Source organism: Pungitius pungitius, chromosome 1 (genome assembly GCF_949316345.1).
Source record: "Pungitius pungitius chromosome 1, fPunPun2.1, whole genome shotgun sequence".
In the NCBI taxonomy this organism is placed as follows: domain Eukaryota; kingdom Metazoa; phylum Chordata; class Actinopteri; order Perciformes; family Gasterosteidae; genus Pungitius; species Pungitius pungitius.
The window spans coordinates 18898614-19186971 of record NC_084900.1 but is presented as its reverse complement, the minus strand read 5'-3'; the positions used below and the strand labels follow the sequence as shown (position 1 = coordinate 19186971).

The following is a 288358-nucleotide window of genomic DNA, read 5'->3' as shown; positions in this document are numbered from 1 at the left end:
GAACCTGAAACTGCCTCACTCAGTTTGCAGCCTCGCTAAATGCAACTTAACACTCCAACAGTATGAAGGATGCCTCAATGTGATTAACAAATCCAGTGCGGTGATCCTGAAACGTGAGCCAAAAGACTGCTGGGTAAATGGATGTAATCCACATCTACTTAAAGCCTGGGATGCTAATATTGATGTCAGTTATATTCTCAATGCATATTTGTGCATCATGTATCTCACCAGCTACATCACCAAAAAGGAATCTGGACTTTCTGAGTACCTCAAAACAGTCATTGAAAACTCCACCTGAGACCACGTCAATAAATGTGATGAAATGAGGGAAATCATGCAGGCATACTCTAAAAAGTAAAAATATGTTGCCCCTCCTCAATGAGATGGGATTTGTGCAAAAGCGTAAAAACGATAAGCTTGCTATCATCAGATTTTACCGCTGCTCACAGGAAAAATATCCAGAGAAGTTTTATGGCACATTACTGAAACTCTACATTCCACGTACGAGTCCTTCTACAACCTGGCATGGCTTATGTAGCTATCAGCAGAGTGACCTCTCTCAGTGGACTGCACATGCTGGATCTGGATGAGAGTAAAATCTATGCCAACCCAGAAATCACTGGAGCCCTCGAGACAAGTCGACATGATGCCTCTTCTTCGTATCACACAGACATCAAGCAGACGAGACACTGACCATTGTTCACCATAACACTGAAGATTTGCCATCTCACATCAATGACATCAGGAGCCATCATGAACTGTGTCTTGCAGATGTTTTGTGTTTCACAGAAACTCACCTTCAAGGTTCCTTTGTTGCAGAGAGTCTCCATTTAGAGGGCTACAACATGTTCAAACGCAACAGACACCTGTCTTACACAAATGTTCCACAAATAGCCAACAGAGGTGGCGTTGCAGTTTTTGTGAAAAGCCACATTCAGGTGCGTGAGAAACAGTACGTACATAATGTAACCGATCTTGAGTTTGTGGCTCTAAAGGTAGAAGCCCCAGTGAGAGCCTTGATTGCAGCTGTGTACAGACCTCCAGACTACAGTGTGAGATCATTCATGTCCAACCTAGGGAGCCTGCTGGACTCATTGGAGATCATGGACTGTCAGCCCATCAATGTCTGTGGGGATTTCAACGAGAATCTCTTCTCCAACACTGGTAAACCAATCCTTGAGCTCTTCCAGTCCAGAGGATATGCACAAGTCATCACTAATGCATGTCATGACTCTTACGACGCGGAAGCAGGTATGCGAGTGAAAACAAGGTTAATTAGGTCAGTGACAATAACCACAGTCCCGAACTCCCACGATGATCGTCCTGGTGGTGGGTGACACGTAGATTGGTGAGGGTGGTGACGACGAACCTCAAGGCAGTGAAGACAAACTCGGTGAACATCACCATAGGAACAACATATGAGGCATATTTCATATGTGATTTCTAATGTTTTGTTCTAATTCTGTTATCATTCATGTATTAATTTTGTATAAATGCAATATTCTTAATAACAGTAGTTGTCATTTATATCCATTTCTTCCTTCAGGTCTTCTCTGTGATTTGTCCACTTCACACTGAAGACACTTAGGGCAGAGATGGCAAAACACATGAAAGAAGATGAACGTGAAGCGTATTCAAGTGCACTGGACGTATGTGTTGACCTGCTCTGCAGCAGAATTCAAGGTATTTCATTACTGTGAATTATAAACCTTTTTAGAAAGCTTAGTTTATCTTTAGTTTATAACAATAACTTCCTGTTTTCTTTTGTCAGGATCATTTGCAGAAGAGTCATCAGTCAGTCATCACTGTCCCAGTGACAGCCCCACCTTCATGCAGCATCAAGCTCCTCCCTAAACCAGCTGTAAAGGTAACATTTGAGGTCTTTTAAAAAAAGATATCTCTGACCACAAAAAATCCCGTGGTGGTCTTACTACTTGCATGTGCTATTTACCTTTGTAACTACATAAATACATTTTCTTCTGTTTCTGTCTTTAGGTCTTTCCTCCTCAATGTAGTTATACTAACACTATCCTCACACCAAGACCTGAAGTGATGACTGGAGCAGTGATTCTACAGCCACCCAAGCGGCAACACTCACTTTCTGCATCCCTCATGCCCAGTCGTGTGCTGCTGCATCTTGTTTTTACCTTCCAGACTCAGCGTCCTGCCCCGCCGAATTTGACGAGCCTCCGCTGAACAGCCTCAGCTGAACAGCGGCCACCCCAGCCCGCCGACTTTGTCGAGAATGGAGGACGGCGAACGCCTCTTCCCATCCACCGACAACTTGTGCTTCATTTAATCCGAAGAGACTTTCTGTTTACTTATTGAGAAGACTTTCAGTTTGTCGTTTTTGTGCCTTATTTTTATTTGACTGTATTTATTTATTTTTTATTCATGCATTCATTTTAAGTCAGTTTTCTAACATATATGAGAAAATTAAGGATGGAAATGTTTGTTTGATTGCCTCGTGCATACGAACAAATTAACCTTGAAGAAATTACATATTTGTATCACAATGGTTCATTTGTATGGGGTTTCAGCTGGTATATTCACACGTGTACACCGATCCTTAGGGTAACCTAAATGATACTGAGAAGATGAATATTTAAGCCCAGTGTTAGATTGTAAGACTGTGAAATACATTTAAGCGTGTCATGTTCAGATTGGCCAAAGCATGACTTGTCAAAAGATTTAATAAACAAATCCTACAAAGCTTGTGTCCTAAACTTGAGTCAACAAGTGACTCTAACTCAATGTTCTATCAAAGTAAGGAACACTTAAACACTGGGTTTCAGTGAACATTGAAACACTAGCTGCGGAGACTGCGAGCGCCTGTCGTGGCGCTCCCGTCTCGTCGCGCTCCCCGCGGCTCCGGTCCGGCTCGTGCTGGGGCAGAGCGCCGGATGTCGCAGTCTTACACACTTCTCTACGCTTCATTCCGAGCAGTCACTCAGCGTAATTAACTCTATAGAAACTGTTTCTGCCCCACGGACACCGTTATTTAAGTTAAAGGTAAACAACCGAGGAGTTATATTTAATAACTTAACCAAAGTTAAAAGTAATAATACAACTGTGCAACAAACTAGGAGAATTAAAGGGGGTCTTTTGAGTATTAGATCTCTGTGCTCTAAAGCTGTTTTAGTAAATGAACTAATATCTGACAAACATGTTGATATTTTCTGTCTTACTGAAACATGGCTATCGGATGGGGAGTACTTTAGCTTAAACGAAGCAACTCCTCCAAGTCATGTTAATACTCATATCCCCCGAGGCACAGGCCGAGGGGGTGAAATGGCAGCTATTTATGACTCCTGCCTTTTAATAAACCTTAAACCTAAACTGGATTATAACTCATTTAAAAGTCTGACTTTCAGTCTTTCACAACCAACCTGGAAAATAATCCAGCCGGTTCTCTTTGTAATAGTGTACAGGGCCCCAGGTCCTTATTCTGAATTTTTACGTGAATTTCACAGTTCTTAACGAGTTTGGTCCTTAAAACGAACAAGGTAATTATTGTGGGTGACTTTAACATTCATGTGGATGTCGATAACGACAGCCTTGGTACTTAGTTTCTTTCTTTGCTGGAATCAATTGGTTTCTGTCAGACTGTAAATAAACCAACTCATTGTTTTAACCACACGCTCGACTTGGTTCTTGTATATGGTATTGTGATACTTAACAACACTTAACAATCTTTCCACAGAACCCTCTCCTGTCGGACCATTGTCTGATAACCTTCGAATTTTCGAGAGAACGTCCATCGACTTTCTACAAAACAATGCTTTGTTCGAGGATTTCCAGTCAGGATTTCGAGTGCATCATAGCACAGAAACGGCACTGGTGAAAATTACAAATGATTTTCTACTTGCATCGGACCAAGGACTTGTCTCTTTTCTTGTATTGCTGGACCTCAGTGCTGCATTTGGCACCATCGATCACCGTATCTTGCTGCAGGGACTGGAACACTTGATTGGCATCAAAGGAACTGCACTCAGCTGGTTTAAATCTTATTTATCGGATCGATCCCAGTTTGTGTTTGTGAACGGTGAATCATCAAGGACCACCAATGTTGGTCACGGAGTTCCACAAGGTTCTGTGCTTTTTGGGAGCGTGGCGAGCCCTCCCCTATCTATCTCAATGGGCCCTGCGTACAATCGACTGAGGCTACGCCACCCAGTTCAGGTGGCGGCCACCTCGACTTTGCGGGGTACTACCCACCTTGGTAGACCCCCAGCAGGCTCGGATATCGGAGCGAGAAGAGACCGTGCTGCTGAAGGAAGCCTCAGAACGAGTTCTTTCTCCAGACAGAGAGTCAGGCTATTACAGCCACAACAAACCTTACCACCACATGGTTCTTCCATTCGGGAATCTCACCCCATATGTTTACCAAATGCGTGCATGCTACTCTGGCGCCAGTGCGTCTCCAGGGCATCCGCATTGTGAACTACACAAACGACGGGTTGATTTTAGCGCCATACGAGCGGCTGACGGCCTAACACCAAGATGTTGCGCGTGCCCACATCACCCGTCTGGGGCTGAGACTCAACGCCAGGAAAAGCGTACTGTCCCCAGTGCATTGGACCACCTTCCTGGACGTTATTTGGGATTCGACCACGACGCGGGCACATCCGTCTCCCGCTCGAGTAGTTTCGACCCTACCTTCAGTCAAGCTAGGCCAGCCACCCACTGCGAAACTGTTTCTGAGACTGCTAGGTCTCCTGGCAGTGGCATCCTACGTGATCCTTTGCTGCCTGTTACACATGAGACCGTTGCAGTGGTGGCTCAGGGCCAAGGGGTTTTCCCTGAGGGTAAACCAGCGCCGCCTGATCGAGGTCACTCGGCGTTGCCTGCGGGCTCTGGCCCAGGGGGCAGACACCCTGTCGAGACAGGGGCCGAGGCCCAAGGACTGGAGACTCCTTTGGTGACACCCCGGCACGGCCGAGGTGGACCTGTTTACCTCCAGAAAGACTTCTCTTTGTCCTCTGTGGTTCTCCCTGGTTGCTCTTCTCCCAGCGGTTCTAGAGAGGGTCCGTCAGGACGGTGGCCTACTGCTAGTAGCCCTGCTCTGGCCGGCCCTAGTATGGTTCGCGGACCTTTTGTCGCACCTCGCAGGTCCTCCGTTGGAGACTCCCATCAGGGTGGACCTGCTGTCTCAGGCGTCGGGGTCCATCGTTCACCCTCGCCTCGAGCTATGGAAACAATGGGGCGTGGCCCTCGAGGGGACCCGCCTCTTAGGAGCCGGTCTCTCGACCGAGGTCGTGGAGACCATCCTCCACTCCAGAGGAAGGCGTATCCCGGTAGATGGAGGCTTTTTGCCACTTGGTGTGGGCAACGACAGCTGGACCCAGTTAACTGCCCAGTCGGTTCAGTACTGGAGTTCCTGCAGGAGCTTTTCGTCACAGGTTTATCCCCGTCCACTATCAAGGTATATGTGGCGGCCCTGTCGGCAACCCATGCCCCACTAGATGGACGTTCTCTGGGGAGACACTCACTGGTATCCCGCTTCCTTCGTGGCACACTGTGGCTGAGGTTAGCAGCCAGCACTAGAGTTCCGTCCTGGGACTTGGCCATCGTACTAGAGGGTCTCTCTGGTGCTCCCTTCGAGCCCATGGCGGAGGTCGCAGTGAAGTATGTGGCTCTTAAGACCCTCTTCCTGCTTACTATTTCTTCCCTCAAAAGAGTTGGAGATATGCAAGCCCTCTCTGTGGCCCCATCGTGCTTGGAATTTGCACCCGGTATGGTGAAGGCGTTCTTACTACCTTCCCCCGGCTATATTCCTAAGGTCCCGTCCGCTACGGTCGGGCCTATTATGCTGCAGGCTTTCTGTCCTCCCCCGTTCCTGACGTTGGACCAGGCGAAGCTTAACCTCCTCTGACCAGTCAGAGCCCTAGACCTCTACGTCCGCAGGACCGCCCTGTGTAGGCTCTCCGAACAGTTGTTTGTGTGCTTCGGGCCTCCCAATACTGGGGGCCCGCTGACTAAGCAGAGGATGAGCAAGTGGGTGGTTGAGGCCATCACACTTGCTTATGAATCGGCCGGCCAGCCAGCACCTTTGGCTGTCCGGGCCCATTCTACTAGGGGTATGGCGGCTTCTAAAGCCCTTTTGTCGGGAAAAGTATCGCTACACAACGTTTGCATGGCGGCAGGCTGGTCCTCTCCCCACACGTTCGTGAGATTTTACCGCCTAGACCTTAACTCTACGCCTGGAGCACAGGTGCACTCGTCTGAGTGTGTGTTTTAACTTCACACCACGGTCACTTGCTCGTATGGTGGAGTGGGTATTGGCGTTCCCACAGCGTTTTTACACAGCTTGAGTTCCCTGAGAGGGAACGAGACGCTGCGTAAACTTGCCATACTCCCGGCTTGCCCGTAGGCACTTGATTCGGCCTTTCAGAGATGAATGGTCCTGCCTTTCAGGTCCCTTTATAGCGTCCTGGTCCTGGCGTCGCCCGCCTATGACGTACCAGCTCGCCATTGGTTAGATTTCACACGTGCTTCATGACGCGGTCACGCAGAGGCGTTCCCACAGCGTTTTTACGCAGCGTCTCGTTCCCTTCAGGGAACTACGGTTACATACGTAACCGGAGACGCTCTCCAACGTTGGGATAGTCTAAATGACCTAGGTCTGTAAATTATGTAAAAAGTCTTTGGTTGTAGGAAATTAACCATATTAACTATTAAAACCATTGAAAGTATATTCATTCATGAATATCAAACAAAGCTACCAATGTTCACAAAACTCTGTTTTTATTTTGCACGAAATACATGAAATACAGTGAACATATACTTATCTATAATATTTTATTATATTTAGATAGAAGATAATGGATCAAAAAAAGATGTAAAGACAGGATGTAAATGCATCTTTTGAAATACAACACAAACCTCACACTACTGAAAAATAACAACACAAAATAATAATGAATAAATAATGTTCTGCCTGGTGTGTGGTATACATCTATTTAAAAACGCTTGCTTCTTAGGCACTATGGGTACATCTTGTTGGATCTTTGTGGAAAACCCAACGGCTTCTGCCGAAAGCGCTTATTTTTTCTTTATATCCAGTTATATGTTTTAATTCTTTTGAGAGCACTTAAATTATGATGAGTCAATTTAACTGGAACCTTTTTTCAGATTAATGCAGTTTGATAGACAAGGCCTCCTTACTTTGACAATTAAGTATACAAAGAGAAAACCCTTTTTACTTTGTCAGTGTTCATTTGCACGTGTTGACATTTTGAGTTGAGTAAATTTACATTTTTTATAATTGCTATTGTTTTTCCTCAATAAAATCTAGTGATTTATATTTTTGCACGAGCAATATATTAGACTTTTCTGTATGTTAGTTTTGACCGGCTAATACTAATTACTCTTTATTATTTTGAAATTGATGGTTCGCAAAATTGTATTCTAATGGCGTGTTTCCACCAAGCAGTACGGTTCGGTACGGGTCGGTACGGGTCGGGTCTGTTAACCGTGTTTTGGCGAGCGTTTCCACCGCAAACAGTACCCTTACTTGATAGGCGTGGTGTATTCCAGAAAGTAGTGGTAACGTCACTTGATCGGCGCGGTATTGGACGGAAAGTAGATTGACGTCATTCAATCGCGCGGAAACTGAAAGCTAACCGTAAACAACAATGGAGACATACAGCCGATCCTGTTCTTGCTTCTCGATATGTGGCTGTTAAAGTAAATGCTGCGCGGCGACATTGTTGTGAAGGTGTTGTAGTTTAAAAACGGCGCTTCGTGTGTTGTCTTTCCCCTTACGGCATGCGCAAATGACGACACTCTTTCAACCAATGAACGTTCTGCAGTGAGTCTAGCTCCACCCTTTAGTACCAAACAACTGTGCCAGGTACCCCAACGGAAGGGTACCCAAAAAGTGGTACGGTACGGTGCGGATCTTTGGTACTTTTCTCAGTGGAGACACAAATAAAAGGGTACCGACCCGACCCGTACCGTACCGTACCGCTCGGTGGAAACGCACCATTAATGTTAACAAATAAATGTTTGTAAGGAAGTCACTGTCTGCTTTATACTCGAAACAACATTGAGAATACTACTGATTTTTACGACTACACCAGCTGCTACAGTTGTTGTTCAAATGCTGCTACTACAACTGCTAGTTACTACTGCAGCTCTTGATACTAATACTGCTAATATTATTCTTGCAGCTGTGAATACTACTACCAATACTTTTGCTATTGCTATTGCTGTTATTTCTGCAGATTCTGATGCTAGATTTCAGATGGTCATAATCTTGGTTGTATTCTACTACGCCACTGATCCTACTGTATATGCTACTGCTATTACTATCTCAGCTATAATTTCAGCTACTAAAACTAATATTATATGATAGGGGTGATGGTGGTGCATGGAGTAGTGTGGTGCGCTGGGAGCCGCAAGGTTGGCGAATCCCAGCTGCTCTATGTGCCGTGTAGAAGTGTCCCTGAGCAAGACACCTAACCTTTAATTGCTCCCCAGGCAAAAATGTAATGGATGGGTTATGATGCAATGTAAGTCATTGGACATCAGCTTGTTTGACTTCCTGTCCTCTGGTCTCTTTACAGGTGGTGATGTCATCCTGGTGAGTCCTGTCCGTCCTGTGAGTGAGGGACATTCGGTCACTCTTGGCTGCAAGTTGAGGACAGAAAACCTTCTTTATAATGTGGATTTTTATAAAAATGACAAACTCCTCCCAAATGCTTGCAGGGGGGAGCTGCTTATCTCTGCAGTTAATGAGTCAGATGAAGGCTTTTATAAATGTAGAGGAAGGATATCACCTCAAGGTTTGGAGACTTTGACCTCCAGAGAGCTGGTTGTCAGTGAAATGCGAGTACGAGTTTAGTAACATGTTTTACAGTCTGATTTAGAAAAGGTATCACTGAATTAGAATAAACTATTTCTTTGAAAAATTTTCATGTTCAGTAAAAACACATATTAAAAAGTAACATGAGCAGCAGTGAAAGGTGAATAGTATATGATCATGGGTCCATGTTTGTGTATTTGAGTGTATGTGTTGTACTACTTAACAAGTAGTACAACACATTAGTACATACAGGTGAAACTCGAAAAATTAGAATATCGTGCAAAAGTTCATTTATTTCAGTAATTCAACTTAAAAGGTGAAACTAATATACTATATAGACTCGTTACATGCAAAGTGAGATATATCAAGTCTTTATTAGATGATTATGGCTTACAGCTTGTGAAAACCCCAAATTCAAAATATCAGAAAATTAGAATATTGTGAAAAGGTTCAGTATTGTAGGCTCAAAGTGCCACACTCTAATCAGCTAATTAATCCAAAACACCTGGAAAGGGTTCCTGAGCCTTTAAATGGTCCCTCAGTCTGGTTCAGTTGAATTCACAATCATGGGGAATACTGCTGACCTGACAGTTGTGCAGAAAACCATCGTTGACACCCTCCACAAGGAGGGAAAGCCTCCAAAGGTAATTGCAAAAGAAGTTCGATGTTCTGTATGTATCAAACCACAATAATAGAAAGTTGAAGGGAAAAGTGTGGAAGAAAAAGGTGCACAAGCAGCAGGGATGACCGTAGCCTGGAGAGGATTGTCAGGAAAAGGCCATTCAAATGTGTGGGGGAGCTTCACAAGGAGTGGACTGAGGCTGGAATTACTGCATCAAGAGCCACCACACACAGACGGGTCCTGGACATGGGCTTCAAGTGTATTTCTCTTGTCAAGCCGCTCCTGAACAACAACGTCAGCAGCGTCTTACCTGGGCTAAAGAAAAAAAGAACTGGTCTGTAGCTCAGTGGTCCAAAGTCCTCTTTTGTGATGAGAGCAAATTTAGCATCTCTTTGGAAACCAAGGTCCCAGAGTCTGGAGGAAGAACGGAGAGGCACACAATCCAAGTCCAGATTCAACGCAGCCGTCTACCAGGACATTTTGGAGCACTTTATGCTTCCTTCAGCAGACAAGCTTTATGGAGATGCTGACTTCATTTTCCAGCAGAACTTGGAACCTGGCCATACTGCCAAAAGTACCAAAACCTGGTTCAACGACCATGGTATTACTGTGCTTAATTGGCCAGCAAACTTGTCTGACCTGAACCCCATAGAGAATCTGTGGGGCATTGCCAAGAGAAAGATGAGACATGAGACCAAACAATTCAAAAGAGCTAAAGGCCGCTATTGAAGCATCTTGATCTTCCATAACACCTCAGCAGTGCCACAGGCTGATAGCATCCATGCCACGCCGCATTGAAGCAGTAATTAATGCAAAAGGGGCCCAAACCAAGTACTGAGTATACTTTTCAGAGGGCTGACATTTCTGTATTTAGAATCCTTTTATTTATTGATTTAATGGGTTTTCATAAGCTGTATGCTATAATCATCCAAAATATCAGATAAAGGCGTGAAATATCTTACTTTGCTTATGAGTCTATATAACATATTAGTTTCACCTTGTAAGTTGAATTACTGAAATAAATGAACTTTTGCACAATATTTTAATTTTTCGAGTTTCACCTGTTTCTACCAGTTTTTATTTTGTTTTAACTGTTTTTCTGGCTCTGTGACACTGAGATCTGTTGATGAAGAGTGTGTAATAAATAAAATGTATTATTATCATTACTTGTGTATCTCTTCATGGTTGTGTGTACTTGTGTGTAGATCCTGAAGAAGCAGCACCAAGTTCTGTGCTGTTGGTTGTTGGTCTGGTTTCTGGAGTTTTACTGATTATTCTCCTGCTGCTGTTTCTGTGTCGCTACAGAAAGTCAAAAGGTGAGATCTTTTCCTTCTGATATGAGACTGATTTCACTAAAATAAGTCAAATTCACAGATATTATTACACACACTAATTAATGATCAATGTGAAACCTTTTTCTTCAGCTTCAAGCCTCAGCAGGTTGGTACAAGCCTCTCTTCTCTCTGAACATGGCAGCAGGATTTTACATGTTCCTCATTCAATCCTCTGTATTTACTTTGTGTTTTGGACCCTCAAGGTCTCAGAGGACCAATCAGAGCCCAGCTACAGACCACATGATCAACCAAGGTGAAACTCAAGACGGACATTACCCTTCCCTTCTTCCTGGTCAGCTTTAATCCTGATTTATTTAATAATGTATTCTTAACTTTAATGCTAACATTTCCATATCTGGTTTTCTGTTTAAGATTATATAATTCATACAAAGTGGTTCAAATGATTGTTTCATAAAGATTAAGACGAGGTCATATCAATCAAATGCTCTGAACAACCTGAATATGGTGCAGTATATCCTGTGTGTTCATCCCACAGCTGTTCAAATTTAATGTAAAATCTCTTGAATTTAACAAGAATTTGTAATTTTAGGTGCATCCAGCCTCACATATTCTGTGGTTGAATTCAAAAACCTTAAAATCAAGGGTAGGTGAATTACTTTTTATAGTGAAAATTACCTCTGAAAAGAGAGATGATTTAGTTCTCATCAAAGTTCTCCATGTGGTCTTTGTGACAGAAGCACAATGAACCAGACGAGAGCCCTGTTTCCTCAGATGTGAGGATTGCATCAGCTGCAGGTACAGTCAACGGCACACAGCTTCCTGGAGCATTTAACAGGTGCTACCTGCTCTAGTTTAATACGTTCATACAGTCATCTAACGTGGCCAATGTCAACAATACACGAATCCTGCATACACTTTAGACTCTAAAGTGTACTTGTATGCAGGATTCTGTATGCAAGGTCTAAAGTTTAGACCCTTTTAGGGCCTGAGCCGACTGAAAGTCGGGCGAAGCCCTTTTGTTATTGCAAGAATTATTATTTCGCCACTTTGATCGCACTTTTGGGGACTTCATGTTCAAAAACTCTTGCATTTTAGCACGCGGTTCAAAAGTGCGAAAAATGTATATATTCTTCGGGTCCCGCAATTAGCGCCCCCAAAAAGTGCTCCCTATGGGTACATTTTTTCCCACTTTTACCAATTGACTTGATCCTTTGCACACAGGTGCTCTTGGATGTGCTCTACAAAAAAGTCAATCATGGTATGCAAATGCACCTACCGTTTTTTCCCGCCATTTTGAATTTTGTGAAAAACACGTTTTTGCGAACTCATTTTTCATTAAAGTTATGGACTAATGAAGTTTGTAAGGGGTGTGGCCTGAAAAGGAAAGACCTATAACTTCAAAAGTTATCAACGTCAATCCTCACCAAATCTTTAGGACATGTTCTCATTGAGTCTAGAACATCTACAAATATTTTCTGATTATTGAACATTAGGGGGCCCTATAGTGATTGTATTTTTTGCACTTTCCTTCATTTTTTGCATTTACAAACAAACTCCTCCTAGAGTTTAAATCCAATCCATTTCAAAATCAGGCAAGTTGATCCTGACAACCGTGGGGTCAAAAGTTATTAAAATTAAGAGTTTTCATAAAACTACCTGGGCATGATCTTGCGTCCAGTTATTATGACCAAATGTTATAACTCCAAGGATGATATTTCTGGCTAGAAATGTTTATTCATGATGCTTGTGTAGGCCTATAAGTATTGCCATGCAGTGATAGCCGTTAGTCATCAGCCCTCAGGGTGCTAGCCGTTGTCTTTGCGGCGCCAAACATGGACGAGCCGGCAAAAAAACGACACTCTGCTGCATTACTAAAAGTCCCTTCAAAATAAAATCACATGAATTTTTTTTTTTTTTTCCATGGAACGGCCCGCGACCCACTAAAAACGGGTCCACCAGTTGAGAACCACTTCTCTAAAACAAACAGGAAGTCAGTTATAATTTTTTTAGTGTGAATATTACCTGTATTTTTAGAAGAGAGTGACCAATCCTATTTCAGTGACGTTTTGATTATGTAATTGGATCAGAGCAGATATCTCTTCTGCTAAGCTGTTGGCCTCCGGCACCGAAGACACACAGGTTTGGTTCCCGGCACAGCCAAACTATTTTTTTTTTCTTTTTTATCCGCGTGTCTGGCTGATATAACAAAGGGATTCAGTTTACTCTCCTTGGTGAGGTGATTGTAATTCGTGTCGTTTGTATTATATCTTAATGAACTTCCTTTGTGCTTTGTGCTCAGAAATATTTGTTTTGTTTATGGGGTAGGAACTATGTTTACGTGGTTAGTTTCGGGGGGACATGTTTTAGTGTCACAGAGCCAACAAGTATGTGAAGTCTTAAGTTACGGTAAAACTCAGCAACGGGATCATCATTTTAAGGTAGCTCTCATAGTAGTAATAGTTCCTGAACTAAAGTGTTCTCATTCCCTCTTGGATGTGTGCAGCCAGTGAGGTACGTTTTGTTTAGGGTCTTGTTATATCTGTTCGAAACATTCTCATGATGTTCGCTAAAAGCCGGTCAACATGTGTTTTTAGTTCAACGGTGGATGCCAACGTGGACAAGTGGAATAAATCCATCAGTACGACTCGTGGTCTCGTGGAGGGAGTGATCATTTTTTAAAAATCTGTTAATTAACTTTTCTCCTCATGTTACCCTGGTAACCGCTGTCATTGCCGACTGTTGCGTCCATTCTTACTGTGAAAATCTACGTACTTCCGGTTTAGCGGCTTGGCTAAGCAGGAATTGGGAGAGAACAGTAACGTTAATACCCGACATCGCTTAAAATTAACACTGAGCGCCGTTCGGCCTTAGGAATGTGTAGCCGAAAAGAGAGTTAGTGTGAATGTCCCTGTATTTTTGCAATTCATAGCCCCCTGGAAGTTTTCGACGAAGCAGTGCCGGCACCCTGTTTGACCTACAAGTACGGTGATTTTTGAACATATGTATTACAGGGAGACTTAAATAAGTCTCTGGGGACACTGCCCTAAAACGAACAGGAATTCTTTTGGACGTTTTGATCATTGATGGTTGGCTCCATGCTTAGGAATTTGTAGACTTTGATTCCTGGTTGAGGCACTTAAGTTTGTTTGTTTTTTCCTCTTATTGACCCGCGATATCGGCTGACCGCTGCCCCCCCCGACATGCAAGGATAGGCGAAGGCACGTTCATCGCTGCTCAAAGCTTTAACTTGCATTGGTGCTTTAATGAAAGATTAATATTTCATTAGTATTTACAAACATATTTAACAAGTCATTTTTTTCAGACAAAATGTCAAATTTTCAATAAAGATCAAATAGAAAACGTCTCAATGGTCACTGAAGCAGACTAACAAGGGACAAGCCTTCAGCCCTTTGAGGAGGGGGGGGGGGGGCTTTCATTACCGGATCGGAGGAGACTCCCGCAGCACCTTGTTATTGTTTGAAATGTTGGATGGTTCTCTTGAGCTCTAAAGCCGCCTCCTTCTCTTGCAGAAGCTCCCTGAGTCTTGTGATCTGCTCGTGCAGTTGGACTTCATCGGAGTCCGTGGCCGTCAAGGTTAACCTGTCCCCGGCTGCCTCCTCCGGCGGCCTGCAACTGTGCTTGTCTTTGACTGTGAGACAGGTGACGCCTCCAGATATGTTCAAGTCTTTGCCCAAGGCCTTCGCTCTTGCCCCTTTCTTACCAGTCTTCTCCATCGTCCCCACCCACTTCTCTGGCTCCTCGGACTTTGCACTGAACCTCGCTGTGGGATCTTGAGTGCCGGCGATGCAACATGGACATGTTGGCCGCTTCCTTTTCCTTCCATGTCTCCTTGTGTTGGCGTTCAGATCCGCACAGGTCTGAGGGCGGCCAGCTGTGTTCCGTGAGTAGGAGAAGTCATTCTCATCGGCACTGAGGAAATCCTCATCTATGGGCTCCACGTAGCCAATCATTGGCTCCAATTCTACGTCAGCGCACCTTCCCTCGGGCGAAGGGTTAGTGTTTACTTCAAGATGTGAACAATCGGGGGGACCAGCATCCGAATGAGGAATCGCAGTGGATGAACCTTTGGACAAGTCCGGTGTGCTTAGTACGTTCCCACTCTCGACTTTGCGACCATTGCAGCTTTCAGTTCCTTGTTGGCTGTTAAAGTGCTGCAATAACGAATCGCTTTCTTCAAACCTGCTTGTTGTGTCTTTATGATCCTGCACTAACCGAATGCACTCACTCTTTGGAAGTTCCGCAGGAAGAGACCCGGCTGAGGCTTCGTCTATCCTCTGGAGACAAATTCTCACATCGGCTGTTATTCCAGAAATACGTCTCAGCAGCTCATCAGTCCTTTCACAGGATTCTGGTTCCAGTCCATATTTTCCACAGCTCATAGAGGTCTGCAGGAAGAAATAAACGCTTTTCAAAACCACACATACACAAGACTATACATTTGAAGTCCCGCCACAACAGGGCTCAGAGATAAATACTAACGTTGACAATAACGTTAAAATTCTTATTTGTTAAACATAATGAATCCATGAAAGCATGAAACAAAGAGCACAGAAGTGGCTGATGGGATGGCCTTAGGTTTTGCAGGTAATTTTTTACAGTAAAAGTAAAAAAAGCTAAAGGGACAAAATATTTTAAAATCATCTTCAGGAAACCATTATTGGCAATATATCCAATATTTGTCAAGGGCTACGATTATGTTAAATGCAGTATAGTAAATCGGTAAATTATTTTAGCCTGTCGGTTTGTCCTTTCTGTAAAGTTAACCTCCACACTTCAAACACAAGTTGTGGAAAATATAATTTCATATGAACACATTTACGAAAGATCTACTCAAGCCCAATAAAAACTATGATACTAAAGACTACAACGTGATAACCAAAGCTGTTTGATCTTTTAGTACTAAACTAAGGCAGGGGCACGAGTTTGTCCTTCAGAGGCGCGTGCCCCTTCAGATGAAGGAGTCAGGACAGAGAGCATCCTCAACATGCTCATCACCTGCATAGCCATGATTAAGTTATTTTTTTTAAACTTTAGTTGCACTCTCTTTACTTCATGTTTTATTACTATTTAATGTATTTATTATGTTTAAATTGATACATACTTTATGTATTAACTTGTGACTCAAATACATTTGAAGTTAAAAGTCCAACATTGTTGGGGGGGCTAAAAGGACAGAATTCACAGGGCCCTTCAAGAGAAAGGGGCATAACTGACATGAGTAAAAAGGGAGCAGGATGTGAGTGAGTTAGATGTTATTGGATGGAAATACACAGCCACACGTTATAGCCAAAAGGAATACTTGCCCCTTTGTTTCCACGCTCCTACATTACGAAGATAATCAGTTAGTTGCAGCCCTACTACAGTAATTACAACATACACAGTATGTTTTTCTATTATCTGGCTAACCATAGCAATCGGTTCCTAGGACGCTGACTTTGAACTTGCATTATCACTTTGGGCAAAGCCATGAGTTATGTAGTAACAGGGTTTTAAAACCTCGTTAATAGTACAACAGAATGGGGATCACCTCAACACTGTGGGGGTCCCGATCCATCCTGAAGCGGGTTGCGTTGTTGCTGGGGTAAACCTGCTCCATCTGTTGGGCTGAGGTGGTCTGCCGGCTGTCGTTGACCGACATGGTGTGGCCAAGTTCCTCTCCTCTGAGAGCACTGTGTGTACTGTGCAGGCTCTCTTGTTTGGTTACATTGCTTGAGGCCATCTGGTCCGTTTCCTCTATTTGAACCATTTGTAATTTTTGTCTCAAATCTTGAGAGTCAGATTTGGGTGGAGTGTATGATACAAATATAACATTGTCTTCATCCACAGTGACTGCTGGCATACGAGCCGCTGGTTGAAACGGGTCGTTCGGAGCGTCGTCGTCACAAAGGTCAATCACTTGGCGCCACGCGTCTGGCTTGAGGATTCCATAGCCTTGCTTTTCCAGAGGTGGAAGCGACTGTTGGGTTGAAGCTACAATGGCTTTGTCTGATTCGTAACAGTTTCCTGCTGCAATGGTTGTATCAATTTTTCCATTTTCATGTGGTAGCCTGCGATTTTTGGCCCCCCAAAAAAGCTTCCCATCACACAATACCAAAGAGTTTTCCCGTCTTTGTCCACTTTTGCCCTGACACGGCCCGCAAACCCGGTTCCCAACGACCTCACAGAGCTTCCCAGCATTAGTCACAGAAGAATCAAAAGGAACAAGATTTGGAGCTGTTGAGTTGTCTTCTTCAACCGACCACTGTATAGGGCTGTTGGGCCATTTTGGAACCTTTGGAATTAATTTTAAATTTGGTTCTGGATCTTTTGATGGAGGTCCATATGATGTTATATTTTCAGTCTTGCAGAACCACTTGAGCATATCGTGTGTAGAATCCCTTGGAGCAACGCCTCGATTCATACTTGTGATAAGTGGCATGTAGACTGCACATGCTGAGCTTAGACAGGAGACGGCTGATTGAGTAAAAGTCTTTTTCTTTATACCTGCAGGCCGTTCAGACGTTGGGAGTGTCTGCAATTGTGCCATAGGGGTGTTCGGATGCCAATGTCCACTTGGGGGTGCTGGAGATGTCAGAGGGAAATGAAGATCATTCAGAGGTTTTCCGGTATTTCCACCGTTAGCGACGGGTGTTGCCCTCAGAGGTACTACGGACATTAAATGTACACTCTGCTGCTGTCCTGGTTGCTTCCTGTTGCACCTGTCTATGACGTTGGCCTGTTCTTCTCCACTGACCTGAACTGACTCGGTAATAGATTTAGTAACCTCAAAGTGCTTCTTCGTATTTTCTCTCTCTGCGAGAACTCGCAAAATCTTTGCAGTAATAGAAGAGTCAATAGGATTAGATGTTGGAGCTGTTGAGCTGTTGTCTTCTTCAACTGACCACTTTATAAGGCTGTTGGGCCTTTTCGGAACATTTGGAATTGAATTGAAATGTGATTTTGAGCCTTTTGATGAAGGTACGCATGACGTTATATTTGTTATTTTGCAAAGCGACTTGAGTGCATAGAGGGCAGAATCCCTTTGTGGAGTAACGGCTCCATCCATACTTGTGATTGGTGACGAGGGTAAGTCTGAACTTGGACAGCAGTTGGCTGACGAAGTGTATGTCTGATTCCAGATACCTGCAGGTAGGTTGGATGCTGGGACTGTAGGGACTTGTGCCGTAGAGAGAACCTCAGTGCCTCGGCTTCTGGGGTGTGCTGGAGATTTCACTGTGACTGAGAACTGACTTGCAGGTCTTACCGAGTTTCCACTTTGTGCAGGTGATGCCTTTGATGGAAGAACTGCCAATGTTTTGACACTTTGTTGTAGTTGCTGTCGTGGCTGCTTGTCAAGTAAATTATCAGTATCCAAACCTACTTGATAAGATGCTGAACCCATGAGTGAAACCTGCTCACTGACAATTCGCTCAGTTGTAGAAGGAACTGCTGTCTTTTTTACAATGACAACTGGTGCAGAGGCGATATTCCATGATAATGCTTTCGGGTGCGTATCTTCAGTTTTGAGCTGGCTTATTTGAGATTTTAAAACATGTCCGTTGACCATTTGTACAGGAATCAGTTTCATGATGTTTCTGCCATCGGCACCGACGGCAGGTATTGCCTGGTAGAAGACACCGGTCCCACTGAGAGACAAAACATAGGAACGTGTTAAGAACAGTGAAAATTAAAAATAGTTAACAATTCTGAGAATTCATTTTGCAGATGGTTTTATCCAAAGCAACAGATTTGATCAGTTTTGAAAAGACAGCTTTTATAGATTAAAAGGTCCAGATCTTTACAATGTTTTAAGTCACTCCCGAATTTCAAAGCCCCTCCCGAAAATCTCCCGGACTGACCTTTCTCCCGAATTTCTCCCGATTTCCACCCGGACAACAATATTGCTACGCGCGACAGAACGAATCGATAATGAAATTCGTTGCCAACGCTTTCAATAATCGATTTTAATCTATTTCATCGATTCGTTGTTGCAGCCCTATTGAAATGCAATGCATACAAATTATTATTAACTAGTAAATTACTTTGACGACACCAAAACATTGTATTTACAATTGTGGCTTTTTTTAAACGTTTATACTGCGTAATTCTAACGTCTTTCATGCTCTACAAGAGGTAGTTGTAAGATCTATTCATTAATTGTTTTTATTAAGAAATTTTGGGTGAATACTCTGCTGCGTAATTCAATCAATACTTCAATGTATGTACTGTTTTAAATTCCTCATGTTAATGTTTAGACAGGTTGAACACATGCCACCCTCTTTGTTTACTTGGGTTGTTGTTTACTAATGACTTTAGGTCTTCCGCTAGAAACTCAATATTTAATGTCACAAGGCTGTGATTTGTTGGCAATTCCCCCTTGTCTGCAGTCCTAGTCTGCAGAAATGCAAACATAAGGATCGTTCACATATAGAGCTCAAATGTCTTGGAGAGAGCCCTTAAGCTGTGGCCATGGTGTCATATGTATTGGCTCACTTTCCTGGGGCACGGGAAAAAAACAAATATTGCCATCGATAATGGCAATATTGTTAACTCGGAACCACAAATGCAGTCATTTTTGGGTTCATGACCCCAAACAGCTTGAATTTCACCAACTCCTCCAAGAAGTGCATTTGGATGGATGCGGCTTCCAGCGCTGCTTCAGGCTGACCAGCAGCCGGTTGGACGACCTGTTGTGTCGCTCGGTGCCAGCGTCTCTCGGTTAGACACCAACTAACTTACAGGCGTTCAGTCTCAGCTGCCGGTGTGTCTCCGGTGAGCGGCTGTTTCATAAAGTGTCTTCACGCTGTGACAGCAGGACGGCGGCAATGACGAGCAGAGCATCTCAACGCTGATTGGCTTTCGCAAAAGCGTCGTGCAAAACAGTTCTCGCCCAAAGATAAAATATTGAAAGTGTTTTGCGGCCCTCTAGGTTGCGCTTGTGGCCACAATCGGGGGCCATGGCCCTATGGTTAAGAATCATCGGTATAGAGCACCCGTCAATACAACGTTTTAATTAGGGCTGTCAATAGATTCTAAAAAAAAAAAAACGTTAGCGTGTATTTTAACACCGTTGTTTAATCCTGCCTTGAACATTGAGACCATAAACTCATATTTACACTGACAGGAGATACTGCGGTCATGTGGACCGCATTTAAAAAAAAAAAAAAAAGCACTTCTACCTGGGGCGTAACGGTAAAAGGCTTTCAGCCTTAAAGGCACTAATCGCCCATCAAATCCCAATCTTTCAACGGTCTTTAAACCAGATCTAAGATGGGTAACACTCTGCTTTCAATTGATCCTATTTCATGTTGACCTCCTCTATTACCATGTACATATATTACTGTGTACTTTTTGAGATACTTGAAGACAAAGTTAGTACTTTTGCCTTCGTCTTTTCTCAATATTTGAACTGTCTTTAAATCCGACAGAAGCCGGGTAACACTTCTGACAATTGATCCTATTTCATGTTGACCTCTATCACCATGTACATAAAATATTACTGTGTACTTTGGAGAAAATTGAAGGTAAAGTCATTGCCATTATATTCGTCTTTTTTCAGCTTATGAGAAAAGTAAAGGTGAAATCATTAACAATGACATGTTATTAGTCATTTCCCTTCCCTCTATGCCCATGTATATTTCCATAAACCTTTACTGTACAGTTTGAAATAAGAGAAAGTCAGCGCAGTTGCCCCTTTGTTCCCTTCAGTGCAGACCACAGGATATACGATACAGGGGCCCCTATCAGGCCATTATTCCTCCTCGGTTGGATGTAGCTGCCGGTGGACTTTTGTTTTTGTACTGACCGCGTTATGAGTGTTCCGGTTACGAAAGGTGTTGCTCCAGCGGCGGTCCATGGGTGGGATTCTTCTCTACTGCTCCAGCAGTTCTGGGGCTGCCCCTCATTTGACTTTGACCTCAGATCAGACAAGCTAAGCCTCTGAATTGAAGCATAGTACTAAGTGCTGGAAACAAAACTAACAAGGTTACCCGCAGTAGCGGCAATTGAAGAGAAAAGAGCCCAGTGCCCAAATGCGGTTCCACGTGGGACCGCTCAGCCTGCACATCAGATCGAGGCAGAGCCCAACAACAGTCCTTGAAGTCGGGTTGTTTGGACAACAAACCCTAAGTGGGTGGTAAACTCCATCATAGGCTAAATACTAGCACGAGACTGATAGTGACCAAGTAACGTAACCCTCTATGGCAGACTGTAACCTTCAGGCAACACAATACTTTTTTGGACCTTACACTGACTTTAATTAAAAACAATGTATATAATGTCAGCAGACATGTCTGTGTCCAATCAAATAAGGGCCCAAAGTGGGTGAGACCTTTTCTCTTTGGGTGAAGCATTCTTTTATGGCTGCCAAGCTGCATGGGACAATGCCACAAATCTGTGAGACAAAAGTAACTTTAACTTGTTTATGAAATATCTCTTTATTAAAAACAATGTTTTTGTGTGCATGAGTATGTAAATAAGTATATTTAAAAGTTTTAAACACTTAATTTATTATTTCTTTACTAAAACTGGGTTTTTTGGTAAGTTGCCACAAGGCAACACTGCAGGTCATTGACCATAGTCAATATTTTTGTTGTACCAACTACTGATATTGAATGGGAATGGAAACAGGAACATTTAATGGGTGAAAGGTTTAAAAATCAAGCTGTTAGGGCTGATCCATCTGACAGGGAGGACAGTGACAACGAGGAAAGTGAGCTTGAAAGGAGTCAGAACGATTGGATCCCTGCAACAGGTTTGCCAGACAGTAAGGATATCAGGGGTCAGTCAGTAGAACAATGTGTGTCATTCATTCATTTATTTTGAATATGACATTCATATTTGTACTTTCTTAGGATAACGCATGTCTGATGAAAGCGACAGTGAGTCTGTGGATCAAGATGAGGATGAAGACATAGAGGTTGAACACGCCACAATACATTCTGTGCTCGCCCTGGCATAACATTTCTAATGATATCATGTCCCCCCCCTTCAGTATTTTAAAACATTCTTCAGGTTATTGTAGGCCAGTCGAATGTATATGTCATACAATGTGACACAAACAAGCCCTTTAAGTTTACATGTTTTGTATGTGGATTTTGTACATAGTGTTGGTAATTTCTTTGTTTAATATTTTTGTATTCATGTTTGGATCCATTTGTGGTTAATGTCCACAAAATGAACTACTTTCTAAATGCCTACATTGCTTTTTTGACTTATTTCACTTTATATATACACAAGTTGCCCTGAGGCAACAAACCAAAATCAAGTTAGGGGGTGGGGGCATACATTTTATGGTTGATAAAAGCTCCCCAAATATGGGATGAAATACGTTTTACCCCCAAAATAAAGTCATGCCAATGAAGGAAAATTAAAAAGAACTATGAAGAGAGTTCAACGGGGCGTAAAACCGTTGAGGTCAAAAGGCACTGCGGCCCTGCACCGCCACCGCCTCTCGGCCGACCAGCCTCGTTGCATCGCCAGGGCGTTGATTGCCCAACTGCAGTCGAAGGAGTTTAGCGCGCGAGTCAGAGGGTGCAACCAAACCCTGTAGCTCAATAAAAGTGAAGGCTGACGAGTGCCGACTGAGGTGCGATCCCAGCCCTTCGGGATCGGGCGCTATAGGACCCCCGGAAGATGGTGACCTATGCCTAGGTTTTGGGGCCGAAACAAGCTATTCTCAAACTTTAAATGGGCCAGACACCCAGCCGGTCGTAGAATGCGAGCCACCTGGTGGGCCACTTTTGATGAGCAGAACTTGCACTGCGAGATGGAAGACACGTCTAATACCAACGCTCATCAAACCCCAGAAAAGTTGTGAGTCGAATCCAAAGTTGGAATCCGCTAAAGAGTGAGCAACACTCCCTATTTCCTCATTGAGAGCAACACAATTGACAAGAACACGACTCTTTGCTGCCCTGCTATGTAAATGGTGGAATGAGCTTTCAGATGACACCAGGACCGCAGAGTCTTTACATGTTCCGCCCCTAAAGACACAATTCTTCAGACTATACCTTGACTAAAAGACACAAAACAAATTGTAGGACTTTAATTTTACTAATAATACGGCTGGATGAAATCCTGCATTCTAAATGGTTAAGATTGAGAAAAGGCAAATATAATGGCAATATTACTGACTTTACCTTCAATTGTCTCAAAAAGTAATATTTTATATAAATGTACATGGTGATAGAGGTCAACATGAAATAGGATCAAGTGTCAAAGGTGTGATACCCGGCTTATATCTGATTTAAAGAGAGTTCAAACATTGAAAAAAAGACACTTCAAATGATGATCAGTGCCTTTTTGCCTGTACAGCCCCTTTGACCGTAATACCTAACATAGAGGCGCATTTTATTTTGATATGCGGTCCACATGACCGCAGTAGGGAAAAGAAGCGTCACTTTCTCATAGACGTTTATACAATCAGACGTCATGGTGGTTGTTTCTGTCACGTGCTGCTGGTCAGCAGAGAAAAAGCAGGTTTTAACAGTTGTGAATTCGGGACATTATAGGCTGTGGCAATAACGGTGGAACTATTGTATTATGATCCTACAACACCTTTGCAGGTCTACAGTTACCGACCTAGATACTAGACTGATGAATTATTCAGGCATAGCCTTAACTAGAGTTAGTTTCTCATTTCACCGGCCCGTTCCAAACGTGGACCTGTGGATTCCTGCGTGACACTCAACATTTATCACGTGTCGCATGTGTTGGTGACGGCGCACACATCGGTGGAACCCCGACTCAAAGACCAGTAATGGGACATGATCATCATCTCTCGCTTCAGTGAGCGTTACGTGCACTTCCGCGTACACGAAATGGAACGTACAGCGTACCTGTGGAGCGGCTCCTTCCTCTTCGTTACGGGATACATGGCTGTCCTGCACGAAGGAAGCGTTGAATATCCTCCCGTTGATGTCGGTCACATGTGTTCTCCAAAACCCGGAGAGTTGGCGACGACTAACGTGAGAAACACGGTGTTCGATCCCGCCTTGTGTGTCCCGAGACAGGCTGTTACCTGGGAATAGTCGGTCGGACTATACTCCATTTTAGTCGCATTTATCATTAGACATCTTCTTTTTTGCTTTCCGTTACTTCCGCTTCCGTCACATATAGCTTCCGGTTAGTCGTATTCAAGCAGACACTGGCCCTTTCTCAATACCCGAGACGCGTTCCCGCGAGAATAGACTCGCAGGTTCGGGAGAACAGAGAACGGTCATTTCCGCAATTGGAACAGCAGCTGACTTGATGACGTCACCGCGTCAGCTGGTCTTGCTAATACGTTTTAATTTAGTTTTTTACTTAAATATTTTACTATTAACAAGCTTTTGTCTCAAAAATTAGAAATGGTATAATATATATATAGAATAGAATAAATATAAATAGTCATAAAATAATTAGCTTTATCATTTTAGGAGGAGGAGGTTGGATACAGTAACAAAAAATTACCTATTATACTAAAATATTTGAATGCACACACACATACCGTTTGTCTTGTCACTCAAACATCAAGAGGCTAATCAGTATAGTGGTCCTCGTACAGCAAGCTGCTGACCACAAAAGTTGCTTTAACAACTAACTTCAGTCATAAAATTACATTACGATACTTAAATAAAGTAGTATTTATTTTCCTGTCGTTGTTGCCCGTTGCTGAGGTGAAATGCATTCTGGGATATTTGGCTCTGACAAGAACAGACGAGCCTGCTCCGATGCATGCCCGGTAAAATGGGCGGGGCGAGTCACATCCGGGTATTATTACCGTTCTCGGCCAGATGCGGACTTTAGAATTGGAACAGTACTCGGGCTGCGACTGATGACGTTTCACGAGTCCACGAGAACAAGAGTCCACACAAGAACGCATATTGAGAAAGGGCCAGTTTTTAGTTATATATATTTTGCTATTTGCCTACCTGGTGGTGTCTTATTCTTTGCATATTTGTCACATTTAAATGTCCCATTAAACAGATTGTAATATTAGTCAAAGATAACCAGTAAAACAATATTTTTTAAGTTATATAATTTCTAAAGGGTAAAAATTCGAACTTGCCTGGCCCCATGTAAGAAAATAAATTTCCCCCAGAAAGCTTTATGATCACATTTATTTAGTCACATTATGATGTAGGATAGCCATTGGTATGCTACATTAGCTGTATGAATAGGATGTAGATTCATGCATCTTAAAAAGGTCTTAAAAGCTGGCTCTGATTTTTGGTGTCCCCATTAAATACTGTTGTTGTGTTTAAAGTGTCAGCATACGTATATGATGAGGGACAAATGGTAGCACAATGGCTAACAGCGAGAAAACTCCTAAACTTGTTTGTAAAGTTCTTCTTTGGTCCCTCGTCATCTCCGTAGGTGAGGTAGGACTGTTACGACCGGCCTAGGGGAGCCGGAAGTAGCATACAAGTAATTAAGTAATCCCGTAATTAAGACCAAGACCAAGGCCGCCGCTTTCTCGTTTTGGGGTATTTATTTTAGTTCAAGGTCATAGATTTCAGGGTGAGCATGGCGTAAAACAACAAACAAAACAATACTTGCAGGTCCCCCCCTACCTTCCTTAGGACACATAAAGAAACAAACAAAAATACAGGTGTCTTACCTAACTCCCTACCCAAAAACAGGAGAAAACATGAACCAACAAACAAAGGCTTCTCACCCCTACCGACCTCCTTGCTAAACCCCCCCACCACCCCAAAAGTCTATGAGGTGCAGCAGGGCTCCCGGTTGAAAGCTGGAGAGACAGGCAACAAGAGAGGGCTGCTGGCTCCCACAGGATCCTTCTTATTCACCGACATCCAATCACCTGCAAAAGGAAAAGAGACAGAGCAAGGCAAAACATACAACAGCCCCCTCAGGCAGGGAGGGGAACTGCCCCCCCCCCCCCCCACTATGACGCTCTGAGTCATAACAAGGACAAATCCTGAATTGATGTCCCCTGAATGTTGTGCACTTTAGTCACTGAGTTCTAAAATAGAAAACATTAAAACGACAAACTCAATGGTAAAAGATCTTGTCAGGCACTTAAAAACAATAAGCCCCACCACGAAACATATCTTAAATTACTCAAAACAAATTTGCATTTTCCTTTATAAAACTGATTATTGAACCAAATTCCATCATCATCACATCATTGACGTCAGAACGCTCAGTCCTGGTTTGCCAGAAGATCATCCAGCAGAAGCTCGCACATGTACAGGCTGCGAGGCACATGAAAGAACCCTGAAGAGGAGAAACACTATTATCTTACTGAGCAGACAGAGCAGGAAGGTGACCCGGGGCCGGGAGCCCTTAAGTGTCCCGATGGCTCCCCGTTCACAGTACTCCAGAAATCATGAGGGCATGAGAGGGGAATTAAAACTATAGGCGGTGGTCTGGCCGTGTGAAATCTGATAAATGTCAATGTGTTCTTACCTTTAAATGGGCCTCCCTTCAAATCCAGGGCCATTTTCCCTTCTCGTGTCAAATAGCCAAACCACTCCCCGCTCTTAGCATCAGGAAACTGCACAGAATCAGAAACACGTACAGGACTTAACACTTAAAATATACAAATTCAGCTATTTATATATATATATATATATATATATATATATATATATATATATAATGCGGGTAGATGAAAGCATTCTGATTGGTTGAGAGTCACAGGGGGTACATTATTGAGCGATAATGTACATTGACTGTTCACATTGACCCCATTGTTCCATATCACTGCGCACTCAACCGTTAGTTGACAGTTTAGCTTTTAACTGGCTGGCGTTTGCGGAAACCCCCCAAATGATGGTTTTGAGGCAATGCAAGCTTTCACAACCTGACAATTAAGGTGGACGTCATGAGCGATGTGAGTGAATGAGATGGTGAGGGACTCAATGCTGTTTACATGCACGTAGAGGACTATTTGTCACTCTAGACTGATGAAATGTGATACACAACGTTTGGTTGCTACAACTATTTTGTGCTAGTAGGTCAGACCCTGACCACTGCCCTAATTTTTGTTAATAACTGAACTGTATAATTGAATTGCTCTGAATTAAACCGTTTTGTTAATCATTTTGTAGACTTTATTCTATGGTAATACACTATCATGCCAGTAGGTGGTGTTAGGTGCTGCTGTGGAACTAGCTACAGGATGAATAATGAAAGCAGCTCTGCTCTGAGCGGACAACAATTAACCACCTAGAGCAGCGGTCACTAACTGGCGGGCCGCGGTCCGGATCCGGACCCAGAAGACGTCCCATCCGGACCCAGACATAAAGCTAAAAAAAAGACGACTGTAATTTAAATGTGATGCGAGAGAAAGGGACGGGTGATAAATAAGAGGAACAAATTGACAGCGAAAGTAGAGCATTTAATCCTCAAGGAACGGACTGGTTTCTGTTCATACTTCCCACTGCAGCACTAAACCAGTGTCTCATGTGCTCAAATCTTGTTGAAACGTCATCATGAGGCTTAATGAGCTCCTCCACGTGAGGAGAATGGCCCTGATGCATTCAGGTACAAGTCTTGGGAGGAAAAACTAGATCTTAATTCTCCCACTTATATATATATATATATATACAGTTTAACAGAATATATATATATATATATATATATATATATATATATATATATATTCTGTTAAACTGTTCTATTGTTAAAATGTGTTTAGATGTATTATTTATAATGTGCTGAGACTGTCAAGTCCAAATGTGAAGCAGAAAAGGTTATTTTATTTTTTATGAATTATGTGAATGCTAGTTACTGATGGGCATGTGTCTCCGTGTGTGGTAGCTCCTGTCATCAGTATTTGAATGGGTGAATGATGACATGAAGTTTTGAAGAACTTTGAGTGGTCAGAAAACTAGAAAATATTTCTACATTACCATTGTATTTACCATTGTAGTTTGCAAAACAGTATTGATTCTAAAGGGCTAATTTAATTGATTGTTCTCTGCTCTTGTGCTCTCATCGGATCTCAACAGGGCGATAGCTTGCAGCAAACGGGGTCGACGGAGCTAAGAGAGTCTTCCGGGAGGAACCAGAGGCTCGATGCTACGAGACAGCCTTACATGAGAGCAGCGCACAGAGGCCTGGAGATGACCTAAGATGCTGAGAGGAGTATTGGAGTATTGGCTTCTTTGTCAACTTTGTGAGCTGCAAATTGCTTTCAAGCGCAAATAAATACAACATCCCGATAATTTGTGGTCTAATGTGGCAGCTCAGCCACGCATAATATCAGTTAATAAGTAAAGTAATATAAAGAAACTATTACACTTCCTGAGTAAACGCTCTTGGTAGTCACCGAAAACATGAACAAAGCAGGACATACGTCTTTAGATGACACGAACGAGGAAGTGTGTTTTCTTCTAGAACCACAGACAGGATCCAGACTTTATGCTCGGCTTGGCTATCCAAGTAGCACACATGCATGAGACTCTACGGGAAAAATACTTACCTGACAAAATGTTGGAACCACATTGTAACATAAGTAATGAAACACAAGAGCACAAACAACTCACATGGTTGAAGGTGTATTGGTAAACTTCAGAGAATCTCTCCAGCAGCTCTGGCTTCTTGGTTTGACTGTAGGCCATCAGGAAGGCGATGAGAGCCTCACAGTGGGGCCACCACAGCTTCATACTCCACTCCAACTGGCCAGAAATACAGGCGACAGGACACAGCCTCAGTCCTTGCCATTTTATAAAGCACAGGATATCTTGTGCCGCTGTTTAAAGTGAAACAGGATTGGTTCACCTGTGTGGGGCAGTGACCATCCACATCCAGGAAGTAGAAGAGGCCGCCATGCCCTTTGTCCCAGCCGAACTGAAAAGGTAGCTCCACAAACTTGTTAATGGCGGTCTTCTGGAGATCGCTGTCCCGCTGCTGTGCGCTGACCTGAAGCAGGAACCAGCCCGCTTCCAGGGCATGACCTGCGTCACGTGTCGACATGCGGGGGGGAAAATGTCAAAGACTAAGGACAGGGTCATTGCTGAGCCAAAGCCCGCCTATACACTGGATGTGCTTGCAGCCATGTAGGCGCTGCAGTGTTTACCTGGATTCTGCAGCCGGCCCTGGCAGCCTGGCAGCTCGGCGCCCTGCAGAGACACGTTCTCTAGAATAGCAGTGCCGTCTCTCTGGACCCAGATACAGGAGAAGGAAAACAAGCAGTGTTCGTTTTATAAGCATATTAAGGGCAGGGTGGGGAATCTTGACCAATAAGTGAGAGTATCCAACCATGAACCTGGCCCATTGTTTCAAACTTTGCTAATAATAATTACAGAAAATATTGGGTGGCAACCACATGTACAGTTTTGGTGGCCAAAAGCTGATGCCTACTTGTAAAAAAGTTAGCGTTGAGCCCTGAATAATCCCAGAAGCTATCACATTAATCACAAAGCCTCGAACCTGGATATGTTGTAGAATCTGCTGTACACACCAGCCGGTCAGCTCAGTGTACTTCTGAGCAACCTCCTGACTTCGGCCTTCGGTCAGCTGTTGCACCAGACACAGCAGCATCATGGGCACCGCCATACTATTGGTGGGAAGGTCTCCGGGAAGCTGTGGGCGGCCCAGGCCGGACGAGTCCACCCGAACCCAGTGGATCAACTGCTCCATCATCTGCTCCGCCTCGAGCTGGTGACGGAAAAGAGCCGGCGTATCAGAGGGATGGTGTCATGATGTGGGAAGGTAAGGCTGGTGTAGAAGGATCATGCATGCTAAACCTGTTGTGAGTTGAGTCACTGATGCTGATGCTGCAATGCATGTTTATTATTATTACAGCAAAAATAAATATGTTGAAGGCTCAATTGTGTCCAAACAGTACATGGACCACAAAGTAAAAAGCATTTGCATACACAACAGTATGTTTGAATTCCCATGATATCGAGCAACGAGTACCGGATTTTAAATGTTCTGGCTCTGATGTTAGCAGTGACACCCCTATGTGTGGTTAAAATAGATTTGGGACCATTGTTTTAGGGAACCATGATCCAGATTTCCAGAATAGGGAAACCACTTCCGTTCATGCACATTTAGCAGCAAAGTGAGCGTAGTGCGAACACAATACAACTATATGGATAGTAGGAGCTCAGAATGGGACCTCTGTGATTTGTACCTGCTCACACAGCCCAGACACTAGTTGTGGTAGTTGCTTTGTACCTGCATGCCCTTATCACCGGTGACCCGGCTCAGTTCATCCATGGCCAGGAGGTAGAAGCACTCACTGAATACAGTCCTCTGAATTTTCACTGCTTTACCATCTCTTGTTAAGCAGAAGGCACACTTCCACTGGCCACTGCTGCTGCTGGAGACACGAGCAAATCTTCTCAGGAAAGCTCCTCCTAAGAAGCAAAGACAACAATATCCATGAGCAATACGTAGCAAGCTCATAAATAGTATGTGGGCTTTTTACTGATACCTATCTGTATATGCCTTTTTGTCTCCCATACGGTCAGCCTTTATATACGTCTATCCCCCATTGTATGAAGGGTTCTGTATTAGTCCCTCTCTTTTGAATAAATTCATCACAGAAATGTGATGAGATGAAGAACTGAGTTTGCTGTTCTTTCACAAGCTGCCCAAGTGATTTATTAGAAAAACACATAAATGATCACAAAGTGTGGCTAGAGGGTTTCTCTTAGTTTGCATCAAGATGGCGTTTTCTGCAGCTCAAAGGTTTCCTACCAACCGCAACGTGTTTTGCTCTTACCCATCCCATAATGATGATTGGTGCACAGCAAACACTGTCATCAGCCACTTAAGTCTACAAAAGAACACCATCTGCTGCAAAGCTTTACCCGTGGAAGTGGAAAACTACGACGTCACGAGAAACAACGTCCAGACTTTTGGTTCATCAAACATTATCTGGGTTTATTATATCTAAAGGGTTCATCTTCTGGGGAGTAGGAAAATTAGTGCAACGCAGGTGTTGTACCAGCTCCGTCTGGTGAAGAGGAAGCACAGTTTTACAGTCTTCCACGTTGCAACCCTCACCCATAATACTTAACTTTGGTAGCGACCGCAATAAGGAGATCAGATACAAGAGGGCTGAATGAGATTCCCTTGGAGGCGGGCGCAGCCTCAGAGAGACAATGGGGAGCTCAGAATAGAGCCGCTGCTCCGTTGTGTCCAAAGTAGCAAGTTAAGGGGGCTTCCCAGGTACGGCCTGGAAGAGTACTTTCTGGAACGCACTTCTAAGCCCGGATCCGGACATGGCAGAGATGCTCACGAGTCCCAAAGCTCGAGTCCGAGTCGAGTCTGAAGTCACGCGTGTGTGCAACTCGAGTCGCACTCGAGTCCGAGTCTCAAACTCGAGTCCCCATCTCTTATCAACGTCCCTTTTACCGTAAAAAAAAAAAACATACCAACAACGTTTTACTCCTCCTTTACTCTTTACTTAATGTTTTTTTGTGGTTTTTCCCATAAAATGAAAATACGAAGCGTAGCCGCTAAACCGGAAGTACGTAGATTTTCACAGTAAGAATCGACGCAACCTTCTAATGACAGCGGTTACCAGGGTAACAAGAGGAGAAAAGTTCATTAACGGATATAAATAAATAAGCCTGGTCTGACGGGATGTGTTAGCAGCAGTAGGTGACAACACTCGCTGTCACCTACCGCGCGCGCAGCCAGCAATAGATGTCGATGTACGTGTTACGTAGGCAGGTAACGGAGGGAGCGGTATAGCGAGCTCATCAGATTTTTCCTAAAATGAAATATTGTTCACGAGTCCCAAAGCTCGAGTCCGAGTCGAGTCGGAAGTCACGCGTGTGTGCGACTCGAGTCGCACTCGAGTCCGAGTCTCAAACTCGAGTCCCCATCTCTGGGACATGGTAGGAAATATAACCAAGTCATTCTCTGACAAATACAGTACATGCAACAACCAGCATTGCTGTTCAAATTTCTCACATTACAGATCGAGAACTTCTACATAATTAATACCAGTTAAGAGAGAATTCAACATGTTGACACTGATAATGCTAAGAGGTTTAGATGGCTGAGTCTTTATATTTAACACACACACACACACCGGCTTTCGCTGCTTCCAGGATTTCCGGCTTGCGGAAGCGCTCCATGGTTCGATACAGGCGGCAATACATCCACACCTGTGAAAGAGACAAGCCAGAGTATACGTCAGCAACATGTAATGAGCACACTTCACACAGTGGAGCACTTGTTCCTCACGGCCAGCATCACCTGTCTTCCCTGCAGCCAGACATACTTCAGCTCATCGTACACCGTCCCATCCCTCCCGAGACAAGTGAAGAAGCCTCTGAAACACGAGCACTGGGTGAGTTCATCACAGGGAAACACACAGTTGGACATGGATTATGAGTTGTAACTTTTGGGTACGGTACCCGTGCGTTGTGTCGTGAGAGTACTTGAGCCAGAAGGCTACTGTGTCGTCCAGCTCTTTACCAATCCGCTGCCGCCACTCCTCCAGCTGGACCACAGACATGGTTCCCTTCAAACATGTCAATCAGAATGCATGACTTCACCTTTAGACTCAATTACAACAACACTCATCTTATTGGTGGGGCAACGTATAATATAACTCAAGAGTTCAGATCGGATCACTACACAAAGATAAAAAAGCTCTGACACTAAATGTCGAACATTGATAATCCATATTGGTAAATGGGCACAATCATACGCACACACAGACTTTGAGGCTTCCTCTGTGATGGATTAGTTCCATCTAATCACGGTCAAATTGAGTGTTTGAGGCTCTCTGGCAGATATTTTTAGCCTTTTATCAACACTATCCATGAGTCAACATTCCATGCTGACTTGGCCAATTACCCACAAGTCATTGCAACGTGACGTTAGAGATGGGATAACCAGTGAAAGCAGAGACGTAAAAAGGTAAACCAAGGCGCCACACATGTGTTCAGAGCGTCCTGATAAAATGTACATGGAAAGATTAAGAATAGAACAAAAAAACCTCATCAAATATTAAAATTAGTCGTTAAAGCTATTTTGACGATCAAATCAGGGAGTGAAAAGTATCAAAATTAATACTTTCAATTGTAAATCATAATTTACAGTTATACCTTAAAAAAGAGTTGCCTTCTCAGGATTAGCGGGACAGTGTGACAAATCTTTGCTTGGTGTGCTGGCTCTACGCAGTATTTCAGACATCCCATAGTGCAGCATTCATTCAACAAGGTTCACAATGGAGTGTGTATATTTTCGTTTCTTCTTGACAAAATCAACTTTAAAAAACAAGTTTTCTGGTTAAGAGTCTGAAATAAAGGTCTGTGGATAAGGTTCAGATAATTTAACGTATTTGTTTTAAAACATGGTACTAGGGACTAGGCCTTATGGACTTAAGGTCAGAATGCACACAGAATTGTACCAAATAATACACACTCAATGCAATTTTCATTGTCGTTTTTCAATAAAGGGGGGAAATTGCCCTTTAACTATGTGTCCATCTTTAATGTACCCAATCCACATAGCTTTAGTTTTTTTCAAAGCTGTGTATAACCAATGCAATGATTTTACCATGTTGTTTTCATTAATCATCGTAGTAGTATCGTAATATTTTGGCAGGTATAGTATCGAAGTCATCATTTTGGTATCGTGACAACCCTAGCTCTGAGGTCTGAGGGAGGGACCAAAGGAACGAAAGACACAACAAGGTACCACAACTCTGAGGCCATGAAGTTTCTGTCTCAACGTTTCACTGGGTAACATACTTGGAACATTAGCATACCAACACTTACCACACAGTAAAACAATGACAACCTGAAAACGAGCCATATATGTCCCCTCTGACGTTAAATTGAAGATAAACCCCAAATGTATAGAGGAAATGTTTCTTTTTCTAGCGCGGCAAATCTCTGGTCATCACAAGTCACGAGGACAACAACACGTATGATGACACGATCATCCCACCAGGAACCTGTTGGTCCTTAATTCTAGCCAAAAAGGGAGAACAGCAGCCATTAGTCTCACAAGACCAAGCCCCGGTGAACCGGTCCTACCTCCAGGTCCAGTTACGGGCACGCAGTGAAGAGTAGACACGTCCTGCAGCAGCGCTCCGCCTGCTCTTCTCGCGACCGACGAGCCGTCTGTCATGTGACCGTGCAGAGGCCCTGCTAACGCGGCCGCGCAGGAGGAGGAAGCACAGGGCGCGCGCTCAACCCGGAGCGCGCAATCACAAGGGCTCGAATGTGCAACCGAGGCAGAAACATACGGAGGACAAAAAATTATACTATAAATAAGTACAGGGTTCGAAATGAGTGGGGTCTGGGTGGGTCCCGGACCCCCTATAAGCCATTAGGGACCCCTAATAAATATAAGAATTTATTTTTTGATTTTGGGGGGTCCCCGACAAATATTTTTAACATTAAAAATGATTGTGTGACGTTTGTGCGTCGTCTTTAGTGACGTTTTATATTCATAACAATAATTTATTTATTTCCTAGCGCGATTGGGCAGCAATCAGGGCAGCTAATAGCATCACAGATTGTTGTTGTGGTCTATGACGCAGACACGAAGGTTATTGTTGAACGAAGCCTCACAAAGAGTGAAATCCCTAATGAAAATGCTGTAAGTGCTTCGATTATGTTATCTCCATAATAATTTCTTATTGTAGTAAAAATATTTGGAGTTGGTGTTCCTATATCAAAAGTTGCATTAACTAACTTAGATACCCAGTGTAACGTAATGATTAGAAGAGTGCGTTTGTCAACGTTTCTTGCTGTATGTGTATGAAGCCAAACAACCTGCCAGCTAACAGCAGCACATTCACAAACATATTGCTGAAAATCTACAAAACGCATCACAAATCCATTGCAGCGTTTACGATTGTATAAGTTAGCACTACATCACAACCACGTATGGAAACATGTATTCAAGAAAATATACTAAAAAATATATTGGAACGATCGGGATTCGAACCCCGTGGGTCAAAACATCCTAAAGCCAACGAGCCCACTGCTCTACGCAGTGAGCTATGGATATTCACAGGTTCTCTTGGGCGGTACAGGTGTGTTAACGGCCGTTATCTACCGGACTGAATAGCAACTCTGATTACGGTGTCTTATTTAGATGCCAGGAACAGTCTTTATAGACATCATTATCATTCAATCCAGCGGCTAGTTGTTTTACAAATTATACCATTAACATAAGGGATGAGAAACGCCAGTTGTATTTGATCAAACCCTTTGAAGGTACATGGTGCTGCCATAATGAGAACCCCTGGTGGATTTAGATAACTTAGTTAACTTCCTTGCTCAAGGAAAATGTGATGTTACTAGAATCTAGTAACATCACATGTTACTAGAATCTAGTAACATCACACCTCAACAGCAACCAGTAACATCTAGTAACTAGATGTTACTGGTTGCTGTTGAGGTGGGGAACTCCATCACCCAGCATTCCCTGGTCTGTGTTGGGGGACATGCGCAGAGCAGAGCGCGGCAGACCCCGGGTAGCATTACAGCGGACTGTGCTAGTGAACATTAAAAGTTCTTGAAACGTATATCACGCCTCGTCTGCTTATTATAAGAGTAAGCAAGATACAACATGTTGTCAGAAGTGGCCGTGAGCAGCTAATGAAGATAGATTTGCCACGGGAGAACGACGAGGAAAAGAAGAAAAAAAAAAAACTCTGGTCGCGTGAGGTAACGTGCTAACAAGTCAACATGCTAAGAGAGTTTGCTACGTTGTGTGATGGCTACAAGTGGCAGTGGAAGTGAAGCGGGAGACGAAGGACAGATCGAACATGTAGAAGAGGATCTTGTGCCTGAAGCAGAGGACAACCGGCAACGCGAGAGGGCTGGGGAAGTCCCTGTACCCCGACGTTCAGTAATGGAGAGGCTAAGTCCACCTACTTCCATGCAACTGACTGGTAATCTTGCTGATAATTGGAAGCGTTTTAAGCAACGATTCAATATATATTTAGCAGCAAGTGGAGCAGGGGCTGATGATGAAAAACTGAAAGCCCACATTCTTTTGCATGTTATGGGAGAAGATGCCTTGGACATATATAATAGCTTTCAGTTGGATGAAGCTAATATGACCTTAGCAGAATTAATGATGAAGTTTGAAGAGTACTTTGTGCCTAGCCAGAACGTGACGTTTGAGAGGTACAAGTTTTTCACCCATGACCAGAAGCAAGGAATGCATTTTGATCAGTACTTAGCAGAGCTTCACACATTAAGCAAAACATGTGAATTTGGCACCCTGAGAGATTCGCTAGTGAGAGACAGGATTGTTTGTGGCACAGTGGATAATGCACTCAGAGAGAGACTGCTCAGAGAGGGTGGACTTACACTGGAAAAGTGTGTCCCTATGTGCAGAGCAGCAGAAACCACTCGAGCACAAGCAAAAGAGCTTCAGGGAGGTGAAACTACAGTGCATGCTGTACATAAAGAACAGAGAAATAAGAAAACATTTACTAAACAAAAAGACCAGAAAGAGAAATCTGCAGAATTCAGATGTGGTAAATGTGGAGGCAGCCACAAGCCAAAGTCATGTCCTGCGTATGGAAAATCCTGTAACAACTGTGGAAGGAACAATCACTATGCAAAATTTTGCAAGTCAGCTTTTAAGCAGAAGGTTCACGCAGTTGGTGAGGAAGAAGAGGATGATGAGGAGTTCCTTGTGGATGTGGTGCAGGCTCGTACAGATGAAAAAGAGGAATGGATTGTGCCAATAGAAGTGAACAAGACGGTAATACCATTCAAGCTAGATACAGGTGCCCATGTAAACCTGTTATCTTATGAGGATTACAAGACATTGGCAGTGAAAAGCAAAATTCATCCAATAAAAACAAAAGTGACAGGATACACTGGAGAAAGGGTTCCTGTTAAAGGCGGATGCATTGCAACCTTCAAATACAGAGACCAGCAGATAAGAGCATTGCTACTGATCGTGGATACAAGTGCACAACCAATCCTGGGACTCAAGGCATGTTCAAAGCTCAACCTGGTCAAAAGAGTGTTTGTAGTGACATCATCAGAAACTGCCAATGATCATGACTCACTGATGGAGGAGTATAAAGACTGCTTCGAAGGACTTGGATGTCTACCTGGAGAACACAAAATATGCATAGACAAAAGTGTGTCTCCTGTTGTGCATCCTTGTAGGAAAGTTCCTTTTGCACTGCGTGGAAAGCTGAAAGAGGAACTAGCGCGCATGGAAAAACTAAAGGTCATCAAGAAAATAGATGAGCCAACTGAATGGGTCAGCTCGCTGGTTGTAGTACAAAAGAAAACCGGTGCTCTGAGAACGTGCTTGGACCCAAGAGACTTAAACAAAGCGATAAAAAGAGAGCACTTTAAGTTACCAACCAGAGAAGAAATCATGGCACAGTTTGCTGGAGCTAAATGGTTCAGCAAACTGGACGCTTCATCAGGTTTCTGGCAGCTGAGGCTGGACGAGGAGAGTTCGAAGCTGTGCACATTCAACACACCTGAGGGCAGGTACAGGTTTCTTCGTCTGCCGTATGGTATTCTGTCAGCGCCTGAAGTCTACCATAAGACTATTCATATGATCTTCGAGCACATACCAGGAGTAGAGACAATGATGGATGACGTCATAGTCTGGGGGTCGACTCGAGAAGAACACGACGAAAGACTGAGACAAGTGCTAGACAAGACAAGGGAAGTGAATCTGAAGCTTAACAAAGACAAATGTGAGTTTGGAGTGAAAACACTTACCTTTGTGGGAGATGTTGTCAGTGAAGAGGGGGTGAAGCCCGACCCGAGAAAAACGTCAGCAATCAACAACATGGAAAGACCAAACAACAAAGACGAGGTCAGACGTTTTCTGGGAATGGTCACCTATCTGGCTAAATTTGTCCCTCAGCTGTCAGCGCAGTCAGCACCTCTCAGGAGTCTTCTTGAACAGAAGAATGAGTGGATCTGGTCCCATGAGCAGGAACAATGTTTTGTGAAACTGAAAGAGACTTTGACACAAGAGCCTGTGTTAAAGTTTTATGACCCAGGGAGGAAAACAAGGATTTCAGCAGATGCGTCACAGTACGGCTTAGGAGCGGTGCTGCTGCAGGAATACGATGAGCAGTGGCTACCCATTGCTTATGCATCCAGAGCCTTGACAAGCGCTGAGTCCAGGTATGCTCAAATCGAGAAGGAGCTGTTAGCGAGCATGTATGCATGTGAACGTTTTCACCAATATGTCTATGGTCAAGCTTTTGAAGTGGAAACGGACCATAAACCTCTGGTGTCCATCATGTCCAAACCTCTGAATGACTGTCCTGTACGGATACAGCGCATGCTAATCAGGCTGCAAAAATATGACATACACATGACATACACACAAGGGAAATACATGTACACCGCCAACACCTTGTCTAGAGCAGTGGATAAGGGGGAGCGTGCGGACAGCGAAGACACTGCAGAAATCCAGGCGTATGTGGATATGATTGTGCTGAATCTGCCGGTAACAGCTGACAGAACAGAACAAATACGCAGAGAGACAAATGCAGATGAAACGATGACAGAACTCAAACACACAATACAAACAGGATGGCCTGAAAACAAAAGGGATTGCCCCACGAAAATACAAGACTACTGGAACTGTAGATCTGAGCTCAGTGTGGTGGATGACTTAGTGTTCAAGGGGAGCAAGTTTGTTATTCCATCATCGTTACGTAAACAAATGCTCCAAAAGATACACGAAGGCCATCTCGGAGAAGTCAAGTGTAAACGGCTGTCAGAGATCGCAGCTGGAGCAGGATGCAGGGAGGACTCAAACGCAGGGTTTCCGATGACAAAGTGCTCTTTATTCCAAAATCAAGAAGGGCACCAACGAGTGACAAAGACAATGACGCGACAAAGGACAACTGGCACACAGGGCTTAAATACACAAGGGAGGTGCAGGTGATTGGACACAGGTGGAATCAATCAGGCTATCACAGGACAAGGCAGGAAGTGTAGTCACCCAGGAACACAAGAAACATAAAAACTACAAAATAAGACATAGAGCAGACCCAAACCGTGACAACGGCGGGCAAGAGAAGTAATGTACTGGCCGAGAATCAATCAAGATATCAGCCGGACAACAGCGTCGTGTGAGCTATGTCGCATCTATAGGCCAAAACAACAAGCTGAGCCGCTGATGACTCATCCAGTGCCCCACAGACCGTACTACAAGGTTGGTACTGATCTATTTGACTGTGATGGAAAGAGTTACATAGTGGTCACCGACTACTTTTCAAATTATCCAGAAGTTGGAGCGCTGCAGTCAACATCAAGCAAAGCAGTCATCAGCTACCTCAAGACTGTTTTTGCCAGGCATGGAGTGCCATGTGAACTGTTTTCAGACAATGGGCCCCAGTTTTCCAGCTGTGAGTTTGCTGCCTTTGCCAGGGAATGGGGGTTTCAACACTCAACATCGAGTCCAACTTATCCAAAATCCAACGGCTTGGCAGAAAGCTCAGTGAAAACAGTAAAAAACTTGATGAGGAAAGCACAGGACAGAGATGACTTTCAGAAGAGCTTACTGATCTATAGGAGTGCACCTCTACAGAACGGACTGTCACCAGCTCAAATGCTGATGGGTAGACGCATTCGCTCTAACCTACCAATAACTGAGGATTTGCTTACGCCAAAGAACGCACACAAAGTCAGAAAAATAAAAGAGGAACAAAAAGCAAAGCAAAAACAGCTGTATGATGGAACGGCCAAACACCTGCCAAAGCTGAGTCCTGGAGACCTGGTGCGTCTCAGGGACGTCTCTGCAGGCACATGGGGACAAAAGGGACAGGTGGAGGAGGAAGTTGCTCCACGCTCCTACAGGATCGAGACGGAGAATGGAGTGTCTCTGAGGAGGAACCGCACAGATCTGCAACTTCGAACGACTGAACAGGACAGTATAGTTCAAGAGACGGTTCAGGAGGACACAACTGAATCTACTGAGCTATCGGACAGTGGTCTGACAGCGACGTCTGCGTCAACGACTGAGGCGACACCTTTCAGATTTCTGAAATCGCCGGCTGCTGGAAGACAGGCTAGACCTAGGAGACATATTCAGCCACCTATGAGGTTGATCGAGAGTTGCTAGGCTATCTCTAGTTTGTTTTGATTGAAAGGAAGGAAAAAGCAATGTGTACCTTTAAGTTTGTCTTGTTCGAGGAAAAAAAAAAAAGGAAGTTGCAATTGTAGTAGTTGTTTACAGGTATAGTTCATATGTTACATTACGGCACCTAAAGATGGCTATGTTTTTACAGGGGTAAATATTCTCATTGTAAGGGGAAAGATGTGATGTTACTAGATGTTACTGGTTGCTGTTGAGGTGGGGAACTCCATCACCCAGCATTCCCTGGTCTGTGTTGCTCCAGAATTAGAGGGTTACCTGTTTGATTATAGCCAATCCACTCCTGCAGACACCACTACAATACTGGGACTAGCCCAAACCATGAAAAACATCCCAAGACCATTATCCCACCTTCAAAATATGTCAATATAATTTTGCCTGCAGTATATAGTGTAGCAAGGTAGTCTTCAGTATTTTTTATAGTTACATTTTAGGGGACCCCCCAAGAGTCCTAAGTCATTTCGAACCCTGAATAAGTATAAATAAATACATAAATGTATGAATGTATAAATAAATACAGAAATAAATGAATGAATTCGTAAATAAATGTGAAGATAAATTAATAAATGTATGAATAAATTAATAAAAGTTGATAATAAAACAGGTCATAAACAAATTCATACCATTTATTTATTTTTACATTTCTGTTCCCTCTCAGGGAACTCGAGCTGCGTAAAGACGCTGTGGGAACGCCTCTGCGTGACCGCGTCATGAAGCACGTGTGAAATCTAACCAATGGCGAGCTGGTACGTCATAGGCGGGGGACGACGGGACAACCCGCGTGCGGCTTTGTAATCGTCAGTGGCGGAGGCTAAGCGACATGGCTATGCTAGCATGCCGGCCGCGAATGCGGCCCTGGCTCGGCGGCAGTGCAGGTGGCTTCCTGCGGTGGTTGTGGGTGGTTGAGGCCATCACACTTGCTTATGAATCGGCCGGCCAGCCCCCACCGTGGCTGTCCGGGCCCATTCTACTAGGGGTATGGCGGCTTCTAAAGCCCTGTTGTCGGGAAGAGTATCGCTACACGACGTTTGCATGGCGGCAGGCTGGTCCTCTCCCCACACGTTCGTGAGGTTTACCACCTTGGCCTTAACGCTACACCTGGAGCACAGGTGCTCGTCTGAGTGTGCGTCTTAAAAACGTCACACCACGGTCACTTGCTCATATGGTGAGTGGGTATTGGGTTCCCACAGCGTCTTTACGCAGCTTGAGTTCCCTGAGAGGGAACGTCTCTCGGTTACGTATGTAACCTTCGTTCCCTGAAGGGAACGAGACGCTGCGTAAACTTTCTGCCAAACTCCCGGCCAGCCCGTGGCACTCGATTCGGCTTTTCTGTTGTTCCATTGGTTAGATTTCACACGTGCTTCATGACGCTGTCACGCAGAGGCGTTCCCTCAGCGGCTTTACGAAGCGTCTCGTTCCCTTCAGGGAACGAAGGTTACATACGTAACCTAGAGACGTTCTCCAACATTTCTTCATTTATTTATTTATGGGTCTGTGTCATATATATATTTCTACATTTCTGTTCGCCTACATTTCCACATTTATTCATGCGTGCGTCAGAGGAGTGTGATCGCTCCTGATCTACTCTTTCTGTCTTGAAGTTCTCTCCTCGGCAGAAGCTGTTAGCATTTGGCTACATGGTGTTTTCAAACCATTTCAAACCGATTGCGATCGTGAGCAAACGATTTAGAGAAGAACGTTAAGAAAGACACGCTTCACTGTCTGCTGGATAAAGTGACGGACTTGTCTCAGCTCATTCTCCTTTAGGCAACATGGCGCAGCTGCTCACAGGATGCTGCGGTACGGAATAAGGTAATAATGTCAAGTGTTTTTTCTGGTTTTATTTACTATCTTTTAAAAGTGGCTGTATATCGTTTTGCAAATGTACGTAATGTTTACTGATGGTAACTTTTTTGAACTTTTTACACGGTTGCCATGGAATAAACTCTTTAGTATATCAGATAATTTGCAACCCCAATACTTGATTAAATGAAGTTGAATGTGGTCCGATTTTGCACCTTTTAAATTAAGCACAATTGTATCAGTTTGATCCTTATGATGTTGCTGCATTCAGAAACTCAACAAGTGAAATATGTTTAACTTGCATTGCATTAAATTGCATGTAAAATGAATATGACCAAATGTATTTAGGCAGCAGGTTCAAGTTAAAGCTCTAGTTATATTTCATTTATTTCTACAGCTGCGTTCAGACTAACACAGGAACCCAGTCTAAAATAATCTCAATTTTTAACTGCAGTTTACAGACAGATCGATGTTGACTTGTAATCAGCGTGTGCTGTTTGTACTGTGAGGTCACATTGCTTTTGTTGTCTCTTGTGACTTTTGTCTTGTTGATTTTGATGACCAGAGTCCACAACCTATAAACTCCATTAGAGGACAACGATTCGGATGAAACCGGGACTCAAATTCTGCAGCAACATCCCAACTCTGGATACCACATGGTGGTTGGGCCTTGAGTGCACCACACACACGTATACAAGGTAAGTGACAGTAGTCATTAATTGTTTGGTTATTTACTTGTGCATAGATTCTGATCAGATGAGATACCAACAGTACTCACTCCATACATTCAATTGCTATTGTGAAGTCTGAAGGAGAGCTTTGCTAAAGTAGATTGCAAGTGGCAGCGAGTCGTCTTATCCTTTTTAAGCGATCAACACAGATTGTAAGCAGACTAAATTATTTATTTCCCCATCAATATAGAAAGGGTCTGGAGAGGCGTTCATAACGGCGTACTTGGATCTCTTCTACGCCATCTTTACCTTGAGGGAGAAGGCCTTCTCAACCTGACAATGAAACTCATTAAACATCATTATCCAGGATGGCTTGACTTGCTGCGACTACTTACGTAGGGAAACGTGTACCACTGAGCACCGAGGGAAACCAGTCCACCCCGCAACTGTAGAGCCTCCATGAACACAAGGCACAGCAAGACCCAGTACAGGTGTAAATCATTTTATTTTTACTATGACCTTACTTTCCTACATGTCAACATGAACCATATCTCACATTACACTAAGTTTTTTATAATGTCAGGAAGGTTCATTTCAAAGTGCACGTATCAGAAGCATAATGTAACTAACAGAGAGGCCTGTACATTTTTAGTCTGCATATCATGGACACTTGCTAAAATGTGATCAAACGAGTGTTTTAGAGACATCATTATACATCATACCTCTCTGTTCCCTATATATTAATTCATCGGCTCTCTGGGATTGTAATCCATCTCTCTCTGTTGTCATAGCTGCTCATATTCATCCAGAATCCAATGAAGTTATAAAACCAGTGATATTTACAACAAGGTTCTAAAATATAAATAACTAACTGAAAATAACTCAGCAGAAATTAACTCTGTATAAATGTTGACCATAAAAACTTAAACTGAACTCTTTTAACTGCAGGTCCACATGGAGGTTGGAGTTGACTGAACTGGACCGTGTGGTCATCGCCAGCCTGGTGTTCCGGTCCCTGAAGTTCAGCTGCAACGGTGAAGGCCCCCTGTCCAATGTGTTGGATGTCTGTACAAACTGAATACTTAATATCAGACATGCTCCAGTAAATGCCTGTGTCACCAGCTGCATGACACAGGGGAAGTTAAATAAATACTTATTATTAGCGTTATCTTTACTTAATACTTGATACTTAATACTTGTTGGCTGAATAAATCCTAGCAAACCTTACAGGAAGGTGATCTGTCCCGCATGTATAAATAAATCACTCTTTACAGCGATCGTTATTTAGTCTCCACAAGGGAAGACTGCAGACACACCCCCACCCACTGGGTGCCAAGTGTGACGTCATGTGGCCGCGGAGGTGAAACTGGTTGGTTTGCGGTTCTCTGTGCTACAAAAAAATAAAGCAGTGAACGCTACGTGGTTGGCACCTTGAACAACAGCATTTACGAAACGTGAGCTAAACAACTGCTGTTACGCTACACGTTAAACAGGAACTCACAGTTCCCAAGCTGCTCAGCAGGGCCGGCGCTAGCCATTTGGGTGCCCTAAGCACAAATGCTTGGTGGTGCCCCCCCCAACCAACCAACCAACCAACCACCACCACCAAAGGAATAACAACCAAATGTCTTCTTCTCTTTATTCCCCAAATAAATTTTAAAATTTCTAAACATAAATAATTTGCATAAACAAACATGAAAAGAAATAAATTATATAAAAGATAAAATTATAAATACCAAATACCACCACAATTCCTAAAAACACAGATTTGGAACTGAACATTGTAAACGCAGAAAGTATTCAAGTATATAACCGTGTAAGTAATAATGTGCACATTTCTTCAGTAAATAATATACATAAGTACAAACTGCACAGTAGAATTTACTTTACCAACTCTAAAAAAAGAGACCATTCTGCTATCCGATAGAACTATATTACAAACATTTTCACTACCATCAGTTGTCAAAGGCCCTACAGAGGCACACGCCTGCATTTCCTAGCTGCAAAATCAGCTATCAGGTCATCATATGACAGTTTCTGAGCCACGTCCCCATTGATGCTGATGACAGCCAGACCACTTAAACGTTCCCTAATCACATCACATTCAGTCAAAGGGTTTTTCCAAAGTTAACCTTACCAAGAGCCGTTTCCCACTCATCATTTCATTACGTTGTGAAAGTGTCACTTGTAGCCAGGCTACTTTTTCACTACACAATAAGATTGTTTCAACATAATTGTGTCACGGTTACTGATACCGGAGTACGGGAGAACCCAAATGCACAACTCGTACACGATGGACAAGACAGGAGGGTTTTAATCAAGGTTCAGGCAGGGTCAAAACCGGGAGATCCGTCAGGAGGCAAACAAGTCCAGAGGGGCAGGCAGGTAATCCGTAGACGAGGACAGGCAGGGTCAGAATCAGGAGGGCACACAGACAGGCAGACAAATCCAAAACGGGGCAGGCAGGTAAACCGGGGTCGAGGAACAGACGAGGTCGGAATCGAGAAAAACAGGATGGCTTCGGGAAACGCTGGAAAACTTGGTAGAACACACAAGACAATCTGGCAGTGAGCAACAGAATGTGACTGGCTTAAATAGTGAGTGACTGACGAGGGAAGGCACCACAGGTGAGGGTGAGGAGAACCAGGTGCAGGAAATCAGGTGACGAGGTGGGAGGATCTGAAATGACAGGAGAGTTAGTGAACATGCAGTGGAGATGAATAGACTATGATGTGAACACCCAGTGAAGATGAAAAATAAACTATGATGTGGACGTATGTGTGACAGAACTCCCCCCTCTAGGGACGGCTCTCGACGTCCCCCTGGGCTGGTCCGGGTGTGCTCTGTGGAAGTCCCTGATCAGGGAAGGGTCTAGTATGTGGCGTGACGGGACCCACAAGCGCTCCTCTGGGCCGTACCCCTCCCAGTCCACCAGATACTGCAGCCCCCTACCCCGTCGACGAGACTTGAGTAGGCGCCGGACCGTGTAAGTTGGGCCGCCGTCAATGAGCTGGGGGGGCGGAGGGGGTCTGGAGGAGGGTTGAAGTGGACTCTCCAGGACAGGTTTTAGCCTGGAGACATGAAAGGTGGGGTGGACCTTCATGGCCCGCGGCAGTCTGACTGCTGCAGGGTTGACGACCCTGGAGACTGGAAAGGGACCCACAAATCGAGCCGCCAACTTCTTGGACTCCACTCTGAGTGGAAGGTCCCGGGCGGACAACCAGACACGTTGTCCCGGGACGTAGCAGGGTGCCGGGGTGCGACGTCTATTAGCCGACCGTTGATACCGGTCTGAGGTACGCAGGAGCGTGGAGCGGGCTTGCTTCCAGGTGCGCCGACACCGCTGAATGAACGCCTGGACAGAAGGGACGCTTGCCTCCAGTTCCTGCTCCGGAAACAGCGGAGGTTGGTATCCTCTTGAACATTGGAAAGGTGAGAGCCCGGTAGCCGAACTGGGGAGTGTGTTGTGGGCATACTCGACCCATAGGAGTTGCTGGGACCAAGAGCGGGGGTTGCGGGAAGAGATGCAGCGTAGAGAAGTCTCCATCTCCTGGTTCATCCGCTCTGCCTGACCGTTGGACTGTGGGTGAAATCCAGACGATAAACTGACTGTGGCCCCCAGTAGCCTGCAAAACTCAGACCAAAAATGAGAAGTGAATTGTGGCCCCCGATCGGAGACCACATCGACGGGCAGACCATGCAGGCGGAACACCTTCTGTAATAGCAATTCTGCTGTCTCTTTAGCAGAAGGCAGCTTAGGTAGAGGGATGAGTTGAGCAGACTTGGAGAAGCGATCAATTACCGTTAGAATAACTGTGTTACCGTCAGATGGGGGTAGGCCGGTTACAAAATCCAAGGCAATGTGGGACCAGGGACGATGAGGGATGGGCAGGGGGTGAAGAAGGCCGGATGGAGCCTTGTGAGAGGGCTTATGCTGAGCGCAGATAATGCAGGCACTGACGAAATCTCTAGCGTCCTTCTCCATAGTGGGCCACCAAAACCGTTGTTTCAGCACTACACCGCTCCTACACCGGTGTCCAACGCATCCACCTCCACCACAAACTGGCGAGCAGGGTCTGGGAAAACAAGGATAGGGGCAGAGGTAAAACGTGTTTTCAATTCCCCGAATGCCCTGGCCGCTACCGAGGTCCACTGAAAGGGCACTTGTGGGGAGGTTAGAGCGGTGAGAGGAGCAGCCACAGCACTGTAGTTCCGAATGAACCGGCGATAGAAATTGGCGAAGCCCAAAAAACGCTGCAGTTCTTTGCGGGTGGAGGGTTGGGGCCAGTCTGCCACCGCCCTGGTCTTCGCAGGGTCCATCTGAATATTGCCAGCTTTGATGACGAAGCCCAGAAAAGATACTTCCGAGGTGTGGAAACTGCACTTCTCTGCCTTAACGAAGAGGTGATTCTCAAGGAGTCTCTTGAGGACTTGCCGTACATGTATCACGTGCTCCTGTGTAGACTTGGAAAAAATCAAAATATCGTCCAGATAGACAAAAACACAGACATTGAGCAGATCGCGGAGAACGTCGTTTACCAGCCCCTGGAAAACAGCTGGGGCATTAGTGAGGCCAAATGGCATGACCAAATATTCATAATGTCCACTGGGAGTGTTGAAGGCCGTCTTCCACTCATCCCCCTCTCTGATCCTGACCAAATGATACGCGTTGCGTAGATCCAGTTTGGAAAATACAGTTGCCCCTTGTAGCAACTCAAAAGCAGATGAGATGAGTGGAAGTGGATACCTGTTTTTGATGGTGATGTTATTGAGCCCCGGTAATCAATACAAGGTCGCAGGGATCCGTCCTTCTTGCTCACAAAAAAGAACCCTGCGCCGGCCGGGGATGACGACGGTCTAATGAGACCGGCAGCCAAGGAGTCGCTGATGTACTTCTCCATAGTCCTAGTCTCAGGGGCCGACAGAGAGAATAGTCGCCCTCTTGGGGGCGAGGTGCCCGGAAGGAGGTCTATAGCACAATCGTACGGGCGGTGAGGCGGTAGTGAGGTGGCCCGAGCCTTGTTGAACACCTCCTTTACATCGTGGTAATCCTCGGGTACGCCCGTGAGATCTGGGGACTCAGGAGACACGGAGCGGCTAATGGCAGACGCCGGCTTTAAACAAACCGCGTGACAGTGAGGACTCCACCCAAATATAGTCCCAGTAGCCCAGTCAATGTGCGGATTATGCCTCCTAAGCCATGGAAACCCCAAAATGACTGGTTGTTGAGGTGCATGAAGTACATGAAAGGTGAGTGCTTCACTGTGGTTACCTGACATCTCCAAGCGCAGCGGGGTGGTTTGATGAGTCACCCTGCAGAGTAGCCGACCGTCCAACGCCGTGGCCCGGATGGGTCTTTCCAAAGCGATTTGCTCAATCCCCATCTTGAAGGCCAGGTCTTGGTCGAGGAGATTGGCGTCTGCACCCGAGTCAATCAGAACCGGAACAGTGTAGCTCTTATCCTGGAAAAACAACTGGGCATGGATTCGGGGTCGAGAGGGCATTTCTAATCTAACTTCCCGGCTCACCAGCGCCCTCTGGTTGACTGGTGAGCCCTGTCTTTTACTGGACAAGCGTTCACATAATGACCGCTTTGACCGCAGTACATGCATTGGTTGGCCTGCAGGCGGCGGTGCCTTTCAGCCGGAGCGAGTCGAGCCCGTCCCAGATGCATTGCCTCTGGCCCCGCGATAGACTCAGAAGGTCCACCCTCGGTTGGTGCCCGTCGCGGTTCCGGCCACTGGCGCGGCGGTGATCCTGAAGCTGCGCAAGCGACCCTCTCTCTTCTCCGCTCCCGCAGACGGCCGTCGATCCGAATGGCGAGGGCGACCAGCTCGTCTAAACCAGCAGGGAGATCCCGAGCTGCCAATTCGTCCTTTACGCGGCTGGATAATCCGTGGTAGAAGGCATCGCGAAGCGAGGCTTGGTTCCAGTCACTCTCCGCTGCCATGGTGTGAAAGTCAATGGAATAGTCGGAAACGGATCGTATTCCCTGCTGCAGCCCAAACAGTCCCCGGGCCGCCTCTCGTCTGGGAGTGGCATGGTCAAAAACCCTCTGCATCGCCGCGGAAAACCGCTGGAAAACTTGGTAGAACACACAAGACAATCTGGCAGTGAGCAACAGAATGTGACTGGCTTAAATAGTGAGTGACTGACGAGGGAAGGCACCACAGGTGAGGGTGAGGAGAACCAGGTGCAGGAAATCAGGTGACGAGGTGGGAGGATCTGAAATGACAGGAGAGTTAGTGAACATGCAGTGGAGATGAATAGACTATGATGTGAACACCCAGTGAAGATGAAAAATAAACTATGATGTGGACGTATGTGTGACAAATTGATAACCAACGCAAAAAAAGCGTGCTGAAGTGCAAAGCAAACTAGGCTAATAGGCTAACGCTACCTGACTATGACCCTTTCTCAATACCTGAGACGGCGAGAACGGACTTGCGTTCCCGCGAGAATAGACTCGGGAGACAACATTATTGGATATGGCTACAATCCGAAGCCGAAGGTGTTTTGGGTGCTCGCTCCTTTAGCTTGACGCGCTCCTGATCTTCAATCTAGAATCGATTGCTCTACCTTAGTGTCCCGGATGTTGGTGTCTCAAGGTTGAAATTTTTGGGGTGTAATATTGTAACCGTCATTTCTTTTGCGGCTGAATATTTCAACAGTTTTTTTTTAGGTTGAATTTTTTTGCGGTGTTTTAATGTTGAAAAACATTCAGGTACATAATTTCAATGCATAAATATTCAGTGCTAGAAATCACCTTTTTATTTCAACCCCCGATGGCACAGATTTACTTCCATAGTTAAAGTTACATTTAAACATGAAGTTATGAATCTAAATTCTGTCCTCAAACAGACGTAACCGGTGAACAATCAGTCTCTGACACCACATTAAAACTTGAGACTTGTTATAGTACAGTTAAATCTCAGGTATAACCGCTACGGAGACGTGAAAACCGGCGGAGCATTTCACAGAAGACTCGCCGAAAATAGGCTGCTCTGTGCGGGCTGTTCTCGGCCAGATGCAGACTTTAGAATTGGAATAGTCCTCGGGCTGCGACTGATGACGTTTCACGAGTCCACGAGAACAAAAGTCCACACAAGAACGCATATTGAGAAAGGGCCTCTATCTCTGATGGCTAAAAGAAATAGCAGGCCCAATTTAAGCATAATCAGAAATACCATTGCTAGCTAGCTAGCAACCTAATGAATGATTGCTAGTCTTATTGCTAACGGTAACAGAAACGCTAACGGTAACATCAATGATAACAAAAACGTAAATGATAACAAAAATGGTAACGGTAACAGAAACTTCTGGCAGCCCGCGGACGAGTACCGAAAACAGCCCACCGGCGATCCGTGCGGACATTATGAGCGCGAGTATATGTGGCCAGCTGGCCGCCCGCTGACCGCTAGCAACGGTCCTCACAAGAAAAAGTTTGGGGACCCCTGATTTAAAACATTGTCTTAGCTGAGAGCGACGTGCGAGCATCATCCCGCTGTCTCTTCTTTTTTTCGCCCCCGACTCTTGATGCCTTTTCGAAGCCATTTCAAAGCTGCCTGCCACATTTGTGATTTGAGGCATAATCGAACAAACCACTGGGAGGTGAGGCCGCACAGGAGGTTCCCCTTTTTCTCGACTAATTTGGTCTAGGCCTATTACTTTTGTATTGCTTTTGCATATTAGCATGCTTTAGACATATTTTATTTTCTTATTCATACTAGTAGCCTACTGTGATGAATTTTCACGTCCCAGATTTTTTGATGCCCCACCAGGCACTTGGTGCCCTACGCGCAGTGCGTGATGTGCGTGTGCGGAGCGCCGGCACTGCTGCTCAGACACATCTTGCCCGGTAGAAGCTATGAGCTCTACAGCTCACTGCTGCTCAGACACATCGCTGAGTTCTTATACACACACATGAAGATCATTTCTGGTGGTATGCGGCCACGAGAGATACTGAAACCTAAAACTGAACCACCTGTTAGATAACACAAATGAAAAGTTACAATTCAAGCAGGAAACAAATCAAGGTAAAGATGGGAGTAACAGAGTTCCTTTGTTCGAGCATTCGGGTGAAGGCCAGTTTGACTGTCTTCCTTCTCACAGCTGCAAAAGACAACTTTTGGGTCTCCCTTCTTCTTCTCACATTGCTTCAACACAGACAATAATCACTGTTTTAGCATAAGATTATGTTAGAACATATTTTACCACTACAGTAGACATACAGAAATGTAGAAATAAATAAATGTAGACATACAGACATGTAGAAATCGATTTATTTAATTATGTTCTGTTTAGGTGTAAACTTATACATTAATGTATTTATTCTTTTATTTACATATTTATTTATTTATACGTGTATTTACGCATTTATTCAGTCTGTCACGGTTTATTGTCTGCTTCCTGTCTTATTTTGTAGTTTTCATGTCTCTTGTGTTCCTGGGTAACTTCACTTCCCGCCTTGTCCTGTCTTCCCCTGTGATTGTCTGCTGTGTCAATGATCGTTTCCACCTGTGTTCAATCACCTGCACCTCCCTTGTGTATTTAAGCCCTGTCAGTCCCTTGTCTCATGTCGCGTCATTGTTTCCTGTTACGGTTGGTGCATGTCGGTTATGTTTGGGATTATTAAAGAGCACGTTGTTTGTTGGAAATCTGCGTTTGAGTCCTCCAGGCCACCTACGACTCCCACGTCCTCGACTTCCGCGCTGGGCCGCGGCAGCATCGCCCACGACACCGTCCACGACGCCAGTCCCAGCCCGAGTGGGCCCCAAGACGCCCGTCTCCGCCCGTCCCAGCGCCCCACGACGCCCGTCCCGGCCCCAAGACGCCCATCTCCGTCCGTCCCGGCCCCAAGACTCCCGTCCCATCTCCAGCCCCCCGACACCCGTCTCCAGCCCCGTCCCCACGACCCCTGATCGTGCCTCCTCCCTCCCGTCCCTTGGTCCTCTCCCCCCCACCCCTGGGGGCCGTCTGGAATCCGGCCCTTCAGGGGGGGGTGGGGTCAGGGGTTCCGGCCCTTGAGGGGGGCGTGGGGTCAGGGGTTGGGCCGGCACCCCACGCCATGCAGCCGGAGCCGCAGAGCCCGGCGCCCCCCGCCACGACGCCTGGCCGCCGCCCCGGCAGACCCCCCGAGACCCTGAGGCCCGGCTGCCGCCCCGGCACCCCCGGAGCACCCCACGCCCGGCCGCCGCCCCGGCAGACCCCCGGCGCACCCCACGCCTGGCCGCGGACCCCCGGAGCACCCCACGCCTGGCCGCCGCCCCGGCAGACCCCCGGACCATAGTTGTCGGGTCCCCACCCTCCCGCCCCTTGTCTGATTTCCATGGTTCTGCCCCCCTTTAGGACCGTCTGGAATTCGGTCCTTGAGGGGGGGTTCTGTCACGGTTTGGGTCAGCTTCCTGTCTTATTTTGTAGTTTTCATGTCTCTTGTTCCTGGGTAACTTCACTTCCTGCCTTGTCCTGTCTTCCCCTGTGATTGTCTGCTGTGTCAATGATTGTTTCCACCTGTGTTCAATCACCTGCACCTCCCTTGTGTATTTAAGCCCTGTCAGTCCCTTGTCTCATGTCGCGTCATTGTTTCCTGTTACCTGTTCAGGTTGGTGCATGTCTGTTATGTTTGGGATTATTAAAGAGCACGTTGTTTGTTGGAAATCTGCGTTTGAGTCCTCCCTCCCTGCCTGTCTTTGACCCGCACCCTCACGTGACTTATTTATTTTACATTACATTACATGATACAAACTCAGAAGAACAAGTAACAAGAAAGTACATTTTTCATCAAATAAGCAGTTTCAAAACATGTTATAGAAAAGTGCCATTATAAGTACAATTTAAGTGCTACCATTTGTTAGTGTTTTAGTCAAGGTAGAGTCTAAAAAAATGTATACTGGGCTGCTCTTATGACTGACAGGTGTCAATAAAGAAGGCTTCAAGGACTGCCTTTTTTCATCTACCTAATATATCGAAAATCACGAACTTCCTGTCTCAAAGTGATGCAGAAAAACTAGTTCATGCATTTGTTACTTCTAGACTGGATTATTGTAATTCTTTGTTATCAGGCTGCTCTTGTAAATCGCTTAAACCTCTCCAGCTGATTCAGAATGCTGCAGCACTTGTATTAACAAGATGTAAGAAATGGGATCATATAACTCCTGTATTAACTTCTCTGCACTGGCTTCCTGTTAAATCAAGAATAGAATTTAAGGTATTTCTCCTCACCTACAAGGCACTTGCTGGTGAGGCACCGTCTTATCTTAAAGAGCTTGTTACACTGTATTGCCCTACAAGGCATCTGCGCTCCATAGATGCTGGGCTACTTGTGGTTCCTAGAGTTTTAAAAAGTAGGATGGCGGCCAGAGCCTTCAGTTATCAAGCTTCTCTTTTGTGGAACCAGCTTCCACTTTCAGTCCGGGGGGCAGACTCGGTCAGTTCATTTAAGACAAAGCTAAAAACGTTCCGCTTTGATATTGCTTTTAGTTAGGGCTGGCTCAGGTTAGCCTGGACCAGCCCTTAGTTAAGCTGCTCTAGGCTTAGACTGCCGGGGGACTTCTTAGGACACACCGAGCCCCTCTCTCACGCTCACTCTCACTCTCTCCTTCCACAATCATCCATGTTTTATTATTGTACATCACTAATTAAGCTTCTTTCCGGGAGTTCTTTGTGCTTTCTCGCCTAGCAGGTCTCCGTGGATCATAGTTTCGTGCGGACCCTGGTTCTGACTCCTGGCATGGCTCTGCTGACACCTGCTGCTGCCATCATCATTACTTTAAATATGATTCATATTACTGTCATCATAAACCAACATCTTTCTGCTCTCCCTCCCCACAGAAGCCTCTGTGGATGGTGGTTCGACCTGATGGTCGTTGTCCCTGCAGTGGTCCTGCTGTACACTTGTTCTGCTACTTGCAATTACTTGTATCATCTCTGTTAGAGGAATTGAATGTATTGTACATCTTTTACATTGTTGATTCTGTACACATGACATCCATTGCAGTCTGTCCATCCCGGGAGAGGGATCCCTCCTCTGATGTTCTCCCTAAGGTTTCTTCCCTTTTTTCCCCATTGAAGGGTTTTTTCTAGGGCTGTCAAAAATAGCGCGTTAACGACGTTAATTAGTTGTTATTAATGTCAATGCAGCTTTGCACTATTCCATACAGCTCTAGTAGCTACCCTTTTATTTATATATATATATATATATATATATATATATTAGGGCTATCAAAAATAGCGCGTTAACAACATTAATTAGTTGTTTGTTGTTAATTACGTCAATATGATTTTACAAACTCAATTTTTTTAACACATTTCACACATGCGCAGTGTGACAAATTATTCAGGTCAGGAAAGTACCTCTTCCTCTAGGGAATGCACTTCATCCTATACAACACATTACTGCCACCTGTAGGCATATGTCAGGCCGTCAGGTTCAGCAAGTCGTTTGCGCCAGTCCACGCTGAATGTTCGCAGGCCATTAACAAAATCAACCTCAGATCATTTGACCAACACAATAGCAAAATGTTCCAACACGTTGGAATTCGACGCTGGAAATGGTCAAGCGCGTGAGCAGAAATAAAGAGGCCGTCATACTTGCCAACCTTGAGACCTCAGAATTAGGGAGACATTCAAAAGGACCGGGGAGGTGCCCGTGCTAGTGGTCAACGGGGGGTGCTAGCGGTTTTCTTTGCAGCGCCAGTCTCATCTTTTTCCGTTCTAATTGCCGCGCTTGACTTCAAGGTGTAACCTTTATTATTTTATTATTGTTCGGTCTGAAACGGCGCGCCCAGTGACGGAGGGGGAGCAATATTGTTGTCCGGGTGGAAATCGGCAGAAATTCGGGAGAAAGGTCGGTCCGAGAGATTTTCGGGAGGGGCTTTGAAATTCGGGAGTCTCCCGGAAATATCGGGAAGGTTGACATGTCTGGTCATCACAGCCCTGGACCATCAGGAGCACAAACTCGTTTTGCCGACCGCAGCAAAGTGGGATAAACTGCAGAGGCTCGAGACCCTTCTAGAGCCATGCAGGGAAATCAGTCTGTAAATTTTCAAATGATGCTTTGATTATTTTCTGGAATGAATTAAACCAAGTCAAATATCAATGTATTTATTTTATGTATTTAACATGTATTTATGTAAAAAATAATAATGATAATTATGTATCTGTGTCCTGTTATTTATCTTTGGTATGCATTTCAGAAAGAAAAAATGGTTAGGATTCAGGTGTAATTGCAAATAGTGATTAATCCGGATTTATCCACTGAAAAGTATGATTAATTTGATTAAAATTTTTAATCATTTGACAGCCCTAGTTTTTTCCTATTTTGGGGAGTTTTTCCTGTGCCGATGTGAGGGTTTCGGGACAGATGATGTTGCATGTGTACAGACTGTAAAGCCCTCTGAGGCAAATTTGTGATTTGCGATTTTGAGCTATACAAAATGAAATGAATTGAATTGAATACAATTGTTAGCCTAATAGATTGCATGCGAAAATACATTTAATGTTGACTAAATGTTAAGTGAGCTGCTAAGCTTATGCCTGTGGGATTTGTTTAAGATATCAATAGTTGATTAACACAGGGTTATGCTACTGCCTGTCTAGATGTAAACGTTAATTACTGACAGCGGCCAGCAGCTGAGCCGGCCGGGTCAGACAGTAAATAAACGTGTTTTTGTAACTGTAGCTTGCAAGTTAAGGTCACAAGGCTGTTAGTAGATGTTGAAGAGCAGTCTGTGCTGATCACAGCTTAGTGAGCAGTATGAACTGAAGGCAGCTTAAACTATCAGCCACATTTTATGACTATATAAATGATGTGCACATTAAAGCAATTCCAAGTTCCTGATTGTTGTGTATTTACACATTATTTGATGTAGTGACACAAACAAACTTTCATTCATGCTTTTTGATGGCTGTTGTGTTGGAGCTCTATCATGGTTTTAATCTTGCATACCCCCGTCAGCTGAAAATCATTTTCGTCCAAGATGGACACACGGGTAGCTGTAGCTGTGCAGAGAGTGGAAAATACTCTAATCTAACATTTCTTGTTGCATGTAATACACGGGTTACAATGTATGACATGACATAACGACAAAGCTAAATGTTGCAGGTTCTCAAATAAAAAAGATTTGCAATCCCAATTGTTAAAGAACAATTTTTAGGCTAAAGAAAGGGGTTGAACCTTTTTTTGAACCTTTTTTTCTTCCGGTTCTTCAAAGAGTTAAAAGGTTTGAGGCACTTTTTGATCTGAAAGGTTCTTTTTCGAACCAAAAATTTAATTAAATTAAATTCATTTTATTTTGTATAGTCCAAAATCGCAAATGACAAATTTGCCTCAGAGGGCTTTACAATCTGTACACATGCAACATTCTCTGTCCCGAAACCCTCACATCAGCAAAGGAAAAACTCCCCAAAAAATGAAAACCCCTTCAATGAAAAAAAAGGGAAGAAACCTTAGGGAGAAAAATGGTTCTCCTATGGCATCCTGTAACGCACCACAGGAGACCAGAGTGGACCCAAGCGCAGAGCGCAGTTTTATTAACGAGGTACAGACGTCAGGCGTGGTAGTGTTCCGGTGAACAGGCAGGGGTCGAAAAGCCAGGCAAGCAGGGAACAGGCTAAGGCACCATCAGGGAGCAGGCGAGGTCGAAGCTGGGGGTCAGGCGAGGGGTCGAGAGCCGGGAGCGCAGAGGTAGGCAGAGGTACCGTCGGGGGTCAGGCAGGCGTGAACGAGGTCTGGGACAAAGGAGAGGTCAAATAGCAGGTAGGCAGAAACAGGATATCAATAGACCGCTCGGACTGTGATGGCAACATGCACAAGACTTCGCACCGGCCTTTGAGGCTTCGGCAGCTTAAATGCCCAGCCTCTCCTGATTAGAGACGAGCCACATGTGCGTAGGTGGGAGTGGCCGTGCCGGCTCAGTGGGCTGATCCTGAGTGGCACAAACCACTATAACGTGCAGCAGAGGGGTGACTGAGATCCCGAGCTTCGGACCTTAATATTCCGGAGACGGGGAACGTCTGTTTGTGACACATCCCTTCAAAGAACCATGTTTCGTTCCAGGTGGCACCTTTTTACTGTGTAGACCACAAGGCTGCTATTATGACTGACAGGTGGATTCTCCCATATACAGTCACATAGACCATAAGGCTGCTCTTATGACTGACAGGTGGACACCACGTTGTCATCCTCTCTGAGAGTTGCCTTTGTTTGGCTCTTCAAACATTAACCCTTTCACAGTTGTTTTTAGTTCATACAAGTTAATGGTAACATTTTGGTTTGTGACCTACCAGACGTCCCAGCTGTTGAAGGAGTATCCCAGTTTCAAGCTGCTTCTCATTAGTCACTACCAGTGTCTCAGTGTTGGCAACAACTCAAACAATAATAGTTTTCATTCCAATGCTTCTATTAAAGATTAAATTAATTTAACATCATATATTGCTGTATTATTATCACATAATAACACTAAAGCTCTGACGGCTACATCGAATCATATTCATTCGATGTTCTCTATTATATTGTAGTATTTTAGTATTATTTAAGTGGAGGCTTTATTTATTATTATTGTTATAATATAATCATTATTAAATCATGCAAAATAAATACATCTCATCGAAATGGCAGCCAGTAAATGTGGTGCGCAGCCTGCTGTTGGATGACTGAGTTGTCGAGGTTTGGATCTGCAGACAGAACACAATCCAAAAAAAGAAGTCTAAAAGTGATCTTTAACATATAAATAACAATTTCTTGACTCCTGAAATATGAGGCCTGTTCTAATAATCATTCATTAATGGTTTAATACCTACTTAAAACTAAACAGATTAACAGGTTAAACTCCTGACATATGCTTGGAAAGAGTAAAAATGAGTATAAGTGACTATGGATCAGTCCTTCTTAGAAATAGTCTATATTCAAAGGAAACAACACAGTAAGGTTTGAATCATTGCGCTGTAGTTCAGGATGAAGCTCAACAGAGGGCACTCTGTGAATACAACGAAGACTGGAAATCCTCCAGGTACATTTACATTACATCTGAAAGGGCACTGCTTCCACTTTCGATGTTTGCACTTAGATCAACATTGGCATCATGTCATCGACTCCACTCTGTCCTCTACGGAGACAAAGAGCAGACTCACCAACCCCTCCTCCTGTTTCCAACAGCTCTTTTAGGGGATGATTGGCCAGCTGTTGGAGCTCCCCCTGGCAGCCCCATGGGGGGGGGGAGCTGATGTTTTGAGGTGACAGCAGTGGAAGTGGACGGGCTGCTTGTCAACAGGACAAATGCCTCCTGAGTGTAGGTAAACACTGCTGTTCTGGGCTGCTTAGGACTCCAGAAAATCCTCACTCAGTCGGCTTTAGCCTCGTACGCTTCTCTAAGCCGTGCTCACTCCTCGCCTTCAGCTAAGTCTAATCTTGACGGTCTCTCTGATGTTTGAAGAGGAGCACCTGCCATTCACTCCATATGAAGAATAGATCTTAGATGTTTAATGACTAGCTCTGGGAGAGTTAAAACCTACTTACTTCCCTCTGTGTTAGGGATTTCAGCACATGAGTTGACCAGAATAAGCAAGAACACTGAATAAGATTTAGTTTAAGCTTACCAGCTTTAATTAACTAAAAACACTGTTGCTGTGGTAGACCTGTCAATCACACGATAGGTATGCTGTATTCAGTACGCGGCCATTCCCCTTCATTCCCCTAAAAAGCCGGACGTCTTCCCCCGTGACCGGGATGCTTGGACCCACAAGGGGCCGCCCTGATTCTACAACGCTTTGCATTAAAAAAAATTCAGCCATTGATGCTTGGTGCTGCTTAGGGGTACTTGGCTGAAAGGCAAATGTCCTAGGGATGCATGTCCCAATGTCCAACAGCAACTCCTCGTCTGTGTGGACGTTAACATGGTGACCGAGGGAGACACCTAAAGCCACTTTACAACCATGTACAAAAATAAATTTATTCAAAATTGTAATTATATATCAAATTTAACAAGTAGCAACCACACAAGCCGTGTACATCATCTGCATAAGAAAAAAAACAGGCCTTTTAACGGCGATGTGTTAAACATTCACGTTACCCTCTTACTATACCTGCATTCTGAAATATTAGCTCTCCTTTTGTGTTGCTGAACAAATTTACTACAGCAACAAGGGTTCCAAACTGTTATGTTTTGTCGTATATCCAATATAAAAACCAGCAACGTTGCAAGGACTTGTAGCCCCACCGAGCGTCCAGCTGCTGAGTCAGATGCTATCGAAGGCATTTCACTCCTTAACGCCAGGCAGGAAATGACAGTAATCGTCATCTATATCTATATACTTTGGATCAGTGATTCTCAACTGGTTGGGTCGCGACCCACTTTGCATGGGAAAATAAAAATGAGAAGAAAAAAAATATTATCCTGTGATTTTATTTTGAAGGGACTTTTAATGCAGCGGAGTGTCGTTTTTTCTGCCGGCTTCTCCGTCCATGTTTTCAGCAGCGTGTGCCAGGTTGGGTCAAACCATTCTGATATGGGGGAGACATTGGGTTGTTAGGATAATTAAACATCCTGAATATGAAATTCAGCTTATGAACTTGATTTTGAATACATTTGAGATGTTGAGAATGTTCCTTGATTTGGGTCGCGGCTTGTTATTAAGGGGTGATGGTTGGGTGATGATGGGTCCCGGAGCCAGACCAGTTGAGAACCACTGCTTTAGATGATAAATACTTTAGGACAACTAAACAATCAAACAACCTCAAACCAAATATTTCCCACATTTTACTAGAATAAGTATAATCTTTCAAGTAACTAAAAGAGATATTTACAATATTTGACTGATACAATCCAACGCTTTATTCCACATGGCACAGGGATCATTAGAGAGCATGAAGGTGTTTCTGAGGCATCCTCAGTGGTCCTAGCTGAAGTTCCTCAGGTACACCAGCCTGTGAGGCTGGAACTTCTCCCGACACAGGGGGCACTCTGCCTGAGGGAGAGACACGGACGGACGGACACAGACACACACACACACACACCTGAATTAATGAACGTATAATAATGTGTTAAAAGATCGAATAAATGTCCACTAACGACTGTGAGAAACAAAGCCCTCCCTGGACATTCTTCATCACACCATGATCCCTTCAGTGAGCAGCAGCCTGACCTTGGTGTTGCACCACTCCGTGATGCACTCCCAGCAGAAGAGGTGTCCACAGGGAGTGCAGGTGGAGTGTCTCCTCTCCTCCAGGCAGAGGATGCAGCTGGCAGCCGTGGGGCCTGAGGTGTGTGTGCGCTGAGGACTGCAGACAGTTCATTAGTGTTACTGCTACAAACCGGTTTCATCCAGAAATTCTCTCAGAAGCTTTGTGTTTACACAGTGTCCAGGTCATCCCTTTTACAGCTGATTGGGCCACGACGTGAGAACAGATGCTGTTAGGCATCTCAGAGACACTAAAGCTGCTGAGCTGATGCTGAAAACCTTTTATTTTTTAATTTTTAATCAATGAACAATCAGCCTGATACGCAGAATCAATACTATCATCTGTGTCAGCAAAATATTGATGGCAGATCTGTGCATCATAAATATATATGTATGTGTGTGTGTGTGTTTATATGTAGCTGAATGTTTGAATATTTACTCATTACTAAACTATTAGTACTATCTTTACTGCTATTATTCCCATCATGTGAACATTCTAATTTGTTACAAATTAAGACATGAAAGTTTGAAACAGGATATTGTAGCAGAAGTGAACGGCCTCCTTGTGCCTGCTCATGATGAGCAGGTGGAGGCGCCGGTGTACCTGAGGCTCCTGTAGAGCTTCCACTCGTGCCTGGCTCGCTGCTTCTGTCTGAAGCTGTTGAACTGCAGACACACTGTGATAAGCAGCTGGAGGAGGGACAGCGCCCCCAGCAGCCTGTAGCTGCTCCTGATGGTTCCATCGTCCCTGCTGAGCGCCACCACACGCAGCTGCACACAGGACAGGGTTTACTCACACTGTATTAGACTGCTAGTTGCACCAAATAACAAGCAAACCTGCATTTTATCATTGCACAAAAATCAGAGCGTTCTTGCAATAAACCTTGAGGGCAGTGTTTCCCTTTCCACGTGACAATAATCAACATCAGGTGAGACACAAGTGTGGAAAGTCAAACTAAACTAACAAGGCATATGTAGTTTTTACATGAGGCGTACATAGCGGATACCGGCCGCCCTCTTGGACAAGTGATAGAAGGAGCCGCTGAGGTAGAACACCGCGGCGTGGAATCGGTGTAGGAGGGACAGACTCGGGCGAAGGACGAACGTGGCCGCCATGCACGCTCTCCTCTGGGGCACCGACAGCAGCCCCACCACCCTCTGTATCCACCTCCTCAGCCACGACTCCAGGCTCCACCACAGCTCGGGCGCCGCACGCCGCTGCCGCCCACCACCGCGCCTGTCCTGCCCGCATTCCAGCTCGTTCTCCAGGCACACCAGGACTTTGTCCACGAGGTAAGGGAAGTAGGCGTGGCAGAGAACAAAGAGGCCCCGCCTGGCCCGGGATGGGACCCGGCGCTCAGTGGGGTCCACCTGGACGATGTTGACGTACTCCTCGCCCAGGGTCTGGTAACCTACGAGTGGTAGTCTTAATCAGACGGATTCTTACTCAGAATGAATGTTGGTTGGTCGGCAACTACCTGAGAAGGTGGTTAGACCATAGTATGCGAGGTCTGACAGCAGCTCCATCTCTCTCCTCCAGTCCAGCCATCTTTTGGATCCTACACAAACACACTTCAGCTCAACACACAGCTGTTCCACTTCATATTTTAACTTCATATTTTAACTTACTACTGCTCATCACTGTAACATAATATGGTCGATGGTGGCGCACGGAGTAGTGTGGTGCACTGGGAGCCACAAGGTTGGCGGTTCGAATTCCAGCCCCTCCATGTGCTGCCGAAGTGTCCCTCAGCTGGACACCTAACCTCCAATTGCTCCCCAGGCAAAATGTAACGGATGGTTTATAATGCAATGTAAGTCGCTTTGGATAAAAGCGTCAGCTAAAATGAATTTAACGTAGTGGTCTTTATTTCGATGACATCCGACTTAACTTCCGCTTGAAAAAAGGTGATTAATTTATAAGAAGCCCTCGTAAGGCGGCGCAGAAACTAAGGCATGCGCAGAGGTCATTAATACGTTATGAGCAGCTTTTACTCTTCAGTACTGATTTGTACAATAACTCAACACGTTGCCTCAATCACTTTATCCAACATAGTGGGCCATTGTTTCTACGGTTTAAAGAGTAACTCATGTAACGTCAGTTAACATGGTGCTAACAGTTCGCCGGTGCGGACAAACCTACCAGCGAGAGTCTGAAAGGCTTCGTTGGAATTGTTTCTCAGGAAGGTTCGGTAGTATTCGTCCTTCTGACTGGACCGAATCAACTGGGACTGGTTAGCAGCAGCTAGCGGCATCGTCCGCTTACGCTAACGGTGTTTGTTAGAGACCGTCACACTGGCAGAGGTCTGCGGGGAGAACAGCACCCTGGCTAAGGCCTAATGTCCTGGTGCATGGTCGGAATATGCACTATTCTTCCCTAGTTAGTTAACGTTACGTCCAACATGTTCTGTTTTATTCCAGGAAACAAATAGGAAGTTAAAGCCATGCAATGTGGCTGATTTGTCACAGGGGACCCTACTGGCGGGAGGGCGCATTACAAGCTCCCTCTCAACTTGTCCATGTCGAAATGGAATGGAACTTACGTGTCATAAACAACTTTGCTTTATTTATTGATACATATTGTAATAGCCAAGTTGTTTACCTGTTACCTACCCCCTTCTTAGTCATCTAACATCTCTTTAATGTATTTTTAATTTTAGATTACATTTCTATTTGAGTCAGAACAGACATAATTTTGTGTAGAAATACTATATGAGAACATGCCATTTAGTGCATGTAATAGGAGAACGAACCCTAACACAAGGGTTTTAACCGAAATGTTTTTTAACCTATTCATTAACTTACTCATTCTTTACAATACATTGTTTAAATGAAATTTCACAACATGAAAGTTGCTCAATTGATGAATTATATTTGTGCAGATCATTTAACAACACAACGCTAACTCGAAGCAACACTAACACAGGCTACGGTGATATCATGAAACCCTTTTGATGACAATGCGCTCTTGTCCCTGTGTAAGTAGGTTAGGTACACTCATTCATTCACAGCCCTGCTGTGATCTGCTCGGAAAGTTACACAACAGGTTTTGTTTGTCTGTGCGGTGCACGCTCCCAGAGGCAGCCAGGTATACTGTAACCGCTTTGGAGAACATCCCATTACAAGCCCACTCCTATTCTTTTACAGTGAGTCCGTCTCACCAGAAAGCTGGAGAACTGAACAGAACAGCTCACCGGCAAGGAGGAGGAGGAGTTGGGCTTTTCCCTTTTCCTCTTAAGTTGGAAGCTACTGGTAAATTGTTGCAGATGGGAGGACTCCACCGCTTTGGACTAAACCACTAAAGAGCACACACGACGAGCCTGGCATTTCCACAGGTAGGGCAATTATGTGACTGGGTGCTTGCACCGTGTAACTAAACCCCAAACTGTATTTGTTGTGTGAGCTGGCTTCAAGGGTAGGAAGAGAACAACGTAACTGTTAATTGGACCTGTTGTGGTGCTTCAGAACATCCCCTTGATGAGGCCGATTGTGTTGCACCTTATGAGATAAGGTGAAGCCTTGCACTGTGTGTTCCACGTTGGATGAATCCGGTGCAGTGTGCTCACCGTATCGGAGCAGAGCAAATTACTCACAGGGCCAACACAAGTGATGATAACAGTTCAGCTTCAGCCTGCTTGTCCGGAGTTACACATGCTTTGGCTTCCAATGCTGAGCTGCTGGTTTGTTACAGTCCTATTGGGGGAGCTTTTAGTTTACTGTGCTTTCAACTTACATTGTATTTTTGCTGTTTCTCTAAGATCTGCAATTATTTTACTTTGTAAAACGTTTCAAAATTTCCCCTGGCAATACTATTATTATTGGATTCATATCGTCTCCAATGCAAAATCACTCATCAGTGTCAGACAATATGTATTTTTTACAATTTAAAATAGTTTTTGCACCAAAAGAAGGACAATGAAAGTTGAACCTTCTGCACAGTTCCCTTTTTAGGTTGTTTTCCAGCTCAGAAAGGCCTAACTGGCTTTTGATTATTATTATTATTATAAAGTTATTGATCAACGATGGTGCATTTGAAATCCATATATAAAGGATAGCGTTCTTCGTGGACCTGCTGCAGTCTAGTGGTTAGAGTGAGGGTTAGGGTTATTAGTTTGACGCAGGGCAATGATTTCCTCTATCCTGATTCAGCTTTTGCTCAGAGGGGTCGAGACGTTGTCAGCATGCTCTACGCCAGGTATTAGATTCATCTATTTCTGCTTATGTTATGTTATAAACAATTATACTGTAGTGAAGCTAAACTTAGTGCACAAGGACCCAATTAGAACAGAGGATACAGGAGCTGGTTGAGAATGTGCGTGGGTGCCAAGAAGTTTGTAAAGACACATCCTTAAAGTACCCCAGAGACATAGACACACACACACACACGTTGCAGATTAACTTAGGTGACACCTGCTGAGGAGACACAAAGCAAGTTATTTCCATTATTACCTCAAGCAACATCTGTTTCGGCTGCATTGTCAAACACACCTTCTGTGATTCACAGTGGCACACACATGCACACACAAGCATGCATATTTCCTCTTGCAAACACAAATTGTGGGTTGGCTTGGATGCATTTAAGGTTTTGCAGGTTTACAAGGACCCCCCCGGTGCTTTGTTGAAGGCCTTGAGTGAATCTGAGCTGCTCCTACAGGCTCTGGAGACCAGTGGACCCTTTTTACGTTTTTACTGATAAAAATATCAATGGCCCAGCTACATAAAAGGTAGGAGGGCCATACAGTGATCTAAATCCACCTTTGTTTATCTAGCTGGATACAGCAAGTCTGAAACTAGCAATGTTGGATGCTTAACAAAAAGCTGGCTGTTTTTTTAGGTTGGATGAGGGCGGCAGTCTTCCGGTCTTTTGGATCTTCCGAGTCGAGCTAATGCAGGTGTATTAAAACCTGCATTCTCTGTACTGACTACAACATGGTGCATTTAGAGCAAACAGACCATAAAGCAGGGTTTGGGGTTTGTTGCCTACCCAATATTTAACGTTACCAGGTTCAACTTGTATTTCATTCGTACTGGCACCTGAAGCAGGCCCCAAAATCCACCTAACTGGAGGAAAGCTTACTTAGGGTACAGATCACAAAATGAGTCCCTTCGGCGAGACAGTTACACATGGACTGTTTGGATTGACTTTGGAGGTAATTACATGTCATTCCATGGTGGTTCACCATGCACAGTATTACAGTATACTGCTCGGGTTCCTCAGTGTATTCCAGACACAGTGGCAGCCAAAATGTCAGAAAAAACAGCATTTGCCAGCTTTTTGGTTTGTTTGGCATTGATTACTACACTGATTGATTACTACACTGAAAACTACTGTATCGCCGTCAATCTCTGTGTGTTTATTTTGGAAAGGAAAAGTATACACAACTATCAACATCTGGCATTCACCCCCTCTTCTTCATGAGTTGTAGTTGTAGTGGGGTGCAAATACAGGCACAGGAAGTGAATTATCCAGTTTTAACAATGCATAATAATGTACTTTTCACTCATGATTTTGGCGTGTTGCAACTCCTCTGAGGTTGGCCCATTGCCAGAAAGGTACGACAATGGGTTCATTTATATAGTTTAATTAAAGTCCAAGTATGTTTATTCTCAACAAAATCAAGTGAGGTCACAAATTGAATCAAATACAATAATATTTGATATTAGAATTAGAAAATCCTGATGTGTCTCAACCAACAGACTCTTACCAGTTAGCTATACAGTTTCCCGGAAATTTCCAGGCAATATCCGGAACATTTATTGAATTCCTCCTTCTTTTTGTATCTGTCCCCTTCCGTAAATCTCGCTCCCTACCTGATTTCCTGTTCTGTGACCGTTATCACCCCCTCCACTATTGCGCAATGCATGCAATGCCCTCTTGCCTTATACTGTATGTTGACCATCTGGTCTGAAAAGGAAGCTTTTACACAGTGTCACAAATACATTTCAGAGGATTTACTGGTGACAGAGATCAGGGGCTTCTGCCTGCTCTGACTGTGTATGTGTTATGCCTCTCTGTTGCTAACCTGTTCAAAGTACATACTTCATCACAGGTGACGTCTCATTTACATCTCAGCGGATTAATACACAGTCCAGTGCATAATTTAGTTCCAATGAATATCAAATAGTGATTTACATTTAAAGTCCATTTTTTATATTTATATGGCCTGTTCCCCTCATCAGGTCTAAGGGTTGAGGGGATTAACTGTGAAAAAACCCAGGAAGAGCGTTGTCAATTGATGCGTTTGATTAAAACCAGCAATGTGCTACACCAAATAATACAACGACACAATCCCCTTTCTTCTGTTCGATGACAGCCTCTTGTACCCCGTGGCACCAAGTTTGGATTGCACACATCTGCTCACTCGTGCGCTGCAGCTAGCAACGTAGGGAAGAGGGCGGCACCCATGTAGACACTGGGGGGAGAAGAGAAAGTGAAACCACACTACATATGCCTCAAAGGGCCCAGGTAAAAATTTAGTATACTTTAGTGTATTAGAAATATGAGTGAAGTACATGAATTATAAAACAAGTATGCTTCCACTTGTTGCGCTTTATTTAAAGAGTATTTAATATGTATTTTTTAAAGTATACTTCAAAAAAGATGTAATTAAGTTCATCTTAATAGTCCAAACAGGAAGTATACTAATTTACAAGTAATCAAATTATTTTTTAAATGTACTTTTTGAAAGTGTACTTTGTTGTTAATGTATTTTAAATTGTATAGAAGTTTATTATTTTTTAAGTGTATTAAATTGGACATACTTAGAGTGGCAATTCAGTGTACTTATGGGAGGTATATTTATACAAATCTTTTGGAAATTAATTGTTAGTATACTTTTTTAAAGTGTACTATGTAATCACTTCATTAGAAGTGTGACTTCTGTACACTTTATACAGTGCAATGTAAAATAAGAGTATTTTTAGTGGCATATCAGAGTACTTTCATAAAATATGCTAAAACACAAAAATGTATAGTATACTTTTAGTAAGTACGCTTATTTGTAATACAGAGTAAGTATAATTTTTTTAAGTGTACACTGATTTCACTTCATTGGTGTGCTTATCTTAGTACACTGTAAAGAAAGTGCACTAAAATATAAGTGTACTTTTATTAGCATATCAAAGTTCTGTCATAAAATATGGTAGGTAGAATAGGTAGGACTTGTACTTTGATTTTACAGGTGGCATACTCAACAGATCAAGATTCAAAAATCAATACTAAGCAGTAAATGGCTACGAATGGACCAAGTAATTGAACCTACCCACCAGTCGGTTCTCACATCCAATCAGTGTGCGCAGCATCATCGACATCCAATCACTATGTAGCAGTTTGGGCGGCAATTAGCTACAGTAGCCAATTAGTAACGGTTAATGTTTGAAATTCATCAGTGATACTACTCAGGCGGTAACAGGGTAAAGTTAGCACAATGTATGGGTTGTTTTGTTTCGTAGACGGGTCCGTTATTGCAGATAGTACATCTATTATACAGGATGCATAAATACTGGTGTTACCGTCACCTGCAAAGAAGACATCCAGTCCCAGGAAGGCTGGATAGAGGTGATTTTGCCAGCTAAACGCAGACGAGATCCGAAGCCGGTTGCAGCCAAACTGCTGTTTATGGCAGGTAAGTTCTAAAACATTTGAAATGTTCTGAATACTCTTTGTAACCGACTACTGTCATGTAATGTAACGTTACTGATGATGAAGTGCTTAAAACATAAGGCACTTTTCCTTTACATGGTACCTACTCGCCTCGCCTCTTACGGAATAAAGTACCTGGTACCTGCTAACGGGTACTTTTTTTACCGTACAGTACCAAAGTCCAAACCCAACCTACAAACCTATGCCCTTGGTGCTCTGGGTAAAGATTGTGATGTAGCAGAACTGCATGCGAAAATGAGTTACTATACCAGAGTGTATGAACTCTGTATGAAAATGTTAATTTCTACACACACTGACACCATGAAAATTGTATTTTGGCGTCCGTATGACTAGGAGTGTAAAGCTGCCATTGTTGTTTAAGGTAATTAGGTTGTTGTTTTCTGCATAGGTGATTAACACCAGTGAGGAGGAGGAGAAGGACGCCATCCCTCAGGCGGAGTCTCAGCGGCCAGGGACAGTGCCTGCAGTTTTTGTTGAGTTGGATGAGGACAGTTTGAAGGCTCTGAAAGGTGGGTGGGTGTACACTCACCGGCCACTTTATTAGGTACACCTGTCCAACTGCTCTTTAACACTTAATTTCTAAGCAGCCAATCACATGGCGGAAACTCAGTGCATTTAGGCATGTAGACATTGTCAAGACAATCTCCTGCAGTTCAAACCGAGCATCAGTATGGGGAAGAAAGGTGATTTGAGTGACTTTGAACGTGGCATGATTGTTGGTGCCAGAAGGGCTGGTCTGAGTATTTCAGAAACTGCTAATCTACTGGGATTTTCACGCACAACCATCTCTAGGGTTTACAGAGAATGGTCCGAAAAAGAAAAAACATCCAGTGAGCGGCAGTTCTGTGGGCGGAAATGCCTTGTTGATGCCAGAGGTTAGAGGAGAATGGCCAGACTGGTTCGAGCTGATAGAAGGGCAACAGTGACTCAAATAACCACCCGTTACAACCAAGGTGGGCATAAGAGCATCTCTGAACGCACAGTACGTCGAACTTTGAGGCAGATGGGCTACAGCAGCAGAAGACCACACCGGGTGCCACTCCTTTCAGCTAAGAACAGGAAACTGAGGCTACAATTTGCACAAGCTCATCGAAATTGGACAATAGAAGATTGGAAAAACGTTGCCTGGTCTGATGAGTCTCGATTTCTGCTGCGACATTCGGATGGTAGGGTCAGAATTTGGCGTCTACAACATGAAAGCATGGATCCATCCTGCCTTGTATCAACGGTTCAGGCTGGTGGTGGTGGTGTCATGGTGTGGGGAATATTTTCTTGGCACTCTTTGGGCCCCTTGGTACCAATTGAGCATCGTTGCAACGCCACAGCCTACCTGAGTATTGTTGCTGACCATGTCCATCCCTTTATGACCACAATGTACCCAACTTCTGATGGCTACTTTCAGCAGGATAATGCGCCATGTCATAAAGCTGGAATCATCTCAGACTGGTTTCTTGAACATGACAATGAGTTCGCTGTACTCAAATGGCCTCCACAATCACCAGATCTCAATCCCATAGAGCATCTTTGGGATGTGGTGGAACGGGAGATTCGCATCATGGATGTGCAGCCGACAAATCTGCGGCAACTGTGTGATGCCATCATGTCAATATGGACCAAACTCCCTGAGGAATGCTTCCAGCACCTTGTTGAATCTATGCCACGAAGAATTGAGGCAGTTCTGAAGGCAAAAGGGGGTCCAACCCGTTACTAGCATGGGGTACCTAATAAAGTGGCCGGTGAGTGTATATGTATGCTAGTGATGTCAGGGTTGTCTCTGCCACCACCTGAACCCTCCCATACACCTGCAGTCATTGTCATTGAGGTCATGAAGTCAACTTTATGAATTCAAGACATGCATCCCACTGATAATTTGAAGAACATGCATGTTATGTCTTAGAATACAGACCTGACTTCCCACATTACAAATTTGAGATTTTTGCCGTTATTGACTACTGTTAATACTCTTTGTTTAAATTTCACTGATTAAGCAATATGGCAAATTAATGCAAATATATTTCCACACAAAATTGGTGTATATCTGGTTTTTAGCTGTACTGCTTGCTTGAGCAGTTGTGGTTAAGCCAACTTCAATTCAAATTCAATGACTATTTATTCATCTGAAATCTTTGGTCAGTTAGTTTATTGCACAATTCATAGATCGTCATGGTAGTTCAATTTTTCTTTGTCTGGGAAAGTCATGCAATTTTACATTTGACTTAACTTGGGAACCCTGTACTTCTCTATACTTCACAAGCTAAACTGAACATTCGCCCCACTCCATCTTCACACTTAATAATGGAATTACTGCCCTGTGGGTTTGAGTGAGTGGAACATTCATGTCAGACATGCATGCTAGCGGTGAAAAGTATGAGTTAGGATCCTCATCCAATCAGAAATAAATTAAAGTTAAAACAGATGTAGCTGTTGAAAAATGACATTTATATAGGTGCAATTTTGTGTCATAATGTGATACTGACCCTTTTTATACTATATCCTTATTTTAGAGCTGCCAGGACTGGTGTCTTCACTCAAAACAGTCCTAAACAAAATGCAAGATTCACCTTTGTCTTCCATGATTTCCAGCCAAAGCGAATCCCCGCGCACTGGCAGTCACACTGGCAGCGAAGAAGACATGGTATGACTGAAGGACCTTAAACAAATCCTTGTTATGTCTTTGTTATGATTGGGTGCAAAAAGCATACACAAGGGGTACAGTTTGTGTTAAAACACTTGAAGCCAAGACACGTGCTAACCTGCCCTATAGAGAAGTGTTTGTAATTTACCTTTTGTCTTAATCTGCTTGTGTGTTTTCACAGGTGTCATTGGGCAACTCATTAGTGCAAGTCCCAAAACGCCTCTATCAGAGGCTGAGTGGGAGGAGGATGTCCCTCTTCACACAGGAACTGGCCACATTGGTGTTTGGCAGGGAAACTTTAGCCAAGGCAACCCTCACAGGAAAAGGAAAAAAAGGCGAGCTGAAGGAACAGCTTGAGCCAGAAAAAAACAATGCAATTATAGGTACAGTAATGTCATAGTTATGAATCCAAATCCATTGTCATGATTGATTGACAAATCCATAATCATCAATGATTGTATTTCAATGTTATACATTGTCTATCCTGTTTTAATTCATGCCCAGACTTTCCGGTTTTCACAGATGCAGTGAGGGAGCGATTCCCCAACACCGAGGTGGCAGAGATCCGGGGCCTTCTACGGAGGAAGTGCAACAATGAGAGCTACAAGGCCTCTGGTAATTCGAGTCAGAGCTAGACTTGCATGTAGTAAGTTGTTCGCCATTGTTCGATCTGTTCCCGGCATTTCAGAGAAAGTCGACTGTTCAAGGTTCCTCCTTTTGCCAATATCTGCTTTTGTGTGTTACTTTTTTGTCAATAATAAAGATCCTTTTCTGAAATGCAATTTGTAATCTGTTGATTAAATGCACTTGAACTGAATTGTAATACAATACACTTGTAGTGAAATTGCAAAATTAATTCTTAAATATAACAAAATGGGGATAAAAGTACTGATGAAATATACTTCAAAACAATTTGTTTTGCCCTTACACTTTAATAACATTGCACTGAAAGTACGTGTCTATGATGTTTAGGTTGTAATTTAACTTCACTTCAAAAATGTTATTGTCATAGTGGGACACTTTAAAAGCACTAAATATAGCTAGGAAGTGCATTTGTAGATCACTTGAAATATTACAGAGACATACTTAATATAGTTTATAGTAACTTTTAAGTATGATAGCAGTATGCACAAAATGTGCTTAAACACAACTATAATTTACGCTGCAATGCCTTTTGTGTATTTCCATTAGAATGGCGATACAATGCAATTGTACTGAAAGTGTGCTTAATTGCTCATGAATCATGATTTTCATTAGTATCTTTTAGTGCACTTGAAGTTTAAAAAAAGTTGTTCCAATTTAGTATACTATTTACACTAGAAGTGTAATCAAATAGATGTTAAGTTGAATTTAATGCATAACTGAATACACTTAACTATACTTGGATTTGACGAAAATAGTACAAAATGTAGAAAATATACTTAGTACACTTTATTAAAGTATATTTTTAATATTATTATTTTTCACCTGGGGGGCTTAGCATTCAGTACCAGCATCAGAGGGGGTGAAACAAAGCCCAAGGATCAAACAAACACAGTGAACAAATGTTGGTGTGCTAACTAAAATCAAGTATTACCCAAGTGTTGCCAGTGTTTTGTGACTTGGAATTCATGTGATTTGTTGGTCAGTCAAGTTAATGTAAACCTTGCCTGTGAACACAGAAGTTTGTTTTCAGGACACTTTATGTCTAATGAGTGAAAACTGATGCAAGAGGGTCACACACAGTACCATAGTTTGACTCTTGGCTAACCGATTGGTGGTATTGGTAGATGTGACTCAGCCTAGCCTGTTCCTCCTGCCTCCCATCCTTATACCAAGCTAACCAAGTTCTGACTCAAGTTCTGCTGCAATGATGCTCCTATTTATCTCAGAAGTCAAAGATTAGAGCTAGGAATGACAACGACGTTCACAACCGAGTTGACTGGCTTCTACTACAACAAGTGGAAGAAGTTAGCAGGGCCAGATGTTGCCTGGTTAGCTTATTATCAATAGCAGTCGGTAGAGACACACAATGCAGCTACAACACCATAGGAATACGCCAACACAGAGAAGTCAAACAGTACTGTGTTCGGCTGATTTAATGAGACACCTCAGAAAGATAGGAAGGAAACTTTTCCATCACCAAATCTTCTGTTGACACTGCATTGTTGTTAACGTGTGAGACTTTAGAAGCTGTGTACAGAATGGCCATCAAACGAAAATATTCTCGATCACCAGCACTGATGACCTCTTCAATTCCGTCAGCTCATTGGGGAATGAACCAGTGACAGCAAACGAGTAGTGCGTGGTGACACCACCCAGCAGTCGGTACGTAACAAAAGGAATCACGTTTTAAGCACTGGGCTGGGCTGAACGGTTTAATTACTGCTGCATTATTTATTAAGAAATAAAAGTGACAGCATGTTGAAACACAACAAAATCCCATTGACATTTTTTCTTTGAATATGAGGGAATACCGAAACAAACTCTTACTGTCTAGTCTAATTGAAAACACACTTTCTGACCTTTTCATCTTTCAGTTAGTTGCGAGTAACTCTGACCTTTTTCCAATGCGGGGCTCACATTGCCAACGCTTCTGGACCGCCTGGGTGACCACACGGACAGGAAATCACATCTGACTTGGAAATGAGCCGTGAGACATCTAGAGAGGGATGTTAAACTTGTTTGTCCTTTAAGCCTAGTTTATGGTTCTGCGTTTTCAGAGAAACGCAGGGACACGCAAATTTGCAAGTTTTAAGACACATGCTTCACTTGACGACATTGGATGAAACAGATCTACTAAAATCCAAAATGAACAAAATCCATGTCCAAAGAAGAGATATTTATTGACGTACTCTTTGTCTTGCCTGCACTGTTTTATGGATATCAACAGATGTTATTTGCTTTAACTTGCATTGACAAACGGTGCATGTTCTCTAACTTCAATGATGTTGATGATGACATGTTTTCTTCCATCAGTTCTGGCAGGTCATGCAGTGATGTTGGTGTGTATGAACAAAAAATGAAACCTCCAATATTATTCATTCTCAACCAAATTATAGTAGAAGAATGAAAGCATCCGTTCGCTGGCCTCTGGACAGTAAACAGAAGGGTTGGCACATTTTTCTTCGGATGTGTTTTCATCCGAACGAGGAATACAACAAATGTGTGTGTGTAAAATGTGACATGCTGCTGGCCACTGTATCAGCCATCCTTGCCAGGTGTGATCGTGTGGTGTGTGGTTTAATGGGAAAAGCTGGGTTTCTGTCCCTTTGTGCAGGCTTGTTTTTCAGCCTCTTTGGGCTTGGTCACGGGGATGTAGCAGAATTGTAACCTAGCACCTAACCTGGCACAAAGACCAGATCCAATCCAATCTCCCAGCAAAGTGTGTTGCTGCTTTTTCCCTACTATACATTTACAAAGTAATGTTGAAGTAAAAGTTTCCTCTGGGTGTAAGATATAAAGTTATTGGGTTGCAACAATAAGTATGGATACATACTTCGCGCTGAGCTCTAAAAGGAGGCGCACATTGTCTACAGACAGAGTTCAGTGCTGGGCACCAGCATCGGCAGGTTACTTCGTTGTGCTTATCGGTGTTAGGGTTTGGGGAGGGACCCAAAAGCAGAACGGAAACTCAGACTAAAGGTGGAATCCAAAAACGGGTATTTATTCAAACAATAAAGATGAGGAGTGGGGAGGCCAGCTGGTCGGGAACGGGGGGTGGTGGTGATCCTGAGGACAGAACAAAAACGAGCAAAAGAGCCAGGTCAGAAAAATCCGGCAGGGATGAAATGTCTGGTCCTCCTCTTTATCCTGTAGTTGATTGGGATCTTGATTGGGATCAGGTGTGTTGGCCCGAACCTCTGCGACTCCTCCCACCAGCAGGGCTCACAAGGAGGGGTTTGTGACAATCCGCACAATTTCGCTCAACAAAATATTGTCTAACCGGAAACTGGTGCGTGAGGGAAAAACTTTGTTTTCGTAGAATGTGCCTCACTGCTAATTTGTTTGCTTGTTCACACTTTGCTCATTTGGAGCTTTACCCACCAGGAATAACATCATCAACCCATCTCATTGTGCAGATAGGGCCAAGTTGAACTTGTGCTTATTTACTAGTTCTGAACTTTATTTCTCCTTTCAACCTTTCATTCAGTGCGGTCCAGATCAACACCCTTAATCCTTACCTCACAATAAAATGCGTGAATATGTAATATTCTCAAGAGTATTTTGTGTTGTTTGTTCGTCACCCCTGCGTTGTGTAAGGGCCTCAACATCTGACTTGCACCAAGGGCTCCTTTGACCACATGTTCAGCAGATTCCAAGAAATGTATGCATGGGTATGGCAGTGTGATGCGCTGGGAGCCATAAGGTTGGTGGTTCGAATCTCGGCTGCTCCATGTGCCATGTGGAAGTGTCCCTGAGCAAGACACCTAATCCCTAATTGCTCCCCAGGCAAAACGTAACGCATGGGTTACAATGTAATGTAAGTCTCTTTGGATAAAAGTGTCAGCTAAATGAATGTAATGTAAAATGCAAGGGCCGATGTGTCTATTCGCTTTTAACTGACTGAGTGCAGATGCTTAATCCTGTAGAATCATAGAGAGCTACAGGGATGTTTTTGTAGCCAAGCAGGAAGTTAGCATCACTCAACACAAATCCAATGGGGTTCATCCATGAGATTTAGGAAAACATCCAACAGTACACATGTCTGTACCTTCTAAAGTGTGAATGTCATCAGCATGATTACAGAGCTATCGTTGGGCTATAACGATCACGTGACCTGGCGTCGCCCCTGATAAACTAAGGGAGGACTGGAGTGCCAGTGACAACGATTATCCGTCTCATTTAGACACTTGGAAGGGGTAGTTACTGAGGTATCTAACATTTAAAACGTTAACAGCTTGTCTGAAACGCACAAAAAAACGCCTCATTCATACTGCACTCTCTTATCTATTTACTATTAACTCACATTTGCTTGAACACACAAACACACACATGCAGTACACGTACACACGCATACATTCTTGTTTCCAATGCCCTTGGGGCCATTACAATGACAGACATTCATTTAGGGCAAGTACGCACAAAGTGACTGTGCGATCTGGTTTATGACCCCACAAGATGGGTAAGTCGCACAATCACAGCATGCAGAGTATTTCTCTCTCTCTCTCCCTGAGCTCAGTGAAGCAGCCATTGTGCCTGTGTAGATAGGAGTCATGAGAGGTGTCATGTTACTGTGACGGCACGGCACAATATTTAGTCAGCGGGGCTTGGCGGGGTGAAAGGGAGGGAAGTGCCCGGCCGTGCTGCAGCTTGTCTCTATCTCACTGAACTTAACAACAAAAAGGGTGTAAGCGTACCGCTTAGTATCGCTGCACTCAGGAACTCTTCTGCTCCCTTTTACAGCCATTACTCTTCATAAGGCTGGGGTTGCTGCTAGCCATCCGGAACACCCCAAATACCTAGTGATTTAGATGTGTTTGACTATAGAAAGTAGAACTGGTGCTGAGGCCAGGTGGACAATGTACAAAAAATAGTAGTTGAATAGGAAAGCCAAAAGTAACTCAACTCAATTTATAGCCCAATAGACCATTCACCCTGCCTAAGAGACCCCCCCCCCCCCAGATACACACAGTAGCCACCTTTTAATACCTCATTTAAATCATTACTTTAATCAGCAGAGGGTAATGTCAATAATGGCGCGTTTCCACCGAGCTGTACGGTACGGGTCGGGTCTGTACGGGTCGGGTCTGTTAACCATGATTTGGCGAGCGTTTCCACCGCTAATAGTACCCTTACTTGATAGGCGTGGTGTATTCCAGAATAGTAGTAGAATAGTGTCAGGGCAATGACAGAGGACGACCCAATAGCAGACGCGGACACAGGTAAGCAGGATACAACGCTTTTATTTATGAGTAGCGTGGCCTGTGCGGGGCACGATGCGGGACGGTCAGGCAGGCGGGGTTCGGGCAGGGGACAGACGTAGTCAGCCGGGCGAGGATCAGGCAGGAGACGGACGTAGTCAGCCAGGCGGGGATCAAGCAGGGGACGGGCGTACTCAGCCGGGCGGGGGTCAGGCAGGAGGCAATCAGGCAGGCGGGGGGTTAGGCTGGAGACAGAGGTGGTCAGACAGGCGGGGGTCAGGCACGAGACAGGTGTGGTCAGACAGGCGGGGCTCAGGTACGAAGGGCAGGCCGGGAGAAGACAGAGAGACGGGAATGCTGGAAAGCTTGGAGACATCACAAGACGATCTGGCAGGGAGCTGACAAACGAACAGAGGTTAAATACACCGGGGAGGCAATCAGGGGACGAGAAACACCTGGGAGGGGTAGAGACAAACACTTAACGAGACACCGGCTGTGACAGTACTCCCCCCTCAATGGACGCCCCCAGGAGACGCCGCACCGTGAAGGCGGGACCACCGTCTATGGTCCGGGGGGCGGGGACGGGTCTGGGGGTAGAAGACAGAGGACAGTGAGAGACAGGTTTGACACGAGACACATGAAAGGTGGGGTGGACACGAAGGGAAGAGGGCAGCCTGAGTCGGACCGCTGCCGGATTGATCACCCGCGTGATCGGGTAGGGACCGATGTAGCGGTGAGCCAGCTTGCGATTATCGGCCTTGATGGGCAGGTCCTTGGTGGACAACCAGATCCGTTGCCCGACACGGTAGCGAGGGGCGGGGGTGCGGCGACGGTTGGCCTGGGTCTGGTATCGACGGTTGGTCCGGAGTAGGGCAGTTCGGGCTCGCCGCCAGAACCTCTTACAGCGACGGACAAAGGCTTGGGCCGAGGGCACTCCCACGTCGATCTCTTGGTCCGGGTCTTGGTTGGCCCTCTCAGCTTAGCCGTTGGTCTGGGGGTGGTAACCAGAGGAGAGGCTGGCAGTAGCCCCGATGAGGGTGAAGAATGCCTTCCAGAACTGAGAGATGAACTGGAGACCGCGGTCAGACACCACGTCGACCGGAAACCCGTGCTGCCTGATGACATGGAGTAGGATAGCCTGGACGGTCTCTTTGGCTGAGGGGAGCTTGGGCAACGGGATAAAGCGGGCGGCCTTGGAGAACCGGTCTACAACGGTGAGGATTACTGTGTGGCCGTCAGAGGGCGGCAACCCCGTAATAAAGTCCACCGCGATATGAGACCATGGTCTGTGAGGCACCGGCAATGGGCGAAGGAGGCCCGCAGGAGCGTGGTGGGGGTTCTTGCTCCGTGCACACACCTCGCACGCAGCCACGAACGAGGGAACGTCGGGGGTCATAGTAGGCCACCAGAAACGTCGTCGTAGGAACGCCATAGTCCGTCTGGAACCGGGGTGGCACGTCAAACGTGACGCGTGACCCCACTCCAACACCTGGGTCCTGGCTGCGTCCGGGACGAAAAGCCGACCCGGGGGACCTCCTCCCGGATCGGGATGCGACCGCTGGGCATTGCGAACCACCGCCTCCACCCCCCAGCACACTGCGGCGGCGAAACAGGAGGCGGGAATACTGTGGCCGGAGTCGACACGGTCTCATCCGGGCCGAACATCCTGGAGAGGGCATCGGGGTTCCCATTGCGTGACCCAGGTCTGAAAGCCACCGTGAACCTGAATCTGGCAAACAGGAGCGCCCACCGGGCCTGGCGGGCGTTGAGGCGTTTGGCGGAGCGGAGGTAGGCTAGGTTCTTATGGTCCGTCCATATGATGAACGGCTGGTCGGCCCCCTCCAGCCAGTGCCGCCACTCCTCCAGGGCCGCCTTGATGGCGAGGAGCTCCCTGTTCCCAACGTCGTAGTTCCTTTCAGCGGGACTTAAACGGCGAGAAAAAAAGGCGCAGGGGTGGGTCTTCCGGTCCCTCGCGTCCTGTTGGGAGAGGATTTCCCCAAGCCCGGTGTCTGAGGCGTCCGTCTCGACGATGAATTGGCGCGTGGGGTCTGGCTGGATCAGGATGGGTGCCGTCGTGAACCGCTCCTGGAGGCGCCGAAGCGCGCCGTCGGCCTGGGGTGTCCACTGGAAGCGGTGTTTGGTAGACGTGAGTGCGGTGAGTGGAGCTGCCACCGTGCTGTAACCCCGGATAAATCGCCGGTAAAAGTTAGCGAACCCCAGGCAGCGTTGCAGCTGCGGGCGGGTAGTCGGGGCAGGCCGGTCCACCACCGCCCTTACCTTCCCTGGATCCATCTGGATGCTCCCTGCCGCTATGACCTAGCCCAGAAAGGAGATGGTGGAGCGGTGGAACTCGCATTTTTCTGCCTTCACGAACAGTCTGTTCTCCAGGAGCCGCTGGAGCACCTGGCGCACGTGGTTGACATGGTCCTGGACAGATTTAGAAAACACCAGGATATCGTCTAGATAGACAAAAACTGTAATATTCAACAGGTCGCGTAGGAAGTCATTAACCAGCGCCTGGAAAAATGCCGGTGCGTTAGTTAGCCCGAAGGGCATTACCAGGTACTCGTAGTGGCCGGATGCTGTGTTAAACGCCGTCTTCCACTCGTCGCCCTCTCTTATGCGTACCAGGTTGTAGGCGCTGCGCAGGTCCAGTTTGGTAAAGATAGTAGCTCCTTGTAACAGCTCAAACGCAGACGACATGAGGGGAAGCGGGTAGCGGTTTTTGACGGTGACGTCGTTTAGCCCTCTGTAATCGATGCAGGGGCGCAACCCTCCGTCCTTTTTGGTTACAAAGAAGAATCCCGCCCCGGCGGGAGAGGAGGATGGACGGATGTGCCCTGCTTGGAGAGCCTGCTCAATATACTCCTCCATGGCCCTAGTCTCTGGACGGGAGAGGGAGTACAGGCGACCCCGAGGGGAAACTGCATCCAGGAGAAGGTCAATGGCACAGTCGTATGAACGGTGCGGAGGCAAGGATGAGGCACGTACCTTGCTGAAGACCTCCAGTAGGTCAGCGTAGTTGTCCGGAACCCCGGCGACGTTGCTTCGGTTCCCGGGTCCGGAGTCAGGAACCGGTACCGGTCGAGGTGCGGAGCGCAAGCATTGCGTATGGCAGGACGCACACCAGCCTGTGATACGCCCGGTCTGCCAGTCCACCACCGGGTTGTGTCGCCGCAGCCACGTGAGCCCCAGCACCACCGGCACCTGAGGAGAGGGGAGAAGCAAAAAACGTATCTCCTCTCGGTGGTTACCGGAGATCAGCATGGTTATAGGGGAGGAGGCCTGCGTCACCCTTCCCAGGGAGTGACCATCAAGAGCTCGAGCGTGCACCGGCGCGTCGAGCGGAGTGGAGCGGAGTCCCATCTGGGTCGCCTGACCCGTGTCCAAAAAACACTCATCCGCCCCCGAGTCAATGATTGCCTGTACAGTCAGGGGCTTTTCACCATGAAAAAAGGTGACATGAAAACGGAAATGACGAGGGGTGAGCCCCGGAGCACCGGCACAGCCCAGCCGCAGGCTCCGTGCTACGGCTGGGCTCGCCCTTTTACCGGGCAGGTGGCGATGAAGTGGCCTGATTCCCCACAGTAGAGACAACAGCGGTCCCTGATACGCCTCTGCCGCTCGGTCGGAGAAAGCTGAGAGCGACCTAGTTGCATGGGTTCCGGGGCTGCGAACTCGGCTGCGCCCGGAGAGTCTCGGCTGTGTCCGGCGAGAAATCCTCGGACCCTCGGAAGTGCCGTTCCTTCCGGTCCGTAGCGTTCTCTCGTCCGCTCCCGTAAACGGCCGTCCACTCTGTTGGCTAGGGCGATAAGCGAGTCCAGGTCTGCGGGCATGTCCCGTGCCGCCAACTCGTCCTTGATTGCGTCGGCGAGTCCATGTAGGAATACGTCGAAGAGCGCTGCTTGGTCCCACTGGCTGTCGACGGCCAGCGTGTGGAATTCCACGACGTAATCCGCCACACTGCGAGCGCCCTGGCGGAGACGGAATAGCTTCCTGGCCGCCTCCCTCCCGGACAAGGGTGCCCCGAACACTCTCCTCACCTCCTCCCGGCTGTAGCTGAAACAGCAGGGAACACTGTGACAAAAACGGTCGACAGGCACTGGCGTCTCCGGAAAAACCCTCCGGAGGGGCTAGGTGGGGCTCCCGGGTTGGCGTGCTGGACGAAAGAAGAGGCGCTGGAACCGGGGCGTCGGTGTTGGGGCTGGCCGGCCCTGCCGCCATGATGGTTCGAAACGCCTGCTCGTGGTGGGCAAATCGAGCGTGGCTGCGGGAGATGGCATCCCGCCAGTCCTCGGCGTCCGCTGGGTCGGACATGGCCAGATCGTACTGTCAGGGCAATGACAGAGGACGACCCAATAGCAGACGCGGACACAGGTAAGCAGGATACAATGCTTTTATTTATGAGTAGCGTGGCCTGTGCGGGGCACGATGCGGGACTGTCAGGCAGGCGGGGTTCGGGCAGGGGACAGACGTAGTCAGCCGGGCGAGGATCAGGCAGGAGACGGACGTAGTCAGCCGGGCGAGGATCAGGCAGGAGACGGACGTAGTCAGCCAGGCGGGGATCAAGCAGGGGACGGGCGTACCCAGCCGGGCCGGGGTCAGGCAGGAGGCAATCAGGCAGGCGGGGGGTCAGGCTGGAGACAGAGGTGGTCGGACAGGCGGGGGTCAGGCACGAGACAGGTGTGGTCAGACAGGCGGGGGTCAGGTACGAAGGGCAGGCCGGGAGAAGACAGAGAGACGGGAACGCTGGAAAGCTTGGAGACATCACAAGACGATCTGGCAGGGAGCTGACAAACGAACAGAGGTTAAATACACCGGGGAGGCAATCAGGGGACGAGAAACACCTGGGGGGGGTAGAGACAAACACTTAACGAGACACCGGCTGTTACAAATAGTAGTAGTAGTGGTAACGTCACGTGATAGGCGTGGTATTGGACGGCAAGTAGATTGACGCCATTCGATCGTGCGACAACTGAAAGCTAACCGCAAATAACAATGGAGGACATACAGCCGATCCTGTTCTTGCTTCTCGTTATGTGGCTGTTAAAGTAATGCTGCGCGGCGACATTGTTGCGACGGTGTTGTAGTTTAAAAATAGCGCCTTGTGTGTTGTATTGACGACACTCTTTCAACCAATCAACGTTCTGCAGTGAGTCTAGCTCCACCCTTTAGTACCAAACAACTGTGCCAGGTAACCCAACGGAAGGGTACCCAAAAAGTGGTACGGTACGGTTCGGATTTTTGGTACTTTTCTCAGTGGAGACACAAATAAAAGGGTACCGACCCATACCGTACCGTACCGCACCGCTCGGTGGAAACGCACCATTAGACTTTTATTTTGTTGCCACACTGTGCCAGGTGCTTGCCCGTAGCAGGAAACTAGATAGGATAGAGTACACTATAGACCTTCTCTGTATGGAAAAGTAGATAACTGGAGATAACTGGAGATAACTCGGGTTGTGATTTTACGCGTAAAGAACTTGAATTGAAAGGTAATTGAAGTGTGAGGTTCTGTTTCTCTGCAGCTGCATCACGCTGCTCCCAGTGCCTCTCTCTCTCTTCGGGTCTGTTTGTTTCTCTCCATCTTTCTAATAGTTTACCCACTGGCATGCAGCGGCCAGGCCAAGGAGGGCTAAGTTTAGCTTATTAGCAGCATTTTCCCTCCATTTCTGAAACATCTTGCCAGTATCGGAGCCTACTAGAGCGTAGATTCACATTTTTACATCTCAAATGTGTGCAAAATCTATTCTGGTACCACACAGCACAGCCACATTACTTTTTGATGTGTAACTTTTGCCCATTATCCGAATGGACTGCTGCATTCTTTCCTTATTATTTTTTAGCTAACAAAGGGCATATGGGGTATATATTAAAAAATCCCCAAGTTTCTCCCCGATAGAGGGTGATTATTGTTGTATCATATGTCCTTTTTATTAAGGAGAAAATGCTTCATTTTGTAATGAAGCTGGATATTCAGCAGTGTTTTGATGTCCTTTTGCTATGATCAGCTGGCCTGAGAGTGTGGCAAAAATAGATTTCATGTACACTGTAACTGATGAACGAACTATGAATGCTTGAAAGGAACATCAACAGCTTCTGTACACAGACACTGTTGACATTTCAATAATAAGAAATCAAATAACTGGGGAAGTGTCCTGAGGCAAGCTCATCTCCTCATGTATCATCTCATGGACTGCTCTAAGTACTAAATTGTGAAATAATGCATTTCTTATTATACAACTGAGGCGTTCAAGGTGATCTCAGAGCCTCTTAATCAACATCACACAGTTCCTTCATGCAGACGGGTCCTTTTTCATTACACTCACCTGATATTGACATTGTATCATCAAAAGTCATTCTATTGTTTTGTAAAACATGTTTTGTAAAAATTCTATACAGTATGTTGGGGTTTGATTTAATGTTATGTCAGGTTTTGATTTTTGTTGAATGCAATAAGAATTTTTTTAATTTGTTGTTTTAATTGTCTTTAGCTGGTTTCACTTTATTGTCACAATACGACTTAATTGTTGCTCACTGTCCATCTAATCAATCCTAAGCCTATCCTGGTTTCTATGCACTGAACATGACATCACAGGTGTGCACAGGTAAAACATTATTGTCATGATCTCAAATTACTCTGAATACAAAACACATACCTTTTCATCCAAGTTTAAAACTTTAAAAAGTTATTCATGCATTGTTTAAAAACAATTACATCGAATTTGAAAAGACCTAAAAAAAAGCAGAAGAAGGCATTTTAACGGATGCCGATGATGAGTCACACTTCGAGTACAAAGGAACTATTAAATGTTTACCTTCCTGGTCCGTCCCAACACGCTGTTTGAAGCACTTCACATACCAGCTCTAGTCACACACACCTTCCCCCGTGTCCAGGTGCAGTGTGTGTGTGGGTTTGGCGCTAGCAGGCACGTGCCCAGACCTGCAGCTCAGCCTATCTGGCCGCCAACGTCTCGCAGATGGTTCTGAACACGTCGTTCAGCCGGCCCACCTCGTCTAGCTGACTCCCCCCTCCTCACACAGCACACATTGTTCAGTGTTTAGCAGGGCGGCGGATCACTTACACAGCGCTAAAGCTTTCAACTTTGAAAATTGATTTAAAGAAACCTTTGGATTAACAGAGACGATTCAGGTGTTTCTTCATGTGGGTGAGATTCTTACAGGAGTAACGGCAAAAGGCGGCAAGGTAAGGAAACAAAGGAAGTTTAGTTAGGAAAGGTGAGTGTGAGGTGTGGAGTGACATGCCGGGAGCAGTCATGCTGCATCCTACGCGGAAACAAAGGCTTCACAGAAAATCTAATCTAGTTATTACGATACGGTGAGTTTTCCTTCTCACCACTTGAATGCGTGTGACATCCACAGCAGCAGCATTGCGATGAATCCGGGGTCCAGGGGGGTTTGATAGAGCCAAAAGAGGGCTTGTTATTTTTCTTGGCCTGTCCTTGAGTTGATGATGGGGCTGATTGATAAATTAGTGGCACAAATATGTTCTATAAAAAATATATATATACATATCCTAGTCTGACAATGACCTGGAATGACCTGAAATTACCTAAAATCACCTGGGGCGACTATGGGTAAGTGGGTAGCAGGTTGTTCTCCAATCAGAGGGTTGGCGGTCTGATCCAAGGCCCGGCTAACCGGCAGAATATATTTGTGTGCATCCTCATCAACCATGTGCAATGAAGACAATGTCTCTGTGTGTCCTCTGCTGTAGGTCACTGCAGCAGCTTTGGACCGCCAATCATCCTGATCAACTTATAAAATGTGTCATCTCTTCCGGAACAGTTCGGGGAACTCTCGTCAAAGACGTCCTTCTATGACCTCCATCACTTTGGAATATTGGATTGGATTGTAGTTTTCGCTTTGGGGACGGTTGACTGATTGTTGTGGGTGTTTGACAGCTCTGGATAGCAGGCACTCAGTACCAGTCTACTTCCTTCCTCCCACTTTTTAACTTGAACTTGAGAAACCTGAGCGAGGTCATCAGCCATGGAGGCTGTGGCCGCTAGAGTGGCCATGGTGACCAACTCCCCCAACTTGTCCCTGAGGTCCAGGACCACCGTGGCGACGGATGGCGAATCTTTTGTGAGCACCGCCAGCCTCCCCTGTGGTCACTTCCTGTCCACCAACGCCATCAACGTCGGTAAGTGTCTTCTTAACGACTGGTTGTAGGAGTGAATGATTTGTGTGTCTCTGGCCTCGTGGCGTATTAGCGCGGTTTAACTTTATGCAAGTTGTTGGTTTTGCTGAAAACAATTCACAGTTTTGCCTGCTTGTATTTCAAGTAGTCATTAGGGCTTCAAAACCTTGATGATGTAACGTCTTAAATGGAGTCTGACATGAATATTATAGATGATAGCGATTCCTTTGGCTGGATAAAGAGATTGGGTGTATTAAAGGCTGAGTGGTTATTGATCATAGCCTCGTCTTTTCTTTGTTGGATTATAGGACACATAGTCTCATAGTCATATTCCTTTCCCTTTGCCTTTGTCCTCATCCCTTAATCTGCAAGCAAAGTATCCTATTATTTTGACCCTGAAGAGAAATTAAGCAAGAGGAAAGAGAAATAAGATGATGTATCTAAGGGGAGGAGCCCCAGATGAATGATGAAGGTCCGAGGTGTCTATGATGAGTACAGACGCTGGTGGGGCCACACTGGATGTTTTAAAAAAGGAGGTTGTACCTTTTGAAGCCCCTCAGGAAGGAAGAAACAGCAGATGTGAGAATAGCAACAACTAACAATTGGTTTGTTAGACTGATGTATCATCATGTGCTTCACTATGTGACCTCCAATGCCACGCAATGCTGTCAGGACTTAGTTCCATATTATTCATGCACATAACATGCTCTAAGCATTCTCACAAATAAGCTTTGTAGCGGTGTCTTCACCCAACATTTTTACCCAATTTCTGTGAGAGAAGCAAAGATTGCTGTTATGAAATGAAACAATTTAGCAGAATCAGAGGAAAACTTAAACATATTGTTAAGTCGCACGTCCAACATATTTCTGTCACTTTAATAGTGTGAAAGGTGGACACGTGGAGATTGCTGATGGAAACCTTAGGGCTTCATACGAGCCGTTCCTGGGACAAATGATGACAGATGTTCGAATGTAGAATTCTAATCACACATGGTCTTATCTTTTACTTCAAGTGTGTAACAGTGAAGTGTCAATGTGTTTTCTTTCAGAGTATTAATTAACCCTTTTACCACTGTATGGTGGTGTGGTGTTCAGCACTGTCACCTCACAGCAACAAGGTCCTGGGTTCAACTTTCTGTGTGGACTCATGCATGACTCATGCATGTTCTCCCTGTGTCTGTGTCTCATTTCAATCATTGTAAATCTGTAATTTCAGAGCACATCTACCAATGTTAAAGACGGGACAGCTTTCTGAGATGAATTACTCAATTAAGGACATTTTATTGAAATCAAAAATTCAAATGTGTTAAAGAAAAGACGGACACAAATTATTAATACAATTATTACCTTGCTTTCCAGAGAAGAAAACTACACAAAGAATGAGTGAGAAGAGATTGTGATTCGTATCGTTGGGTCTTAATGGATCCTCTCCGTGTCCAGCATACTTTCTCTTTCTTTCTGAACAGTGATCGATGAAGTGTGTACATGTTCACAGCTCTTTGGTGAAGATTCCTACTAAGCTGCAGCTTCCGGTTAAAGCTTTGCCTTGACCCGGACTGCAGACTGGCTTCCCTGAGGCTATGCCCTTCTGACCAGGGAAGTTTTGGTGGCTGTGATGGTGTTGGAACAGATGAAGGATGTCTCCCTACTGGCTGAGGGGAGAAATAGGAATGGGAATGACAGAAACACAGAAATATATGAAGACGTTTTTCAAGAATTAAAAATGTATTCCCTTCTATTCATCCACCATGTTGCCATCAAACATTGGTGTTGTGGGACGTAATGAGGCTATGAGTAAATGGCAGGGAATGATTTTTTCACTGCCAGTCTACTAGTTACTCCGCTGGAGCTGGAGGTGGACACATAAAGATGAGAGAGAATATGAGATCAATGTTGGAATTGCTGTGCAGGAGTCACAACACAAAGTGAGAAATTACACTACAGAAAAGAGAGGTGTATATAACACGCTGATGGGTGATAGCATTAGTGCTATGGAGGACAAAAAATTACTTAAGTATAAATGAATAAATAAATGTATGAATAAATGCGTAAATACACGTATGAATAAATAAAATTGTAGATAAAAGAATAAATACATTAATGTATTAATATAAGATTACACCTAAACAGAACATAATTAAATAAATCGATTTCTACATTTCTGTATTTCTACATTTATTTACTTCTACATTTCTGTATTTCGACATTTATTTATTTCTACATTTCTGTATTTCTTCATTTATTTATGCCTGCATTTCTGTGTCCGTATGTAAATGAACTCAGGCGGGCTGAACCTCATTCATGAGCAAGATTGGTCAAATAGAGGAGCGAGACAAAAACAATCGATCCCAGCACTCCTGTAGCGCGTCTAGAAGCTGCTAGCAGCTCATGGCTTCTACCGGGCGAGATGTGTCTGAGCAGCTTGGGAATTGAGTTCCTGTTTAACGTGAAGGCAGCGTAACAACAACAGTTGTTTAGCTCACGTTTCCTAAATGCTGTTGTTCAAGGTGCCAACATACTAACGTTGTATTAAACTGTTAGATAGCCATGTAGCGTTCACAGCTTTATTTTTTGGTAGCACCGAGAACCGCAAACCTACCAGTTTCACCTCCACACTTGGCACCCAGCGGGTGGGGGGTGTCTGCAGTCTTCCCGTGTGGAGACTAAATAACTATCGCCGTGAAGAGTGATTTATTTATACCTGCGGGGCGTCAGACCACCTTCCTGTAAGGTTACGTAGTCGCAGCAGGTCTAGCCATCCTGGATAATGATTAATGAGTTTCATTGTCAGATTGAGAAGGCCTTCTCCCTCAAGGTAAAGATGGAGTAGAAGAGATCCAAGTACGTCGTTATGAACGCCTCTCCAGACCCGCCATGTTGTCCCAAAGGAGAATAAAATATACGATGGACGTCCATTCGTCGCTCCTCTGGTTCCACATCCATGTCTTCGTTGAGCTGAGACAAGTCCTCCCTCACTTTATCCAGCAGAAACTGAAGCGTGTCTTTCTTGCTCATGATCGCAATCGATTTGAAATGGTTTGAAAACACCATATAGCCAAATGCTAACAACAGCTTCTGCCAAGGAGCGAACTTCAAGACAGAAAGAGTAGACCAGGAGCGATCACACTGGCAATTATTTGCGTCTGCACGCAAAAATAAATGTGGAAATGTAGGCGAACAGAAATGTAGAAATATATGTATGATACAGACCCATAAATGAAGAAATGTAGGAGAACAGAAATGTAGAAATAAATAAATGGTATGTATTTGTTTATGACCTGTTTTATTATCAACTTTTATTCATTTATTCATACATTTATTCATTTATCTTCACATTTATTTATTTATTCATGCATTTATTTTTTTACGCATTTATTTGTATGTATTTATTTATTCATACTTAAGTCATTTTTTGTCCTCCATACAGTGCAGAGGTGTCAAGTAACGAAGTACAAATACCTCGTTACTGTACTTAAGAAATTTTGGGTATCTACACTTGAATATTTATTTTTCCGACGACTTTTTACTTCCACTCCTTACATTTTCACGCAAATATCTGTACTTTCTACTTCTTACATTTATAAAATCGCCTCGTTACTCCTATTTCATTTTGGATTGTTTTCCGGCTTGTCACCGTTCAAAAACACACAAACTATCCAGATAAATCGCGCCGTCGGGATTGCGTGAACTTGATTGTGGTTGGATGAAAAGTGTAAACATTTACCATCCAGAAACCTTATTGGTTTATCAGATGACGCAAATCAGAGTGACGCTGGGTGAAGTGGTAAAGGATCTTTTTCAGGACGGCAGATCGGTGGTCGCGGTACAAGGTGATCTCAGTTGGTATTTAGCGGCATGAACCCGCCTCCTCCTCCTCCTCATGTAACGTTAAATGAGTCTTCATGACCATGGGTCGGCCGTACATGTTTTTTCTAACTTTATTGATTATCTGGGACAACACAGCGACCTGCAAATAGCGTAGCGTCTTCAATAAAGTGACGTATATCTTAATGCGAGGCTTTAGAAATGAACACAAAGGGATTCTGTATTTGTTCAATATTTTGAAAAATGACCACTCCCCATCATGATAAAAGTGATGCGCCCCCCCCATAGTAAACCATGGAGAGACACTGCAGTCTAATCAATGGGAACAACGTGTGTGTCCTCTGACTCGTGTCAGTTAGCTGTCACTGGAACATGTTTTTTCCTTTGTTTAAGTCATACAGCATGCGGGTCGATACGTGTGTCCCTCTGTTGTTGTAGCGTCGCCACTCTGAATGTCGCCATGTTTCCATCATCCGGCAGGTCACGTGACCTGAAGGCACCTTCCCATCATATTGTAACGGACTGACGGACTGTTTGTTCTTAATGGACATTTTTTTCCCTTTCAGTACTTTTACTTTAAGTAGTTTTAAAACCAGTACTTTTATACTTCCACTTCTACAAAAGTATTTTCAAAACCTTGAATGTGAATACTTTTGACACCTCTGCATCAGTGGATGAGGAGAGATGTGTGTGCCTTGTTGTGAGTGCGGTTACAAAGCAGTACAGCAGTTAAGAGTAAGTTGTTCAACGTCCACGTTTCTCTATTCCATCTGCCAGTGTTGCTCTACATCCTGCATCTCTCCTCCGGCTGGTGCTCCTTCGATGCGCCCGACTGACAAAGTGACTTGAACCCAGTGCCGCGAGCACGTGGAGGCGTTGGATTGGCTTCACCAATGCTCAAAAGGAGGTTTGCAGACAGGACGGTGTTAGTGCACAGGAATCGGAGCGGTTAAGTCATTGCTTTCGTGCGTTGTTAAACCCCAATTACCCCAACTCTCTGTTGTGGTAAGTGGTGTCAGACCCAAATGCAGACAGGCCAGGAGGTACGGTGGGAAACTTATTTATTGTCCGTATCACAACAGAGGGAGGCGGATGGAGAATGGCAGGCAAATCCAGGTGAGGGGGGAATCCAGGCAGGGAAACGGCAGAGAGGCAGAAGAGTCAGGGAATGGATGGCTGTAAGGACAAGAATACAGGGTCAGGGGTACAGACATATAAAGAATCAATCTCTGACAACTATCGTGAACAGCCAAGCGCAGTCTCTACCAGGTGAGTGGAAACAACGATCTGGCGATGAGTGGGTGAAGAGCCAAGGTAGATATTACGTCAGGTGATTGTTGATTGAGTGCAGGTGTCAGGATGAGTATGGTTTGGAGCCACGCCCCTCCGCTTGACACCAGCAGGAGGCCTGGCCTCACCATGACACTCGCTAAAACAAGCTGCACTGGAAGCAACAGAGAAAGACAAGAAAGTATGAAAAGTAAGTACTATATGTGTATAGTAAATAACAGTGGGCCAAGAGGAGAAAGAAGAAAACCCATTTTGTGCCCAAATCACCAAAGAGGGGCTCAATAGTAACCACTGCTATATACACTCACCGGCCACTTTATTAGGTACACCTGTCCAATACTCGTTAACACTTAATTTCTAAGCAGCCAATCACATGGCGGCAACTGAGTGCATTTAGGCATGTAGACATTGTCAAGACAATCTCCTGCAGTTCAAACAGAGCATCAGTATGGGGAAGAAAGGTGATTTGAGTGACTTTGAACGTGGCATGATTGTTGGTGCCAGAAGGGCTGGTCTGAATATTTCAGAAACTGCTAATCTACTGGGATTTTCACGCACAACCATCTCTAGGGTTTACAGAGAATGGTCCGAAAAAGAAAAAACATCCAGTGAGCGGCAGTTCTGTGGGCGGAAATGCCTTGTTGATGCCAGAGGTCAGAGGAGAATGGCCAGACTGGTTCGAGCTGATAGAAGGGCAACAGTGACTCAAATAACCACCCGTTACAACCAAGGTGGGCATAAGAGCATCTCTGAACGCACAGTACGTCCAACTTTGAGGCAGATGGGCTACAGCAGCAGAAGACCACACCGGGTGCCACTCCTTTCAGCTAAGAACAGGAAACTGAGGCTACAATTTGCACAAGCTCATCGAAATTGGACAATAGAAGATTGGAAAAACGTTGCCTGGTCTGATGAGTCTCGATTTCTGCTGCGACATTCGGATGGTAGGGTCAGAATTTGGCGTCTACAACATGAAAGCATGGATCCATCCTGCCTTGTATCAACGGTTCAGGCTGGTGGTGGTGGTGTCATGGTGTGGGGAATATTTTCTTGGCACTCTTTGGGCCCCTTGGTACCAATTGAGCATCGTTGCAACGCCACAGGCTACCTGAGTATTGTTGCTGACCATGTCCATCCCTTTATGACCACAATGTACCCAACTTCTGATGGCTACTTTCAGCAGGATAAAGCGCCATGTCATAAAGCTGGAATCATCTCAGACTGGTTTCTTGAACATGACAATAAGTTCGCTGTACTCAAATGGCCTCCACAATCACCAGATCTCAATCCAATAGAGCATCTTTGGGATGTGGTGGAACGGGAGATTCGCATCATGGATGTGCAGCCGACAAATCTGCGGCAACTGTGTGATGCCATCATGTCAATATGGACCAAACTCCCTGAGGAATGCTTCCAGCACCTTGTTGAATCTATGCCACGAAGAATTGAGGCAGTTCTGAAGGCAAAAGGGGGTCCAACCCGTTACTAGCATGGGGTACCTAATAAAGTGGCCGGTGAGTGTAGTATATACTCACATAGGCATGGATCCAACGTTCAAAATAAATCTTGGTTTATGGTATGAAGTTCATTGCAAAACAAACAATGAGTCTGATGGTATCATGAGGATCCCACGCCAGAGTTTAATTTCTAATTTCTAGGGACGTGGTCGCCCACGTGTCCTAATCCTTACATGTCCTTTACATGGTTAACCTGCATTTCCTTTTTCCTTAAGCGTTGCTCTGTGCTCCATACGAGTAGTTTACCTATGGTTAGGGATGCGGCTGTTTGGAATGTTCAAAGTCTTTTACAAATTTATGGTTTTTAAGGAATTTAAGGAAATTGTAAAAATATGGGTTTAGGTTTTTTATGTGTATGTAAATATAATATCATCTCACCACATTAGCAGCATTAATTGCAAAATAACAATATCAATTGACATTGATGCATGTTGCAGAAAATAAAACACTGATGCTCTCATCACATGGTCACTGGGGTGGAAAACTCAATCTGCTGCTGCTCGAGCCAATGGTGGGAGGATTGTGGGTTCAGTTCCAGTCCAGCAGACTGCAGACCCCTGCAAAGAGAGTTCAAGCACTGAATATCACAGCCCACTCTGAAGCCGAGGGATATTCCAATCGGGTCACAACCGATCTGCAGAGGAGACTTTGGAACAGATTTTGCAGGGCAACTGCATCTTGTACTGGACGTGTTTTGGTAGATGTTCAGCGTATATATTTTCTCTCAGAACAGATTCTATTTCACCTGCAAGACTGTTGCAGATAACTGGTGCCAGAAGATCAATGCTTTCATTTATGTTGTGAATGTTGCGATACCAGCATAGAGCACCAGATGTGGTAGCCAGGCCTTAGCAGCATCCTGGGTTGGAGGAGACGGGTGTGTCGGGTCAGCAGTGTGTAGTAGTTCACTAATCTAACATAGGGATTATTCGTACACAGTCTCCAAGGTTTTAAGTAACCGCTTCACAAACTTGCTGATTCCCCCGCCCATCCTCTGCTTCATTCAGATGAACACAAACATCTGCAGTGTAAAAGGGAAAAACAATGTACCATAAAAACCATATACCCTAAAAACACCAGGATAGGAATTTTTAGGAAGCACAAAGTCAATTTACTGTATTGGAGGCCATACTAGACAAATGGTTGTTATCTATTTGCTATTAATTTAATACATTCAATCCATACTCCAATGAAATGAAGCAATGTTTGTATGTATGAGCTTCCGGGCCTCCATCAATCCCCAAAGCTCCCAACTCGTTATGGATCCTTTTGTCCTTTCTATGCTTCAATAATAAACACAAAACTAGAATCTTAAAATTAGATGAAGTATGTCGCGAGTTGAAACCACTGTTCCATTTGTTCTCTTTTCTTCTTTGCCACGAAGTGTTCATTTAGTCTATCATGAACATCGTGAGGGTGACATTCTTTCTGAGTAGATTGTGATGTCTTTATAAGAGCAGCAATCAAGAGGCCATGTAACTCTGGATGAGCTGCATATGAAATACAGTTTGGTGTTTAACACCAGTCATGTGGGAGACACTGCAAACATGTGAAAGAAGGTGCTATGGTCAGATGTGACCAAAATGGACCCTGAACCCAAAACGGCCCTTCATCTTGAGAACCCAAATGAGCACATGATCCCAACATGGAATTATTGAGGTGCTGGCACCATTTCACTTTTTATATTGGACCTATTCATTGAAAGAGATAAATATAACTAGAAAATGTGGCTTCCTGTTACCAGTATCTGGCTCTGCGGCCGTAAATAGTTTTTACGGAAATTCCATTTCAGGTAGAGAGTACACATCCCCAGGGTGTGACTTGGCGATAACTAAGACATTCTGATGTACCAGTCCAAAATTAAAGCCTCTCAAAATACCATACAATAGCCATTTTCCTTCAATATCTCAATCACCACTACATGTTGTCATTTTCAGATTAGATACAATCAATACTTTCATGACCATTCCACTTCAGGTTGATAGTAGACATCCCCAAGGTGACACTTATGGATAACCAAAACATTCTTATGTTCCATCCCAAAATAAAAGCCTCTCAAAATACCATACATGTCCCAACTTCCTTCAAACTCTTTTAAAAGGTGTTTTTTTAAATTGCGCCCTACGCACATAGTTTATATTTCTTTTGGCAAAATGCAACTTTTAGAGACCAAGGTCTCAAGAGCACACTGCGTGGATTTGAAAAGAATCGGGTTTAATCCCTGGGAGGAGTTCGGTCTTTTACAACTGCAAGAAATTATGAAAATATGCCAAAAAGGCACATCTTTAATGATTAAATGAAGCACCCCCTAATCTTCAAAAATTCTGAAAAGATTAGCGTGTGTTCCGGGGTTCAATGTTTACACATCCTGCAATTTTGGTGAGGGCACGCCAAGCCATTTGAAAGTTATAAAGCCAGATTAAGCCACACCCCTTGCAAAGTTCATTAACCATAATATCTTCTTAAAACCATAAGACAGGTCAGAAATAATCATATGGATGTTTAAAGGGTGACAGTTTCATGCTATATGAGAAATATGGAGCAGATTAGAAAAAGTATGGTCGAGTTATAACAACTTCAACGTTCATGGCGAATGGTGTTTTTTTTAAAATGCTCCCTACACATAGTTTGGAAATTCTTCCGGCCAAATGCAATTTTTAGGGCCTAAGGTCTCAGAATCACACTGCGCGATTTTGAAAGGAATCAGGTTTTATCCCTGGGAAACCGCGGGCCTTTTTGGGTCCTTTATCAGATTCAAAAAGTTGTTAAATTTGGCATGGATATCCGGGCTGTTAGAAAATTTGATAATTTTTGGGGCTCACGTTTGGGTTTAAAGAAATGTCTCTATAGCGCCTTCTAGAAATTTAAAAAAGACCACACAAGGCCAGTTTCCGCCCCCGATGTCTGATCAACTTGAAAGTTGGCACACAGGTGCTCTTCGACATGCTCTACAGAAAAGTCAATCATGGTATGCAAATGTGCCTAACTAGATTTTCCACCATTTTGAATTTTGTGAAAAACACATTTTTTGTAATTTCTCCTAAACACTGAGTTTGATTGTCATGAAACCTTTGGTGGATCATTATTGGTTCAATGTGCCCCTAATATATCAGAATGGTGCTGATAACTCATTGTTTTGATAAGATATGGGCTAGTTAACTTCACAAGGGGTGTGGCTTAAACTGGCAGATTTTTAACTTCCAAATGACTTGGCCTGCCCTCATCAAAATTATAGCATGTGTAAACACACCCTAATTTCTTTCATAATTTTTAAAGAATAGGAGGTGCTGTAATTAGTTGGTTGAAAATCTGCCTTTTTGGCCTATTTTCATGATTTCTTACAGTTGTAAAAGGCCGAACTCTCCCAGGATTATACCCGATTCTTTTCAAAATCGCGTAGTGTGATCCTGAAACCTTAGGCTCTAAAAATTGCATTTTTCCGAAAGAAACTATGTGTGTAGGGAGCATTTTCAAAAAACCACCATTCGCCACGAATGTTGAAGTTGTTTTAACTCAACCATACTTTATCTAATCTGCTCCATATTTCTCATATAGCATGAACTTCTCACCCTTTAAACATCCATATCATCATTTCTAACCTGTCTTATGGTTTTAAGATATTACGGTTAATGAACTTTGCAAGGGGTGTGGCTTAATCTGGCAAGATTTATAACTTCCAAATGGCTTGGCCTGCTCTCACCAAAATTGCAGCGTGTGTAAACATGGAACCCCTAAACATACCCTATTTTTTTCATAATTTTTGAAGATTAGGGGGCGCTGCATTTAATCATTGAAGATGTGCCTTTTTGGCATATTTTCATAATTTATTACAGTTGTAAAAGACCGAACTGGATAAAACCAGATTCTTTTCAAATCCACGCTGTGCGCTCCTGAGACCTTGGCCTCTAAAAGTTGCATTTTGCTGGAAGAAATATTAAACGATATGCGTAGGGCGCAGATTAAAAAAAAACACCTTTTAAAAGATTTCGAAGGAAGTTGGGTCATGTATGGTATTTTGAGAGGCTTTTATTTTGGGATGGAACATCAGAATGTCCTAGCTATCCATAAGTGTCACCTTGGGGATGTCTACTATCAACCTGAAGTGGAATGGTCATGAATGTATTGATTGTATCCTTTTAAACCTAATCTGCAAATGACAAAACAGTCTGGTGATAGATTTTGAAGGAAATTGGCTCATGTATGGTATTTCGAGAGGCTTTTATTTTGGACTGGTACATCAAAATGTCCTCGTCATGACCAAGTTACACCATGGTGATGTGTTCTCTCAGCCTGAAGTGGAATGGTCATGAAAGTAGTGATTGTATCCTTTTAAATCTAATCTGAAAATGACGAAATGTAGTCTGGTGATTGATATATTGAAGGAAAATGGCTATTGTATGGTATTTTGAGAGGCTTTAATTTTGGACTGGTACATCAGAATGTTTTGGTTATCACCAAGTCACACCCTGGAATTGTGTACTCTACCTGAAATGGAATTATTGTGGCAAAGAAGAAAAGAGAACAAATGGAACAGTGGTTTCAACTCGAGACGTACTTCATCTAAACTGCTCCATATTTCTCAATTCTCATGACATCATTACCCTCTATACATCCATATTATAATCCAAGCCTGGTGGAAACATGAACCAACACCACTGAATTGCGAACGCCACCGCATTTCTAACCATCTGGCCAGTGCCCCAACGTCCAAAGCGTAGCGAGGACCCGTCCAATCTTAATTTTAAGATTCTAGTTCATATTGCATCTTAAAAACATTCACACAGTGCTTGGACAGACAATGGCTCGTCTTCCTCTCCTCGACCCCTCCTCTGGGGATGGGGAACACTGCTCTAGGTCACTTAGCTTCTGAATGAAGCACTGTATTTCCTATGATGCACTCAAAGAGAGGTGCTTGCGTCCACGGACGTGGTGGCAGTCAATAACATTACATCACATGTTATTTAGCTGATGCTTTTATCCAAAGCTACTTACAATAAGTGCATTTCAACCCTAGAGATACAAACTCACAAGAAAATGCAATTTTCATCAAATAATCAGTTTCAAAACCTGTTATAGAAAAGTGCCATTATAAGTACAAATTAAGTGCTATGATTTGTTAGTGCTACAGTTTGTTAGTGTTTTAGTCGAGGTAGAGTCTAAAGAGGAGTGTCTTGAGTTTGAAGATGTAAAGGCTCTCTGCGGTCAGGATGTCATCAAAGAGCTCATTCCACCATCTAGGAGACAGGACAGCAAAGAGTCGCGATCTCGCCGAGTGCTTTTCTCTCAGAGAGGGAGGAACAAGCAGCTTGGCAGATGCAGAGCAGAGTGTGCGGTTTGGGATGTAGAGTTTCACGCTGTTTGGGATGTAGGGTCCTGGATGTAGACTAGACCCGATCCATTCGGTATGTGAGCACCAATGCTTTGGACTCGATGCAGGCAGCCACCGGTAACCAGTGAAAAGAACAGAAAAGTGGTGTGGTGTGGGAGAATTTCAGAAGGTTGAGGACCAGTCGAGCTGCTGCATTCTGAATGAGCTGCAGAAGTCGAATGGCGGTAGCAGGGAGACCTGCCAGTTAGTGGCCATTTACACTTATGAAGAGAAATCTCAGGCCAAACCCTGAACGATAGCATTGTATACCTGTCCTCTGTTTCCCGTCGTTATCAATCTAATAGTACCTTTAAAATATACATATTCCAGACTCACGAAATCAACCACTGCCACAAGTGAAAGCCTCCCTTCTTCACCGAGGTCAAGTGATGGTGGGCTCATTAACACTAGAACTCTTCACTTTGGATTAAACAGAGGCCACAGACAAAGTAATGGAAGAAACTAGGGGTCTGATGGAAATACTTAATGTATGTTCTGCCGCATATTTGAAGTGGAGCCAGTCAGCTTTCAACCCTTTGTGTGTGTGAACAGGCACTTCTATACCCCCACCCCCAAAGTACTGAACCTCACTATCTCTCCAAGGCAATTACCACCAATAGCACCTCTGGCCCCCTCATTGCTGACACACACTAGGCTAATGAATTATACAACACACCATAATGATAAAAAAAACTGCTTGATGTGCATAATATGGAGCGGGTAGGGGTGATTAGGGCGATTGGAAGGGCTGATGAAGATTATATGATAGAATATTGAAGAGCATGTTAGATGAGGCAGAGGGTGATGCTGATCAAACATGCCAAAGGACCCAGGGACTGTGTGTATGACGTGTGAATGTATTAAATGCTCTGTATGTTGAGCAGTAACTCAAAGCTGGGCGTGTGGTTGGAGAAAAGCCTTTGATCAATTACATTTAATCGTATAGGTAGGACACAATAGTGGTCCCATTGTGTCCAAAGTAACATTGAATATAGCAACAGCTGCTATAAATGTAGCACAATATTCAGTCCCTCACTTTCTCTTCTCTTCTTTAGTGGTATGAAAAATGGTGGCATACATCAGATCTTGTGGTTATATAAATGTAATTTATGGTGCTGCTAGATTGCTGCTTGACCGCATCATTAATACAAAAATACATTTTTACCGTGGTCAAAAATATTTTTTTCTCCTGCATCTTTTTTTTGCAAATGATTATATTTCATTTTCTTTGACTACATTTTGGGACTGAGATATTTACAGAGGCAAGGACAAAGCTCTCTGTGGGTGTGTGTTTGAGAGCGAGAGGGAGAGCAGGTGTAAGCTGGCAGACTATTGCATGCCATATTTCTCGCCATAAGTTATTAATGTCTTGGTAATGAATGCAGCTTTGCACTATTCCATACAGCTCTAGGAGCTACCCTTTTATTTTATATATATATATATATATTATATATATTAGGGCTGTCAAAAATAGCGCGTTAACGACATTAATTAGTTGTTTGTTGTTAATTACGTCAATTTTTTTTAAACATTTCAAGCATGTGCAGTGTGACAAATTATTCAGGTCAGGAAAGTACCTCTTCCTCTAGGGAATGCACTTCATCCTATACAACACATTACTGCCACCTGTAGGCATATGTCAGGCCGTCAGGTTCAGCAAGTCGTTTGCGCCAGTCCACGCTGAATGTTCGCAGGCCAATAACAAAATCAACCTCAGATCATTTGACCAACACAATAGCAAAATGTTCCAACACGTTGGAATTCGATGCTGGAAATTGTCAAGCGCGTGAGCAGAAATAAAGAGGCCGTCATCTCCATACTTGCCAATTCAAAAGGACCGGGGGGGTGCGGGTGCTAGCGGTCAACGGGGGGGGGGGTGGGGGGGGGGGTTGGGGGTGCTAGCGGTTTTCTTTGCAGCGCCAGTCTCATCCATCTTTTTTCGTTCTAATTGCCTCGCTTGACTTTAAAGTGAAACCTTTGTCATGGTTCGGTCTGAAACGGCGCCCAGTGACGGATGGTCACTGGTCAATATTGTTGTTCGGGTGGAAATCAGGAGAAATTCGGGAGAAAGGTCGGTCCGGGAGATTTTCGGGAGGGGCTTTGAAATTCGGTAGTCTCCCGGAAATATTGGGAGGGTTGACATGTCTGGTCATCGCAGCCCTGGACCATCAGGAGCACAAACTCGTATTGCCCACCGCAGCAGAGTGGGATAAACTGCAGAGGCTCGAGACCCTTCTAGCAGGTAAATCAGTCTGTAACTTATCAAATAACATTGCTTTGATTATTTTCTGGAATGAATTAAACCAAGTCAAATATCAATAAACTGTATTTATTTAAAAAATAATAATGATCATAATAACAATGCTAATTATGTATCTGTGTCCTGTTATCTATCTTTGGTATGCATTTCAGAAAGAAAAAATGGTTAGGATTCAGGTGTAATTGCAAATAGTGATTAATCCTGATTAATCCACTGAAAATTCTGATTAATTTGATTACAATTTTTAATCATTTGACAGCCCTAATATATATATATATATATATATATATATATATATATATATATAGTGAAGGCCACTGCGATCATTTTCATATTTGCAAATACCTTGACTGTCATAAAACTCATTACAACCTTTAACTAAGAAGGGCAAATATCATAATCAAAATACTGTATATCAACATAAAACTCCCCTGGTTGATAATAAGCAACTTATTGTTGTAATATGCATAAGATGTATATGCTTCTTTGCATGGATTACTAGATCAGAAATCTAAAATTGATTTTTTTCATTTCATTGTAGATTCAAAGGATATTTTGAATTATACAGAGGAGTAACACTGACAAGTTGAAAAGACACTTTTACTACTAAAGATACGAATACATATCAACATTAAACGCCACCCGTTGATTACTGACATTAAAACAACACATTTGTTAGCAACTTTCTGAGGGTACATTTTAAACTTACAGAAAAGAGGTAAAATAAACCCCTCAATGTGTATTTCTAATGTTTTCTGTCCAGTAGACTGAAAGAGGGATTTTGTTTTTTGATTAGAACACACACACACACACACACACAACCACACTCTCACAAAGAATGGATGCCTCATTGCAAAAGGGCAAAGTAATAAATCCTATGAAAGAAGGTTTTGTGGGTGCATCACTTGTCCCCTAGCAACCAGCAGCCTGCCCAACATAAATACATGAGACAAAACATACATTTTAATGACAGAGCAATCAATGGGGGCAGCTTTAGCTTTGGGGATCAAACCACTGCACAGGACTTGATATAACAATATTTTATGTTACTTTATGGAACAAATATATACATATATATATATATATAGGACTACTAGCACTGTCATATTTATATTGTACATATCAGTAAATGTGTATTCTTGAATTTTGTGTTCTATTTTGTTGTCTTCATATTCTTTATTTTTATCTTATATATTTCTGTTGCTATTTGTATTTCCGAGTGTAATGTGTAACCAGAGACAAATTCCATGTATGTGCAAACATAAATAGCCAATATTGTTTCAAATGAATAAGCCAAATCATCAGCTTTTCCTGAACTTGACCAATTATTTCTGTAGTAAAAAGCAAGCAAGCATGTGTTGGACATTCATTTGGAAAGTGAAACGCCCTCCCAGATGTGTAATAAAAACCCGACATCATGCCTCTGCGGGGCTACTTTCACACTTCTCTGGTTATTAGCAGCGGGAGCTTCTTTCATCTCAAACCATCCTTGATGAGTAGAGATGTGCTGAAATCAGACGAGTTATATTCCGTCATCCATTGCATTACCCAAATCATTAATGATAACTAGTGAAAGTTTAAATGATCTGCAGCGTTTGTTATTTCAAACCAGAGAAATTAAATGTTGTTGATGATGTTTGCACACTGATCCTTGCTCATGAAATCACTTCATTTGGGCAACTCAGCCCCTCCTATCAAAGCTCCAAATAAATGTGCACTATCACAAACACATATTTCCCGTGGCAGGAGTGTATGTATGTGTGTATAATATACATATATATATATATATATATATATATATATATATATATATATATATATATATATATATATATATATATATATATATATATATATATATATATATATATATATATTAGTGGGGGTAGTGATGCGTTGGTTGGGTTCAGCCGCCATTTGGTTGGTATCTGCTCCCAGAGGTGGAGGATAGGAGGCTACGTCTGCAGTGTTCTCTGTAGGGCTGCGGGGAATAAGCAGCATCGCAAACTGGAAAAGAGACAAGAGACACTCGTCCTCTCCTTCATGAGCTCTTGGATACTGAACGGCAGAGCAAGGCGTGGATACTTTCCTTACCCTCTCAGTGGGTTCATGAATATTTACGTACACTACATTACATTTGCTTGACAGTATTTGGAAGAATGTGTGCTTTAGGAATAGAGATGCCAAAGTAGAAGAGAGTCTCACTGAACTACAGCTCCCATTAGATCACAGCAACATTATCACTTTCATTTTGAGATCTCCGAAGGGATTAGGCCACTGCTGAGAGGACTGGCAGCTTCATCTGGCTGTTACGCCCTGTTTTTAATCATGCACCATCGGGGAATTTACTGTGTAATTCTGAGTGGGGAGAAACTTCAGCTCTGTTTAGTATCATCACTTCATGCCAAGCAGAAGGAGCCACTGTCGATTCCCAATATTGTTTTTCTTTATTGCAATATTCCCAATAAAAAGCCTATGGGGTTATGTTATTGGCCGCCAGCTATTTCAACTAATTATTATACAAGGCCACTCGGAGGTGCATTTCAAGACACTTTATTGTTGCAATCAGTAACAAACATCTAAATGCTGAAATCATGTGACGTCGACCCGTAATCTAAGACAGACCTGATTAAAAAAAATATCAGCTGTTTCCAAGGAAACCTGTTTTACACAGATAGCCCGCCAACATGTAGCAAACAGCCAACACATGTTTTGTTGGGTTCAATATTGCAATCATACTATACAGTTTCCACACATAAGCCTTTAGAGCATAGTAGTGACATATAGTACAGCAACGTAGTAGAGCATTTAGTAGTTAAAGAGAATACATAGACACTTCTCCACATGTATGTGAATGAAGCTACATGTGTGTTGGCTGTCGCAGGTAGCCAGCGGACTCGGTCGTATTGCAGCTGAGTGTCAGCTAGTTCGGCTGTGTTCCGTCTCGATGCGGCCAGATGTGAGCCAGCTTTGGCCCATTTCATTCATGCCATATCTGGCCCAAATGTAGCTGTTACAGACTATTCTAGCTCAGACAGGGCAACCAGGTTTATCCCCAACCAGCACTGAAACAGGTTCTGGCCCGTCTATGGCTGCAGAATCTGGGCCATATCTGGCATTTTACAAACGGGCCTATTCTGGTTGAGACATGGCCACCGGGTTTATCGGTAATGAGCACTGAAACGTAATCTGGCCCAGTGATGACTGCCAAACCTGGGCCATATCTGGCATTACAGAATCAGGCCTATACTGGTTGGAACATTGTAGCTGGATATATATATATATATATATATATATATATACTGTATATTAGTGGGGGTAGTGATGCGTTGGTCGGGTTCAGCCGCTACGTGGACATTTTTTGTGAATGATATGTTTGTGTTGTCAGAGATTATGTAAGTCACTGATGATTATTATGCACAACATTGGTTTATCTCATTTACAAAATTTGCAGCAGAATGCCAAGAAAAAAGAAAAGCAGGGAAAATATCCTGATGTGTTTAGATATTTTATTAGTATTTTAAATTTCCCAAGGATGTTATCAAATCATGATAGAACTACCTGCTGGTAATGACAGGGCAGTTTGTGATACTCAGACACAATGTGTCCATCAAGTCTTTCCTTTCTGTAGGACTGCCAGGGAGAATTTATAAATGGTTGGGCCTGGTTTCCTCTCACAGCTACCTGTTTATGCCATCTACATATCTGACAGAACATTCAAAGAAAAGTGAAATAATTCCTTTTTCATTCTCTATGTATTGTATCTATTAATTATTGGAATGTACATACTGTATTTACTTTCTTACTAAGATAAGTCTTGTTAAGCCAGGGGAAGTATTCCCCTTCTGATTCTGCGTTCACACTTAAAGAGAAGCACATTTTTCGCTGAGTAGAGTCCATGCAAAGTCAATGCACAGACGCTTCTGATCGCGAATGAGTCGGATGGCTTCCCTGACCACCGGTGTCCACCACCGGGTTCGAGGGTTACTGCCCGTTGATGCACCAAGACCTTGAGGCTACAACTCACTGCCGCACCTTCGGCAATGGAATTTTGGAACATACACCACTCTGATTCAACGTCCCCTACCTCCTCCTCCAATGTGAGCGAAGCTCCGCCGGAAGTGTGAGTTGAAAATCTTTTGGACCGGGGCCTCCTCCAGACGTTCCCAATTAACCCGCACTACACACTTGGGTTTTCCGGGTCCTGAGTCTTCCCCCATCCTCTGACCCAGCTCACTACTAGATGGCGATCAGTTGACAGCCCTGCCCCCTCTCTTTACCTATTTACCCTAGAACATGCAGCCTCAGATCAGACAATATGATTACAAAATCGATCATTGATCTTTGACCTAGGGTGCTCTGGTACCACGTACATCCTTATGTTCGAACATGGTGTTCGTTATGGACAATTCGTGACTGGCACAGAAGGCCAATAACAAACGACTGCTCGGGTTCAGATCAGGGAGGCCATTCCTCCCAATCACGCCTCTCCAGTTATCTCCATCGTTGCCCACATGCACATTGAAGCCTCCCAGTAGGACTATGGAGTCCCCTACTGGAGCCCCATACAGGACTCCATTCAGGGTCTCCAAAAAGGCTGAATTCTCCTGCTGCTGTTTGGTGCATATGCACAGTCAACAGTCAGAGTTCCCCCCCCACCACCCAATGCCGTAGGGAAGCAACCCTTTTTTCCATCGAGGTAAACTCCAATGTAGCTGCACTCAGCTGGGGACTTGTAAGTATCCCCACACCCGTGTTGCGCCTCACACCATGGGCAACTCCAGAGTAGAATAGAGTCCATCCCATTGTCCTCATGTGCAAGCAAATCCTCCCTCTCTAAATATGCGCTCTCTCCTTATTGCACCATTTGCAATGTCTTCTAGTAGTGCTAAAGAAGCCATTGTTTTAATAGTATGCATTGCACCAACATGTTTTGAAACTTCTTATTTGAGGACTTTCTTGTTATTTGCTCTTCTGAGTTTATTTCTACGGTTGAAATGTACTTATTGTATGTCGCTTTGGATAAAAGCGTCAATTAAATGACGTAATGTAAAGTGTCGCCAAAGAATCAACAGCTCTAGAAAAGAGGGTAACTTTTGGGATGTCAATGCAATAAATTTGCTCTCTTTTTTTTGCATAATAAATACAGAAAATCTACCTTCATAGAGGTGCCGTGTAACTCATTCAGACTGTGCCCTGAAAGGCTCCGCGGAAAATCCGACCACAAGACACTCACAGTCAAGCCCTCCATTTGGGCCTGGCTCCAAAAACCCTCAGTGTTCTGGAAGAAGATCAAGATGTATTCTAAATAAACAAAAACAGATCGGTTCAGAAAATCACATAGGACATCATTAATAAGGGTTTGGAAGACTGCAGCCGTGTTGGTAAGCCCAAAAGGCATGACCAAATACTTAAAGTGGCCTAGGGGGGTCCGGAACGCAGTCTGTCTTCCACTCATCCCCCTCCCTGACGCAGACAAGATGGTATGCATTCCGGAGGTTTAACTTAGAAAAAATGGTTGCTCCTTTTAGGGGTTCAAAGGCTGTGTTAATAAGGGGAAGACGATACTTGTTCTTAATTGTAATGTTATTTAACCCCTGGTAGTCAATACAGTGTTTGTTTGTGTGTGTTGTGTTATTAGACTGCAGAACTGAAACTCATGGCACGTTTGAATTTCTTCCAGACTGAGAGTTTCACTTTTTTCTTTCTCCCAGTGTCTTTCAGCTCCTCCACGTTTGGTGAGTGGTGGAGGTTCTCCTCAGTCTGGCGGTCGTGGTTGACGTGCTCCTGAACATTGGTCTCAATGACCTGCTCCTGGTTGGTTGAAGCCAGTTGTTTCTCCATCTCCAGGGCCGCCACCTTCTTTTTAAGACCCTCTTTCTCGCCGATGTTGTCCTCATGCTCTTCTTTGAGCAGCCTGAGTTGTGTTCCACAGGCCTAATTGATTTCCTCCTCAGCGTGGAGCTTGGTGGCATGATCCAGGTTGATTGAGACCTGTTCATCTTTCAGATCCCTCAACAATTTGATAACACTCTTCTCTTTACAGGGAGTTGATGTCAAGAAGGTGGTGGTGGCACTGGAGATTAAGAGCCTCGTTCTCGCTGATAATGTCCTCGTGCTCTTTCAGCTTCAAATCTTCGTGGATCTGATTGGTCTTAGACTTGAGTTTCAGCTGCACAAGTTCATCAAGGAGAGTTTGTTTTTCCTCCCTCTCGCACTGAAGCTTTGCTGATAATTCACGCTCAAGGATTATGTACGATGTTTTCATATTCCCCTAATCCATTTGCAGCAACTTCTTCTTTTTGGTTTTGATGGTGCTGTGAGCCCCGCTGGCGATCCCGAAGGTGATCATGGCCTCCGGGTCACTGGCCCTCTTATGTCTCTCCAGCTCCTCACGGGGTGGCTTTCTCCCTGTTGATGAACATTTCTTTCAGGCCCTTTTGACGGGAGAGCTCCTTTTTGCACTCCTGTAGTTGTTGGAACAGAGACCTGCTTGCGTTGGTCTTTGGGCTGGCTGGAACAGAGCAATGCTGCTGTCTTGCATGGCCCTGGTTGTACCGAGGGCCAAGGGGCCTCGTGTGCGTTCTACCGTACTCCATTATTTACCTGGTATTCAATGATCTTGTATAAAGACTGATAAACTGTTGTGCCTTGTAATGATGCAGTCCGTAAGTAAGGAAGAGTTGTAACTAGAAAATGCATTTCCTGCTGAAAATGCGTTGGAATGCAAAAAGCTGAAGTTAATTTCAAAAAGTTGCTTAAAGTACAGAAATGAAACAAGCTGAAATTATTCTAAATATTGCTGAAAGAATAGAAAAAGCTGAAATACATTTTAAAATGGCTGAAAATACAGAAATGAGTAAAGCTGAAATGAACTTGAAACAATTGCAAAAAAACTGAAATGGGAGAAGCTTCTATGAATTTGAAATCACAGAAATAATAAAAGCTGGAATTAATTTCAAAAAGTTGCTTAAAATGCAACAAGCTGAAATTATTCTAAACATTGCTGAAAGAATAGAAAAAGCTGAAATACATAAATACATAAACTTGAAAGAATATCAAAAAAACTGAAATGGGAGAAGCTTCTATGAATTTGAAATCACAGAAATAATAAAAGCTGAAATTATTCTAAACATTGCTGAAATAAAAAAGGCTGAAATACATTTAAAAATTGCTGAAAATACAGAAATGAGAAAAGCTGAAACGAACTTGAAAGAATTGGAAAAAACAGAAATGGGGGAAGCTTCTATGAATTTGACAAAATACAGAACTAATAAAAGCTTAAATTACTTCTAAACATTGCTGAATCTTTTTCATTCAAACTTAATGAACTTGTACACCGCTTTGCTAGTCTTCTGACAACTCAAAGCGCTTTAATACTAGATGACATCTCTCACCCATTAATACACTGATGACACAACCTACCATACACAGTGGCACCTGCTCATGTGCACAGAATAAACAAGACAGGAGAAGATCCTGGCAACAAGTCAAAATAAAATATAAAAACATTTTGCATGGTTGGTGAGTGCCTCAAAAGTTTGCAAATAGTGTAGAAATTACTGAAAGCTTCGTGGCGGTCCCATCAAAAACGCCCCTGGATACTTCCGGATAAGTTAACCGTCATGTCTTGATGATGTCATAAAGATGCACGGTTTTGTGAAATAAACATGGACGCATACAGCGCCAATGACTAATACAAGTACTACGTGTTTCACTTGGACAATTAAATGTTAGTGGACACACACAAATACTACAGCCCCCATCTCGATTACAATTGTTCACTCCTCAGTGCGCAGTTTCGCCCACCAGCGAACCCCCTCCTCCCCCCTAACCCCGGCTGGTCCACCGTAACTTTTGACGTGCTTATTAACTGACGGACCTTCTTGCGGTCCGATGAAGGTTATTAATAGTATATTAAGTTGACGCTCTGTTGCGTAAAATAAAGACCAAACGATCTCCTGTCATTCGCGTAAGAAAACAAACTCACGTATCTGCAGCTCAATCCCCGAAGGAACAACGTCACGCCACTCCCCGTAACTTTTGACGTGCTTATTAACCTATGGACCTTCTTGCGGTCCGCGAAAAGGTTATTAATAGTATCACTCGCGTAAGAAAATAAACTCACGTGCCTGCAGCTTAATGACAACACCGAATGAACAACGTCACACCCACGGTTTAAGTCTCCAGCGGGGAGTAGCCTTGTTAGCAGTATAGCTAGCTAGCACTCTAGTACTTATGGCTCTCACATGTCTCAAATATCTTACGGTCCAGCCTCCACATTACTTACGGTCTGCTCATCTCGGGTCTCCGTCCCAACTCACGACACGCACGTCCATACGTACCGTTATCTAACCACGGTTAAACCTGCACGTCCCTGAGCTACGTCTTTATGGCCATAGATCAACAGCTGGTCGCTAATTAGCTCACGGCGATGAGAGTGAAGAGATTTAGACAAAATCCACACCTCAAACAAATGCTTCCTGGAGCAAAACTATATGGGGTAGCCAAAAAATAATGACATTTTGAGAGACCCAAGACCCTATCAAACGCATGAGTGTAGTTTTTATGTCTCTATGTGTTTTAAAACTGCTCAAACAGCCGTTTACAAAAAGTGTACCGTCTGTGTTTTTTTTTTTTTAAATGTCGGCAGATTTGTATGGAAGCTTATGGGGCTCGGGGCAGACTTTGTCTCACAATCGGGCTCCTCACGCAAAAAGTAAATGACTCTGAGATTCCAAACTTATACGAGTCCAACCAGCACAAGCACGGCTAATGTTTTCTTTTTAAATGAAGGCTGAAAAGTGAATATTGTGGCCGTAAAGATAAAAGTGCCTCTTTTTTTTTTACTGAATCCTGACAAGGCGCTCACTCTAAATCGCGGGACCATCCGGAAAACTCCACTCTAAATTCGAAAGAAACCCCAAAACTACTGAAACATAATTAGTGGTTATGAAAAAACTATAATAGATATCAACAAGCTGTTTTTTTTAATGAAATTGTTAAGACTTGTGGCAACATTTTAAAGTTTAAATGGTGGCTCTAGCTGAAAGATTGGAAAAGCTGAAAAAGTTGAAAGTTGAAGAAGTTTTGAAAGGATTTGAAAATTTAATCCATTGGAAACCATGTTAAAAAGGTTGATGTTTTTAATTTATATTAATTCAATTATAAGAGCTAAAAAGCTGAAAAGTCATAGCACCCCTCTCCTGAAGGAGCTGAACATTTTAATATTTGAATGGTCCTAATAGCTGAAAGTGTGAAGGAGTTGAAACGTGCGGCGGAAGAAATAGTAGAAGAATAAGTTGATTAAAGAAAAGAAGAACAATACTTGGAATGCTTGAAGCATTCCAACTAATAAGTCGGAACTAGAAAATGCATTTCCTGCTGAAAATGCGTTGGAATGCAGGCTGAAAATAATTTGAAAAAGTCGCTTAAAGTACAGAATTGAAACAAGCTGAAATACATTTAAAAATGGCTGAAAATACAGAAATTTTCTAAACATTGCTGAAATAGAAAAGGCTGAAATACATTTAAAATTGCTGAAATTACAGAAATGAGAAAAGCTGAAATGAACTTGAAAGAATTGCAAAAAAAGAAATTGGAGAAGCTTCTATGAATTTGAAAACACAAATAATAAAAGCTGAAATAATAGAAATAGGAAAAGCTGAGAATTAAAAAATACATTTTTTGTAATTGTGGTACTAGTGGTACTAGCAGCAGTAGAAGAAGTAAGTACTAGTTTCACTAGTATTTGAAAGCAATTGTGGTGTACCCATTGTTGAGGTACAGATAATCATTGAGGCTTTTATTTTGAAATAATGGAATTGGGTGGGGGGGTTTGAGAGACAGACTGTTTGTTATTCAAACCAAATGGACTTGGTAAAATAGATTTGTACAGCGCTCTTCTAGTCTTCTGACCACTCAAAGCACCTTAACACTACATAACATCATTCACCCATTCACACACCAATGACAGGACCTACCATACACAGTGGCACCTGCCCAACCAGTAACTAACATTCACACAGTGTAGTCACAGCTAGAGGAACAATGCTGGGATCAAGTGTCTTGCCCAAGGACACAGTGACATACAGGTTAGCCAGGCCTGGGATCAGACCGCCAACCCTCTGATTGGAGGACGGCCGCCCGCGCTCCCCACTCACCCACAGTCGCCCTAAGCTAAGAAAACTAAAGTTATTAATTGATGGGCCTCATCAAACATTACAGTAAGAATTCCCACCATTGGGGTTGAAATACTAGTAGTACTAGTAATATTAGTAGTAGTAAAAGTCATTTTAGTAATACTACCAGTTGAAATACTAGAAGTACTAGAAATATTAGTAGTGGTTGTAGTACTATTTGAAAGAGCAATACGTATTTAACAAAACAGCTTCATCCTAAGCTTCATGGCTAAATTAGATAATCATTGCAGCTTTTATTTTGAAATGATGGTATTGGGGGAGTGGGTGAGTAGGTGCAGGGGTTGAGAGACAGTATATATTATTTAATAGGCCTCATCAAACATTACAGTAAGAATTCCCTCCATTGGGTTGAAATACTAGTAGTACAAGTATTTTAGTAATAATACCAGTTGAAATACTAGAAGTACTACTAGAAGTACTAGACATTCTAGTAGTGGTTGTAGTACTATTTGAAAGCGCAATAAGTATTCAACGAAACAGCTGAATCCTAAGCTTTATGTTTAAATAACATAATCACTGCAGCTTTTTATTTTGAAATGATGGTATTGGGTGAGTGGGTGGCGGGGTGGGGGGTTGAGAGACAGTATATATTATTTAATAGGCCTCATCAAACATTACAGTAAGAATTCCCTCCATTGGGTTGAAATACTAGTAGTAAAAGTATTTTAGTAATAATACCAGTTTAAATACTAGAAGTACTACTAGAAGTACTAGAAATATTAGTAGTGGTTGTAGTACTATTTGAAAGCGCAATAAGTATTCAACGAAACAGCTGAATCCTAAGCTTCATGTTTAAATAACATAATCATTGCAGCTTTTATTTTGAAAAGATGGTATTGGGTGAGTGGGTGGGGGGGTGGGGGGGTTGAGAGACAGTATATATTATTTAATAGGCCTCATCAAACATTACAGTAAGAATTCCCTCCATTGGGTTGAAATACTAGTAGTAAAAGTATTTTAGTAATAATACCAGTTTAAATACTAGAAGTACTACTAGAAGTACTAGGCATTCTAGTAGTGGTTGTAGTACTATTTGAAAGCGCAATAAGTATTCAACGAAACAGCTGAATCCTAAGCTTTATGTTTAAATAACATAATCATTGCAGCTTTTATTTTGAAATGATGGTATTGGGTGAGTGGGTGGCGGGGTGGGGGGTTGAGAGACAGTATATATTATTTAATAGGCCTCATCAAACATTACAGTAAGAACTCCCTCCATGGGGGTTGGTTTGAAATGAAGAGAGAAGGAGGAGAGAAGGAGGTCATGTCAGGCTGCACTAATCAGCTAATTAGGATCAGCTGTGAGTCACAGAAAGAGCCCCAGCTTGTTGGCGCGGCAACGGAGCTGCTGCTGTTAGCCCACAGACAGTTACTGAGAACCCACACCTCAAACAAATGCTTCCTGGAGCAAAACTATTTGGAGTAGCCAAAAAATAATGACATTTTGAGCGACACAAGACTCTACCGAACGTTTGAGTGTAGTTTTTATGTCTCTATGTGTTTTAAAACTGCTCTACCAGCAGTTTACAAAACATGGACCTTCTTTTGTTGTCTGACTTTGTCCTCACTCTAGCGCCCACTCTAAATTCGAAAAGAACCCCAAAACTAGTGAAACATAATTAGTGATTATGAAAAAAGTATAATAGATATCAACAAGTTGTTTTTTTTATAAAATTGTTAAGACTTGTGTCCACATTTTAAAGTTCAAATGGTGTCTCTAGCTGAAAGATTGGAAAAGCTGAAAAAGTTGAAAGTTGAACAAGTTTTGAGAGGATTTGAAAATGTAATCCATTGGAAACCATGTTAAAAAAGGTTGATGTTTTTAATTTATATTAATTCAATTATAAGAGCTAAAAAGCTGAAGAGTCATAGCACACCTCTCCTGAAGGAGCTGAATATTTTAATATTTGAATGGTCTTAATAGCTGAAAGTGTGAAGGAGTTGAAAGGGGGCGCGGAAGAAATAGAAGAATAATAAGATTAAGTTGAATAAAGACTAGAAAATGCATTTCCTGCTGAAAATGCGTTGGAATGCAGAAAGCTGAAATTAATTTCAAAAAGTTGCTTAAAGTACAGAAATGAAACAAGCTGAAATTATTCTTAACATTGCTGAAAGAATGGAAAAAGCTGAAATACATTTAAAAATGGCTGAAAATACAGAAATGAGAAAAGCTGAAATCAACTTGAAACAATTGCAAAAAAACAAAAATGGGAGAAGCTTCTATGAATTTGAAAACACAGAAATAAAAGCTGAAATTAATTTAAACGTTGCTGAAATAATAGAAATAGGAAAAGCTGAGAATTAAAAAATACATTCTCTGTAGTAATATACGGTTTAGTTATATACTAGTTATAAAACTAAACTCTGTCCTCAAACAGACGTAACCGGTGAACAACATCAGTCTCTGACACCACATTAAAACGTATGAAGACTCGTTATAGTATAGTTATGTAGCAGGTCGAACCAACCATATAGAAAGTTAAATTTCAAAGTATGATTTAATTAGAGAATTTTAGAACAATTATTTCATACTGAAACATTTCCCCTTGTTCATGACCATGCTTTAACAGGGAAACACCAGTCTTACTCAAGGGGGAGTTATTCTAACTGAAGGGGGCTCAGTAACCAGAACAAAACAAATAAATTCCCCGTAACAACGTACATTAATTCCACTGCGTGGTAATGTCATTAGCAACATATAGCCATAGATGCAGTAAACGACAGGCCAAGCTTAACACTGTACTGTAACACTGAATGCAGCAAACAAGTAATCACAGCATTCAAAACTACCCATAACGTAGACGTAAAAAAAGGAGCCACGATCAGCTGATCACGTTGCTGTTCGTGGACAAGGTGGATTCACGTGTGGCAGGATATTACTCACGTCGGGTAGTGGCGTGGGAGAGGGAGGGAGAGAAAGCATGCGTGCTGCTGGCACATCACGGGCTGTAGAGGTGAGGCGGCTGGCCGTCGTTATTCGCTGGCGCGGTGAAGCCTTCAGCGTTGGAGACGAGCTAATAAAGTTCCTAAAGTCAGCTAAACACTTAACTAGCGGCTAACATCCTACCGTTGCGCTTCCTCAATCACAGGTGTACTTCCCGGGCTCCGCCAGCAGCTTAATAACAACACCGAAGGAACGTCACGCCCCCGGTTTAAGTCCAGCATACGGGGAGTAGCCTCGTTAGCAGTTAAGCTAGCTAGCGCTCATCTCTCTCCCATGTTTGAAATACCTAACCGTCCTGCCTCCACATTACTTACGGTCCGCTCGTCCGGGGTCCCCCGTAACTTTCGACGTGCTTATTAACCGACGGACCTTCTTGCGGTCCGCGAAAAGTTTATTAATAGTATCACACCACGTAAGAAAATAAACTCACGTGCCTGCAGCTCAATCACCGAACAACGTCACGCCCCTCCCCCGTAACTTTTGACGTGCTTATTAACCTACGGACCTTCTTGCGGACCGTGAAAAGGTTATTAATAGTATCACTCGCGTAAGAAAATAAACTCACGTGCCTGCAGCTTAATGAAAACACCGAAGGAACAACGTCACACCCCAGCAGAAGGGGAGTAGCCTCGTTAGCAGTATAACTAGCTAGCACGTATCGCTCTCCCATGTCCCAAATATCTAACCGTCCTGCCTCCACATTACTTACGGTCTGCTCATCCCGGGTCACCGTACCCACTCACGACACGCACGTCCATGTCATTCTTCCTCGACACGGACCCTGAACTTAACTTGAAGCTAAACTTGCGATTAGCAGACGCATCTGCCATCGTATCCGCCATTGCTCATCGCTCTTAGTCTCTCCCTCGTCCCGCCCCCTCCGCTCTCTCCGTTCGCCTGCACACAACTTCCTGGTCAATGATTGGCCGGACCTATGGCCAAGTTCAGGGGCGCTATTGGGTGTGGAACTTCAGATTGACATCCCAAAGTAATCTCAGGGGCTGTATATAAAGAAACATGTCCATATTGTTATTTTTTTCCATGACTGTACGAACCCTGGTTGAAAGAATAGCTGTGTCACGTGACGACACTAATCAGCCGTTATGGTTCAGCTGGGTGAGACCAACTGACAGAGTGGAGTATCCATGGCGACGGAGAAGCTGCTGACAGGCAGTGATTTACAGAAAACCCACACCTCAAACAAATGCTTCCTGGAGCAAAACTATTTGGAGTAGCCAAAAAATAATGACATTTTGAGAGACACAAGACTCTACCGAACGTTTGAGTCTAGTTTTTATGTCTCTATGTGTTTTAAAACTGCTCTACCAGCAGTTTACAAAACATGGACCCTCTCTTGTCTTCCGACTTTGTCTGCACTCTAGCGCCCACTCTAAATTCAAAAAGGACCCCAAAACTAATGAAACATAATTAGTGATTATGAAAAAAGTATAATAGATATCAACAAGCTGTTTTTTTTAAATAATTGTTAAGACTTGTGTCACCATTTTAAAGTTTAAATGGTGTCTCTAGCTGAAAGATTGGAAGAGCTAAAAAAGTTGAAAGTTGAACAAGTTTTGAGAGGATTTGAAAATGTAATCCATTGGAAACCATGTTAAAAAAGGTTGATGTTTTTAATTTATATTAATTCAATTATAAGAGCTAAAAAGCTGAAAAGTCATAGCACACCTCTCCTGAAGGAGCTGAATATTTTAATATTTGAATGGTCTTAATAGCTGAAAGTGTGAAGGAGTTGAAAGGGGGCGCGGAAGAAATAGAAGAATAAAAAGATGAACTAGAAAATGCATTTCCTGCTGAAAATGCGTTGGAATGCAGGCTGAAAATAATTTGAAAAAGTTGCTTAAAGTACAGAATTGAAACAAGCTGAAATACATTTAAAAATGGCTGAAAATACAGAAATTTTCTGAACATTGCTGAAACAGAAAAGGCTGAAATACATTTAAAATTGCTGAAATTACAGAAATGAGAAAAGCTGAAATGAACTTGAAAGAATTGCAAAAAAAGAAATTGGAGAAGCTTCTATGAATTTGAAAACACAAATAATAAAAGCTGAAATAATAGAAATAGGAAAAGCTGAGAATTAAAAAATACATTTTTTGTAATTGTGGTACTAGTGGTACTAGCAGCAGTAGAAGAAGTAAGTACTAGTTTCACTAGTATTTGAAAGCAATTGTGGTGTACCCATTGTTGAGGTACAGATAATCATTGAGGCTTTTATTTTGAAATAATGGTATTGGGTGGGGGGGTTTGAGAGACAGACTGTTTGTTATTCAAACCAAATGGACTTGGTAAAATAGATTTGTACAGCGCTCTTCTAGTCTTCTGGCACTCAAAGCACCGTAACACTACATAACATCATTCACCCATTCACACACCAATGACAGGACCTACCATACACAGTGGCACCTGCCCAACCAGTAACTAACATTCACACAGTGTAGTCACAGCTAGAGGAACAATGCTGGGATCAAGTGTCTTGCCCAAGGACACAGTGACATACAGGTTAGCCGGGCCTGGGATCAGACCGCCAACCCTCTGATTGGAGGACGGCCGCCCTCCCCACTCACCCAAAGTCGCCCTAAGCTAAGAAAACTAAAGTTATTAATTGATGGCCCTCATCAAACATTACAGTAAGAATTCCCACCATTGGGGTTGAAATACTAGTAGTACTAGTAATATTAGTAGTAGTAAAAGTCATTTTAGTAATACTACCAGTTGAAATACTAGAAGTACTAGAAATATTAGTAGTGGTTGTAGTACTATTTGAAAGAGCAATACGTATTTAACAAAACAGCTTCATCCTAAGCTTCATGGCTAAATTAGATAATCATTCCAGCTTTTATTTTGAAATGATGGTATTGGGGGAGTGGGTGAGTAGGTGCAGGGGTTGAGAGACAGTATATATTATTTAATAGGCCTCATCAAACATTACAGTAAGAATTCCCTCCATTGGGTTGAAATACTAGTAGTAAAAGTATTTTAGTAATAATACCAGTTGAAATACTAGAAGTACTACTAGAAGTACTAGACATTCTAGTAGTGGTTGTAGTACTATTTGAAAGAGCAATACGTATTTAACAAAACAGCTTCATCCTAAGCTTCATGGCTAAATTAGATAATCATTGCAGCTTTTATTTTGAAATGATGGTATTGGGGGAGTGGGTGAGTAGGTGCAGGGGTTGAGAGACAGTATATATTATTTAATAGGCCTCATCAAACATTACAGTAAGAATTCCCTCCATTGGGTTGAAATACTAGTAGTAAAAGTATTTTAGTAATAATACCAGTTGAAATACTAGAAGTACTACTAGAAGTACTAGACATTCTAGTAGTGGTTGTAGTACTATTTGAAAGAGCAATACGTATTTAACAAAACAGCTTCATCCTAAGCTTCATGGCTAAATTAGATAATCATTGCAGCTTTTATTTTGAAATGATGGTATTGGGGGAGTGGGTGAGTAGGTGCAGGGGTTGAGAGACAGTATATATTATTTAATAGGCCTCATCAAACATTACAGTAAGAATTCCCTCCATTGGGTTGAAATACTAGTAGTAAAAGTATTTTAGTAATAATACCAGTTGAAATACTAGAAGTACTACTAGAAGTACTAGACATTCTAGTAGTGGTTGTAGTACTATTTGAAAGAGCAATACGTATTTAACAAAACAGCTTCATCCTAAGCTTCATGGCTAAATTAGATAATCATTGCAGCTTTTATTTTGAAATGATGGTATTGGGGGAGTGGGTGAGTAGGTGCAGGGGTTGAGAGACAGTATATATTATTTAATAGGCCTCATCAAACATTACAGTAAGAATTCCCTCCATTGGGTTGAAATACTAGTAGTACAAGTATTTTAGTAATAATACCAGTTGAAATACTAGAAGTACTACTAGAAGTACTAGACATTCTAGTAGTGGTTGTAGTACTATTTGAAAGCGCAATAAGTATTCAACGAAACAGCTGAATCCTAAGCTTTATGTTTCACTGCAGCTTTTTATTTTGAAATGATGGTATTGGGTGAGTGGGTGGCGGGGTGGGGGGTTGAGAGACAGTATATATTATTTAATAGGCCTCATCAAACATTACAGTAAGAATTCCCTCCATTGGGTTGAAATACTAGTAGTAAAAGTATTTTAGTAATAATACCAGTTTAAATACTAGAAGTACTACTAGAAGTACTAGAAATATTAGTAGTGGTTGTAGTACTATTTGAAAGCGCAATAAGTATTCAACGAAACAGCTGTATCATAAGCTTCATGTTTAAATTACAGATAATCATTGCAGCTTTTATTTTGAAATGATGGTATTGGGTGAGTGGGTGGGGGGGTTGAGAGACAGTATATATTATTTAATAGGCCTCATCAAACATTACAGTAAGAACTCCCTCCATGGGGGTTTGAAATGATGAGAGAAGGTGGAGAGAAGGAGGTCATGTCAGGCTGCACTAATCAGCTAATTAGGATCAGCTGTGAGTCACAGAAAGAGCCCCAGCTCGTTGGCGCGGCAACGGAGCAAGGTGCACTTAGCTCACAGACAGTTACCGAGAACCCACACCTCAAACAAATGCTTCCTGGAGCAAAACTATTTGGAGTAGCCAAAAAATAATTACATTTTGAGCGACACAAGACTCTACCGAACGTTTGAGTGTAGTTTTTATGTCTTTATGTCTTTTAAAACTGCTCTACCAACAGTTTACAAAACATGGACCCTCTCTTGTCTTCCGACTTTGCCCGCACTCTAGCGCTCACTCTAAAGGACCCCAAAACTAGTGAAACATAATGAGTGGTTATGAAAAAACTATAATAGATATCAACAAGCTGTTTTTTTTAGGAAATTGTTAAGACTTGTGTCAACATTTTAAAGTTTAAATGGTGTCTCTAGCTGAAAGATTGGAAAAGCTGAAAAAGTTGAAAGTTGAAGAAGTTTTGAAAGGATTTGAAAATTTAATCCATTAGGAAACCATGTTAAAAAGGTTGAAGATATTAATTTATATTAATTCAATTATAAGAGCTAAAAAGCTGAAAAGTCATAGCACCCCTCCCCTGAATGAGCTGAACATTTTAATATTTGAATGGTCTTAATAGCTGAAAGTGTGAAGGAGTTGAAAGGTGCGGCGGAAGAAATAGAAGAATAATAATATGAAGAAGATGAATAAGGCGGAATAAAGATTAGAAGAACAATACTTGGAATGCTTGAAGCATTCCAACTAACTAGAAAATGCATTTCCTGCTGAAAATGCGTTGGAATGCAAAAAGCTGAAGTTAATTTCAAAAAGTTGCTTAAAATACAGAAATGAAACAAGCTGAAATTATTCTAAATATTGCTGAAAGAATAGAAAAAGCTGAAATACATTTTAAAATGGCTGAAAATACAGAAATGAGTAAAGCTGAAATGAACTTGAAACAATTGCAAAAAAACTGAAATGGGAGAAGCTTCTATGAATTTGAAATCACAGAAATAATAAAAGCTGGAATTAATTTCAAAAAGTTGCTTAAAATGCAACAAGCTGAAATTATTCTAAACATTGCTGAAAGAATAGAAAAAGCTGAAATACATAAATGAGAAAAGCTGAAATGAACTTGAAAGAATATCAAAAAAACAGAAATGGGAGAAGCTTCTATGAATTTGATATCACAGAAATAATAAAAGCTGAAATTATTCTAAACATTGCTGAAATAAAAAAGGCTGAAATACATTTAAAAATTGCTAAAAATACAGAAATGAGAAAAGCTGAAACGAACTTGAAAGAATTGGAAAAAACAGAAATGGGGGAAGCTTCTATGAATTTGACAAAATACAGAACTAATAAAAGCTTAAATTACTTCTAAACATTGCTGAATCTTTTTCATTCAAACTTAATGAACTTGTACACCGCTTTGCTAGTCTTCTGACAACTCAAAGCGCTTTAATACTAGATGACATCTCTCACCCATTAATACACTGATGACACAACCTACCATACACAGTGGCACCTGCCCATGTGCACAGAATAAACAAGACAGGAGAAGATCCTGGCAACAAGTCAAAATAAAATATAAAAACATTTTGCATGGTTGGTGAGTGCCTCAAAAGTTTGCAAATAGTGTAGAAATTACTGAAAGCTTCGTGGCGGTGCCATCAAAAACGCTCCTGGATACTTCCGGATAAGTTAACCGTCATGTCTTGATGATGTCATAAAGATGCGCGGTTTTGTGAAATAAACATGGACGCATACAGCGCCAATGACTAATACAAGTACTACGTGTTTCACTTGGACAATTAAATGTTAGTGGACACACACAAATACTACAGCCCCCATCTCGATTACAATTGTTCACTCCTCAGTGCGCAGTTTCGCCCACCAGCGGACCCCCTCCTCCCCCCTAACCCCGGCTGGTCCACCGTAACTTTTGACGTGCTTATTAACTGACGGACCTTCTTGCGGTCCGATGAAGGTTATTAATAGTATATTAAGTTGACGCTTTGTTGCGTAAAATAAAGACCAAACGATCTCCTGTCATTCGCGTAAGAAAACAAACTCACGTATCTGCAGTTCAATCACCGAAGGAACAACGTCACGCCACTCCCCGTAACTTTTGACGTGCTTATTAACCTACGGACCTTCTTGCGGTCCGCGAAAAGGTTATTAATAGTATCACTCGCGTAAAAAAATAAACTCACGTGCCTGCAGCTTAATGACAACACCGAATGAACAACGTCACACCCACGGTTTAAGTCTCCAGCGGGGAGTAGCCTTGTTAGCAGTATAGCTAGCTAGCACTCTAGTACTTATGGCTCTCACATGTCTCAAATATCTTACGGTCCAGCCTCCACATTACTTACGGTCTGCTCATCTCGGGTCTCCGTCCCAACTCACGACACGCACGTCCATACGTACCGTTATCTAACCACGGTTAAACCTGCACGTCCCTGAGCTACGTCTTTATGGCCATAGATCAACAGCTGGTCGCTAATTAGCTCACGGCGATGAGAGTGAAGAGATTTAGACAAAATCCACACCTCAAACAAATGCTTCCTGGAGCAAAACTATTTGGAGTAGCCAAAAAATAATGACATTTTGAGAGACACAAGACTCTACCGAACGTTTGAGTGTAGTTTGTATGTCTCTATGTGTTTTAAAACTGCTCAAACAGCCGTTTACAAAAAGTGTACCGGCTGTGTTTTTTTTTTTTTAAATGTTGGCAGATTTGTATGGAAGCGTATGGGGCTCGGGGCAGACTTTGTCTCACAATCAGGCTCCTCACGCAAAAAGTAAATAACTCTGACATTCCAAACTTATACGAGTCCAACCAGCACAAGCACGGCTAATGTTTTCTTTTTAAATGAAGGCTGAAAAGTGAATATTGTGGCCGTAAAGATAAAAGTGCCTCTTTTTTTTTTACTGAATCCTCACACGGCGCTCACTCTAAATCGCGGGACAATCCGGAAAACTCCACTCTAAATTCGAAAGAAACCCCAAAACTAATGAAACATAATTAGTGTTTATGAAAAAACTATAATAGATATCAACAAGCTGTTTTTTTTATAAAATTGTTAAGACTTGTGTCAACATTTTAAAGTTTAAATGGTGTCTCTAGCTGAAAGATTGGAAAAGCTGAAAAAGTTGAAAGTTGAAGAAGTTTTGAAAGGATTTGAAAATTTAATCCATTAGGAAACCATGTTAAAAAGGTTGAAGATATTAATTTATATTAATTCAATTATAAGAGCTAAAAAGCTGAAAAGTCATAGCACCCCTCCCCTGAATGAGCTGAACATTTTAATATTTGAATGGTCTTAATAGCTGAAAGTGTGAAGGAGTTGAAAGGTGCGGCGGAAGAAATAGTAGAATAAGGCGGAATAAAGATTAGAAGAACAATACTTGGAATGCTTGAAGCATTCCAACTAATAATAAGTTGAATAAAGATTAGAAGAACAATACTTGGAATGCTTGAAGCATTCCAACTAATTAGAAGAACAATACTTGGAATGCTTGAAGCATTCCAACTAATAAGATTAATATTGAATAAGTTGAATAAAGATTAGAAGAACAATACTTGGAATGCTTGAAGCATTCCAACTAATAAAGATTCAAAGAACAATACTTGGAATGCTTGAAGCATTCCAACTAAAAATCTGGAAATGGTATGTTTCCGCGAAAGTTTTCCTCTGTGAAAATGGTTTCTCTCAGTAGAACAATTAACTCAAAGTGAATTGAAAGGAAACGCTGGCCCTTATATAGCCTTATTCTGATGATGTCATCACATTCTATGTGATTTAAGCCATTTTGCAAAACCTTGAGGCGGATGGGCTACGAGCAGAAGACCCCACCGGGAACCACTCATCTCCACAACAGTTGAAGACTGGAAAAATCTTGCCTGGTCTGATGAGTCTATTTCTGTTGACATTCAGATACTAGAGTCAGAATTTGGCGTAAACAGAATGAGAACATGGATCCATTATGCCTTGTTACCACTGTGCAGGCTGGTGGTGTAATGGTGTGGGGGATGTTTTCTTGGCACACTTTAGGCCCCTTAGTGCCAATTGGGCATTGTTTAAATGCCACGGTCTACCTGAGCATTGTTTCTGACCATGTCCATCCCTTTATGGCCACCATGTACCCATCCTCTGATGGCTACTTCCAGCAGGATAATGCACCATGTCACAAAGTTCGAATCATTTCAAATTGGTTTCTTGAACATGACAATGAGTTTACTGTACTAAAATGCCCCCCACAGTCACCAGATCTCAACCCAATAGAGCGTCTGTGGGATGTGTTGGAACAGGAGCTTCGTGCCCTGGATGTGCATCCCACAAATCTCCATCAACTGATGCTAAAAAGATGCTATCCTATCAATATGGGCCAACTTTTCTAAAGAATGCTTTCAGCACCTTGTTGAATCAATGCCACGTAGAATTCAGGCAGTTCTGAAGGCGAAAGGGGGTCAAACACAGTATTAGTATGGTAATCCTTTAGGTGGGTGTAGATTCTGGCTTATTCTGGTTGCGACATGCGAGCCAGATTTATCGGCAACCAGCACTAAAACAGGTTCTGGCCCAATGATGGCTGGCAGACCTGGGCTGAATCGGTCATTATAGCAACGGGCCTAAACTGGTTGAGACATGGCAGTCGGGTTCATCAGCATCCGGCACTAAAACATGCTCCGGCCCGTTGAAGGCTGCAGAATCTGGGCCCAATCTGACTTCATAGAAATCGGCCCCATTCAGGCTAAGACATTGCAGCTGGATTTATTGGCAGTCAGCACTGAAACCGGTTCTGACCCATTGACGGCTGCCGATCCTGGGCCAGATCTGGCATTACAGAATCAGGCCTATTCAGACTGAGGCATGTTGAGAGAAAGAAAATTGGTTGTCTGTCGGGTTGCTAAGGGACATAGAGAGCAGATTTTTGTTTTTGTGAGTACAGTGTGCACCGTTCTCGAATCTACGATGACAGTTGATGGCAGCCTTGATCTTGCTTTCTCTTATTTTTTAAGCTTTTTTAGCAGTTTTTAGCCCTCAGCTCTCTGGTTGCAGAACACTCATGCAAGCTTTTAACTTAACTTAGAAGTGTATTTAGCCTGCTAGCCCTAGGGCTTCCAGGTTCAGGCCACAGCGGTCGGTCTGCCACATTGCTAGCCAGTACAGGCAAAGCTCTTTACCCTGCCCGGAATCTTTTCATCTGGTTAGCAGACCTGTAAGGGTTGTCAGGAAAACAGGTTGGAAGCTCTCCAAACTACCAGCCTGCTAGTCTGAGGACCCTGCGGCAGAGATGCTCACAAGTCTCTGAACTAGAGTCCAAGTCGAGTCTGAAGTCTTTCAAGGACGAGTCTCAAGTCAAGTCTGAAGTCACTGTGTGTGCGACTTAAGTCGCACTCGAGTCCGAATCTCAAACTCGAGTCCCCATCTCTTATCATCGTCCTTTACCGTAAAAAACCATACCAACAACATTTTACTCAGTTAATTTTTTTTGTGTGGTTTTTCCCATAAAATGAAAATACGAAGCGTAGCTGCTAAACCGAATGTACGTAGATTTTCACAGTAAGAATTGACGCAACCGTCTGTAATGACAGCGGTTACCAGGGTAACAAGAGGAGAAAAGTTCATTAACGGATATAAATAAATAATCCTGGTCTGACAGGATGTGTTAGCAGCAGTAGTTGACTACACTCGCTGATCTTGGCTCTGATATTTATTTTTACACGTATTGTTTTGCTTCAGTGAGCAAAGCAGAGACAGTTTAAGGAGATCGCAGAGTAACCGGTCCGCCACTGGTGTGCATACGTCCAGACGTCAGCGAACCGTCGGCCGAACCGCCAGCGCCACCCCCCGTCAGTCGTTCGCGCCGATTGTCAGTGGCCCGTGTTCGGTCGAAGTCGGCAGTATCTGGCCCGAACCTGAAATGAGTTTGACACCCCTGCGGTAGATGGTCAATGCTTGCTTAGCTAAACATGTTTACTCACCAATCAGGGTGGGTTTTCAGATGCCTGATAAAATTTGACGTGGTTGAGCCAGAATCTTTTATTGTAATGGCGCTTATTTTGCATTGCGCGGTTCTTTTGTTGCCGTCTTGTTGGAAGATTTTTAACCCAAAGCTCACAACGAATGGCACAGCAGCGGCCGGTGCATTCGACATCTTTGACAACAAATTGTTGTCCTCGTGTGTGGCCGCGCGAATGTCAATGTACGTGTTACGTAGGCAGGTAACGGAGGGAGGGGTATAGCGAGCTCATCAGATGTTTCCTAAAATTAAAATTGTTCACGAGTCCCAAAGCTTGAGTCCGAGTCGAGTCTGAAGTCTTTCGAGGACGAGTCTCAAGTCAAGTCTGAAGTCACTGTCTGTGCGACTTAAGTCGCACTCGAGTCCGAGTCTCAAACTCGAGTCGCCATCTCTGCCCTGCGGCCCATCTCAATCTTGCCTTCTTGTCAAAGAAACTGTAGCCTGTTGTAGCTGCACAACTCTAATGGTACATTCACAACAAACGCGTCGCCAGCGTTTTGCGCGACACCATTGCATACAAAGTCTATGCACAGACGCGATGACGCTGGAGGGATGGGAATCTGCGATTGAGCCACGCGTTTCTTGAGTTTCGAGTGTAGAGTTCGCGCAAAGTCACCAAAACGCAGCAAATATTCCATCTTTGGCGACAAAACGTCTTGACGCTCTGGCGCGATAGCCTACCAGCGCAGAGATGCTCCCCGTCCTAACTGAAGTTCTGCAGACACCGGAATCCCAAGCTGTGCGATACATCCTGGTATAACTAAGTTTGCATTTAACTGTTATATTGCGACTGGTCCGGCCTCGCACTTTTAACAAACAGCATATAACCATATGTGCCTTTTACAACATCCCGTCACTGCACTGAATATAGTTCAATAAAGTGTAGTGTACTTTTATGGTTTAATAACACACTCCGTAATGTAACGTAATATTAAGGACGTTCGCTCAATAATAATGTGTGTGTTGCTCTTAAAAGAGCCATTTGGTTGTGCTTTAGCATACGATGTCGCTCCACGGGACAGTTCTCTCAGCATGGAAGTATGACGCGGCGGTGAAGTCCGGTGCCCGATCCGAGCCAACGAGCTATCAAACGGGCTAACCACTAGCACCATCTAGCGCTGGAAGCGGCAGTCATCCAGACGCAGTTTCTGTAGAAGTCGAGGAAATTCTATTTAGTTCAAAAACACGTTGTGGTAACCCGAGGGGAGTGAGGCCAGATTCAGGCGTAAAACAAGAGGCTCAGAGGCAGTAATTGCAAACAAAAAGGGTCCTTATAATAACAAAGGTCAAAACTCCAGCTCTCTGGGCCGACTTCCAACAGAAATAACTAGTGTCCCCCCGTCTTCTCCATCGTGGCGCCAACTTCTTCGTCCTGTTAGGGGCAGAGCAGAGGAGAGCGGTGAGTCCTGATTATTACCTCTTCTCAGATGTCTGGGCCCCCCGGTCTCTATCTCCCCCCTTTTCTAGTGTCTGCTCTGATTAACTGATAGGCCGCAGGTGTGACCAGTGCCACGTTCCTAGTGGCTGGAGCACCTGCACAGGATAATATATCCCCCTTATTACCTCCCCCAACCGGAGCTTGGAGCTCCGCCCCCGGTGCTTGGTTCCTCCCCCTGGTTTGCCACAACGTTTGAAGGTCCGATGTTAGTAGGACTTTCACAACAAGTACAGAGTCGCCATGTTTCCAGGGTTGATGCAGAGGAAAAACAATGGCGGAAAGTTGAACTGTTTCAGGGTGAGAAAATACGCCCCCTCTCCGTCGCGTCGGGAATTAAGCGAATTGACCATAAATGTACTCGGAGAGTCCTGCAGCGCGTATAGAGCGTTTGAGGTGATGCGACACATTTGCATCGCGTTTGGTGTGAACACAGCATAAGCCCACCTCAAGATCTGTTTCGACGAGGTTTATTTTATTACAAATAATATTACATTGCATGCATGTAATAACATCCCTCAAAGTTGTCTCATATAAACCTACACAATAAAATAAAGTATTGTTACCTGGCTTCGTGAATGTTTTTAAAGAAACAAATAGGAACAGACCTCGTACTCGCACTTTCTTGTCTCTGTTTCTACCAGGCTGCGACCTCTGGATTTTGGCCGGAATCAAAGGTTGCTATCCAGTATGAGTTTTATTTTATTTTAATTAACACTTTTGGTTTGTCGTATTTATGTAATGTAAAATATTATATCATATATTCCAACGTATGAGATCATATATTATGTTATTTGGCATTTGTTTGCTCGTGGTTGCAAAAGAATGTTTCTTTATAACTTGTACGAAATGGCTTATGGTTTTCACTTGATATCTTTTCTGGACGTACATTCATCACCAAACAATGTGATCTTGACTGGCTTGATTTTGTAAGTAAAAGAAGTGTGTTTTTGTGACATGAAGAATATATTCAACCCGATCGTGGGCTGTCATTCATCCCGAGTCTCAGACGAGTCGGCAAACGGACCCGGCCCGACGTATTTTTTTCGGCATGCCAATGAATGAATGGCCCATGATCTGGGCCAAGTCATTTTGGCTACCTGGGGTGCATGTAAACATCTGTATACACACACGTTAATCATCTGGGTGGAATAGAACTATTCGGCAATGATTATGTCGACAAAGAACTGCTTAAATATTACAAAAGATGGAGGATATTCGTGAGTATTGGTTGTTCGGTCCCAAAGGATCCTGACATACAGAAAAGAGAGCCCCATTAAGTCTCATCTGCTCATCTAAATAAACTTCTGTTTTGTATATGCTGTGCTGTAGTCATGTAATCATGAGCTTTATGTTGTTGCAGCTCATACAGATCAACAGCTGCCTACGTCCTGGGTTTCTATCTAATGAAGACCTTGTAGAAAAAGAACAGATGAAGTCAAGATCAATTTTCTGTAATGTGTGATTTCCATGTCAAAGCTTTATGCAAATTTGGATTTTATCTCTCCAGAGACAATGTTTTGAAGAACAGTTGAATAAATTTGACAGTTTAAATACATTTGAGTTGAAAACATTGGTCCATTTGGGTGACATTAAGATGTGTTGTCGATTTTGCAGCCAGACCAGTTGAGAAACACGTCTTTAGAGAGTTTTTTAGACGTAAAGGTCTGGAAAGCTCCAGATTTCCCTCATTTTAAAACTTGAAATTGTAAATATGCAGTCACATATAAAGCATTGGTCTCTTTAAAGTGGATTTTGGGGTTAGAAGACTCATGCTGAGCATATACAAGTTATTGAATTCATACAAAAATGGGTTTGACCGACATGCACCAACCTGAAACAGGATTCAATGATGCAACATTAGACAAGAGACTGACAGGGCTTAAATACACAGGGGAGGTGCAGGTGATTGAACACAGGTGGAAACGATCATTGACACAGCAGACAATCACAGGGGAAGACAGAACAAGGCAGGAAGTGAAGTTACCCAGGAACACAAGAGACATGAAACTACAAAATAAAACAGGAAGCAGAACCAAACCGTGACAGAAAGGATGTACAAAGGATGTACATGTATATTAATTATGTGGGATTTATAAAGAATACTGTATGTAACTGCATGCGTAGGCAACATTCCTGCATTGCCTCAACTTGGTAGAATAAGAGGTTGCCAATTTAATATTGTTCGCTATAATGAACCGGACAGCTTCAGGGCTTTGTGCTATCAGCTTTTCTGTCCCAGTTTGCTCTCTTCCTCCTTTCACTATTTGACTGGCACACACACTCTACGCACAGGAGAAAAAGTCTGCCCTGAGCACTGTGGCCCTAAATGGTGCTCTAATTGCAAATTGCCTGATAATTTTTCAAGCGTCTCACGAGATGTGAGGCGGGCATCATCATTGTAACAATAGGAACTATAGTTAGGAACCATTGTTTAGTTCCGTGGGTCACACGGACTATTGTTGTTGGAACACCGCCTGTGTAACCGGACCGAGCACGATGTACCGTACACGCTAAGTTAAGTCATTAAATTTTATAACCCAGTGGGGTAAAACTAAGAAGAGTGTACCATTATTTGTGACGAAGTACCACGCTATAACAATCATCACTCATCAGTATCACATCTTTCTCCCCTTTTCCATCGTCTTCATAATAATGTCGTTCTGCTCTATTTTTCACCTCAAAGTTGCAACACAGCAACAACCTGTTTTCAGATTACATGAAACCCGGCAAAAATTAATCTGATCTACAGTCTGTGCAAGTTAATCAAAATCAAACTACAACAAGCAAGTCTCATAGCTCTCAGAGTGGCTATAATATCTTCTTTTAAAAATATTAAGTTATGTTGTTGGTTATGTTGTGTTCTACCAACGTTGGACCACTAAGCGCCGTCGTGTTTTTGTGCTAAATAGTGTCCGTAGGCGAAGACAGCTCAGGAACTGCGTGGGAACGACCGGTTCCAGCGGTGCATGATGATAGCTGTTAGCCTGTTTGATAGCTCGTTGGCTCAGATCAGGGACCGTACCTCACTACCTTCACATCATACTTCTCTGGGGATGGAACTGTCTCATGGAAAGACACACACCTTATTACTGAAAAAACGTCCAGCAATTTTACATATTATTTAGTAGCAGTGTGTTGTTAAACAATGCAATTATCCTAATATATCTAGTGCAGTGATGGCACGTTGTGAAAAAGGCATATGCGGTGAATTTGTTTGTGATGAAGAAACACACCCCACTATCGCAGATTAGCGTCACTCCAGTGTCATCGCGCCTGTGCAAACACTAGCTATGTACCAGCGTCATCGCGCCTGTGCACAGACTAGCTATGTAATCCTGTTTCCTGTTTCCACCAAAAAACTTGTTTAGTGTGAACGTAACATTAGTACTTTTTGCTTTTAGTGTCAGTGTATATTTTCAGAATGTCCTTAGTGTGTTTTGAAAACAGAAGAGCCAGAAGACCTTCTTTGGTTTCAAAGATGTCTGATGTCAAGGGCTCAAGTAATAAGTGAGAACAATCCTGTGAAACCATAATCTGTTAACCGCTACTAACACTACACATTATACACATGGCTGTTGTGCATGGCAACCAAGGCTGGAAAGAGAGAGACAGAGAGAGAGAGAGCATGGCAGGGCAAGAAGAAAATTAGGTTAGCTCTATCTCATCAGGGGCATCCACAGAGAGAGAGAGAGAGAGTTCTGCAGTGTATTACTCCGTGCTCTCTGTCTCTTTACTCTCAGTTGCTTTGGCGACTCAGCAGCAAGCAGCATGGAGCTGGAGCCTTTGAGATTCAGTAAGCAACCATCTTTTACTACTACTACTACCTTTTGTTTGTGGCTTCATTTGTTTTTTGGCAGTCAAACCATTTTGAATTTCAGATGGCTGAATCAGAAGGGTTTTTACCGTGGTTTTACTGTGGTTAGCTGCCATTAAAAGTTTGAATATCAGTGTGCTTCACCTTTTGAATTCAATGCATATGGTTTTAAGAATATTAAAGTGTTATAGGACAATGCATTTTGATTGGTTAAATGTTTATATATTTTCAGTTTTTTTTATTATCATCAGTTTGAAGATTCAGTCCCTCAACATCCCTCTATTTCCCATTTTCAAAACAAGAAAAAGAAAAATACTTTTTGCTCAGAAAATGCGCAAAAACATATTGAAATTTCTGGTTTAGCCTTCAAATAAAAAACAGAACGAGGGTTATTTGTATCATCTGTAAAAACAAACAGATGAAGCCTTCATATATTACCTGTAGATTCGATCTTGAGTCTCATAATGCAGTGCTTCATTCTGTTTACTGAGTGGTTTATTACAGCATGAGGCTTTCTATCTTGTTCTAATTTTGGGGGTGAAGGTTTCTTTGCTGCATGTTATAAAAGCTTGGTTTCTGCACCAGACATGAACAAAAGTCCTTGTTTTACAACTGGAAAGAAAAGCGTCTGTTGTTAAGAATCTACAGCCAGAAATACTGCACATACATATTAGGTGCTAATGCACGTCATCTTATCTGCGGCTTCCCTGGATACTCGTACAAATAAAATTATATGAAAAAAAAACGCAGACACACGCCTGAGTGCTCTCCATTGGCTGAACAGGATGAAACCCCTCTGTGCACGGTGGGAGAGGTCCATGGGAAGCGCATCTTCATTTTTATGTTTGGGTTGTTGTTCGCCTTCAGAGTGCTGGAGTAGGGGGTTTAGTTAGACCCACACCCACACACACACACTAACACCTCGGGCACGTGTGACATCACTCCCTTTTTGCTGCATTGTGCATTACAGCCTCATGTCATCATTCACCCATTCACACACTGATGACAGGAGCTACTGTACACAGTGACACCTGCCCATCAGTAACCAACATTCACCCCATTCCTAGTTGCTCCTCCATCTGTGGAGATATTCATGCTCCCCAGAATATGTGAGCGTACATTGGATGGACTGTCATAAAATATTATTCTGATTCCAACTGAATTTTCTTCTTTGATTTGTTTAATACTTTGGAGTTTGTAACCAAGTAGCCAATTAGATGTATATATACGACTCGGTCCGCCCCCTTACTGTCAAAAAAACAACTGCGAGCCAGCGAGCAGGAAACAGCCTCGCGAGGACATTCAAGTTTCCCGAGAGTGCAAATCGCTCGTGCGAGAGGGACTTTTGCTCACAAACGTTTGATTTGCACACCCGCATGGACCTAATTTGTGCTCTCGGATTTTGACTTTTTTTGCCGTTATACACACTGTCATACATACACAAAGACATACGCACACACATTTTTATTGATTAATACTAAAATCCCTATCGGTGCTCTCCGTGTTTCATCACAGCAGAGGAGGCCACAGGGGGGATGAATTGATATGTGCAAATTAATGTAAAGTAAAGTTAATTAAAGTATTGGGGATACTCTTCTGTCTGATGTTGTCGTCGTGGAGGTTTAACACACCGTAGGTTGCAAAGAAGCAGTAAATTTAAGTATTGTTCAAGGACAATTTCTTTTAACCACACTGTTTTCTGTGCACAACCTGCGGATAGAATGTAGCTGCTGTAGTCAATTATTCTCAAAATGTTACCAAACACCCCAATGTTATCCAACAGAGTTTCAACAATCTTGTTTCTCTGCTGGAGTTTTACAAGCGGGCTCCTAGCCCTCCTTCTGTCACGGTTTGGGTCTGCTTCCTGTCTTATTTTGTAGTTTTCATGTCTCTTGTGTTCCTGGGTAACTTCACTTCCTGCCTTGTCCTGTCTTCCCCTGTGATTGTCTGCTGTGTCAATGATCGTTTCCACCTGTGTTCAATCACCTGCACCTCCCTTGTGTATTTAAGCCCTGTCAGTCCCTTGTCTCATGTCGCGTCATTGTTTCCTGTTACCTGTTCAGGTTGGTGCATGTCGGTTATGTTTGGAATTATTAAAGAGCACTTTGGTTGTTAGAAATCTGCGTTTGAGTCCTCCCTGCCTGCCTTCGACCCGCGCCCTCACGTGACACCTTCTGTCCTCATTGGAAAATGATACGCAGGACATAGACACACTTGGGTGTGTCTCAAGTCTCATCTTCAGTACTAGATGAATTTGCTTCGTTTTAGGCAAAAAGGGGGCACAATCTGGAGCCATTGACACTTTAAGTCGTACAGCAATCATTTCATAATCAGCGACTGCCCAAAAATCACTGACAGGGATCAAGTGTGTGGACAGAAGACAACAGGAGTTCCCCTGAAGCCCGTCGGTTTTGTGCCCTTTTTAACAGTTTCATGTGAAATGTCACACATCTCCTTCTCAGAACTAATTTTAAACATTTATTGTTTTTCTGTCATATTGGCAGATTTGTATTGTATGTGTGTACTACTTGAAATGTAAAGGACAAATTATATATATACACCACAAATTGTTAATCATACATTTTTGAAAAACAGAATCATAGCATCTCTTGCCCCTCAGAATTACCCAGTAAAATCAATAGAAATTCAAGACAAACAAACAAAATATTGACATAATTGCAGTGCAAAGCCTGAGTCCTCCAATTTTAACAATGACGAAATTAAAGAAAAATGCGGCAAATCAATTAAGTCCAAAACAATGCAAAAACAATGTCAGCAGGATGACAGCTACTAATAAAGTGGTTTTGATAAAGTCAGTAGGACAAAAATGGACTATTACTGCGACACTAATCAGCCAGAGTTCATTAATCACATGTAGGAGGTAAAAAAGAATCAGCTATTTGCGTTAGGGTTAGGAATTATCATAGCGATCAACAGTATCGAGAGCTGTAATAAGATCAGAGGTACAATCTGAATCCATTCACCTTTGAAGGAAGCAGAATTTCAGTGGAGTTGCCGGCCCTGAACGCACATTGAAAAAGTCCAAAACGACTGTTTCAGCTCATTTTAAAAAGAATTGAAGGTTTGTGACAGGTTACATCATTTATAGGTGTGGTAGGGACAATGCCAGTTGTAAAGGACAAGTTAATACACAGCAGTGTACTTTAAAAGGTTTAGGTGGTCGGGGCTCGAGGAGGCAGGTTGTTAGTAGACCAACACCACATCCATGGAAAACAACTTTTCAGAATTCAAAATTTCCAACTTTTCTTCTTTCCTCTGTGGAATTACTGGACATTCTAGTCAAAGGTGTGCTCACCTTTACTCACACGGTGAGACGCCGGAGGAGAGGAAAACAGGCCGGCTTATTGGTGCGACTCCGCAAGCATGGTTCTCGCACACCGCTGCCAGGCATCTTTCTCTCCAGCGTGCGCTCACTTTGCAACTTCAGCTGCTGGTGAGGAGAGACAGAGACTTTTCTACATCCTCCGTTTTGTGCTTCATGGAGACCTGGCTCTCTGGATCGATACCGGACTCGGGCTCCAGCTGGCGGGCTTCCAGCTGCTCAGAACGGACCACGACACGGAGCTCTCCGGCAAGACGAAGAGTGGAGGAATCTGCTTCTACTTCAACAACAGTTGGTGCAACAACGTAACACTGATCCTAAAACACTGTTCTCCTGCTCTGGAATCTTTTATCATCAACTGCAAACCCTTTTACTCCCCCGTGCGTTTGCTTCATTCATCCTGGTCGATGTTTACATGTCGGCGCCAGGCAACGTGCATGAGGCACAGCGGAGACTCGCCGACCACATATGGCGTGTGGAGCGGACCAACCCGGACTCCTTGGTTATTGTCCACTGGGACTAACAAAGGAAACCTCAGCCACGAACTTTGTTCAAACTGTTTATTAAATGCCCAACCAGAGAGGAGAACGCGGCGTCTCGCCCCGCATCCTGAAGCATTGTGCTGACCGGCTGTCTCCGGTGTTCACTGCCATCTTCAACACCTCCTTGGAGACATGCCACGTTCCAGCCTGCTTTAAAGCCTCCACCATCATCCCTGTTCACAAGAAGCCCAGGTCTTTTGAACTGCTAGTCCTGTCTCATCTGAAGACCCTCACCGATCCCCTCCTGGACCCCCCGCAGTTTGCCTACAAAGCCAACAGATCTGTAGACGATGCTGTCAACATGGCCCTTCACTTCGTCCTCCAGCATCTGGACTCTCCAGGAACCTACGCCAGGATCCTGTTTGTGGACTTCAGCTCAGCCTTCAACACCATCATCATCATCACCGTCTCTGCTGCAGGACAAACTCTCCCAACTGCACGTGCCCGACTCCACCTGCAAGTGGATCACTGACTTCCTGTCCCACAGCTTGTGAAGCTGGGGAAACATGTCTCAGCCTCTCGGATCATCAAGCAACGGTTCCCCCCAAGGCTGCGTTCTTTCCCCTCTTCTCCCTGCTGCACCGCCAGCTCCACCTCTGCTGCAGACAACGACCAATGGGTTGTGCAATATTGTGATGGATGGGAATCAAATGACACAAACAGCTGCCACAGTTTGAAAGCTGTGTGTCTGAAGGGAACGGCAGGGAGGAGGAGCTCCTTCAGTCTCTCCTAGCAGAATTTTAGAAAGCAAACCTGAAGCATGAGGGGGTCGTCAAGGGTCATCTTCCGCATCTGTCAGGTAGAAGACAGTAAGGAGAAATGCTAGAGTTACTTGTTTTTTAATCTCAGCTTTAAGCCTCTGATGAAGGGGAAAAACCCCAAAGAAAGATGAGCTCCTCCAAGTCTTTGTTCCTCTTCTTACATTCTACACACATAATGGATCTGATGACTTATTTGTCTCATGGAGCATTTTGGAAATATTTGATGACATGTTAGTGTTTTCCTTCCAAGCCTCCTGCTCCTGCTATTGCTGATGCCGAAGCATTTTGCTCTTAGGTCGTACCTACGTCTTGTGGATTAAAAAAGGGTTTTCAGATAACTCTAATCAAAAACTCAGCTACAAATTTTAATAATGAGAAAAAGCAATTATTTTTTGGATAAACATGAAAAAATCTTTTGGAGTAGAGCAGACATTGAACTGTTTTACTAGGGTACCAAGTAAAAAGAGAATGAAAGTAAAGGTACTACACCTGTAAGTGGTTGGGTTCATAAGTCCCTTCTCCAGCTCAGTGGTCGCTGAAAAGGGAGACAAGGATGCAGAGAAACAGGGATGGGATTAGTCCCAAGTCAGATTGGTGAAAGGTATCTTGTGACAATTTGTGTCAGAAGCAGATAAAAGCAATTCAAAGATAAATATTTAAGACCCAATGATTCAAAACAATATTTCTAATGTCTGTTAACATTAGCCACTATAGCATAAAAAACCTGCCACTAATCATTGGATATAGTTGTATTGTATTCAATTCAATTCAATTTATTTTTATTTTGTATAGCCCAAAATCGCAAATTACAAATTTACTTCAGAGGGTTTTACAGTCTGTACACATGCAACATCCTCTGTCCCGAAACCCTCACATCGGCACAGGAAAAACTCCCCAAAATATGAAAAAACCCTTCAATGGGGAAAAAAAGGGAAGAAACCTTAGGGAGAACGTCAGAGGAGGGATCCCTCTCCCGGGATGGACAGACTGCAATGGAGTTCATGTGTACAGAATCAACAATGTAAAAGATGTACAATACATTCAAATTCTCTAACACAAATGATACAAGTAATTGAAAGTAGCAGAACAGGTGTACGGCAGGACCACTGCAGGGACAACCACCATCAGGTCGAACCACCATCCACAGAGGCTTCTGTGGGGAGGGAGAGCAGAAAGATGTTGGTTTATGATGACATGTATGGTTTATGATGTATTGCTTCTTAGAAAGTGGTAATTTCTGATGGCCCGTGCATACAGTCATGGACGCGTATCAGCAGAAATATACTTATAGACTGTACCTTCTTACAATAGATGGTACAGTAAATCTCTGTAAAGCTAGTGGCTCTTCTCTGGGAATGGCCTCCATGTTCCTGATAATAGTGTCAGGGTTTTTGGACTACAGTACCCTGAAGGGCCATGTGGGGTCCTCAGCCTTCCAGCCTTGATTGTTTTCATTGTGTTCACCTGTGCCTTATTTTCTAGCCTTTAAAAGTTTTCTTTGTGTTTGCAGAGTCTTGGAAGTGTCCGTGTTAAATTGCCAGACCTGGTTTTTGGTTATCGGAAGTATTTTTGCGTGGCTCTCAAAACTTGTGGAACCCTCTGCCGTATTTAAGTAAACCTTTTTTTCCCTCAACAACTTGTCTCTCTGTCTCTGCATCTGTGTCACTACTTCTCATAACAGAATGTTAGGCCGTTCGCCTGCTACACAGAAACCCAGGGTTGGATCCCGACGAGCGTGATAAATAGTAAATAAAAGCAGAGGAATGCGGCGGGAGGCTCTGTTGTATGTGTCAGGGAAATAGACTCACTGTGAACACACAGGGCAGTGAAGCAATCAGCGACAGGCAGGGAGGGGAATCAGGGTCTGAGCATGCACTTTACATCAGTGCCACAAGTGTCATCTCATTGTGACCATTAATGCTCCTGTGTGCTGCATCAAATGTGACAACGCTATGGCGAGGTGCATCGTTTACGCAATTTTCATAAAAATTCGTAGGCATCCCCTTGGCGATCTTACCTGTGTTAACCCCTAACATAAAAGTAGCGTATGCCAAAATACAAATCTGACTCGTGATACAGAACCCACTCCTGCCATTTCCGGTTATAAATCTTGGATTTTGCAGTCTCAATTCATTCTTAATAATAAATCCAAACACATTTTAACAGATTAATCCTTTTGGAGAGCACAATTTGTTCCTCATTTGTCTCACACATCTCTTTCCCTCTCACGGAACTCAAGCTGCGTAAAAACGCTGTGGGAACGCCTCTGCGTGACCGCGTCATGAAGCACGCGTGAAATCTAACCAATGGCGAGCTGGTACGTCATAGGGGGGCAACGCCGGGACGAGGATGCTATAAAGGGACCCGAAAGGCAGGACCATTCATCTCTGTGCCTTCATCTAGTGTGTGTGAAGTTTCCTAGTAGTAATGGCTGAGCGGTTTGTCTAGTGTGTCCCCCCGTGCACCCGTTTCATTACGGGCAGAGAATCGCACGCTTTGTGTGTTGTCTGCCTGGGCGTGGAGCACGTTCAGCTAGCCCTCGAGGGGACTAGCTGTGCAGACTTTGAGCGCCTGTCATGGAACTCCCGTCTCTCTCGTCGAGCCCTCTTCCCTGACGACGGCTCGATGAGGCGCGCTGCCCGCGGCTCCGGTCCAGCTCGTGCTGAGGCAGAGCGCCGGATGTCTTCATGGGGAACACAAATGAATCTCTGGGAGGATTCCGGGAGGCCTTTTCCCGGCCCTTCACCGCGAGACCCAGGCGCTCGTTTCCGGCGTCGGTGGCACGCTCGGCGGCTTCCTCCACCCCGGACGAGACGCCGCTTTCAGGTACCTCCAACCCGCGTACGGCTTTGTACACGTCTCTAGCTGAGGCTAGGCTCCTTGATGCCCCTCTTTCCCCGGCAACCCTCTTCGGAGGTGCCATTGGGGCCGTCACGGATAAACCCCACGCGGAGAAATGGCAGGCAGAGGCGCTCGATTCCTTTCTTCCCCGACGACGCCACATCCGCGGGGCTGCTCGAGGGCGGCCCCGGCCGTCAATGAGGTCGCACCACCTGGCGCAGCAGGAGAGCGTCGCGCTGCGTGCACCCCCTCGTCGAGGCTGGGCCGTAGCGCAGCACGCTCAGGCGGGGCCCTCTCGCGGCCGGGCTGGCCGGAGGACGACCGCCGCGAAGAAGGCTTCGTCCAAAAGGCCCTGACGCCTTAAGGGTCAGGGCCCAAAGAGTGATCCCCACCGGAGGGGTTAGGGTTTCACCGCACTTTTCGGTGCTCCCTTCTCCCCCGGGAGAAGGAAGCACGACCGGGTCCAGCGAGCGTGAGCCTGAGGGCCGTTCGCCCCCTCTGAGGAGGGTTCCGGCTCTACTACACCAGCGCTTCCCTGCCAGTACGCTGTTACAGGGCGCTGTGTCTGTAGACCCGAGACTTCCAGAGACCGGCCGAGGGGCCGGAGCACCTCAGAGACTTTTTGGGTGAGTGGCGTGCCCTCCCCAATGTATCTCAATGGGTCCTGCGCACAATCGACGTTGGCCACGCCATCCAATTTAGGTGGCGGCCGCCTCGATTTCTGGGGGTGCTACCCACTGTGGTAGACCCCAGCAGGCTCTGGTGTTGGAGCGAGAAGTACAGACCCTGCTGCGGAAGGGAGCCGTAGAACGAGTTCTCCCCCCAGAACAGAGTCGGGCTATTACAGCCGCTACTTCATCGTTCCAAAGAAGGATAGGGGTTTGCGTCCGATACTACATCACCGTCGTTTGAACCGCGCTGTTGCGAAGTTGAGCTTCAAGCAAGATGCTCAAACAGATTGCGGCACAGATCAGGTCCGAGGACTGGTTTGTCACGGATGGATTTTCATATCGCCATCCTCCCACTACACAGGAAGTTCCTGAGGTCCGCTTTTGGGGATAAAGCTTACCAATACAAGGTTCTTCCGTTCGGCCTAGCCCTCTCACCCCGTACGTTCACCAAATGCGTGGATGCTGCTCTGGCGCCATTGCATCTCCAGGGCATCCGCATTTTGAACTACTTAGACGACTGGTTGATTTTAGCGCCATCTGAGCTGCTGGCTCCCGCTCGAGTAGTTTCGATCCTCTCTGCAGTCAAGCAGGCCAGGCTAGGCCAGCCACCCACTGTGAAACAGTTTCAGAGACTGCTAGATCTCCTGGCAGCGGCATCCAATGTGATCCCTTGCGGCCTGTTACACATGAGACCGTTGCAGTGGTGGCTCAGGGCCAAGGGATTCTCCACGAGGGGAAAACAGCGCCGTCTGATCGAGGTCACTCGGTGCTGCCTGAGGGCCCTGGACATATGGAGGGACCCTTGGTTTTTATCCCAAGGGCCTGTTTTAGAAGCGATCTATCGTCGGGTTACGCTCACGACAGACGCTTCCCTCACGGGCTGGGGTGCGATCATGAGTGGTTACTCAGCCTTGGAGCTGTGGCAGCATCATATCCAGTCCTGGCACATAAACCAGCTTGAGATGTTGGCGGTGTTTCAGGCACTGAAACACTTCCGTCCAGCCCTGACGGACCAGCATTTGCTTGTCCGGTCAGACAACACATCGGTGGTCTCATACATCAACCATCAGGGGGGCCTGCGCTCACGGCCGCTGTACAAGCTAGCCCGATCCTCCTGTGGTCCTTCGGGAAACTCCGCTCGTTAAGAGCGGTTTATATACCGGGGTACTTAAACCAGGGGGCAGACACCCTGTCGAGGCAGGGGCCCGAGGCCTGGGGACCGGAGACTCCATCGAGAGGTGGTGGAGCTCCTTTGGAGACACTTCGGCCGTGCCGAGGTGGACCTATTTGCCTCCAGAGAGATGTCTCATTGTCCTCTGTGGTTCTTCCTCACGCAGCCCGCCCCACTCGGGTTGGATGCTATGGTACAGGCGTGGCCAAGAGTACGCCTGTACGCTTTTTCCCCGGTTGCTCTGCTCCCAGGGTTTCTGGAGAGGGTCCGTCAGGACGGCGTCAGCCTACAGCTAGTATCCCCGTTCTGGCCGGCCCGAGTATGGTTCGCGGACCTGATGTCGCTCCTCGCAGGTCCCCCGTTGGAGATTCCCATCAGGGGCCTGCTGTCTCAGGCGTCGGGGTCCATCATTCACCCCTGAGAGGGAACGTCTCCGGTTACGTATGTAACCGTAGTTCCGTGAAGGGAACGAGACGCTGCGTAAAACTTTGCCATACTCCCGGCTTGCCCGTGGCACTCGATTCGGCCTTTCAGTGATGAATGGTCCTGACTTTCGGGTCCCTTTATAGCGTCCTGGTCCCGGCGTCGCCCGCCTATGACGTACCAGCTTGCCATTGGTTAGATTTCAGAGGCGTTCCCACAGCGTTTTTACGCAGCGTCTCGTTCCCTTCAGGGAACTACGGTTACATACGTAACCGGAGACGTTCTCTCACTTTCTCCGTCCCACTTTTCTCAACTTTCGCTATCGTTCAATCTTTTTCTTCCTACAGTTTTTTTATTTGTAATATGTTTGGTTTAAGTAGGAGGCATGTTCAGGGTTTATTCATGTTGGTTGGAAATTAATCAGAATTTTCAGTGGATTAATCAGGATTAATCAGTATTTGCAATTACACCTGAATCCTAACGATTTTTTCTTTCTGAAATGCATACCAAAGATAAATAACAGGACACAGATACATAATTATCATTATTATTGTCATCATTAGTATTTTTTAAATAAATACATGTTATGGATATTTGACTTTAATCCATTCCAGAAAATATTTAAAGCAATGTTATTTGATAAGTTACAGAATGATTTATCGAGCCTCTGCAGTTTATCCCACTCTCCTGCGGTCGGCAAAATGAGTTTGTGCTCCTGATGGTCCAGGGCTGCGATGACCAGACATGTCAACCCTCCATTTCCGGGCGACTCCCTAATTTCAAAGCCCCTCCCGGAATTCTCCCGGACCGCCCTTACCCCAAACTTCTCCCGATTTACACCCGAACAACAATATTGCTCCACCATCCGTCACTGGGCGCGCCGTTTCAGACCGAACAATAATAAAGGTTACACCTTGAAGTCGAGCGCGGCAATTAGAACGGAAAAAAATGAGACTGGCGCTGCAAAGAAAACCGCTAGCACCCCCTCCCCCGGTCCTTTTGAATTGGCAAGTATGGCGATGACGGCCTCTTTATTTATGCTCACGCGCTTGTCCATTTCCAGCTATTGTGTTGGTCAAATGATCTGAGGTTGATTTTGTTAATGGCCTGCGAACATTCAGCGTGGACTGACACAAACGACTTGCTGAACCTGACGGCCTGACATATGCCTACAGGTGGCAGTAATGTGTTGTATAGGATGAAGTGCATTCCCTAGAGGAAGAGGTACTTTCCTGACCTGAATAATTTGTCACACTGCGCATGCGTGAAATGTGTTAAAAAATTTAACGTAATTAACAACAAACAACTAATTAACGTCGTTAACGCGCTATTTTTTACAGCCCTAAAATAAACATATTGAAAATCGCCACCCTGGTATCAAGTGCCTTTTGTCCGGAGCCGTACCTACCCACACCGTACAATTCCTTATTTAAAAAAAAACATTCAAGCAGCATGTGTTTGAGAATGTACTGTAGGGGTGAACGCTGCAGCTACTGCTAGTGTGGAGTGAATGGACAGCAACATTAAAGCAACAAAGGGGAAATGCTGTCCCCTCAATGCTAATGTAAACCCTGGTTGGATAAGGATTCAAAATTCGATATAAAGATCTAATGCATAGTTTCAGTGTTAAAACTGATAAAATAATTACTGTCTGTGGTTCTATATGGGCTGTGGCAATAATTTTGAAAAATAATAGCTTGCAGCAACATATGGAAAAAAAGAACTGAACTAGTTGGAACTGTGAACTTAGTTCAAATATTTTGAAGTTTGAACTATGAACTGAACTTTGAACTAGTTCATGTAGAAAGTGAACTTTCCCAACACTGCTCACCGGGTACCACTCATCTCCACTACAAATAGGAAAAAGAAGCTACAATTTGCAAGAGCTCACCAAAATTGAAGACTGGTAAAATGTTGCCTGCTCTAATGAGTCTCTATTTCTGTTGAGACATTCAGATGGTAGAGTCAGAATTTGGCATAAACAGATTGAGAACATGGATACATCATGCCTTGTTACCACTGTGCAGGCTGGTAGTGGTGGTGTAATGGTGTGGGGGATGTTTTCTTGGCACACTTTAGGCCCCTTAGTGCCAATTGGGCATTGTTTAAATGCCACGGCCTACCTGAGCATTGTTTCTGACCATGTCCATCACTTTATGGCCACCATATACCCGTCCTCTGATGGCTACTTCCAGCAGGATAATGCACCTTGTCAAAAAGTTCGAATCATTTCAAATTGGTTTCTTGATGTCACAATGGGTGGAGGTGCAGGCGGAAGGCAGGACTCAGATGCAGGATTCTTCCAAAGGTGCTCTTTATTCGGAACAGAAGTCAAAGGACGTGCACCACCGACGAGTAACATAGACAATGACGCGACAAGGGACAACAGGCACACGGGGCTTAAATACACAAGGGAGGTGCAGGTGATTGGACACAGGTGGAAGCAATCAGGCAATCACAGGACAGGACAGGAAGTGAAGCTCACCCAGAGACACGAGACACAAGAAAACTACAAAATAAGACAAGCAGACCCAAACCGTGACAGAATCCCCCCCTCAAGGACCGAATTCCAGACGGTCCTCAAGGGGAACAGAACCAGAGAAAAACAGACAAGGGGAGGGAGGGTGGGGACCCGACGATCCTGGACCGCGCAGGGAACTCAGCGTGATGGCGGCCACTCGTCGGGTCTTTCGGGGGGCCGACCGCAACGGCGATCGGGCCTCAGGGTCTCGGGGGGTCTGCCGGTGCGGCGGCCGGGCCTCAGGGTCTCGGGGGGTCTGCCGGGGCGGCGGCCGGGCCTCAGGGTCTCGGGGGGTCTGCCGGTGCGCCGGCCGGTTCTCAGGGTCTCGGGGGGTCTGCCGGGGCGGCGGCCGGGCCTCAGGGTCTCGGGGAGCGCCGGGTGGTGCGGCTCCGGCGTCGTCGTGGCGGGGGGCGCCGGGAGGTGCGGCTCCGGCGTCGTGGGCGAAATGGGGTCACACACAGTATTATTATAGTGTTCCTAATTATCCTTTAGGTTAGTGTAGATTGGCATAAGAATTTCGGGGGTTCCCTGATGTTCAACATTTCTGTTTTTTCTTTGTTCTGTTAAATTTGATTCACTAAATATTTACCAGATCTATTGCTATGGTGAAAATGTTCTGAGTCGGGTGTTATAGCAATTTAGTTTTATTATGTATAATTTCATTTATTTAGCATCAATACTTTCTTTATTGGTTTGGGGCTTCCAATATTGGGTCACATTGGGTTGCATTAATGATTTTATGTCGATTTATTTGTTGTTCACTTGGGCACCCTTTTGCCCAGAGCGCCCCCCTTGTTTCAGCATGTTTATCTTCCAACTTTAGTACTACTCCGAAGATGAAGAGCTTTGACGGATGATTTGTATCTGTGTCAACTCAGTCTCCTGTTCGCAAAGATTAAATATCATGTTTTCATGATTTTACACTAGATTCAAGTAAGAATTTACAGGATTGTAACTAAACTTTGTGAGGTTGCATGATTCCTTTCTGCTATTATTTGTTGAGTCCACAGTCCGTTCCTTTGAGCCGCCTGCCTTGTTGTCTGTTCTATCAGCTTTGGCCGTAGTCGGTTATAGTTGTTCTTTGGTCCCAAATACTGTACGGGACGGAATGGGATTGTTCCATGCGGGTAGTTTGAGATGTATGGACCGGATTTGTTTGATTTTTGGGGCTAATGCCGGAAAAGCTGAAACTACTTCTAAACATTGCTGAAAGAATATAATCGGAATATAATCGGAAAAGCTGAGAATTAAAGGTTTAGTACTATAGTTGTAATTGTGGAACTAGCAGTAGAAGAAGTACTAGTACTATTATTTGAACGCAATTGTGGTGTACCTATGGTTGACACTTTTTTTTTGAAATAATGGAATTGGGTGAGGGGGGGTGGGGAGAGAGAATATTTTTCATTCAAACTAAATGAACATGGTAAATGGACTTGTACAGCGCTTTTCTAGTCTTCTGACCACTCAAAGCGCTTTAATACTACATGACATCTCTCACCCATTAATACACTAATGACAGGACCTACCACACACAGTGGCACCTGCCCATGTGCACAGAACAAACAAGACAGGAGAAGATCCTGGAAACAAGTCAAGATAAAATATAAACATTTTGCATGGTTGGTGAGTGCCTCAAAAGTTTGCAAATGGTGTAGAAATTTACTGAGAGCTTCGTGCTGGTCCCATCAAAAAACCCCTGGATACTTCCAGTTAAGTTAACCGTCATGTGTTGATGATGTCATAGAGGTGCGTGGTTTTGTGAAATAAAGATGGATGCATACAGCGCCAACGACTAATATTAGTACTACGTGTTTTACTTGGACAATTAAATGTAAGTGGACACACGCAAATACTACAGCCCCATCACGATTACAATTGTTCACTCCTCAGTGCGCGGTTTCTTCCACCAGCGGACCCCCTCCCCACCGGGCCGGGTCGCCCGCAACTTTCGACGTGTTTATTATCCGACAGACCTTCTTGCGGTCCGCGAAAACGGTTATTAATAGTATATTTAGTTGACGCTTTATTGCGTAAAATAAAGACCAAACTAAAAGAATCAAACGATCTTCTGTCATTCGCGTAAGAAAATAAACTCACGTGCACAAACAAGCACGGCATTGTTTTTCTTTAGAAATGAAGCCTGAAAAGTTAATAAATTGTGGCCGTGAAAGCAAAAGTTCCTTTTTTTTTACTGAACCGTGACACTGCTCCACTCTGCCTCGCTCTAAGAACCCAATACACACTCATGTAAAACTCAGAAACAGACCCAAAAACTAATGAAACATAATTCGTGATTATTAAAAAAGTATAATAGATATCAACAAGCTGTTTCTTTCATGAAATTGTTAAGACTTGTGTCAACATTTTAAAGTTTAAATGGTGTCTCTAGCTGAAAGATTGAAAAAGCTGAAAAAGTTGAGAGAGGATTTGAAAATGTAATCCATTGGAAACCATGTTACAAAGGTTGATGATTTTAATTTATATTAATTTAATTATAAGAGCTAGAAAGCTGAAGAGTCATAGCCCCCCTCCCCTGAAGGAGCTGAACAATATTTGAATGGTCTTAATAGCTGTGTGAAGGAGTTGAAAGGTGCGGCGGAAGAAATAGAATAAAGAATAGAAGAACAATACTTGGAATGCATCAATGCATTCCAACAATAATACTTTTTTTTATAGCGCTTTACAATGACAGACAAGAACAAAACCAGACAAAAAGAAATAGAAATGATCAGACAAAAGAAACAGAATAAAATAAAGAGAAAGAAATAAAGGGTGTTCCAGAGGGGGGGGTGCAGCAGCTGAGAAGGCCCTGTCCCTCCAGGTCCGACACTTGGTCCTGATGGTCTTCAGGATGTTGACATTGGCGGACCTGAGGCAACAGGTTGGGGCGCGGAGGGGGAGGAGGTCTGAGAGGTAAGGAGGGGCCAGCTTGTTCAGGGCTTTGTAGGTGGAGAGTAATATTTTGAAGTCTATCCTGTAGTTGACCGGGAGCCAGTGGAGGTTTCATAGGACTGGGGTCAAGCGTAGGTTGGGCAGGATGGATGAAGGAGACAAATGGATGCATTAGTACCTGTGCCAGAGTGTGAATCTTTCTTTGAGAAATTGGTGTCTTTTCAATGTTGGTTCCTTGCAACTTGTACATGATGCAAATTCGATTCAATATATTCTTGTAGATGGTCAAGTTTGAGAAATATTGCAGTCATATTTAGGTCAACTAGATATTGGGTAAGAAAAGGATCAGATGAGAAAAGTTTGTTTCCATAGTCTAGCGCAGGGGTCACCAACCTTTTTGAACCTGAGGGCTACTTCATGGCTACTGAGTCATACGAAGGGCAACCATTTTGATACACTCTTCTGAAATAACAAATTTGCTCTGTTTGCCTTTAGTTATTTGTCATTAATGATTAATGATACTCATGTGAAGATTTTTACAAAATAATCTTTTACATTTCATGAATACTCTTTTGAACACCATTTTCCAAATTTAAATTCACAACATTTCATGTGAAAAATCTTTTTATTTCACTAGCCAGTGACAAACACTTTTAACAAAGCATTAACTATGTATTGCACCTTGTTTGAAAAGGTTATCAATTATGTAATGTTTAAGAAAAATCAACTTAAATATTTTCAAATACATCTAATCACATTTTGAACTAATGGCCAAGTCTGCTGAACTTTTGAAAAATGATATCTGTTACATTTCACCAACACTATTAAATTCAACACAATGTATCCTATTTTTGATTCAGCTTTGCAACGGACACCATCTGGTATCTGTTTCTTTGTTAGGGGGAAGACTGCCATTGCATGCTGTTCACCAGTGTATTGTAATCTGGTGTGTAACTTGACACTGCAACTCTGAGTGAGTCTTGCAGGTGTGCATCAGTGAGGCGGGTTCTGTGTTTGTTCTTGATGACATTCATGTCAGAAAATGCTGATTCACAGAGATAGGTTGAACCAAACAGGCTGACAACCTTCATAGCTGCTGTGCTTACACAACTATACTTGTCTGTGTCAACAAGGCTCCAAAGGTTTGTTGCAGACAGTACTTTTCTGCAACTTTGTCCATTGCCTCAGATGCAGAAGCATTGTCTTTCAGCACCGATTGCACAGAGGGAAAGTGCAGCATTTTTTTTCTCTGTAAAAAGAGAAAATGTTCATCTTGGCTTTAAATGCATTTAAAGCAGCGAGATGTCTTCCCCTTTGGACTGCATGAACTCCTTGATTTCACCCAAATGTGACAGAAAACGAAGCAAAACTCGTCCTCTGCTCAGCCATCGGATTTCTGTGTGTAGAAACAGGTCCCCGTATTCTGCTGACATCTCCTCCAATAGCACCTTGAATATCCTGTGCTGTTTTGCTTTGGAGCGGATGCTGTTGATGATTTTCGCAACGGGAGTCATCACGTGCTCAAAGCCGATCACTTTTGCACATAACGCTGCTGGTGAATGATGCAGTGGTAATGCAGAAGTTTTGGGAAGTCTGGGTCACCTTTATAGTGCGCGATTAAACCTGTATGTCGGCCGATCATAGCAGGAGCTCCGTCTGTAGTCACCGCTACCAGCTTTTCCAGTGGTACCTTTTTCTGTATGAAAAACTCCTTCACCGCGTTGTAAACGTCAACTCCCCTTGTAGTTGTCTTTAAGGGCCGGAGTGCCAGGAGTTCTTCTCTTGTGGAGAAATCTTCAAACACCATCCGGATAAAGACTAACAGCTGCGCTGGTACTACTGTTGTCCACGGACTCGTCGCACTGGACGCTAAACCACCTGCACCGCGCCAGATCCCGGTCCAGCTGCTCGGCCAGGTTAACGGACATAGCTGACACCCGTCTAGTCATCGTCGATGCCCCCAGTTGGACATCGGAGAGAGTGGAGATTAAATCGGTTCCATTTTTCTCGTCTTTAAGTACAGTGTTGGCAATAATCATCATTGCTTCTTTGAAAACTTCTCCGTCTGAAAAGGCCTTCTTTTTCTTTATCAGGAAATGTGCAGCTCAAAAGCTCAAAACGAGGCTTCGGTTGCTTTTTGAGAGTTCTTTGCCGGCTTTGTGAAAAAAGACTGCTGCATTCCCAAAGCTGCCTTTAGCTCACAGGCTTTTTCTGCCCGCAGCGCGCTTCCTGCGGGGTAGTTAGCTTGGTAGCTTTTGTGTGTAGCGAAGTGTCTCTCCACATTGTGCCGCTTTGCCGTCGCCACAGTCGCCAAAGACAAACACAGTTTTCTTTCATACTTGTAAAAAATAATTCTTCCTCCCATTTACTGTGAAAATTATAAGTTCGTTTTTTCTGCCATGTTTTTGGGGGTAAGAATGTGCGTTCAGCTCCGCATCATTGCTGTTCCCGCACTCACCTTTGAACTAGAATAGGTCAGAGTTCGACAAAAAATTATCAAAACTTTCATGTATTAGATAAATATTTTTAAGTATTTTAAATATCTTGTCATTTTCATATACATATAAATGCAAGTGTGATTAAAAAAAATATTTATTTTAAAATTAAAAAAAAATTTAGACCGCTTCCTAGTGGTGAGTTGTGCTATTTTTGAACAGGCCTGCGGGCGACATGGTGCCCGCGGGCACTGGGTTGGTGACACCTGGTCTAGCGGTTGGGAGCAGCCAAATTGCCACTGGCTTTAGATTTGGCAATCTTTCTTTGCTTAAAACATTTTTTATCAAAAGAACTATTATTGCATTCCGAGACAAAGCACAACACTTCTTTTGTGAGAAGTGTTGTGATTTTGTCCGTGTATTTTAATAGGCTGATATATAATTTAAACATTGTCCTGTGATGTGTTTAAGAATGTGAAATGAAATAGAAAACAAGAAGAAGACTAAAATTAAAGATAACTTTTTGATTCCAAGCAAAATGCCTGTCAAACAAAGTTCGCCGAAAAACACTGAAGTAAAAAAACTGCCAGAGCATTTGGCCGATTCAGTTGAAAACGTACAGTAATGAGCTCATGAGTCTTGATGAAAAACAAAAATTCCTCTGCCAAGACTACTATAATTTTTCTCTCACTTCCTCGCTCCCTAATTGGCAACTGGGATATGTGACCTACGACAAGTGCGATGATCCAGACTTCACTGCAAATTGACGAGGCAGAATTCGGAGACGGGAGCCGGTCCACACGCCCCGCCCGGGCTTTAAATGCAGGGCCGTAGCAGGGTGGTGGTCCCCTGGAGCTTTCATTAGGGAGCAGACGGCTTCCTGCACTGACATCACACCTCACCCCCACCCTCCCTCCACTTACTGAGCCAGAGCCTCACTCAGATCCACATTGAATTCAAGAGTTTGGCTCTCAAGTTCCTTATCTAGCTGCTTCCCTCTGCATCTGTGCACCATCACTGCAGTCCAATGCTTTGCAGCTGGACGCCATCAAACTACATCACAGTCATAGAGAACTAACTAAGCCAAACCTTTTTTCATCAGGAAACTTGGGTCAAGGACCAACATGTTGGTGGTGCTTGATAAAAAATATCCACATACTCAAAATTACTGTGAGAAACAGTCTCAATGTAATACTCTATAAAATGTGTTCATTTTTAATCACATAACATCACGGGTTGCTGTGACGAGGCTGAGCTTAAAAAGCAGTTCTGAACTTTGTAGATAAAAAAAATGTTACAGTAATGTGTATGGAAATCATGTTGGCTTTGACCACTGTCAGGCATAAATATAGGGGACAGCACTATCTGCTTAACATGAAGATTCAGAAGATATAAAAGTGATCGAGCATAAACCATCACAGCAGTCTTCTAAATTCAGGGTCTCCTGCCATGACTTATGTTTGACAAGGATGTGCTAGTTACATTACTGGAAAAAATGTTGTTGAGCAGGAAAAGGCTTTACAAAGCATGACAAAAATCACGGATTATGTATATTAGTACATGAATAACTAGTGCTGATACCCCTATGCCATGCTAGCTACAGAAGTACACTGTCTATTGGTTGTTACAGTAAACAAACAGCAGAGCAACAGTGTCGAGTAATAATATCAAAGTCCTCTCTCTTTTCTTTCCAGGTGATGTGTTCTTTAGCTTCTATTTTTATAAATAATGTTTTCTGGTATTGGTTCTGGCCCGGTTTTGTCTGTATGGTCTCGTCCATATGGGAGAGTCCAGCGTCTAAAAGGTTTTTTCCCTGCTGAATTACTTTGACATGCCAGATATGACCTTCAAACACATGTTGTAAAGGTATCAAAGAGTTGATAATATCGTGGTGGCTCTGACATCTTAGTAGCAACAGGAAGCAAGACTTAGCCAAAGGTCAATTGAATGGGCAAGAGATAGATCAGCCTTCATTTACTGCAGAATGGGGCCAGTTTCTTTGTTGCTAGGCAACACACGCTACACCAGCCTAGAAGCTACTTCTTAGATCAACCAAGGAAACATTCACCAAGCCCTACTTCTCCAGTCAGCAGTATGATGAACAATATGACTTTAGATAGGTCTACGGATATTTGAGCTTCATGTTGTTTTTCCCATCATGCAAAGAAAAATGCCTTATATGGACCGCCTTCTGTTCCAGAATAATCATGATCATCATAATGAGTTGATATGGGTCAGTACACAGTAAAATTACAAGAGTAAAATTCACTCAAATTGAACAACTTTTCCGATTGAATTGTTTAATCGGAGTAATTTCTCTTCAATTTAGAGTAAAAATTCCACTCTTTAATAGTACAATTCACAGCAATTTACTCCCTTAGAAAGAGTTAACGTTCCTCAATTTTGAGTAATTGTTTCTCCGTAAGGAGTCCATTTTAGAACAATTCAATATTAAGCTCGTACTTTTGTTAAAAATGACAAAAAATCTTTTTATTTGGCACCAAATATTTGCTCTTAATAGAAAATTGTCATTCCATTTGTGCACATGCACACTGTTGACATAATTCTAAACAAAAAGCATTAAATGAAAAAATAAGGGATTATAAACAAATCTGAATCAAGACCACATGACATTAGAATATTAAAAGACTTGTGGATTCACAAGCTACATTTTCATGTGGTAAAAGGTCTACATCCCCAACTGAAACGGCACTGGCTGAAGATGAACTTTCATTAACACTTGAACTGTCACGCAAAGAACACCTAGTGAGGTGCTTTCGTAATCTAGAAAAACACTATTGTGCACAACCCCTTTGAGCACATTTTAACCTGAGAGTTTTTCGGGGACAAAGACCATGAACCAACTTAAAGTGCTTAATCAAGGCATTGACAATGGCATGACATCTTGCACAAATGAAGCAGATCATAGGAGTTTACTTCAGCATCCTGGCCCTCAACTCTGCAACTCTAGGATTTACCTTGGTGTTTTCTACATCTATGTCATAGACAGTGGTTTGCAGAAAGGTGTACACATTGGTCAATTCCTGACAGTATCTTGTGCCAAAGACGAAATGTGCTTTGAAAAGTTCAACGCAAGGCAATGAAGTTGAGGTCTTACTGGGTAGAGCATGTTTGTCAATCATGATGTAGTAAAACTCATGCTCTTCTTGGCACCAACATCAAGTAGTTATGGCTGGAGACTCCCAGAGATGTTGTCCAGGTGTCCTTGGATGCTGGTCCCAATCTGTGGTTGAATAAGGAGGCATGATCATTTATTATGTTTTGGATTCTTTCAAAGGTACAATAAGAGTAAAAAGAAGAGGGCACACTATGCTTAACTCTTATTAGCGCATATGCTGTAAAGTACTCTGAAGACAACACCGAAACACGTAAATGCAAATAAGGTCAGTGTTATGCAACGTGTGTGGCCCACTTTTGTTAGTTATTTAAGCATTACCCAGCACTATTGGCATAATAAAGAATTTCCAACCCTTTTTGTTCCACACAAAGCTCACCTTGATACATTTTACAAGACTGTTGCATGCTTGTCTGGCTGAGATTTTCCCTGGACTTTTTCGGCCTTGAACCAGCAACAGCATTGATCACATGTCATGACATGACAGGAGACACTTCCGTTTCTCAAGGCAACAGGTTGATATGTACATATAACTCCAGTAACTTTGTGAGTGGCAAAATGTGTCTTGATGCACAATAAAATGATTATCCCCATTTCATCTAGAATAGTCGAAGTAGAAGACATTACCTTCAGCGGCTTCAGCATTTTGGATGAGGTCTTGTACATCTCCAGTCAGTGTGAGTCCACGACACTGAGTAACAACCTTTGCTTGAAAGTTCCACTTCTCCAACATCTTTGCAGAGGTTGCATCACCAAAAAGACTCCTGAAATCTTGATCAATCTACAAGACATGCCAAAGACATTTAGTCTAAGTCCCACAGTAGATGGTCAAAGTAGCTACAGAGATCATTTCTGAAGTCTGATCAGGTTCGGCAGATAGCAATCAAAACATGTAAAAGTAAACAAAATAAATTTACATTCTGTCTGACAAAACAAACAATAACAAACTACACAAAACATTACTTTGTAGTTCTTGTTTTTTTTTTAACAGTATTACTCACCAAACCTGGAATGTCCAAGAAACGAGGAAAAACAGATAGGATGTCGGCTGAGTTCTCAGGATCGTGCAGTAACTTCTGACAATAGGCCAGGGTTAGCCTCATTTTCTCATTTACTACAACGTCATCCGTAGAATGCTTCATCAGGGCAATTGCTTCTTGACACTGCTGTTCGTCCCACTGGATGTCTTCTTTCAATGGATCCCTGTGTGAAGTTGGCCCACCTGCATTCATCATGAAGTACGACTGTTAACCCTTTTAAGAGTAGAGTACCTGAATCACAAGCCACTCACATAAAATTAGTCTCCCTGCAGTCAACCAATGTGTACTGGACAAAAACCATAAAAGACGATGTTCCATCTAGTCTGCTTACCAAGTTTCCTAAAAGCACAAACGTGAATTGCACTGCATTGGTGTGGCGCACAACCCGTGTTTACTCTTTCCAGTGTTAAGTACATGTGGTGCTAAATCATGCTAACGCACAACCTGTGTTTACTCTTTCCAGAGTTACGTACATGTGGTGCTAAATCATGCTAACGAACCAGTCATTGATACACTATGGTAAACCCAATTCTCCGCAGTGACTAATGTGTGCATTAACCAACAAAAGACAGTTGGTTAAAAGATATACTTTAATTTTTCTAAGAACAAAAACGTGAATTGGTCAAATGACTGACAAGCTAACGTGATACCTTAGCAGCATCTACTGTAGCATCTGCATATAGCAATGACCAGCGTAACTTACATAACATGTTTAAATCGCACGGCTTCGTTGAGCTTGAATTTGGGAAATATTTGAACTCATCCATGCTCTGCTTTAATAACCCGTGAATTTCCATTTTTATCAAAGGTGCGACTCGACTCAGCACGTCTTGCGACTGGCATGGTAATTTTAAGCCATACATTTGAAAATAACACAAACCAAACATTACATGCATCCTGTACGATGAGAACAAAAGAAAACTTATGCGGTAAAAAAGACAGTTGATGTATTACTAGCAGACTTTTTACATTACATTACATGTCATTTAGCTGACGCTTTTATCCAAAGCGACGTACAATAAGTGCATTTCCACATAGAGATACAAACTCAGAAGAATAAGTAACAAGAAAGTACATTTTTCATCAAATAAGCGGTTTCAAAACATGTTATAGAAAAGGGTGGGCGGGACACAGCCCACACTGTCAGAATATACACAATGCTTTCTGTTAGATTAATAACTACATTGTAACTTGTCAGCACCTCTGTAGTGTTAATAGCTGTGGTCTGTTTGGCCAAGACCGGTCCTCAGATTCACTGGGCTGCCACTTCCTGCTGTTCCATCATCTTTGATTTGACATGACATGTAACTGCTGCAACCACAGGCTGCTGTTAAAATGGTCTGCACCCTTAGATATGTTGCATGAGTTGAGTCTTATTTGGGGCTGTGGCCGGATGTTGAAGGTTAATGCCCTTTGCAGCTTGGCTTCTTTCAGAGCTCTGTCAAAGAGCTGAGGCTTCTTTACTGCTAAACCAAACAAGAACTGTCATGAGTTTTCCCTAAAAACATATTTGAATGCTGCTTGTACTAAAAAAAAACAGTATAGCCTGCATACACAGCAAATTCCTTAGAGTTAATTTTCCGGTGTTAGGCAAAAGTGTTGAAATCAGACAAAAGATTCAACTCCTACAGAGTCAATTGTAGCAAAGAGTTGGAGTCATTATCCAGTGTCAAGATCAGATTCATTTGCAACACTTAGTTAAATTAGCTCTTTGATAGGATTGAAATGTAACTGTACAGTGTCACACTTCTTGGTAGCAGGTTTAACATGTAATATGGTGCATGGATTGGTGAGGGTGCACCAGAAACCACAGGGTTGTTGGTTTGAACCCTGGCTTACCCATGTTCTATGTCAAAGTGTCCCTGAGCAGTACACCTAACCCTGAATTGCTTCCTGGGTTAAAACACCATGTGTTAAAAATGCAATATAAGTAGCTTTTGATAAAAGCATCAGCTAAATGACTTTGTATTTAACAATGAGCACATTTATTTTGACACTTATTTCGAGTTAAATTGTTAACATGTTAAGTGTTGATTTAACTCTGACAAGATTGGGACAATATAAACACCAGCTTAGAGTTGAAACTGAATCTCACAGAGTCAATTTAACTCTCTCAAATTTGCTGTGTAGCCTTCAAACACTGCAGACATTGCAGACTTTTATACCAACATTTTCCACCTTGAAGTACATACATATTGTCTGTCGGTGGAACAATATACAGCACACAGCATTGTGAGAGAAGTCAGAGATAGCTTGTACCATATCTGAATAATGCAGTGCCGATTTAACTTTTTTACCTTTGGTCTCCTTTGTTTACTGCAACAAGGTTGGGGGAATTCAAGGTGATGGGAGAGAATCAGAGGGAGAGAAAAGTTAAAAGCTGGCAATTGCTAGGAGGTGAACAGAAGAAGAAGAAGAAGACCAGAGAGGTCAGGCAGGCAGGCAGGCAGACAGAAAGACAAACAGACAGACAGACAGGCAGTGAAAGTTAGAGGGAGGGAAAATTTACACTGTGTGTGTGTGTGTGTGTGATGGAGTCGTTTCAGTCCTACTCCTCACGTACACTCCTTATTTTATGACATCTTGCACGGTTCTTCTCAAAACCCTAACGGGACGCATACAAATCATGGTCTACGTAACCATAGCACTTTTAACCCAAGACAAGTGTCTGTCAAAACCCTCCACAAGAAATACAAAAAGTGAGACAGGTCTGAGTCCAAAGACCCTGGCACAAACAATGACACAAATGAAACAGTGAAACCTGGTCCAGTCCACAATGGAGACGTGAAGCCAAACTCAAAGGCAGATGCTCTCTGTTTGTTTCTGCTGCTCTTTATCATCTCAGATGGCAACGTGCTGCCGAGCCCCACATTGAACAGTCTCCTGGGAGATTACTTTCCATGCTTTTTCACATCACGGTTTGCCCAGATTGGCAAGCCGGCACTAATTGTGTACAACGATGCTATTCACTGCAAACACTATGAATTATGGACCCGTCTTTCTACAACGGTAGAACACCACTTTAGGATGAGGCCGATGACTTTAGCATCATTACGAAATACACATAGCAAGGTTTTTAAATGAAATCTCAGTCCAACAACCAATGAGATTGTGACAGCATTGATTGAGTCCTCCTGCCATCTTCTCTGTGTCCTCTTCAGGCTCCAAGGTCCACTCAGAACAAATCCCAGGGACGGATTACAGTCCATTAAGTTGGCTATAAAAATAACTAGTGTCTGAGTTTGAGCCCTGACAATAAGCCTTAATACAGCAGTGTAACCGGTCTGGGTTTTGGGGAAGGGTTCCGGAAATAAAGAGGCCCGCACAGTTGATCACAAGATGAGTTTTATTGTTTCTCGTTCTGCCCGATGTCTCCCACTGAGACGTCGCTCGCTCCGTGCTCGCCCGCCCTCTTGATGATTCTCCTACTTGCGGTTTTAAGCACACCCCCCCCAGTCAGCCTCTGCCTGATTATAATCGCTCTCACCTGGCGCCGTTCCCCGAGCCGCCTCCCCTCTGCAGCCGAGCGGAGACCACGCCCGCCACCACAAGCAGTGACTCAGAAACCCTAAAGGAAGATTATTGAGAAATATATTTGTTCAGGAGGTATTTACTGGGGCTGCCCATCATTAGCAAGTAGCTGTGTAGCAGAACTGAAAAACATGCATTGGAAGAATGTCCTTTATTATAATAATTAGTTATGTATTATTATACATTTTACAGTATGTTTACTTTGACTCTTCTGCTATTTTTATTCTTGATTGCAAATTTAAGAATGACATTAAGTCATTTAATGTAAATGTACTGTTGATGTAAAGTGGTTTGGCCCGAACCCTTACCATAAGCACAAGTCTGAATAAGTTGCTGGAATTTTTAAAACCTGAAATGAAATAAGATGAAATGTTGGTGTTATTTTTAGCAATAAAATGAAAATCAGATTTGTGTGCTTGCTCCATTTTGATCGGCGTGAATCAAGAGATGTCCTTTTTATTTCATCTGGTCGATCAGTATGTCTATGTGTATCTTTGTCTTTTTCCTTGTGAATAGCCCTTTTAGTGCACGTTAGTCAACCAATAAGGTACGGGATACTGTACATTTCAGTAGCCTAGAGAAAAATAGTCCCTGTACGTGCATGTAAACAGCACTGGGTCTCCTTGCTCCATCTCATTCACTCACATGGCTCATGACATCCACCTTAATTGTGCGGTTGTGAAAGCTTGCATTGCTTGAAAACGATCATTTGTGGTGTTTCCGGTCTTTTTTTGGAGATCACCACCTGAAATGTCAACTAGCGGTCGCGCAAAACCTGTGACCCCGTTTTGATATCCCAAAAAGGATTATGCATCTGACTGATCAGGACGTGATTTAACGTGAGTTAAGACCTGACCGTCTCCTCATGAAGCAGAATACTGCTCATCCTGCAACGTAGCTGTAGTAATTTATTGGTTGCTCTCCTGTGTACAAGGGAAAATGAGCATGTTATATTTGATCTTAATAAGGTGTTTGTGGACATTAGGTCCTAGCTGGTCACAGGTTACACAGCGGTGTGCAGCACGCTGTTTCCAGCTGATCCTTTACCATGGAAGCAATGGTGATAATGGTGGATCTTTGGTATTAAAACGATAGCGAGTGCCACTCATGCATCTTTGAGTCGGATCTCAGCACTCACTCCCTGGTATCTCTCTGTTCTCTGGCATACTTTGGGTTGTTGTTGAGCTAATCTTCCATTTCAGTTAATGAAAGAGAGGTTGTGGGATCATACAATGCATCATGCCAGGAAAAGCACAGAGGTTCCACTGCTTTCCTACAAAGATAATTTTACTATTCATTTGACCGTTCAAATATACGGTAGCATTTTTTATTTTGATTTACACACCCTAGTTTTTAGAGCATGGAGCTCAATAGTCATTGTGTTTCCTAATAGAAATCGTTTGACTTCATATCTCTCTGCTTCTTCTATTTTAAAGCTTTATTCGTGAGGATGTGTTTCTGATTGCAGTGCCAGTGTTCTGTCCCGTGAGCTTTGTTTCGGGTTTAACCGGTCAGTGGAGATCATTGATGAGTTGTTTATGAGCTATATCATCAGCTCAGTTTTCCTGCTGGTGCCCTGCAGTGAACCTCCAGGGCTTCATGAACAAACCCGTCCCTGTTCAGTCAGACACCGATCTCATGTAAAATGCACGTGCATCAGCCAAGCCTTTAAACCCGACCTCGGGAGCTTGTCAAGTGACATTAACATCAGTTGCAGTGGTGCCTCCAAGTTCTTTGCTTTGTCTTATTGCTTTTCCTTTTGTTTTTGTTGATGAATATTGCCTCTGTGTCGTCCCATCCTGACAACTTTACAAATTTAATACAGACCTGACGGGGGAGTCAGATCTGCTGTCTTATCCGGATGCTGTCTCATTTCATTTTGGACTGAAACAGGGCACATGCACTGTGAATGTTTTTTTCAGGAATCAAGAATTGTTTATAGCCATAATATGTCAGACATAGATGGAATTTGACTTGGTGGTTGGTGCATGGCGGAAGACAGTACGACAATGGACAACAGACAACGTAGTGCAGAAATAAGATATATATATATTAAATAATATAGTGAAATATATGCTATGGGTTAGTATGCTAAAGCTATGGTTTAGTTAAGTTAAGAAATAAAGATGAAAATAGAAATAAAAATAAAGATGAAGTGCACCAGCTAAACAGAAAGTGTTGATGAGCCCGACTGCCGACGAGAAGAAACTGTTAGTGTGGCGGGACTTAGTCCTGATGGACCTCAGCCTCCTGCCGGATGGGAGGGACACCACGTTTATGTCTGAGGTGAGAGGGGTCAGCTACAATCTTTCTAGCTCGCTTCAGAGTCCTGGAAGCGAACAAGTCCTGGAGAGCTGATGTTCAGCTCCCACTTGAGGTCCTGGGTGATGATGGAGCCCAGGAAACAGAAGGAATCCACAGTGGTGACGGGGGAGTCAAACAGGATGAATGGGAAGGTGGGGGTGCATACTTCCTGAAGTCCACGACCATCTCCACTGTCTTCAGGGCGTTGAGCTCCAGGTTGTTCTGTCTACACCACGTCACCAGGTGGTCAGACTCCGACTCATCCCCACCAGAGATCAGTCCAATTAGGGTGGTGTCATCCGCAAACTTCAGGAGCTTGACGGACTGGTTACTGGAGGTGCAGTTGTTGGTGTACTGTATGGACCTGATTATTATGTTATATTCTGTTTATAGGATAAAGCCTTGAATAGATAGGTTGTCTTTTGCATTTTGATTTGTTTTATTTGCTATTCAAGTGTTGAAGGAGAGCTAATGTCACCAGGGGGACATTGTGGTTTCTGTAAATGATTGGTTTATTATATTTTAGCATGGTTTGGTTTTACATTTTAGCATGTTTTGTTTGATCACATTTTAGGATGGTTTTTTTATTACATTTTAGCATGGTTTGTTTTATTAACCCACCTTTCAGTAAACTACATGCACCTGGACGGACTAATCAATTAGAGAGCCCTGGCCAACCGTATTACACAATGAAAGGACCTCCCCTCTCCAATTAACACAGCTGCTATAAAGGACACTAAGCACGGCATGAGAGAAAAAGGAGAAGCCACAGGAGAGCAGAAGCCACAGTGGAATCAAGCGAGAGGACGGCAAGACAGCGGACGAGCAGGCAGGGTGCAAACGAGGAGAGGAACGAGACGGACTGGACACCTCGCTCAGGAAAGGAACGGATTCGAAACTAAAAGAAATGGCAGGACGACTCAGAAGCAGTGGCTAGTCGAATTCTTAATCTTTTTTAGCGCTTTGTTCCAGCTGGACTTTTAATACAATTGTAGTTATTCATGGGTTTTTAGCTAATAAAATCCTCATTTTAACCACGCTTTTAAGTCTTGTGATCCATGCTGTTCTTCCTCTGATGAAAAAGAACCTGTTTTTATGGAGACCTAGACTCCGCAACTAGGTAGTGTTGCTGGTACCTTTAAGGCCTTTTTATAAATTTATCTTATTTTTTATTAGTCCCCCGCCTCACAGGGCTGACACTAAGAGGACCCACATACCAAAAGCAAACAAAAAAGCAAGAAGAGGAAGGCTTTGCTCAGTGAGAAGTGTCTTTTGGGACATGAAATCCCTTGTTGTCAATGTAGATGTGTGGAAGACTGACTAGAAGTGTAAATGACCTTATGTGCTTGTGTTATAAACCACGCCCATTTAGTAGGATGTTATTTTCATTCCAAGACATTGTGAAATCTTTTTCAGGGGGAGGTGGGTGGTTTTACAGCTTTAAGGGCTCTGGGTTGGGGATGTCGTACCTGTACCGATTAGAAATCCCCCGGAGGAAAAATAGTGATATGGGGCTTTTTAAAAAAAAAAAAATTATTGTTTCTATTTCTAATTTGATCATGGCAGCTACCTCTGTCTGAATATTGTGGCTGATGATGGAGTGAACTTTGAACTTACATTCTTCCTGCTGTACCAAAAACTCAAACAATTGATAGTTTTGAGACTGTGGAAACAAATGAGAGGTCTAAAAGTTTGGGCAGAAATGTCTTATTCAGCATTCAATTGTAAGTCCAACCTCTCATTTTATTTGTTGTTAAATAATCGAGAAAGCAAGAAGCTACAGTATATATACACAGAGGAGCTTCCCATTATTGAAACGGATTGGTGACCAGAAGTTGATGAGTATGGAATTTGAAACACCTGAATGTGGGCTAGACAAAGGGGAGGTTTCCCTTGAAGTGCCTTGGCGGCCTTAGCTTTTATGCTGAGCAATGCGACTTGCTCAGAGCTTTTGATGTTGCTATCGATCTATGCACAGAGCAGCAAGGGGCCAATTAATGGGCTCCGCATGTGGCTGCTGCAACTGAGGGATTAAAGTGAGCAATGTGTCAGGGGGGCTAGGGCCACAAGGACCTGGAATCAAAAGCAGACTCGACACACGGTAGTTAGGGGTAATTCTTGTGTTTAATCCAGGCAGAGGTTCGGTACACGGGTAATCAGACAGGAGGCAGATAAATCCAAGTCAGCAGGCAAAGGTTTGCGGGTGGACAGAAAAGGTTCGAAACACGTGAAGGCACACTGGAGAGCGCTGGTAAGCTCATGGGAAACAAGAGACAAACTGGCACAGAACAATTCGTCGGCAAGGGCTAAATACACAGGGGAACGAGACACAGGTGTAAACAATAAGAGTGTGGCTTGTAATCACGGGGACGGCGGCACACAGGTAGGCGGTGTCTGAAACGAGAGGGAAGGATGACTGACAGAAGACACACAGAAAATCACTTTGTGACCAAAATCCCCAGTCTGGGTGTTACAGTACCCCCCCTCCTAAGGCCGGCACCAAACGGCCCAGGCTCATCAGGGAACTTGAGGTGGAAGTCCCTGACGAGGTTAGGGCCCAAGATGTTGCGAGCTGGCTCCCACGACCTCTCCTCTGGCCCGTATCCCTCCCAATCTAACAGATACTGGAGGCCCCGGCCGCGGCGTCTGACTGCCAAGAGCCGCTTGACTATGTAGGTTGGTCCGCCATCAATAAGTCTGGGAGGTGGCAGGGACCAAGTGGCTCTCCTTGGCTGGTTTTAACCGGGCTACATGAAAAGTGGGATGCACTCTCATAGGTCTAGGGAGTTTAAGCCTCATGGCCGCAGGGTTGATCACCTTAGAGATGGGGAAGGGGCCAACGAACCTTGGCGCCAACTTGCGGGACTCCACACGAATGGGCAGGTCACGCGTAGATAACCACACTCTCTGGCCGACCCGATAGTTAGGGGCTGGGGTCCGTCGTCGATCCGCCGTCCTCTTCAACCGTGCAGCGCTCTTGAGGAGGGCCTGGCGGGCTCGGTCCCAGGTTCGGCGGACCATGGCCAGCGCAGAGGGCACCCTGGACTCCCTCTGTAGGGCCGGAAGCAGGGGTGGCTGATAGCCATAGGCACACTGGAACGGGGAGAGGCCCGAAGACGAAGAAGGGAGTGTGTTGTGCGCATACTCAATCCAGATGAGGTTCTTGCACCAGGAGGATGGGTCATTGGAAACCAAACAGCGAAGGCCGGTCTCCAGCTCCTGGTTCAGACGCTCAGTCTGCCCATTGGATTCCGGGTGATAGCCAGAAGATAGACTGACCGTTGCTCCTAAGAGGCTGCAGAACTCCTTCCAAAACTTGGACACGAACTGGGGGCCCCGATCAGACACCACATCTGCAGGGAAACCATGGAGGCGAAAAATGTGAGAGAGCACCGCCTCCGCGGTTCCCTTGGCGGAGGGCAGCTTAGGCAGGGGAATGAAATTGACCATCTTAGAGAACCGGTCCACCACTGTGAGGACGGTGGTGTTGCCCTCGGACTGGGGAAGCCCTGTGACGAAATCCAGCGAGATGTTGGACCAGGGGCGATGTGGAACCGGCAGGGGGCGAAGGAGCCCGGCCGGGGGGCGTCGAGGGACCTTACAGCTTGCACACACCTGGCAAGCCGACACATACTCTCCTACCTCCCTCTCCATCGCGGGCCACCAGAACCGCTGTCTTATAACAAACATTGTCCTCCGAACTCCGGGGTGCCAGGAGACTCGGGCGCAGTGGGCCCAATGGATGACCTGCGAGAGGAGAGAAGGGGGAACAAACAGCCTGCTGGGGGGACAACCGTTAGGAACAGAGATGCTTGCGGCAGCCTGTGTCACCTTCTCCTCGATGTCCCAGGTGACGGCGCCGACTAGGCAAGACAAGGGCAGAATGAAGGAGGGTGGGTTGGGTGGGGAGACAGGGTCAAAAAGCCGGGAAAGAGAGTCTGGCTTTGTGTTCTTTGAGTCTGGGCGATAAGACAGGGAAAAGTTAAATCTATTAAAGAAAAGCGACCACCTGGCTTGGCGAGGGTTTAGTCTTTTAGCCGTCCTCAGATACTCCAGGTTTTTATGGTCTGTCCAGACCAGGAATGGGTGTTCAGCACCCTCCAGCCAGTGCCGCCACTCCTCCAGGGCTACCTTGACTGCTAGCAGTTCCCGGTCCCCAATGTCGTAGTTCCTCTCAGCAGGAGAAAGGCTCCGGGAGAGGAAGGTGCAAGGATGCAGCTTGTTATCCTTCTCTGATCTTTGGGAAAGTATTGCTCCCACTCCCACGTCTGAGGCGTCAACCTCCACCACAAACTGCTGATTAGGGTTGGGGAGGATAAGTATCGGGGCCGAGGTGAATGCCTTCTTGAGGTGTTTGAAAGCAGCATCGGCGTCAGGGTTCCACTGGAACTTGACCATAGAAGATGTTAGTGCATGCAGGGGGCAGCTACTGAGCTAAAGTTCCTAATGAACCTCCTATAAAAATTGGAAAACCCCAAAAATCGTTGGACCCCCTTGCGATCGCTGGGAGTGGGCCAGCCTGTGACTGCCGCCACCTTTCCCGGCTCCATTTGCACCTTGCCCTCCGATACAATGAACCCCAGGAAAGAAACAGTAGATACGTGAAACTCACACTTTTCCGCCTTCACGAACAGTTGATGGTCAGGGAGCCGCTGGAGAACCTGTCTAACATGCATCCGGTGGGTCTCTTCGTCGTGTCGTGGAAAAGCATCGCGTCGAACACTCCCTCCTCCATGCAATCACTGTCCCCGAAGACCAGTCCATATGGGGGTTGTGTTGGGACAGCCAGGGAAAGCCCAGAATGAGGGGGTGTTGCGAGGACTGGAACACGTGGAAGCAAATGGATGCACTCTCATAGGTCTAGGGAGTTTAAGCCTAATGGCCACAGGGTTGATCACCTTAGAAATGGGGAAGAAAAAGATGACAGAAGTGACTGAAACGCATGCAGGTCATCAGGTTGTTTGTATTTTCGCCATTTCCTTTCGGTTGCTCGCAGAGTGGCTGTCGTAGCACGCACTGGTTCAGTCAACCATGGAGCTGGAGGGGATCTCCCAGCCCGTCGAGTCTTAAGCGGACACAGCGAGTCGAGAGAGGACGACAGAGTTGTTAGGAGAGTCTCTGCGGCAACGTTCGGATGCAAAAGAGTTGGTTGAGGGGAGAGCAGATATAACGGAGGGGGGGAGAGTGAGCGAATGTTGCGGCGGACGGGTATAGAGTCTATTGATGGGGCGGGGTCGTTAGTTGGTGTGAGCGGAAGGGAGTATGAGACAAAGTAGTGATCAGAGACATGCAGCGGAGTTACAGTGAGGTTAGTTGTAGTGCAGTTCCTAGTGAAGATGTAGTCAAGGTGATTGCCAGCTCTGTGAGTAGGAGGGGAGGGATTGAGTGTCAGTGCAAATGAAGCAAGTAGGAGTATGAGGTCAGATGACTTCTGTCGGGATGTTGAAGTCACCTAGGAGGATGAGCTGAGGGCAGTTTTCAGGGAAGTTTGACAGGACGATGTCCAGTTCTTCCAGAAAGTGGCCCAAAGAGCCTGGTGGTCGGTAGAGGACAACAATGTTTAATTGAACCGGGTGAGTAACGATTACAGCATGGAATTCAAAACAGTGGGGGGGGAAGGTATGGGGTACGGGGAGAAGATCCATTTGGGTGAAATGAGTAAACCTGTCCCGCCACCCCTGCCAGTGGGTCTGGGTGTGTGGCTGAAGGAGAAGGCAGAGGAGAGAGCAGCTGGGGTGGATGTGTTGTACGGTGTGATCCATGTCTCAGTGAGGGCGAGGAAGTCAAGCGACTGCTGCATAGCAAAGCCGGAGATGAAGTCTGCCTTGCGAGTAGCTGACTGGCAGTTCCAGAGTCCTCCTGTGACAAGGTGCTAGACATGTGTGGAGCAGGCGGGGTAGGTAAGGGAGGAGGGATTACGACAAAGAATTGATCTAGGCTGGGGCGGTAGTATCTGCGGGCAGAAATCCGAACAGGTACAGTGATAAAACACATAGTTTACGAAAGAGTATGTGAGGTGCCGCGCTCAGCACAAGAGACATGAAAATTACAAAATAAGACAAGAAGCAGACCCAAACCGTGACAGAACCGCCCCCCCCCCCGCTCAAGGACCGAATTCCAGGTCGTAAAGTGGGGCAGAACCATGGAAATCAGACAAGGGGCGGGAGGGTGGGGACCCGACAGCTATGCTCCGGCTGCATGGCGTGGGGCTCCGGCCCAACCCCTGACCCCACCCCCCCTTCAAGGACCGACTTCCAGGCGGTCCCAAGAGGGTGGGAGGGGGGGTCACGATCGGGCGTCGTTGGAGCCGGGACCGGGGGCGTGACTCTGGGGGCCGGGACGGGCGGAGACGGGAGTCTGGGGGCCGGGACGGGCGGAGACTGGCGTCTGGGGGCCGGGTCGGGCGGAGACTGGCGTCTGGGGGCCGGTGGCGTGAGCCTAGGAACTGGAGCTGGGGGCGTGGGTCTTGGAGCTGGGGGCGTGGGTCTTGGTGACCCTGTTGCCTTGCTGTAGGCAGCCTGTAGCTTAGCAGCCAAGGTTAGCACCCGGTCGACATAAGGGTCGACCCCAGGGAAGGGCCTCCAGGCTAAGGGGGGTTCGGGTGCCAAAAACTGCCCGCTGGTGACCTCCCCTGAGGTCAGCGGGGGGCGGCGGGAGCGGCGGGCGGAACGTCTTCCGGTGTCTCCGGGAAGGCCGGTGGCGTATGCCAAAGAGGCAGCTGGGGATTCCAGGTAAATGAACGGGTTCTGGGGACCCCACTCTGCTGAGTCCTTTTTGGGTCGTGTCATTCTGTCAGGCAGGCTGGTGCGGGTCGAGGCAGGGAGGATTCAGACGCAGAGTGTTCCACAAAAAAAGGTGTTCTTTAATAAATCTACTGAAAAAGCGAGGACGGACATGCACCAACGACAGTGACACTCAACAATGACGCGACAAGGGACAACAGGCACACAGGGCTTAAATACACTAGGGAGGTGCAGGTGATTGGACACAGGTGGAAACAATCAGACAATCACAGGACAAGGCAGGAAGTGAAGTTACCCAGGAACACAAGAGACATGAAAATTACAAAATAAGACAAGAAGCAGACCCAAACCGTGACAGTTTAGTTTGTATGGATAAAAGTAAAACATATTTATCTTTGTTTTGTAACTTGGACATTGCATTCACACAATAACACGTAAGGCAGTACAGTCCCTGTGAGATGCAATTGTAAGCTTGTAAGTCAACTATTCAGAACCCCCCACAGGCTGTTCTGAATGTCACAAATAGGTTAAGTGGCCTTGATCATTCCAAAGAAATAGGGACCAACACAACTCCTCGACAATTGAAAATCTACTCTCTACTTCTTTGTCCTGACATGTTGGACTAAGGGCGGACTGGAGGTTGCACAGGATCATTACGCGTGTTACTAGACATCAAGGACTGAGGCTAGCTGGATAGCATGCTAATAGCAGAAGTTATTTCTACAACACAGATCATGGATGTTTTCCCCACTAACGTCAGCCCTGTGACCTCATTCTGTATTCTGGATAGTATTAAGTCATTAGGATCGCATTAAACAGACCTGTACACTAATAATGTGTCCTCATCATCTTTTACCTGACATTCACTGTGATGGTATGATGGTGTGTTACGTCAAAGCACTCATCGGTTTGCTCCATAGCAAAGAGTTCTCAAAAGAAAAGGAGGCGGTAATTTAAAACAATATTTGATATATTCCCCCTAATCTTATGTTTCCTCATTTCTGAATGGTCTTAAAATGGCATAAAAAGTATTTTGCATTTTGCCTGTGAATGTTTCTCAAGGTTTTCTGAATTCTCTTGTGGACATTTTAGGCATCTGTGATGTGGAGCCTTTAGTTTGACGTAGAGGAATGTATGAATAAATAATGTTAATCATCCAGGAGTCGTTTTGTACCTAACTATCACAATAAAAGCATGGCAGGCTTATAAAATGATAAAATGTAGTGGGCAAAGAAGTCAAGGTAATCAAATATTTAACATGGCAGAGACAGAAGAGATTTACATAAGGTGTTAAGTAGAACGTTAAGGCAGGACAAGTCTAAATGGGTGAATAGATTATGTGAAGTGAGATTGAACATCCTGCGTTACGGCCTGAAAACTAAAAAAAAGTGTTTGGCTTTTAAAAATCAAGGTCATTTCAGAATTGTGTTCTGTGTTATGTTACTCACACAAGTAGATATAGTGTATGTGATTTGGTCTAACTGTTAACCGAGACATAACGGTTCACCGTTATGTCTCGTCCTCCTGGCTCATTGAATTCAACCCAAAATTTGCCATGACTGCAGGAGAAGAGCTTTAGAGGAACATATCTCACACATCGCTGATTGAGGGGTTGCGGGCTGACCTATTACTATCCAGAAGTCCAGAACAGCCCAGACTGTATGTTACAGGTAACATGTATGTTAGCTTGGAGCTCTGTAATGATTATTGTCAGTTCCTTTGAACGATTGTCAGAACATGCAGTATTATTTATTATACCTGCGGAGTCTCCTACTGCTTTGAAGGACCGAGGGTATCAGCATTTTAATGATATACCACAATATACTTCCAATACTACCTCTATTACAGAATATTAACTGTGGACAGCTACAAATGCTGACACGTCCTCGGATCACGTGTCTTTAGTCAGACACAAAAGGACTCAACCGAATCAAAAAGGATCTGCCAGTCCTGTTCAGCTTTTGTCTCTTCAAAGACACTGGAGAACCAATCGAAAGGACAATTAATAACAGGGACTCTACCAAGACCAACTAAACTGTTACTTCAACTAGATACAACTATTAGGGCAGACATTGTATTTTAGAAATGTTTCATTCTTCATTTGAATGTGTGTAGTGGACAAGCCGCTAAAGCTCAGAGGAAACGTATACACACACGGAACCGTGCAATTACACTCCTGTGGACTCGCACAGAGGGAGTGGTCGGCTTCTGTCCAGAAAGAATACCGCCCTGGAGCTTTCTATTCACAGACTTTAACTAAAAATTGTCCCCCAGCTCCACAAGTTGGGACAGCTTCTGTGTGGAGGACTCTGCTGGCTTCTTTTTCAGCCTTCGCAACAAGCTTAAGGTTCGTTGAGGTCTTCTAGTGGAGTTGGATGGCAGAGACTCTCCCTCTTGTTTCACTACTTTGTTCTGTAGTTTCATAGTCTGAACAAGCTTCGTGGACATTTTTCTAGTAAAAGAATTCATCTGCATTTGTCCCTGTCAGTTACTGTCTCCACTGGCTCTCTTTTGACAATGCATTTGCCACCTACTCCACCTTGTAGGAGGTTTCAGCTTTAGTTTGATGAGGGCCTCCTTTTCATTTGGCTGAAAAAGATGCATATCTCACCCTTGATCCAGTCTTAGGGGCCCAACCCCGCTGAAGTCAATCTCAAATCTCAAAGGAAGACACGTTCCTAATAAAATTAGCTCTAGTTAGCACAAATGGAATATACGCTTCATAAGGGTGTTTCTAGTTAGGATTTTACAAATGGTGGCTTTACACAGATTATCGCCATATTAGACATTAAAATGATCTAAGCTGACTTCAAGACAGCACATTTTCATATTTAAATCACCACGAATACAACTTAAAATGTGTGTTGGCAAGGTGTGTTTGTAGCTTTTTGAAAGACCTGTGCTCTCATCATAACACACAGACAAAGGGAGAGAAAGAAAGCAAATAGAGGTTGGGCCATGCCAAGTAGTTCAGACTGAGGAGAATGTCAGTGCAGCTCTGACATGGAAGATTATTTTCACACATGAGAGAATCTCTGAACTGCAGGAAGCAGACAGACTAGTATGGATTTTCCCACTCTTCCATTTAACCAGTGAGAAGACTGCAGCTGGTTGTAATGTTACATCTGCAACTGTAATTACATGATATAGTTATGTTCTTACTCATACTTGTTATAGTAAGAATGTTAACACCCACACACACGCAGTGTGGGTTGATTGGATTTGTGTGAGGAGAACTTCCATGAGTCCAGAATTGATTTCAGTCCAATAGAGGGAACACTTCGTCAACCAAGCATCAAAACCATCTCCTTCTCTCACACTGACACATTGCTCACACTACTGACAGAATTAGGGTGAAAACTAAGGTGCAAGGCACACATACTACACACGCACAGTCATTTATACGCTCCTCCACACTTCTAAACGCTACGCATCTCACTAATGGGGAGGACTGATGTAAAAGTCACTCCACACACACACACACACACACACCCCCAGATGAAGCGGAATTCAGGTCAAGTGCTTGTCATGTCAAAGGCTGACAGTATCTGAGCCTACATGCACTGAACATACAAAACTAAAAGCTGAGAATAAGAAGTCGATTTGAGGCTGAAATCATTTCTTTTTTCGAGTAGTGGCAAAGCCGTATGAAAATAATAGAATTGCTTCATATGTTCTCTTCCTGGCACATTTGGAGTTTGATGTGAATTTTCTATACTGCTGTACTGGTGTACCTGTGTGACAGAAAGCTGTGCTGCAGTTTTTGGAGGACGCAGCAGAGAGCGGAGGGGGTCTGTGGGCCGACTTGAAAAGATTCACCAGTCCACTGGGAAAACCAAGCTGGCCCCCAGTTTAGTTTGGTCCTTCTGGGAGCTCTATAATCATAAAATCAGGGAGTGCTCCACAGGGTTGCTTGTCTGTGGTGTATGATCATTTACGTTAGGGAAGTAGTGTTACGTGTCAAAAATCAAACAATAAGTTTGAAAACTTTTTTCATTTTTTCTGGAACACCCTCTTTGTCCGCTGGTGAAAGCGTGCTCACCACTACACAGCATGCATGCAGCTCACTAGCTACCCAAACAACCAGAGCAGGCAATGTTTGGCTGACTACTTTGGATGTGGCGTCGCAAGCAAACCAAAGAGAAATTCAGAGGGATGAATAAAAGAAGTGTATGTTAAAAGTTCACGTGGTCATTGTGTAACTGCTCAACCTAAAAATGTTTTTTTCTTTCTTTGACTGAGATTCTCCAAAGGGAATCCACAGGCTGGACGGATCAAAACGTCCCCTGCTCAGTCAGTTTGTGCTAGACAGCTTTACCTCCCTCTAACAGGGACCTTACTACTAAACATATACTGCATTATACATTATGCTGTTCCCTGATAGAAGAATAATTTCTCCTCTGGTTCCTGTTCAGAAACAAAAGAAAATACATTTATATAAGGAATGTTAACTTGGTTTTAAGTATGCAATACACAAGTTTTGAATTTTGGGCATAATGTGAGTATTCACTGTTAATCACAGAAAAATCGTGCAATTAATCAATTCCATTTTTTCATCTTTGCCCAGCCCTAGAAAGCAGAAAAAGACTCATATGAAAAAGTAAGTTATGTAGACTCATTGCATTGCCAACACGTTATTCCAGAATAGGAATATCAATATTATATGAATAATAGATTGCGCTGCAAATATCTCAGAATTTCATTTGCTTTAAAGATTAAATATTAAACTTTAACTTTGACTTGTGTGTGTTTTCTTGTTCAGACCATTTTCATTTATAGTTGACAGGGAAAAAAGAAAACTACAGTGAAGCATTTAAAAGATCCTCTGGCTAAAAATATCTACCCTTATTTTTTTTGTTTGAAGGCGTTAACCAACACATTCAAAACATACACTATACTTTACAACTACACAGAGGATCTGTAGCACGAAGCTATCCAACATTTTTCAAAAATCTGCATTGTATGAATAATTGTAATGGTTTTAGGAACCAAGGAATAGACTCTCCGCTTGAAAAATAGCTCTGATCAGTACCGCCGTAGCAACAGCAGCTAAACCTCGTGGGCATTGTAGTATTTAGGGCCATCTTACCATAAGAATAAAAACATTTTCTTAGGAGAAAAGTTGTTTGTTTCTAGCTAGTCTGCTGTGGGACCCGGCTGGCAGAGGGAGAAATACATTAGTCTTGTTTCTCATCCAAACAAAAACACACATTAGCATTTTGACGTTTTCACAATTTGAATATAACCCAGGTGACTTGGGGAAACAGATATCAGTTATCTGGAGAATAAAGAGTTGTTTAAATATCCAGTCTCCAGAAACAGGAGACAGCTGTGTGTGGGATCTTTTTCTGCTGCAGTGTCAAATACAGTCTATTGCTGAAGAGAATGCATTTGTGATTTCCTCCAGAATAAACATTAGATCAAATCACATGCATGGTCAAGGCTCGCTGCCACGCTCCGTTTGTGAACCATGCATGCGTTTTTTCCCTCATGTATCACAATGTTCAACATGATGGCAGTGAGGCCTGTAATGAGTTTACACGTGTACTTTATGGAATACAGCAGATTTTTGCCCCAAACAACATGTTTACTGGATAACGGATTTAGAATATAATCACCTGATTTCAGTGGGTCGTGGTCCCGTTTTCAGTTGGACTAGGACGTGTTTTCAGTGGCTCGCAGACCAGTCCTCATTAGGTTGCGGCCCCTCAGAGGGTCACAGACTCGTTATCAGTCCGTCACTACCACCGATCGAATAGTTTGGGGAGGTCCTGAATCTGTCCCACTAGAGTCGGCCTTGACAATCAAACCTGACTGTTTCACATCCCATTTCTCTCACCTCATAAAGGCTACTTAATCATATTCAGCATTTACATTAGCTTTTAGCACAATGTAACATTACATTCATTTAGCTGATGCTTTTATCCAAAGCGACTTACATTCATATCATAACCCATGGTTTACATTTTGCCTGGGGAGTAATTGGGGGTCAGGTGTCTTGCTCAGGGGCACAGCCGGGATTTGAACCAACAACTTCCCAGCACATCACACTATTCCATGAGCCACCATCACCGACCACTTTGCCCAAAAATTGTAATTGGACCAGACACCAACACCACTTTTGAGGTTATTTCAACCCAAACCTAGCCAAGAAACCGCCCTCAGTTATCTCAGCTGTTACGGAGCTTTAAAACGGTTGTCAGCAGTTTTCCTCAATGTAAATGTCAGCACGCGGGGGTGAGGGCAAGGAGGGAGGACTCTGACGCGGAGTATTGTTGAAAAATAAAAGGACTTTAATAGTCAAAAACTCAAAATCACTCCAACCAAAAAAGGACCGGAAGGAGGCGGATAAAAAAACCAGGGACCTGGACTTGAAAACACAAAGAGACTTACTTGACATGACACATGAACGGTCGACATGTAATGACACCACACAAGACAAGAGACTCACAGTGCTTAAATACACAAAGGAGGGGCAGGTGATTGGACACAGGTGGAAACGATCAGGCACGGCAGACAATCACAGGGGGAAGACAGGACAAGGCAGGAAGTGAAGTTACCCAGGGACACAAGAGACATTGAACCACAAAATGAAACAAGACAAGAACCCAAACCGTGACATTAAAGGAAAACACAGGAAGCTCTACGACAGAATTTTTTGGCCTGATGTCTGCTCGTGGAGACACATGAGTCTCCCTGCGCATGAAGAGCTATCAGCACGGTCTCTAGGTCTAGGTCTGGCATAGTCTCTAAAAACAGCAATTGGACGTTCTTCAGAAACCTTGCAGTGGGGTTATATTTCCAACAGTAAATGTTTTTATACAAATGTATACCTCTGACAGGTTTTGATCATTGAATACATCGCCAACACTGCGGACCAAGCAAACTTGATTCCTCCTCAGTTGGGGGCGACACCAGGAAACAGTAGCTGTCTTCACTACCCGCTTTATGAGCAAAGAGTGGTGGCCTGGATGTGTTTCAGCATGCTCCCAAGATTGGCTGCTAACAGCTGAAGCCATTCGTCAAAGTGTATTCTGAACTGGATGCATACAGCATTTTATTAGTGTTCTACCATCAACACGACACCATAGGCCCTTCACATAATCTTGTTTTGCTTCTTCAGAAAGCAGTTGAAGAAGATATTTGAAACATTATTTCTGTTGGAACTGTCAAGGACTCTTGACACCATTTTGTGTAATTGCTAGCATGACCCAGGTCCCAGTTCATCTGTGGGCTCCCGCAATTACTCAAGGTTTAACTCCATGTCCACGGACACAAGCCTCTGAGAAAACCAGTGTTGTTTCTATTTGCCAGTAGCGGTGATGGACTGACAACCTGTCCTGATCCACTGTCTCCCAGCATATGACTGCTTCAGTGTTTGCAGGTCTCTAAATAGGACTAACGGATGCTGCAGGGAATGGTGCTGCACTAATGCAGACACATTACATTAAATTACATGTCATGTACAGTGAGTAATGACATACACAGACATGAAGTCATGTTGACAATGTTTACCGTGGCAATAAATTAGGAGCTAAGTGGAGTCATTTTGTCATAGACTGTCATACAATCTAACGGATTGGCTACCTGGGATTCTTCTTATAGGTGGGTCCACCCCTGCAATAATAGAAATATTAAATAATATGTAAGCTTTGCATGGTTTTGGAAAACAGCAACTATGGTTGTCACTCAAACACTTTAATTCATGCACATTTTGTTGTTCAGCGCACTGCAATAGAAAACCACCGGTAGGGTCATGATGAACTAATGTGCCACATCAGTTGTCAGAGACTGATCAATTATGATATAGTAGGAGGGCAGTGGTACTCAAACTGAACTGAGTAAGACAAAAGAAATATAATAATGTATAACAAAACAAGTCATCACAAGACATCTGCTCGCCCAGCTGCCAGTTAATGTATCTGTCACTCCCACAAACACTACCCTAAAGAGAATAGAAACCCAAAGAGGCATACATAACCAGCCAAGCTGATGTAAGCAGATCACATGTGCTCTACACAAAGGCACACTGTGAGGAACATAATGTGTCCCTTACAGTGTGTAGCTGTCCAAAATTAGAAGAAAAATAAAATGGCACCTGTCAAATGTATGTCACTGCACGCATGAAATATATAAGACAGTTTTGCTTATGGGGCAGGTATCAGGCCTCAGTAGCTGCACAAACACACATTCCAGTGCACGGATACTGACGGGGTAGACGGGGTCGTTCCTGCCCTCGAGCCCTGAGGGCTTTTTCTATCAAGACTGGTGTCTGCTTTTTCAGGGCACTCAAATGAGCACACGCCTGCATGCACTCATGGAGGGATGTTCTTATGAACACAAGTTCTACAAATACATGTTACTTCTGGTGGTGTTTTACTAAAGATCTACAATGATGTACAATAACACATAGTTGAACAATGAAGTGGTTCTCTTTGATCCGTGGAAACATTTTTAGGACTTTTCAGCACAGTATTTCCGCTCTTGTTAAAGATGTTTAGGCAGCTGCTTTGTACACATATACGACCAGGTTCGGAAATGTGTATGGCTCTCGCCAGGGTTCGTTCAGGCCTGCTGTGGCAGCATGGCCAACTGCTGGAACAACTGCTGGAACAAGAGCTGCTTCCTGTGGATATCGTGGATATCGTGTTCCATTGCTGATTATCAGTCGGCGCACATATTATACATCGTTCCTTTGTTCAAAACTTACCCAGAATTAGTTTTCAATAGTCTTGTTGATGGACATTGTTGTCGTAGAAATCCGTGTTTGAGGACATGCTGGACATAACTTCTAATTTATCATGATACATGACGTGCAATTTGAAAAATTAGGATTATGAAAAAATAAACTCTTTTAGATTTATTCGTGCAACATTATTTCCACAATGAAAATGTTTGTGTTGGATCTATGTGACCCTCAGTATAACCATAGAAAACAATTGCTTTTCCATTTGCTTCAGGCCACCTGCATTCACGCAAAATGGACACATTTGACAGAATATCCACAGAGAACACAGCTGGGCCCCCACTCACCCAGCTGAGCTCATTAACTTCCACTCCATCCCCTCATTACACGTGAGAAACAATTTGCTGAACATGTTACACCCTTGTCAGCATGTAAGAATGTTTTTGTGCAAATCATGTCCGCCCAGAATGAGATTGAATTCATGTAATTGGGAAATTCACAGATGTTTCCTCATTCATTTCACATTCTTGAGTGAATGTCATTTTGTCTGCATATGTGCTGTTCCCAGGGTGACCTTCTCTTGTGAGTCCATCGGTCGATATTCTCCTGAGATTCACTTGTAGGAGAACAAAGTGGGCTCAGAAGGAACACAAAGAGGCCTCTTTGCTGACTCTTGAAATGTGTTTCTGGTTGCTGAGATTCTATAGAATGTCTTATCAGGCTTTACAGGCTTTTTGTTCAGAGGGCTATAAGCTTGTTGTTGCTCCACAGAGCTTGAATCGATCCAGTGCTTTTACAGGAGCTCAGGAGATAACCGGCAGCACCACTAGATACCGGACACGGAGTCACAAAATAAAAACCAGAGTGAGGTACTAAGGCTCATATCATCACAGCGATCACCTCCTACCATTCTTGCTTTTGCTTTTATTCAAAATTGTACCTTCAGTATGATTATCACATCACCAGTATTGCTATGACATTTCCACTGTGAACTATCAGCATAGAGCAGTCCTTTATTATTATAGAGCACATGTGCCAAGATGTGGCCCGGCACGTCATTTTGTGTGGCCCGGCAGTGCTTAATTCACATATGTGAAACTCGCGCCGTCAGCGAACCGTCGGCCATCAGCGCGCTCCCCCCTCAGCCAGTCGGACCGTCAGCGCGCATCGTTAGGGGCCCGCGTTAGGTCCAAATGGGCAGTATCTGCCCCAAACCTGAAATAAGTTTGACACCCCTGATATAGAGGCTGAAGATTTTTCAAAGAAACCAAATGATCCTATTGTGCCACAATCAGGTCCTCGGGCCATTCATCAGCCTCTGTGCTCGGTCCTTAGTGCTACTTAGCAAATATTGCAACAAAGTTTATTATAATTTCTACACATTACCATCTCACCTATGTCATCATTACCATTGTTAAGGAATCTGACACAGACGTGGTGGGTAGCTGGAAAAGAGTTAAAGCAAGGTCATATTTTGTTAATAAAATATAGATCATTATTACTTTTTTGGATGCACACACCTTTTCAGCCCCCAGTCACCTTTATATAACCCCTGCTTAGGAAAGAGAGAGGTGCATGGTAATGCCCTGTATAGAGCCCTTTGAGGGCCGCGGGGCTTTAATGCCAAACCCCCCAAACCAACCCAAGCACATGCACTAGTCCTTATGGACTGCTTCTATGACAGGGACAGCCCAAGGCTGTGTGTGAAAAAGGTCCTTGTTGCTATGCTCAGTGGACAGATACTGTGACATGCCCCGAGGGTGACTCAAGCAGCCGGAGGGGTTGCATGCTAATGTAGGAAGGAGACACTAATGAATAAACGGAGCTTGACTATTGGTTGGAGTGCAGTTTGGGGTGCAGCTCCTGGGTTCAGTGTGATGATTGTTATGAAGGCTAAATCCAGGTATAAAAGAGTGGCGCCTGGTTGTTCCTGTCTCATGAAATGTGTACAGGCTATTCACAACATTTAATATTTGTTTATGGCAGAAGGTTGCTGAAAATACTGTTGATTCTGATCAGTATTGGAGGTGATGTAGCAATGATATCATGACCAGTGGCGGCTGGAAGGATCATTTCTATTTTCCTAAACCTACATGCATCGGAACAACAAATTTGAAGATATTGAAGCTTTTGTTTGTGTATGGTTCAAATGTAATTTTGCGAGTTTTAGAGGTGTTGCTAGATGTCTTTTTGAAACTTGCAAGACAAGAGTCCGGTTGGCTTATTCCCCATGTTTCCAGCCATCACTGCGAGCTAAGCTAACCTCACTGGACATAACACAAAGACATGAATGAGAGTGAATGCATTGCCCAAAATCTTTTCTTCCTTTACTATTCAGATGAAAAGCTCTTTTGGGAAACTCCCTTTTTAGGTAATATCAGCCTCTAAAGGTGAAGAAGTCTATACAATTTCTCTATCATCAGTTAAAGGTTCCTCGCTCTCCCACTAGTCTCTGTCTGGAAAGAAGCTCATCTTCTTCCTTCCTCCTTCCGTCTCTCCTTTTTGTCCGCTGACTGCTGAGACAAACCCATCCCTGCGAGGCGGCTTCTCTCCGTGCTGAATAAATCATGCGCACCACACGCCGCTGCTCTTTGCTACTGGCAAATCACAGCCACCTTGCCTCCTCGGCACCTCTCGCATCCCTCCCTTCCTCTTCACCCTGCCCCCGTTTTATCTCGGCAGATGCATTTTGGTCCCTTCCCTCTCCTCCCGCTCCTCCTCCTCTGTCTTTGTTTTCCCTCCCTCCTTTTCCCCTCACCCTTCTTCCCCCACCACACATCCCTCCTCCATCTAATGGAGCGCTCATTCTCCCAGGTGATCAGCTTTGAACCGAACGCCCCCCCATGCAAGAGCCGTGAGTGGTTGACTGCACTGAGCGTGCTCCCAAAGCTCTCTGTGGCAACATCCCCCCTTCCCCCCAGTCTGTACAGTAGAGCCAAAAGAAGAAAAACAAGTGTGCAAAACCACGCTTTCTTGCTGCTACCCGTCATACTGGCACATAGAGACAGAGAGGATGAGCATTCATGAAGACAGACAGAGGAAGACTAGAGAGGAGGAGTAGGAACAGGATAGGTAAGTTTCCAAGCAAAAGCCCTTTCTGTCACACCTTGGATGATGCCAACCGAAGGGCGAGGCGTGCCAGGGACAGCAGCAGAATCCCAGATGGAGGTTCGGGTGAAGCCAGCCTCTCCGTCCTCTTTTTAGAAGCACATGGAGCGCTGTCTCCTTTGGGAATACACCAATGGACGATTCTAGCAATGTTCGCTGCCTGAGCCGGGAGAAAGGTAAGACCGACAAACGGTGCAGCATTCCCACTTAACTCGCAAGCAGCTGGGGGGAAGTAGGCCAGCTCGGGGTGAGGAGCTCCTCGTGCTTACGAGGGAGGAGAGAGGAGGCGTGACGCCGGAGTAGTTTTCTGCTTACTTCAGTCTCTCGTCTTCCTCGTCTGCTGAGAAGCTTCTTTTGTTATCAGACCTGCATTGCTGCCTTCTCGGCTTCATCGGTAGCTTCTAATACTATATCTTTCAAAAGAGCCTCATTCTTAAGATCTGCAGGTATGTTGACTTAATCTTGGAGCTCTATGCCGGATGGGACTCTTTGAAATGTAATGTCCCTTATGTTTCCCCTTATGGGGCTCAAGCTGTTAATTATCGGTCACTATTAAATAAACCAGCTATTTTAAAGGGGATTCTTTGGAAGGCAGCGCCAACAAGCTCCTGCCAAACTCCATTTTTCATCTTTGTCAGCCCCAGCAACTCAGACGGCATCCGAGAGAGGAGCAGAACAGAAGATAAAGCTGTCAGAATGAAGGCATCTATCTTTGACAACTCCCCATCTGGGATTACCAACTCCTCCACCCCCTCCCTTCCATTCTCGCAATCCCACAAGCCCCAGTAACCATAGAGCAAGTCATTAGTGTTGGTTCCCCTCAGCTCGCGGGAGCAGCGGGAGAGGCTGCGCACCAGCACTAACATTTGAATGTACAGTAAGTGGCGAATGCAGAATTCCTACCAACGTGTTGTTATTGGAGGGAAGGAAACCGTATCGTTCCACTTCGAACTCCTCGGCAGGCCTTTGACCAGCTCCCCATCATGAATATTGATCAGCGTTGAAGCCATGTGTGACAATACATAACGAATAGAGGAAAGTTGGGTGTAGCTCTTCGTCCTTCCTTCTCTCAGCAGATGAGAGTAGGCTTTTAGTTTGAGTCACTAACATTGAGAGGACCTTCTTTACGAAATAATCAAATTATTGAAAGTAACACTTTGTGCATCCGTCCAAATGCATGGTCATGTAATATGGGCTGAGGAGATACGTGAGATGGCATTTAAAATCCCTCATTGGTTGAAGTGTAATGTGACAAGTTTGTTTGTTTTGTGCATTTTGCCATTGTGAAAATGTCCCATTAGTTGTTGGATTAGAAAACCGGCGAGCCAGCAGGCAGCTCGGACGTGATGCTTTCTTCCTCTCACTGAAAAGACAGTGAGTCTCCATACGCACCACGTCCCTACTGACATGCCAGTTTTGGGGGATCTATACTGATATTCATGAATCAACACTAATAAACACTGATACTAAATATATATGATGCTAATTTTGATCTTGTTCCATGACCTAATTCTTAAATGCCGGAATCTATACATTTAGAATCTGCTGAAATATTCTTTATACCTCACATTATGTTTTTGTACAGCCCAGCCAAACTACTGTATACCTCTATTATTTGAACTTTAGCATACTAAGCCTTAGAGGGGCGATGAAGGAAACGGTCACTGGGTAATTCTAATTTATTGAATATTGTGTCTTGTTTATGTGGTTTGGGCATCATTTCAATTAGTTTAAGTGGTTATAATTTGTTTAAGCAACACGCTGCATTGTTAATTCTACATTTTACTGAAACAGATTTTGATGCTAAGTTTCCAGTTTCTTAACCAATATCTGGTGTTGTTTTTGAATTATTTTTCAGCTTTTGCGCAGAGGTCAGTCTGGTTGAACTGTTGTACAAAAATTTGTTATCTATCTTCCAAACTTAAACAATATCTATTCATGAGAAAACGTTGTACAACTTGACCCAAGTGATATTAAACAACCATTCAAAATGAAAAGGCTAATGTCATGTGAGATTTTCTGTAATGGGAGCACGTCTTTGAGGATGCAGTGTTCAAAATGTATACATATATGAACTTTTACCGCTTTGCAGGTTCTGCTGTAGATTGAAGGTGTCAGGGTGGTGGCGGGTCACCTTTGGTGCGAGCTGAAATGACAACTGACAGCAAAAAAGAGAAGAACAGTTTTTTTAACGTTTGCCAGCACCAATGCAATTGGTTTACAGTAACGGCACCTACGTCTGGTTGGCTGGTACTACCTGAACCCGCCCCTAATCAGCTGGCCCTGCGCCCACAGGGAGAGAGGAGGCCACCAGGGCACGGAACAGCCTGTCCAGTCTTCCTGACTGAATCTACTTTGCAGTTACTCTGGCCTGTCTCTTCTTCCTCTCGGTCACAGTATGCAAACAGCAAAGTTGAAACATTACATTACATTACATGTCATTTAGCTGACGCTTACAATAAGTGCATTTCCACCATAGAGCTACAAACTCAGAAGAACCAGTATGGTGTCCCCAGCCTTGAAATGGTTTACAGTGATCTTACCAACATCGTTCAGATTTGGTAAGCTTGGATAAACGTTCGTAAATGACTTCGCAATCATCTCGACTGATGATCATTGGGGCACACTTGCCAACCTTGAGACCTCAGAATTAGGGAGATATTCAAAAGAACCGGAAGGGTGAGGGGGGGATGGGGTATGGCGGTCTGAAACGGCGCGCCCAGTGACGGATGGTGTAGCAATATTGTTGTCCGGGTGGAAATCGGGAGAAATTCGGGAGAAAGGTCGGTCCGGGAGATTTTCGGGAGGGGCTTTGAAATTCGGGAGTCTCCCGGAAAAATCGGGAGGGTTGGCATGTCTGCATTGGGGTGAACTGTCCCTTTATACAACATATTTTGCTGACCTCAACAAAAAGCAAAACAATTCCCACTTCATGAGGCTTTTATTAAAGCCAATGTCTAAACATTTATTTTTTCTTGGAGCAGCTTCCAATGCGTAGAGGTAGCAGCAAAGAAAAAAATGGACTGACTCATCAGTGAATTGAAATCCCAAAGGCCTGTCATCTGCCCCGTGAGCCTGTGGAAGCTGACGCAGCGCAGGGACAGAGCGCCAGCTCCTCAGCTACAGCCTCGCATTCACTTTCACTAACTTGCGAATGGAGCAGCGTTTCATTTAGAGTTCACCTGTGGTCCTTGCTTGGATGGTCCTGAGGTGCTGGTATACCAGGATGTGAGGAGTCCATGAGGATGTTTTTATTTTTCCTCTGGAGAGGCCGTGGCAGAGGTCCAATTGTCTGTGAGGTATGAATGACCCTCTGATGCCTCTTACCAACGGAGGAGTAATGCTGGGTTATCTACGGAGCACTCACGAAGCTGCTGCTGAGCTTTCTTTACAACATCACTGTTCCCCTGAGATGTGGGTTCCTGACAATTTGAATATGGGACGTATTGCCCAAGAAAACAACATTAAAATGAGGTCAGGGTCTCAATCCATTGTTTCAAGTTATCCATCACACAGCATGATTTTTACTGAGTAAATTGTGACCATAAAGATTTTAAGGCGGGGCTCATTTCTGATTAATGATTCTACTGCTTTCAAAGTCATATATCCAAATGTGGTAAAAAAGGCAATGTGAGAAGGTGAGAATTGGAGGTTTTAAAATTGTAGTCCGGGTAACCAATTGGTGAACTGATGACGAATCGGTCTTATGTGAAGCTTATGGTAGTGGGGTAGCGTTCTATGGTTCCTGAAATTAATTTGTTATTTTGCTTTAATAGCTTTTGCCAAGCACCAAACAGTCAATTTAAGGAGTCCATTTCTGTAGGGCCCAATCCTGAAGCCAGTGTGACCACTTTTGGTCATCAATGATTGACTGTAGTGTTTTTATGGCGGGCTTGAGTGCAGTCAGAGGTCTTTCGGACAGGAAGAAATGAATCGCGGAAAATACGTATGACATCCAAACTAGGCCAGCCATTTGGCCTCCCCCTATTGCTGTGATTATGTGACACCGATCCACAGCTCTTAGTGAGTCAGGTGCTAATGGACTTGGTATTAATGGTTCAGCTCATCTCACAGCAGTAAGAGAGCAGCGCTACTGCACTGATCATTATGTCTGGCTTGCAATGCTAGTCCAAAATATCCTGACATCCACAGCCAGATGAAGTGCCGAAGATGTCATGACAAACGTACGTGACTGTAGCGCGTGAGTGTGAGGGGCTCCGGAAGAAGGCAACGGAAAGTACAATTTTAATATATTTTATTGTTCCCAGGAAGCTCGTGCTCCACTTGTGAGGCGTCCCGCTCGCTCGTTGCACCACGCTCGCCGCCTCCCTGGGTCTTATATGGGGACACAATTAATGATTATTTCCCCCCAGCCGAGGCTCATTGCCTCCACCTGGCCCCGTTCCCGGAACCACTCCCCCTCTTCCCCCCTAGAGCCGAAACCACGCCCGCCACCACATACCCCCACCGCCGACTTAGGCCGGGGAGCTGTCCGGCCTAGCCTACTCCCCCCCCCTCCCTCAAGAGGGCGGGAGAGGAAGTCTGCCACGACCATCTGCGCCCCCGGCCTATGGACCACCTTGAAGTTAAAAGGCTGTAGAGCCAGATACCACCGAGTGATCTGGGCGTTAGTATCCTTCATGCGGTGGAGCCATTGGAGCGGGGCGTGGTCCGAAACAGAGGGTGAATGAGCGTCCCAGGAGGTAGTAGCGCAGGGAGCCCACCGGATGGCCAGGCACTCCTTCTCCACCGTGCTGTACCTGGCCTCCCTTTCCGACAGCTTCCGGCTGATGTATAGCACTGGGCGGTCGACCCCCTCCACCTCCTGGGACAAAACGGCCCCCAGCCCCATGTCCGACGCGTCGGTCTGCAGAGTGAAGGGGAGAGAAAAGTTAGGCGTTTGGAGGAATAGTTCCCCACAGAGAGTCTGTTTTACCTTCTCAAATGCCCGCTGGCACTGCTCCGACCACTGGACTGGATCTGACGCACCTTTCCGGGTCAGGTCGGTCAAGGGGCTGTTGAGGTCCGCGAAGCCTGCAATGAACCGCCTGTAATACCCCGCCAGCCCCAGAAACCGCCTCACCTCTTTTTTTGTCTTGGGACACGGGCAGGCCGCAATAGCTGCCGTCTTGTCCACCTGAGGGCGCACCTGCCCGCCCCCCAAGCGGTACCCCAGATACCGTACCTCCCTCCGTCCAACTGCACAATTCCCCTGGTTGGCGGTGAGCCCGGCCCGCCTCAGCGACTCCAGCACCGCGCCCACCCGCCGCACGTGCTCCGCCCAGGTGGTGCTGTGGATGATGACATCATCCAGGTAGGCGGCCGCGTATGAGGCGCTGGAACGTGGCCGGGGCACCGAACAAGCCAAAGGGAAGCATGGTAAATTGGTACAAACCATACGGAGTGGAGAAAGCCGTTGTCTCCTTGGACTCTGACGACAGAGGAATCTGCCAGTAGCCCTTAGTTAAATCCAGGGTCGTAAAAAAACGTGCAGTGCCCAGCCGGTCCAGGAGTTCGTCGACCTGGGGCATTGGGTAGGCATCAAATCGTGACACGTCGTTCACTCTGCGATAGTCCACACAGAACCGTACAGCCCCATCCTTCTTAGCCACCAGAACGATGGGGCTACACCAGGCGCTGTTGGACTCTTCTATTAGTCCCATCTCCAACATAGCCGCCAATTCCTCCCGAACCACTTTTCTTTTGTGTTCGAGCATCTGTAGGGTCGTGACCTTACCGTCACCCCTGGGGGAGTCTCGATGCGGTGCATTATCAGGTCGGTCCGGCCTGGCAGGGGGAAGAACACATCAGCAAACCGCTTCTGCAACTGGGCAATGTCTGCCCTCTGACCCTCGGAGAGACGGCCCTCACACGGGAGCGGGGTGGGATTGACCGCTTTTGGCACCTCCGGCCCCAGGTCCTCTCTTTCTGATACTGCGGACACCAGAGAAACAGACTCCGCTTCCCTCCAGGCTTTAAGGAGGTTGAGGTGGTATATCTGTGTATCACCGCCCCTGTCAGACCGCACCACCTCATAATCGACATCCCCCACCTGGCGTGTGACCTCGAAGGGCCCTTGCCACTTAGCCAGGAGTTTAGAGTTGGAAGAAGGAAGTAATACAAGTACCTTTTCTCCCGGTGTGAATTGTCGCAGCCTGGCTCCTCTGTTGTACAGCAGTTGTTGTCGTTCCTGGGCCCGGAGCAAATTCTCACGTGACATCCTACCCAGTGTGTGGAGTTTTGCTCTCAGGTCCAGGACGTACTGGATCTCATTCTTGCCGGGGCTCGGAGCTTCCTCCCAGTTTTCCTTAATAAGGTCCAGCACCCCCCTCGGTGTTCTGCCAAACAAAAGTTCAAAGGGAGAAAATCGGGTCATTATCCGGTCTAGAACCTCCCGGACTTCAAACAACAGAGGATCAAGCCATTTGTCCCAATTACGTTCATCATCGCTAATAAATTCACGGATCATGGACTTCAGTGTCTTATTCATACGCTCTACCAGCCCGTCTGTCTGTGGGTGGTACACACTAGTACGAATGGACTTAATGCCCAGTAACCCGTAAAGTTCTCTCAGTGTACGCGACATGAACGAGGTGCCCTGGTCCGTCAGAATCTCTTTCGGGATTCCGACCCAGGAGATGACCTGATACAGCGCCTGCGCGATGCCGAGATATTGCGCAATGGCACTGCCTCCGGATATCGGGTTGCGTAATCCATGAGGACTCTAACACAAAGCGATATCCGCGTGCGCTCCGGTGCAATGGCCCGATGAGGTCCATCCCGATGCGTTCAAACGGAATCTCCACCAATGGTACAGGACGTAAGGCCGCCCTCGGGATGGCCGGGTGATTAACCAACTGACACTCAGGGCAGGACGCACACCAGCGTCGCTCCCGGAACGGGGGAGGGTGATGGAGCGCCGGCAACCTGGATCACCTGCCCCACCTCCATCAGCGGGCACTCTCTCCGGAGGTGTCTGGGCTGCCCGCACCTCCAACATTCCTGCCCTGGCGCTTGAGAACCTCTCTGTGGGTCGGGAAGGGTGCCGGTGCTCGCTGCAGTTGGTGGGTTGCGGGCTGGGGGGAAAAGTGCGTGGGGCCAGCATGGGCCACTCCGCTGGCTGCTGCTGCTCCTGCTGCTGGCTCCGCCCCCGTGTTGCGGCTGCTGGTCGGGTGGAGAGCGGCTCGCCGCCCCGGTCCCTCTGTCCGCTGGGGTGCACCGCCAGGTGGTCCTCCGCCGGGGTGATGGCTGCTTCCAGCGTCGGCGGGCGGTGGTACTGGGCCCACGCTGCCGTCCGGGCCGGAAGCCCCTCCACGAACTCCTCCAACATTCCTGCCCTGGCGTTTGAGAACCTCTCTGTGGGACGGGAAGGGTGCCGGTGCTCGCTGCAGTTGGTGGGTAGCGGGCTGCCGTCTGCGCCTCTCCTGTCAGGAGAGGTAGGAGAGGTAGGAGAGGTAGGAGCCTGATCGGCCATTCCTCCGCCGCCCAGCCACTCCGCCGCCATCGCCTCGAAGGCCTCCAGGAACGCTTGGACATCGTCTTCTGCCGTCATGCGGTGGAGCGTCAGGCCGGCTAGTGGTGTGGGCTTGGGTGCTGGGTGCCTGGCCGCCAGTTGCTCCAGCGCTTGGGCCTTTCTCCCCATCTGGGGCTGGAGTTCTCCCAGGAATTGCCGATTCGCCTCTGCCTGGTCATGCTGGATGGCCGCCAGCTCACCAATCATCCGGCCCAGCTCCATGATTGGCTGTGCCGGTATTTCTCGCTGCCGCTCGTCGTCTGCCATCGTCCGTCCCCCTCCGAGTTGGGCGCCACTGTAACGCGTGAGTGTGAGGGGCTCCGGAAGAAGGCAACGGAAAGTACAATTTTAATAAATTTTATTGTTCCCAGGAAGCTCGTGCTCCACTTGTGAGGCGTCCCGCTCGCTCGTTGCACCACGCTCGCCGCCTCCCTGGGTCTTATATGGGGACACAATTAATGATTATTTCCCCCCAGCTGAGGCTCATTGCCTCCACCTGGCCCCGTTCCCGGAACCACTCCCCCTCTTCCCCCCTGCAGCCGAGCCGAAACCACGCCCGCCACCACAGTGACTAACGTAACTAAGGGCTGAGATTACAAACAATATGAACTGGCCTTTAGTTGTCTCTCATGTTTCCTGGATATACATCTAGTGTTTGTTTGGCACTGACCAAGCTGCGCTATTTATGCCTTTGGAGTGATGAAAATATCTTTGGATATCTAAAGAGGTGCTTCTTAAATAATATTTACTTGACCTGTGCATCAGTCTTGAGGCGTTTCATGCACTTCACAGTCTTTAAATCTTCCGATGATTTATGAAAAATAGTAAGACTGTTGATTCAGGCCTGTAGACATTTATAGTCCTGAAAAGGATATATATACACTCTATGTATAAATAATGTTTAACCCCAGATTGTCTTTGCAGTTTACTTGTATTTAGATGGCTAAAATCTATAAATGGCACTCAAATAGAATTTACATCATCATGTTGTCGTTGAGTTGTCTTGCAGAATACCATGAGGCCACAGCCACAGTTCAATCAAGCCACAGTTGGTCGTGTGAAATTGGCCGCCTTGACGTCATTTAAGAAGCTGAAAATATGAATGGAGGTGTTATTTAGTGTGTTTCTCTTTGGTGCATTGGCCCTGTCTTTGTTTGAAATGAAGAGCTGAATCGAGCCGAACACAGAGAATACTTCTCCTATCTTTCTGAGAACAACTCAATGATTTATTCACTGTGTTTGGCCTGCAGATATAATTGGCTTCTGAGATGAGTGCTGTTGACTTGTGTTGAATAGTTCAATTGAATACAGTGATGACAACATTTAGAACTGTGACATGGGAGAGAAAGCTCCAATAATGAAAGTAAGTGGGACTTAAAATGGAAACTCAATGGAAACAAGATAAAGGAAAATCTGTTAGATTTTAGATTTGTCACTTGCCTCTCTCAGTTCAGTCCTGCCTCCTTCAGAAGCTGCGTCTACAGGCCCCTTTTTCCTACAAAGTGATCACTGGCTTCAAACAATCCTTTCCCTGAGGAATTCAATATATATATTTTAAATCCCCTCTTCTATGATAACCCTGCTGCTTCGAGGTCCATCACCTGCTTCATCCCCCCTTGCTTTCCCTCCACCCTTCTCTTGTATGGACACAATGCTCTTTTATCTTTCTCAGTTGAGAAGCTGATGGATCCACAAAAGGATTCCATGGTCCTGGTGTTTGGAGTTCTAACTGGTTAATGTGTTTTAATGTATCTTTAATATCATCATTAAATATAGTTTTTGTGAGCCCAACCATTCCAAACCATATTCATCACACAATGATGCTAAACAGATAAAAGTAGCTAGAACCAAGAAAGCTTTCACATTGATTGACTGAGTACACAACTTATCGTTTAAACACTAGCAAGGAGCATTTATTTAGTCCATCTTAGAGAGGAATCATGCAACTTGAACCTTTGACTCGCCGAAATATTGTTCCTGCAAACCAAAAATATGTTAAATTGGGACCTGTTTTAACGCAGCAAATTCAGAAGTTGAAAGGTGAAATAGGTAAAATAGCGCATACGACAAGCGTTGCATTTGTGTGAAACCAAAAGTAATCTATGATTTTTTGCTTTTTATGTCATTTAAGAAAGTGTAGAAGTGTAGGTCAGTTATTAATGAAAGTTAAGTATTGCGATTGAGTCTTTCTTACCTTGCACATTGTTACGCTTTTATATTGTTTATTTTTGTTACTTTATGACGTAAGTAATCCTTGAAGGATTGTCACATAAAGACGCCCGTTCCTGTTCCTGTCCGATTGAGAGCAGGCCTTCAAAGTGTAACGGTTCCATGCACGCTTGCATTCACACAAGAAGGTTTCCAGGATTCTGCCACAGCTAATCTTTTGAATCGAATCGACACTTCGAACAAGTACCCCTGGTTTAACACATACAGACAATTTGGATCACATGTCTCTAATACAAATTAAAGTAAACCTCTGTCTTTTTTTATAGCGGAAATATTCCACTTGTTCCATATTATTTCTCTAGCATTACTGTAACGCATCACAGGAGGCAAGAGTAGACCCAAGTGCAGATTTCATCAACAAAGGTACAAAGGGGAGTAAGCTAGTCGTATTCAGTAAACAGGCAGGAGGTCAAAATCCAGGAGCAGGGGTCTGTTTCAAGAAGCGCGTTTAGTGCAAGCTCAGAGTTTGTTCACCCTGAGATGAGTCCTTTTCTGGACGATGTTCTTGATGGAGAAGCGGTTTTACTTCGCAGGGTGTTAAACGTCGGGAGAGAATATTGAGCCCTGATTAAATATATTGTCATTTCCAATTAACTACTTGTTTGAACGGTATCGTTTTTCTTAACAGTTTATCAAATATGTCCAAACCCTCACTGTCCTCATATAACTAACGTCCTCTATCGTGGACATGCTCTCACATCCGAGCACATTCTTGGTGTAGTATTACTTCATTTGCAAACAGCAGTTTCCTTTACAACATGATGAAGAATATTATTAAAGCTGCTGTATGCAGAGCCATGAGGAAAGTGTGAAACGTTTGTTCCCTGGACACAAATCAGTGAGCCTTTAAAGAGGAGTGCCACAGGATGCACCTGCATAAAATACATTATAGGTTCAATACCATTGGACAAGTTTTTATTTGTGATTAAATATGAGCATGGTGTGTATTTCAAGCTTGTGTGTAGTGCATTCTAACAGAGTATAATAAGTAAAATTTTCCCACTGGGAATTAGTAAAACGTATGGATAATGATTAGTGTGTACATTAAATATGAACTGACAACACTATATTGGAACTTAAGCGTTGACCCAAGCAGCAGTTTTTTCCCACGTTTCTCTGTCTTTTGCTGCAGTAACGTGTTTCTAATCACGGTTCATAGTCGCCGTACGCTTGCATTAATATTTTCCAGCCCAGCAGGGGTTGTCAGGATGGGTGCTGGTGCAGGCGGAAGGAGGCAGGACTCAATTGCAGGGATTTCCAGAAGGTGCTCTTTATTCACCAACAAGATCAAAAAAGGCCAAAGGACGTGCACCAACGACGACTAGACATTAACAATGACGCGATGAGGGACAACAGGCACACAGGGCTTAAAGACACAAGGGAGGTGCAGGTGATTGGACACAGGTGGGAACACTCAGGCAATCACAGGACCGGACAGGAAGTGAAGCTCACCCAGAGACACGAGAGACAAGAAACTCAAAATAAAACCGGAAGAGGACCCAAACCGTGACAGGGGTGACATATGCCTACCGATTGTTTGTGGTCGTTGCCATGGTAACTCTTTGTATCATGGCTCCATTCATCCTGCCTTCAGTGCACGTGCTCAACTCTGAGTCAACCTACTCCGAGTTGAGTTGAACCAACTCTAAACAGCTGATCTGACACCTAAAACTCAGAGTCCCATTTCAGGGTAAATCAACTCAGAGTTTAGGGTTTGACCCAGAGTTTGTTGAACCTTCTACCTGAAACGTACCCCAGGTAGATAGGCAAAGGTACTGACAAGGATCAGGCAGGAGGCAATGAGGTCTGGAACAAACCATGAGTCCTAAACAAGCAGCCAAACAGGAGATCAGAACAACGCTCCGAATGTGTTGGTAAACTACACAAGACGGATGGGGGTGAGGGATGTGCATTATCCATTCATTTTTATCCAAATAGGCGTATAGATTTGATAAATAAGTAAATTGTGGCCATGAATGAGACATTCTGTTTCAAGAAATAAGACTGCTCTTTCTATTTTTAGAACAAGTTGTTCTTTTGTTTCTATTTTGATCCTTCAAAAATGGTGGGAAGAACAGTAACTCAAAAGGAAGAGCTCTTTGCATACGGTGTTTGTTTTGGCCAGTTCTTTTCTTACTCTTTCTCCTTGTAATGAACAGAAAATATGTTGTTTCTTCATTTGACTGGCAAAGAGAATAAAAATCCAAGGAGGGGGCAGGACAGACATTCGCTCTCTTTTTCTTGATAAAATGTGGGCAGCAGAACAAGTGTCCCCTGTTATTTCTGTGTAATGCGTGTTGGCTGGAAAAAGCTAATCCACACTGAGGGAATGTGTGCACATTAATGCTCTCACACACACACACACACACAGTTGAATATGTTAAATTAGCCATTTGAAGGTTCTTTTGTGCTGAGATCCTGAAGTGAAAACTGAAACACACTTGAGTGTGAGAATGTGTCAATGTGCATGTTTTATGTTGAGAATTTATGTATATAAATGATGCAAAAGAATATGTCTATTTGATAGAAAACTGTGGGAGCGTGGAAACAAACAGTGAAGCAATTATTCCTTTTAGTTACACCTTTGTGTTTATATCCATCCAACAACATCTTCCCCCATTCACTTCCTGATCACCTTTTTCCCCCCTACAACGCATCCAGCGATTATGGAACAAGCTTTTATTGACCCACCGTTCGTTCGGGACACGTCCAAAACGCAGAACCTATTGAATTAAAAACAAGGGAAGAAGAAATTCCATTTCCTGGCGTTAGGATTCATTTCTGCACCAAATGAAGTCTCTTAAACGTGCGTTCTCTCTGAATGAGAAAATTCCTCAAACCAATTGTCCACATCCTATACACAGTCAGTGGTCATGCAATGTGTTGGTAATGTGTAAGTCCACCACGGACCCTGCACAACAGCTGCAGAGGCTCTTAGATATAGTTTGGCAAAGGGACTGTAACTCACCTGGAGGGGTAGACAGTTCTTCCTGAACCCATTCCCTCTTGCGGTGTTGTGATGGCGGTGGTGGAGAGCGCTGTCTAACATCTAACTAACACAATCTAACAGTGGGGTCACCAGGTCACGGCATATGATTCGCACTGTCACATTGTCTGTTGAGCAACTGAGACATTTTGTGGAACACTCTACATTGCATTGGATGTTTCTCTACACACGTATTCAGGTTTTACAGCAGGGCAATAGCTACTTCTCTCTCTCGCTATTGGATGGATTGCCACACATTCAGACATTAATTGTCCCCCAGTAGATAAAACCAGCTTGGATATTTCCTGACTATTGTTTCATGTAATATTATCATTGAATGAGTGAAGAACACATTGTTTTATCACCACAAACGAATGACTTTCCCATCAGCCTTTAGCTGTGCTCAGCACATTAGCTCACCACTGTGCCTCAGAGAATCACCAGAGCAGCTCAAGTGTGTTCAGATGGTGATGTTCGTCTTTTTAAACCATTTCCACTGACCTGCAAACCTCATCGAAAGGTTCATTAAATGTTGGATTTTGCCGCCATTACAACGCAAAACCTATACATGCATAATAAGCACTTCTAATGCTCCACAGACCGAGCAGGTCTGAACCAATATGTTCTGTGGCCACGCAGAGGTTCATGTAATATTCCGCTCCTCTATTTATAGCTGCCAAGAGGGAGATCATAACTCTTACTCGTTTTTTCTTTCTCTCTCTCTACTCTCAAAACAAACTTCTTCTGCTTCCGTATGTCTCTTTTGCTCTGGGAACTTTTGAGAGTTTTTATTTTCTCTGGGCTGCTTTCACCTTGACTTGGGATCGGAGTATGAAGTGGGTCGGCTGCGTGGTTCCACCGTCGCACTAATCCCTTACAGCAACCACCCAGGATGTGGCTGTCGGTCCTGGCTGTATCACTGGGTTCTGTGACCCCCTGCAAATGCTCCACTTTCATTATTTCACCAACCGGCTGGTTGTGGTATGCGACATCCCGGTCTACTAGGAGGGAGTGCATTCATTACTTAGTCTGCAGGATGCCCAAATGAGACCGAATGATAGAAAGTAGGTCATGGCCGAGGAAAGAAGTGAAGCATAAGTGCCTGAGGGGACTTCTGAACATTACCGTCAACTGCAGACACCAAACCAGCTTGTCCTCTTCGTACGAAATTCTTTTATTGCTCATGAGAAATAAAACAATTTCGTACGAAGAAGACAAGCTGATTGGCATTTAAATACAGCTTGTTAGATGTTGAGCCAACCCAGTCTCCAAAAAAAGCGTGAAATGGCTACGTTGGTCCACCGTGATAAACGTAGTCATGTCACGTTTTCCCCCAAAATAACGTTACTATGTTACGTTTCTATTGGCCCATTCATTTACATTGCTTTGCAAATAGGTCACGTGACTATCAAGTTTCCCGGTAGCGAAAAGAAAAACATAGCGGACGGTCAGCATAATCTCCGTGAAAAACACAATATTTTAAGAAAGCATCAGCATTTGTATGCATTTCGATGGCATTTCTAGCGAGAAGTATGCGTTATTCTTTCATAATCTTCTATCAGAGACTGTAGAAGACCTTCCGTTTATTCGTTTCTGCGAAGATTTGAGTGTCTCTTTGGGAAAGCGTGGCTACGCAACGCCTTTAACGGCGCATTATTAAAAAAACACTTCCAGTGGGGGCGTTACCGTAAAGAGGCGTTCAGCCTTAAAGCCACTAATCGCCAAACAAAACAAACTCAAAGCACACGAATCACATTATGACTTTTTAAACATAAATTCCCTTATTTTTATGAGTTTTCAATGAAAGAATGCATAATTTCTGGGTGTAGGCAAGCCCGGGACATCCCGAATTATGGGCAATTTTGATTTGTCCAGCTTTTTGACAGCTCCAGTCCCGACTTCCAATCACAGCCTCCTAAGTCAATGACGCGCCTTAAACTCTCGGTTGTTGTGAAGTTGTGTGAGTGCAACTTCCCCCCCCCCGAACATTACGTCTTGTTTACATGGAAAAGGGGGGCGGGGCTTCGCCTTCAGAGCGGAGCGTCATTTCTCGCTCCACACGTCTCCTCTTTTTACTGGCCAGGAAAACGGGCGATCTATCCCACGTGGGTCTGGCTCCATTCCATTGGCTCTGACGAATCCATGGAGAGGCGGGACTTATCATTTTCCCGGCAAACGGAGCTGCATTGCTTGCCCTGTGCGTGAAGTGGCCGTGAGGCCTCCACTAAAGTCTCTCTCTATTTGTTCTGCTTTACTCAATAAAAGTAAAACCTTTACAGATATACTGTCCACACACTAGGCTAACATAACGGAGATTCCAGGCTTCGTCCTTTATGTTTTATGGGGATAAAGCCTCTGTAAGTAGTTTTTTCCCAAGCAAATCTGAGTTTCTTCTGTTTTTTGTGTGTCCCATACAAATATCAAAATATATATACTGATTTTCACATCCAAACACACTCACTTATGTTCCCTTTTATCATGACAACAAGAAATTTCAAGATAAACCTTTTGCTTTCATAAATATGACAGTTTTAGTGTGTAAAGGCCCAGCAGTGTACGGTCCAAGGGCCCCTATCGGGCCACTTGTTAGATGGTTCGATTAGTCTATCACTACTATACTTTGATCTGACGACTAATTTGCACATCATGCTCGTACCGGCATGGCTTCGCCCTTCCCAGGCATAGTTCATCATCTTCCGGGGTCCTATAGCCAGTGTTGGGAAAGTTTACTTTCTACATTAACTAGTTCAAAGTTTAGTTCACACATTTTAAAAATGAACTAGTTCAGTAAAAAGAGGAGACGTGTGGAGCGAGAAATGACGCTCCGCTCTGAAGGCGAAGCCCCGCCCCCCTTTTCCATGTAAACAAGACGTAATGTTCGGGGGGGGGGGGAAGTTGCACTCACACAACTTCACAACAACCGAGAGTTTAAGGCGCGTCATTGACTTAGGAGGCTGTGATTGGAAGTCGGGACTGGAGCTGTCAAAAAGCTGGACAAATCAAAATTGCCCTTAATTCGGGATGTCCCGGGCTTGCCTACACCCGGAAATTATGCATTCTTTCATTGAAAACTCATAAAAATAAGGGAATTTATGTTTAAAAAGTCATAATGTGATTTGTGTGCTTTGAGTTTGTTTTGTTTGGCGATTAGTGGCTTTAAGGCTGAACGCCTCTTTACGGTAACGCCCCCACTGGAAGTGTTTTTTTAATAATGCGCCGTTAAAGGCGTTGCGTAGCCACGCTTTCCCAAAGAGACACTCAAATCTTCGCAGAAACGAATAAACGGAAGGTCTTCTACAGTCTCTGATAGAAGATTATGAAAGAATAACGCATACTTCTCGCTAGAAATGCCATCGAAATGCATACAAATGCTGATGCTTTCTTAAAATATTGTGTTTTTCACGGAGATTATGCTGACCGTCCGCTATGTTTTTCTTTTCGCTACCGGGAAACTTGATAGTCACGTGACCTATTTGCAAAGCAATGTAAATGAATGGGCCAATAGAAACGTAACATAGTAACGTTATTTTGGGGGAAAACGTGACATGACTACGTTTATCACGGTGGACCAACGTAGCCATTTCACGCTTTTTTTGGAGACTGGGTTGGTTGAGCATACTGGTTCATTTTCTATGAGGGGCATTCTGCTCTACTGCTTTAGCCATGGAGGATGGGCTCCCTCATTAAAAAGAGATGGGACGTGTTGATTTTGGCAGTTCAGGCAGTAAAAAAATGTCCTTCACCATAACAATTATGCAAAACTCCAAAAACTGAACTATTGATTGATTGATTAGCATGCGGACCCTGACAGAAATAGTTCATTGATTAAATCAAATAAGAGTAATATTCGTTCAACCTTTTTTAACAGTGACTATTTTTGAACTTAGATTAGTTCCCCTTTGTATTTTAAATTTTAATCAAACTCACCTAGAATTAAACTTAACATGATAGATAAATATACTGTTAAAATATATCCTGTTATGGAAGCGGGCCATAACAGGATATATTTTAACAGTATATTTATCTATTATGGCTATTATGGCTAAAGGGGCCTTAGGTACTTTAGAACCAAGGCCAGCACACCTACACAGCCTGAAGCAGAAGATGATAGTGGATGACAAACTGCTGGGCTCCCAGAATCCCGCAGGGAGCGTTTTCACCTTTTGTCAACAGTAATGAGACCAGGAGGTCAAACAAGACGGCCCACTTTAATGGTCAAATGGCCACTTCTCCATAGCTGAGTGTCTGACTGTCGCAGCAGTTATTCTCATCACAAACTGACACGATGTGAGGAGACAGAACATTTGCCACCTGAGCTTTGGCCTACTTACACTTAATAGGGATTATACGGTTTTATCTTCTGTGTTGGATTACGACTGGATTTATTGACTCGAGGTCCAAAGCGCCCTTCAGGTCACTGGTGAGGTGTGTGATTCTGCAATGTGGTCATTTTGTATATTGGAACATTATAAAAACGGACAACTACCGTGAATGTAGCCCAGCAGTCGACGACTCGGAGGACACATCTGATCTTTCCTTTGCTGCCCAGCATGTCCCATCATGCATTGCTGGCCGATGAAGATTTTATTTCATTCAGGATGAAGACAGCTGAGCCGTCAGCTGGAATTCACTAGAATATCTACTGAAAAAATGTTATATTCTAATACATAAAACACATTTTATTTAAAAGTACGTAACGTTCGTAACCAATGTTGTGTCTTGAATACACATAAGATGTGAAAACAAACTGCTATTAGTTATATCTCCGTCATGATGTCCCCTTCCCCACCCACCCCTCGCTGAAAGGAAGAACAATGTGTGGTGACATTCTGCTACTGTACCTTGGACATATTCTGTAATATCTTAAGGTCACAGTTAAATTAGCTCGTATCCTATGCAAGAACAGAAGTTGATAAATGTGTTTGCTGCTCTTTATTTATTTATCTATTTATTTATTTATTGCCTTAAGATTGCAATATTACATTTAGCTAAAATTTAAGGGCTTTATTTCAATTGCATTTAAAATGAACCGGGAAAAATGTTTTTTTTCTTTTAGCCATAAATACATATTCCAAAGGTGAAGCATATCTTCCTAAATTAAATTAAATGAGAAAAAGATTACCATGTCTATCTACAAGTATGAACAAGTGAACAAGGGTTATAAGGATTGCACTGCCAAATGAGGCAGGTTGCTAGGCAACCACAGTGGTGGAGGAAAAGCTGATGACACAAGCAGGAAGTGCCCCGTAGGCCAGACTGTTCCATGTCGGAGACCTATGCAGTCGTTGGAGGACCAGCCCAGGTCGACCGCGAAGGCCGCTGAAGGCTACAAGGATGCAGCCCACCCAGTGAGACACAGCTTGTGTGGTATAGTGGTCCTCGTACAGCAAGCTGCAGACCACACATCAAAGATCTTACAGAGAACTATACAATAATTCGTATGTGGAATTTTTTTATTCATTATTATTATAATTCAGAGCTTCAGAGTTTCTTTGAAGCTGAAGTTCTGCTGCCGATTTAGAGTCTCGGTGACGGTCTCCTCATGTCCTTTAATTAAAACATTGTTAGTTTGAATGCACAATGATGGACAATAACAAGCTGCACTCTGCGGATACAGACAAGACGTTAAAGTTACATTGAAACATGAAGTTATGAATCTAAACTCTGTCCTCAAACAGACGTAACCGGTGAACAACATCAGTCTCTGACACCACATTAAAACTTATGAAGACTCGTTATAGTACTCGTTATAGTACAGTAAAATCTCATGTATATGTATATATATATGTATATATATAACTACACCTCATGTCTCCATCCACGGACTGTTACTGTTACGAAGGCTGAATATTGACGAACATTTGCTTTAATAACAAAAGTTGCTTTAACATCCAACTTCAGTCATAAAATGACATTACGTTACTTAAATAAAGTAGTATTTAAAAACTTCGACATAAAGTTGTGTTCATTTTCCTCAGGTTAGCACAAGCAACATGCGCCAATGTGCGTGGCAACGACGTGTCCTTCATTGTTACCATCAGTTGGTAGGTCATCAAGTCCACCTTTCCAAACGTAAGCTACACGTACTGACTTTAAAGTGGAAGAGAGGTCTGGGTCCCCCTCACTATAAGTAGGTTAAGTCTAAGAGAAATTACATGTAATGTAGAACCAGAGGGGTCGCCCCCTGGTGGACACTAGAGAAAAGCTAGCTTTCAGACACAGGCCCTTTCTCAATACCTGAGACGGCGAGAACGGACTGGCGTTCCCGCGAGAATACACTCGGGAGACAGACTCGGGAGTCCTGACTTGCAGGTTCGGGAGAACGGAGAACGGTCAATTGGAACAGCAGCTGACTTGGTGACGTCACCACGTCAGCTGGTCTTGCTAATACGTTTTAATTTAGTTTTTGACTTAAATATTTTACGATTAACCAGCTTTTGTCTCATTTTCATTTAAAATTAGAAATGGTATATAATATTGAGCACCATATATATATAATCAGTCATACAATTATTAGCTTTATCATTTTAGGAGGAGGAGGTTGGATACAGTGACTAACTTCAGTCATAAAATTACGTTTCTTAAATAAAGTAGTATTTAAAAACTTCGACATGAAGTTGTGTTTACTTTCATCTGTCGTTGTTGCCTGTTGCTGAGGTGAAATGCATTCTGGGATATTTGGCTCTCACAAGAACAGACGAGCCTGCTCCGATGCATGCCCGGTAAAATGGGCGGGGCGAGTCACATCCGGGTATTATGACCGCTCTCGGCCAGACGCGGACTTTAGAATTGGAACAGTACTCGGGCTGCGACTGATGACGTTTCACGAGTCCACGAGAACAAAAGTCCACACAAGAACGCATATTGAAAAAGGGCCTGGGTGTTTTTTTCCGCTACTTATTAAGGCGCGTTTAGGTGTGTTTTCTATAGAAATCTGGCACCCTATGGAACGATGTTAACCTGAAAGAACGTGCCGTTCATAGACACCAGAATGAACGAGTTCACAGTAACGTTCATCGGGCATTAATACAGTACGTTCAGTTCACGTTCGCCCAAAATATGAACGAGTTCATGAACTATTGTTCAATGAATGCGTTCAGGCACAACATTGCTGATGCCACCAGGTGGACGTATATGAAGCATAACGAGATGACACGACGCAGCTGTTCCATTTCCCACATTCCAACGTGTACCCGAACGTGGCACAGATGTGTGCACGTGCGTGAGCTACCTGAGTAGTGAGGTCCTCTAAAATGTCCCCTCGTGTGAGCACTGTAACATTGCTGTCGTTTCAAGGAGTTGAGCTGGAATGCCACTGACGGCTCTTCTTTGGGGGGTCACTGACAAGTCGGCGAAAATCCACATCTACGCCACTTGGTCCGCGGCGCTGAACCGGCTCAGCAAAGACCGCTCCCCGTGTGAGACGTGTGGGTTAACGCGCCTGCCTCGCAAGCATGTGAGAAAAGACAAGTCCCGGGGACATGGTGAGTCACCTGTTGCTTTGAGTACTTCCAGTCCTCTCGCGCTGATGGCTTCCCCCACTTTAAGGCTCCTTTGTTGTTTGAAATAATGTCCCATTGTGCGACTCTTTTTGTTTGAAATAGTCTGCCTATAGATTCGGCCCTGCAATGATACATGAAGTCTTCTCGTATTTCATTGAAATGTCAGCTATTTGATCACCAACCCTCCCAGGCGCTCTCTCTTGGACGCTGTCCCAGAGACAGAACTGCTGCCTTCCATCATGTTCTCCAGGGACTGGGTCTAGTTCAGCTAGTTGAAGCCAATAAGTGTCATGAATTCTGGTCGGGGAGCCAGTCGAGGCCACGCGCTTCTGAATTCTGGAAGTTCTTGAAGGCTCAGCAGTGGGATCAACCAGGTTGAAGGCCACTGGCGGGGTGAAGGATTAAAGGATGTGCATTTTAAACCGCACAGTATGGAAGTCATTTGATTACATTTGAATCGGTGTGGGAATGATGCTGCTTTGCTTTTAACTTGGAGCTTATTGGTGAACACATATTTTTCATTATATCCTGTGAACACTGTGATTGACAGGTCATTACCACAGCATTATTCGGTCTGGGAGTTGTCTGTGTGTTTTTACTTCAAGTTGATTAACATTTTGATGTCACTTCCCGTCCCTCCATCAAGGGCTTTTTATTTTTTGGGGGGTGTTTGTTCTTATGCCGATGTGCTTCAAGTGTTTGGTGGAGATTTGATAAATCCTATTGAAGGTTTGTGAATCTTAAAGGGATACTTGCATCAACATTCGAGCACAGGGTGAAGTGCTTGTGTGGGGAGATGATCTACAAACACACGTGGCTGCAGACAGGTGTGGGAATATCAGAGCGCTCCGAGGAAACCCCTTGTGACATCAAACGGACTCTTTAATTGCTCCTGGAGCGTAGAGAAGACGCGTCTTTATTAGGGCTCTATCTTGTCCCGCCAGCAGACCTGCTCCCTTTTTTCTTTTCTTTTTTTCTGGGTCATTGGGTCACTCATCACACGTAGCAAATCTCCTGGGCCTGGATTATTGCTGTGTAGGGATTTAGGATTTCCAGCCAACACATGTTGCACAGTTACCGTGTGTGTTGGGCTTCCATGTCTGTTCTGCTGGTCCACCTGGTCTTTCATGAGAAGCCAATCTGCTCCTAGTACCGCTGACAAAGAAATACAAAAGTGATGGCACATCAAGAAGACAAAAGGTCGCATCTTTTTTGACCTGTCTGACCGAATCACAAGATAATTGACCAACCGTTACCGTTCAGGCCCCTGAAGGAATCCTTCCTGTGGCTTTTTTTCGTTGACTTCAGGGGGATTTATATTTTTTTCATCCAGATTTAACCCAGGCAACTTTATTATTCTTAAATGAAATCCAATTTTTGAGCAGAAGTTTATGATTTTTGTCATTCTAAATGGACACATCCAAGAAGAACGTCTTTTTTCCCTCTGGTTCCACGGCCACCGGAGACAAGCCCGGACTTCTGCCCAGAGGGGCTTTCTCCCCTGATGGGGACGGGGTCAAACTGAGTGTGGTGGGCAGATGGAGTCTGGGATACGCGGGTAAGCTTTTTCACAACGTCAGGTTAAATGTGGTACTCTGTCAAACAGTTTGGGCTTTTATTTTGAAAAGGTAAAAACAGATGGAGTGCTCTGCGCTATATTTGTAGAGTCTGAAAGGATATATATAAAGCTTCCTGTCTTGATGTGAACCTCCTTGTTGTACAACACAGTGTACACACAAATGTGGTCGGCTGAGCCTTTATTTAGACTGTACCTTTCATCATCTAATGTGGTTTGGGAAAAAGATATTATCTTGGGAATTTATTGACAACTTCAACATCTAAACCCAAAGCTTTTCGAAGCATTTTATGAATGTGTCCAATCCAGCAGTCAAAAGGCACTGCCTTGCTTGTGAGGACAGGAGGGGTCCATTCACTCCCTCCACTATCAGAGTGTCCCCGCTGGTTTAACCTTTGCACCACTGTCAGTCTTCATTAGGAGCAGCGCTTTACCATCCGCTAAATGGCCGTCTGCACTGTGGAGTGACCTGTGTGTTTGGGGGTTGGTGGGGGGAAACATATGGCCTCTAGACAATCCCTCTGGCTTATCCTGGTACCTGACAGTCGCTGACTGCTCGCTCACATGGCAGCAGGTCACCCAGGACTCTTGTGATGTGCCCTGCATATGTAAAACAATATTTTCATCAATCCACGATTCCTGTAAAACGACTCATCCTGCAGCGTGGGATCACAGAGGCCCAATCAAATTCAAAAGATCCAAAAGTCAGTTTCACAGGGAATTAGGTCACCGTACAGATAACAAAACGCTATAACCCTGTCAACTGTGGCCCATTTGTGCATATTATTCAGGTCTGTAATGGTATCTACCTGTTAAGTAGAATATCTCAGGGCAGTCATGTTTGTTTCTGTGCATTTTAAGTTAATACAAAGTGCTACCCACCTTCACAATGCTAATTTTGCCATAACCTGATCTGTCTGGTCCTTACAAATGACTCTGTGTTCTGCAGAGTGGGTTATTGTTTTAATCCTCAATCAATTGGACCACTTGGAAAGTGATGAATCGTGCATTACGGTATTGTTTATTCAGGAAAGAAGTTAATGATGGCCAGTCTCCTGGGACTCCTTGTGCTTCAGTGCTCTGTTCTGTACTTTTGGAACATTGCGTCTGATCAGGCTCCTCAGACCAAATATTGTGTGCCGCTATCAATCGAGCCGGAGTGCCGGTTAACGTTCAGCGTTCATCCACGATGGCTGTCACGTCCAGGCGTGCTTTACTTCTGATGTAACCACGGCAACAAGCCAAGAACCCCTCAGTGCTGGAGTGTACTGCCTTTCTGTGCCTTGTGCTCCACTTTTCCCTCCCTCCGTCTCTCCGAGGTGTTGTACATCTCTTTGCAGCTGTCTTTGTTCTTGCACTGCGTAGAGAAGTGAGCCCCCATCTGCTGTTTTCACTGCTTACCCTCCTCATAGCATTTGGTTAATTTACATTTGAATGGATTTTGGCTTAATAATAAGCACTTTAGAACTTATGGGTGTTTCTTGTGTTCGTACCATTGCCCTCAGCTCATAGAAAATGCCATGCTAGTTGGAACCATTGTGCCGGTATTGACCTGATATAGTGGTGTCCAGAAAACTGGCCCAGTCCTCAGGGGTTTGCACGTACAGCTCAGAGCACTTTGATTTCATGCAAACGGGATGTAGCATGTGTACAGAAGACCTCTGAGGCAATGTTGTGATTTTGGGCTATACAAAAGGAAAAGATTTGGATAGAATTGTGTACTTTGAGGTGATGGGACATCATGTCAGGAAGTGGGTGGAGTGACGTCTGAGCTGTCTGGTTCCTGGTAGACTGGGATGATAGTGAGAAGATGATGGAGTCAAACCCAAACTTCAGCTCGATTCCCGGCTTGCTGCCAGCGCTCCTGCTGCTGGAGCTCTGACCCTTACCTCAATCAGCAGCTCCGTATTATAAAATCTATAAAGAGCTGCTCTACAAATCCATGTTGCTTCAGAGTCCCAGCTATAAGTAATCATGGCGCAGTTGGTCCATTGATATTTCCATCATATCTCCATTCGCCTAAACAAGGATATCATTGTTGGGGGGGGGGTTGTGGACAATTGGACTATGCAGTCATGACGCTTTATGGAACAATTAGAAATCACAGCCGTCCTCTACCTCACAATACTGTCCTATAACCAGTGTTGCCAGTTACTTTGAATAAATAATCAGATTACTGACTACTTTAAAAAGTAATTTAGTTACTTTACAGATTACTTGATCTTGAACACCCGTCGCCGCAACATAAAAATGACAACACTCCGTCGAGTCGGGGGGGATCCGACCGGCGCTAACGGTACGGCTGACGGGTCGTTGATGGCGCGGCTGTCGGCAGGGCGGGCCGTACGCACTCCGGCGGCGTGGCGGATGTATGTCCACTGGTACGCGTGTGTGCGTATACACACATATGCGCACACGCGCCCCGCAGTTATAACGGTAAGGGGAAACACTGGCTTGATAGCACTTTGTCGCCACCAGCACAGTGTGTACAACGAACCTTGATATTTCCATTTTTAGCTGACAAATACTCAAAATAGTGATTGTATTTCCAACTTCAAAATGCGCATCTCTCCGCTCCTCCTCCATTGTTGTTTGTGTCGCTGCGCGGTAGGTCTGTGTTTGGACACGTGACGGGACCTTCATGATGAAAACGTGACTTATTGTCGCATCTACGTGGCTTCACTCCCAGAGACGCAAGAAATCAAATACATATTTTACTATTAATAACATACAGTAACGCACAGTGACTTGGACAAGTAACTTTAATCTGATTACTGGTTTGGACATACTAACGCGTGAGATTACTGTTACTGAAAAACAGATTAGAGTAACGCCTTACTATACTACTGGCATCACTGCCTCTAATACAATACTACCCTACCAGATAGTACACAGAACTGCTAATACTACTACCACTAGATAGTCAAATGTATCTTTGTATAGTCAGTTAGATATTAGAAAAGCTCTAATTGGCCTGTTCCGCCCAAGAGGACTGCTTGAATCAAGAGGAGGCTGCACAGCGCGCTGTGAACCAGTCTGGTGTTGGGACGCGTTGTTCCCTTAACATTGCCGTGGCTTTGGGTTAGTGGAGCTGTGACCTTTCTGAAATGCTTCCCAGCAGGAGTTCGATGGCAGAGGTTTAAATAACCAAACTGAACTACATTAATGAAACCTGGGGGGTGGGAGGGGGGCAGAATCAATGTTGGTTCAGGTTCTCGGCTGTGGCCAAATCACACAAACGACGCGCTGAAACCTGTTTAATTTCTAGTTTTTAAACGATGAACTTGTTCTGCTCAGTCTCTCACACTGTTCGACCTTTGGTTCCCAGCAGAAAATCCACCAAATGCTTAAGAGGTTTTTGAGTTACTCAAAAGACACACATTTAGAGAGAGTTATTGCTTGGTCTTTAATTCAAAATTCATTTACAAGTACATTTACAGTGAACTGTTGAGCAGCGGCGTGCTGACCGTCCTGTTGGCCTGATTTCCTGTTGAATGAAGATAGGACGTGACACACCCACACACACTTGATCATTGATTTTCGGCCCACATGGGGGCTGGCGGCTGCCAAGGGGCATGTCTGTCCTCACCATTAGCTTCCTGTGCATGGCTGTTAGATTCTCCCCCCAAAGTATTGGCAAGGGAACTCACTGGCTGTATTTTCAGGTGGGAAAAGTCTCATTCTAGCCAATCATATTTTATGGTGCTGGTTGGCTCCTGGAAGGTATAGACTCATCCCTTGATTGAACATTTGCTCTGTCATACCGTGGTTTTCTTTTGTATTGTTTTCAGTTGCACTGTTCACTCCCAGTGCTGTTCACTTTCTGAGAGCTTTCTCTTTTTCTTCTCCTGCCTTCAGTGGAGAAATGTATGAGCTCCATGCAGATGGGAACCCAGATGGTGAAGCTCCGCGGTGGCTCCAAGGGACTGGTGCGCTTCTTCTTCCTGGACGAACACAAGTCGTGCATCCGCTGGAGGCCGTCGCGCAAGAACGAGAAGGCCAAGAGTGAGTGTCTCGGTCTGTCTTCTCGGGCATATCCAATGTTGATCAATGTCTTTACGGTTCAACCTAAGGAAAGCCACAACAGAATCTGCCTTTTTATATAAGTGTATTTGTTGCCTTTACTCAGGTTGTTTGCCTCCTGTGGCCAGGAGCTTCATCTGGCCTCACTTAGCAAACTGCAGATCCGTTCTAGTGTATCGACTGCCTTAATGATTCTACTGCTAGTCACAGCTAAATATGTATTCATAAGTCTCTGTTGAGCCTACGCATTGGTGAAGTAGGGTGAGTAGTATTCAGCTGCTCTTTGAGTCTTCTTCCAAACATTGTCTTTTTGTGTGTGTGTGCAGTGAGCGCAACCAAACGGTGCTTTACGATAAAGGGAGGCAGCTCGGGGGTCTCATTGGGACTTAAAGGCGCTCCCTCCTCTGTAATAAGCTCCTTAAGTCAACTTAATTATTCATCAGCTTCAATCTGCCCAAACAGTGTCTTATACACACTTGCCGGCTAAAAGAAAATGACAAGGGGGCGGCTTTCTGAAAACCCTCTCTGAATTTATCCCAAATGTTAAACTATTTACAGTTTGAGTAAAACGTGAACACAAATACTGCGATCAGCTCAGAAAGGCCTCTGTTTTTGTGTGAAGTGTTTAAGCTGCTTCCCCACAGGCCTCACAGAGCATCATAATCCTGACTCCACGTCTGAGTAGCACGAGAGGTCTGCTCAGCACCTTCTGCTCTCACACTGACCCCAAAATACCCAACAGGGTGTGAGCATAATAACCAGCCAATTACACCCAGTAAGTTCTGTCAGCTGATGTCAAAGCAGCCAAGAGGCGGGGCAGTAAGCTCAGCGTCTTCTTCAAGTGAAACAAAGCGCTCATTCAATATTGTAAATAAATATAAATAAGAATAAATAAATAATAAGAATAAAGGCTCATATATCTTTCTGTTTATTTCCTTGCAAGGTATGAAAGGTCACAGCAGCTATGTGCTCAGTAGATTGCCAAGAACCTTCCCCCTTCCCATCAGGGCCAGCCGGTTCTTATACCTCAGTTCAGTTACAGGTGGTATCTTGCTTACATTCAACACATGTGAACTAACTTGTTGAGTCTCTACAGCCAGGACACTGGGGACATCTTATCAGTGTGAGACACTTCAGCTCTTTTCCCATCCCAGCACTTGAAATTAATAAACTGGTCATACAATGAAGCGTTTAGAAGAGTTACATATTTTTTTGCCATTACACTCCACTCTTTTGATTACCTAATAATCACACAATATGCACATTTACCATCTAATATCTAACACTGTGTAATCATAACCATGAACATCCAGAGATGCTTTGGTCCTAAAAACTTTTACCTGTCACAGAACAAAAACTCCCTAAAAAAAAAAAAAAATGGGACAACAATTACTTATAGGAACTGAAAGATATTTAAACCAGAATACAGAAATTAATCTGCTATGTACAATCTCACAATATAGAAAGAATATGTGGAAAGTAGTAGTGTAGGTGGGGCTTTCTTTATCTACCACATGCCTGGTACAGATTTCTGCATATTTCATGAAAGTTCTTCAGCTGCAGGCCTGAGGACAGCCCAGACACGGCTCTATGTCAAGGACATTTTGGGCACACATACAACGGTCACAAAAGCATAGGTCCTTTACTGTAGAGCTAGGGGGGCTGTGTGTAAATAATGAGAAAAAGGATGTTGTGGAAGTTGGGTGTTGTCCTCTGGACGTGGGAGTTTTGTGGATGTCCAAAATGGTATGGTGGGGGCAGAACAAGAAGCAGAAGCGGTTCCTATGCACTCTGCCGTCAAGGGGGGAAACTAACAAATGGCCGGGGGCCGTGTCGTCCCATAAAACGTCATTACCATCTCATAAATGTTGCATGTTAATAAGCAGAGCTCAGCTTGTGGACTTACTATTTTTAATCCAGCATATCATAAAGTCCTATCCCCACAACAATTCATTTATCTCACCCAGAGGGGGGAATTATCAAAACCAATAGAATCAAATTTACTTTGCCACATTGTGTGTGCGAGTGTGTGTGTGTGTGAGGAAGAAAGAGAGAGAGAGAATAGGTTTTATTCATCAGCTTTTGACTTTCCACAAGCTGGATGTACACCTCCTCTCTTGAGACATTTGATGAAGAGAAAGCCGCAACAACACGTTAATTACAACTACAGGGCCTCACAAAGTACACAAAGCTCTACCCTCATTACTGAACGGGAACGGTGCATCATCTTTTCAAAACCCTGTGCATGGTTGTATGTGTGCACTAACTGGAAGCCTGCTACTTGTAGAGCATAACCCCCCCCCCCCCCCCCCAACCCCATTGTACTGCCCTTTCCTCTGACAGTCTCCGTGGATGCTGTGCGGGAGGTGCGTGAGGGGAAGCAGTCCGAGATCTTCCAGCGCTACGCAGATGGCTGCTTCGACCCCAACTGTTGCTTCAGCCTGTACTACGGAGAGCACATGGAGTCCCTGGACCTGGTGTCCAGCACCGGAGAGGAGGCGCGCACCTGGATCACGGGCCTCAAGTATCTGATGGCAGGCATCAGTGACGAGGACAGCCTGGCCAAGAGGCAGCGCACCAGAGACCAATATCCTATATATATATATATATATATTAAAGTGTTTTGTCTGTTCCTGGAGGAAGACTTGTCGGCAGAGATGCCTTTCCTTAACCCAGCGTGTGCTCACATGGCTGAAGCAGACCTTCACCGAGGCCGATAAGAACGGAGACGGCAGCTTGAGCATCGGCGAGGTGCTGCAACTCCTGCACAAGCTCAACGTCAACCTGCCCCGACAGAAGGTCAAACAGATGTTCAAGGTATGCAAGTAGGGGCCCGTTAGCGTTTCTTGAGCCAGTAAGCCACTAGCTGACTGAAGCTGTCTTCATTCTGTAGTCCAGGGAGAGAAGAACTTACACTGAAGATAAATCTACTGATCCAATGTCATAACTGCAACAGTATTCTGGTTCCAATGCGGCTGCACAGCTAACGTCTAGCTGCAGCTGGTGAAACTAGATTTGTTGATTCGCTGTTACCTCACAATGTGGAGCCGGTTGTAATGTCTTGTGACACAGACGGACGGCTTTACTTCCTAAGCTGCTGAATGCAGTATAGATCTTGCAGTCTTATTGACTAAAGTCTCCAGGGAAACATTGCATTAAAGGTCACGCTAGGTTGAATGGCAGCCGGCGACATTTGTCAGCAATGAAATCGGTCGATTAGAGACCTTAAGTCTGCAGCTCAAGTTTAATCCCATACTTGAGTTCTGCTATCCACAAACAGAGACATGGCTCTTTTAGCGACTTTAAATGCTAAATATTAATACATTCCTTTGAATCCATGGCTTTTTTTTTAAGTAGAGGACATGCGCTGAGCGGGCAGGCAAGACCAGCTGACACGTTCCCGCTGTTGCACACCAGCAGTCGCTAGTGCATTAGAGCAGAGCTCTAGCAGAGTTTGTTTTACAGTCACGTCGGGTCTTAAAGAAACAGAACGGCTCTGGTTCCGGTTTCAGTTAGGTGATAAAACCATAATCCTGTTGAGCTTTCACAGAGAATGATAGTGGCACGACTCAACTCGACTTGCTTGGAACTGCTGTTGTTTTGGTTTTTCATTGGCAAAAAGTGTCGATGGCACTTTTTCTTTCGCTACCACCTCAGTTTGTTTTTACAACTGAGCTGAGCCAAAACTAACAGGTGGAGTTGAAACACTGCTGACCACTGATTGGTCTCAGATGCAGCATCCAGTACGTTACTTACTGCTGGCGACAGCGATTCTGTGGCCCTTTCTCAATATACGTTCTTGTGTGGACTTTTGTTCTCGTGGACTCGTGAAACGTCATCAGTCGCAGCCCGAGTACTGTTCCAATTCTAAAGTCCGCATCTGGCCGAGAGCGGTCATAATACCCGGATGTGACTCGCCCCGCCCATTTTACCGGGCATGCATCGGAGCAGGCTCGTCTGTTCTTGAGAGCCAAATATCCCAGAATGCATTTCACCTCAGCAACAGGCAACAACGACAGATGAAAATAAACACAACTTCATGTCGAAGTTTTTAAATACTACTTTATTTAAGAAACGTAATTTTATGACTGAAGTTAGTCACTGTATCCAACCTCCTCCTCCTAAAATGATAAAGCTAATAATTTTATGACTGATTATATATATATGGTGCTCAATATTATATACCATTTCTAATTTTAAATGAAAATGAGACAAAAGCTGGTTAATCGTAAAATATTTAAGTCAAAAACTAAATTTAAAACGTATTCGCAAGACCAGCTGACGTGGTGACGTCACCAAGTCAGCTGCTGTTCCAATTGACCGTACTATGGAAGTAAATCTGTGCCATCGGGGGTTGAAATAAAAAGTTGATTGAATTTCTAGCACTGAATATTTATGCATTGAAATTATGTACCTGAATGTTTTTCAACATTAAAACACCGCAAAAAAATTCAACCTAAAAAAAAGAAATGTTGAAATATTCGAAATGGAGGCTACAATATTCAACCCCAAAAAATTCAACCTTGGCACACCAACATCCGGGACACTAAGGAAGAGCAATCGATTCTAGATTCAAGATCAGGAGCGTGCGTCAAGCTAAAGGAGCGAGCACCCAAAACACCTTCGGCTTTCGGATTGTAAACATGTCCAATAATAACGGGGCTTTTACTCTTCTTCATGCCATCAGTGTGGCAACGTATGAAGAAATACATAAAAGAACATATAATGTTCACCCTGAACCAAAACGTTTGCTTGCCACTGACGATATACAACTCTATTACAACTATACAAATCATTAAGAATCCCATAAGCTCGGTTGGCCAAGTGTGTAGCGCAGCCGCTTTGCGCGACACGGTTCGAATCCCGGTTGTGGCGGACTTTTAATAAATGTTCTTTTATGTATTACTTCATACGTGGCAGTGACGTAGTGCTCACTTATACAATCGTAATCGCTGCAATGGATATGGGATGCATTTTTGAACATTTTCAGCACAATATGTTTGCAAATGTGTGACGACTCAAGTGACGGAGGCAGACAACACCTGCCTGCCGGGGGAAAACAAACACGCACCCTTAGCCAAACCAGTAGTTCAAAAACCAGTAGGCACGTAACACCGTCACTGAAAAATGGGTTCTCGTTTCAGACTTCATGAGCAAATACAGGATCCCTTTGAGTTGAATTCTAAAGCCTCGCATTAAGACGTACATCCCTTTATGTAAGACTCTGCTCTACTTGCAGGTCGCTGTGTTGTGCCAGATCCTCAATAAAGTTTAACCATGGCCATGAAGACTCATTTAACGTTACGTGGACTTTGAATGCCGCTTAATACCCAACTGAGATCGGCTTGTGCCGCTCAGAAAAAGGATCCTTCCACTGACCACTTCCGCACTCGGCGCTACTGCGGTTATTCCTGCATGTCCTGTCGGGTTTATGCGTCTGCACGCTCCGCTAAAGCCGCTGCCCCCCCACACTACGATACAGCGGCTCATCTGCCTCTTCAAGCGCGTTCCTGGATTCAAAACTCCGCCAATCACTCCTAACAGCTTGTCGAAGGATCTCAGCATCATTAAATGTATTCAAAACTAGAAGAAGAGGCGTATTGTGAGCGGCTGTACGCTCTCGTTTAACTTCCGCTTAGTTCATGTCCAATACAGTCTGTTAATGTACAAATGTCAGCTGTCTCACAACGGAATCTTACAGACACAAACCACGCTGATGGCATGAAGAAGAGTTAAAGCCCCGTTATTATTGGACATGGCTACAATCCGAAGCCGAAGGTGTTTTGGGTGCTGGCTCCTTTAGCTTGACGCACGCTCCTCATCTTGAATCTAGAATCGATTGCTCTTCCTTAGTGTCCCGGATGTTGGTGTGCCAAGGTTGAATTTTTTGGGGTTGAATATTGTAGCCTCCATTTCGAATATTTCAACATTTTTTTTTTTTTTAGGTTGAATTTCTTTGCAGTGTTTTAATGTTGAAAAACATTCAGGTACATAATTTCAATGCATAAATATTCAGTGCTAGAGATTCAATCAACTTTTTATTTCAACCCCCGATGGCACAGATTTACTTCCATACCGTTCTCCCGAACCTGCAAGTCAGGACTCCCGAGTCTGTCTCCCGAGTGTATTCTCGCGGGAACGCCAGTCCGTTCTCGCCGTCTCAGGTATTGAGAAAGGGCCTGTGTCTGAAAGCTGGCTTTTCTCTAGTGTCCACCAGGGGGCGACCCCTCTGGTTCTACATTACATGTAATTTCTCTTAGACTTGACCTACTTATAGTGAGGGGGACCCAGACCTCTCTTCCACTTTAAAGTCAGTATGTGTAGATTACGTTTGGAAAGGTGGACTTGATGACCTACCAACTGATGGTAACAATGAAGGACACGTCGTTGCCACGCACATTGGCGCATGTTGCTTGTGCTAACCTGAGTTCAGCAAGGCTCCTTGTGCTGCCTTTGTTTTACGGACCAAAACTGTACTAAATGACATTCATTAATCCGCCAGTTGTTCGCAACTTTCGTACAAGTCTGTGTGATCTTTTTCTGTGACCGTAGTCTGGGGGGGAAACTGTAGCAGATGAATCAAACGATAGTAGAAAGAAATCACGCAAAGAAAAGTGCTTGTATACATTCTACATGCAATGTAGTTCCTAGTAATGTTCAGTACATCTAGTGTACTTGTATATGTCTGTGATCACTACACCTCATCATTCACTCTTTCTCACCCATCCATTCACTGAAGACCAGAGCTACCATGCTAGTGGTAGTCAGGCCTCATTCACTCACCATTCACACCGCAGTCACCGCTACGGGAACATTATGAGGTTGAGTCTCTCCCAAGGACACCCGGACATGGAGCCGGAAATCAAACCCTTTATCTTCTCTACCACTGAACCAAGGTCTCTGTGCAACGTATCTCCATTAGTACAATCTGCTCAAAAAATACGTTTTACCTTTGACTTGTTCAGGCAAACTCCATCTGCATTCCAAAGAGTGTGCACTCCTAAAAAGGTAGGAATTGTTGATGAAATTAATTGAGTGGTCAATGTATGCGGTTGTTCAGTGCTGACTCTTCAATCTCCTTGTGACTGGTGGGGGGGGCACCGATAAACACCTCAGCATGGACAGAGCTGACTGTTTAACAGATCAATAAAGTCTCGCTTCAGAACTTCACCCTCTTCTTTCACAATATGCACAATGATGTCACTGTGGGATGATCAGCCACGATGTCCCTAATACATCTTTAGCAGCGTAGTAGCAACCGGTCATAGCGTTTACTCTCTGTGAGAAGTCATTTAATGGTCCAATGGAGAAAAGGCTGACGGTCAGCCTCAGCCCTTGCAGTAAATGTAATTAAACCTCAAATAACAGAAGTTGGCTGCTACTAATTATTTACATGGTTGTAAAAATCACACAAATCTGCCTGCTCAGCAAACACATCGAGTGCAGTGGATAATCTGCACTGACTAAATGCGGTTATGTTTCATTTTGCTTTGATAGTTTATTGTCAATACAAAATGAATGAATGAATGAATCATAACCACTTGTGAAATAAATGATGAAAGCTGTTGTCTTGGGAGGGATGTGGTCTCAGTTAGCTGGGTCCGGGGTCGATTTGGGCTGCTCTGACTGCAGCTAGGAGGGGGCCACCTTTGTATGCTTTGGGAGGGAGGGGCACAAGGGGGCTCGCGGAAGCACAAGCTACACGTTGAGAAAGTGTGAAGAAGCAGACAAAATGAGAAAAACTGGCATTTACATTAGTTGTTGACTGAGATGCAACCTAAGCGGACATTGAAGAATTATTGATCGTAACGTGCTACCATTGCTAATTATCACTAAAGCATCACTAAAGGTCCACTAGTCCTGGGGGTCCGTCCTCTGAGAACATGTACCAGTCCATGTCTCGTAGCATAAGGGCATCGGGTCTCATTAGCTGGGTATCGGGGCTGGTTTTGTCTAATTACTTGCATGCATCTGTAGTGCCGTATGGTGGCCTGAGATGTAAGTCATTGAGTTTCTGGTGTATCTGCGGAGTGAGGTGGGAGTCAGCTGAGCCAGTTTGGACCGGGGATTCTGAAGAGTGACTTGAATGCTGGTTCAATGTTAGTTGTTCAGTTGTTCAGTCCCCTCAGGCCCCGATATCCATCTAATGTCTCTACCTGAGACGGGGTGCAAGGGGGGCTTCGAGATGATAGAGTACGGAGTTTTTGCGGGGCCTGGGAACGCCTCGGGATCCCCCACCCCGGATAAGCAGAGAAAAATGGAGGATTTATTGGAAAGTAATAAAACAACGCTCATTAGAAGGGTAATGCAGTTTTCCAACGTTCATAGCGTTCTTCAATAAGTGAAACAAAGAGCTGCAAATCAGTTCTAGAGTGTATAGAACCATGACAAAGTGTTTGTTGTGCTTGGTGTGCAGGAGGCCGACACAGATGACAACCAGGGCACGTTGGGCTTTGAGGAGTTCTGTGCCTTCTACAAGATGATGTCAACGCGCAGAGATCTGTACCTCCTCATGCTCACCTACAGCAACCACAAAGACCACCTGGACACGGACGACCTGGCCTGCTTCCTGCACACTGAGCAAAAGGTACACATGTCTCTCATTCTTCTTTAGTGTCTATAACCTGGGGCCTCCATTTCCCACAATGCAACAATGACAAAACTGTTTTTTTTTTTTTTTGCACCTTCTCTCCTCTAAATCCAATCTGAGCTATAAAACATGAGGAGCCCCTTGTAAGTTGGTACCTATCATGTCAATTAATTAATGCAGGGTCACACAATCAATGGTAAATTGGGGCTCAACATGGTAAATGGTAAATCGGGCTGCTTAGGAGCTACAGGCTTTAATGTGGGCCTTGGTTGAGGAGCCTGCTGCGCCCGTGGGTGGAGCGATCGAATGGGTTTAATGGGAAACCGTTGCTTTGCTATTTTCTATAGTTGATCATGATTATAATGATGCTGTTTTACTCCAGTTGGCACCATTACGGTGGGAGGGAAGTGGTTGGTGTGACACTGCAGGGCAGCGCCTTACGCTGGAAGTTGGGGATATAAAACTTTTTAATGTGAAGTCCAAAGTTGAAACAAGTGTCCGTTTGGCTCTAATTACTGGGGAGCATAGTCAGTGAGGGCCTACGGGGGCATTAGCTACAGTACTGTTAAGTCACAAATGATGCTATCGGCACGAAGGGAAAGGGTGTGTTTGTGCGTGTGCGTGCGCGTGCGCGCATTGCTTCCTTCAGCTAATTGGCCCTCTGGCAGGCGTGTAGAAGCAGAAGGATCTGTTTGAATAGCCAAACAGATCAGGTGGGCTGTATTTCTCTCCAATTCTACTCAGCGTTTATCTCTGGCAGGTGATGGATATGGCAATCTTTCTGTTATTGTCTGTTGAGAGCAGTTTAGCTGGAAATGATGGCGCGCTTGTCGTCTCTGCCGGTATAATTAACCACAGACTGTGCTGCTCTGTTTGTGCCTCAATAAGAAATAAGTGTGTCCATTAGTGTGCTGCTGTATTTCTGTGTGTTATTGGAGTATCCTACCTAAAGATGTTCTCGGTGCTGAACATTAGGTGAAGGTCTGCTGGAATGACGTTTCAATTACCTCATCTCACTGTATCATCTTAAAATATCGCTAAAAAATGCAATATGAAATTCTTTCAATGTGTGATTGTAACAGACGCGTTAAGAGCAGGACACGTGTTTGGATTCGGTCCGGACTTCTGACACCCCTCCCCCCCTCAACATAACTGTTGTTGATTTTCCTAGATGACCAAGGTGACCAAGGAGCATTGCCTGGAGATCATTGATAAATTTGAGCCCTGCTCTGAGAACCAGAGGGAAGGAGTTCTGGGAATTGACGGTAAGTTCTTTTCTTTTGTTTCATCCAGTGTTCGTCAACTTGTCAATGCATGTTCATCCATCTAAAAATCCTACTCCTCCATGTCTTTAGATGACAATTTTCTGCTAGCACAGTCGAGTAGCTCACTTTTTAACTGTATGTGCCAAAACATACATTGCTAGAGAATATCTATTATAATTCCTTTAACATCTAAATGGATCAATCAATGTGTGAAAATAGTTCTATGTCTAAGTTTTCTAAAAGCAGCTACACACTGCAGGACTCGAGTGTAGTTAAATGGCGTCTGTTAAATGTCCTCCCAGGGATTACCAACTACATGCGCAGCCCAGCGGGGGATATCTTCAACCCGGAGCACTACAATGTGAACCAGGACATGACCCATCCGCTGTGCGACTACTTCATCGCCTCCTCACACAACACCTACCTGATGGGGGACCAGCTTATGTCCCAGTCCAGGGTGGACATGTATGCCTGGGTGCTGCAGGCCGGCTGCCGCTGCGTGGAAGGTCAGCATGGACATGTGGGACATACTGGTGTAGACTTGGTAGTAGGGTTGTCACGATACCAAAATGATGACTTTGATACTATACCTGCCAAAATATTACGACACCTGATACTTTCGGTATGATACCACAAATAAGATACTGGAACATTTATCTATGATAGTAATAAAACATCTGTAAGGTTCTCTTTTTACCAGCTTGTTCCTGCCCAGCTCTTTGAACACAACAAATGGCATTCATATTAGTATTAGCCCACAGCAAGATATTAATGAAAACAACATGGTAAAATCATAGCATTGATTATACACGGCTATGTAGGCCTATTATCCGTATCTGACTATATGACTACATAGTTATTACATGAGTAGGGAAGAAAGGAGGTGGAAGAAAAACTAAAGCTATGTGGGTTGGGTACATTAAAGATGGACACATAGTTAAAGGGAAATTTCCCCCCTTTTTTTAAAAACAATTCTGTGTGCATTCTGACCTCATGAAATTGTAGGTCATTTTGCATGTTTATATTTTTGCTGGACTATTCAGTAACTTATTTGCTGTCTTGCATGGTCTTGCGTTGTACTTGCTTGATGTTTGACTGTTAGGAAAGTTATCCAAACTAGCCAACACAGCTACAGGGCTGCCACCTCTCACGGTTTTACCGTGTGACACACACGCTTTTGCGTGTTTTTACACGCACTCACGCCACACAACCAATGTCTCATGCTAAAGCCTGGCACACACCAAGCCGATCTCCTCAGTGTGTTCCGCACCGTCGGCCGAAGTTGGTCCTCGTCGGCTTCGTAACTGCCAATTCGACATGTTGAATCGGCGTCGGGGCTTCTGATCATGATTGGCTGCTCAGCCAGCAAACCAATGCACTAGAAGAAAAAAATCTTATTGCACAGAACAGACGTGCTACTTGGCCATCGGGTGTTGAGAATCGGCTTGGTGTGACAGGGCAACTTTGGACCCAGCCGACGTGAGCCGATTCTGCAGTCTGCTCACGTCGCCACTAGTTCGTCGGCGTCGGCTTGGTGTGTTCCAGGCTTAAAAAACAGGCCACGCTGGTTCATCTCCAACCTCGCCGACGGTAAATGGCGCATCTATGACGCTGTTTGTGTCACGTCGACTTGCTGGTTTGTCATAAAATAAGTAAGCGGATTTCAACAGGTTTTACTACGTTTAGCCGCTAGCAAGACATCTTGTTAGCGATGTTAGCAAGCTGGTTATAACACGCTTGGTCATTGATGCTGGTATTAAGCGCTCCCTCGTCGGCTTTTTTGAACGCTACGGCCGACGGGCGGGGAACGCTACGTGACGCAAATAGCGTCACAGATGCGCCATTTACCGTCGGCGAGGTTGGAGATGAACCAGCGCGGGTGGTCAAACATCAGCAAGTGCAACACAAGACAAAGCAGACGTCGTCTTTTACACGGACATTTCTTCTTTTTGAGACCAAAAAAATGCGTAAAATAAGAAATACTTCGTACCCAAAGTATTTCTAGATCTCACTTTTGGCAACAGCTCGCTTGAGATAACTCTCTGTGAGTGACGGCTGCCTGTTGCATGTCAACTGGTAGCCCCGCCCCGCAGGGAGCGCTCTGGTTGCTGCTTTTTTAATGAAGTACAGGTACTAAAAATATTCGAAATCGTACCGTTTTCAACTTGAGGGTACCGCGGTACCTTTCTAGTACCGGTACACTGTGCAACATTACTTGGTAGTACCCAAGCACAGTTTAAAGCCTCCAAGCTGTTTCTGCATCAGTGACATTTTACATCAGTTCCAAATCCTCTTGTTGATCTTGTTTAACTTGGTAAAAAAGGTCCTGTTGTGTATTGTTCTGTGAAGCACAGAGGCAAGAAGCTCCATACATAAAACAAAGTGATCTCATATAGAAAGGATGATGGATGAGATAAGAGAAGCGAAAGTTTGGTTCAAGCTGCGAGCTAGGACCTTATTCAATGCATTCACGTCATTCAAGTGCCAGTATTTAACATGATTTACTTGTATAGTCATTTTGACAGTTGAATCCGGTTTTAGGGTTAGGGTTTGCTGCGAGATCTTTTTGACTTGAAATACCTTGAGTTGTACAGTGAACCCTTTCCCCTGAAGCATCCATCATGCTCTCACATAAGGCAGTTAGAATAATAGTCCCTGAACATCTATTGGCTCTTTGATGTGTACATCCCACTGCCATCCCATTTGTATAATACGCATGCATACAGTACCAACAGTAACTCTTCCTTGTCCACAGTGGACTGTTGGGACGGTCAGGATGGTGAGCCCATTGTCCACCACGGATACACCCTCACCTCAAAGATCCTCTTCAATGACGTCATCGAGACCATCAACAAGTACGCCTTCGTCAAGAACGAGTATGTCCACACACACACACACACACATTTCTGCCATCTTACACTTATTGTACATGTCCTGTACAATGTCCAGCCACTGTCTTTGGCTTTTCAGCCACCTCCTTGGGATGGCTTTTTTACTTGCTATATCAGAATCTGTCGGCGGATATCAGGTCCAGGTCCCCCAGGTTCACCATCCGTGGCTCCCTGGGGATCTTGACTCCCTGATGCCAGCTCTCGCTCCAGCAGGCTGCTCGGTACCCCATTGTTGGTGTTTTTTGATTAGGTTCTTACAAGTTGTGGCAATTTATTGCGTTCCCACCTAGTTTTTCACCTTTTGATTTTATCAATACAGGAGGGGAAATGTTTGTGGAGAGCCGTTGAGACGATGTAGCAGTATATAAAGGTTTAGTGCCGTCTGCAACATCCATTTCTCTTTTAAACTAACCCGGATAGTTTCCCCATCAATGCATGAACAACTAAAGCCAACACGATGGGATGAACTCTGAAGCTCGCAGCGAACCCAGTTCCCATGCTGCAGAGCTACTGAGCAGGTAGATTAAATTAAGAACTAGTGTTCTGAGGGATCTGATGCTTGTTTTCAAGATCTAAGAGTCCTTGTCGTAGGAGGACGCAGGTACGAGATCAAAGAAGAGGATCATTTACCTGTTCTTGTCCTCCCCCGGGTCTCACAGTGCACATAAGCAGAAGAGCACACCTAGTGGTAAAAATTATAACACACGTGATAATGTTTGGTGATAGAATTTATATTAATTATATTAGCATGTTGGATTAATAATTGCAATGTGAATCAAACACAATAAATATATTCATTGAATTACTGAACACTTGCCATCCGGCCATAATGTAATGTTAAAACCTAGGGCAAGGACGATTAAACCTTCCTTGATGGATTTCTATCAACATTTCGGATTGTTTCTCCCTGTCAGGATGTGTATGAGCAAAAGGATGTACGACAGCCCTGCGACGCGGATATCTAGATTTTGGACCATATGAACAGAGTTAAACATAATGGATAAGATGTGATCATTTTAAGATGTGTTGTTATTAAAGTGTACTTGCTACTAGATGATGATGATGATGATGATGATGATGATTATTATGCATGCTATGTTTACATGAAGCTTTAAGCCAAAAGTGGGATCAGGGATTGGTCAGATCAGTGAAGGATTTTAGATTCGACCATCAGATGGAGCCAGGGGGAGTCATGCCTACAGAAAGTAATTCACGAGGGAGGGGCTGGGCTGGAATGTGCAGCAATTTACACATTCTGCCGCTTCGTTTGCTCTTTTTTGAAACGTGAAAAGGTCAATGTTGAAGCTGCCAGACGACGCGATGATGAACCTGCTCTGTGCTGGAAGGGACTGTCTGAGGAGACATTAGCCTGGAGCTGTTATCTCTCATCTGTCATGGGGGAGTCCATAGCATAGGACTTTATATGCCTGTAAAATCCTTTTGACACCTGTGAGAAGCACCCCCCCAGCTAGAGTAGAAGGTGATAATCTCATCCACATGCACACAGTCTGGAGGATGCAGAGAAAAACCTATTTTTAGATTCTGTCTCAAGTAGAATGAAGGCGGAGCAACGCATGTTTTCTGTGCTTGTTCTTCAGTCTCATGTATTTTATCAAAGCGTACTCCACGTATAATTGTTAAAAATGGAACAGAGTGAAGGGCTGCACTTAACCTCAAAGGAACACAGTATTTCACCTGGGGTGAGAAGCTCCCCTCTGACTGAGATTGCCAACGATTCATAAGTTTTGTGATTTTATTATTTCAAAGGTTTTGGGCTTGTAAGAAATTCTGCACAAGAGTAGCGAACGTCAGCACCACCACGTCCGAGAAAAACAATCTTTTTTGTGGCGACTCGTCAGTTTGATCAATGCTGATTGATCAAGCAAGCTGTGCTGGAGAATCGAAAGATTTGAGATTGACTGACCTTTTATGTCTTAAAGTAATTGCTCTTGCCATAGTGGTGACTAGAGCTGTAGTGGAATAGACCTGTTCACTGAATAGAACCGTGTAAGAACCCTTCACAACACAACTGATGGTCTCAAACTATCAAGAATGCAAAACATTCCACAAACAAACTAGACAAGCCCTACCTGGCAATAGAAACCATCCAGGTGATGGCCTAAGTAAAAGGTGGCTACTTTGAAGAAGCTAATACATAAACCATAGTCTGCTTTGTTGACCCTTTTTGTTTACTAAATAATTAGATAATTCCATATGTCTTCCCTGATTGTTTGATGAGGTATTAAATCTGAATCTACAATGTATAAAAGACCAGGTGTGTGTCCAAACTTTGAGTACTTGGTAAGAGTGATATGTTCTAAAGTGCTTCCCAGTGAATACAACCCATGTCCTCTCTCCCTCCTTGGCCAATTTTAATCATCTCTCAGCTACCCTGTCATCCTGTCCATCGAGAACCACTGCAGTGTTCCCCAGCAGAAGAAGATGGCCCGGTACCTGACCGAGATCCTGGGAGACAAGCTGGACCTGTCCAACATCAAAGCTGACGAGTCCGGGCGGCTGCCATCGCCGGCCACACTCAAGGGCAAGATTCTCGTCAAGGTATAGTCGCAAGCACAGTCTGGGTCGTTCCTTAAGGGCCAATTTTGCACCGGGCGGTGGAGTCTGAACTTCAAAAGGCAGAAGATAGCAGGCTGAATTGATCGAATGTCACATTTGAGATGATAAGATGGGTCTAATAACTGCAGATGCTCATCATAAATCATGCCCTGGGGGTCAGTGTTTTCAGCTGACCACTAATAATGTGGACAGCAGTTGTTAAAAATTAGGCTGCGCTCCCTCACTCGGCCTTCGGTTGATGTGGGACCGTAGTGTTGGTCATGCTGTTCCTGGTAACATGTTGGTGTGTTCTAGTGGACTTCCTTGTTGCAATGTACTGTCCCAACTGCTTAACCAGCCACCATCCACATCACGGGTTTATTACCTGCTCCTGGCATTTAGTACCACCTCTTTAAAGGTTTCTTTATCTGTGTCTCACATCTGTTTTGATTGAGTAGGATTTAGGGGATCTATTGGCATAAGTGAAAGATGTGTTACTGTAACCATTTTCAATAGTGCATGATCCAATCTTGTGATTGTAATTACTCTTTATATTTACATAGGGAGTGGTTCCTCTTGAGCTCTGAAACAGATTAGCCGAGCAGGTGAACTACAACTTTTACCTTTTACGGGGTCGTTGTGCCCCAGAAGACCACAGGGCAAACCAAACACTGCTTATAAAGAGGATATTAGGTTTAAGTGGGAGCTTGAATTGAGTAGGCGTGAATGCACCTCAAGCCCCCCTAGGTGCTTATTCACTTTTGGGTTATTCAATAGGTTGCATTCTGTGACATCACTAGGTACCATTAAATCCTTTAAAGCTTTTCATAGTTGTAGAAGAACCCCCACCTTATTGGGATCCTCCTAACTTTGTAAAGGAAATAGTTGCCCTCAGTATACAGTCATTTAAGTTCACGTGTTCATTGTGAAAGCTATTAGCTGATACCATCTGTCCAGGTTAGCACTGTTTAAACCATTAGAGCAAATATGATTTCCCACATGGCATTAGCCAACAGAGGCATATGGACGAGTGATGGCAGCAGACTTCAGCTACATGGGGAGGGCACAGTAATGAGGCTTTATTGATGCCAGATGAATTACTCATCAGACAGACCTCATCGCAAGGCGGATGTAAGGCTGTGCTGGCTTTATTTCATTATATTATCAGTTAAAGTCATATTAAATCAAGGAAAGTGAATAAATGGGTGTATATTACTGCTGGTCAAAGATTTAAAAAAACGACTTGATTAATCCTGCGATAATCACACAATTCAATAATAATGTTAACATCAAGTTAACATACAGGACTTGAAGGTGTTTTCTTTTGTTTATGAACAGGTACCAGAAGAAGAAGGCATTAGTCAGGCATGATGCATAATGCAACCTATGTTCAGTAGTAAGGTCCCTGTTAGAGGGAGGTAAAGTGGTTTCAGACCAAAAAAGGACTTTTAGACTGTGGATTTCCTTTGAATCTCAGTCAAACATGTCGTTGCTGAGCTGATATGAGAAGGTGGAGTTAAAACCCTGCAACAAATGAGCAGAGACATGTTTCAAACAATAGCAGGGATTCTGGAGGATCAAAGCGTTACTTCCCTTACAATGCTCTACACTGCAGGTATACTACATTGTATACTACACCCTACCCTTATTCAATGCTTTACACTGCAGGTATACTACATTGTATACTACACCCTACCCTTATTCAATGCTTTACACTACAGGTATACTACATTGTATACTACACCCTACCCTTATTCAATGCTCTACACTACAGGTATACTACATCGTATACTACACCCTACCCTAATTCAATGCTTTACACTACAGGTATACTACGTCGTATACTTCACCCACCCCTTATTTAATGCTCTACACTACAGGTGTACTACATCGTATACTACATTCTGGTGTCTGTGAACGGCGCGTTCTTTCAGGTTGAACATCGTTCAATAGGGTGCCAGATTTCTATAGAAAACACACCGTAAACGCGCCTTAATAAGTTGCGGAAAAAACACCCAATCTGGCAACACCAGCCTCCAGTGTCGCAGCGCCGCATGCGTCATCAAAAAAAGAGAAATGCATGGAGGCGACAGCTGCGTGTAGCAAAGAGGCGTCGTATAATAATTTAAGAGTTTTATGAGGTTACTGACAAGGTCGGTGACGATCCGAGGAATCTGACCTTTCTTTTCAAACATTTGCACCTTAATGATTACTGTCGTGTTTTTCTTTTAATAATTCCTTATTTAAAAAGACCATTCAAGCAGCATGTGTTTGAGAAAGTACTGTAGGGTTCAACGCTGCAGCTGCTGCTATTTTTGAGTGAATGGACAGCAACATAGCATTAAAGCAACAATGGGGAAATTCTATGGAAGTAAATCTGTGCCATCGGGGGTTGAAATAAAAAGTTGATTGAATTTCTAGCACTGAATATTTATGCATTGAAATTATGTACCTGAATGTTTTTCAACATTAAAACACCGCAAAAAAATTCAACCTAAAAAAAAAAAATGTTGAAATATTCGAAATGGAGGCTACAATATTCAACCGCAAAAAATTCAACCTTGGCACACCAACATGCGGAGGCTACAATATTCAACCCAAATAAATTCAACCTTGGCACACCAACATCCGGGACACTAAGGAAGAGCAATCGATTCTAGATTCAAGATCAGGAGCGTGCGTCAAGCTAAAGGAGCGAGCACCCAAAACACCTTCGGCTTTGGATTGTATCCATGTCCAATAATAACGGGGCTTTTACTCTTCTTCATGCCATCAGTGTGGCAACGTATGAAAAAATACATAAAAGAACATATAATGTTCACCCTAAACCAAAACGTTTGCTTGCCACTGACGATATACAACTCTATTAAAATATACAAATCAACTAAAATTCCTTAAGCTCGGTTGGCCGAGTGTGTAGCACAGCCGCTCTGTGGCACTACGATATTTTGCGCGACACGGTTCGAATCCCGGTTGTGGCGGACTTTTAATAAATGTTCTTTTATGTATTTCTTCATACGTGGCAGTGACGTAGTGCTCACTTATACAATCGTAATCGCTGCAATGGATATGGGATGCATTTTTGAACATTTTCAGAACAATATGTTTGCAAATGTGTGACGACTCAAGTGACGGAGGCAGACAACACCTGCCTGCCGGGGGAAAACAAACACGCACCCGTAGCCAAACCAGTAGTTCAAAAACCAGTAGGCACGTAACACCGTCACTGAAAAATGGGTTCTCGTTTCAGACTTTACGAGCAAATACAGGATCCCTTTGAGATAAATTCTAAAGCCTCGCATTAAGACGTACATCCCTTTATGTAAGACTCTGCGCTACTTGCAGGTCGCTGTGTTGTGACAGATCCTCAATAAAGTTTACCCATGGTCATGAAGACTCATTTAACGTTACGTGGACTTTGAATGTCGCTTAATACCCAACTGAGATCGGCTTGTGCCGCTGTGAAAAAGGATCCTTCCACCGACGCTACTGCGGTTATTCCTGCATGTCCTGTCGGGTTTATGCGTCTGCACGCTCCGCTAAAGCCGCTGCCCCCCCCCCCCCCCCTCCACTACGATACAGCGGTTCATCTGCCTCTTCAAGCGCGTTCCTGGTTTTCAAAACTCCGCCAATCACTCCTAACAGCTTGTCCAAGGATCTCAGCATCATTAAATGAATTCAAAACTAGAAGAAGAGGCGTATTGTGAGCGGCTGTACGCTCTCGTTTAACTTCCGCTTAGTTCATGTCCAACACAGTCTGTTAATGTACAAATGTCAGCTGTCTATTACGGAATCTTACAGACACAAACCACACTGATGGCATGAAGAAGAGTTAAAGTCCCGTTATTATTGGACATGGATACAATCCGAAGCCAAAGGTGTTTTGGGTGCTCGCTCCTTTAGCTTGACGCACGCTCCTGATCTTGAATCTAGAATCGATTGCTCTTCCTTAGTGTCCCGGATGTTGGTGTGCCAAGGTTGAATTTATTTGGGTTGAATATTGTAGCCTCTGCATGTTGGTGTGCCAAGGTTGAATTTTTTGCGGTTGAATATTGTAGCCTCCATTTCGAATATTTCAACATTTTTTTTTTTTAGGTTGAATTTTTTTGCGGTGTTTTAATGTTGAAAAACATTCAGGTACATAATTTCAATGCATAAATATTCAGTGCTAGAAATTCAATCAACTTTTTATTTCAACCCCCGATGGCACAGATTTACTTCCATAAAATTCTGTCCCCTCAATGCTAATGTAAACCCTGGATTCAAAATTGGATATGAAGATTAAATCTGATGCATAGCTTCAGTGTTAAAACTGATAAAATTGCTGTCTGTTGTTCTATATGGACTCTGGCATTTTAAAAATAATAGCTCGCAGCAACTTATGGAAAAAAAAAAAAAAGAACTACAGCCTCCAGTTATGATCTATCAAACATCCTGTTTTTATTTTGTAGTCTCTGTATATTATAATGTGACACTTTGCTGCCCCTGTGTTGTTTTGCATTAGGGGAAGAAACTGCCTGACAACATTGATGAGAACGCAGAGGAGGGAGACGTTTCGGACGAGGACAGTGCTGATGAGATGGAGGACGACTGCAAGCTGATGAATGGAGATGTATGCACCGTTTTTGGTCTGTTCCTCTGTCTCTGTGACCACGGTTGCAGGTAGCAGATGAAATGTGATTCTGTTGATGGTTCATGTTTTAAGTCCTCCTCTACTGTCTTTGACTGTCCTCTATTGCTATCCTTGCTGTTTGCTTGGGCCTCTGTCTTTCTGCGTGCGTATTCCTTCTCATTTCCTGCTCTTCTCTTTTGTCCTTTCTTCTTCTCTTCAACTGTTGCTCGCTTCTGTCAAAGGGGAAGGTACTGTATACAATGCTCATCCGCCACCCACTCTAAAAACTCATCCAGTCATTTGCCATACACTCCTTTGGGTACGAGTTGGTACTGTAGGCTCAGTTATGATAAAATAACAATATTCATCACTGTTGGACTGGGAATCTACGGGAGGTCTTTAGGAACTTGGTAGGCAGTGTTTGAAGTGGGATAGTCCCACAATAAAACATCAGTTTAAGGCTGACCAACCCGATGGGGAAACACTGTAGCATAAACCAACTTACCATAGAGGCAGCGTCAGACCAGCTGTGAGGTCAAATGTTTTCCACAAAGGATTCTTGTGGCTCACAAGAGAGCAAATAGTTATTTTTTATCCACAGCTTCAGTTACCCGACACTTCACGTCACTATCGCCACGACGGACGCAGGCAGACTATTCCCCACACACAGACAAACCCTTTTTTCTTGTTTCATTAATCATTTTTTTTTGTGCTTTTAAAAAAACAAAAGTAGCGGTTTAGGCCATCAGAAAAAACCCAAAAACTACCCATCCCTAGTTTTAACAGTCTAACACACCAATTTTCTCATTTGCATATTGAAGCTAATGATGCTTTGAGGAGACCTTACAGAACAGATGCACTAACTAAACATATTTTTAATACTGAATACTGAGAACGATAATCCACAGCTTACTCAAGGGTTGTATATCAAACATTTACCCCCCCCCCCCCTGCATTATTTCAAACTATTAAATGTTCCTTAATAAGAAAATCCATTTTGACACACCCGTAGGGAGTACTTGAGCATGTTGCCTGTGGGTTAATGAGACACTGCCACCATGTGGCTGAACAGAGCATGTGCATATTATTGTCAGCAAGGTGATGTGTCCATAAGCAGACTTTATAATGCGTGTCCTACATCATTCTGTGCCATCACTAAAAGGTCCAGGCATCTATTAGCTTTCGAAGCTCTGAATCATGTCCCAGAATGCTTTGCACCTCTGCCCCCTTGTGAAACGTGAGGTCTGGTGGGATGCTGCATGTTTGTTTTTCTACTCCTTGCGGTCAGCCCAACTCATCTTCTACACCATATTACCTTAAACAATGTCTGGTGACTCATTGATTCACGTCCTGCATCCTACCAACACATGTTATTTGTTATTTCCAGTGTGAGAACTTTCCACATTGACGCTTTTGCTCGCTGTAAATAGACAACGTTTTTTCCACCTGTGTTCATGACTCAAGGTAAAGACATTTTAACTGCAATCATCTTGGTGATCCATGAAACATTTGGAGAGTTTCATTTTGGGCATGTCCGAAATATCTGACTGAAAGCATTAGTTACACCAGTTTATTGACAAAAAAACAAAATGAGATTAATTTGTCCTGACTACAATACATGCAGCTTATGTTGAAATAATAAAACCAGAAAAACTGATCTCGATATATTCTGTTCACCTGTCTCAGATTAAGTGCATACATCAATCAATAGCTCTGATAAACAAGGAATTACCTTTTTTACCTCTTTCCTATTTTGAGGAACAAAGTAAAATCATCTAAAAAAACGAAATTCATGGATACAATTGAAATCAACGTTTCCATCCTGTAATATGTAAAGGTGTGCAGAGCTCCAGCAGAGTGCCTGTAGCATATGATCACGAGTTCGAATCCTAATTCTCCGCCCCACTGTCCCCTCTCCCTCAAGACATCAGCTAACAGGAAGCAAGTGGAGAACATGGCTAAGAAGAAGCTGGACAACTTGATGAAGGAGTCAAAGATCCGGGACCGAGAGGACCCGGACAGCTTCACCATCGCAGCCCTGCCTCCTGCTGGGAAGCCCACGGACAAGGTGAGCCCCCCCTCCCTCAGGAGAGATGCTTCCATTCAGACCACTAGTGGATGAATTAAGAAGAAACAACTATACTTTTATTACGGACTGACTGCTTTGCACTGCACTTCAGGGGGAACTACATATTCATTGTTATGTTTGATTATTTCATGTAACTCAATACATCATGAATGCAGATATTTCTGGTTAACTCTGGCCCATTTCATCACATTCTAATGGGGCTTTGAGGCAAAGCACTCCGATAAATGTTTACCTCGAGCATCACCATTTGCGATTTTGGATTGAAATGAAATTTCAATCATGCAGAGACCTTCTCACTGGGAGACAAGCTTGCGGGATGAAATCAGCTCATTGTGTTATCTTGTTTTTTTAATTGTAATCCATTTTTGGGAGTTCACCCGGAGTTGAGCTTCACCCGTGAAAACGGTTTTCTACTATTTGTTGCTGTTTTACTCATTCCTGCCACCAGAGGCTGATGTACTCCGCTAGCAGATGTTGTTATTAGTTGGAATGCTTCAAGCATTCCAAGTATTGTTCTTCTTTTCTTTATTCCGCCTTATTAGTTGGAATGCTTCAAGCATTCCAAGTATTGTTCTTCTAATCTTTATTCCGCCTTATTCATCTTCTTCATATTATTCTATTTCTTCCGCCGCACCTTTCAACTCCTTCACACTTTCAGCTATTAAGACCATTCAAATATTAAAATGTTCAGCTCATTCAGGGGAGGGGTGCTATGACTTTTCAGCTTTTTAGCTCTTATAATTGAATTAATATAAATTAATATCTTCAACCTTTTTAACATGGTTTCCTAATGGATTAAATTTTCAAATCCTTTCAAAACTTCTTCAACTTTCAACTTTTTCAGCTTTTCCAATCTTTCAGCTAGAGACACCATTTAAACTTTAAAATGTTGACACAAGTCTTAACAATTTTATTAAAAAAACAGCTTGTTGATATCTATTATACTTTTTTCATAATCACTAATTATGTTTCATTAGTTTTGGGGTTCTTTTTGAATTTACAGTGCGCGCTAGAGTGAGGAGAAAGTCAGACAACAAAAGAAGGTCCATGTTTTGTAAACTGCTGGTAGAGCAGTTTTAAAACACATAGAGACATAAAAACTACACTCAAACGTTCGGTAGAGTCTTGTGTCTCTCAAAATGTCATTATTTTTTGGCTACTCCAAATAGTTTTGCTCCAGGAAGCATTTGTTTGAGGTGTGGGTTCTCAGTAACTCTCTGTGAGCTAAGTGCACCTTGCTCCGTTGCCGCGCCAACGAGCTGGGGCTCTTTCTGTGACTCACAGCTGATCCTCATTAGCTGATTAGTGCAGCCTGACATGACCTCCTTCTCTCCACCTTCTCTCATCATTTCAAAGCAACCCCCATGGAGGGAGTTCTTAATGTAATGTTTGATGAGGCCTATTAATATATTCTGTCTCTCAACCCCTCCACCCCCCCACCCACTCACCCAATACCATCATTTCAAAATAAAAGCTGCAATGATTATGTTATTTAAACATAAAGCTTAGGATTCAGCTGTTTCGTTGAATACTTATTGCGCTTTCAAATAGTACTACAACCACTACTAAAATGTCTAGTACTTCTAGTAGTACTTCTAGTATTTCAACTGGTATTATTACTAAAATACTTTTACTACTAGTATTTCAACCCAATGGAGGGAATTCTTACTGTAATGTTTGATGAGGCCTTCTAATATATTCTGTCTCTCAACCTCCCCACCCCCCCACCCACTCACCCAATACCATCATTTCAAAATAAAAGCTGCAATGATTATGTTATTTAAACATGAGGCTTAGGATTCAGCTGTTTTGTTAAATACTTATTGGGCTTTCAAATAGTACTACAACCACTACTAATATTTCTAGTACTTCTAGTAGTACTTCTAGTATTTCAACTGGTATTATTACTAAATGACTTTTACTACTACTAATATTACTAGTACTACTAGTATTTCAACCCAATGGAGGGAATTCTTACTGTAATGTTTGATGAGGCCTATTAAATAATATATACTGTCTCTCAACCCCCCACCCCCCACCCACTCCCCCAATGCCATCATTTCAAAATAAAAGCTGCAATGATTATGTTATTTAAACATGAAGCTTAGGATTCAGCTGTTTCGTTGAATACTTATTGCGCTTTCAAATAGTACTACAACCACTACTAATATTTCTAGTACTTCTAGTAGTACTTCTAGTATTTCAACTGGTATTATTACTAAATGACTTTTACTACTACTAATATTACTAGTACTACTAGTATTTCAACCCAATGGAGGGAATTCTTACTGTAATGTTTGATGAGGCCTATTAAATAATATATACTGTCTCTCAACCCCCCCACCCAATACCATCATTTCAAAATAAATGCTGCAATGATTATCTGTAATTTAGCCATGAAGCTTAGGATAAAGCTGTTTTGTTAAATACGTATTGCTCTTTCAAATAGTACTACAATCACTACTAATATTTCTAGTACTTCTAGTATTTCAACTGGTATTATTACTAAAATGACTTTTACTACTACTAATATTACTAGTACTACTAGTATTTCAACCCCAATGGAGGGAATTCTTACTGTAATGTTTGAGGCCCATCAATAACTTTTTAGTTTTCTTAGCTTAGGGCGACTGTGGGTCAGTGGGGAGCCCGGCCGTCCTCCAATCAGAGGGTTGGCGGTCTGATCCCAGGCCCGGCTAACTTGCATGTCAATGTGTCCTTGGGCAAGACGCTTATTCCCAGCAGTGTTCCTCTAGCTGGGACTACAGTGTGTGTGAATGTTAGTTACTGGTTGGGCAGGTGCCACTGTGTATGGTAGGTCCTGTCATTGGTGTGTGAATGGGTGAATGATGTTATGTAGTGTTAAGGTGCTTTGAGTGGTCAGAAAACTAGAAGAGCGCTGTACAAATCTATTTTACCAAGTCCATTTGCTTTGAATAACAAACATTCTGTCTCCCAAACCACCCCCACCCAATTCCATTATTTCAAAATAAAAGCCTCAATGATTATCTGTACCTCAACAATAGGTACACCACAATTGCTTTCAAAAACTAGTGAAACTAGAACTTACTTCTTCTACTGCTGCTAGTACCACTAGTACCACAATTACAACTATAGTACTAAACCTTATATTACTACAAAAAAATGTATTGTTTAATTCTCAGCTTTTCCTATTTCGATTATTTCTGTGATTTCAAATTCATAGAAGCTTCTCCCATTTCAGTTTTTTTGCAATTGTTTCAAGTTCATTTCAGCTTTTCTCATTTCTGTATTTTCAGCCATTTTTAAATGTATTTCAGCTTTTTCTATTCTTTCAGCAATGTTTAGAAGTAATTTAAGCTTTTATTAGTTCTGTATTTTGTCAAATTCATAGAAGCTTCCCCCATTTCTGTTTTTTCCAATTCTTTCAAGTTCATTTCAGCTTTTCTCATTTCTGTATTTTCAGCAATTTTTAAATGTATTTCACCTTTTTCTATTTCAGCAATGTTTAGAATAATTTCAGCATGTTGCATTTTAAGCAACTTTTTGAAATTAATTTCAGCTTTTACTATTTCTGTGATTTCAAATTCATAGAAGCTTCTCCCATTTCAGTTTTTTTGCAATTGTTTCAAGTTCATTTCAGCTTTTCTCATTTATGTATTTTCAGCCATTTAAAAATCTATTTCAGCTTTTTCTATTCTTTCCGCAATGTTTAGAATAATTTCAGCTTGTTTCATTTCTGTACTTAAAGCAACTTTTTAAAATTAATTTCAGCTTTCTGCATTCCAACGCATTTTCAGCAGGAAATGCATTTTCTAGTTTTTATTATTCTATTTCTTCCGCCGCACCTTTCAACTCCTTCACACTTTCAGCTATTAAGACCATTCAAATATTAAAATGTTCAGCTCCTTCAGGAGAGGTGTGCTATGACTTTTCAGCTTTTTAGCTCTTATAATTGAATTAATATAAATTAAAAACATCAAACTTTTTAACATGGTTTCCAATGGATTAAATTTTCAAATCCTCTCAAAACTTGTTTAACTTTCAACTTTTTCAGCTTTTCCAATCTTTCAGCTAGAGACACCATTTAAACTTTAAAATGTTGACACAAGTCTTAACAATTTCATTAAAAAAACAGCTTGTTGATATCTATTATAGTTTTTTCATAATCACTAATTATGTTTGACTAGTTTTGGGGTCCTTTTCGAATTTACAGTGTGCGCTAGAGTGCAGACAAAGTCGGAAGACAAGAGAGGGTCCATGTTTTGTAAACTGCTGGTAGAGCAGTTTTAAAACACATAGAGACATAAAAACTACACTCAAACGTTCGGTAGAGTCTTGTGTCTCTCAAAATGTCATTATTTTTTGGCTACTCCAAATAGTTTTGCTCCAGGAAGCATTTGTTTGAGGTGTGGGTTCTCAGTAACTGTCTGTGAGCTAAGTGCAGCTGCTCCGTTGCCGCGACAACGAGCTGGGGCTCTTTCTGTGACTCACAGCTGATCCTAATTAGCTGATTAGTGCAGCCTGACATGACCTCCTTCTCTCCACCTTCTCTCATCATTTCAAACCCCCATGGAGGGAGTTCTTACTGTAATGTTTGATGAGGCCTTCTAATATATTCTGTCTCTCAACCCCCCCCCACCCACTCCCCCAATACCATCATTTCAAAATAAAAGCTGCAATGATTATCTGTAATTTAGCCATGAAGCTTAGGATAAAGCTGTTTTGTTGAATACGTATTGCTCTTTCAAATAGTACTACAACCACTACTAATATTTCTAGTACTTCTAGTATTTCAACTGGTATTATTACTAAAATGACTTTTACTACTACTTGTACTACTAGTATTTCAACCCCAATGGAGGGAATTCTTACTGTAATGTTTGATGAGGCCCATCAATTAATAACTTTAGTTTTATTAGCTTAGGGCGACTGTGGGTGAGTGGGGAGCGCGGGCGGCCGTCCTCCAATCAGAGGGTTGGCGGTCTGATCCCAGGCCCGGCTAACCTGCATGTCAATGTGTCCTTGGGCAAGACGCTTAATCCCAGCATTGTTCCTCTAGCTGTGACTACAGTGTGTGTGAATGTTAGTTACTGGTTGGGCAGGCACCACTGTGTATGGTAGGTCCTGTCATTGGTGTGTGAATGGATGAATTATGTTATGTAGTGTTAAGGTGCTTTGAGTGGTCAGAAGACTAGAAGAGCGCTGTACAAATCTTTTTTACCAAGTCCATTTGCTTTGAATAACAAACATTCTGTCTCCCAAACCACCCAATTCCATTATTTCAAAATAAAAGCCTCAATGATTATCTGTACCTCAACAATAGGTACACCACAATTGCTTTCAAATACTAGTGAAACTAGTACTTACTTCTTCTACTGCTGCTAGTACCACTAGTACAACTATAGTACTAAACCTTATATTACTACAAAAAATGTATTTTGTAATTCTCAGCTTTTATTATTTCTGTGTTTTCAAATGCATAGAAGCTTCTCCCATTTCTGTTTTTTTTTGCAATTCTTTCAAGTTCATTTCAGCTTTTCTCATTTCTTTATTTTCAGCAATTTTTAAATGTATTTCAGCCTTTTCTATTTCAGCAATGTTTAGAATAATTTCAGCATGTTGCATTTTAAGCAACTTTTTGAAATTAATTTCAGCTTTTATTATTTCTGTGATTTCAAATTCATAGAAGCTTCTCCCATTTCAGTTTTTTTGCAATTCTTTCAAGTTCATTTCAGCTTTTCTCATTTATGTATTTCAGCTTTTTCCATTCTTTCAGCAATGTTTTTAATAATTCCAGCTTGTTTCATTTCTGTACTTTAAGAAACTTTTTAAAATTAATTTCAGCTTTCTGCATTCCAACGCATTTTCAGCAGGAAATGCATTTTCTAGTTGGACTGAAAGCATTCTAGATTTCTTGCGGAATGCTTTGAATTCACTGAACGGGCCAACACAAAGTATGTGACTCTTATATTTAGCGCTGATGGGAGACCCCTAAGGCTGGAGAAGCTCATCCTCAACATGTTCTCCAGGCGTGAACACAGAGGAGAAAAAACAACTTTTGGTCCCTTATGTCTAAAGTGTTTGGTAACAGAGGCACTTTCCTTGTGACGGCAGAGTAAAAGTGATGATGGGACGGACACGGCAGACGAGGCCAATCCCAGCAGCAACAAGCGCACCGGGCGCTCCTTCATGGGGAGCTTCTCCAAACGCAAGGTGGGCCCATCTTCTCCTTCTCTCTTGTCTGACCAGAACTGTCTTTACTGGATGAAGTGGTTATGTGACGTAGTGCCATGATGCATCAAACAAGAATTTGATATTGGGTTCATACTGTCCTCACACTGATGAAAGGAGCTTGGTTTGTTGACAGGAAAATAAAGTTAACACCTGATCACAACCTCCACTGTCCACGAACCACAGCATCTGGCAGATGATGCTTAGATTGCCAAGGACCACAGGATGCAACTCCAAATAAATGCTTTTAATTTGGGTTGAAATGATTTTCTCTAATAAAAAGAATTGTTGTCATTTTAATGTGTTTGGGACCTTTGTGGGCATAAACCTCTTTAGAAACATGGCGCCTGGGTATCCAATCAGAAGTTGGCAAATGAGCAGTTTGTGACTTACTCTGTGCCGCCCATCTGGCACCAAAATCACCTTCCCCGTTGTGATGCTCGCTTTGATCTTCAGCAAGTTGTCTTCACCACGTCTACATATATAAAAGCACTGAGTTACTGCCACGTGATTGGCTGATTTGTGTTGATGAGCAGTTGAACAGGTGTTACTCATTTAATAGTTAACTACAGTCATCACATGTTTCATCACCTTTAACCACCAGTCGGCCGATTTTTGTTTCTGATTTTCCCTTTTTTAAGCTCTGCGCGTGTCATGGTCTGCATGTGTGTAGAATGCAGACCACACCTCCACGCCTTACCTTTTTTCTTTGTCAACACCCTCATAACTTCAGGATGTGCATCAACACATCAACATTTCAAATGAAACAAATCATCCAGAAATGCACCTTCATCTTGGGAAGCCTCTTCCTCATCTCTCCATCAGTCTGTAACCACTGGCGCTTTAATAACTCCATCCTCTGCAGAAGAAGACGAGCAAGCTGAAGAAGACGTTGAGCTTTGAAGACACAGACACGGACCAGGAGAGTACAAGTAGCGCCTCCCGGGCCCCATTGCACCACAGCAAGTATGCAGCGCACGCACGCACACACACACACACACACACACACACACACATCTGTAAATCATGACACGTCTTTATCAGATCATAGGAGTACGATGGACAGATGTTGACCTGGTCATGATTTACGGGTTATGTGTGGTGCTGTACAAATCTTGATTTCATGCGTTGTGTAACCTTTTTCCCTTTGTTGACCCTTCAGGAAGAAGAAGACCATGAAGTTATCCAGAGCGCTGTCTGATCTTGTCAAGTACACATGTTCTGTGGGTCTCTATGACATTGAAGCACAAGGTGAGCGTTTCTGCCCCCCTCATGCTGACTGAGGGGTGGGGGCTGTGTTTCTAAACGGCTCTGCTAATGCTAATGCTAATCTTTTCAATCAAACTGGGGATGAAATGTAAAGGCACCTTTTCCCCCTTCAGAGCCGATCCTGTTTCACTGGGATTTAACAGTCTGTGGAACATGTCAAAAGTGGGTATGGACAGCAGAATGTCAGTGTGCGCCTCTGTCTTTGTGTCGCCCCCGGCAGCCAGCTGCAGCTGGCAGGTGTCGTCGCTCAGCGAGACCAAAGCCCACCAGGTGATGCAGCAGAAGGCGGCAACCTTCATCCAGTTCAACCAGCGGCAGCTCTCCCGCATTTACCCGTCCTCCTACCGCGTGGACTCGTCCAACTTTAACCCCCAGCCCTTCTGGAGCGCCGGCTGCCAGCTCGGTACCCGCTCCACCCGTCACCACGCACTGTGGCCTCAAAGTCCTCGTAAGGCGGCCACCATTAATGAGAGCAACTGGCTTTGATTTCAGTCGCACTCAACTACCAGTCAGAGGGCCGGGTCCTCCAGCTCAACCGGGCCAAGTTCTACAGCAACGGCAACTGTGGCTACGTCCTTAAACCGGCCTCCATGTGTGATGGTCAGCATGCGACATGCCCTTTCATTCACTTCACCTTCTATTAATATATTGAAGTTGTGTCAAGTTGATGCTGTTGTTTAATTCATCCTTATCAATGTTATGGATTTATATCTACTTTTTTCCCAACATATTGCTTCTAGGTATTCAGTTTGCACTTGCTAAAAGATCCCAGTTCCCAGTGGGAACAGATGCTACAGCAGTGTTTCCCCTACCGTTCTATGCAAAGAATACATTTACAAATCTCTGTTGTCACTGTAGGTGCCTTCAACCCCAACCTGGAGGACCCTCTGCCAGGCCAGATGAAGAAGCAACTGGTGCTGAAGATTATCAGTGGACAGCAGCTGCCCAAACCCAAAGACTCTATGCTGGGAGATAGAGGAGAAGTAGGAGACACACACACACACACACACACAGTAAAGATGTATTCTATTGTCTCCTATCAAGCAATATCTTCATGCTTTGTGTCAGATCATTGATCCCTTCGTGGAAGTGGAGGTCATCGGCCTCCCAGTGGACTGCTGCAAGGAGCAGACCAGAGTGGTGGATGATAATGGTGAGTTGAATCACTCATAAACTTCAGCTAGCCTGTCATCAAGTTAGAAATGCGGCCTAATGCATCATTTCCTTCCATGTTCATGGCTGTAGAGTTGCTTGTCCCATGCCAGACCACGGAGACATTTCTGTGCTGAGGACCAGGACACTTGTCCAGGGGTCCCGTAACAGACTTTGACCTTGATCAGGGCTCAACACACAGCTATTTATGGAACTGTGGTTGGGATGTGTTTTTGTACTCATCACAATCCGTGTGAATTAGACTGAATTAGTGGCTCTGTAATTGATGAGCTCAGCAGCAGGAGACATGCATAACTGATGGGCTGGCTCTGTCTTATCATTAGGGTTCAACCCGATGTGGGAGGAGACTCTGGTGTTCACAGTCCACATGCCTGAGATCGCCCTGGTGCGCTTCCTCGTGTGGGACCATGACCCCATCGGCCAAGACTTCATCGGCCAGCGCACCATCGCCTTCAACAGCATGATTCCAGGTAAGACACGGTGAAGCACCTGCCCTGTTTTCAGTCACTAAGGATTTATACCAATAAGCAACTTATTCATTGATGTCCAATGCACGCGTGTGTGCGTGAGCCGTTGGCAGCTTTATCAAGTTGGTTGATCGAAGTAGTAGCTAGGCCTCATATGGGCAGATATCAAAAGACTCAAAACAGTTGTGAGGTCTTTCATTCCTATGTAACTCAGACATACGGATAATACTTGATTTTGTGTTTGTTTTGGGTGTCCTCTTAGATGTCCTAAAGGAAGTTATTTCTTTGCCTAAATAAACATGTTTGTGCAGAGTTTCGACTATTGGTATTTCACAATGATCTGTCGAAGAATTTTGTCTTCTGGAACAACAGCATTAAAAGTCAATAAAGGGATGTTTCTGTAAAGCCCCATGAGAAATAAGCATTGTTCCAGAGAAAGGTGTTAACAGCGTCTGCATTCGGATGAATGCTAGAGGTGTCAAAAGTATTCATTCATTACTCAAGTAAAAGTATAGATACTAGGGCTTAAAAATACTTTTGTGGAAGTTAAAGTATCATCTCAAGCTCTTTATTAAGTAAAAGTACTGGTTTCAAAACTAAAAGTAAAAAAGTAAAAGTGCAAGTGCTGTAAGAGTAAAAAATGTTCATTAAGGAGAAACTCTTAGTAGTAGTTACTATACTCTAGTAAAGTATAGATACCCGAAAGTAAAGTAACAAAGAATTTGTACTTTGTTAATTGACACCACCCATGAATGCAAACCAATAGCTGAGGGACAACCTCCGCAAATAATTCAACCGCAAAAAATTCAACTGCAAACGAGCAGCGTTGGACGGGTCCTCGCTACTCCTTGCACTTCGGGGCACTGGCGGGACGGTTACAAATGCGACCGTGGAACCCTGCGGCCGTCAGACGAAGCGTTCGCAAGTCAGTGGTCGTTAAACGTGTAGTGAAACGCCAGGCATGCCGTTTTGCAAACTTTATCGTTGACATTATCATGGTCTTTGGCCTTTTATGTCAACATATAACCAGGAGCTTCTGATGTACCATTAAAAATTAAAGCCTCTCAGAATACCATACATGAGCCAATTTCCTTCATTATCTATCACCAGACTACATTTTGTCATTTTCAGGGTAGATTTAAAAGGAACCAATCAATAGTCATAACCATTCCACTTCAGGCAGAGAGTACACATCAGCATGGTGTGATTTGGTGATAACCAGGATGAAATACCAAGCAAAATTTAAATGTGGAAGCATTAAAATCATAAGAAGTGACTACGTCTTTAGTGTGTGTGTGTGTGTGATATACACTCACCGGCCACTTTATTAGGTACCCCATGCTAGTAACTGGTTGGACCCCCTTTTGCCTTCAGAACTGCCTCAATTCTTCGTGGCATAGATTCAACAAGGTGCTGGAAGCATTCCTCAGGGAGTTTGGTCCATATTGACATGATGGCATCACACAGTTGCCGCAGATTTGTCGGCTGCACATCCATGATGCGAATCTCCCGTTCCACCACATCCCAAAGATGCTCTATTGGATTGAGATCTGGTGATTGTGGAGGCCATTTGAATACAGCGAACTCATTGTCATGTTCAAGAAACCAGTCTGAGATGATTCCAGCTTTATGACATGGCGCATTATCCTGCTGAAAGTAGCCATCAGAAGTTGGGTACATTGTGGTCATAAAGGGATGGACATGGTCAGCAACAATACTCAGGTAGGCTGTGGCGTTGCAACGATGCTCAATTGGTACCAAGGGGCCCAAAGAGTGCCAAGAAAATATTCCCCACACCATGACACCACCACCACCAGCCTGAACCGTTGATACAAGGCAGGATGGATCCATGCTTTCATGTTGTAGACGCCAAATTCTGACCCCACCATCCGAATGTCGCAGCAGAAATCGAGACTCATCAGACCAGGCAACGTTTTTCCAATCTTCTATTGTCCAATTTCGTCAGTATGAAAAACACTGCATGGCAATACTTAATAATGTAGGGCCTACACAAGCATCATGATTATAAATTTCTAGCCGGAAACATCAATGTTCCTTGGAGTTATAACATTTTACATTTTGAAGAAAATCGTCCAAACTGGACGCAAGATGACGCCCAGGTAGTTTTATGAAAACTCTTGATTTTAATAACTTTTGACCCCACGGTTGTCAGGATCAACTTGCCTGATTTTGATATGGATCGGATTTAAACTCTCTAAGGCGTTTGTTCGTTTGTAAATGCAAAAAATGAAGAAAAGTGCAAAAAATACAGAGAATCACTATAGCGCCCCCTAATGTTCAAATATTCCTGCAAAAATTGGGGATGTTCTAAGACTCAATGTGAACATGTCCTATAGATTTGGTGAGGACTGGCCTTATACTTTTGAAGTTATAAGTCTTTCCTTTCTAGCCCTCACCCCTTACAAACTTCATTGGTCCATAACTTTGATGAAAAATGAGATCAACATCCTTTCAATAACTTTTGATGGCATTGAGCCCATGATCATTTTGATCAAGAGTCTGGGAGGAGTTAGCAAAAACGTGTTTTTCATAAAATTCTAAATGGCGGAAACATTTGCATACCATAATTGACTTTTTTGTACAGCACATCCAAGAGCGCCTGTGTGCAAAGGATCAAGTAAATCGGTAAAAGCTAGAGCACTTTTTTTCATCCCCTAGTGGCGCGACCCGAAAAATATCTAAATTTTTCGCACTCATGCAAAAATTCAAGAGTTTTTGAACATGATAAAGGCCCCAAAAGTGCGATTGAAGTGGCGAAATAATAAGAGCTCGGCTCAGGCCCTAATTCTTGCAATTTCAAGAGGGCTTCGGCCGACTTTCAGTTGAAATACAATAGGTTCCTCTATGACTAGTCGTAGCGAGGACCCTAAAAATAAGGAAGAGCAATTGATTCTAGATCCTTCCATACATTTATCTCCAGCCCTTCCCTTGTCCCACTGATGTGTGTGTGTGTGTGTGTGTTCAGGTTATCGCCATGTGTACTTGGAAGGTATGGAGGAGGCGTCCATCTTTGTTCACATTGCTGTGAATGACATCACTGGTAAGGTAGGTACTACAGAGGAAGCTAGCAGAAAACAAAAATGTGTAGTCTAAACATTTTAAACAACAATTTGCATCAAGTCTTGGTACACAAAGCCGTTCGGACTGGAACAGTAACTGAGTGATGTGTTGCTTCCCTTTGGCCCTCCAGTCTCAACCACATTGTAAATGTCCGCTCTGTTGTTCATTGTCCTTTCTTTGAACTTGCCTCCATTTAGGATTTCTATCTGACCCCCCTGCCCCTTCCCTTTTCTCCCTCATCCTCTCCCTTCTGATTTCCGCTCTCTTCCTGTGACTGTTTGTGATTTCAGTGGACCCCTCTATATCCAAAAGCTTCATTTAGAAGCAGGACATTTTTAGGAGCCCTGAAGCTGATGCTCAAAACCCAGGTGTAGTGCGACCCAGTCGGCATCCTGCATGAGCCACACGACCCCCCCCCCCACAAACACAAGCCCCCTTTCGTTAGGTGTCTGCGAGCATTAACAAGTATAAGGCCAACTCATGCCTCACATCAGTTATGAAGGCTTGACCCGCCTGCATCGAGTAGAGCCCCACGGTGAGGGCTGATTGGAGGAGAGAGGGGTGTGAGGCTGGACGTCTGCCAGGCTGCTGGGCCTCTTTGTGACTCCCTGGGGCTCCTAACTCCAGGAGTTGTTTTTCAGTGTGCTGCACTGCAGGAGTGTTCCATTCTATGCAGGACCCTTGATGACATTTAGAACAGTCTTATTGATACCCCTTTTTAAAGATGTTGTGTCTGTTTTTCTCTTTGCATTGGTTCATTGTCAGAGTGTGGATTTGCATGGCAGTAGTAGCATCCACTACAGCTGGGGCTGTAGTAACAGTTGACTGGTATTTGCTCCTCCATTTGATATCAAGAATTGTGGCTACATGCAGAGACATGTCTGTCGGCTAAACGCATGAATCCAGAATCATGGACTAACATCTCAGCCTTTTGATAGGTTGCTGTAAAGATGGGTCTGAACATGTTTGAGCTTGTTGGAACACCATGCTCCTGTTTTTGACTTAAGATAAACCAGGCTGGATTTCTATCAGTAAGAGGAGACTTCCATTTTCGGTTTGAAGTGGATAGATTATGCAGTCCGGAGGCCCCTAGGGAGCAGCACTTCTGGTAGTCATTTTCATGTTCAGTTCAGCCACAATTTCCCTCTTTGTCCCAGAAAGACTTGTCTTTTTGTCTTGCTGTTCAGTCAGCATTTAGCTACAGTAGTCAACAGTTGGCCCGTTTGGATCTACTTCTTTCACATTGTTTGATGCTTTTCATAATGAAAAGGCTTTTAGTGTCCCACTGAAGCTGCATTTGGTTTTACATAACTTGGGGAATAATTGTGCAGTAACATGTTGCAGTGTTGTCACAACCACTGTTGTCATTGTGTCATCGCCATCATCATTGCCAACACTTCTGCCCCAGTGTTTGACATTTGACCAATACCAGGTAGCACTCAGAGGCAGCGCAAACATCCATGCATCAAGTCAACTCTTGATTTAGGTAGTCCTCAGAAAAACTCACAGGCAGCTGCATATCCTTCCTACTCATGTCAAAGTCTATGTGATTATTGTATTTTTGTTATTCATATTTGTGTTTGAAGAAAAACGCAAAAATACTTTGAAAGCATAACTAAAATAGTAGAACCATTGTGGTTCTACCACTGGGAGCAATCCATATTTAGGTTGGGCTTCAAACACTCAACGTTCATGTACGCCTGCGGCTACAGATGCTTTATACCATTATATAGATGCTAGAAAGTTACTGTGGAATTCAAAGGATTACAGCTGGATGATCGTTTCTGTGCATGCTCATGTAGTACTGCAATAATACAGTGCGGACCATTGCGACTGCATTATGGCAACCTCATTTTGTATGACCTCACTGACTTCTTCATTTTGGTTTGTTAAGCTTCACTTTGTGTTTGACAGTGATGTTTTGTTGTGTTTTTGTCAGGCCAGAGCAGCCACCGGCATAAAAGGGCTGTTTCACAGAAACCCAAAGCAGGCTTCCCTCGACAGCCATGCTGCTGTGCAGCACAGCCGTAAGCACCCGTTTGGTGCCCATCTCCTGCGCCGCACCGCTAGTGCACCCACCAAAGGCCAGCCCAAAATCAAGAAGGGCTTCCCAGAGATCGCCAACGACACCAAGGACTACAGCTCAGAGGGTGCCAGTGAAGAACGAGAGACTGAGGACAGGGACAAGGTCTCCGCTGCTGCCTCTCACCAGTCCACCCCTCCACAAAACCTTAACAGGGAATCCCTGGCATCCCACCAAGCCAAGGGCCCCTGGGAACGTCCTGACACCAATGGGGCTATTCACCCTGAGGAGGGTAAAGGTAAGAGCCCTCTTCTAGCTGAGCCACTGAAACGAGTCAGTCGACTCCGTATACATGACCCACTGGACATGAAGCCAGGGGTGTTTGCCCGCGTTGCACTTAACAGCTCAGGTAGAGTAGGGATGACCTCCAACTGCATAACGTGTGTGATTGGCTCCAAGGAGAGTCCAGAGACTGAAAGAAAGGGTTCAGTTAAGGAGAGTCAGGGATGCAAGTACAAAATGGTAGATGGGGAAAGACATGAGAGTAACCACCCCGTCTCGCCCAAGAGACCAGTTCAGCCAGAGCCTGTGGCCAACTCCCAAACGCCCACTACCCAGACAGAATCCCAGCCATCAGCTGTCCTTCACAAGTTATGCCCACACGCCCAGCTTCCGAACTCGCCAAAGGCTCTCAGCCGACCAATCCCCTTCCCTAGAACCAAAGCCAGGCAAACTCTGGGAGCTCAGCACATAAGACATCGGCCTGTTGTGTCCCAGAGTAGCGTCCGATCCTGCAGCCTTCCCCGAAGATGTACAGTAACACCTACGCAGAACCTCAGCCCAGAGTGCGGGACCAGCCTCCGATTGCAACAGGCGCCCCCGCCCAACAACAGCCCTGTCTGTGGCCCACCGGTGGGCCCGTTTCTGAGCGATAATGGGAAGGAAGGTCTCTCGCTCAGTGACAGCAGCAGCTTTGAAAGCTTTGCCAGTCTGAGCAGCTTGGAGTCGCCCCCAATGCTGCCTCCACGTTCTGTCCCTGACTGCCGCAAGAGGGCTGTTGGCACCCTGCAGCGCGAGATGAACGCCCTGTTTTCTCAGAAAATGGAAGAGTTGCGCCATAAGTCCCCAATGTTCTTCGCTGGTAAGATCTATGTGAGGCAGCATTAGCATTACACCCTGTAGTTGCTGAGTGTCCTGTAGAGTAGAGCTCCATGTAGCCTCCAAACATGCCGGACAGTGCTGTCAGAATGATCCTGCTGTGTGCCTGTTAGTCATCCCACGTGTCCCTGATAGTTCCAGGAAGAATATGTAATAATAATAGTATTAATACCTCAACCTCATCACTGACTCCTATTTCAATCAATTCACTCAAATGGTTTTCCGATTGTTTTACTCAATGCCTTGAAATATTGTTAATGTACCCCCATGCTTCACAGATGAGAGAAGTGGTAAGTTTTTAACCTTAAATGAGTAGATGTAGTTCCTTCTTTGCCTGCTCCTTCTTTAACCCATTCTATTTGAGCAACAGAGTTACAAAGGCAAATTGTAATCTGATGGTTAACAAAAGGATGAGTACAGTCTGATTCTTTGTCATGTTAACCAAGCTATGCTCAGCATGCTGGTTAGAAAGCTTCTGTGTAAACTCTTTATTGGGTTTCACACCTCAACCCTCTTATGACATATTTTAACAGGAGTCCATTTCTTGCCCACCCCCCTTTAGCCTCTCTTCATCATCATGTGATGGCCAACAGTGTTTTTACCACTAGAGAAAAAGCAATCGGGGGAAAAACAAGTGTCTTTTGGCATACAAATTGTATTTTTCTGGCCTCATGTGATGAATGCTGACATCTGTTACTCACTTTCGGCAGATCCTGTGCACGTTGGTGAATTATATGAATAATCTGAGCATCGTTACCCCGTGTTTATAAAACAAATGTTATTTCTCCTCATGTAGATTTGGAAGTTTGATCTGTGATCCTCTTGTTAAGAGGCTATCTCTGTCTGTGAGCTGTTTCCTTGCCTCCACTCTCCCTCTTCTCTCCAGTTTTGCTAAACTCCTTTTTTCCTCTCTGTCCCTTTTGCACGCTCTCTGTTATTAGTGCAGAATTGAGGGGATGACCAGAGCCAGGTAAACTGCTGAATGCATGCAACCTTTTTAATACACCCCGTGCTTCCTTCACTTCATCAGTCAGTCTCTGTCTCACCAGCCTGCTTCTCTAAATATGTCACACCTGTAGGGTGTTTTTCCACATTTTTTCTTAAAAATGAGGTGACTTGGATTAACGCTATAGTGATTCCTCATCTTATCACATAGAGGTGCGGGTCTAGAAGGGGACCCTCACAGAATCCATCACTTTGTGTATTACAATGTGTTGTGTATTACAACATATGTCTTACTATAATCAATAAACCATTGTACTCTCTGAACACCCATGAAATCATTAAAAAGAAGACTGAAAGCTAAATAAGTCAATTTGTCAAGTAAACCCATTTTAGCTGTAAATATCCATCACAGTGAACCGTCTGGGTTGGTAATCAGGTCTACCCTAATTTGTGTTGATGGAGTAAACATGTGCACTAAAGGGGCAACAATGAGACAACCCCCAAAACAAGACTGGTTTTGAATTTGGAGGCCAATTCCAGTTTCTCCCTCTGGATCTCCTTGACTGGTTTTCCACTAGTGTTGGCTTTAGCTAGAGATATCCTCCTCCAGGATGGACCTTCCACCCGGGCTGTTGCAAGGAGTCTTGATGTATCTCCAAGCACTGAACATGGAGAAGATTTCATGGAGAAGATTTCATGGAGAAGATTTCATGGAGAAGATTTCAGGTTACAAGAGCTGTATAAGGTCCTCTACCAATCAGCAAGACAGATATCTGCTGCTTTGTGCAAGGAGTAAACCGGTTGAGCACTGCCCGCAACATGGTTCAGCGTTACAGGTTTGGTGGTGGGTCAGTGACTGTCTGGGGGGACGTATCCATAGAAGACGGACTGACCTCTACAGTCCAGAGAACGGAAGTATGCCTGCCCTTAGCTATCAGGATATAATCCTTGAACCTGTGGTCAGACCCAACGCTGTCGCAGTAGGTCCCAGGTTCCTCCTGATGCACAACAATGCTGGCTTCATGTGGCAAGAGTATGCAGGCAGTACCTGGAGGATGAAGGAAGTGATGCCATTCAATCGCCCTTAATACCCTTCTCCATAATTTTTTTTTTAAAGAGGGTATTGGGCTGGTGTGGGCAGATGTGGTGTAACAGTGATCCAGCGTGTTCTCCTCTCTGGTTGGGCATTTCATAAACTGTTCGTACTTAGGAAGTTCATAGCTGACGTTCCCTTTGTTAAAGTCCCCAAGGACAATAACCAAGGAGTCCGGGTTGGTCCGCTCCACACGCCGTATCTGGTCTGCGAGTGTCCGTTGTGCCTCGTGCACGTTGCCCGCCGGCGGCATGTAAAAACCGACCAGGATGAATGAAGTGAACTCACGGGGGAGTAAAAGGGTTTAGTTAATGATGAAGGATTCCACATCAGGAGAAGTTGTTGTAGGATCACTGTTACGTCGTTGCACCAGCTGATGTTGGAGTAGAGATGTTGCTGGAGAGCTCCGTGTCGCAGTCCGCTCTGAGCAGACACCTCTCTGTGGATGGAGTCTCTGTCTCTCCTCACCAGCAGCTGAAGTTGGTCCAGTTTGTTGCTCAGTGAGCGCCGTCAGCGGTGAGACCAATTCATTGACAGGGTTCATGAAAGGAGAACATATATTTCACATATTTTCTGCTGTATATTGGATGGGAACAGCTTGGTATTTTCTCAATATTGGGGGGGGACACACGACCCCCCACCCCCACCCAAAAGAATGCGTTGTTACGCCCTTTCATTGATATGATTTCAAGTAGCAGTCTTGCGCATACATTTTTATCATGCCTAATACAAAAAAGCCACTTCCACCAATAAAAAAGGGCTGTATACAAACGGAAAGTGAGTCAACACATTGGATCAGGGCGGCCCATTTTTTAAGAACTACAGTTGTCTTTTAGAGACCATAAAGTAAGTAAGCCTTTTTCATTGTCATCTTTATTTCCACAGAGTTTTCCATGGTGCGGAAGCCAGCTCCACTTCCACTGAACGCTGAAGCCACCAGATACCCTTGTGTCAGCCGTTCTGTCTCCACTCCAGAAGGCAGCCTGTTTTCATCTAACTCCTCATCACCACTGCAGTCTCCATGCACAGCAATAAATGCAGACTCCCCATTTGCAGTGGCTTCTAATGGTGTGACACACAGTCCGATCAAGGTTAGCGGAGATCCAAGGAACCTGTTGGCCCTTTCCAGAACTGCTTCTCTCCCTACGACAAACCCTGCTGACAAAACTGCACCAGCACAGTGTGGGCGAGACCTCCCGACTAACCAAAGTACTGAGCCATTCATGGAGCACACACCAAACCAGAGAAACAAAGATACTCTAACCGCAGTAAAGTCTGACCGCAGACTGGAACCTCCTTCTGCAACCGTGACGGCGCAGGTCAGGAGAGCTTTGTTTAACAATCAGGCATCATATGTACCAATAAGGAGAGCAAAAAGTGAGGGCCGTGTTCAGGGGGCTGTAGCCTCCACTGGGCAGGACCAGTCAGCCGTGCCAGAGGTCTGCACCGACGCCACCATGAACGACCGCCTTTGGTGCAAGCTGGAGCCAGGCAGCCATCGAGACAGCATGTCTTCCTCCTCCAGCATCTCTTCCAGTGACACAGTCATCGACCTGTCTCTACCGAATCTGGCCAGGAAGAGCTTCACCAGCCTGCCCACATCTGGCAGCTTGTGCGATCCTCACTGGGCCACGTGCCGTCGCTCTGCGCTGCTCTCCTACAATGCCCTCCGCGTCAGCAAAAGCAAGTCAAACCCCAATCTCCAGCAAGGCAATTGCCCCAAGGATGAGCTTAAGCCCCGCCCTCTGCAGCCTCCCCAAGAAGTTTTCATGGACTCACCCAGCAGACTGTCTCAAAGGAGGGACACCTGGAGTCGTCTCTACATGGAGGGGCTCAAGCAGCAGCAGTCGTCGTCCAGCAGGGTGTCATCCACGCCCACCCTCCCGACATCTACCGCCTCCATGTCCAAAAGCCTTGGGGATCTCACCTCCGATGACATTTCCTGTAACTTTGACAGCAAGTATCACAGCATCAGCCGCAGCTTCATTGTGAGGCCAGCCAGGGACCAGCTCGGCAAGGGCGGCTTGCACAAGCCCTGGGCACCAGGAGACCTCACAGAGCAACTACGGAAGCTGACTGATGTAGAACCACTGACCCCAAGCGACTTTGACCAGGAAAACCGGGTTGGGGAGTTTCAGGAAGAGTTTGTGGATGAGAACCTGGTCCGGAGGACCTCGTCGAGGAGTCAAAGTAGGGTGCGCTACATAGCAAATAGAGCCAAGAAGGCCCAGGAGAGGCAGAAGATCCAGGGCCTGGTCCAGGGCAGAAGCGCAAGCTTTAGCGTCGCTGGTAGCATTGCCAGCCCCATTGAGGAGCGGGGGAACCCTGAAGGTGCCTGCTGCGTGGCCCAGAGTCCCTGCTCCAGCCTGGACCTGCTGAGTCAGCTAACCCCAATTGGAACCCTGTCCCAGAGACCGTCCCAGCTGCCCCCCAGACCCAGAAAACAGTGAAGTCTTTTTCATGTTCAAACGAAACTTCAAAAGAATTGTCTGACTTGGAACAGAGTGTGAGAGACACAGCTAGAAACTTATAGAATACGCTCCAGTTTTTTCTCAGCTACAAATATTTTTTAAGTGGCATATATTGCAGAATTCCTCAGATTATTTTCCCTTATGCAAAAAATTGTGCTTCAGTGATAAATTATTCACAGTCAAGCATTTCAATAGTTTGAGGGTGTGCAAAATCCATTTTTGAACATTAACTGAAGCACAGTCATCGTCTACTAGAAGCAACTCCTGCAGCTCTGCCATCCTTTTGCACCAAACGTATTTAGTAAAAGATGCCAGAGCTTTTATATATGTGTATGTTGACTGTTCACTACTCTACTTCTACATTTTTTTAATGTGAGCATACAGTAGCAATGGGCCTACTTGAACTGAAATGGTTAAGGCGTTGTTGTTAGCCCATCCATTCACTGGCAATATTAAGAAAAAACTGGCATGGTACCATGAAGTTTGACAGTTTCATGATGGACGCTGCTGCTCTTATAATGACTTGCCTAAAAAAAAGGAATTATTATTAATACTACAGTGGAGGATAAGATTTCTTAATTGTTAGTACACTTTGTGTAGTGGTTAGTCATTTGACCAAACTGCCAATATTCTGCTCGGCTACCCAGTTAGTGGCATGTCAAAGCACTGAGATCATGTACTTGAAAGCAGTGGTAGACTTCTCCATATCAAGTTTAGCCCTTTTTAGTTGCCGCATGTTTTTAATGCACAGTAATGTTTATCCTAAAGGCTGTGCTTTTATTTCCTTTTACAAAGACCTTTTTTTAAATGAAGATTTGTTGATTTCTGGGATCGCCAGACGGCGGCAGCGCCTCCCAGCGGCTGCTCTCCTGTTGGTCCGTGGTACTAATACAAGATGACAATGATCTGTATCGAAGCACGTTTATCTGTCCACCTGCTGTATCGTTTGCACTGCCGTGCCAGTTGTTTGTGCAACGTTTTAGGGACAATGTGTAATTATGACATGAATAAATCTCAAATGTGTATTACTGAACGCTTCCCTGCTCATTTTGTTCCATGCACACGCTTAGACGTGGACCAGTGAACAGAGCCTCATGCGAGCTGACACTTAAAAGCCTTGGTTCTGGCCAGCTTTGCCTGCTATTCTAATTTGGACTCTGCTTGGGGTCTGTGTTTACCCGCCATCACCTCTCCCCACCTCTGTGGCAAAAATTTAAAACAGCCCCCCTGCAGGTAGGACGAATGGAGGGAAAAACATTTTTTTGCAGGCTAACAAAGATCCAATTTTTCGAATACACCCTCTTTCCATTAACTTTCTCAGACCCTAGAATGTGGAATGAAACTGCTGTGGGACTAGTAGAGTGTGAAATAATAACATGAATGGATTTCATGCACAGTTTTGAGGAAGCTGTGTTGGTATCTGCTTCCTCGGAGAGCCTATTTTTGTTGAAAAATAAAAACTTACTCCGCTCTGTAAGACTTTGAAGCGTGACCCGTTGATTTGAGCGCCGCAGACTCCGCTCCAGCCAGCACACAAACACAAAAGACTGCTTCATTCGGGTTCCAAGAAAACCCCGGGGTCCCTCTTAAAGCCGTATTTCGCTAGACATTTTGGAACTCTAAACCTCCCAGGCCTGCAATACTTGGGGCCCGAGAGGACGTGTTTTGTCTCATCGGGTGAATGCAGCCCCTCCTGATAAAAGATGAAGTCATGGCTTGTTTTTGAAGCTCTTTTGGTTGTTGTTGCAAAAGCTTTTCTATGGCAAAGCTTGGACTTGTATGGGTGTGTAGATTAAGTTTTATGGTTGGACTGTGTATACAAAAGTGGACGCAGTCATGACTCCCCCCATTGGTCCGTGTACTGCCTTTACAAAGCCCCAATAGCGTTGATTTTGCCTTTTGTCATCCAACCAATGAACCGAGGTTACCATATGTCAGATCCTTTAAGTAACCGTTGGCATAACTCATGTTATCATTCTTGATGTTGTATTGGGTCTGTCAGTCTGTCGGCTGAATGCACTTTTTGTAAGGGGCTTTAGGTTAAAGCTTCAGCTAAATGAAAAATGTAAATATTTATTCAATTAACTGATATTATTTTGTATTTCTTTCACTTTGATATTCAAGGTTTTATTTGCAAATTCATAGCAGAAAAGCCAAACTATATTGTCTGTGATTTAATGTATGAAAGCAACAAAAGGGGCTGAATACGACCTTGGATGTTTATAGGCATTGTACGTATTCAGGCTGAATGATGTACATTTTCACGGCAAGCTTTGCTTTTCTCGATCCCTTCAGCTTATACAAAGAAAGAAATAAATGGAGTTATTTGTATCTTTCATTATTGCAGATAATACATGAATCAAAGGGAAGTGCAGATATACACTCACCGGCCACTTTATTAGGTACACCTGTCCAACTGCTCGTTAACACTTAATTTCTAAGCAGCCAATCACATGGCGGCAACTCAGTGCATTTAGGCATGTAGACATTGTCAAGACAATCTCCTGCAGTTCAAACCGAGCATCAGTATGGGGAAGAAAGGTGATTTGAGTGACTTTGAACGTGGCATGATTGTTGGTGCCAGAAGGGCTGGTCTGAGTATTTCAGAAACTGCTAATCTACTGGGATTTTCACGCACAACCATCTCTAGGGTTTACAGAGAATGGTCCGAAAAAGAAAAAACATCCAGTGAGCGGCAGTTCTGTGGGCGGAAATGCCTTGTTGATACCAGAGGTCAGAGGAGAATGGCCAGACTGGTTCGAGCTGATAGAAGGGCAACAGTGACTCCAATAACCACCCGTTACAACCAAGGTGGGCATAAGAGCATCTCTGAACGCACAGTACGTCGAACTTTGAGGCAGATGGGCTACAGCAGCAGAAGACCACACCGGGTGCCACTCCTTTCAGCTAAGAACAGGTAACTGAGGCTACAATTTGCACAAGCTCATCGAAATTGGACAATAGAAGATTGGAAAAACGTTGCCTGGTCTGATGAGTCTCGATTTCTGCTGCGACATTCGGATGGTAGGGTCAGAATTTGGCGTCTACAACATGAAAGCATGGATCCATCCTGCCTTGTATCAACGGTTCAGGCTGGTGGTGGTGGTGTCATGGTGTGGGGAATATTTTCTTGGCACTCTTTGGGCCCCTTGGTACCAATTGAGCATCATTGCAACGCCACAGCCTACCTGAGTATTGTTGCTGACCATGTCCATCCCTTTATGACCACAATGTACCCAACTTCTGATGGCTACTTTCAGCAGGATAAAGTGCCATGTCATAAAGCTGGAATCATCTCAGACTGGTTTCTTGAACATGACAATGAGTTCGCTGTACTCAAATGCCCTCCACAATCACCAGATCTCATTCCAATAGAGCATCTTTGGGATGTGGTGGAACGGGAGATTCGCATCATGGATGTGCAGCCGACAAATCTGCGGCAACTGTGTGATGCCATCATGTCAATATGGACCAAACTCCCTGAGGAATGCTTCCAGCACCTTGTTGAATCTATGCCACGAAGAATTGAGGCAGTTCTGAAGGCAAAAGGGGGTCCAACCCGTTACTAGCATGGGGTACCTAATAAAGTGGCGGGTGAGTGTAGTTGATGCGTGGATTCTAGGTCCAAGGGAGTTACAGGAAGACATTTGGTTTTGGAGCACATTCCTTCTCCCTCCTGACAAACCTTAGGGAACACTTATCTTTCCTGTAATACACAAACAGTGAGAATCTCTGTAAAAGTAACAACAGCTTCTTGTGGTCTATACAGTTTCATACGGTGGCCGAGAAGGTTTAGACAAATACAAAAGCCACAACACACCCGCAAATGCCACAACACAACACGAACGCCACAACACAAAATACAAAAGCCACAACACAATCGCAAATGCCACAACACAACACGAACGCCACAACACAAAATACAAAAGCCACAACACACCCGCAAATGCCACAACACAACACGAACGCCACAACACAAAATACAAATGCCACAACACAATCGCAAATGCCACAACACAACACGAACGCCACAACACAAAATACAAAAGCCACAACACACCCGCAAATGCCACAACACAACACGAACGCCGCAACACAACACGAAAGCGAAAACGGAAGTAGCTAAGAAACTGCCCACGGGAGCGAGCGTATTTTTGACCAACGGTGTTACGTGCCGACTGGTTTTTGAACCTACTGGTTTGGCTACGCGTGCGTGTTTGTTGTGCTGATATCACTACTTATCATGAAATTGCAAATCGTCAGTGGCAAGAACATCTTTTGGTTCAGGGTGAGCCAAGACAACCGGTTTTTGGTGGCGTAGCGTGAAATCTGTCAGGTTTTCTAGCACATTGCCCAAGTAGGATTACTCTCTTAATAACATCTAAACGCGTAGCCAAACCAGTAGGTTCAAAAACCAGTAGGCACGTAACAACGGAGCTGGAGGATGCCAGATCGTTTAAGAAGTAAGTGAAACATGATTCCTTGCGGCTATTTAACTAACAAACTAACGTTAGCTAAATGGCGCCACGCATCTTTTAGCTAACGTTTGTTAAACTTTAACTGTAGCCGCAAAGAATCATGTTTCACTTACTTCTTAAACGATCTGGCATCCTCCGTTCCTCCAAAATACACTCGCTCCCGTGGGCGTTCCTCCAAAATACGCTCGCTCCCGTGGGCAGCTACTTCCGTTTTTGCTTTCGTGTTGCGTTGCGGCGTTCGTGTTGCGTTGCGGCGTTCGTGTTGTGTTGTGGCATTTGCGGTTGTGATGTGGCTTTTGTATTTTCGCGTTGCGGCGTTCGTGTTGTGTTGTGGCATTTGCGGTTGTGATGTGGCTTTTGTATTTTCGTGTTGTGGCATTTGCGGTTGTGATGTGGCTTTTGTATTTTGTGTTGTGGCGTTCGTGTTGTGTTGTGGCGTTTGCGGTTGTGTTGTTGCTTTTGTATTTGTCTGAACCTTCTCGGCCACCGTAGTTTCAGCTCAGACGATAGAATGTCTCCACCAAGTCATGCTACATTTGCATCCTTAGATTAATCATTTTAGATATTTGTGCAAAATTCTCAGTGGTATACGAATTATTCAATTGTCAAACTGTCAAAAAAATGAAATCTAGAAGAAAGTTGCGTTAAGGTTTGTGGGCCCTCTAGTATCTACATGTAGATATACGGACAGGCACAAGAAGTACACGCATACAGTAGTGTTATCACTCCAACCAAAGAGTCAAAGCTGACGCTGAGGCTTCACGTAGTCCCTGCTTTTTGCACAGTTGATGATGATTGGCTTCAGCTGTGCTGACCACACCCCCTGCTCGTTAGTCTCTCAGGCAGTGGCGTATCCAGAACATTTTTACTGGGGTGGCCAAGATGGGACATAAAGCTGGTGTGGGGTGGCCATGGTAGACAGCGCTGTCCCCATTTAAGCAGCAATTTAACAGAACCTATATACAACCCGTTACATATACATAAACAATTGTAACAAAAACCAAACAAATCTTAACTCCAAAGTATATACTATGAAGTAATGTTATGTAAACCTTTAAACTCTCATGAACAATAGAGGATTCTAATAATAGTAACAAAGTGCAATAGAGGTAGCTAGTTCTTGCTTTTGCTCATTCTGCTGCTACAAAATGCTTTCACATAGGGCCAAGACCACAAGACAAGACTTAAAGTCCAATGCAATGCCACCAGACCAAATATAACTTAAGGGTTAAGGTGCTTCTTCATAATGTAACTTGTGAAAATTGTACATAAACAGTTGTAACATAAACCAAGCAAACCTTAACAACACAAAAACAAGACCATTAGACAAATTCAGGGTTCATCCAGCTTACATCAGATGAATTCTCCTGTTTTGGTGATTGGTAGCAAAAAGTTTAAAAATAAATTTGTCCATGTCAAGAGACTTTGCTCTTCTAGCCTCAATTCTGAGAACACCCAGGTTGCTCAGTCTGTCATCTGTCATTGTTGTGCGCAAATGGGTCTTGATGAGTTTAAAAGCTGAGAAGCTGCGCTCACATGCGGCACTGCTTACCGGGAGGGCAATGGCTATCTTGCACAGACGAAAATGTGTGAAAAACATTCTTATGAGGTTCAAGGAACACTGCAAGTTCAACAATACCCGACAAGTTCGGCATTCCACTTTGCGGTTTCCTTTGCAAAAGCCTCCTTGCCTGGTGGAATTCATGACTGAGTTCTTCAGAGTCACTTTCATAAATTTCTCCCAGGCAAAAGACTACTTCCTCTTGACGGAAACATCTGCTTTTGGGATCCAAAGCTTGTATTTCTCTCATTATTTCACAATTGTTTTTGGAGCAGCGCCTGTCTAACTCTCAAAGTATGGTGTCCACAATGGGGTAGAAGATTGTCCTCCTAAAGGAATCCTTGTCACCATCGTTACATTTGCGCTGACCCAATGTAGAGGTTATGACAGACCTACCAAGTCAGGAATTTGAATGCAATTTGCTCTGCCTCTGCCTATTTAAACGTCTAAAAATATGTGAACTGTGAAGATGAGCTAATTGATACAAACAAAAAGTCCTTTATCTCCAAGAGCAAAAAGTCTTTAACCAGCCCTTAAATCACAGAGCAAATAAATAAGTTACAGTTTGTTCTTGTGTTATAGCTACTTAAATCTAGACTGTCACACTATATTTCAGACACTGTTAGCCAGAGGTGGAAAGTAACGAATTACATTTACTCGCGTTACTGTAATTGAGTAGTTTTTTTGTGTACTTCTACTTTTTAAAGTATTTTTTAAAATCTGTAATTTTACTTTTACTTAAGTATTTTTGGTTTGAAGTATTGTACTTCGCTACATTTTAAATCCTATCAGTTACTGAGTAAAAAAAATGCAAAGAAAAAAAAATGCAAAGGAAGTCACTGCACTGATTAAGTGATGAGCGGGAGAATGAACGCGCTAAACAAGAATGATGGAGACGGACAAAACAGACGCAAACCGAGCTGAAATCTAATGAAAATACGAAGCGTGGCCGCTAAACCGCAAGTACGAAGATTTTCACAGAATCTAAGATTTAAGAATCGACGCAACCGTCTGTACTGACAGCCGTTACCAGGGTAACAAGAGGAGAAAAGTAACGGATATAACGGATATACATAAATAATCCTGGTCTGACGGGATGTGTTAGCAGCAGTAGTTGACTACACTTGCTGCTCTTGGCTCTGATATTTATTGTCCACGTATTGTTTTGCTTCAGTGAGCAGAGCAGAGACAGTTTAAGGAGATCGCAGAGTAAATGGTCCGCCACTGGAGTGCATACGTCCCGACGTCAGCGAACCGTCGGTCGGACCGTCACCGTTTGATTATTTTTGAGTAGATTTTCAATGAGCTACTTTTTACTTTTTTTTTTTAACTTTTACTTTTACATTTTTAGACTGGTAACTTTACTTGTACTTTTACTTGAGTACAAAATGTTGTTACTCTTTCCACCTCTGCTGTTAGCTCTATTGAACACACATCTGCAAACAAACACCCTCAGTCTTCAGTCCAGAAAATAGTGTTTCACATTTCATGGCGGTATCCTAATAATTAAAAAAAATAAAATGCTAATGTTCAACCTTAAACTGGTTTGCAGGCTGCTAAGCTAGCCAGCTAGTGTAGTTAGACTTTTAGCTGCTACTTAGTGCTAGATAAAGTTTTCCTACACATTCAGAGGGAACAACGATATAACTAAACATTAAATTACCAAACCTCTCAATCGACAGATTCTGGCGTTTTTATCGTTGTTGTATCTGTGACCGTCCTCTTGTTTCTCGGCAGATGCAGCGCGCTAATCTCATGGGTCACATGACCTGCATGGCCAAACGTCCGCTGAACAGAAATCGGCTCTCACAGCCTCAGTACGACCATTACTGTGTTAGTAAAAAATGTAAATGGCCCTAAATCAGTTGTTCAGCTGTCATCATTGATTGACAGCATTTCTCTTGTTTCTTGTGTTGACGAACTTGACCAACTACCTATCAGATCTGGGGTGGCCACAGGGGTGGCCAATGAGCTTTCAGGGGTGGCCACGGCCACCCCAGGCCACCCCCCAGAATCGCCATTGCTCTCAGGCACCAGGTGCAGAACGGCTAGCCATACAACAAAACTTTCACAAAATGTCACATGTCAAAATCTATTATGGATTCTATTCACGTCAAAAGGGAGAAGGTAAAATCCCCCTACAATTGGAGTACAGTACAATGATGAACTCTTAGAGCATACAGAAACCTGCTAACTAGCACTCTAACGCCACTCTAGGCGATAAAGTGCTAGTGCACTATAGCACTCTAACGCCTAAAAAATAAAAGCATATTGAAGAATACAAGTCAGTGTGTAGAAGATGCACCTTTGGCTGCAGTCAGTCTCAACCAGGATCCCGCATTTTTCTCTCTCCATGAAAAACAACTCAATCTTTGTTGGGGCGCTCTGGGATCGGGCCTGAACACTGATCAAATTCTCCAGTGGAATAAAATGGGGGCTTTGACTTGGCCCCTCCAGAACAATATACGGTATACAGCTTCATTAGGATTCCAAGAAAACCGCTCGTATTATATTACTTCTATTTCTCTGGACAATTTTGCACAGCTCAGCCTCTCAACTGAAAACCTCCAAACCCTGCAGCAGATGGTGTTTATTCAGTGTCTAGTACAGTTACAATACGGTCAGTGTGCATTCCTTCAACATCTGCTTTTTATCAAGAAGCTTTGTCAGACATTCTTGCACCTCTCAAGGAGAAGGAACACTTGGTCCCTTTTAGCTGAATTGTGCAATGACTGCTGTGTGTACATATGGCTCATGTTTGATTTGGGATTGAGGTCATGCTTTAGGATGTCAGTCTGTAGTAAATATGTAATGCTTGATATATTTTTGATTTCTCACAAGGACATTATCCACTAATTTGAGGGTGAATACTTTTGCTAAAACGTTTTACACTCACATTTTTAATTCATTCACCTCGGTTTGTAGACATTTTTTACCTTTAAAATTCTTGTCAAAAAAGCAGAGGAAAACATTAAAGGGGTGGTAAATGCGATGTAAGTGTAGAACAAACAACCTGCTCCAGTAATCTCATAACTGCATCAACCCGTGGCCAACATTACAGAGTTTCTCCTCTCTGCCTCCTTATCTCCTCCCTCCTTATGCTCCGCCATATAAACCCTCACGACAATCCTCTGCACACAACCCCTTTCCTGATCCAGCGTGCAACACTTGAATTTCTTCAGTCTCCTCACACAAAGGTTTTAATTCACATCCCAGCTGAAGTAACGGAGGTAAGGGAACTCCTTTTTGATAACAAAGGATCTAATCCTGGCATTTTATATATATTAATGTATGTATTTAATGTGCAATCAAGCATATTCTAGGGGGACGACCTCTGAAATTGCGATAATCATGTATCAAGGATCCGTGTAATTTTCACAGGGGTGGAAACATGAGGGACTGCGTCGCTTTGGTCTTCTGTGTGGCAGCCTTGACAGCTTGGAAAGTCACTGCAGGTAAGACTTATGCCTCACCTTTCTATGGAAACATCTGTATGGACAATAATGACGGCATATATTTTTTCCTTTTCTAAATTACAAACTTTCTTCTGAACATTATTATGTTAATATAATTTAATAACATTGTAGCTGCTTTACAGAGTTGGGTCCAAATTGTCTGGATAAAGTTTTATTATATTGTTGTTTCTGAAAGAAGGCTTCTGGGATTTTTTACTCTTTCTAAAAACACTGTTTTTATTTTATTTTTTTGTCATACAAGCAAGTCTGGCCTGTTTCTTCACACTTTGGTTGCAACAATTGTACAATGTAAAGCCTGTAGATCTATGTTTTATCAGGTAATACTTGACCAAAGAATCTTTTGCATGAGTCAATTCAGCTCATAGCTGCTTTGTACTCCAGGAAGGTTTCTGTATTCAGCCAAAGAAACCCTCTCTTGCCCACAGCCCCAGTCTAGTGTTTGTAGGGTGAAAGCCCAGTGGGTTCTGGCTGACCTCAGAGACTGCTCCCAAATGATTCCTCACATTTAGCTCTCAGCCCGGCTGGTCCACTGGGAGCCCCATCAAAGCCGTGGGTCACTGTGGCGTCCCCGTTTCTCACCAGTGGAGGGGCTACCGCCTCGCTGAGACGCGGAATGCAGTGTGATGAATCAATTAACCAAGTCGGTGGGGGAGGCTGGGGGGGTGGAGGACTCATGAAGTGACAGGCATCTCCGCAGATCGTCGATCCTGTCGTCTTCTCAAGAGGAGGCTGATGGAGTGTCATTGGCTTTGTGCGACCCAGCCAATCTGCTTTTGTGATCGCATGTATTTATGAGGAACTTGCACCCCTGGCTCCTCCGCTGAACCCCCCCCCCCCCTCCCCTTTTCTGTGACAAAGCCCGGGCGGGCATGTTAGTGTGAATAGCCTTGGTCACAGTTACAGCAGAAAGAACACCGCTCTGGGTGTCATGGGTAATACTCGATCATTGAGTAGGGGTTGAACTCCTGCTTTGATTACGAGGGGGGTGAAGCTCAGTCATATGAGAGGATTACATGAAGGGGACTCAAAGCAACAATGGGCTTCAGTTGGGTAATGTTCTGTACGTTCCTCTCATATGTGTGCTGCCATTCATGCTCCATTCAGGAATCAAGAGATTTATTGTATTGTCCCCCTCCCCCCCTTATCTTCATTTTAGATGCCAAGGAGTTATCCATCACCACCATAAAGGTATTCTCTCTCGACACCAGAACAAGCTGTGACCCATTCAACCTACACATTAAAAGTGATTATGTCATTTAAGTTGTTGCTGTGATAATGGGGTGGATCTTAAAACTAGGAAAATACCAAATTTAAGAAACTAGAAGGTGATTTGAATTAGGAATGAATATCTTTAACATTTGTTTCAAGAAAATCACATTACATGAATAAGATTTGTTTTCAATTAAAAAGGATCCTGGTGAGTGAAATATTTAATCTGAAATATGTATGTATATGGGAAATATCGCGTATAGTAAAGAAGAGTCAACTTTTGGATTTCTTTCTATTTACAATTCTTTCCTAATTCCATGTCTAGAAGGAAGAGTTGGTTGCCATGTTATACGATGCCTACAATTGTAATTATGTTTTAACTTAACTTAAATGAAGTATTTAAAGTTCTCAGATTTAAGCTTTGTGGCTGAAACTAGTTGGATTGTTTTCATTTATAAAACATCATTTTATAATTATGTGAAATAATTATGTGAAATTACAGAATGACTCCACGATCAGAAATGAATTTTAAAAAAAACAGCACGTTTTAACCCAGATTCAGCAATTAGAACTCTTTGAAGAAAAGAAAACCATGCCCCCCCCCCTGTATCAGTATCGCTGTGCTCTCCTCAGGAGGAGCCCTACACCATGAGCCGCGGCGTCGAGCTGGAGGGCTACTGCATGGATCTCATCTCTGAGCTCTCCAAAGAGCTGGGCTTCAAGTACAAAGTGAGCCTGGTGAAGGACAACCGTTACGGCGTCAAGGATCCCAGCGGCACCTGGAACGGCATGATGGGGGAAATCATCAGACGGGTAAAAGTGGCGCCCCTCTAAATGAGATAACAAGTGCAAAAGATCCGTGAGGTCCGTTTGGGGATGGATAAAGACAGGAAAGGGTTGTGAGGCTCATTTCTGATTTTGGGCTGTACAAGATGAATTTAATTAAATCCAAATGGCAGGAGCTTTGATCTGACAAAGGGTCTGTAAATATTATATATGTATATATATATTCACAGAATAAAATATATCGATAGAGAAAACATGAATATGATTTACAATTTCTAAACTTGGGTTGTTAATGTGAGCCGTTCAAAAACTCTTCAAAAGGACTAATGTAACATTTCAACAAATAGTTGAAGTTTAATAAGTTCTTATTTTTGTATTGTGTATTTTACTTAGTTTTTAAGTATATTGTTTGAAGGTGGGTCCTGTTACGACATACATTAGTCGTAACATGACTGATATGGACCCATTGAGTGAGTGAGAATGAGTCTGATGCGTGTTTGTGGCCCTGCCCCAGGAGGCGGACCTGGCGGTTGCGCCGCTAACGCTCACTGCGGCCAGAGAGATGGCCGTGGACATGAGCACCCCCTTCATGCAGACGGGACTCAGCTTCATCCTGCGCAGAGACCTGGCCTCCCCAGAAAGCAGCTTGAGTCTGCTGTCTCCCTTCTCCACCGACATGTGGGCCGGTCTCCTCATCGCCTTCCTGCTGACGGGTCTCTGCATGTTCCTGGTGGGCAGGTGAGAGTCTCCGTAAAAAAAGCTTTTCTAAGCATAGGTCTGCTACAGTGCACGATAGAGACAGGGCTGAGTACCGCTACAAAGCCTCGGTAATTACATTGCAACAATTAAAGGTAAGGATACAATATTTGTTCCTTGGTATTTGTCATTATGTTAAAGTGTGGCCACTTGATGCATTCAGTGTAGGCCAGTTAAAGGCATACTTTACAAGTAGTTTGGAGACCCAAAAGTATGTAGAAATGTTTGAATATGTTTTATGGTTGAATCCACAAAGAACCACAAAACAATCCCTGTTCCATTTAACCACTCAATGGTGTGTATGAGCGTTAGAGCGGTGAAGAAAAGCCGCAAACACCAAGAGGAATCGTCATCACATTTGTGATGTGGACAAAAAAAAGAAAATGAATATCATACAACACATTGACTTGATAGAGAGGCTCCTAATTCATTAAATGATAATAGATGTAGACTGGAAGGTCCAGGGATAGAACCTGCACACTTGTGCTTGGTGCAGACCTCTCTACCCCGCTACAAAGTGTTCAATCATCCTGTCAGAATCTCCACGGACACTGCAGCTCTAAATCAGACCCACCCGTCTCATTGTGCTGCGTCTCTTCCTGCAGGATTAGTCCTGCGGAGTGGGCCGAGCCGGACACGGAGGAGCATAACTTCACATTGCTGCACAGCTTTTGGTACATCACAGGAGCTCTCACCCTGCAAGGTAGCGCAGCTGCCGTTAGAGGCACACACCACTACCGAGACTTATGCCGCTAACCTTTTGTTGTGCCTTATGGCCTCCACATTTAAGCTTTTAAAGGAGCGGGTTAAATCCTGTCACTTAATTGGCGATCTCAAACCACCCACTCCAGAGGTGAAGGTGGACTAGTAGTTGGAATAAGTCCACTTTAATTATTTCTCTTTCACAGGTGCTGGTCCACACCCTAAAGGCCTGTCTGGACGTCTAGTCAGCTCCATCTGGTGGCTGTTTGCTATAGTGCTTTTGGCCTGCTACTTTGGCAACCTCAACTCCATGCATTCCAACAACAAACACGTCTCCATCAAGACCTTTGAGGACCTTGCAAACCAGGACGCGATAGACTACGGCACTTTGGAGGGTGGATCCACCATGGCTTTTTTTAAGGCACATAAGTTTATAGATTCTTTAACATCTGACTTTCAAAATAGTGTAACTTCAACTAAATTATTTAATTGGGAGGGCTGTACAGTCTGTACACATCCACAAAAAACAAAAAACTCAATCATAAAGGAGAAAGCTCCTCAATAGGGAGAAAAAAATAAATAAAATACCTTAGGGAGAACCGCAGAGGGGGGGGATCCCTCTCCTGGGATGGACGGGATATAGAACATCTAGAAAACATTCTATGCATAATACACAAATTATTAAAATATTGAGAGTAGTAAGCGAGGTGTAAGTCAGGACCACTGCAGGGACAACACTAGCAGATGTAACCACTATCCATAGACACCTGTAGGGAGGAAAGCACTTCAGGAAAGAAGCAAAGTCAGCAATATGAGGACAATAATGGTAATGTGACGAAGTCATGGCGTTAGCAGCAGGTGTCAGCAGGGCCATGGCAGGAGGTTGGACCAGGGATCAGATGTAAGACGAGGAAGACTGGGGAAGAAGCTGAATTAGTGATATGCATTAATGAGAGGTGAATTCATATAGAAGGCGAGAGCAAGGAGAGAGAGGGGCTCGGTGTGTCCTAAGAAGTCCCCCGGCAGTCTAAGCCTAGAGCAGCTTAACTAAGGGCTGGTCCAGGCTAACCTGAGCCAGCCCCAGAGGTGTGGACTCGAGTCATGTGACTTGGACTCGAGTCAGACTCGAGTCATGAATTTGATGACTTGAGACTCGACTCGACAAAACGTACAAAGACTTGCAACTCGACTTGGACTTGAACACCGATGACTCGTGACTTGACTTGGACTCGAGCCTTTTGACTCGAGAAGACTTGCTACTTCCCATGAAAACTGGGGGATAACATTTTCACACCACCGCGCCGCTCTGTTTATCTGCATCTGTCAAAAAAATGTGCGCCACCTGTACGCAGAGGGCGCTGCCTGCACGACATCCAATCACTGCAGTCCATTTGACCGCATCAACGAGACAGCTCGTTCATGGTTACAAAAATCGGGATTTTTGAACCCGGATTCAGACTCCGATGGAAATCCTCGCCAACATTATGTCAACGTCCGTTTTAAAGTATTGTAATGAGCTGAGTTAAAGTTATTAGTTAATCAGTTATGCAGATGTTGCATGTGTTCACGTTATGCTCTGTTACCAGCTGTAGTTACGCGAGACAACCCGAGTTTTGGGGGGCCGTGTATGCGGAAGTGTTCGTTCGGCGTCAGCCCTAACTATAAGCAATATCAAAGAGGAACGTTTTAAGCTTTATCTTAAATGAACTGACCGAGTCTGCCCCCCGGACTGAAAGTGGAATCTGGTTCCACTAAAGAGGAGCTTGATAACTGAAGGCTCTAGCCCCCATCCTACTTTTTAAAACTCTAGGAACCACAAGTAGCCGAGCATCTACGGAGCGCAGATACGGTGTAACAAGCTCTTTAAGATAAGATGGTGCCTCACCAGAAAGTGCCTTGTAGGTGAGGAGAAGTACTTTAAATTGTTAATACACCTGCTGCAGCATTCTGAATCAACTGGGAAGACTTATAAGAGCATCCCGATTATTAAGAAATGCAGTATTTCAGTTAATTGATTCTCGATATATATTACGTAGATGAGAAAAGGTAGTCCTTGTTTGTTTTATCAACAGTTACAACAGAGTTGTAACTCGTTGCAATGCTTCGTTCCCCAGAATTCCAAAAACCCGGTGTACCGGCGCATCTACGAGCACATGGAGCGCAAGAAGAGCTCCGTGTCCAACATGGAAGAAGGCATCCGCCTCACCCAGGAGGGAAACTTTGCCTTTATCGGCGAGGCCGCGTCCTTGGACTTGGCGGTGGCTCGCCACTGCCAGCTCAGCCGCTCCGACGAGACCATCACCATGAGAGCCTACAGCATTGCAGCACCTCTGGGTGAGCAATCTGGCTCACACACGACCATTGGACCGCTCTTAATCTTTTTAGTGGAGTGCTCTTTAGCAGCTTTATTTATCAGTGAATTCATTAATCAAACTGGATCTGTAGAAGCAAGGGGGTTATGTCCCGCCCATCCCCACAGGGACGTCCCATCCCATCCTTGTCTAGCTTTTTGATAATTATTCAAGCATTTGAGATCATATCTGAAAGCTGTGGTTTAGTGTGGTCCTCCATCACTGCCAGTTCACTAGCGAGATAGAGAGAGGAGGTGCGAGTGGACATGAGGAACCTGTAATGGAGAGTGGACATTTAGTCCTTAAACATTGTGAGACAACATGTTAAACTGAGAAATGTTGTGTTTTCACGCAAACTTAGACTACCAGATACTGCGTGGTTTCCAGTGCTCCTTTTCAAGTAATTCTCAATTCTTAATCAGCCTCTCTTTGATCCATCAGGCTCTCCGCTGCTCAAAAACCTGAGCATCGCCATCCTCAAGCTCAGTGAGTCTGGTGAGCTATCGCATCTGCGACAGAAGTGGTGGTCAAGCAGCTGCGTAGCCGGCAGCAGGGCCAAGACCTCCGAGGCCCTACAGCCTCACGATCTGCGGGGCCTCTTTCTGCTCCTGGGCCTGGGCCTTGGCGTTGGGCTGCTGCTGGCCTTGCTGGAGCTCCTATCCGGAGCTCGCAACCAAGCAAAGGATGGCAAGGTGGGGGGAGTTTCATTAAGTGTGATCTTGTCGACCCCTTCTAGCACCACCAACCTGACGTTTCTAACTATTGCTGGATGTATTATGGTCCTGTATTCTAGGTCCTCAGCGGTGCTCCACTGACTTTTCAGATTTCATCTTGCAAATATTTTGCTTAATGACCATATATGCAATAGATGCAATATTTGTTTAGCACTTATCAAATGTTGGGAGAACATTACACCTGCTAATTGTCAGCAAGTTAGATAAATGCACTGTTGTGTCCACATGCAGCCTCATAAAGCTGTAAGCATGGCTAATTTATTATACTTTATCGCGTTCCATGTTTTTCACAGAAATCGTGCTGCTCCGTGTTGACATCAGAACTAAACCAGCGATTTGGAGGCAAGGGGGGAAGTGCAGAGGGAGACGACTCAGGCAAAAGCAAAGCCTGAAAGGAACATCCACATGTTAGCCATTGATGGCTAGTTTCAGAGCTGAGAAGCCTGTGTCTCGTTCCATCAAATACAGTAACTTTCTTTGTTTCCATAGTAACAGCCATTTGTCGAGTGGTCCTGTCAGTATGTTTTGTACTCTTCTAAAGAAAGAGCTCGTTGACCACATGGGTAACAATAACTAGCAGCTATTTTACAGCGTGTTAAAGCAAACCGCAAGACTAGTTTTAAATCGCCAATACTAATCACTGATTTATTTTTGATGGCGGTGAAGAATCCCTTACTTATTTTTCAACTATGATGGTTTTATAACCGTTTATATTTGCTTGGAAGTTCTAAATAAATCCCACAATGTCCAGAATTGTCTCTTTTTTAAGTTGCTACAGTAATAGAACTGTAATGTTAATGTTGGAAGTTTAGCTACACCTGAGCAGAGCAAAACCTTAACAAGACATGCAACATTAGAAGGAAAATGGTTATTCCCGTAGATGGCAAGTTCTGCATTCTGTTTTTGTAGACATGGATGGTAAAGGGACTTGTACTTTGATAGCGCTTTTCCAGTCTTCTGACCAATCAAAGCGATTTAACCCTTCACCATTCACCCATTCATACACTGATCTAGGAGCTATTGGGCAAGGTTCCAAGGTTCTCACTGGCCGGATTATCTAATTAGTCATGCCAATTCCTTCACAGCACGACCCAAGGACGCATTTACATTCGACTAACGGAGCTGAGGGTCCAACCGCCGATGATCTGATTGAAGAACACATCAGTTGTATCCATTGCAGCCCAGCATATCCCATAACGCATTGCAGGCCAATGACAATGAATCAATATACCAACAAAGATTTCCTATTGAAAACTTTTATTCAAGGTCTCCCTCTTTTGACTGGAAACAGACTACCACAGGCTTAATGCCTTTAAAGCAGTGATTCTCAACTGGTGGGTCACCTTTGCATGGGCAAAAAAAAAAAAGCCGCGGAGTGTCGTTTTTTTTGCCGGCTCGTCCGTCCATGTTTTCAGTCAAGCGATTAGAACGGGATGAAACTGGCGCCGCAAAGAAAACTGTTAGCACCCCCCCCGTTGACCGCTAGAATATCTCCCGAATTCAAGAATGTTCCTCGATTTGGGTCAATTGCTAAATATTTGCAACTTATGTATTTTTTATTAATAAATAAACTGCTCTTAGAGTTTAAACCCAATCAATTTCAAATTCGGGCAGTATGACCTTTTGGCAGTCAAAAGTTATTCAAAGAGATTTTGTGCATTGACCATTTTGGTCAATTTTCTGGAAAATTTAAAATGTTGAAATGGAAAGCTCCAAGGTACATTCTCAAATCTGACAATCGAATTAAGGATGCTACTACAGACAAAGAGTCATTGCATAAATATGTGTGTGTCCCAAGTCAGGGGGCTCCTGCTTTCCACCCACCCCAAACTGTTCCCCTGGAGACCACAGTCAGAGGGCACTTCCAGGAGTTCTTCCTGATAAAATTATTATTTTTTTGACCAAGTGTCCGTCTGGATGACCCCCCCCCCCCCCCCCCATCATGTAGGTTTACAGATTATTTGTTGAATGCTTTTTAATGTCTCAGTCATGAACAGGGTTTCGCAGGTTCCCTATTTGTGATTCTCAGCTTTCATTACAGAGCCTGCCATGTATTTGTCTGTCCACTTAGGGGTGCTGTTTAATTTCTATGGGTGGAGAACTCAGCAGGGTTTGCTGGAGTGCAAAAAAGTGTGGTAACACTGTATGGCCCAATCCCAGTGTGCCCACTGAACCCTCTGGGAGTTCAATGACATGACTGGTTAATGGTGAGTTTGTGAGGCCTTGAAATGTAGGTAATGATATGAATGGGACAGCATTTTGTTGCCACATGTAACTTTTATTTACATCTCCATGTAAAGAACAGTAAATAACGCGGATAACACGTGTGGTCAGAATATCATAAGAATGGGTTTACACTTAAAACATCAGGAAAAAATCTCCATAGGGCGGAAAAGGTTGGTGTGGTGGTTAGTACTGTCGCGTCACAGAAAGAAGGTCCTGGGTTCGACTCCACCCAGTGGCCTTTCTGTGTGGAGTCTGCATGTTCTCCCCACGTCTATGTGGATTCTCTTTGGTACTCCGGCTTCCTCCCACAGTCCAAAGACATGTGCTTGGGATTAGGTTGATTGGGAACTCTAAATTGCCCCTAGTTGTTTGAATGCGAGTGTGGTTGTTTGTCTCGGTGTTGCCCTGTGATTGGCTGGCGACCGATCCAGTACCCCGGTGTACCCCGTCGCTTGCCCAAAGTTGGCTGGGATAGACTCCAGCCCCTCCGCGACCCTGTGTGCAGGATAAGTGGTTTGAAGATGGATGGATGGACATCTCCATGCTTTCACAGATTACCCCTTATTTATTGTAACATTACAATGGCTTGTGGGTAGTTATCTTGGCTCAAGTGTTCATAAAATGCTGACTTTGTGGTCAGTTCACCCGGGATAGAGATTGGGATTAGGCCTAGGGATGTCTCATTTTGTCAGCTGGTGAAATTCAAGCTGTGTGCGGTGATGGATGACGCCATGAACCCAAACACGACGGCGTTTACAGTGCCGACGATTGTGAATTTCGCACAGCAAACAAAGAGCAAAAATAGTTTTTATTTATTTCCATTGTGAATAGCGGAAATGATTTAACTGTCTTTAACGGAGACGAGTAACGGAGGTAAGTCCCGCCCCGTTTCAGGCGCGAATGAAGCAGGAAGTGAAATAACTACAACTAGTCGGGCAAGTAAAGCGTGGTGAAAATTTGCTTGGCTTTTGGTGTGAATGCAGCATAACGTCTCCGGTTAAGAATATAACCTTAGTTCCCTGAAGGGAACGCCTCTGCGTGACCACATCATGAAGCACGTGCAAGATTTAACCAATGGCGAGCTGGTACGTCATAGGCGGGCGACGCCAGGACCAGGACGCTATAAAGGGACCCGAAAGGCAGGACCATTCATCTCTGAAAGGCCGAATCAAGTGCCACGGACAAGCCGGGAGTATGGCAACGTTACGCAGCGTCTCATTCCCTCTCAGGGAACTCCAGCTGCGTAAAAACGCTGTGGGAACGCCAATACCCACTCCGCCAAATGAGCAAGTGACCGTGGTGTGAAGTTAGTGCACACACTCAGACGAGAGCACCTGTGCTCCAGGTGTAGAGTAAAGGTCTAGACGGTAAAAACTGATGAACGTGTGGGGAGAGGACCAGCCTGCCGCCATGCAATCGTCGTGCAGCGATACTTTTCCCGACAAAAGGGCGTTAGAAGCCGCCATACCCCTGGTAGAATGGTCCCGGACAGCCAAAGGTGCGGGCTGGCCGGTCGATCCATAAGCAAGTGTGATGGCCTCAACCACCCACTTGCTCATGAGCTTCGCCTGGTCCGACGTCAGGAACGGAGGAGGACAGGGTGCCACGAAGGAAGCGGAATACCAGTGGGTGTCTCGCCAGAAAACTCCCATCTAGTGGGGCATGAGTTGCCGACAGCGCCGCCACCTATACCTTGATAGTAGACGGGGATAAACTTGTGGAGAAACGTTCCTGCAGGAACTCCAGTACTGAACCAACCGGGCAGTTAACTGGGTCCAGCTGTCGTTCCCCACACCAAGTGGCAAAAAAACATCTAAAAAATCTACCGGCATACGCCTTCCTTGTAGCGGGGGCTCTGGAGTGGAGGATGGTCTCCACGACCTCGGTCGAGAGAATGGATCCTAAGAGGCGGGTCCCCTCAAGGGCCACGCCCATAGTTTCCATAGCTCAGGGCGAGGGTGAATGATGGACCCAGACGCCTGAGACAGCAGGTCCGCCCTGATGGGAATCTCCAATGGAGGACCTGCGAGGAGCGACATAAGGTCCGCGAACCATACTCGGCCCGGCCAGAACAGGGCTACTAGCAGTAGGCTGACGCCATCCTGACGGACCCTCTCCAGAACCCCTGGGAGCAGAGCAACCAGGGGAAAAGCGTACAGACGTACTCTTGGCCACGCCTGCACCATCTTCTTTCACAATATGCACAATTATGTTTGTCACTGTGGGATGATCAGCCACGATGTCCCTAATCCATCTTTAGCAGCGTAGTAGCAACCGGTCATAGCGTTTACTCTCTGTGAGAAGTCAATTAATGGTCCAATGGAGAAAAGGCTAGTTGTCAGCCTCAGCCCTCGCAGTAAATGTAATTAAACCTCAACTAACAGAAGTTGGCTGCTAATAATTATTTACATGGTTGTAAAAATCACACAAATCTGCCTGCTCAGCAAACACATCAAGTGCTTTTGGTATGATACCACAAATAAGATACTGGAACATTTATCTATGATAGTAATGAATAAAACATCGGTAAGGTTCTCTTTTTACAAGCTTGTTCCTGCCCCGCTTTTTGAACACTTAACAAATGCCATTCATATTAGTATTAGCCCACAGCAAGATATTAATGAAAACGACATGGTAAAATCATAGCATTGATTATACATGGCTATGTAGGCCTATTATCCGTATCTGACTATATGACTACATAGTTAGAGTAGGGAAGAAAGGAGGTGGAAGAAAAACTACCAAGCGTCGGCTTGGTGTGTTCCAGGCTTAAAAAACAGTCCACGCTGGTTCATCTCCAACCTCGCCGACGGTAAATGGCGCATCTATGACGCTGTTTGTGTCACGTTGACTTGCTGGTTTGTCATAAAAAAAGTAAGCGGATTTCAACAGGTTTTACTACGTTTAGCCGCTAGCAAGACATCTTGTTAGCGATGTTAGCAAGCTGGTTATAACATGCTTGGACATTGATGCTGGTATTAAGCGCTCCCTCGTCGGCTTTTTTGAACGCTACGGCCGACGGGCGGGGAACGCTACGTGACGCGAATAGTGTCACAAATGCGCCATTTACCGTCGGCGAGGTTGGAGATGAACCAGCGCGGATTGTCAAACATCAGCAAGTGCAACACAAGACAAAGCAGACGTTGTCTTTTACACGGACATTTCTTATTTTTGAGACCAAAGAAATGCGTAAAATAAGAAATACTTCGTACCCAAAGTATTTCTAGATCTCACTTCTGGCAACAGCTCGCTTGAGATAACTCGCTGTGAGTGACGGCTGCCTGTTGCATGTGAGCTGGTAGCCCTGCCCACCCAGTCAATGCGTGCAGGCAGCCGGACAGGGAGCGCTCTGGTTGCTGCCTTTTTAATGAAGTACCGGTACTAAAAATATTCGAAATCGTACCGTTTTCAACGTAAGGGTACCGCGGTACCTTTCTAGTACCGGTACACAGTGCAACATTACTTGGTAGTTCCCAAGCACAGTTTAAAGCCTCCAACCTGTTTCTGCATCAGTGACATTTTACATCAGTTCCAAATCCTTTTGTTTAACTTGGTAAAAAAGGTCCTGTTGTGTATTGTTTTGTGAAGCACAGAGGCAAGAAACTCCATACATAAAACAAAGTGATCTCATATAGAAAGGATGATGGATGAGATAAGAGAAGCGAAAGTTTGGTTCAAGCTGCGAGCTAGGACCTTATTCAATGCATTCACGTCATTCAAGTGCCAGTATTTAACATGAGTTACTCATTTTGACAGTTGAATCCGGTTTTAGGGTTAGGGTTTGCTGCGAGATCTTTTTGACTTGAAATACCTTGAGTTGTACAGTGAACCCTTTCCCCTGAAGCATCCATCATGCTCTCACATAAGGCAGTTAGAATAATAGTGACTGAACATCTATTTGCTCTTTGATGTGTACATCCCACTGCCATCCCATTTGTATAATACGCATGCATACAGTACCAACAGTCTCTTCCTTGTCCACAGTGGACTGTTGGGACGGTCAGGATGGTGAGCCCATTGTCCACCACGGATACACCCTCACCTCAAAGATCCTCTTCAATGACGTCATCGAGACCATCAAAAAGTACGCCTTTGTCAAGAACGAGTATATCCTGTACAATGTCCAGCCACTGTCTCTGGCTTTTCAGCCACCTCGTTGTGATGGCTATTTCACTTGCTATATCAGAATCTGTCAGCGGATATCAGGTCCAGGTCCCCCAGGTTCACCATCCGTGGCTCCCTGGGGATCTTGAATAACTCCCTGAAGCCAGCTCTCTCTCCAGCAGGCTGCTCGGTACCCCATTGTTGGTGTTTTTTGATTAGGTTCTTACAAGTTGTGGCAATTTATTGCGTTCCCACCTAGTTTTTCACCTTTTGATTTGATCAATACAGAAGGGGAAATGTTTGTGGAGAGCCATTGAGACGATGTAGCAGTATATAAAGGTTTAGTGCCGTCTGCAACATCCATTTCTCTTTTAAACTAACCCGGATAGTTTCCCCATCAATGCATGAACAACTAAAGCCAACACGATGGGATGAACTCTGAAGCTCGCAGCGAACCCAGTTCCCATGCTGCAGAGCTACTGAGCAGGTAGATTAAATTAAGAACTAGTGTTCTGAGGGATCTGATGCTTGTTTTCAAGATCTAAGAGTCCTTGTCGTAGGAGGACGCAGGTACGAGATCAAAGAAGAGGATCATTTACCTGTTCTTTTCCTCCCCCCGGTCTCACAGTGCACATAAGCAGAAGAGCACACATAGTGGTAAAAATGATAATACACGTGATAATGTTTGGTGATAGAATTTATATTAATTATATTAGCATGTTGGATTAATAATTGCAATGTGAATCAAACACAATAAATATATTCATTGAATTACTGAACACTTGCCATCCGGCCATAATGTAATGTTAAAACCTAGGGCAAGGACGATTAAACCTTCCTTGATGGATTTCTATCAACATTTCGGATTGTTTCTCCCTGTCAGGATGTGTATGAGCAAAAGGATGTACGACAGCCCTGCGACGCGGATATCTAGATTTTGGACCATATGAACAGAGTTAAACATAATGGATAAGATGTGATCATTTTAAGATGTGTTGTTATTAAAGTGTACTTGCTACTAGATGATGATGATGATGATGATGATGATGATGATTATTATGCATGCTATGTTTACATGAAGCTTTAAGCCAAAAGTGGGATCAGGGATTGGTCAGATCAGTGAAGGATTTTAGATTCGACCATCAGATGGAGCCAGGGGGAGTCATGCCTACAGAAAGTAATTCACGAGGGAGGGGCTGGGCTGGAATGTGCAGCAATTTACACATTCTGCCGCTTCGTTTGCTCTTTTTTGAAACGTGAAAAGGTCAATGTTGAAGCTGCCAGACGACGCGATGATGAACCTGCTCTGTGCTGGAAGGGACTGTCTGAGGAGACATTAGCCTGGAGCTGTTATCTCTCATCTGTCATGGGGGAGTCCATAGCATAGGACTTTATATGCCTGTAAAATCCTTTTGACACCTGTGAGAAGCACCCCCCCAGCTAGAGTAGAAGGTGATAATCTCATCCACATGCACACAGTCTGGAGGATGCAGAGAAAAACCTATTTTTAGATTCTGTCTCAAGTAGAATGAAGGCGGAGCAACGCATGTTTTCTGTGCTTGTTCTTCAGTCTCATGTATTTTATCAAAGCGTACTCCACGTATAATTGTTAAAAATGGAACAGAGTGAAGGGCTGCACTTAACCTCAAAGGAACACAGTATTTCACCTGGGGTGAGAAGCTCCCCTCTGACTGAGATTGCCAACGATTCATAAGTTTTGTGATTTTATTATTTCAAAGGTTTTGGGCTTGTAAGAAATTCTGCACAAGAGTAGCGAACGTCAGCACCACCACGTCCGAGAAAAACAATCTTTTTTGTGGCGACTCGTCAGTTTGATCAATGCTGATTGATCAAGCAAGCTGTGCTGGAGAATCGAAAGATTTGAGATTGACCGACCTTTTATGTCAATATGGACCAAACTCCCTGAGGAATGCTTCCAGCACCTTGTTGAATCTATGCCACGAAGAATTGAGGCAGTTCTGAAGGCAAAAGGGGGTCCAACCCGTTACTAGCATGGTGTACCTAATAAAGTGGCCGGTGAGTGTATATATATATATACATATTTATTTTGTACAGCCCAAAATTCCAAATTTGCCTCAGAGGGTTTTACAATCTGTACACATGTAACATCCTCTGTCCCGAAATCCTCACATCGGCACAGGAAAAACAAAGAATGGCAGGGGTCCTCTTCCAGAAAGGTATAAAAACTCTGTTCCCCTCTCCCCTTTGTCAGATCCTTCCTGCTCCTCTGAGGGAGAGGGAACAATCTTTCCCTTTTCAGCTGAATTGTAGTCATTTGACTTCTGTTTGTACTCACGGCTTGTGTTGATGATTTCTGTATTCTTTATCATTTTTCTATATTCTAGTTAGTAATAAATACTTAAATCATAAAGCGAGTTCAAGATACTTTTGATTTCTCACAAGGCTTCAATCCACAAATTTCCACCACATGTTGATGAGCAGTTGAACAGGTGTTACTCATTCTAATAGCTAACTACAGTCATCACATGTTTCATCACCTCTAACCACCAGTCGGTCGATTTTTGTTTCGGATTTTCCCTTTTTTAAGCTCTGTGCGTGTCATGGTCTGCATGTGTTTAGCATGCAGACCACACCTCCACGCATTACCTTTTTTCTTTGTCAACACCCTCATAACTTCAGGATGTGCATCAAAACATCAGCATTTTAAATGGAACAAATCATCCAGAAATGCACCTTCATCTTGGGAAGGCTCTTCATCATCTCTCCATCAGTCTGTAACCACTGGCGCTTTAATAACTCCATCCTCTGCAGAAGAAGACAAGCAAGCTGAAGAAGACGTTGAGCTTTGAAGACACAGATACGGACCAGGAGAATACAAGTAGCGCCTCCCGGGCCCCATTGCACCACAGCAAGTATGCAGCGCACACACTGTCACGACCGGACAATGGTCCTGAACCCAAACGCACAACTCATACGACAAGGCTCGCCAAAAGAATCGAAGTTTATTAACAAAAACGTGGCAAGAGCCGATGAAATGAAAATCACTCGTGGGAGAGGAAAAACTTACACAAAATCGAAGAACAAAAACAAATCCATAACATAAGCACTAGCTGACGGCACGATGGTTCCATGACATGGGACAAGACGAACTGGCACAGGACAAAGGGAGACTCAGGCAATATATACACACACAAGGTGGGGACACAGGTGGAAATAATCAGGGGCAGGGCAGACAATCAGAGACACAGGAGGAAGGGGCAAGTTGCCTGACACAAGAGGGTTAATTTTCAAAATAAAACAAACTCACGAGACAGACACAAGACAGCTTCGCTAACACAATTTCCTGGACATGACACATACGTCTGTAAATCATGACACGTCTTTATCAGATCATAGGAGTACGATGGACAGATGTTGACCTGCTCATGATTTACGGGTTATATTGATTTCATGCTGTACGGTGTTGGGTCCGTCGGGCTCCGGATAAAAGGGACTCGATGCCTGGGTCGTGTTTACAAAAGAGTTTTATTTACATTCAGCACTGCGCCGGCGTCTGGCTCACTCGGCAACCCTCTCTCCTCGCTCGCCTCCGCCTTACTGTTTAAGTAGGGGAGAGCACATGCACACACAATCATCTCCAGCTGGTCGTTATTGTTTTCACCTGGCACTGTTCCCTGAGCCACTCCCCCTCTCTCCCCCCTGCAGCCGAGCTGAAACCACGCCCGCCACCACACATGCGTTGTGTAACCTTTTTCCCTTTGTTGACCCTTCAGGAAGAAGAAGACCATGAAGTTATCCAGAGCGCTGTCTGATCTTGTCAAGTAAACATGTTCTGTGGGTCTCTATGACATTGAAGCACAAGGTGAGCGTTTCTGCCCCCCTAATGCTGACTGAGGGGTGGGGGCTGTGTTTCTAAACGGCTCTGCTGATGCTAATGCTAATCTTTTCAATCAAAGTGTGGATGAAATGAAAAGGCACCTTTTCCCCCTTCAGATCACTTCCCTGCTTATATTGTTTGTGATAACTAGCTTTAGGGAGAGGGAGAAATCCCTCTCCCTATTGTTCACTGCTCCAATCCAATCCTGTTTCACTGGGATTTAACAGTCTGTGGAACATGTCAAAAGTGGGTATGGACAGCAGAATGTCAGTGTGCGCCTCTGTCTTTGTGTCGCCCCCGGCAGCCAGCTGCAGCTGGCAGGTTCAGCGAGGCTCAGCGAGACCAAAGCCCACCAGGTGATGCAGCAGAAGGCGGAAACCTTCATCCAGTTCAACCAGCGGCAGCTCTCCCGCATTTACCCATCCTCCTACCGCGTGGACTCGTCCAACTTTAACCCCCAGCCCTTCTGGAGCGCCGGCTGCCAGCTCGGTACCAGCTCCACCCGTCACCACGCACTGTGGCCTCAAAGTCCTCGTAAGGCGGCCAACATTAATGAGAGGAACTGCCTTTGATTTCAGTCGCACTCAACTACCAGTCAGAGGGCCGGGTCCTCCAGCTCAACCGGGCCAAGTTCTACAGCAACTGTGGCTACGTCCTTAAACCGGCCTCCATGTGTGATGGTCAGCATGAGACATGCCCTTTCATTCACTTCATCTTCTATTAATATATTGAACTTGTGTCAAGTTGATGCTGTTGTTAATTTATCGTTATCAATGTTATGGATTTTTATCCCAACATATTGCTTCTAGGTATTCAGTTTGCACTTGCTAAAAGATCCCAAGAACCCAGTGGGAACAGATGCTACAGCAGTGTTTCCCCTACCGTTCTATGCAAAGAATACATTTTCAAATCTCTGTTGTCACTGTAGGTGCCTTCAACCCCAACCAGGAGGACCCTCTGCCAGGCCAGATGAAGAAGCAACTGGTGCTGAAGATTATCAGTGGACAGCAGCTGCCCAAACCCAAAGACTCTATGCTGGGAAATAGAGGAGAAGTAGGACACACACACACACACAGTAAAGATGTATTCTATTGTCTCCTATCAAGCAATATCTTGATGCTTTGTGTCAGATCCCTGTGTCAGATCCCTTCGTGGAAGTGGAGGTCATCGGCCTCCCAGTGGACTGCTGCAAGGAGCAGACCAGAGTGGTGGATGATAATGGTGAGTTGAATCACTCATAAACTTCAGCTACCCTGTCATCAAGTTAGAAATGCGCCCTAATGCATCATTTCCTTCCATGTTCATGGGTGTAGAGTTGCTTTTCCCATGCCAGACCACGGAGACATTTCTGTGCTGAGGACCAGGACACTTTTCCAGGGGTCCCATAACAGACTTTGGCCTTGATCAGGGCTCAACACACAGCTATTTATGGAACTGTGGTTGGGATGTGTTTTTGTACTCGTCACAATCCGTGTGAATTAGACTGAATTAGTGCCTCTGTAATTGATGAGCTCAGCAGCAGGAGACGTGCATAATTGATGGGCTGGCTCTGTCTTATCACTAGGGTTAAACCCGATGTGGGAGGAGACTCTGGTGTTCACCGTCCACATGCCGGAGCTCGCCCTGGTGCGCTTTCTCGTGTGGGACCATGACCCCATCGGCCAGCGCACCAGTAAAAGTAAAAGTATAGATACTAGGGCTTAAAAATACTTTTCATCATACTATCATCTCAAGCTCTTTATTAAGTAAAAGTAATGGTTTCAAAACTAAAAGTAAAAAATTAAAAGTACTGTAAAGGTAAAAAATGTTCATTAAGGAGAAACTCTTCGTAGTAGTTACTATACTCTAGTAAAGTATAGATACCCGAAAGTAAAGTAACAAAGAATTTGTACTTTGTTACTTGACACCTCTGATGAATGCATACCAATAGCTGAGGGACAACCTCCGCAAATAATTCAACCGCAAAAAATTCAACTGCAAACGAGCAGCGTTGGACGGGTCCTCGCTACTCCTTGCACTTCGGGGCACTGGCGGGACGGTTACAAATGCGACCGTGGAACCCTGCGGCCGTCAGACGAAGCGTTCGCAAGTCAGTGGTCGTTAAACGTGTAGTGAAACGCCAGGCATGCCGTTTTGCAAACTTTATCGTTGACATTATCATGGTCTTTGGCCTTTTATGTCAACATATAACCAGGAGCGTCTAATGTGCCATTAAAAATTAAAGCCTCTCAGAATACCATACATGAGCCAATTTCCTTCATTATCTATCACCAGACTACATTTTGGCATTTTCAGGGTAGATTTAAAAGGAACCAATCAATACAGTCATAACCATTCCACTTCAGGCAGAGAGTACACATCAGCATGGTGTGATTTGGTGATAACCAGGATGAAATACCAAGCAAAATTTAAATGTGGAAGCATTAAAATCATAAGAAGTGACTACGTCTGTATTGTGTGTGTGTGTGTGTGTGTGTATATATATATATATATATGTATATATATATATATATATATATATGTATATATGTATATATATATATAGCATATTTAGTATCTCAAAAGTAACTTTTTCTTATATCAGCTGTACAATTGGTTAAAAAGAGAAGAAAAAAATCTGTGCCTCTGCAGGATTCAAACCACTGATCTACAGCATTCAGTGCTTGGAGATAACCACTCAGCCATCGCTTGTCATTGTGCAATCAAAACGACTATAATATAGGTTAGTTTATCTCCATTCTGTCATGACAGAGTGTGATCTGTGGGGACTATTTTTTGCAGTCATTTAGCTATTCATATATTAAATGTTAATGTTTATTTCTTTAGGTTTATATAATATTAAGTCTAAGAGTTTTCGTAGTCAATTACCGAGCGGTCTCTGCAATGGGAAGGTCGGCCCTACGGGGCAGACTTCCTGCTTGTTGATCCATTTCTGTATAAACTATGAATAAAACCATAAGAGCCTTGGTAAGATATTGGTGAACCTCTAAAGTGTACAAATTTAAGTCAATAACCTCACCAAGGAGAGTAAACTGAATCCCTTTGTTATATCAGCCGGACACGCGGATAAAAAGAGAAGAAAAAAAATGCTATGATCCTGACGGGACTTAATCCCGGGTTCCCCACATGGCAGACTTGGAGCAAAGTCCACTGCAATTTTAGAATCAAAACGTCACTCATAAAGGGTTTTAGCCTCTTTGCAAAAAATACAGGGAATATTCACACTAAAAAATATATAACTGGCTTCCTGTTTGTTTTAGAGCATAGTCCCCAGACTATGTAATACATTTGTTAAAAAATCACCATACTTGTAGGTCAAACATGCCGGGGCTGCTTTATCGAAAACTTCCAGGGGGCGCTATGGAGGCAATTTTTCACTTTTGATCCAAAACTCCACATCAGGTCTGTAAAGGTAGGGCACTCACAGAGCGTTTCAAGAGTTTTGGAGTTTGCCAAGGCTCAGAAGATGTGCTTGAACTTTCATGCGAAGATGGTGTCACGGCAACAAAGTTGGTCAAAAACTCCCAATATTCACTGTGACCTATCATCACAGTCTTACGGCTTATATTCCCAGATTTGAAGTGGATTGGATTAAAGGGCTAGGAGATGGACATCTAAATGTAGATAGCGCTATACTTTTTCGAAAAACACTGCATGGCAATACTTAATATTGTAGGGCCTACACAAGCATCATGATTATACATTTCTAGCCGGAAATATCAATGTTCCTTGGAGTTATAACATTTTACATTTTGAAGAAAATCGTCCAAACTGGACGCAAGATGACGCCCAGGTAGTTTTATGAAAACTCTTGATTTTAATAACTTTTGACCCCACGGTTGTCAGGATCAACTTGCCTGATTTTGATATGGATCGGATTTAAACTCTCTGAGGCGTTTGTTCGTTTGTAAATGCAAAAAATGAAGAAAAGTGCAAAAAATACAGAGAATCACTATAGCGCACCCTAATGTTAAAATATTCCTGCAAAAATTGGGGATGTTCTAAGACTCAATGTGAACATGTCCTATAGATTTGGTGAGAACTGGCCTTATACTTTTGAAGTTATAGGTCTTTCCTTTCTAGGCCTCACCCCTTACAAATGTCATTGGTCCATAACTTTGATGAAAAATGAGATATCAACATCCTTTCAATAACTTTTGATGGCATTGAGCCCATGATCATTTTGATCAAGAGTCTGGGAGGAGTTAGCAAAAACGTGTTTTTCATAAAATTCTAAATGGCGGAAACATTTGCATACCATAATTGACTTTTTTGTACAGCACATCCAAGAGCGCCTGTGTGCAAAGGATCAAGTAAATCGGTAAAAGCTAGAGCACTTTTTTTCATCCCCTAGTGGCGCGACCCGAAAAATATCTAAATTTTTCGCACTTCTGAAGCGCATGTAAAAATTCAAGAGTTTTTGAACATGATAAAGGCCCGATTGATAAAGTGCGATTGAAGTGGTGAAATAATAACAACTCAGCTCGGCTCAGGCCCTAATTCTTGCAATTTCAATAGGGCTTCGGCCGACTTTCAGTTGAAATACAATAGGTTCCTCTACGACTAGTCGTAGCGAGGACCCTAATAATTCCTTGAAATACAATAGGTTCCTCTATGACTAGTCGTAGCGAGGACCCTAACAATAAGGAAGAGCAATCGATTCTAGATCCTTCCATACATTTATCTCCAGCCCTTCCCTTGTCCCACTGATGTGTGTGTGTGTGTGTGTGTTCAGGTTATCGCCATGTGTACTTGGAAGGTATGGAGAAGGCGTCCATCTTTGTTCACATTGCTGTGAATGACATCACTGGTAAGGTAGGTACTACAGAGGAAGCTAGCAGAAAACAAAAATGTGTAGTCTAAACATTTTAAACAACAATTTGCAACAAGTCTTGGTACACAAAGCCGTTCGGACTGGAACAGTAACTGAGTGATGTGTTGCTTCCCTTTGGCCCTCCAGTCTCAACCACATTGTAAATGTCCGCTCTGTTGTTCATTGTCCTTTCTTTGAACTTGCCTCCATTTAGGATTTCTATCTGACCCCCCTGCCCCTTTCCTTTTCTCCCTCATCCTCTCCCTTCTGATTTCCGCTCTCTTCCTGTGACTGTTTGTGATTTCAGTGGACCCCTCTATATCCAAAAGCTTCATTTAGAAGCAGGACATTTTTAGGAGCCCTGAAGCTGCCGCTCAAAACCCAGGTGTAGTGCGACCCAGTCGGCATCCTGCATGAGCCACACGACCCCCCCCCCCACAAACACAAGCCCCCTTTCGTTAGGTGTCTGCGAGCATTAACAAGTATAAGGCCAACTCATGCCTCACATCAGTTATGAAGGCTTGACCCGCCTGCATCGAGTAGAGCCCCACGGTGAGGGCTGATTGGAGGAGAGAGGGGTGTGAGGCTGGACGTCTGCCAGGCTGCTGGGCCTCTTTGTGACTCCCTGGGGCTCCTAACTCCAGGAGTTGTTTTTCAGTGTGCTGCACTGCAGGAGTGTTCCATTCTATGCAGGACCCTTGATGACATTTAGAACAGTCTTATTGATACCCCTTTTTAAAGATGTTGTGTCTGTTTTTCTCTTTGCATTGGTTCATTGTCAGAGTGTGGATTTGCATGGCAGTAGTAGCATCCACTACAGCTGGGGCTGTAGTAACAGTTGACTGGTATTTGCTCCTCCATTTGATATCAAGAATTGTGGCTACATGCAGAGACATGTCTGTCGGCTAAACGCATGAATCCAGAATCATGGACTAACATCTCAGCCTTTTGATAGATTGCTGTAAAGATGGGTCTGAACATGTTTGAGCTTGTTGGAACACCATGCTCCTGTTTTTGACTTAAGATAAACCAGGCTGGATTTCTATCAGTAAGAGGAGACTTCCATTTCCGGTTTGAAGTGGATAGATTATGCAGTCCGGAGGCCCCTAGGGAGCAGCACTTCTGGTAGTCATTTTCATGTTCAGTTCAGCCACAATTTCCCTCTTTGTCCCAGAAAGACTTGTCTTTTTGTCTTGCTGTTCAGTCAGCATTTAGCTACAGTAGTCAACAGTTGGCCCGTTTGGATCTACTTCTTTCACATTGTTTGATGCTTTTCATAATGAAAAGGCTTTTAGTGTCCCACTGAAGCTGCATTTGGTTTTACATAACTTGGGGAATAATTGTGCAGTAACATGTTGCAGTGTTGTCACAACCACTGTTGTCATTGTGTCATCGCCATCATCATTGCCAACACTTCTGCCCCAGTGTTTGACATTTGACCAATACCAGGTAGCACTCAGAGGCAGCGCAAACATCCATGCATCAAGTCAACTCTTGATTTAGGTAGTCCTCAGAAAAACTCACAGGCAGCTGCATATCCTTCCTACTCATGTCAAAGTCTATGTGATTATTGTATTTTTGTTATTCATATTTGTGTTTGAAGAAAAACGCAAAAATACTTTGAAAGCATAACTAAAATAGTAGAACCATTGTGGTTCTACCACTGGGAGCAATCCATATTTAGGTTGGGCTTCAAACACTCAACGTTCATGTACGCCTGCGGCTACAGATGCTTTATACCATTATATAGATGCTAGAAAGTTACTGTGGAATTCAAAGGATTACAGCTGGATGATCGTTTCTGTGCATGCTCATGTAGTACTGCAATAATACAGTGCGGACCATTGCGACTGCATTATGGCAACCTCATTTTGTATGACCTCACTGACTTCTTCATTTTGGTTTGTTAAGCTTCACTTTGTGTTTGACAGTGATGTTTTGTTGTGTTTTTGTCAGGCCAGAGCAGCCACCGGCATAAAAGGGCTGTTTCACAGAAACCCAAAGCAGGCTTCCCTCGACAGCCATGCTGCTGTGCAGCACAGCCGTAAGCACCCGTTTGGTGCCCATCTCCTGCGCCGCACCGCTAGTGCACCCACCAAAGGCCAGCCCAAAATCAAGAAGGGCTTCCCAGAGATCGCCAACGACACCAAGGACTACAGCTCAGAGGGTGCCAGTGAAGAACGAGAGACTGAGGACAGGGACAAGGTCTCCGCTGCTGCCTCTCACCAGTCCACCCCTCCACAAAACCTTAACAGGGAATCCCTGGCATCCCACCAAGCCAAGGGCCCCTGGGAACGTCCTGACACCAATGGGGCTATTCACCCTGAGGAGGGTAAAGGTAAGAGCCCTCTTCTAGCTGAGCCACTGAAACGAGTCAGTCGACTCCGTATACATGACCCACTGGACATGAAGCCAGGGGTGTTTGCCCGCGTTGCACTTAACAGCTCAGGCAGAGTAGGGATGACCTCCAACTGCATAACGTTTGTGATTGGCTCCAAGGAGAGTCCAGAGACTGAAAGAAAGGGTTCAGTTAAGGAGAGTCAGGGATGCAAGTACAAAATGGTAGATGGGGAAAGACATGAGAGTAACCACCCCGTCTCGCCCAAGAGACCAGTTCAGCCAGAGCCTGTGGCCAACTCCCAAACGCCCACTACCCAGACAGAATCCCAGCCATCAGCTGTCCTTCACAAGTTATGCCCACACGCCCAGCTTCCGAACTCGCCAAAGGCTCTCAGCCGACCAATCCCCTTCCCTAGAACCAAAGCCAGGCAAACTCTGGGAGCTCAGCACATAAGACATCGGCCTGTTGTGTCCCAGAGTAGCGTCCGATCCTGCAGCCTTCCCCGAAGATGTACAGTAACACCTACGCAGAACCTCAGCCCAGAGTGCGGGACCAGCCTCCGATTGCAACAGGCGCCCCCGCCCAACAACAGCCCTGTCTGTGGCCCACCGGTGGGCCCGTTTCTGAGCGATAATGGGAAGGAAGGTCTCTCGCTCAGTGACAGCAGCAGCTTTGAAAGCTTTGCCAGTCTGAGCAGCTTGGAGTCGCCCCCAATGCTGCCTCCACGTTCTGTCCCTGACTGCCGCAAGAGGGCTGTTGGCACCCTGCAGCGCGAGATGAACGCCCTGTTTTCTCAGAAAATGGAAGAGTTGCGCCATAAGTCCCCAATGTTCTTCGCTGGTAAGATCTATGTGAGGCAGCATTAGCATTACACCCTGTAGTTGCTGAGTGTCCTGTAGAGTAGAGCTCCATGTAGCCTCCAAACATGCCGGACAGTGCTGTCAGAATGATCCTGCTGTGTGCCTGTTAGTCATCCCACGTGTCCCTGATAGTTCCAGGAAGAATATGTAATAATAATAGTATTAATACCTCAACCTCATCACTGACTCCTATTTCAATCAATTCACTCAAATGGTTTTCCGATTGTTTTACTCAATGCCTTGAAATATTGTTAATGTACCCCCATGCTTCACAGATGAGAGAAGTGGTAAGTTTTTAACCTTAAATGAGTAGATGTAGTTCCTTCTTTGCCTGCTCCTTCTTTAACCCATTCTATTTGAGCAACAGAGTTACAAAGGCAAATTGTAATCTGATGGTTAACAAAAGGATGAGTACAGTCTGATTCTTTGTCATGTTAACCAAGCTATGCTCAGCATGCTGGTTAGAAAGCTTCTGTGTAAACTCTTTATTGGGTTTCACACCTCAACCCTCTTATGACATATTTTAACAGGAGTCCATTTCTTGCCCACCCCCCTTTAGCCTCTCTTCATCATCATGTGATGGCCAACAGTGTTTTTACCACTAGAGAAAAAGCAATCGGGGGAAAAACAAGTGTCTTTTGGCATACAAATTGTATTTTTCTGGCCTCATGTGATGAATGCTGACATCTGTTACTCACTTTCGGCAGATCCTGTGCACGTTGGTGAATTATATGAATAATCTGAGCATCGTTACCCCGTGTTTATAAAACAAATGTTATTTCTCCTCATGTAGATTTGGAAGTTTGATCTGTGATCCTCTTGTTAAGAGGCTATCTCTGTCTGTGAGCTGTTTCCTTGCCTCCACTCTCCCTCTTCTCTCCAGTTTTGCTAAACTCCTTTTTTCCTCTCTGTCCCTTTTGCACGCTCTCTGTTATTAGTGCAGAATTGAGGGGATGACCAGAGCCAGGTAAACTGCTGAATGCATGCAACCTTTTTAATACACCCCGTGCTTCCTTCACTTCATCAGTCAGTCTCTGTCTCACCAGCCTGCTTCTCTAAATATGTCACACCTGTAGGGTGTTTTTCCACATTTTTTCTTAAAAATGAGGTGACTTGGATTAACGCTATAGTGATTCCTCATCTTATCACATAGAGGTGCGGGTCTAGAAGGGGACCCTCACAGAATCCATCACTTTGTGTATTACAATGTGTTGTGTATTACAACATATGTCTTACTATAATCAATAAACCATTGTACTCTCTGAACACCCATGAAATCATTAAAAAGAAGACTGAAAGCTAAATAAGTCAATTTGTCAAGTAAACCCATTTTAGCTGTAAATATCCATCACAGTGAACCGTCTGGGTTGGTAATCAGGTCTACCCTAATTTGTGTTGATGGAGTAAACATGTGCACTAAAGGGGCAACAATGAGACAACCCCCAAAACAAGACTGGTTTTGAATTTGGAGGCCAATTCCAGTTTCTCCCTCTGGATCTCCTTGACTGGTTTTCCACTAGTGTTGGCTTTAGCTAGAGATATCCTCCTCCAGGATGGACCTTCCACCCGGGCTGTTGCAAGGAGTCTTGATGTATCTCCAAGCACTGAACATGGAGAAGATTTCATGGAGAAGATTTCATGGAGAAGATTTCAGGTTACAAGAGCTGTATAAGGTCCTCTACCAATCAGCAAGACAGATATCTGCTGCTTTGTGCAAGGAGTAAACCGGTTGAGCACTGCCCGCAACATGGTTCAGCGTTACAGGTTTGGTGGTGGGTCAGTGACTGTCTGGGGGGACGTATCCATAGAAGACGGACTGACCTCTACAGTCCAGAGAACGGAAGTATGCCTGCCCTTAGCTATCAGGATATAATCCTTGAACCTGTGGTCAGACCCAACGCTGTCGCAGTAGGTCCCAGGTTCCTCCTGATGCACAACAATGCTGGCTTCATGTGGCAAGAGTATGCAGGCAGTACCTGGAGGATGAAGGAAGTGATGCCATTCAATCGCCCTTAATACCCTTCTCCATAATTTTTTTTTTAAAGAGGGTATTGGGCTGGTGTGGGCAGATGTGGTGTAACAGTGATCCAGCGTGTTCTCCTCTCTGGTTGGGCATTTCATAAACTGTTCGTACTTAGGAAGTTCATAGCTGACGTTCCCTTTGTTAAAGTCCCCAAGGACAATAACCAAGGAGTCCGGGTTGGTCCGCTCCACACGCCGTATCTGGTCTGCGAGTGTCCGTTGTGCCTCGTGCACGTTGCCCGCCGGCGGCATGTAAAAACCGACCAGGATGAATGAAGTGAACTCACGGGGGAGTAAAAGGGTTTACAGTTAATGATGAAGGATTCCACATCAGGAGAAGTTGTTGTAGGATCACTGTTACGTCGTTGCACCAGCTGATGTTGGAGTAGAGATGTTGCTGGAGAGCTCCGTGTCGCAGTCCGCTCTGAGCAGACACCTCTCTGTGGATGGAGTCTCTGTCTCTCCTCACCAGCAGCTGAAGTTGGTCCAGTTTGTTGCTCAGTGAGCGCCGTCAGCGGTGAGACCAATTCATTGACAGGGTTCATGAAAGGAGAACATATATTTCACATATTTTCTGCTGTATATTGGATGGGAACAGCTTGGTATTTTCTCAATATTGGGGGGGGACACACGACCCCCCACCCCCACCCAAAAGAATGCGTTGTTACGCCCTTTCATTGATATGATTTCAAGTAGCAGTCTTGCGCATACATTTTTATCATGCCTAATACAAAAAAGCCACTTCCACCAATAAAAAAGGGCTGTATACAAACGGAAAGTGAGTCAACACATTGGATCAGGGCGGCCCATTTTTTAAGAACTACAGTTGTCTTTTAGAGACCATAAAGTAAGTAAGCCTTTTTCATTGTCATCTTTATTTCCACAGAGTTTTCCATGGTGCGGAAGCCAGCTCCACTTCCACTGAACGCTGAAGCCACCAGATACCCTCGTGTCAGCCGTTCAGTCTCCACTCCAGAAGGCAGCCATGCACAGCAATAAATGCAGACTCCCCATTTGCAGTGGCTTCTAATGGTGTGACACACAGTCCGATCCGGTTAGCGGAGATCCAAGGAACCTGTTGGCCCTTTCCAGAACTGCTTCTCTCCCTACGACAAACCCTGCTGACAAAACTGCACCAGCACAGTGTGGGCGAGACCTCCAGACTAACCAAAGTACTGAGCCATTCATGGAGCACACACCAAACCAAAGAAGCAAAGATACTCTGACCGCAGTAAAGTCTGACCGCAGACTGGAACCTCCTTCTGCAACCGTGACGGCGCAGGTCAGGAGAGCTTTGTTTAACAATCAGGCATCATATGTATCAATAAGGAGAGCAAAAAGTGAGGGCCGTGTTCATGGGGCTGTAGCCTCCACTGGGCAGGACCAGTCAGCCGTGCCAGAGGCCTGCACCGACGCCACCATGAACGACCGCCTGTGGTGCAAGCTGGACAGCTCGACCCGTCTCTACCGAATCTGGCCAGGAAGAGCTTCACCAGCCTGCCCACATCTGGCAGCTCGTGCGATCCTCACTGGGCCACGTGCCGTCGCTCTGCGCTGCTCTCCTACAATGCCCTCCGCGTCAGCAGGCCGGAAGAACACACTAACTAACATCAGCAAGAACATCATGTTTTATAAACGAAAGACAAAGAAAAGATTCCTATTGGCCCTAAGCTGGCGTAGGGGAGGATCTTCCTCCCCCTGCATCTAAAGATCCGGTCACATTCAATGTCCAGAACACCTAGCCTAACATGAACAGAGTTGGGATGTTGGATCGTGTGGTGTGAATTTCAAACCCCCTAATCTAGCACATCTGCTGGTTGACCCGCTGACCTTGCTTCCTCAGTCAGGACAGAAACCGATCCCCTTATCAATACACACAGAGAAACTTCTGTTTGTCCGTGCGGGTCCCAACTCTTAAATCAAGTCCAGACAGGAACCCCTATCTTGTCAGACTGTCTCGGCCTTGCTAGGTACATCCTGCTTGGTCTCTGACTTTGAAATCTTCAGCATAACAGGGCAACAATTTTCTAACTCAGCACTAAGAAAAAAGCTTTTGATTATCACTACATAGCAAATAGAGCCAAGAAGGCCCAGGAGAGGCAGAAGATCCAGGGCCTGGTCCAGGGCAGAAGCGCAAGCTTTAGCGTCGCTGGTAGCATTGCCAGCCCCATTGAGGAGCGGGGGAACCCTGAAGGTGCCTGCTGCGTGGCCCAGAGTCCCTGCTCCAGCCTGGACCTGCTGAGTCAGCTAACCCCAATCGGAACCCTTTCCCAGCCGCCCCCCAGACCCAGAAAACAGTGAAGTCTTTTTCATGTTCAAACAAAACTTCAAAAGAGTGTGAGAGACACAGCTAGAAACTTATAGAATACGCTCCAGTTTTTTCTCAGCTACAAATATTTTTTAAGTGGCATATATTGCAGAATTCCTCAGATTATTTTCCCTTATGCAAAAAATTGTGCTTCAGTGATAAATTATTCACAGTCAAGCATTTCAATAGTTTGAGGGTGTGCAAAATCCATTTTTGAACATTAACTGAAGCACAGTCATCGTTTACTAGAAGCAACTCCTGCAGCTCTGCCATCCTTTTGCACCAAACGTATTTAGTAAAAGATGCCAGAGCTTTTATATCTGTGTATGTTGACTGTTCACTACTCTGCTCACGTTAAAAAAAGGTAGAAGTATACATTAGCAATGGGCCTACTTGAACTGAAATGGTTAAGGCGTTGTTGTTAGCCCATCCATTCACTGGCAATATTAAGAAAAAACTGGCATGGTACCATGAAGTTTGACAGTTTCATGATGGACACTGCTGCTCTTATTATGACTTGCCTAAAAAAAAAGGAATTATTATTGTACGGTGTGGGTGCGTGGGGGCTACAGACAAGGCACAGGACCTCAGGGTGGCGGGTTTCAAATGCTTTTTATTTCTTGCTCTGACACAATTCGCCGGTATCCCGCTCGCTCGCTCGCTCGGGGTGGCACCTCCTCGCTTGCCCGCCTCACTGTTATTATAGGGGCGAGAGGACACACGTTAATTCACCCCAGCTGGTTGTCAAGTGTTTGCACCTGGCACTGTTCCCCGAGCCACTCCCCCTCTCTCTCCCTCTGCAGCCGAGCCAAAACCACGCCCACCACCACATACCCCCACCGCCCGACTTAGGCCGGGGAGCCGTCCGGCCTAGCTTACTCCCCCCCCCCCTCCCTCCAGAGGGCGAGAGAGGAAGTCCGCTACGACCATCTGCGTCCCCGGCCTATGGACCACCTTGAAGTTAAAAGGCTGCATGGCCAGATACCACCGAGTGATCCGGGCGTTAGTATCCTTCATGCGGTGGAGCCATTGGAGCGGGGCGTGGTCCGAACAGAGGGTGAATGGGCGTCCCAGGAGGTAGTAGCGCAGGGAGTCCACCGCCCACCGGATGGCCAGGCACTCCTTCTCCACCGTGCTGTACCTGGCCTCCCTCTCCGATAGTTTCCGGCTGATGTAGACCACGGGGCGGTCGACCCCCTCCACCTCCTGGTACAAAACGGCCCCCAGCCCTCTGTCCGATGCGTCGGTCTGCAGGACAAAAGGGAGAGAAAAGTTAGGTGTGTGGAGGAGCGGCTCCCCACAGAGAGTCTGTTTTACCTTCTCAAACGCCCGCTGGCACTGCTCCGACCACTGGACCGGATCTGATGCGCCTTTGCGGGTCAGGTCGGTCAAGGGGCTGGTGAGGTCCGCAAAGCCGGCGATGAACCGCCTATAGTAACCCGCCAGCCCCAAAAACCGCCTCACCTCTTTTTTTGTCTTGGGGCGCGGGCAGGCTGCAATTGCCGCTGTCTTGTCTACCTGAGGACGCACTTGCCCACCCCCCAAGTGGTACCCCAGATACCGTACCTCCCTCCGTCCAACTGCACACTTCCCCGGGTTGGCGGTGAGCCCGGCCCGCCTCAGCGACCCCAGCACCGCGTCCACCCGCCGCACATGCTCCGCCCATGTGGTGCTGTGGATAATCACGTCATCCAGGTACGCGGCCGCATATGCGGCGTGCGGGCGCAGCACCCTGTCCATGAGGCGCTGGAACGTGGCCGGGGCACCAATCAAGCCGAAGGGAAGCATGGTAAATTGGTACAAACCATACGGAGTGGAGAACGCTGTTTTCTCTCTGGACTCTGGTGACAGGGGAATCTGCCAGTAGCCCTTAGTTAAATCCAGTGTCGTAAAAAAACGTGCAGTGCCCAGCCGGTCCAGGAGTTCGTCGACCCGGGGCATTGGGTAGGCATCGAATCGTGACACGTCGTTTACCTTGCGGTAGTCCACGCAGAACCGCACAGTCCCATCCTTCTTTGCCACCAGAACGATGGGGCTGCACCATGCGCTGTTGGACTCTTCTATTACCCCCATCTCCAACATAGCCGCTAATTCCTCCCGAACCACTTTTCTTTTGTGTTCGGGTAGTCTGTAGGGTCGTGACCTTACCCTCACCCCCGGGGGTGTCTCGATTTGGTGCAGGTCGGTCCGGCCTGGCCGGGGGGAGAACACATCAGCAAACCGCTTCTGCAACTGGGCAATGTCTGCTCTCTGGTCCTCAGAGAGACGACCCTCACACGGGAGCGGGGTGGGATTAACCGCTTTTGGCACCTCCGGCCCCAGGTCCTCTCTTTCCGATACTGTGGAAATCAGAGAAACAGACTCCACCTCCCTCCAGGCTTTCAGGAGGTTGAGGTGGTATATTTGTGTAGCACCGCCCCTGTCAGACCGGACCACCTCATAATCGACATCCCCTACCCGGTGTGTGACCTCGAAGGGCCCTTGCCACTTAGCCAGGAGTTTTGAGTTGGAAGAGGGAAGTAATACAAGTACCTTTTCTCCCGGTGTGAATTCTCGCAGCCTAGCTCCTCTGTTGTACAGCCGCTGTTGTCGTTCCTGGGCCTGGAGCAGATTCTCCCGTGACATCCTACCCAGTGTGTGGAGCTTTGCTCGCAGGTCCAGGACGTACTGGATCTCGTTTTTTCGGGGGTCGGACCTTCCTCCCAGCTTTCTTTAATAAGGTCCAGCACCCTCTTGGTGACCTGCCAAACAGAAGCTCAAAGGGAGAGAATCCCGTGAAGGCCTGGGGGACCTCCCGGACTGCAAACAACAGAGGATCAAGCCATTTGTCCCAATTACGTTCATCATCGCTAATAAATTTACGGATCATGGACTTCAGCGTCCTATTCATCCGCTCTACCAACCCGTCGGTCTGGGGGTGGTACACGCTCGTGCGGACAGACTTAATGCCCAGTAACCCGTAAAGTTCTCCCAGTGTGCGCGACATGAACGAGGTGCCCTGGTCTGTTAGAATCTCTTTCGGGATTCCAACCCGGGAGATGACCTGAAACAGAGCCTGCGCGACGCTCTTTGCAGAGATATTGCGCGATGGCACTGCCTCCGGATACCGGGTTGCGTAATCCATGAGGACTAACTCAAAGCGGTATCCGCGTGCGCTCCGGTGAAATGGCCCGATGAGGTCCATGCCGATGCGCTCGAACGGGACCTCCACCAACGGTAGCGGCCGCAGCGGGGCACGCGGTATGGCCGGTGAATTAACCAATTGACACTCCGGGCAGGACGCGCACCAGTGGCGCGCGTCCGCCCGGATGCCTGGCCAATAAAATCGGGCCATTATCCGGTCTAGTGTTTTCCCGTATCCCATGTGACCCGCCATCGGATTATAGTGAGCCGCCTGGAAAATCATTTCCCGGCGGCTTTTCGGCACCAGCAACTGGGTGTTTTCCTGCCCCGTTCGAGTGTCACGACTCACTCTATACAGTCTGTCCCTAATCAATGAGAAGTGCGGGTACGACCGTGCTGCGTCAGGGCGCACCAAATGACCATCAATTCTTATCACTTGGTCGTAGGCTGAGCGTAGAGTATCGTCACGAGACTGCTCGAGTGGAAAATCTTCCATGGAGCGGAACTCGGGAACCGCCGGAGTTTCCTCCGGAGGCTCCGCCGGTTCCCCCTCTCCCCCGGCGGCGTCGGACGACCTCGCGTCACCGCTGAGCACAGCACAGATACCGCATGTCCCTGTCGGTCGTGAATGCACCCCCGCAGCCTGCCCCATTAGTGTGTTAAATCCCTCCCAATCCGTTCCCAAAATTACGGGGTGCGTCAGGTGGGAGCTAACCGCAACCTTTATCCTATATTTTCTCCCCCTGAACCTAAGTTCGACGGACACTATAGGATACTCGTGAATATCCCCGTGCACACACCTAATTTTCACCCGCGACGCTTCTACCAATGCCCCTGGCCGAACCAGGCTCTGGTGTATCATGGACTGCGAACAGCCCGAATCCACCATCGCCTGGCGTGTACCCCCCTGGATTCTTACCGGAACGCGGTACGTCGCTCCCGGGCCGGGGGAGGGTGATGGAGCGCCGGCAACCCGGATCACCTGCCCCACCTCCATCAGCGGGCACTCCCTCCGCAGGTGGCCGGGCTGCCCGCACCTCCAGCACTCCTGCCCTGACGTTTGAGAACCTCCCGGCGGGTCAGGAAGGGTGCCGGGGCTTGCTGGGGTCGGGGGGTCCCGGTGTAGGGCCGTCGGCGCCCGCCGTGGGGCCGGTATGGGCCGCCCCGCGGTCGGCTGCTGGCTCCATCCCCGTGGCGTGGTTGCTCCTCGGATTGATGGCGGCGCGCCCTCCCAGTCGCCCCGCCCGCTGGGGTGCACCGCCAGGTGGTCCTCGGCCAGGGTGGTGGCTGCCTCCAGCGTCGGGGGGCGGTGGTAGCGGACCCACGCTGCCGTGCGGGCTGGGAGCCCCTCCACAAACTGTTCCAGCACCACCTTCTCCACGACCTCCGATGCCGTTCCTTCCCCGTTCGGCCGGAGCCACCTGGCGGCCGCGTCCCGGAGCCGCTGCCCGTAGGCGAAGGGTCGGTCCTCCGGTCCCAGCCTGGCGCTCCGGAATCGCCGCCTGTGGTCCTCGGGCAGCAGTCCCAGCCGGTCGACCACGGCCTTCCGCACCGCTGGGTAGTCCCGCCGGGCCGCCGGGGGAAGCTCCATGGCGGCCGTCTGCGCCTCCCCGGTCAGCAGCGGGAGCAGCCTAACGGCCCATTCCCCCCCCGGCAATCCGCAGGCCTCCGCCGTTGCCTCGAAGGCTTCCAGGAACGCCTGGGGGTCGTTCTCCGCCGTCATGCGGTGGAGGGTCAGGCTTGCCATTGCTGATGGTCCCGGTGGTGGTGGTGATGGTCCCGACCGCTCCACCAATTGCTCCAGCGCCTGGGCCTGCCTCCCCACCTGGGCCTGGAGCATCCCCATAAACTGCCGGTTCGCCTCCGCTTGTTCCCTCTGCATTGCCGCCAGTTCCCCCATCATTTGCCCCAGCGCGAGCACTGGTTGGGTCGGCATGCCCTGCTGCCCCTCGTCTGTCATCCTCCGCCGAGTTGGGCGCCACTGTACGGTGTGGGTGCGTGGGGGCTACAGACAAGGCACAGGACCTCAGGGTGGCGGGTTTCAAATGCTTTTTATTTCTTGCTCTGACACAATTCGCCGGTATCCCGCTCGCTCGCTCGCTCGGGGTGGCACCTCCTCGCTCGCCCGCCTCACTGTTATTATAGGGGCGAGAGGACACACGTTAATTCACCCCAGCTGGTTGTCAAGTGTTTGCACCTGGCACTGTTCCCCGAGCCACTCCCCCTCTCTCTCCCTCTGCAGCCGAGCCAAAACCACGCCCGCCACCACAATTATTAATACTACAGTGGAGGAAAAGATTTCTTAATTGTTAGTACACTTTGTGTAGTGCTTACAGTCATATGACCAAACTGCCAATATTCTGCTCAGCTACCCAGATAGTGGCATGTCAAAGCACTGAGATCATGTACTTGAAAGCAGTGGTAGACTTCTCCATATCAAGTTTAGCCCTTTTTAGTTGCCGCATGTTTTTAACCCTCCTGTCATGTTGCGGGTCAAATTGACCCGTTTCAAAATTTAAAAATCTAGGAAAAATATTTGAAAGTACTTTTTTTGTATGAAACTTCTTCTGCTTGGCTTAATTAGTGTAACCAACGTAAAAAAAATAAATAAAAAAATATCATGCATTTGAAACCTCCCCATGCAGGTTTATATTACAGAGATGATGTTCGGGTCAATTTGACCCGGCAGTGAACGTGGAGGCTATAGGGGGTCAGAAGTGTCAAGTTTAGACCATTTCTTTCTTTGAAAATGTGAGACTGTCTTTCTTATTCACTCTTCACCACATTTCTCTCTCTAACACCACACACACACACACACACACACACACACACACACACACACACGTTCACAGCCCCACATATAAAGTTGTCCACATTTCAAACTTCAAACAAAGAAATCAAGTGTTTGTTATTGGAACCGATCTCTGTCCTGCACTTATGTGAGCAAAAAAAGAATGACGGCCCTGGAGGCTCTGGAGCTCATCTTTGATCGCAACAGCGAAATAGAGGAGGATGTGTCCGAAGATGAAGACCATCTTGAGATGAAATTCGGATTCTAAAACATCGGATGAGGAAAGTATAATATCTGTTCCAAGCGAAACATTCCTTTCAAAAAATCGGGAAATACAGTGGTCATCCTCACCTAACGCAAGTCAGCTGAGACTGACTGCCAAAAATATTATAAAGACTGTGCCAGGCCCCACCAGGATGGCAGTGACTCGTGTCACAGACATCAAGTCAGCTTTTGAGCTGGTCCTCCCAAAGTCATTACAAAAAGTAATTCTCAAGATGACTAATCTAGAAGGGAGACGTGTTTTGGGGGAGGATTGGAAGGAGCTGGACGAAATGCATTTTCATGCATATTTGCGGCTTCTCGTCCTTGCTGGGGTCTATAGGTCAAAAGATGAATCGGTAGCCAGCCTGTGGGATGCAGAGACAGGCAGGGCGATATGACAACAAGACAAGCACAACATGTGTGACATGTGCAAAATGTATTTGCACAAAGCACACCGTGACGACATGTCACTCATGTGCTGTGTAGACACACACACACACACACACCCACGCATACACGCTCATACACACACCTCGTTAATTTTGCTCATCTCTTGTTCATTTTTGTAAATGTCTGTTTCTTAACACTATGAATGAAGTTTACTTTCAATAGAAATTCTTATTTACTCATTTGGCTTGATTTTGAGTAAGCGGGTCAATATGACCCTGAACAGCATAGGTGTCTCATCTCTATTTATCTACATCACCCCATGACATTTTTTTTTCTTCAAAAAAATAATAAAATATAGCAAAAAATACATGTTATGGTAGACTAATGCAAATTATGTCTAGGTTTTTCAAATGTACCTAAAATAATGTCTGAGCAGACTATTTTTCATTAAAACGAGTGAGTTATACTAATTTAACTATGAATTATGGAGGAGCAAATAATTTCATTCCATTAAAAACTGATTGAATTGTTAGTTAAGGTGTTGATGATGAGGTAAAAACTATATTTCATAGTTTTTTTTGGTTTCTGACAACATTTGGAAGATTTAACATGCCCCGGGTCAAATTGACTAGGGAACATCATTGCTGTACCTAAGAAACGAACATAGCAGGAGGGTTAATGCACAGTAATGTTTTCTCTAAAGGCCGTGCTTTTATTTCCTTTTACAAAGACCTTTTTTTAAATGAAGATTTGTTGATTTCTGGGCTCGCCAGACGGCGGCAGCGCCTCCCAGCGGCTGCTCTTCTGTTGGTCCGTGGTACTAATACAAGATGACAATGATCTGTATCGAAGCACGTTTATCTGTCCACCTGCTGTATCGTTTGCACTGCCGTGCCAGTTGTTTGTGCAACGTTTTAGGGACAATGTGTAATTATGACATGAATAAATCTCAAATGTGTATTACTGAACGCTTCCCTGCTCATTTTGTTCACAGGCTTAGACGTGGACCAGTGAACAGAGCCTCATGCGAGCTGACACTTAAAAGCCTGGGTTCTGGCCAGCTTTGCCTGCTGTTCTAATTTGGACTCTGCTTGGGGTCTGTGTTTACCAGCCATCACCTCTTTCCGTGTTCGCTGGTGGTGTCGACGGGGGGGGGGTGCATCCGCGTTCTAATTGCCGCGCTGACTGAAAACATGGACGGACGGACGAGCCGGAAAAACACCGACACTCCGCTGCATTAAAGAAAGTCCCTCCGAAATAAAATCCCAGGATGACATTTTTTTTTTTTTACTTTTTTTTGTCCGTGCAATGGCCCGTGACCCACTACAAATGGGTCGCGACCCACCAGTTGAGAAACACTGCCCTAGAATGTGGAATGAAACTGCTGTGGGACTCAAAACTATCTAGTAGAGTGTAAAATAATAACATGAATGGATTTCATGCACAGTTTTGAGGAAGCTGTGTTGGTATCTGCTTCCTCGGAGAGCCTATTTTTGTTAAAAAATAAAAACTTACTCCGCTCTGTAAGACTTTGAAGCGTGACCCGTTGATTCAAGCGCCGCAGTCTCCGCTCCAGCCAGCACACAAACACAAAAGACTGCTTCATTCGGGTTCCAAGAAAACCCCGGGGTCCCTCTTTAAGCCGTATTTCGCTAGACATTTTGGAACTCTAAACCTCCCAGGCCTGCAATACTTGGGGCCCGAGAGGACGTGTTTTGTCTCATCGGGTGAATGCAGCCCCTCCTGATAAAAGATGAAGTCATGGCTTGTTTTTGAAGCTCTTTTGGTTGTTGTTGCAAAAGCTTTTCTATGGCAAAGCTTGGACTTGTATGGGTGTGTAGATTAAGTTTTATGGTTGGACTGTGTATACAAAAGTGGATGCAGTCATGACTCCCCCCATTGGTCCGTGTACTGCCTTTACAAAGCCCCAATAGCGTTGATTTTGCCTTTTGTCATCCAACCAATGAACCGAGGTTACCGTATGTCAGATCCTTTAAGTAACCGTTGGCATAACTCATGTTATCATTCTTGATGTTGTATTGGGTCTGTCAGTCTGTCAGCTGAATGCACTTATTGTAAGGGGCTTTAGCTAAATGAAAAATGTAAATCTATTTTCAATTAACTGATATTATTTTGTATTTCTTTCACTTTGATATTCAAGGTTTTATTTGCAAATTGATAGCAGAAAAGCCAAACTACAGTATATTGTCCGTGATTTAATGTATGAAAGCAACAAAAGGGGCTGAATACGACCTTGAATGTTTATAGGCATTGTACGTACGTAGGCTGAATGATGTACATTTTCACGGCAAGCTTTGCTTTTCTCGATCCCTTCAGCTTATACAAAGAAAGAAATAAATGGAGTTATTTGTATCCATCATTATTGCAGATAATACATGAATCAAAGGGAAGTGCAGATATAGTTGATGCGTGGATTCTAGGTCAAA

General features: G+C 44.4%; 6 protein-coding genes, 1 long non-coding RNA gene and 1 pseudogene across 21 annotated transcripts in view; 4 read left to right on the top strand and 4 right to left on the bottom strand.

Moving 5' to 3' along the window:
• The window catches only part of LOC134133599 (general transcription factor II-I repeat domain-containing protein 2-like), a 6080-nt gene extending 4226 nt beyond the window's left edge, over positions 1 to 1854 (top strand). Inside the window, exons 2-3 of the mRNA XM_062566374.1 lie at positions 790 to 1251; positions 1772 to 1854. Of these exons, the coding sequence (XP_062422358.1) occupies positions 790 to 1251; positions 1772 to 1854 (545 nt within the window). The remainder of the gene's footprint in view (positions 1 to 789; positions 1252 to 1771) is intronic.
• Positions 1855 to 11967: 10113 nt separating this feature from the next.
• Positions 11968 to 23864, bottom strand: lrif1 (ligand dependent nuclear receptor interacting factor 1). The gene is made up of 3 exons (XM_037479381.2): positions 23566 to 23864; positions 16275 to 18372; positions 11968 to 15132 (listed from the first exon to the last, which is right to left on the bottom strand). Exons 1-3 carry the CDS (start codon positions 23601 to 23603, stop codon positions 14197 to 14199), a joined length of 3072 nt encoding a protein of 1023 aa, XP_037335278.2. The 5' UTR covers positions 23604 to 23864; the 3' UTR covers positions 11968 to 14196.
• Positions 23865 to 25177: 1313 nt separating this feature from the next.
• renbp (renin binding protein) lies at positions 25178 to 33839 on the bottom strand. Of its 3 annotated transcripts, none has more exons than XM_037479396.2 (11): positions 33694 to 33839; positions 32062 to 32168; positions 31901 to 31976; positions 31734 to 31809; positions 29864 to 30045; positions 29111 to 29338; positions 28758 to 28839; positions 28460 to 28635; positions 28225 to 28356; positions 26141 to 26228; positions 25178 to 25948 (listed from the first exon to the last, which is right to left on the bottom strand). In XM_037479396.2, exons 2-11 carry the CDS (start codon positions 32160 to 32162, stop codon positions 25875 to 25877), a joined length of 1215 nt encoding a protein of 404 aa, XP_037335293.2. In that variant the 5' UTR covers positions 32163 to 32168; positions 33694 to 33839; the 3' UTR covers positions 25178 to 25874. The 3 variants fall into 3 exon arrangements, with proteins under 3 accessions (XP_037335293.2, XP_037335292.2, XP_037335291.2); XM_037479395.2 differs by having other exon boundaries at positions 25178 to 25532; XM_037479394.2 differs by lacking the exon at positions 25178 to 25948 and having other exon boundaries at positions 25955 to 26228.
• A 24339-nt stretch (positions 33840 to 58178) lies between these two features.
• Positions 58179 to 61890, bottom strand: pex10 (peroxisomal biogenesis factor 10). Of its 13 annotated transcripts, XR_009956640.1 has the most exons (8): positions 61568 to 61890; positions 60903 to 60983; positions 60410 to 60836; positions 60029 to 60195; positions 59389 to 59524; positions 59051 to 59207; positions 58831 to 58932; positions 58179 to 58747 (listed from the first exon to the last, which is right to left on the bottom strand). XR_009956640.1 is itself a non-coding variant. In XM_037479392.2 (6 exons), the coding sequence occupies exons 1-6, from the start codon at positions 61677 to 61679 to the stop codon at positions 59157 to 59159; spliced, it is 978 nt and encodes a 325-aa protein (XP_037335289.1). In that variant the 5' UTR covers positions 61680 to 61890; the 3' UTR covers positions 58179 to 59156. The 13 variants fall into 13 exon arrangements, 5 of the variants coding, with proteins under 5 accessions (XP_037335289.1, XP_037335287.2, XP_037335288.1 ...); XR_009956637.1 differs by having other exon boundaries at positions 58831 to 58935; positions 59051 to 59524; XR_009956638.1 differs by having other exon boundaries at positions 58179 to 58935.
• A 20738-nt stretch (positions 61891 to 82628) lies between these two features.
• LOC119222608 (1-phosphatidylinositol 4,5-bisphosphate phosphodiesterase eta-2) lies at positions 82629 to 241785 on the top strand. The gene is given in 24 exon segments (XM_062562968.1): positions 82629 to 82772; positions 83304 to 83732; positions 198697 to 198843; positions 201205 to 201450; positions 201551 to 201678; positions 207278 to 207448; positions 208623 to 208716; positions 209019 to 209222; positions 211472 to 211592; positions 213995 to 214166; positions 218668 to 218775; positions 220700 to 220843; positions 226961 to 227059; positions 227943 to 228043; positions 228240 to 228328; positions 228567 to 228749; positions 228839 to 228946; positions 229205 to 229329; positions 229415 to 229499; positions 229843 to 229989; positions 232973 to 233052; positions 235007 to 235388; positions 239172 to 240709; positions 240711 to 241785. Coding segments are annotated over 23 exon segments (4695 nt in total). The 5' UTR covers positions 82629 to 82772; positions 83304 to 83578; the 3' UTR covers positions 240780 to 241785.
• On the bottom strand, positions 87964 to 133159 carry LOC119222639 (uncharacterized). The gene is made up of 5 exons (XR_005120815.2): positions 132471 to 133159; positions 132020 to 132065; positions 131523 to 131561; positions 88821 to 88998; positions 87964 to 88730 (listed from the first exon to the last, which is right to left on the bottom strand). It is a non-coding gene; the product is annotated as an uncharacterized LOC119222639 (long non-coding RNA).
• An 8114-nt stretch (positions 241786 to 249899) lies between the features above and the next one.
• Positions 249900 to 257563, top strand: LOC119222614 (glutamate receptor U1). The gene is made up of 10 exons (XM_037479386.2): positions 249900 to 250026; positions 250178 to 250251; positions 251429 to 251460; positions 252115 to 252294; positions 252782 to 253005; positions 253629 to 253726; positions 253932 to 254146; positions 255840 to 256059; positions 256518 to 256768; positions 257104 to 257563. Exons 2-10 carry the CDS (start codon positions 250188 to 250190, stop codon positions 257200 to 257202), a joined length of 1383 nt encoding a protein of 460 aa, XP_037335283.2. The 5' UTR covers positions 249900 to 250026; positions 250178 to 250187; the 3' UTR covers positions 257203 to 257563.
• A 5420-nt stretch (positions 257564 to 262983) lies between these two features.
• LOC134133583 (1-phosphatidylinositol 4,5-bisphosphate phosphodiesterase eta-2-like) lies at positions 262984 to 275273 on the top strand (annotated as a pseudogene).
• Positions 275274 to 288358: the final 13085 nt, after the last annotated feature.

Bases quoted from the DNA above. Each gene is read 5' to 3' on its own strand.
- lrif1 (XM_037479381.2), bottom strand. From the start codon at position 23,603: ATGTATCCCGTAACGAAGAGGAAGGAGCCGCTCCACAG. The intron at 18,373-23,565 runs GTACGCTGTACG...TTTGTCTCTCAG, and splicing joins AGGAAGGAGCCGCTCCACAG to TGGGACCGGTGTCTTCTACC. The intron at 15,133-16,274 runs GTGATCCCCATT...TTCTTCCTGCAG, and splicing joins GGGACCCCCACAGTGTTGAG to ACCTCTATGAGCTGTGGAAA.
- LOC119222614 (XM_037479386.2), top strand. From the start codon at position 250,188: ATGAGGGACTGCGTCGCTTTGGTCTTCTGTGTGGCAGCCTTGACAGCT. The intron at 250,252-251,428 runs GTAAGACTTATG...TCTTCATTTTAG, and splicing joins AGCTTGGAAAGTCACTGCAG to ATGCCAAGGAGTTATCCATC. The intron at 251,461-252,114 runs GTATTCTCTCTC...TGCTCTCCTCAG, and splicing joins TATCCATCACCACCATAAAG to GAGGAGCCCTACACCATGAG.
- renbp (XM_037479394.2), bottom strand. From the start codon at position 32,162: ATGTCTGTGGTCCAGCTGGAGGAGTGGCGGCAGCGGATTGGTAAAGAG. The intron at 29,339-29,863 runs GTACAAAGCAAC...TTCCGTCACCAG, and splicing joins CCGGTGATAAGGGCATGCAG to CTCGAGGCGGAGCAGATGAT. The intron at 28,357-28,459 runs GTGAACCAATCC...ATTTCTGGCCAG, and splicing joins ATGGTCACTGCCCCACACAG to TTGGAGTGGAGTATGAAGCT.
- pex10 (XM_037479389.2), bottom strand. From the start codon at position 61,679: ATGCCGCTAGCTGCTGCTAACCAGTCCCAGTTGATTCGGTCCAGTCAG. The intron at 60,984-61,567 runs GTAGGTTTGTCC...GTGTTTGTGTAG, and splicing joins AGCCTTTCAGACTCTCGCTG to GATCCAAAAGATGGCTGGAC. The intron at 60,196-60,409 runs GTAAAAACTACA...TCCTGTGTGCAG, and splicing joins ATCCGCTATGTACGCCTCAT to CTGCGTGTGGTGGCGCTCAG.